Source organism: Stenella coeruleoalba, assembly GCF_951394435.1.
Source record: "Stenella coeruleoalba genome assembly, chromosome: 6".
Lineage (NCBI taxonomy): Eukaryota > Metazoa > Chordata > Mammalia > Artiodactyla > Delphinidae > Stenella > Stenella coeruleoalba.
In genome coordinates this window covers 6,722,559-7,010,916 of record NC_137151.1, presented here as the reverse complement: position 1 = coordinate 7,010,916, position 288,358 = coordinate 6,722,559, and the positions used below count along the sequence as shown (strand labels likewise).

Sequence of the window (288,358 nt, the reverse complement as noted above, 5' to 3'; positions counted from 1 at the left end):
TGTCCCTTGGAGAAAAAAGAGCACTGCGTGATGTTTTCCCTCTATCCTTCAAGAATTGAGTAAGACGCTCTGAGATGGCACTATGACTCTTAGCATCATCCGTATCATTCTGTCTTACAAAGCAAGATTTTTGCTTCATACTCTTTTGACAGTCAGAGTAATCCTGTGTTCAGTAGCAGTAGAACTTTGTGCCATTCTCTTACAGGTGGAGACTTGAAGAAGACAGGTTTACCCAAAGGCTGCTAGGTCCTGTGCTGGGATCACCTAGCACCTGGCCATCTCCAGAATGGGGAACAGACCATCTTCATACCTTCCTCCTGGGATAGCAGGCTTCATCTTTTAGAGAGGCAGGGAGGATGCAGAAGAATCTACAGGCAGAACCAAAAGGGGATATGTCTTTCCAGAAGCATTATTTCAGGCAGCATATGTGTGATATGGTGTCCAAGAAGGGCCCCTGGCTCAAATTATCCTCACTCCCTCCAAGTGTAAAATGTCACCATGACATTGTAGGAGGGCCAGTCAGATCTAGAGTCAGAAGTCAGCTCCTCAGTTTACCACTTGCCCATCCTTGGGTATGTCATTTAAACTGTTCAAGCATCATCTGCCATATGCAGGTATATTACACTCTTTAGATTGTTGTGGAAATAAAGAACAATATATATAAATCTCCTGGAATATTAGAAGTGACTGTAAATGGTGGCTCTGTACAGTGAGTAGCAGATGCTATAAATTTACTCTGCCCAGCTAATTGTCCTTCTTTTTTGATGCTGCCTTGTCCCTTGCACCATGATGCATACATACCCCAGGTGAGTCATTCACCCAGGCCATAACCATTGGCTCAGGGATGAGCACATGACCCCAGTAGAGCCAATAAGAGTCTTCCCTGGCCTTGTAGGAAAATATGCCTGTAGGACACAGAAGTTCCTTTTTCTGCTGGGGTTGCTAATACACGAGATGTAAGTGTGGAGCCTCCAGAAGTCAGCTTGGTCACCACGTTGAAGATCCTGCCTAGCAAATGAAGTCAACAAGAGTTGAGAGTTGGAGAGACGGAGACAGACAGAGAAACAGAGGCAGAGAGACAGACATAATGATATTGTTTGAGAACGTGGTTTCAGTCATGCTTGAATCCTGCCCACTCCCCACCTCCCACTATCCAACTAAACCAACCAATACATTTGTTTTCTTGCTAAAGCCAACGTGAGGTCACCTGCAGTTGTCATGACTGATATATCGTTATCAAAATAATGTCCTTCTGAGAGACAACCCTGGTAAATCCCTAACGCAAGTATCCTCAAGTTAGAGTTTCTCTTGAGTGCCTCTATCTGGCCCATCTGAATTAAGGTGAAATGTCCAAACTTGGATAGTTTTGAGGGAAAGTGGGAAAAAACAATGACACTGGGATATTAGACCTAAACCAGGACTGTCCTGGGCAAATTGGGACGTTCGAGTACCTAGTTAAGGAGTAGGCGTTCAGAATACAGGTGGAAAGAAGCTAAGGACATGCCATTCACAGCCTGGGCTCAAGCTGGTCCTCAGTGCTGATACCCATCTGTTCTCCCGGGCGTGTCCACTATCCTGGAGGGGACCTTTGCAGAGATAGGAAGACAGCCCTCCAGGGGACCTTCTGAAAGGGGACCTGTCTCCAGGCTCCACCTACTTGCTTCCAAACCTAATGACCCAGATGGTCAGCTCCAGTTATCATCCATTTTAACCAAGACATGCAGGAGGGGCTGGGGAACAGGCCAGTCACCGGGCCACCAACCAGCCCCAGGATATCTCCAAGGCTTCCAGCAAAAACCAGTAACTCCCTTTGGCCACCGGCAAATGAAATCTCCAAGAGCAAAAAAATGTTTAAGATAATAGACTTCCCTGTATTCCTCCCCCATGTCTTTAAACATTTGTTGACCTGTGTGTGGTCTATGGTGTGGCTGAAAGGTAATAGACCAAAAACATGACAACAGCAACATAGGCTTCAGAGCCAAAAGGCCCCGGCTCTGTGATTCTTAGTGGTGTGAAACTGGGCCAGTCACTGCTCCTTTTATCTGAAGCAAGAATATCACCAGGCAAGGCTGTTGCTGAGGATTAGAGGTAACCTAGCAGTCCCTGCCCGGGGCTTAGTAGCCTCAGCAAATGGTTACTATCATGACATCCTGTCCTGAGAGTCAGGAACAGTGTCTCTGGTTGGTGGCCCTCTTTGTTAGTGAGACAGAGTAGGCTGACCTTTGCCAGGTTTAGAGATGGGTCAACAGAGGTACAGAAAAGCACATAGCCCTTTGCCCAGCAATCCTTCAAAAAATCATGGCTGAGTTCCTTTAGAAGTAAGATGCCAGCCTTTGGAAATGCTCACTGGAAATTTATTATAATTGTCTTTGTATTATCTAGGGGAAAAAATGGTTTACTAAACAAAGTGTCGTGACAAGATTGCACATGTATGTTTTTAAGCATTTCTAAAGTTTCATTTATCTATGAACAAACTAGCAAGCTCTGGGAAGGAATACTAAGAGGACTGGCCAGTTCCTTGAAACTGGACTTCAGTTACAGTGTATGAGGAACCCTTTAGGAAAGCATTTTCAGAGTGTATAACAAAAGCTTTACAAACCCTTGCACCCTAAGATGCGTCTGAGACTATCCTTGAAACAGTTATAAGTACAATGACATTCCTTACAAGAAAAATAGTGAAAAGTTGGAAACAGCCTAAATGTCCAAGCATGGGTTGGTTAAATGAGTTAATTTCTAAATTTTGGTATGTTTTAATATTAATCCACCATTAAAAATTGATAGGGCTTTCCTGGTGGCACAGTGGTTGAGAGTCCGCCTGCCGATGCAGGGGACACGGGTTCGTGCCCTGGTCTGGGAAGATCCCACATGCCGCGGAGCGGCTGGGCCCGTGAGCCATGGCTGCTGAGCCAGCGCGTCCGGAGCCTGTGCTCCGCAATGGGAGAGGCCACAATAGTGAGAGGCCTGCTTACTCCAAAAGAAAACAAAAAAAATTGATAAATAGAACTTCTTTGAAATTTAAAAACTCTGCTCTTCTAAAGACACCATGACACTGTATGAAAATGAAGAAGTAATCCCCTCAGATAAAAACTACCCATGATACGTATATCTACCAAAGGACTCGGATCCAGAATATATAAATAATTATTGTAACTCAATAAGAAGAAGGCAAACAATCCATTTAAAAAAAAAAAAACATTAAAGAAAAAACAGGAAAAAGAAAGGCAAATGATTTGAAGAAACCCTTGGCCAAAGAAGGTGGTAATAGGCACATGAGAAGACGCTAAACTTCATTAGTCTTTAGGCAAATGCAAATTAAAACCACAATGAGCTAACACGACACACTCCCCAAAATGGCTAAAACTAAAAAGACTGACAGCACCAATCTTTGGTGAAGATGTAGAGCAACCGGAACTCTGCCCAGAACCACCTCTTCCCTTGCCTCAGATTCCTCCTCCTTTCCTCATGGCAAATTTTTCTTTTTCTTCCTGTCTTTTCCTCCTACCTCTTCTTCTACTCAGGTTCATCGTATATGCCTAAAAGCTAATTGCGGGCACAGCTGCATGTTTCGCCTCCTGAGCATACTGGATGCAGACAGACACCTGAATGGAGAGGAGCTGCCCAGCTCATCCCACCCATGCCCGTACAGGCTCCCACATGCACTGGAGCTTTGAATGTGTCCTTCCTGAGGACATGTACAGACGTACCGAACTTTCCTAGCCTAGTTTCCTCACCTGGCTACCTGACAACCCCTCCTCACCCTTCAGACCCAGCTCACCTGTTTCCTCCTCCAGAGAGCCTTCTTCCACCCATTGAATTCAAGCAGGGTTAAGTGACCCTCCTCTAGGCTCCCCAGAATCCTGTGCTTGCCTTTCTCACACACCTAGCACCCACCCCCCAAATGTCATTCTGTAATAGTGAAGAGAAGGCACTCTGGGACGCAATTCTTCACTAACTCAGCATCCACTGTGTTCCTCCTGGCCGTGGGGATAATAGGAGCTGGGAGAGGAGTTTATGATCCTTTGGGGGGAAGAATCAATCACTTCTTGCTCAGACCCCAGGTTGAGAAGTGACAACACCTGCATGGAATTGTGGTTGCCTTTGAGTGGACCTGATGCTCAGTTGGAGAACCACAGCCTCCAACTGAGGTTCCTGAGGGGCAGGGACTGGGTCTGATGAGCTCTGACCCCCAATGCCCTCCATCAGCTGGGCACAGATCAGTCACTCAGCGTATGTAACCAGGATGTGGCCACTGCACTTGGCCCTGGGCATGATCCCCTCCACCCCCAAGCTCAGGGAAGGCACACAGCACCAGAGGACGGAGACCTACCTGGAGAGTAGCTGGAGCTGATGGCTTATCAGTGGGCAGGCTGCACTCATTCCAAGGCACCTGCCTTTTTGTCTTTTCATATATGCCCCACCCTTGTCACCTCCTCTCTCTCTGACATTTGCTGCATTAAGTATGCTGCATTTGCTTATGGTTATACGTCTTTGACTGTGCATAATTCACTTATTTCCTGCAGACCTGTATTGCTTCTAAAGCCAGCTGCTACCACCCCAGCCTAGTTCCTGGCCCCCAGGAGCTGGTGGAAGCGCCAAGGATTCAGCCGAGCTCTCACTGGTGGACTTATGGGGGCAGGGGTGTGGCGGGCAGACAGTGATGCACATTCACAGGGTGCAGGTGGCCAGCATCACTCTTGCAATGAAATCATGTTTCTCGCATTTTATATTTTACAGAGTGGGACAGAAAACATAATAATAGTTTTTGTTCATTCTAAGTAAACATCTGACAATGTCCAATTCAATGGGTCCTGCCCCCCACCCCCCAAACACAACAATGCTTCCTTAAATAAAAAATGGCTGAAAAGATGTGCATTCAAAGGTAGTGGGGACAGATCTCAAGCCCCAGTCCTGGCTATGCAGGAAAAACTTGACGCCCTTTACTCTTCACTCTTAAACGCTTCTTTCCCCGGCAGGTCCCTCCTGCCCCCTGCCCCCTGCTCCCATGTCTCCAGACATAGAAAGCTCTGGCCTCATGTGTGTCTCCTGGCCACTTCCACACACCATAGCATCGTTCTCCCACCCTTCTCTCCAGTCTGGGATCCTTGTGTCAGCCACCCAGCTGCATCGTGGGTCTGTTCCAGGGCATGGGAGAAATAGCCCCCTTCCCTCATGACTGGGTTTTAGGACACCTAGCTTTGGCAGCCTCTCAGAACAGACCTAAGGAATCACTTTGTTTCTCCCTCCATGTTGGGGCCTCAGGGAACCTTCTGAACCTTCCCTAGGGCCCACTGCCCAGACAGGATGGGCAGGTTTCTCCTGGCTTACACGTGACAGCTGGGGACTCTGGGCAAGGTGTACTCTGCTCTCAGATTCTCCCAAACCCAGATTTCCATCCCTCTCCCTGTCCCCGGGGATTGGTCCTGGCAGCAGGGTCGGGGCCTCTTTCTGAACCTAGAAGAAGCCACGTTCTCTTCTCCGATTCTCCACAATCCCACCTTCAGAATAGATTTCTGATCTGAAAGGAGGCACACTTGCTCTTGACTAACTTGTCAGGTACCATCCCCAGCCTACTGGCTTATAAACAGGTCCAGACTTTTAAAAATCAAAAGCCAACAACCTGAATGTCCATTGACAGAGGAATGAATAAAGAAGATGTAGTGGATATATGTACAATGGAAAACTACTCAGCTGTATAAAGAACGAAATAATGCCATCTGCAGCAACATGGATGGACCTAGAGATGATCATACGTAGTGAAATAAGGCAGAAAAAGAAAGACAAACACCATATGATATCACTGATACATGGAATCTAAAATGTGACACACATGAACTTATCTATGAAACAGAAACAGACTCACAGACATAGAGAATAAACTGTGGTTGCCAAGGAGTGGGTGGGGGGGTGGATTGGGAGTTTGGGATTAGCAGATGGAAACTATTATAGAGAGAATGGATAAACAACAAGGTCCTACTGTAGAGCACAGGGAACTCTACTCAATATCCTGAGATAAACCATAATGGAAAAGAATATGAAAAAGAATGTATTTATATGTATAATTTCTGTACAGCAGAAATGAACACAACATTGTAAATCAACTACACTTCAATAAAATTTAAAAATTAAAAAATAAAATAAAAGTCAAAAGCCAAGAATTTGATCCATTCCTTGAAGCAAGGAAAGCAGAGAGCTCATTTGTTTGAACCAGGGAGGGTAGCGGGTAACAAATTGCCGATAAGAGAAGCAGTGGTTAGCATTCCAAATACTATCCTGTGTGTGTGTATATTTACACATATATATAGTTTACGTGAACCCCACTGTAACCATGGAGCAGGGAGGTGTTTTTTAAGAGCCTCATAAGGCCCCAGCACAGCCTGCCTCTAAGTGCAGAGACAAGGGCTGGGGAGAGTAGTTCCGCCGACCAAGCAGTGAAATCTCTGGTCAGTGTTCAGCCAGCACTGAGCCAGCCAGCCCTGAGAGCTGGGGACGCACACAGGAGAATCCCGCCCACAAGATGCCTGCCCACAAGGAGTCTTCAGTCTGGAAGGAGACTGACGACACCCTGTGAAGCACCCAACAGTCGACGATCATCCGTAACATCATGAAGTGCTGTTGCCAACATGTCTACAAGCGGGAGAGAAACCCGAACAAGCACACACACTTTGAATGACTTTTGCATCCACACCAACACAGACACCCTTGGAGGTGCTGCAGCTCCTGGGGGCGTGGGGGAGGTGCGGGTCCCTGCAACAAGCATCACTCAAACAGCCTGACCCCGTGCAAGTCATCTGCAGAAACTAAGGCATTCCCAAGCAGTGAGCAGACTCCTGGCCTGGCAGCTCAGAGAAGGATAGGAGGCAGCCCAGGGCAGGGTCCACCCTGCCCCAGGGTCCAGGCGGGGACAGTTTGGCAGCCCAGAGGAAGCTGAGTTCCGGGCATTCTTGGAGGGGGCCTGGCCGGGGCTCTGGAACCACTGTATCTATGCTGCATCTACAAAACCCTGGTTAACTCAGCCCCCAGGTCCACCTCCATCTGAACCCTCCTCCGCGTGCCCACAGTCTGCCCTCCTCCAGGGCCGTCACCTCCCCCCGGCATTGTCCTCTGGGCTGGACCCTGGCCTTCCCCCCCACCAACTTGCCCTCTCCACTGCCCAAGGAGATTTTTCTTAAATGTTCATCAGATCATGCCATTCTCCTACCCTTCACTGCCTCCCCAGAGATTGTAGAATAAATGACCAGCGTCTCCTTCTTTGCCTCACTGCTTCCAGCTCATCTTTCTAAACCCAGTTCAAGACTCCTGCCACCCAGGACACCTCCCCAAGTCCGCCAGCTGGGCCAGCGCCTTTGCTCTGGGACCCGATACCTCTTCTTCCACTGTGTTACCTGTCCCTCCAAGGAGGAGACCTCCACCTTTATTCATCACCGTGTGCCCAGTGTCCAACAGCGTTGATGCACTGAGTGCTCGGAAAAAGCAGAGGAGAGTGGGAAGCAGAGAGCACGGGATGCTACGTTACCTGGACCCTTTTGACTAGACGGCTCTCTCCTCTGGGGTGAGTACAGCTCACTTCATCAGTGCACCTGCCGGGCAACCAGGATGTATGTGCACCCAGTAGGGCTCGATCCCAGCCCCTCTGCCCCCACTTCGTGATTCTCCAATTGGGGTTGTGGGCCCTGATACACTCCATCCTAATAATTTTTTTTTTCTGAAGAAGTTTTTATTTTGCCATCATTTTTTTCTTTACTTTTCATTTTTTTTCCTTAACTTTATTTTATTGAAGTAGAGTTGATTTACAATGTTGTGTTAGCTTCAGGTGTACAGCAAAGTGAATCAGTTTTACATATACATATATTCACTCTTTTTAAGATTCTTTTCCATATAGGCCATTACTCTTTGCTTTTAATTTTGAAATAATGACAGTTTCACAGGAAGTGACAAGGTAGTTGAGATCCCATGTACCCTCCACCCCATTTCCCCCAGTGGTAATATCTTACATAACTGTGATCCAATGTAAAACCAGGAATATGCCGTCAGCCCAATATACGTGTATAGCTTTCTGTCACTTCATTACACGTGTAGATTCATAGTAACTATCACCACGGTCAAGATGCAGAATTATCCCGGCCCACAAAGCCCTCCCCGGTGCTGTCCCATCATGGTCATACCCTCCCCCAACCCTCCGCCCACTCTGGCAACCACTAATTCATTCTCCAATTCCATGATGTCATTTCAAGAATGTCGTATAAATGGAATTCATAGAGAATGCGATGTGTTGAGATGGGCTTTTTTCATCCATCCATAGTTCATTTCTTGGTGTTACTGAGTAGTATTCCATGATATGGTTGGACGTACCTCACCTTGCTTAGCCCTTTACTTATTAAGGGACATTTGGGTCGACTCCAGTTTTTGACAACCACAAATAAAGCTGCTATGAGCAATCGTGTCCATGTTTTTGTGTGAACGTAATTTTTATTCCTCTGGTATTTATCCCAGAGTGTTTATAGCCAGGAGTGCAATTGACAGGTCATATGATAAGCGTATGTTTCCTTTTTTTAAAAACTGCCAAACTGTTTTCCAGAGTGGCTGTACCATTGTACCTTCCCACCAGCAAAGTATGAGAGATCCAGGCTTTCTGCATCCTTGCCAGCATTTGGTGTTATTTTTCATTTTAGCCATTCTGATAGGTGTATAGTAATCACTCATCATAGTCTACATTTGCATTTGCCTGATGGCTAATGAGGTTGAACACCTTTTCAGTGCTTATTTGCCATCTGTACATCCTCTTCAGTGAAATGTCTCTTCATGTCTTCTATCTATTTTCTAATCAGATTGCTTGTTTTTTCACTGTTGAATTTTGAGAGCTCTTTATATATTCTAGATCATTGTCCTTTGTTGGCTATGTGGTCTGCAAATATATTCCCACAGTCTGAAGCTAATTCTTTTCATCCATTTAACAGGATGTTTTTTAACAAAGGCTTTTAATTTTGAAATCCAATGTATCCTTTTCTTTTCTCTCAGAAATTGAATTTTTGGCGTCATATTTAAGAGCTCTTCGGAATTCCCTGACAGTCCAGTGGTTAGGACTCCACGTTTTCACTGCTGAGAGCCTCGGTTCAATCCCTGGTCGGGGAACTAATATCCTTAAAGATGCATGGCGTGGCCGAGGAAAAAAACAAGAAAAAGAAATCTTCACAAAACCCTTGGTCCCAAAGATTTCCTCCTATCTCATCTTCTAAAAGGTTGATAGCTTTATGTTTTATATTTAAATCTACAATCCATTTTGAGTTAATTTCTGTAAAAGATGTGAGGTGTTGGGTTGCCTATTGATATCCAATGATCCAGCACCATGCATTGAAAAGACTTTCCTTCCTCCACTGACTTTTCTTACTACCTTTGTCAAAAATTAGTTGGTCATACTTGTATGGTCTATTTCTAGGTCCTCTGTTTTGTTCATTGACCTGTGGGTCTATTCCTTTGCTCATACCACAGTGTGAATAAAGCTAGCTATATAACACGTCATGACAACAGATAGAGGGTCTCCTCATACTTTCTTCTTCCTCGAAGTTGTTTTAGCTATTATCATATAATAAAGAATTGACTAGCATCTGTCCTGGGTTCCTGGAAGAGAGAAGACATTCTTAGAATTTCCAGAGTAATAGAAATGTCTATTATTCATAAGCCCTTTCGAATCCCACCTGATTTTATTTTGAATCCCACCTGATTTTATGCTAAAAGATGAAATGACTCCTGATGGTCACCAGAAAGACTAAGCGCGTGATTAGAGGGTTGGGGCTTTGAGCCGTGTCATATCAGCCCAACCTCTGACCTCAGGGGAAGCAGAGGGGAACTGGAGATTGAGTTCAATCACGTGGCCAATGATTCAATACATAACAAAGCCCCAATAAAAACTCTGACACTGAAGCTCAGTGGATCGTCCTGGTTGACGTGCCTGATTCCACAGGAAGAGGGCACAAAAAATCTGCCGTTCCCCCCAGACCTTGTCCTATGTGTCTCTTCATTTGTTTGTTCCTGATTTGTATTCTTTATAATTAAACTATAATCATAAGTATAGTGTTTTCCTGAGGTCTGTGAGATGTTCTAGTGAATCATCTAATCTGAGGAAGTGGTGGGAACCCCCGGATTTATAGGCAGTTGATCAGAAGCGCATGTGTCCTGGGACCCCGCTTGCAGCTGGAATCCGGAGTGGGAGTAGTCTTGCTGGTGACTTTGACCTTTGATTTGTGAGGTCTGGGCTAACTCTGGGTGGGTAGTGTCAGAATTCTACGGCAGTACATCCACTGGTGTCAGAATAGTTGGGGCTGAAATGAAAAACCATTCTAGTTCCTTCACATTTCCATATAGATTTCAAGATAATCTTGTTTATACCCACAAAATTTCTTGCTGGGATTTTGAGAGGAATTGCATTGTATGTCAATTTGGGGGAGAACTGACATCTTTTCACATTAGGTCTTACAACCCATGAACACTATATGTCTCTCCATTTATTTAGGTTTTCTTTGTCTTCTTTATTCAGGATTTTCCATGTAGACAATATGTCACTTGCAAATAGGGATAGTTTTATCTCTACCTTCCTCAATCTATATGCCTTTAATTTCCTTTTTTTGTTTGTTTGGGTTTTATTGTTTTTGTTTTGATTTGGTTTGGTTGTTCTGTTTTTTGTGTTTTTTTTACATATTGCCCTGGCTAGATCTTCCAGTACTATGTTGAGTAGCAGTGGTAGTGTGGACATACTTGACTTGTTCCTAATGTTAGGGGGAAAGCATTAGTCTTTTACCATTAAGTATGATGTTAGTTGTAGCTTTCTTTTAGGTGTTCTTTATCAAATTAAGGAAGTGTCCTCTCTCCTAGTTTTCTAAGAGTTTTTTTTTTTATTGTGAATTGGTGTTGAATTTTGTCAAATGCTTTTTCTGCATCCATTAATACAATCATATAATTTTTCTTCTTTAGACTGTTAATATGATGGATTACATTGATTTTTCTAACATTGAGCCAGCTTTGCACCCCTAAAATAAACTCCACTTGGTCATGGTACATAATTCTTTTTTTTTTTTTTTTTTTTTTTTTTAACATCTTTATTGGAGTATAATTGCTTTACAATGGTATGTTAGTTTCAGCTTCACAACAAAATGAATCAGTTATATATATACATATATTCCCATATCTCTTCCCGCTTGCGTCTCCCTCCCTCCCACCCTCCCTATCCCACCCCTCCAGGCGGTCACAAAGCACCGAGCTGATCTCCCTGTGCTATGCGGCTGCTTCCCACTAGCTATCTACCTTACGTTTGGTAGTGTATATATGTCCATGCCTCTTTATCGCTTTGTCACCGTTTACACTTCCCCCTCCCCATAGCCTCAAGTCCATTCTCTAGTAAGTCTGTGTCTTTATTCCTGTTTCACCCCTAGGTTTTTCATGACATTTTTTTTTTTTAAATTCCATATATATGTGTTAGCATACGGTATTTGTCTCTCTCTTTCTGACTTACTTCACTCTGTATGACAGACTCTAGGTCTATCCACCTCATTACAAATAGTTCAATTTCGCCTCTTTTTATGGCTGAGTAATATTCCATTGTATATATGTGCCACATCTTCTTTATCCATTCATCCGATGATGGACACTTAGGTTGTTTCCATCTCTGGGCTATTGTAAATAGAGCTGCAATGAACATTTTGGTACATGACTCTTTTTGAATTATGGTTTTCTCAGGGTATATGCCCAGTAGTGGGATTGCTGGGTCATATGGTAGTTCTATTTGTAGCTTTTTAAGGAACCTCCATACTGTTCTCCACAGTGGCTGTATCAATTTACATTCCCACCAACAGTGTAAGAGGGTTCCCTTTTCTCCACACCCTCTCCAGCATTTATTGTTTCTAGATTTTTTGATGATGGCCATTCTGACTGGTGTGAGATGATATCTCATTGTAGTTTTGATTTGCATTTCATAATTCTTTTTATATATTGCTGAATTCCATTTGCTAATATTTTGTTAAGAATTTCTGCATCAACATTCATGGCACATATGACAATCTAAACATCTAACATTAGTATATTTTAAATGAATCATTCAAGGATGTATTTATATGCAAGTTAAGTTAACAGACACTGGCTTAAACACATATAAGTTTGTTTCTCCTAGATGTTAAGAAATCTGAGGAAAAGCAGTGCAGGGCAAATGCAGCTGTTCCAGGATGTCATCAAGGACACAGTTTCCTTCCATCTTCTGACTCTGTTACTCTAGTAATAGTCTGTGGGACGTGTATCCTCACAGCTGCAAGATGTCTGTTACACCTCCAGTTTTAGTGGGGGACAACAGGAGAGCCAAAGAGTAAAGGATTGAAGCCACATGCCCCCCAACTGTGTCCCTTGTACAGAGGTTACCCAGAAGCCCCACCCAATGAATCATTTTTACTTTCATCCCATTGGCCAGAACTGAGTCACATGTCATGCTTAGCAACAGGGAATTTGGGAAAGTGAGTATTAAAACTGACACAGAGCCATAATCAGTGCCCTGAATAGAATGGAGGCCCACTGGGCAGCCACCCATGTTGGTACCTGCCTCATCTGCATGACACCTTATAACTGAGACCTGTCAGCCACAGCAGACTGGAGTTTATGTTTCCATATAGGGTCATACTGTCACCAAGTACTGTATCTCATGGTAAATATAAAAGATTTTATACATCATTGTTGGCATCAAGAGACGACCAGACAACTACATAATGCCCGGTAAAAAGGTTTGACCATAGTTTTAGTAGAGAAAGTACTTGGAGAATTGAATCTTCTCATGACACCGAATCCTGTGGGCACCTGAAAATTAAAACGGCAGCAAGAGCTGGCATCCAAGTGCTACCTTACAAGGTATGAACGCCTTCCACCACATCACATTTACGTTGTTATTTTGTTTGATTCTACAGTTTTTTCCAACTTTTCTTAATGGAAAATCTCACAAACAAAGAAAAATGGAAAGAATAATACCACAAACCCTCATATACCTATCACCTCGATGCAAGAGTTGTAAACACTTTGCCACATATATGTGGTTAAAAAATATACATATAGTGTATACATCATATATTATATACAAATTTTATATATAAACCATGTATATAATATTATATATAATGTATATATATTTTTATATATGATATATAATTTCAATATATACATAATATATATGAACCATTCGAAATTTAGCTGCAGATATCATGACACGTCACTCCTAGAGACTTCAGTGCCTCTCCAAAGAATAAGGAATTCTCATAAATTACACTACCACTGTCACACCTAAAAATTTCAACGATAACATGTCTAATATCATCTAATATCCAATCCATATTAAATTAAGTTTAATTTTACCAGCTGTCACAAAGACATATATGTACGTATAAAAGTATTTATATATATACACCTTTATATATATACATATATATATATATACATATATGGGGTTTTTTGTTAACAGGATTCAAGCAATGTTCACACCTTGCATTTGTTGCTGAGACATTTTAGTCCACTTTGAAGAGGCCCCACCTTTTGGGGGGAATATGCTATTGCCTGTTTGAAGAAACCAGGTCAGTTTTCTTATAGAATGTCCCATATTCTGAATTGTGTTTCCTTGGGGTTTGGTTTGACTTGCTTCCCTGGAGTTCTTATAAACTGCAAGCTGAGTCTAAACACTCTTTGGCAGGTTTACCTGACCCGTGATGCTGTGCACTTCACACCACATCACTACAGGGGGTGCCTCATGTCAGCCAATCCCATTGGTAGTGATATTCGGTTTAGCTAAGCTGGTGACAGCCTGCTCTTCCCACTGCGAAGGCACGTTTTTATCTTGCAATTAGCAGATGAGAGGCAGGATGGTAGTTTGGCCCCATGCAAGTCCCCGATCCCTAGCACACTCTCAATTAAGGGAGGTTTAGCATCCATTGATGATCCGTTCTCAAATCAATTCTTTCATTGGGGATTGAAAAATAATTGTTTACTAACATTCTTTCTACATTCCCTGCTAAAAAGATAGTATACATGCTTAATTTTTTCTCTTTATTTCCAGAATAAGGAATTGGTATAACAGTCATAATCGTAAATGAGGTAGTAAATCAGGTGGGTTTTTTCATCTTTCTCTCTCTTTCTTTTTAAACATTGCTATGGTCTCATGGGTCTTCATTTATTCAATGTTTTTAATCAGTTCATTCTTTATTCTTTTTTCTTGCTCAAATTGTTCCAAATTTGGCTGGTGGGAGCCCCATTTAGCTGGTTCCTTGTCCTTTTGATACGTCCCTATTAGTCTTTCAAGGTCAGGGTTGTCCTGAGAAACAGAACCAATAATATATGTATTTGATTTATTTTAAGGAATAAGTTCACTCAATGGTAGGGACAAACAAGTTTGCAATCTGTAGGGTAGGCCAGCAGGCCGGAAACTCGGGTGGGACTTTTATGTTATAGTCAGGGAGGTGGAATGCCTTCTGATCCATTTTTTTTCTTAAGGCCTTCAAGTGATAGGACGAGGCTCACCCACATTATCCAGGATAAACTCCTTTACTTAAAGTCAACTGATTGTAGATGTAATTACATCTACAAGACAACTTCACCGCAACATCTAGATTAATATTTGACCAAACAACTGGGCACGATAGTCTACCCGAGTTGACGTATAAAATTTACCATCACAAAAAGCTTCCTTTCTTTCTGGCAAGCTCACCTTGTATTTTCTCTCTCCATCCCTGGAGTCAGCCATTTCTCTGAGAGTTCTAATTTCTTTCAGTGGAAAATGGTATTAGAATCTAAAATCTGGGTGCTAGGTGTGCTCATTGCTACCGAGATATGATTGCTCCTGGGCCCTCTCAATGGGCAGAGCTAGAAAATTCACATTAAAAAAAAAAAACCAGGGACTTCCTCGGTGGCGCAGTGGTTAAGACACCACACTCCCAAAGCAGGCGGCCCAGGTTTGATCCCTCGTCCAGGAACTAGCTCCCACATGCATGCTGCAACTAAGAGTTCTCATGCCACAACTAAGGAGCCAGTGAGCCACAACTAAAGAGCCCACCTGCTGCAACTAAGACCCAATGCAACCAAATAAATAATAAATAAATAAATAAATATTTATAAATAAAGAAGTAAAAACCATATGTTCTTATTGATAGTCCCAATTCAAATTTAATATGAGAGGGCTTTTCCCCCCTCTTTGTTTTCATGTTTGTATCTTTTCCCCCTTAACTTGATAATTTTTGTTTCAATTAGTGTAATTACTTATTTACTGTCTCCTACAACATGAATCAAATAATTTCAAAATTACATTACTAGTATTACTTGGAGGACTAAAACTCTTAAAGTTTAAGGTTTATTTTTAATTTCTTTGTCCTTAGAAGTATAGCCATGCTGAACAAGACAAAAGCAAAAGGAAAAACAAAATAAAGCCTTATGCCTCCCAGTCCTACTGTAAGGTTTTATTAATTTTCAGGAAAATGTCACTATCCCTCATGTTAAATTAATGTTGTTTTGAATTTTACTGGTTTTGTACTGTTTATATATGATTTCTAAATTTGTTTTGGTTTTATGGTACCCAAAAGTATAAGCGCTATTAGCATAAGAAGTTGATGCTTAATTTTATATTTCTATATAGTTAAGAAACATTATAATCAAAACAATCTAGTCCACAGTTTTAAGTAAAGAGCTCACAATGAAGTCAGTTGTAGTTTCTTCTTTCTTGGATAGCAAGAAAATGTACAAGGTTAGTGAAAAACAGCAAAAATTCACAAATTCTGTTTTTGTATTTTTCCATAATGAGTCACTTCTTTAGAAGCCTATTTCATTCTCTTAAATGAAATATAGTAATTAAAAAACAAAGCTATTTTTAAAATATAATTTAGGCCCACGCCTGGGGTAAGGGAGAATTTCTTCCTTTAAGAGATGGCAAACACTGCTATAGGCCCGGACTTGGTTTTTAGAAAAAGCAGAAAACACAAATGAGTTCAATAAAGAGAAGATATTCTTATTGCTTTAGAGCTAGTGATAAATAAGTGCCTCCCTAGAAGGAAGGGGCGGGAGGGAGGAGTCCAAGATGCCCTGATTCATTCTTTCCCGACAGAAAATGAAGGGCTGGTCCATGCTGCTTTCTCTGCTTCACAATCTGGTCCAGCCAGGGAGCTGGAACCATCTCTGAGCCCCAGGTACTGCCCACCTGGGGGTCCTGCCCACCTGGGGTACTGCGCACCTGAGGTGACTGCCTCCCTGGGCATACTGCCCCCAGGGGGTACTGCCAGCCTGGGGATACCGTCACACACAATAGCCTACAGCTCTCTCACTTCTGTCTTGGCTAGCCCAGTGCTGGGGATGCTTCAATCCCTCGTTTCAGTTCCCGTTGCCTACAAACATGTCTACAGCTCTGCACACATACACACACATATTTGTTTCTAACTCTTTGCTTCCCACTCCGTTCTCCCTTCCTCTCTGGCCTTCACACGGTGCTCTCACGAAGCTAGACCATGAGAGCTGGAAGACCCCCAGACACCATCTTGTTCAGCCACCTCACTAAGGAGCCTGGAAGCCCCAGTCCAGAGAGGGCCATGGTCTAGCCAACGGACACACTTCCAGTAACACAAACCTCCTGCCCCCAGGCCTGCATCCCGTTCCTGACTTTCTCTCTCTTGTACTCCAGGCACAATCCTCACAAAATACCTCTATCCCACAATCCCAACAGAGGGAGGAGAGCGGGAGGAAGAGGACGGGGGCAGAGTGCAGTTGGCTAAAATGATAAGATTCCTCTCCCCTGTTCCTTGCCGCCTCCTTTAAAGAGGCTGGGAGAGTTAAATACTTACTTTACCAGCCTCCATTGGAACTGAGTGGACATTTGACATAGAAATGAGAATTAAGTGAAAATTTTCTGGGATTGGGAAGGTTCTGCTTTTTTTGATTAAAGGGAAACATGCAGGTTTTCCTCCTTTGTGCTTCGTTGAATACAAATAAAATGTCTGGAGCCACAGCAGCTATTTTGTGGTCACAAGGCAATAAGCAAGAGACTTTCAGATAAGCTTGCACTGACATCAGGAGTTGCTAAACCAAGGCAAGCAGTTACCTGATCTGAAGAATCTTGCTATATGACTAGGCCTCTATAAAGAGGATTTTCTGTTTTTCATAGCAAAAAGCATTCATAATTCATACATACATAAACCACTTACAAACAACTTAATTCAACAGATATTTACTGAGCGCCTATCATGAATCTGAATCTGAGGGTCTAGAGGTGAATAAGACATTGTTCCTGACCTCAAGGAATTCACATCCCCAGGATTACATTTTTGTTCTGTAAGTTAAATATGAATGTCCCCATTTGGCAGGTGGGATAAACGGAGCCTCAGAGAGGTTGCAGGAATTTGCTCAAGGTCACACAGTACTTGGAACTGACACCTGGCCCATACAAGGCAATCAATCCATGGGCAGGCCAGCAACCAAAGACCTGATGGGCAGTGATGGTGAACCCAAGTGACCAGAAGTGTTCTGAGGCCCCTCCCCCAGGGTTCTTTTTTCTTTGAATTGAGAAACCCAGGGAAGATCAGCTGGTCAGCAAGGGATGCTGAAGTGAGAAGTTGTGAGGTGGAAACCCTCCAGCAGTGAGATAACACATGTGGAAGCACAGAGAAGGAGAGACTAAGATACTGAGACACTGAGAAAAAGATTGAGAGGAAAGGAGGGGAGGGGGAGGGGAGGGGAGGGGGAGGGAAGGGGAGGGGAGGGGAAGGGAAGATCACAGGGACAAGAGCCGGAGCAGCGCCAAGGACCCAGGCCCCCACCCTTGCCCACTGGCCCCAGCGAGGGGCAGCTGGACAGACAGCAGTCACAGGAGAGGCAGAAGCTGTAGTGACACCATAGGAGGCAAGAAGAGACCTGGGGCTCCCAGACCCAGAGCAGAGACACTGGGGACCCACAGCAAATGTGGACCAGGCACTGTTGCCTGAAACCCAGACAACTCCTTCTAGGAGTCAAATAACAGAAACGAACTGAGGGCGACTCAAGCAATCAGGAGAGTCTGCGACACGTACAGCTGGGGATCAAGGGGCCCCCCCCCCCGCCCCTGCGCTCACCCCAGCCGCCCCCCTGCCTCCTCCCCGCAGCCCCGCAGCCCCCACAACACTCACTGAGCAGAGGCTTGGAGGAGGAACGCTTCTGAGAGTAGGGGTCTCCAGGACCCAGTGCCCCGGGCTCTGATCCCCACGAAGACAACTGTTACTCCCTGCACTTACCCCGTGACCTATGCTGACTTTTCCGAAAACTGAGACTTCACAAATACGCTTAAAAAGCAAACAAACAAAAAATACAACCAAGGGCTTCCCTGGAGGTCCAGTGGTTAAGACTCCACGCTTCCACTGCAGAGGGCGCGGGTCCTCCCCCCTGCCCTCCCACCCCGTGGGTCGGGGAACTAAGATCCCACGTGCGGCGGCACAGCGCGGCCAGAAAAAAAGTAAAAAATATATATAACCAAAACCTTTGTTCTGCTTTTTTAAACTTCCCTTTTCGCTTTCAGCAGAAGTAAAGGAAGAGAACTAGGAAAGGAGGGAAGGGGAAGGAGGAAGGAGAGGGCAAGGGGAAGTCTCTGTCCTGGCTGGGAGCCCCTCGTCCTCCTCGTGGTCCTGGGGCCTGCGGAGGGCCAGCCGCAAGGAGCCGGCACTAGCAAGCCTGCAGGGGCTGCCTGGGAGGGTCCTCGCTGCCGCGCTGCCCCCGGGCCTGACCCTGGGCCGACGTTCACCACTGTGATGGGAAACAGCGACAACAGCCATCATTGTGGGGGGCGGGGTCGCTCCAAGGAGGCGCTGTGTGTGGCGTTTGTCTTGCGTTACCTGTTTAACCCTCATACCATCCTTGCGAGGTGGGTGGATCTCACCCCAGTTTACAGAGGAGGAGCCTGAGGTTCAGAGTGGCTGAGTGCTTCGCCCCACATCCTTCAGTAGCCGGTGCACTAGCAGGCTCTACCTCTGACTCCAAAGCCTGCGTTTTGGATCCCATGTCAGAGGCTGCGCACTGGCGGCCCCTGCGCTGATTCCAGCCTGTACACGTTTTGCCTGATTCACACAGCTGGGGCCTATCCAGTGTTTTAAATGTGATTAGTTGTCAACACTTAACAATCAGGAGAGTGTACCTAAAAACTCACATTTCTGGATTCTCTAGAAAAATCAGGATATCAGGCCCCCCTGTGCCCATATTTCCTCTGCGCAGTAATTGGCCAAGCTGATCCCTTGGTATCAGAACCTGCTCCCTGTTTTCTCTCAGTCCTTATCGAAGCCCACTGGTCCTCCTCCTGGTCTGCTCCACTGAGCTGTGGTACCCACATGTCCTGTGGACAGCTACACCAAGCTACATGGATAGATGGAGGGAGGGAGGGAGGGAGGGAAAGATGGATAGAAGGGAAGAGCTCAGTGCCTCTTAGCTGCCTGCCCAGGAAGTATCTATGGGCAACAGCCCAGCATCTTGTCCACCACCTACCTCAGTCCAGGATGTCTGTCCTAACAAGTCAGCCTGGTTTCTCATCCCCTCACTCCTGAAACCCAGTCACCCACAGTCCCCAGTACCACAGAATGATCTGCCCCTCCTTCAGCCGTCCCTGTGGCAGCCTCACTGTGTGTCAGAACCTAGGGCAGAGACCCTGGAGAAGCCCACACCTGCGGGAAGGCAGATGTTCATTCATTCATCCGGCTGTGAGAGCATGCAAACAACACCTCCTTGGGAGTCTGTCGTGAGGATAAGGTGAGATGAGGCAAGCAGGTGCCCGGGCCTGCCCAGTGCCCAGTACTAGTCGGCTACAGAAGGTGGGGAGTCGGGGGACGGTGAGACAGGAGTTAGACCACGTGAGTAGATGCCCATTAGTCCCCGACACTGGCACAGGTTTAAGTAGAGGGACCAAAGCATCAGAGAACAGAGGAGGGCTTGGGGTTGGGGAAAGGGGGAGACAGAGAGAGGACAGGACCTTGGGAGGAGGGGAACAGTGGAGGGGGCTAGGTGAGGGGGCTGAATGAGTGAGGAGAAGCACGGGCCTGATGGGGATCTGATGGACGCTGGGAGTCTTCCAGGGTCTCGATGTCCAGACGGAATGGGGCTGGGAGGGGTGACGCAGGACTCAGGGGGAGCCTTGCGGTCTAGTGCCCGTGTCCATCCATTGTGGGAAGAAGGAGATGGAAGTTGACCCCCAGGTTAATGATGTAGGCACATCTTAGCAATAGAACAGGAACTCCAGGGCTTGTGGGGGGTGGGGGTGCATGTTAGCCCCCAGGGGAGGGAGAAGCGCTAGGTGGGGATGATGCGCAGAGAGGAGCCCTGCAGGGTTGGGACTCCGCTTATCAGTGTGGATGGGTAGTGAGATCAGCAAGGGGGTGGGCGTGACTAACTCCCAGGATGAGCCTGGAAGGCCCCCTGGTCTGAAAGCCGAGCCAGTCTTAGCCATGCCAGGAAGCCTCTGGCTTGCATCTCCAAATGCCTGGCTCACGCACAAGGCCCAGTTTGAGTGGAAGTTGGTCCTGAGGCTTGCGGCAATTTTCCCTTCGGTCTTGGAAGTCCCGGACACACTAGTCATCTCCTCCCGCAGAATGAGACTGAGGCTGCTCTCCTTCCAGAAAAACAGGAGACAGTTTGAGGAGACACTTGCCCCTCCATTCAAGGGCCAAAGTGCACTCCTCTTACAGAGCCCCTGCAGAACGGAGGCCTGAGCCCAGGAGAGCTGGAAGGGACGGAGCGGCCCTGGGAGCTGCTGGACACACCATGGGGAGCTGGTCTCAGCCAGGCAGGCCCAGAGGCCACCTGGTGTCACCCAGTCCCAGGTGTAAAGAAAAAAATGTTGCCAGCCGTTCCAGTTCTACAGGGATCAGGCCATCGGCCACTGCAGCTGCCCACCAATGGCGCACCCTGCGGGAGACTCAGGATGGAGAAAAACAGGAACTTTCTGTGCTTTGGTTATATTGATCCCTAGATAGTTAAGATGCATATCTAAGGAAGAATTTCAAACGACCCTGGATCTTGCATCTTTCCATACTTAGAAAAGTGCTAATATCATCAGCTTGAAATGTCTGTTCTTAGTGATTAGTAGTAATCTTTTGCTGCTTGACTACATGTTTTTACCAGCAAAAAAGTTCATCTATATCCTGACTCCTTCCTTACCCCTTTGGAGCAGTTCCTCAGAGCTACTGAGAGGCTGTCTCCCAGACTGTAGTCCCCAGTAAGGTCCCCAAATAAAACTTAAAACTCACAATTTTTACGTTGTGTGTTTTTCTTTCAGTCAACTCTGGGGACAGGTACAGGGCGCTCATCTCAGACACCAGTGCTTGAACTGACAGTGAAAATTCAGCTGCCTAGGGCCTAGGTTCCCCTCCCTGAGGCTAGCACATCCCGGCCCACTGGGGACATTGCCGTGGGAAGCCCAAGATCTTCTCATAAGTTCTGGGTGAGACTGGCTCAGCACCAAGAGAAACGGTTGGCCAAAGTCAATGGCCCTCATCCTTGACTATATCACCTGGATGCCCCTCTTAAGTGTGGTCCAGCCATGAGGACCAGGAAGGCAGGCTTGTGGGCCAAGCCCCACCCCGAGGCCACAGCCCAGGTCTCGCAGGCTGATCGCCCTTTTCTAACCACCCCTCTGGGGATACACGCCTTCTCCAGCTGGGTCCCCCCATGCCGCCCGCCTGTGGGCAGTGTCTGGGGTATGAAGCCTGGCGCCAAGGCACTCATGTGCCTGTGGATCATTCTCAGGGGCCCCTCTCCCAGAGGCCACCACTCAGCCCCACAGGCAGCGTGTGGGTGCAGCCAGCCCTGTGCAGCCACACTTACAGATGCCCCCCCCCCCCCCGCGCCCATTCCAGGCTCTTCGTAAGTCCGACTCAAGTCTTGGGCGGGGAGATAGGTCACTGCTCACGCTGGGTCGCCAGCAGCCTACTCAGCCCAGTGAGACGCAGTACCATCAAATGAGGAGGAAAATCTGAAACGTTTGGTCTTAGGGACTTCCCTGGCGGTCCAGTGGCTAGGACACGGCGCTTTCACTGCCGAAGGCCTGGGTCGGGGAACTAAGATCTCAGAAGCCACGTGGCACAGGCAATAAAAATAAATAAAGTCAAACGTGTGATCTTAAACCCTGAGCCAAACAACCTTAAACCAGAGGGCATTTACCGTCAACCATAACAGAGCCCCTGGAAGCGGGATGGACCCCGGGGGCACGTGCGGTTTCAGCGGCTCAGCCAGGCCATCTGTGACCAGCTTTGCCCCATTTTCCGCTCTACCTTCCTCCGTGTTGGCTCCTTCCTCAGGCTGCTCACAGGATCTGGGGATTCACCTCGCCCCCCCCTGACACAGAGAGGTACCATCTCTCCCAGGCACTCTCTCAGAGAACAGCTGTACTTTGCGTGTGTGTCGGGGCGGGAAAGACACACCACAGAAGTTACCCCGAGTGGCATTTCGTACACTCATGACGTGCAGCCATCAGCGCTCCCCAGTTCCAGATCAAGGTCAGCAGCCCGGAAGGAGAGCCCGTAGCTATGAAGCAGTCTCTCCCATCCTCTTCCTCTCCTCAGCCTTAGGTAACCACTCACCTGCTTTCTGTTCCTATAGATTTGCCACTTGTGGACATTCCGTGTGAGTGGAATAATACAATATGTTGTCTTTTTGCCTGGCTTTTTAAACTTTGCCTAATGCTTTGGGGGGCATCCATGTTGTCGCATGGGTCAGTACTTCATTCCTTGTTATGACTGAAGAATCCTCCGGAACTGACAGAATTTCAAACGCCTTACCCCCAGGACTTCTCACGTCTGATTGGGCAGAACTGGGTCACACGCCCATCCCTGAACCAATCACTGGCGAGGCCCATGGGTCACCCTTAGGGGATGGCTGTCTGGGCTGCACATGGGATCACGTGGGGAACTTCAGGAAACCCTGAGGCCCCAGCCCTACCACAGAGGTTTTGACTTAATTGCCCTGGGGTGCTGGCCTGGGCAGTCAGATTTTCTTAAAATTCTTTGTTCCTGTCATTAAGGGTGGATCCTTCAATTTAAGAAATAAAATTTAAAACCTGAAATAAATGGTGGAAATGATGAGATGATGAAAAAACAATTAAGTCAGGAGATGGGCAAAGGGAGCGGATGATGGGGTGCCCGGAGTGGGGAGACGATGTCACACATTTCCTAGTCTGCAGCCCAGGCAGCCAGGCCCTGCTGTGGTCAGGGCAGCTGCCAGCCCTTGCCTAAGGGCCAGTGCAGCAAGAGAAGCCCAGACTCCACTTGTGCATGACTCCAGGGCAGGGTTTCCCTGCTTTGATGTACACTGGACCCCCCTCAGGAGCTCCTTGAGATGGACTCTGGAGAGAGGGGTGCCCTGGCATCTGCATTTGGTGTTCCTCTATTCCCAGTTGTTCTCCGGGTACCAAAGGTTGAGAACCACTGGCTTAGGCATTAACCCTTCTGTTCCTCAGACTTTGCCCTATGCTGGGCCGTGGCTTCTGGAGACCTTGAGCCCTGGAAGGCAGAGGCCCAGAAGGAGAGGCGCTTCCCACCACAGAGAGCTAGTCCCGGGAGACCTGGCCTGTGGCTGCACCTCTGCTGGTCATTATTTAACCTCATCACTTTCTCTCTCTGATTTCCCAATCCTCTCACGGCTGGCCAAGTGCTCTTTTGTGCTGCCAACTCTGGTCCTGCCTGAAATAGCAGTTCTTCCAGAAAGAGGGAGATTCCAGGCGGCACCAAGGTTGCCCCTTTGCTGGCTGCACCCTTCTTCCCATCTGCTCCCTCCACTCTAGAGAAAAGACATTCAACCAGAGAGGTTAGGGATTAAAGATGGCTTTTCTGGAGGGTTTACTTTTAAAAGGGCAGCATGGTGAAGAAAATAAGATCACTAATGATGGTTTGTGGTGGTGTTGGTGGTAGCACTTTCAACTTAATTATTGCTGGGCCATAGGAAAGCCCTATGCTAGCTTGAAGCTATTATAACCTGACCAGCATGCTGAATTCTCTTATTCATTTTAATCATTTGCCAAATAACTCTCTTGGGTTACCTAGGCAGAAGGTTGTACTACCTGCCAACAAGAACAGTTTTGTCTTAAACTATAATTCGAAAAGATACATGCACCTCTATGTTCATAGAAGCACTGTTTACAATAGCCAGGACATGGAAGCAACCTAAGTGTCCATTGACAGATAAATGGATAAAGAAGAAGTGGTACATATATACAATGGAATACTATTCGGTCATAAAAAAGAATGAAATAATGCATTTGCAGCAACAAGGATAGACCTAGAGATTATCATACTAAGTGAGGTAAGTCAGACAGAGAAAGACAAATGCCATACGATATCACTTATATGTGGAATCTAAACTATGACACAAAGGAACCTATCTATGAAACAGAAACAGAATCACAGACATAGAGAACAGGCTTGAGTTAATTTTTATGTATGCTTCTTAAATCCGGTAGCTTTCTCTTGGAATTATTCTCATTGTGTTGGAATGCATCCTCTCACAGGTAAGATCAAAGATGATTTATTTTGTCATCCTTGGATGTCTGAAATTGTCCTTATATATTTTGCCCTCACCCTTGAATGATAGCTTGGCTGGTTCAGATAATTCTCCCTTGGACTTCTGAAGATATTCCAGCATGCAGTGTTGCAGTTGAATCTGATATTAATCTGCTTTGCTTTTCTCTGTCCTTCATGTTCTAAATTTCATCCTACATGTCTATTCATCATCTTATTTTCTATTCTGCTTGTCATGTGATGGCCCCTTTCACTATGAGAACTTTAGCCTTTCGTCAATTTGAGAAATTTCCTCCTGTATTTATTCTGGTATTCTTCATTTCCACTCTCTTTATTCCCTCTTTCTGGAACTTCTGTTAAATGGATATCGAATTTCTAAATCTAGCCTTCATATAGCCTAACTTGTAGTTCTCTCCCTCTCTCCTTCTCTCTCTCCCCACTGCATTCTAGAAGTTCTCAACTTGATTTTCTAGCTCATTTACATGCTATTATCCATGGGTATCCAACCTGTTCATAGCCCATTTATTGAGTATGCTTTGGAGTCCTTTTTTATTTCTGAGCTATCAGACTGTTTCTTCTGATAACTTTCTGAGGATGTTTGTGCTTGCTGTAAATGTTTAATCTATCTGCTCTGTTAGCTGTGTTTCTTTGGGTGTCAGTTCCTCTGTTTATTGTGCTCTGTGCCTGTTTCACGGCAGTGTTCTTCCTCAGTGTTTAATGACTCTTGGCTGTGTGCTCATCTTGGATTTGAGATTCTTTTTACCCCATCTATGGCTAATGTCTCCCATCGTTGTGCGGGAGGCATGACAGTGGGTAAGAAAAACGCTGATGGAAAAGTGTGCCATTACCCAGTGTCCATTCTTCCTGGGTGTTGCCTTGTCTCTATTCCTACTGCAACATCTGAAGCCATTACCCTGTCATTCACCACCACCCCCATCCACTGTCTTCAAGCTTGAAGCACCTTCAAAGCCACTCCCACCTTCTTTGGCAGGTCTCTCCTACACACATTTTAGGCAATGGTTTCTTTCTTCCAATTCCACCATCTTTCTTCTTTCAGGAATTCCTTGCGATGTCAAATCCACTGAGGTTACCACTTTGCCAGATCACTTAGGGATTATACGTATTTATCTTTTCTGATGTTTCTAAGGATTGGGGATAGGAAAAAGTAGCTGGAATTCAGGCTACCATTTTGTTTGTTTGTTTGTTTGTTTGGCCGTGCCACATGGCATGTAGGATCTTAGTTCCCTAACCAGAGATAGAACCCGTGCCCCCTGCAGTGGAAGCACGGAGTCTTAACCCCTAGACTACCAGGGAAGTTCCCAGTCTACCATTTTGAACTAATTTATAAACAGATGGTTCAAATGCTCAGAGCAACCCTATGAGCTCAGTATTAATTATTATTCTCATTTTACAAGTGAGAAAACAAGCTTCGAAAATATATATATAATTTGCTTAAGACTTCACAGCTGGCAAACAGCAACACTGGGACTGGAGTCCAAGTCTGTTCAACACTAAACCCAGCACTCTGAACTAGCTTCCAGTGCTGGTGAACTGAATGTAACAGAGACCAGTCTCATGATTATTCATAGTACCCATAAAAAGTTCACAACCTCCAGGTCTTCTGCCTCTGGACCACATTTGAGGACCACTGCTACATGTCATGTCTCTGAAACTCTCCCACCCACCACAACTCTTAATTCTTTTTCTCGGTACGCGGGCCTCTCACTGTTGCGGCCTCTCCCGTTGCGGAGCACAGGCTCCGGACGCGCAGGCTCAGCGGCCATGGCTCACGGGCCCAGCCGCTCCGTGGCATGTGGGATCTTCCTGGACCTGGGCACGAACCCGTGTCCCCTGTATCGGCAGGCGGACTCTCAACCTCTGCGCCACCAGCCCTCTTAATTCTCGACTCCTGTATCACTCATTAATTTACTCATTAATTCACTATTTACTGAGTACAGACACTTCTAAAACAAAATAGACATTGTCCCAGGCCTCACGGGCCTTTCTGTCTACTACACAGATTGCTCATGTTACCGATGAAGATGCCAAAACCCAGAACAAAAAGGACTTGCCCAAGATTGCAAATCAGTGGCAGAGCTGGCATCAGAGCACTGTATTTCCTTATTCCCAGACCAGTATCCCCTTTTCTTCTATCATTTTTAAATAAGTAATATGGGGGAGGGGGATGAAATAGGAGATTAGGATTAACATATATACACTATTGATACTATATATAAAATAGATAACTAATGAGAACCTATTGTATAGCACAGGGAACTCTACTCAGTGCTCTGTGGTGATCTAAATGGGAAGGAAATCCAACAAAGAAGGGATATATGTATACATATAGATGATTCACTTTGCTGTACAGTAGAAACTAACACAACATTGTAAAGCAACTATACTCCAATAAAAAATTTTTTTAAAAGGGAACATCAAAATAAATAAATAAATAATACTTGGGTGTTTTGAAAATTAGAAAATTCAAGTCAACAATGAAAAAGGAAGTAGAAATCACCCATAACCTCACATTGCAAAGGCCCAAGATTAACACATTGGCCTGTATCCTTCTAGACATATTTCCATGCATGCATAATGTTCTTCTTAACATTTGTAAGGTCCTACAACATCTGTTTTAGCTTACAAAAGTGAAATCACATTATATAGACTATTTCTCCTTAAAAATATACTGTGTAGGACTTCCCTGGTGGCACAGTGGTTTAGAATCCCCCTGCCAAGGCAGGGGACACGAGTTTGACCCCCGGTCTGGGAAGATCCCACATGCCGCGGAGCAACTAAGCCCGTGCACCACAACTACTGAGCCTGTGCTCTAGAGCCCGCATGCCACAACTACTGAACCTCCGAGCCACAACTACTGAAGCCCGTGCACCTAGAGCCCGTGCTCCGCAACAAAAGAAGCCACCGCAGTGACGAGCCTGAACACCGCAACAAAGAGTAGCCCCCGCTCGCCACAACTAGAGAAAACCCGTGCACAGCAACGAAGATCCAATGCAGCCGTAAATAAATAAATAAATTTTAAAATAAATAAATAAGTAAATAAGAATATACTGTGCAAATATTCCCATGTTAATGAATACTGCAACATCAATCTTAATCATTGTATAGATGTATTACATGCTATTTAATTGTTACTCTATTGCTGGAAATCAAGGATGATTTCCAATTTTTCACAATCATACACCACCCTTCAGTTAATATTCTCATATCTCACAATACTAATCTTCAGATCAGACAGACTGTGGTCAATATTTGTTTTGCCACCTTGGACAAATATTAACCTCTTTTTTTAAATTAAATTTAATTTAATTTTTTAAATTTTATTTATTTATTTACTTACTTATTTGGCTACATTGGGTCTTCGTTGCTGTGCACGGGTTTTCTCTAGTTGTGGCGAGCGGGGGCTACTCTTTGTCGCGGTGCGCGGGCTTCTCACTGTGGTGGCTTCTCTTGTTGCGGAGCACGGGCTCTAGGTGCGTGGGCTTCAGTAGTTGTGGCACATGAGCTCAGTAGTTGTGTCTCACAGGCTCTAGAGCGCAGGCTCAGCAGTTGTGGCGCACTGGCTTAGTTGCTCCGCGGCATGTGGGATCTTCCCGGACCAGGGATCGAATTCGTGTCCCCTGCATTGGCAGGCAGACTCCTAACCACTGCACCACCAGGAAAGTCCCAACATTAACCTCTTTGAGTCTCAGTTTCCTCATCTGCAAAATGAGGTAAAAGACACATATTACCCATGGTGCTTCTTGTTATTAAGTAAGATAAGGTACATAGAAGGCCTGGGATGGATCTTGGTTCATTGTAGCTGCTATAGTAACAGTTGCTGTGTGACAGTGACGATTACGACTCGCCACTTTATCTCCTAGGAGTCCTGCCTAGTATAGACGGAACCCTTGGTCCACTTCAAGCATGCCCTAAAGGAACTAGCTTGTCTGAGCCTAGCGTCCAGGAGATGTTACAAAATATAGCCAGCTCCACGCTATGCGGGATCCACGGCCACTAACTTTCCCCTGCCACCATCCCTTAGGTCCTCCAAAAGCCCTCCCATCGCTAAGGAGCACCTGAACCAGTGGGATCTCCAGGAGAGAGCAGTCTGGGGTGTGGGAGGGAGAGGGACAGTCAGACTCCATCACGCTAGAATGAATAAGACTGGCCAGGACCAGAATCTTACAAGAGCTAATTTAAGCCTTGCTATCCGGGGAATTCTACACGGAACTCACAGGAAAGCCTGATGGCTGCCCTCAAAGAGCCCAAATCCGAGATCAGGACTGAGGGACCCCAGCGCAGCAGGAGGCATCCCTAACCTACAGGAAAAGGTCCTTTTCTTTCTCTACTTTTACTGCTTTCACTTCCTGTTCCTCTTTGGTGTGGAAAGTAGGAGGGGTGGGAACGAAAGTAAAAAGGGAGACAGGGATGGGAAGAGGAGGACCAGAAGGGGAACACCCCAAGCCTTCCCGCTGTGGGCTGTCGTGCAAGCTCGCGTTCACTCTGCTCTGGGGACCACGGTGAGCCCGGGACGTGCCCGCTGGACTCGAGGAAGTGGTTCTAAGAGAGCAGCCACTTATATTAATAGCCGATATCTGTGGAGTGCTAATCGCATGCCACGATGATGCTAAACTCATTTAATGCCCACTGTGAAAATAGCTATTGTTGCTGTTTTTATTATTATTTTGCAGATGATGTAACTGAGCCAGGGAGGGAGACTCTGAAACCGGGTCTTTGGTCCCCTATGTCTATGGAATCGTACTCTTCCAAACCAGGCTTTGAAAGCAAAGGGCCGCTTGGTTCCTATACCTGCGCCCGCAGCACCCTAGGCCCCATCCCCTAGTGTCATAGGGCACATCCTGGGGTGTCTGCATATCCTCTCCCTCCGCACCCCCTCAGCCTGGCCTCCAGATGCAGACCCACCCTTTTCTATTTATTTTATTGTTTGGCCCTGGCACGTGGTAGCATGTGAGATCTTAGTTCCCCCACCAGGGATCAAACCCACACCCCCTGCATTGGAAGGGCAGAGTCTTAACCACTGGACCACCAAGGAAGTCCCCAGACTCACCTTTCCAAGGCTCGGGCTTTAGAGATTGATACCCTTGTCTCTCAGGACTTCGAAGAAAACTTGGAAACTGGCAGGTCCTATAAATTCCTTCATTCATCCATTTGCTCATTCATTCATTTATTCAGGTCAGACTCATCAAGCAACTAATCTGGGCCAAACCCTGACTGGGTGCTGGAGAAACAGGGATGAACCAGACAAGGCACAATATTCCGGGTTATAAATCACTTTCCCCCAGAATTTTGAAGACATTGCTCCTTTGCCTTCTTCTAGTTACCGGTGTTGCTGTCTAATGTTATTAAGTCTGAAATTTAAAAAATTTTTTCAAAGTATGTGTATTACTTTTTCAAACGACTACCAAATTTTTAGCACAAAAATACTTAAGTTATTTGGACCTAACTACTTAATCAACTATTAGGTGCTTCTTCTGGCCTAGGAGGAGCTGTGAAAAAATTTCTGAGACACTGAAAGCACCAAGAAGTGAGAAAGTTTGGGGAGCTCTGCTCTAAAATAAATTTCTATCATTGCATTTGCTGGGTCAAAAGGTAGGCAGCTTTGGCTTTTTATACATAAATCCAAATTGCCTTCCAGAATTTTTTGATTTATGATTTAATCAACAGATTATGAGAGCGACAGACAATTTAAAAGTAACATTGATGTAGAGACCCCAAATATCTGATTTCTTCCCTCTAGGAGCCCGTATTGCACAATGAATCCAAAGACTTTCTTGGACTTAACATTTATTTCCATATATGCAAATTATGCATTTTAATTTGTTTTATTCTGTGGGCTTTAGGTATTTGTTTTAAAAAAATTAGAAGTAAATGCACCAACAATCCCATAAGTGTTTCTTTCTGGATGAGGAATTTCCAGTAATTATTGCTTTCTTCTTTAGAACTGTATTATCTGAAATTTTTACAATGATTGTATTCAACCCTTTTAGTCAGGAAGAAAAAAAAATCTTTAAAAAAAAAAAAAGGGCTCTTAATATTTGGGATTAAATTTGCACCTAAATTCCATTAGTAAGAACTAAGGACATGGTACTAAAGTATCTGCCAACTGTCATCCTCCTTTTGAGAAATGAAACCCCTGGTCATAAAACTAACCTTTGCTTGCAGTTAGAAAGGAGCGAATTTAAAAAGAAAAAAATAAATAAAAAGAAAAAAAGCAGAAGGAAAACTGTCTGTTAGCAAGTCTAAAGTCAGACAAATGTCTGAGGGGGAGAAAGATGGAGCACGTCCAGGCCCAGCTCACCCATGGTCCCAAACCCTCTGTGGGGCAAGGAGAAGCCAGTGACTCTAAACAAGGTGCCGATTTTAGATGTGGCCACAGATTAATTTTAGAAGGCCTGACATTCTGAGTCATCCTGAAGTGGCCTGATTGGGGCTGATCAGGGGAGCCCATTTCCACCTGGCTGTCTTCTCAGGTGTCCCAGACCCCTGGAGCTCTGCCAGCTCTTGGAATAGGAGGCCTCGTTCGCATCAGCAAAGGCCATCTCACCAAACAGGGAGCACGTAGATCACCAGCTGAAAGTGGCAGGACCACCTCAACACATACAGAGTCCTGGCTACTGTATTTCCAGGAGCGACTCAAAGCCAGCTAGTATAAGCACACCTGGAAAACAGACTCCGGCCCTTTCCATGACACCAGCAGCTCTAAAGCACCTGCTATATACAAACACAGTGGGACGATGATTCCCAAGCCTAATCATCCGTGTTCCGCAGGGACCTTATTAAAACTATAGATGCCCGAGACCAGCCCCAGATTCGCAGATTCAGTGCATCTGGGGAGGGGCCCCTAGGTGTTCCTAGGGTCCTCCAGGTCTGGGAACCGCTGCTGTCAGGGACCCAGAACTGAGTGACCCACTGCCCTGGCCCTAAAGACACTCACAGGGACCATCAGGGTGGCTGCAGGGAATGGACTATGTGACTGGCCAGTCTGAGTCATGTGTCCCATTCCTGGCTAGGGTGGGGTCTCATCCCAGCACATGGGCTGAGAGCAGGAGTAGGGTGGTTCCCAAAAAGAAACTGGAGTGGTTTGTGGAATGGGAGAGAGGGTGTTGGGCAGGCAAAAAATAGTAAATGTCCTCCCCTGTTGGCTCTCTCAGTAGCTCACCCGGAACAACTTCAGCACCAAAGAATCCAGTCACCATCATGCAATAGACATCGTTTGTTTTTCTGCCCAGTACTGCCTCCTCTAAAAAAGGCACCTCCTTCGTTAAAGGATTGCCCCTCCCGCAGGAGCACTGAGTTTCTGCTTCCATCACCCCAGTTACTACCCAAGTTTGGGCTGGGTTTCTGTCACTTACAATCGAAGAGTTATAACTGGGAATTCCCTGGCAGTCCGGTGATCAGGACTCTGCACTTTCACTGCCGTGGCCCCGGTACAATCCCTGGTCGGGGAACAAAGATCTCAAAAGCTTCGAGGCACGGCCAAAAAAAAAAAGAGTTATAACTAACATTCGTGTTATATGTCAAGTTGTCCAAAAAGAGGATTAATAGGCCCCAAAGGAGATGCTAGGGCCAGAGTCCTCCCTCAAAACCCGACAGACATCACCTATTCATGATCTATTCATCAGCCAAATTCGTGTTCAGTCGTTTGAGAAATTCAATCAGAGAGGTTTGGTAAATCAAGATATGCTTCCTGGAGGAGGGGACGTTAAGGCTGAGTTTTGACGGGAGAGACCACAGGGCGTTCTCAAAGCAATACTGCAGGCTGAAGATCTCTTATTCCAGGAAGGCCTGTGAATACTCCTGACTCCATGGCCAGATCTTCAGAGGCTCACATACTGTACTCTCGCTATTCTTAGCAGCCTACCATGGTTCAGAAAGGGCTCAGGATCCCTGCGGCTACACATCCTGGGGGAAAGATGAGCTGGCCCTCAGCTGTGCTGCCCACTTAGCCTGTGAGCTTAGCAGAGGGAACTTGATTCACATTGCAGGGGGATTCCAGCCACGGGGCTCTGGGAGGCCTCTCTTGAGGGTACCTGCGTGGAAAGTGTGTCCAGCTGACAAGGCTCGCAAAGCCCAAGGGATCCGGCATCCTGACAGCTTGGAGGGACCCCTGCCCCCATGGGTCCATGAACACTAGTATCACACTAACCTTGCCTGGGATTCTGGACTAATCTCTCTTCTGGCATGGGTTACAGGACCCACAAATATCCTCAGAGGTCTCTGCTGAAAGGTCTAGGAGATACAGATTGAATCTATATAGAAAATATACATTGAAGTATGGACTGACAGGGCACGGTTTCCTGGAGTCTCAACCTTTCTCCTAAAGCACTCGTATGCATTTTTAACACCATACAATTTAATACCATACAATTTACCCAACAGTTTTTATATAGTCTCAGGGTTGTGCGACCACCACCACAATCAATTTTAGAACATTTTCATCATCCCCCCCAAAGCAACCCCTCACCTTTTAAGCTATTACCCCCACCAGCTGCCGCATCCCTTGCAGCCCTGATTTATTTTCTGTCTCTATAGATTTGACTATTTTAGACATTTCCTACAAATGGAATTATACAGTATGTTCCCTTTTGGGACTGACTTCTCTCACCGAGCATGTTTTCAAGGTTCATCCATGTTATAGCATGAATCAGTACGTTTTTACGGCTGACATCGTTCCATTGTATGAATATACCACACGTTCTTTATCCATTCATCCACTGATGGACGTTTGGGTTGTCTCTACTTTTCAGCTATTATGCAACTATTTTCTCTCATTCTGTGGGTTGGACTTTACCTTCAAAGTGCCCTTTGAAGCACAAAAGGGTTTAATGGTGATGAAGTTCAGTTTATTTACTTTTATTTTGTTTCTTGTGCTTTTGATGTCATACTTAAGAAACCATTACCAAATCCAAAGTTATAAAGGTCACCCCTATATTTTCTCCTAAAATTTGTGGAGCATTAACTCTTACTTTAATCTTTAATCCAGTATGAGTTAAATGTTATATATAGCTTGAGGTAGGGAATCAAACTTTTTTTTTTTTTCTTGCACGTGGACATCCAGTCGTCCCGGCACCATTTATTGAAAGGATTATTTTTTTTTTTCCTTTTAAACAGATTTATGGGCTTCTCTGGTGGCGCAGTGGTTGAGAGTCCGCCTGCCGATGCAGGGGACACGGGTTCGTGCCCCGGTCCGGGAAGATCCCAATGCCGCGGAGCGGCTGGGCCCGGGAGCCATGGCCGCTGAGGCTGCGCGTCCGGAGTCTGTGCTCTGCAATGGGAGAGGCCACAACAGTGAGAGGCCCGCGTACCGCAAAAAACAAACAAAGAAAAAACAGATTTATTTAGGTATAACTGATATACAAAAGCCAAACATATTTAATGTATACGATTTGATGAGTTTGGATATATGCTTATACACGTGAAACCATCACCACAGTCGAGGTAGTAGACATAGCCATCACCTCCAGAAGCATCTCTGTGTTCCTTTTCTTTTGTGGTAAGAACACTTAACGTGAGATCTACCCTCTCAACAAATTTCTAAGTGCCTAGTACTGTACTGATAAGTATAAGCACCCTGTTGTACAGCAGATCTTCAGATCTTACTCTTCTTGCATGAAACTTTATACAATTTCAACAACACCCTATTTCCCTCTCCCCCAGCCAACGCAACCACCCTTCTATTTCCTGCTTACACAGATTAATGGATAAAGAAAGGGTGGTATATAAATATCTTGGAATATTATTCAGCCTTAAAAAAAAGGAAATCCTGTCATTTGTAACAACATGGATGAACCTGGAGGACATTATGCTAAGTGAAATAAGACAGTCAGAGAAGGACAAATACTGCAAGATTCCACGTATAGGAGGTCTCTAACACAGTCAAACTCATAGGAAGGCAAAATATACATCAAAATGGTATTTCAAAATATTACATTTTAAAACAGATATAAATTTTTGAGACGTTCACCTAAAATGATGGTGATAACCAGATGTTTTTCACCTCTGGGAAATGGGTATTAAACCTAAGTTAAGGGTATTACAAACATAGTATGAGAAATTCCAACATGTGAACTGATGGTGCTTATTCTAGAATTCATATTATTGATGATCTTCATCACACACTCAAAAGCATCCTCTTGTTTGGGAGAAAAGAGAGCAGTAGTATACGAGATAAGTCTTTCTCCTAAATAATATCATATTGCTGAAGCTGCCATCTGTAGAAATTAAACTGACTGGCATTCTGGCTGGTGTTGACATAACAAGTAGTAGCAGTCAGACTGGCATGAGCATAGCTGCTAACTAGCCTGGTCCTTCAATAGTCAAATAAATTTTATTTGACTGGATTTTTCACAAATAAAATCTCAAAGATTTTTTTTTTGAGAAAACTAATCCAGTGGCACAAGATTCCATCATTGGAATCCCTGAAACATTTTACTCTTAAGAAATTAAAATTAGCTTATTACCCCAATTTGGATATGAGGAAATTAAATGCCAGAAAGATCAAGACAGAGTTACACAGGCAGAGGCAGAGTCCAGAATGCACATATGACCTGGTCCAGAATCCGTGTCTCTAAATGCAAACTATACCAATAATGAAACCACTATCCTTATAATAAGACCAAAGTAGGTGGAAAGGACTATTTTTTTGTCCGTTGAATTGGTTTGACACCTTTGTCGATAATCAATTGACTGTAAATGTGAGAGTTTATTTCCAAATTCTCATCTATTCCATTATCTACATGTCTATCCTTATGCCAGTACCACACTGTCTTGATTACCATAGCTTTGTAGTAAGTTTTGAAATTGGGAAGTGTAAGTGCTCTGGCACTGTTTTTCTCTCTCTCTTTTTTTTTTTTTTTTTTTGCTTACACTTCATTTATCTGCTCTTCACAGTAACCTCTTTTGCTTTTTTTTTTTTTAACATCTTTATTGGAGTATAATTGCTTTACATTGTTGTGTTAGTTGGTGCTGTATAACAAAGTGAATCAGCTATACATATGCATATATCCCCGTATTCCTTCCCTCTTGCGTCTCCCTCCCACCCTTCCTATCCCACCCCTCTAGGTGGTCACAAAGCACAAGCTGATCTCCCTGTGCTATGCAGCTGCTTCCCACTACCTATCTATTTTACATTTGGTAGTGTATACACATCAATGCTACTCTCTCACTTCGTCTCAGCTTCCCCTTCCCCTTCCCCATGTCCTCAAGTCCGTTCTCTACATCTGTGTCTTTATTCCTGTCCTGCCCCTAGGTTCTTCAGAACCTTTTTTTTTTTTAGATTCCATATATATGTGTTAGCATACAGTGTTTGTTTTTCTCTTTCTGACTTACTTCACTCTGTATGGCAGACTCTATGTCCATCCACCTCACTACAAATAACTCAATTTTGTTTCTTTTTATGGCTGAGTGATATTCCATTGTATATACGTACCACATCTTCTTTATCCATTCATCTGTTCATGGACACTTAGGTTGCTTCCATGTCCTGGCTAGTGTAAATATTGGTTATTCTGGGTCCTGTGGGCTTCCATATGAATTTTAGGATCAGCTTATTGATTTCTACAAAGAAGCCAGCTCAGATTCCAATAGGGATTGTGTTGAATTTGTAGATCTATTTGGGGAGTATTGCCATCTTAACAATACTAAGTCATCTGATCTACGAACAAGGCATGCCTTTTCATTTATTTAAGTTTTCTTTAATTTTTTCAGTGGTATTTTGTAGTTTTCCATGTGCAAATCGTATACATCTTTTGTTAAATTTATTCTAGAGTGTTTTATTCCCCTTAATGATATTATAAGTGGAATTGTTTTCTTAATTCCGTTTTTGTATTTTTCATTCCTAAGGTATAGAAATACAACTGATTTTTGTGTATTGAGCTTGTACTTTGCTGAACTCATTTATTAGTTCTCATAATTTTTTGTGGATTCCCTAGGATTTTCTATCCAAAAGGCCATGTCATCTGTGAACTGAAAAAGTTTTACTTCTTTCTTTCCAGTCTGTGTTCCATTTATTTCCTCTTGCCCAATTGCCCTGGCTAGAACCTCCAGTACAATATTGAATAGAAATAGTGAAAGCAGACATCCTTTTCTTGTTCCTGATCTTAGGGGAAATGTATCCAGTCTTTCACTATTAAGCATGATGTTAACTGTAGGTTTGGGGGTTTTGTTTTAGTTTTGTTTTGTTTTTATAGATGCTCTTTATTAGATTGAGGAAGTTCCTTTTTTTTTTAACATCTTTATTGGGGTATAATTGCTTTACAATGGTGTGTTAGTTTCTGCTTTATAACAAAGTGATGTAGACCATTTTTAAAGTGTTTATTGAATTTGCTACAATATTGCTTCTGTTTTATGGTTTTGGGTTTTTTGGCCCCAAGGCATATGGGATCTTAGCTCCCCAACCAGGTATCAAACCCACACCCCCTTGCCCTGGAAGGCAAAGTCTTAACCACTGGACTGCCAGGAAAGTCCCAAGGAAGTTCCCTTCTATTCCTACTTTGTTGAGTGTCTTATCATGAAAGGGTGCTGGATTTTGTTAATGGTTTTCCTTATTGTCTGTTCTACTGAGATAACCATGTGGTTTTTGTTTTTAATCTATTGATATGGTGTATTACCTTAATTATTTCAGGATATTAAACCAATCTTGCATTCTGGGAATAAATTTCACTTGTTTATAGGATATAAATCTATTCATGTGTTGCTTGATTTGGTTTGCTAGTATTTTGTTAAGGATTTTTGTATTCATATTCATTAAAAAAAAGATTGTCTGGCATTTTCTTGTGATTTCATTGTCTTGTTTTGCTATTAGAGTAATATTGGCCTTATAGAAAGATTTGGGAGGTCCTTCCTCTTCTATTTTTGGGAAAGTTTTGTGAAGAATTGGTACTAATTTTTCTTTAGATGTTTTGTGAAATTTACCAATAAAGCCATCTAGGCCTGGGCTTTTCTTTGTGGGTAGTTTTTTGATGACTAATTCAGTCTCTTTTCTTATTTTAAGTCTATTCAGAGTTTCTCTTTCTTTTGAAGTCAATTTTGATGGTTTGTGTCTTTCCAGAACTTTATCAATTTTATCTGTTATCTATTGTCATACGTTATTTATAGTACTCCTTTATAAACCTTTTTATTTCTATAAAATCAGTAGTAATATCCCCTATTTCATTTATGATTTTAGTTATTGGAGTTTCCTCTCTGCTTTCTTTGTCAAAGTTGTTATAACTGTCCATCTTGAGGATCTTTTTAAAGGACTAACTTTTGGTTTTATTAATTTTTCTCTACTGTGTTTCTGTTCTCTATTTCACTTATATTCATTTTAATATTTATTATTTCCCTTCCTTTTGCTTGCTTTATGTTTACTTTATTCTTTTTCTAGTGTCTTAAAGTGGAAGGTTAAGCTATTGAGCTTAGATTTTTCTGTTTTTTTAGCATAGGTGTTAACAGCTATCAATTTCTCCTAAACTCTGCTTTAGCTGTATCCTGTAAGTTTGATATGTTGTATCTTTCATTTCACTTATCTCAAAGTATTTTCTAATTTCCTGCATGATTTCTTCTTTGATCCATTGGGTATTTAGAAGTACGTTGTTTATTTCCACATATTTGTGAGTTTCTCAAAATTCTATCAGTTATTGATTTGCAATTTTATACCATTATGGTCAGAAGATATACTTTGTATTATTTCAATCCTTTAAAATTTATTTAGGTTTGTTTTATGGCCTAGCAAATGGTCTATTCTTCAGAACATTGCAGGTACACTTGAGAAGAATGTATAGTCTACTCTTGTTGGATGGAAAGTTCTATAGATGGCTGTTAGTTCTAGCCGGTTTATAGTGACATTCAAGTCTTCTATTTGTTGATTTTTTTTTTTTTGTCTAGTTCTATCCATTATTGAATATGGCATATGAAGTCTCCAGCTATTACTGTTGAATTATCTATTTCTCCTTCTAAATGTGTCATGCTTCATGTATTTTGGGGCTCTGCTGGTAGGTACATATATGTTTATAATGTTACGTCTTGCTGATGAATTGACACTTCCATCACTATAAAATGTCCCTGTTTACTTAGAGTAACATTTTTAAAATTTATTTTGTTCCATGTATAACCATTCCATCTTTCTTCTCTTTACTGTTTGCATCACATCTTTTTCTATTCTTTTATTTTAAATCAGCTTGTATCTTTGAATCTAAAGCATGTCTCCAGTAGACAGCATATAGTTGGGTCTCATTTTGTTTTGTTTTGTTTGTTTATTTTTTTAATCCATTCTGATAATCTCTGCCTTTTGACTGGATTGCTTGATCCATTTACATTTAATGTTATCATTGATATGGTTGGAATTACATCTGCCCTTTTATTTTTTGTTTTCTATATTTCTTATATTTTTTTGTTTCTCTATTCCTCTGCCTTCTTTTGTATTAAATAGATATTTCCTAGTATAACATTTTTATTCTCTTAGTGTTCTTTTACTATATATTTTCAAAGATTGTTTCTTAATGGTTACTCTGGGATTACAATTAACATCTTAATTTATATCAATCTAGTTCAGATTAATACCAATTTAGTTTCAATCATATACAAAACTTTCTTCCAATAAAACTCCATTCCTTCCCCTCTGCTTTATGATGTTACTTTCATACAAATTACATCTTTATACATTTTGTAACCATTAACACAGATTTCTAATTATTGCTTTATACAGTTGTCTTTTAGTTCAGATGGGAAAAAAAGAGTTAATAACAATATACGTTTACAGTCCTTTTTATATTTAACTATGTAGTTACTTTACCAGTGCTTTTCATTCTTCACTGGCTTCAAGTTACTGTGCAGTGTTTCTTTTATTTTAGACTGAAGTACCCCCATTAATATTTCCTATAAGACAGGTCTCCTAGTGATGAATTCTCTCAGTGTTTGCTTGTATGAATAAATTAAATATCTTAATTTATTCTTCATTTATGAAAGAGAGTTTTGCTAGATATAGAATTCTTGTTTGAGGGTTTTCTTTCACCACTTTGAATTTATCGTTCCACTGCTTCCTTCACTGTTTCTAATGGGAAATCAGCTTTTAGACTTATTGAGGATCACTTATACGTGATGAATCATCTCTCTTACTGCTTTCAAGATTCTTTGTCTTTGTCGAGAATTTGATTATGATGTATCTAGGTGTGGATCTCTTTGAATTTACCCTACTTGAAGTTTTTTGAGCACTTGGAAGTTTTATATATATATATATATATATATATATATATAAAATATGAAATAATATCTTTCATCAAATTTTGGAAGTTTTCATCCAATATATCTTAAATATTTTTTTCTGCCTCTTTCTCTCCTCTCCTTCTGAGACTCCCACTATGCATATGCTGGTATCTTTCACAGTGTCCACAGGTCTCTGGGGCTCTGTTAATTTTTCTTCATTCTTTTTTCTTTCTGCTTAATCTGCTTCTCAGATTGGATAATCTCAATTGCTCTATCTTCAAATTCATTAACTTTTTTCTTCTGTCTGCTCAAATATACTGTTGAGCCCTTCTGGTGAAGTTTTCATATTAGTTATTGTACTTTTATTTTATATGTATATATATCCATATTATACTAAAGGAAAGCATGAGAATGATGTCACAACAAATAGAGAACATCAATAAAGACATATAAATTATATGTTACTTATACATATGTTTTCTTGTAGTATGACATGGTTTTCTTTAGTTCTTTCAACATATTTAAAATAGCTAATTTGAAGTCTTTATCTAGTAAGTCCAGCATCTAGGTTTCCTCAGGGACAGTTTTTATTGATTGCTTTTTTCCTGTGAATGGGTTGTACTTTGTACCTTTTCATGTCTCATAGTTTTTTTTTTTGACCACACCATGTAGCTTGCAGGATCTTAGTTCCCTGACCAGGGATCGAACCCAGGCCCCAGCAGTGAAAGCACTGAGTCCTAACCACTGAATCAGCAGGGAATTCCCATGTCTCATAATTTTTTGAGAACATTTTGTGAAAAACTGAACATTTGAAATAATATGCTATGGCAATTCTGAAAAACAAGCTCTCCCTCTCCCCAGGGTTTGCTGTTTTTGCTGTTTGTTGTAGTTGAGTTTTTGTTTTGTTTGTTTACTGCCTTTTTTGAACTACTTCTACATAGTAGGGTATTCTTTGTCATATGTGGTCTCTGAAGTTTCTTCTCAGTTAGCCTAGTGATCAGTTAATGATTGGATAGAGATTTCCTTAAACACTTGGAACCAGTAAGTCTGCCAGTCTGTGCTGAAGGGCTGTGTGTGTGTGTGTGTGTGTGTGTGTGTGTATGTGTCGGATGTGCCTTCACACTCAGCCAGGCAGTTTACAACTCCTACAGCCTTCACTTCCTGCTTTCACAGAGCCTCAAGACCAGCCAGAGGTGAGAATTTTGAGCTTTCTCAGGTCTTTCTTGTGTCTGCATACAGCTCTGAGCATGCTCGCAGCCCTACGCATGAAGGTGGCCTTCTAGATTCCCAGGAATATTTTAGAGCTTTTCAACACCCCTCTGGACATCTCATTCTGCAGCTTTTCCTATTAAGCTTTTTGATTAGTCTGGTATTTAACCCAGCTGTTATCAATTGCCTGTAATTGTTTTCAACAAATGTTTCCTGGGAAAAGGCTTTTCACGCTGTGTGTGTTCAGAGTCTGGTCAGATACAGACAACCCTGTAAAAGGGGTCTTCCAGGGAACCACCAGCAGGTCATACAATGACAGTTCTCTGGTGATGGGGTTTTGAAAGAGCTCCAGGCCGGGTCTGCGCCCTTTGGTGGCTGCCAGACTGCTGATGTTCACTGCAAATAGGGCTGTTATTTTCCAAAACTATCATAGTAGATAGGACTAGGACTGAATAAAATGCCACAAAGCCCATCATTTTTACCAAGATTCTGCCATTTTTCTTGAATAAGTATTGCCCAGATTTCTGCAAGCCTGTGGTTAATTTCCAGAGTTCTAAAAAAGTTGATTCTGACCTTTTTTGCCAACTTTCTCATTGCTCTTACAGAGAGAGATTTCAGAAGTCCTTACTCCACAATTTTCACCAATATCCACTTCATATTTTACACTCTACTCCACAATATACCCAAGTGGGTTCTGTTCCCAACTGTGGTTATTATAACATTATTTGATTTTAAATTATTTCCTGTAGAATGGAATCAACTCTCCAGAAAGATACCCTGAGTCTATTCTGGGACTTCACAGCCACCAACATACTACTTTTTTTTTGGCTGCGTTGGGTCTTTGTTGCTGCACACAGGCTTTCTCTAGTTGTGGTGAGCGGGGGTTACTCTTCATTGCAGTGCACAAGCTTCTCATTGGGGTGACTTCTCTTGCTGTGGAGCATGGGCTATAGGTACGCGGGCTTCAGTAGTTGTGGCACGCGGGCTTCAGTAGTTGTGGCTCACTGGCTCAGTAGTCATACTCCTAAGAAGTATAGGTCATTATAACATTCTAATTATGTGTTGTCTCTTCCACCAGACTGTAACCTCCATTTCTGTCAGCTGTGCTTGGCACAGACCTTAAAATACAGTGATTGTAAGTGTGTGTGGAGGGGGGGGGGCAAAATGAATAGTCTGTGTTCTTATTTATCTGACTGTCCCAATGTTGGACAGGATAGCCCAATCATAACCCCACCAGACTGGGTTCAGTACTTATTCCAAGCTCTGACATAAACCTTGGTCATTCCCAAACTGTATGTTTTCTGCCCTGGGCTCTTAAAGGTTTCCTGGTGGGAATCACCATCTTGAAAACCGACGTCAGAAGCCTCTGATGCCACCAGAAGATACATGTCTTTCAAAATGAATAAAACCAAGTAGATTAGAGAATGAGTGTTTCCACGGGCATTTCTACCACAGTTTCTTTCTTCTGAACTCAAATAGCAACAGCTCAAAAGAACAATATAAACAGTGAGCTCCAATGGCTTACCACAATCCAGCCAGTGCTTGTATACATGTTTTTGTAAGATTGGAAAAAGAGCAAGAATGATCTGTTATGGTCAGCTCTGATGATTTTGTTGAACAGTATACATATATATATATATATATATATATATATGTATATATATGTATATGTTATCTACTATGTTGTATATAATTGTAACCTGTATATTAAATGTATTCTATATGATATACATATAATAATCAACAACATATAAACATACAGAATTCTTTTACCAGGCGTTTCAAATGCACGGTTAAAATAGCACAGTTTCCTGGCCCCTGCGGAGACACCTGATATTTGGCGTTATCAGCCGAGGGAGCTCGCTGCCTATCTGTCTGGTGGGAGCCAGGCCTTGCCTCCCACTCTGTGGCAGGAGAAAGCGAAGCCCTCTCCCTCCTCACTCCCTGCTGGCCAAGGGAGGTTACACGACTCAGTCTCTGCTCAGGCTTGGCTGACTCCGTATTTCTGCCAGAGTCACCAAGCTGGTGAGATCATCTTTCCCAGCAGAGGAACTGAGGACCCAGGGAGGGTGGCAGTGGGTGTCCACTGACAGAGGTGCCAGGGGCGGTGCCCTCTCCAGACGGGCTCTGGACAGGGCCTGGGTGGAGATCGGGCCACCCTTTGTTCCTGCCCAGCTCTGCTCGCAGCCTCCCAGTGCACCCCTGCCGTCTGCGACGCTCTCTCCAAACACACCCCTGCTGTGTTTCAGCAGCCATGGCCGTCTGCACCGCATCCCCCTCTCAGATCTTTGGCCAGTCCCCATTTTTATTATAAACAGTCTGGTATGTTTTCTTAATGACTGGGAATCGAGAACCCACTGGTGTAGGATCTGTGACCCGAAGTTTAAGCAGCAGCTTTTCGAGCCTTTGGAGAAGGTGACCTCCAATGACACACGTACCCTCTAGTTCCAAAAGCTTTTCTCGGGAGCCCCACATGCGGGCATGACCAGTCTGTGCTTGTGCTTATTCCCCACAACCCTCCTCCACAGCTCAGGTCTGGAAGTCCTGCCCTAGAAAGCCTCGCATACATAACCACATCCGTCCACTGAATAGTCCTTGTGCTGCTAAGGGGCTGGGACCCCGGCAGGGGCGGGGCGTCCTCAGGGAGAGGCCTGGAACAGGGCTGCTATCCTGGATGCAGGACACAGCCGCTCCCTGAGGGCTGGAGGGCTACTCATAGGATTCTCCGGAGAGGAAAGGAGCTGATGGTTGGAAATGTGAGCTCCTCATGGCCCTGCCCAGCCCTGCCCACCAGGGTCCAGTCCAGGGGCAGGTCAGCCAAGCCATGACTGGGCAGGGAGGCCAGGAGCCGCGAGTCCCTAAAGGCCTTTCTGGGAACCTGGAGGACCCCACACACTCCCTGAGAGGCTACACTTGTGGGAGGAGGTCGGAAGACCGTGGTCCCGGAGAGACGGGTGAGCAGCAGATGCCAGAGGGCCCAGCTGTCACCAAGACCCCAGGTCAAGGGCGCATGTCCCTGCATGGATAGCATTTGTGTTTTCAAATAACAGGGCTTCTGGGCTTCCGTGGTGGTGCAGTGGTTGAGAGTCTGCCTGCCGATGCGGGAGACACGGGTTCGTGCCCCGGTCCGGGAAGATCCCACATGCCGCGGAGCGGCTGGGCCCGTGAGCCATGGCCACTGAGCCTGTGCGTCCGGAGCCTGTGCTCGGCAATGGGAGAGGCCACGCCAGTGAGAGGCCCGCGTACCGCAAAAAAAAAAAAAATTAAAAAAAAAAAATAATAATAAATAAATAAATAAAATAAAAAATAACAGGGCTTCTATTTCATTCTCATCTTACTGAATAGTACAAGCCATTGTCCCCCCACCCCATGCCATCATGCCTGATAGTGCATCTCCCCAAGGAAGACTCTGACTGCCAAGAAATTCTGCAACCCCTTCTCCAGCTGCTGCTGGAACCAACTCCAAACACACCATAACGCTGCCAAGAAGACCAAGGTCCGCAATGCAAACCTCCAGGGCTTGTGAGATCTGGATTCACACAAGCACAGGGAGGGCACGGTCACAACGAACAACTTTAGAAATCATGTATGAAACCCCAAATCGAAAAACAGAAAGAGAAACAAGACACTCAAATATATTCCATGAGCTTAGTATAACTTACAAGTTCAATTTATAATATTTGCTTCCCCAGACCCCGGGCCCTTGGTGGTACGTCTGGCCCAGGGCTGCCAGGGGACCCAGCTCAGCCAGGCCTGGACGCCTGACCACAGAAACTGAAAGATAACGAGGGTGTTGTTTGAAGCTGCTGTGTTTTGGCGTAACCTGTAACGCAGCAATAGATAACTAACACAGAGAGATTCTCTATTGTTGAGGCAGGAGATAGATAGGCCCCAGGTGAGCAGCTGCAACCAGTCTCCTGCTGACACTTCGAGATGACTGGCCAGAGACAACCTGGAAGACTTCCCCACATAGGAGCAACCTAAGCTGCCGCTACTGCGTGCAACTCACTCCAAGTTCGCCTGTGCGCTCTTCCACACATACTTTGCTTCTAATAAACGCCGTCTCTATTTCACCAACCTTGGTCTCTTTGCTGAATTCTTTCTTCAAAGAAGACAAGGACTGAGGTCCTGCTTCCAGCCATTCCACCGTTGGACTCATTGTGACCTTCAGGCAAAGGATTTCTTTTTAATTTTTTCAATTGTCAAATTAATATACACTCTTTAAGAAAACCTTAGGAGGAAAGACAGATTAAAATCACCAAATGTGTCACCTTGCAGCTGCCATCACGTTAATCATTTCAGCCATTTCTTTTTTATTTTTTCTTCTATCTAGAGGGTATTTTGCCTAGTTATAATCATTCCGCATACATAAGTTTTCACCTGTTTTTTTAATATTTTTATTGGAGTAGAGTTGATTTACAATGCTCTGTTAGTTTCTGCTGTACAGCAAATTGAATCAGTTATACATATACGTATATCCACTGTTTTTTAGATTCTTTTCCTATATAGGTCATTATAGCGTATTGAGTAGAGTTCCCTGTGCTATACAGTAGGTATAGTAAATAAGTTCAATCTTTTTAGATTTCACATATAAGCAATATCAAATGATATTTGTCTCTGTCTGACTTACTTCACTTAGTATAATAATCTCTAGGTCCATCCACGTTGCTGCAAATGGCATTATTTCATTCTTTTTTATGGCTGAGTAATATTCCATTGTATATAAGCACCTCCTGTTTTTTTTTTTTACTTAACATTTTTGGCTTTTGAAGTTCATCTTTATTAATTTTATCCCAAATGCACGTATGAGGTGTTCTGGATCTGAGACAGATTTCTCACTAACGACCTTGTAGTAAATAATAAGCACGTGGCCTTCTTCACTCTGGTCCTTACCTGGGTGATATGACAGGAGTGGATGGAAAATCTCCAGCAAGCCGGGCACTCCTGAACCAGGGCACAGAGCAGTTCCTGAGAGGAGGGAAGGCACACTTGCTCCTTGGGCCTTGGATTCTCACACTTACTTTCTGCAGTATCAGTACACCCCTCCAGGGACCAGGCAACCTAGAGATGGCTGCCTCCAATTTTCTAGGCCTCACACTCCCTGTAATGTACGTAACTACATACTCCAGAGTTAGGGAAACTTCTCTAGAGTTCTCTCACTATGTTTACTGTAAATTAACTTTTAAGGCTTGCTTTTAGCCCAGTTTTATGGACCGAATATTTGTGTCCTCCCAAAACTCATGTGTTAAAGTCCTAACCCCACAATGTAACGGTATTTGGAGATGGGGCCTTGGGGAGGAGATTAGGGTTAGACGAGATAATGGGGTGAGGGAGCTCATGATGGGAATAGTGCCCTTATAATAAGAGACACCCAGAGAGCTTGCTCCCTCTCTCTGCCAGGTGAGGACGCAGCAAGAGGGTGGCCAACTACAAACTAGGAAGAGAGCTCTCACCAGGAGCTGAATCAGCCAGCACTTGATCTTGGACTTCCAGACTCCAGAACTGTGAGATATAAATTTCTGTTGTCTAAATCACCCAGCCTATGGTATTTTGCTATGGCAGCCTGAGCGGACAAAGACACCCAGGATTCCAAGTTTCAGGAAAATTTGATCGTAAGCCTATGGAAACACAAAAATGGTTTCTCTACCCTTCATGTCATCATAAAGTAATGCTACTTTTCTTACAAGCTTGTAATGCTGTTGAGAAACTTGGTCTTCGAGATTTCAAATACCTCTTTGAAATTGATTACAGGAAGATAAACATAATCAATGAAAGTGTTAACCAAATTTCAAATACAGTCCTGGCTGAATTATCTATACATATAAGCTACGTAGGAGCATACTGCTAGTTTTCTAAATTGCATAACCTCAGGTGGGGTTACATAGCTCTGCTTTCCACCTAGATCTCAAAAATATCTTCCCTGGTGGCGCAGTGGTTGAGAGTCCGCCTGCCGATGCAGGGGACACGGGTTCGTGCCCCGGTCCGGGAAGATCCCACATGCCGCAGAGCGGCTGGGCCCGTGAGCCATGGCCGCTGAGCCTGCATGTCCGGAGCCTGTGCTCCGCAATGGGAGAGGCCACAACAGTGAGAGGCCCGTGTACTGCAAAAAAAAAAAAAAATATATATATATATATATATATATCTTCCCTGGTTTCCTGCCGAATAGTCAATTTTAAGGAATAAATAAACAAACCAAGTTCTCTCCAGGCCATGCAGTAGAATCACTGGGGAAGCTTTTCAGACCAGTAGCCCAGGGGTTGTTCTCTGGAGGGCAGAGACACTTACAAAAAAGAAATCAAAACTATCTCCCAGAACCAGAAGAGCCTTTGTCCTCACAGGCACCAGCCACCACCTCAAAGCCACAGATACGGCCCGAGGAGTGAGGCTCATGTATGATGATGGAGCCCATGGGGCTCTGGGCCTTGACCCCTGTGCCTGGACAGAGTGCTCGGGGCCAGGGCCACAGAGGCTGGAGCTGGTCAGCCTGTCTCGGGGTGTGACGTGGGCACAGAATTAAAGTCACGGCCACTCCGGGAAACAGTGGTGACTTACTAAGGGTCCCCTGGGGTGAAGCAGGGCCAAAGAGAGGGTTCTGGGGGGTTGCAGGTCTTTCTCAGGATGAGAATTGCAGGGAGACCCCTCATGGAGGCCTGGAGGGCAGGGCACTCACAGCTCCCTGGCCTCCTGACCTTGACTGGTGCAGCTCCAAAGCTCTGTGGCCACATCCCTTCCAGAGTCAGGAGCTGTTCCTCTGTGATTCCAATGGCACCCAGTGGTGTCAGTGCCCTCAGCCCCGCCTGGGCCCCTGAGGGCACATTCCTCAGGAGGGCCGTGGAAGCCACACAGCAACACAGCCCAGGGCCTGTGGTCGAAGGTCAAGGTGTCCCGTCTAGACTGTTCTAAGGAGAAGCCAGGGGAGCAGAGAGAAGACTGTGGCTTTGTCCCTGCAGTTGGGCTGCCTCTCTGCTCTTGGCTTCACAGCCCTGCAGTTAGTTTTCTTGTGGTAGGATTTTAAAATCATTTAAATATTTAGAAAATACCTATGCCTGGGCACTGCCCCAAACCTATTAGTTTCCAGAGAGCAGTCCCCTGGCTCTGGGCATTAACTTCTCCTTTATCCAGACTCTGTTCCCCAAACTTGCCTCACAGAGATGCCAAGCCTTCAGCCAGGGGGCATTGACGGAGCTTCTGCCGGGAGCCCAGCCCATGGGGCCTTGGGAGCCATGCTAAGAAAACACTGAGGGAACATATCAGATGCTCCCGCCCACAGGGTTTCAAAGCACAGTCCAGGCAAGCTGGACTCCCAAGAGACCCTTAAGGGAGTCCATGAGGTCAAAATTATTTTCATGGTCCCACTGAAACGTCACTTGAGTTTTGCCGGTGTTTGCATTGCGGGAGCACAAAACAGCAGTGGGTAAAGCTGCGGGCCTTTGCACTGCTCAGGTAGCAGTGGCCACGTGATTCTCCATCGCATGTGCCAGCTCCTCTTAAGATTCTCCCTGATGGAACCCTCCTACACTGTCGGTGGGAATGTAAATTGGTGCAGCCACTATGGAGAACAGTATGGAGGTTCTTAAAAACTAAAAATAGAACTACCATATGATCCAGCAATCCCACTCCTGGGCATATATCCGGACAAAACTATAATTCGAAAAGACACATGCACCCCTATGTTCACAGCAGCACTATTCACAGTAGCCAAGACATGGAAACAACCTAAATGTCCATCAACAGATGAACGGATAAAGATGATGTGGTGCATATACACAATGGAATATTAGCCATAAAAAAGAATGAAATAATGCCATTTGCAGCAACATGGACAGACTTAGAGATTATCATACTAAGTGAAGTAAGTCACGCAGAGGAAGACAAACATCATATGATATCGCTTATATGTGGAATCTAAAATATGATACAAATGAATTTATGAAACAGAAACAGACTCACAGACATAGAGAACAGACTTGTGGTTGCCAAGGGGGAGGGAGCTGGTGAAGGGATGGATTGGGAGTTTGGGGTTAGCAGATGCAAACTGTTATATAGGAAATGGATAAACAACAAGATCCCACTGTGTAGCACAGGGAACTATATTCAATATCCTGTGATAAACCATAATGGAAAAGAATATGTAAAAGAATTTTTTAAAAGAAGATTCTCCCTGATGAAGCCGTAAAAAATATCAAGTGTATGGAATTCAAGGTGGCCTAGAGCTCTTCTACGGGGCACCCCAAGACCATCGTTGTTTGGAGAGAAGCACCTACGGGGCTGTTTGTGGTGTGAGCCGATCTGGATGCTTTTTCATGCAGTAACATGTTTGAAAGTAACATTTTGAAAATAACATTTTCAATAACTTGAAAGAATGAAATCTCATTTGAATTAAAAGAATGACAAACACACAATGGTTATTCAGACTTGGGTATTTGACAGACATTTCTTCGAAAGGGAACAAAGTGAGCTTGTCATTTCAAGGGAAACAATGACAGTATTTGCCACCAATGAAAAAATCCGAGCATTCAAGCAACAATTAGAAATTTGGAAAACCCATCTCTGCCGTCCTGAGCTTGACAGCCTCCAAATAGTTGAGGATGTTTCTGTTGAGACGGGTGGCAGTGTTCTCGAATGTGATTTTTTTTTTTTTATATTGTCTGATGAAGAGCGTCAACCTTGGGGAAAACTGCGTAACTCAGTGAATCTGAGTGACATTACATGCATGAGTCAAAGAGCCATTCAAAGTACAGTTTAGAGCAGTGGTTTAAAGGTAAACTGAGGATGAAAGGTTTCAGATTCCACAGACAGGAAACAGTGGTACTAAAATTTGAGGTTCTGGAGACAGTACTCAAGCCCCACTTCTGGGGCCTCCCACCACACTAGTGGGGTTGGGAGAGTCTTTTTAAAGGCCTAGACATGGAAGAGGAGAAGCAGCTCTGAAGGGCAGAAAGAGTCCAGGAAGTTGGAGTCGAAAACTCCACAGTAACTCCCACAGGTGGGTCGAATGTTCTTTCTATTGTCACATGGCTAGAAAAGCCAGAGAGGGAGAGAAGTATTTGTCTGAGCATACCTCCTCTTCCAGTCAGGTTTTTCCTGGCAGCTCTAGGGCTGGCAGTCATTCACACTTTAGCGAGAAACACTTAGGTGACCTCATCATAACTCACTAAGACAGCTGCACCGTAGGAGCGAGCCTTTTGCTGCATGTGCATGCGTATTGGAGGGGTGGAGAGTCCTAAAGCCTGCAGCTTCTGGGAGGAGAGCAAAGGTGACCAACGGCAGTGGACACACTTAAAAGCATCTGAGGATTCTGAGGGTCAGAGAATAAAAGCACTCGGTGAAAGGTCTGAAGTGGGTCTCTTGTAGACAGCATAAATGTGGGTCTTGTTTTTGCATCCATTTAGTCAGTCTATGTCTTTTGGTTAGAGTACTTAATCCGTTTACATTTAGGATAATTATTGATATGTACAGTACGTTCTTATCGCCATTTTTGTTCATTGTTTTGGATTTGTTTTTGTAGGTCTTTTTTTCCCTTTCCTCTTTTGTTCTCTTCTCTTGTGATTTGATGACTCTCTAGTGTTGTGTTTGGATTCCTTTTTCTTTTTTGTGTCTATATCTATTATAGATTTTTGGTTTGTCATTACCATGAGGTTTTGGTATAGCGGTCCATATATATACATGATTGTTTTAGGTTGCTGAGCACTCGGTGAAAGGAATGAATGGTTTTAAATTTTCTGTTTTCATTATTAAGATGCTAAATATCTATAGATATAATCCACCTCCTCTAAAGCTCTTCCAGGTCTCATATAATTTTAAGAGTTTAATGAGCTCCTGAGACTCAAAAGTTAGAGAATCAGTGCTCTGTGGCAGTAGCCAGGCACCCTTAGGTGTCACTTTGGCACCGATTACTCATCAGCTTCACCTTGAGCGTGTAAGGGAGGGCTGACATTCCCAGGGTCCAGCAGTGAGTCATCTATCTACCCCGGGAGTCCATCATGGCCAGGCCCACCAAGACATGGACCCAAGGAAAGGGTGTTACTGAATTCCCTTCTGGTCTGGCCTCACATGTGGTGGGCAAAAGTGGATGGCGGTGTGTTTGCAGAGAAATTAGGACTGGGCTGCAAAGGAAGGGGCGGCAACCAGCTGCTCCATGTCCCTGGCTGTTTAGTTCCCCAGAAATAACCCTGCCTCAGAGCACAGAGCTGAAAAAGGGCACACCAGGCGGCACGGGCTTGCATCCTAACAGCATCGTCCAGGAGGACGCGAAGGTGGCCCCTTCTCCCCTCACTCTGGAGAGGAGACCACCAAAGAAAGGTCCGTCCGGACACCCGAAAGGCTGTGGGGTAGAGCACATGGACCAGAAGCCCCTCCGGCCCCTGCACCCAGGGTGGGACCAGACACCACCAAGACCCCGTCCCAATCAGTGCCAAATCAACGCCGAGTTCATGTGAATGAATTCCTGGAAGCTTTGTAATGCCTGGGTGCATTCCTGGATGTAGCTGTGCGTTCATTTTTTTTTTTTTTTAGAACTGTGTGTTTGTGTGTGTGTGTGTGTCACTCAGACGTCATAAGGTCAGGAAACCAGGCTTGGCCTTGTGTGTGATTGAGACGGATTGACCAGGCCAGGTTGGAGGGACAGAAATTCCGAGACTCCTTTCAGAGGTCACTGAACGTGTAAGCAGCCACACAGAGGGGGTCCCTGACTCCCCAAGGGCCTGCCTGTCCTCCATCAAGGCCCCAGCTGTTGTAACAGACAGCCCCATGGCCAGGGAAATGCTTAGGGTAATTGCGCCTAGAAGAATCCACTCAAGCTGGGGTCCACATGTGCTAGAGGGAACTTTTTCTTCCCAGCAAACAGCAGCTCCTCAGCCCCGCCCACCCCCACTGCCATGTGCAGCCAGCTCGAGCCTGGGGTCCGGAACCGTAGGCTTCAGCCCACCTCTGTGCCCCGCCCTCTCCCCATCTTCTCCACAAACAAGATCTGGCTCCAGACCCCCCTGTCCAGAGTTCCCGCTCCCTGCTCTCTTTAAGCAGGGGCAGAGTTTAACCCCCAGCCCAGCTCTCGGATACAGAAAAGGACATTCAGCCACCATTCATTCTGAGAATCACCCTCCCAGGCCCTTTGCTGGAATCCTGGGGTCAGCTGAGCCCCTTCCTGCTCCTGGAAGCTGCCGTGGGCAGGGCCTGCATTAAGAATGCCCTGGGGGGGCTTCCCTGGTGGCGCAGTGGTTGAGAGTCCGCCTGCCGATGCAGGGGACGCGGGTTCGTGCCCTGGTCCGGGAAGATCCCACATGCCTCGGAGCGGCTGGGCCCGTGAGCCGTGGCCGCTGAGCCTGCGCATCCGGAGCCTGTGCTCCGCAACGGGAGAGGCCACAGCAGTGAGAGGCCCGCGTACCGCAAAAAAAAAGAACAAACAAAAAAAAAAGGTCCTGGGCCCTGGTCTGGCACTGAGCCAGCACAAAGCTCCCGCCCAGCCAGGGCCCCAGGGGCTGTCTTCTGTGAATTCACCCTCTGCTGCTGGGTCAGACACAGACCTGTCCTCAGGAACACCATGCCTAGTCCACCGTCAAGCTGAAAACTTCTCTCAAGGCAAGTGAAAGAGGGATGAACCTTTTTTTTTATTGAAATATAGTTGATTTACAATGTTGTGTTCTTTTCTGCTGTACAGCATATACACAATGGAATATTGCTCAGCCATAAAAAGGAATGAAATAATGCCATTGGCAGCAACATGGATGGACCTAGAGATGATCACACTAAGTGAAGTAAGTCAGACAGAGAAAGACAAATGCCATACGATATCACTTACACGTGGAATCTAAAATACGGCACAAATGAACTTATCTATGAAACAGAAACAGACTCACAGACATAGAGAACAGACTTGTGGTTTAAGATGGATAAACAACAAGGTCCTACTGTAGAGCACAGGGAACTATATTCAATACCCTGGGATAAACCATAATGAAAAAAATATGAAAAAGAATGTATATATATATGTATAACGGAGTCACTTTGCTGTACAGCAGAAATTAACACAACATTGTAAAGCAACTATACTTCAGTTTAAAAGAAATTTTTTTAAAATTTCTGCTGCACAGCAAAGTGATTGAACCCGGGGCACAGAGTGAACACGCAGAATCCTAACCACTAGACCACCAGGGAACTCCCAGGGATGAAGCTTTTAAACATTAGGCGTCTTAATGTTTTCACTCTTGGCAACGATATCTCACTGGAGATTTTTCAAGTTCTTAAGCCAGATACATTTTCCCTTCCTTTCTTTTCTTAAAAAGTAAAACCACAAAGAACAGCATCATGGTTAAGTGAGGGAATGGCCTTGCTTTTAGGAGAGACAAGCTGAGGTGAACTGATGGGGGGAGGGGGAGGAGTGTCCTGTCTACAACTGACTTTCACGTGGTTCACACACACGCACAAGTGAGAAAGAGACCAAGCTGGTGTGTCCACATGTTAAGCGGTGATCTAGGTGAGGTAGAAATGGGTGTTCATTGTACTTTTTTTTTTTTTTTTGGCCCTGCCGTGCAGCATGCAGGATCTTAGTTCTCCCACCAGGGATCAAACCCACGTCCCCTGCAGTGGAAGCGCAGAGTCCTAACCACTGGACCACCAGGCAAGTCCCCATTGTACTATTTTTTCAACTCTTCTGTAGGCTTGAAACGTTTTTAAATTAAGTTTACGGGGTGGGGGAAGCCCCCCAAATTAACCCCAGGCTTCCAGGATTATCCCCATCGACCTCCTGCCAGAAGCTGGGCTTAGGGTCTATCCTCCAGCACCTTCCTGGGCCTTCTGAACCTTCCACAGCTGGAACTTCTGAGAAACCAAAATGCAGGAAGGAGCGGGGGAGTCTCAGAGTCCCCTCAGGCTCCAGCTTTCCACGAACGAGAACTTCTCGGGGGTGGCTTGCTGGCCTCTTTAAAGTGCTCTCCCAGCATGGCCAGGACTGTCCTGCTTTCATGAACAACGGGGCCCAAAGCGGCCGTCGGGCTGGACGCTGCTACCCCAGCACAGGCTGGGCGGCCGGGCCAGCAGCGCCATCTAGTGGTAGCACAGGGCACAAGCACCTCCCCTCGGGCCTGGCACCCACCTCCCCCCATCCCCACTCCAAGCCTCCTCCTCTGACCCGCTCCTGGGCAACACTTTGAGAGGCAGCAGGCAGTGTAGGAAGAGCGTGGGCTTTGGATGCAGACAGCACACAGTAGGTGCTCAATAAATCCCTGCGGACTGCATGGACAAGGTGGATTCAAACCCAGACCTGGGACTCGCCATCATTACGATTTTTGAACGAGCACTGCCGTATCTCTGAGCCTCGGTTTTCTAATATGAGGAGTGGGGTAACGAGCATCCGGGGGCTGTGGTGAGGACTGAGACAGCCAAGGACTGCGAAGGTCCTGGGAAATCCCAAGTGCTTGTTCTCAAGGAGATGCAGCCAGAGACGCCCCAGGCGTTTAAGGAGACGGTTATCAGGGCTGGGGGCCGAGGCAGGAGAGACAGGAAGGCGAGAGGCTCCTATTTTCAGAGGCTCAAGGTGAGCCGACAGACTGGGCTCAGAGTGGGGGAGGGGCCTTCTCCCCATTCTAAACCAAACCTGGGCGAGCTCCGTGCGGCGGGGCAGTTGGCGAGCGGGCCCCCAAGTTCAGCAGCCCCCAAAGAGGCGGCGTCCAGGGCAGGGATACGGCAGCAACAGCCCCGCCTTGTGAGCAGTCAGCGACCCAGACAGGGTTCAGGAGAGCAGCAACCCTGAGAACCGTCTACAGGCACGAGTGAGGCCGCCTGGGAGCCTGGGAGGAGGGGCCGAAGCCCAGTCAGGGGCTCTGAGCAGTTCAGGGGGGACCCCACGTGGCAGGATCTGTTCCCACCGGGGCACAGAGCCTGCAGCAGTCCACGTATGTTTTTGCCAGTGCGTCGCACACACCTAAGGTCTGTGGTTGCCAAAGTTGTGAAGCACACAATGCCAGCAGAGCCACTCAACACTGGCGATAGCAATCACTAAAAAGTCCACATAGAGGCACTGCCCTGGCGGTCCAGTGGTTAAGACTCCATGCTTCCATTGCAGGGGGCACGAGTTCAATCCCTGGCCAGGGAACTAAGATCCCGCTAAGCCACGTGGTACGGCCAAAAAAAAAAAAAGTCCACAAATAACAAATGCTGGAGAGGGTGTGGAGAAAAGGGAACCCTCCTACACTGTTGGTGGGAATGTAAATTGGTTCAGCCACTATGGAAAACAGTATGGAGGTTCCTTAAGAAACTAAAACTAGAGTTGCCATATGACCCAGCAATCCCACTCTTGGGCATATATCCAGAAAAGACTAAAACTCTAATTCAAAAAGATACATGCACCCCAATGTTCACAGAAGCACTATGGGACAGAGGCGGTCAAGCCATGTGCTTGGAGGGGGCCGGGAGGGGCAGCGGTGGAAGCAGGCAGTCTTGAGTCTTCCAGCTATAACATTGCATCACTCTGTGAATCTTGGATGCTCTTATCTAACCTGTCTGGAAAGCCCCTACGCTTAGGCAACCCTTCCATTCCAGCATAAATTGCTCTGAACGTGTTAAACCCAAACCAGTGCGGTCAAGGGAATAAAGTGAGTTCAAGGCATGCTCCATGTGGTTGATTCTTATAATTGATATAAACAGCAGGGAGCCCACCAAGGTGTCCCCTGTCTCTCCTTGAGAGGCTCTATAGAAAAAGCTACATGGTCAAAGGAATCTGGACACGTCCCACTTTCAGAGATTCGCAATACATCCTGTCAATACATTAAGGCTCTGCGAAGTCCTGATGGGTTTGACCATGGATAACTCTGATACACTGATAGGGCCTCACTGACAGCCCACAGAACTAGCTTTCTACCTGCTACGCAACAAACCTGATCATTGTTGGCTGGATACATAACATAATGTGATTTCTTCATTAGGATTCTGGTCAAGGTGGGTCAGAAGCCAACTTAATATCTGGCTCTGGGTCATGACTTGAAGTCGAGAACAGAGAACAAGCTATGTATTAACCAATCACCTGTTCTGTACCATATTCCACAGAGTTGCTCGTTAAACCCTGCCAACAATTCTGTGCCGGTGTTATGAAGCTCCATTCCACAGATGAGGAAACAGTGGCTCAGGAGGGCTGGTAACTTACCGGCAAACAGTGGAGCCAGGATATAGGCACCAGGCCTCCTGAAGACGGTTTTCCCCAGCATCTTTTCATTTCTTTCCTCCAGAGAAGAAAATATATCATATTTATACATATATATAATACCAAAGAGGTAAATATGTGATCTATATAATTTTATTTTTTATTGAAGTATAGTTGATTTAGTGTTCTGTTAATTTCAGGTGCACAGTAAAATGATTCAGTTATATATATGTATATATATTCTTTTTCAGATTCTTTTCCCTTATAGTCATTATGAAATACTGAGTATAAGAAAAGAAATAAATATGTAATATATATAATTTTAAAATATATAAACTATACATATAATAAACTTGTAGCTGTGCTGTCCAATATGCAGCCACAGGCTACAGGAGGTTACTGAGCCCTTGAATTGGGGCTGGTCCTCGTTGACACATGCTATAAGCATAAAATAGTCACTAGATTTTTTGAATATTTTGAAAAAATGTGAAATATCTCATTAATAATTTTCACATTGGTTACATGTCGAAATGGTAATAGTTTGGGTATATTGAGTTAAATAAAATACATTATTTAAATGCATTTGGCCTGTTTCTTTTCACGTTTTTAGTGTGGCGGTTAGAAAAGTTTAAATTGCCTACGTGGTTCACAGTTTCTTTCTACCCAACAGCGCTATCCTGAAGCTTTCTACACCTCTCCCTACTCATGAGCTAGCACGTCGTAGGTACTTCATCATAGTTATTGCTTTTGGGACAAACGTTGATCGATGTCTTGATTTCTGAAAATACACGGATCCAGGCTCTTCGGTCTCAGGGAGTCACAGGAGGGGAGGAGACCTCATGGGCCAGGCTGTGCTGCTGTGTGCGAGCCTGAGAACATCGGGAAGAAATTTACGAAAGGAAAGACAAGATCGGCCTCCCTGGGAGGAAAGTGTGACGTTAAGGGCTTAATGGAGCCACAAGGAAAACCTCCCCACCTGGTCCCTTAGCTGACATCCCTTCCCTGTCGCAGCAGACCCTCCAATCCTGGTGCCCACGCTTCCAGGAGCCCCAGTGAAGGCCTGTACGTAGCTGCAGCTAAAGACGAAGATTAGGGGGTCATGGTTCACGTCCTATGACCCATCCCACCCCGCCCCACTGGTTGGAACAGTGACCCCTGACCAGAGGCTTGCTACCAACCTTTGACCTTGACTGGAGGCAGAAGATGAGTCTGGCCTGCCCAAGTGCTCGCGCTAGGAAACAGGGGTGGGGCGCCAAGAAGGATGCCGTGTGGAGTGGGCGCTGATTTGAAGCTGAGTAATAGAGAGTTTGACTGGCCTTTGTCCCTAGTTCCTGGGGGCAGCAAGGGTTTAGAAACCCTTGGAATTTCCCAAGCCTTACCTGTTATTGTTATCGGTGATGGAGCCCTTGGACCACACCTGCTGGTTTATGCTAACAAGGTGACTCAGAAAAACCAACAATGTGATTTCAGGGTTGGGACCTCGAGTGATGATGGGGGTTGGGGAGTGTGAGTAGGGGAGGGGGGATGGAGACGGAATCACACGGGCAACGATTCAATCATTCTTGCCTACTTCATGAAACCCCAATAAGAAGTCCGACACCAAAGCTCAGGGGAGCTTCCCTGGTTAGCAGTACTCTGCGTATCATCACACAGGGACGTGCCAGGAAGATAGCGTGGCCCTGGGGACGACACCTTAATGCATCTCCCCCTTTGTTCTGATTTGGGTCCCTGTGTCATAAAAAAACTGTAACCCTAAGTATAGCATTTTCCTGAGTTCTATGAATAGTTCTAGCAAACGACCGGACCTGAGGGGGTGGTGAGAACCTCCACATTTGTAGCCAGCTGATTAGAAGGGAGCCTGGCCTGGGGACCCTAGAACTTGCATCTGGGACTGAAGTGAGGGCCGTCTAGTGGAGACGGTGCCTTCAACCTGTGAAGTTTGGCCCAACTCCGGGGAGTTGGCATCGGAAGTCATTGCCGTAGAATTTGCTAGTTTCCTTTGTGTAAATACTCCTGCAGTGGTTCTAAAGTTAGCTTAGAACATATGATCAGGGTTTCCCTGGTGGCGCAGTGGTTAAGAATCCACCTGCCAATGCAGGGGACACGGGTTCGAGCCCTGGTCCGGGAAGATCCCACATGTCGCAGATCAGCTAAGCCCGTGTGCCACAACTACTGAACTTGCACTCCAGAGCCCGTGAGCCATAACTACTGAGCCCGCGTGCCACAACTACTGAAGCCCGTGCACCTAGAGCCCATGATCCACAACAAGAGAAGCCACCTCAATGAGAAGCCCATGCACCGCAACGAAGAGCAGCTCCCACTCGCCACAACTAGAGAAAGCCCACGCGCAGCAACAAAGACCCAACACAGCCAAAAATAAGTAAATTAAAATAAATTAATTTTTTTTTTAAAGAACATACGATCAACTCCTGTGAGCCAGGTGGTATGAACTAGCTTCAGCGTAGGACCAGGCAGGAGTCAGGGCTGAGCCGGCTGCAGCCCCAGCAGAGAGATGCCCGACAGGTGACAGGCCGTGGGCAGCATCAGGACCGCAAGGGGAGAGGGGTGCAAGGCGGAGATGCTGCATTGCAGGAGCTGCCAGTCAAAGACAGACCCAAGGAGCTGGGGTTTATAACCTTCTTTCCATGGACCAGAGAGTAGCCGAGAACAACTCCGTGAGCTGGGGAGTCCTGGGCCTGGGAGATCCAGTCACTTCACAAAGTCCTACAGCTTGTCAGCAGCACAGCCAGGACCAAGCCAGGCATGTGTCCGACACCCAGCCCGAGGGGTTTCCAACACCTCCTGGACCTCATTTCCCATCTGGACCATGACTTCATAATGGCTCAGTCCCCCAGGACCAAACTTAATGGTACACAGTGTTCCTGTCCTCGGCCACCACGCTGAACCAGGACTCAGAAGTCGACAATTTCCCCACCCTCATGTGGAATCAGCTGCAAATTGTATCAAGCAGTGATTTTGTGAGGCTTCTCCATTAAGCAACGTAGGGAAAGACACGCAGAGTGAGTCCAGCTACGTGCCAGATGCTTTGCGGACACGGTCTTATTTAATCCTCACCAAGCAAAGTGGCGATTCCTATCGCTGTGTTTATGCAAAGCCCTCAAGGTCCTTGAGTGCTCGCCAAGGTCAAGAGCTGGACAGCACTGAGGTCTGGGCAGACCCAAGCTTCTTCTGTCTGCAACAAAGCTGGGAGGCGCCTCAGGGGTCAGGAGCTTCGGGCGGGGTGAAGATGGGAGTAAGGCTGGGGGACGCCCATCTGGCAACGATGTTCAGGACGCAGGTGACAGGGGACTCGAACTCTGGAGCCGAGCGGATGCCACCTGCTCCCTAAGATGGGTCACCCTCACAGTGCTCCCCATGGCCTCCCTCCCTGAGGCAAGATTCTTTGCTCAGGGACCCCCATGCTGCTCCTCGGGAATCATCTATTTATGGAAATTGCTTCCACACCCTGGAGGAGGGTGTTACTTCTCTCCATCTCTACCAAAAGCCGAAACACTGTTTTGTTTCCTTTTTAAAAATAGAATTTTGAATGAAAAATCTTCTGGCCTTACCTTCTTTCACACAGAAGGCAATTTCGAGCCCCTGGAGGTCCCTGGGGGCTGTCTTGACATCACGTCTCAGCAGGGGTCCCCTGGACATTTCCTCTCTGGTCCCACTTAGGCCCTGGGGAACTGGGCAGGGGGGCAGTTCTGCAAGGATTGCTGTAATCCTAGGTTCTCACTGAGGCTGTAATTTAGAATCCATGTGTGGTAATAGTAACAGAACCACCTACCACCTGCCTGACATGTTAAAACCCACGCTGGGTACCAAGAGCACTTGTGGTTTTATGACAGTCACAGCACGACCTGCCCCGAGGACCAGCGCTCACTCCCTCTCTCTGCAGAGACCTCTGCTCCCGCCTTCCACCCACCCGACGGCCAAAGCAGAACCGGCTCCTTTGCAGAGTCCAAGGATGAAACAAACCAGAGAGTTCTAGAGAAGGTTTTTATTATCCAAGAGCTAAATTAGAGCCTTGATATAACACAAAGCATCCGGTAGTGACTGCAATCTTCTTCCCCTCTACAATCATCCCTTTAACAGGGATGGGCCTTTAACCAGAGCAGTCATGTGTGACGCTGACCTTGGGACCCGTCAAGATCATTCTAGTTCACAGCTTCTCTGCCCACATCTGTGTCTGTTCCTAAAGGCGTCCCATGCGGAAGTGTGGACTAATCCTCCTCCTGGCCTTATGTTCCCATGACAGGAGACATTTGTGGATTGAGAATACAATGCAGGGACCCAAACAAAACGGGCCTGGGAGTAAAGATATAATGAACCTTTCCACAGTGAAGGCAGGGGCTTCTGCTTCCGGCAATGCGATAGACTGCAGAGCGAAAACACCCTGCTATGAAATACCCAGAAATGCTGCAAGAAACATAATAAATGTCCTTTGAAATACATGGATGGGTCCACAGAAAAGTAAAAAGACCTAGAGCCAAACATTTTGGAGAGTGTGTTCTTCTTCTATCACTGCCATAACAAATGACCCCAAACTTAGTGGCTGAAAACGACATAAGATTTATGTACTTATAGTTTTGAGGGTGAGAAGTCCACCACTGGTCTCGCTGGGCTGCATTCTATGGGAGGATCCACTTCTGTAGCTTTTGCAGTTTCTGGAGGCCACCTGCATTCCTTGGCTCAGGGCCCGACCTCACCTTCACGGCCAGCGTTGCCTTCCTCTGACCATTTTTCTGTAGTCACACCACCCTCTGACCCTCTTCTGCCTCCTTCCCCGACTTACATGGGTCCTGTGATTCCTTGTATCAGGCCCTCCGAGATGATCAGCACCCTCAATTCCCTCTTTGCCATGTCCTCTAGCATATTCTGGAGATTAAGATGCAGAAATCTTTGGGGTGAGGGACATTACTCTACCACATGGAGAACACCAAAGTCCAAAATAAAAGGGTTGGGGGGGTGGCTAACACTTTGGCTGCCTTGGATGGGGGAGGTTAGCAGTTTCCAAAGGGCTTGCATTTCAATGACCATGAAGGCAAGAGAAGCTGGAGCACAACAGAGGGGATTTAGAACTGAGCACCCGCCCTCATAAAAAGCTAGGAGACTTAAAGCTTTTCACTTTCAAAGAATACACAAAAATCTGTCCAGTGGCAAAAAAAAGGGGGGGCTACAAAAGAATTTGTCTCAAATTGTCTTAAAATGTGCCCATGAGGATACACGGCCACAGGCCCGCCCTCATGCATTGACCTTCCAGGAACCCAATGCTGAGAAACAAGTAAACAGCAGCTCTGTGCTGTGAACATCACTGGGGTATCTGGCAAAAGCAACTATAGAGCTCCTTTAGGGAACCCCTCCTCAGTATGGGCTGCATGTGTTCTACAGCTAAGGCCCCACCCACGGGGATGTGCAGTCCAGACCCACAGAGCAAGCAAGGAACAAGCCATTGTGAGCAAAAGCCAACAGAGATGAGGAGCCACTGAACCAGACTCCCAAGAACTGGAGACAACAGAACAGGTAGATACAGATTGTAAAGTAATTACATTGAAGATCATCAAAGAATTAAGGAAGGAGTCAGAGCATGATATAGGAGCAAGATGCTATTAAAATATATTACTAGGCTTGCTTAAAAATGAACCAAATAGTGTTTATAGGATGGAAGATAATGGTTACTGAAATGGAAAATTCAATGGACAAGTCAGCTGAAGAGGGCAATGGTGAACTGGAAAATAAGTCTGAAGAAATTCCTGAGAGTGCCACTCGGGAGAGACGGAGATGAAAATTTTGCAAGAAAAGATAAGAGACATGGAAGACAGAATGAGAGGTCCAACTTCTGCTTAATAGAAGTTCCTGAAGGAATGTATGGAAAGAAGAGGAGAAAGAACAGTTTTTCAGAGAGATAATGGCTGAGAATTTTCCATAATTGATGAAGGACATGAATCTTCTAATTTAGGGAGTAAAATGAGCTGTAAGTAAGAGAAATAAAAATAATGAAATTGGAGAACTTTAAGGACAAGGACAGCCAGAGAGAAAAGATAAATTGCTACAAAGTAAAGATAGACTGACCTCAGACCTCTCAATGGCAATAACCAAAGCCTAAAGACAGCAGAATAATATCTTCAAAATGCTGAGAAAGGGGGGTTCCCTGGTGGTGCAGTGGTTGGGAGTCCATCTGCTGATGCAGGGGACACGGGTTCGTGCCCCGGTCCGGGAAGATCCCACATGCCGCGGAGCGGCTGGGCCCGTGAGCCATGGCCGCTGAGCCTGTGCGTCCAGAGCCTGTGCTCCGCAACGGGAGAGGCCACAACAGTGAGAGGCCGGTGTACGGCAAAAAAAAAAAAAAAGCTGAGAAAAAATAACCATTAATAGAGAGTTTTATACTCAACTAAATGACTCAAGAAGGAGGTGACCTCTAGCTCTAGCTACAAATGTACAGGACAAACAGAGGACAGAAGAACATGCTAAGTGAGACTGCAGGATGAGCTCAACAATGCTCAGATTGTGGGAAATTACTCAGGACAAACACCTTGGTTTCCTCAACAAATAAATTTCAAGGAAATCTTGAAAAAGAAAGAAGAAAGAGGAAGAAAAAGAGAACCCTAAAAGACACTTAAGAGACATATCAGTCAGTCTCAGTGATTGGGTCTCATCTGAATTGATTCAAACTATTTTTGTAAATTATAGTCATGAAACAACTACAAGTTTGAACACAGACTGGATAAATAATAATAATAATGAATCATTAAATTTGTATGTGTTATTATGGTATTCTGAGGTTTTTCTTTTAATAATCCTTATGGTTTATTAACAGATGTAATGATACTATGTGTGGGGTTTGCTTCAAAATAATCTAGTGAGTGAATATGCATAAGGCCAGATTGATTATGAGTTGACTTTTGTTGAGGTTGGATACATCAGGGTTCATTATTCTATTTATGATGGTTGTTTGAAATTTTTCACAATAAAGATACAATAATAACAGTCATCATAAAATAAATTATAAAATAAATAGAGGGACTTCCATGGTGGTCCGGTGGTTAAAACTCCACGCTTCCAATGCAGGGGACATGGGTTCAATCCCTGGATAGGGAACTAAGACCCCACATGCTGCATGGTGTGGCCAAAAAATAAAATAAATAGAATTATTTTCTACTATAAAATAAATATTTTCTATTATAATTATAATTTATATAATTATAAAATAAATTCTCTTGAAAGTCTTCTTCCAAGTTGAAAACATTATGTTTCTTAATTGTGTTTATATTTCTGTAGGCATGTTCCTTTCTGGTATGTACTTTAACTTTCCAAGTAGTTAAACTATTATAATTAGATATACCATATTAACTAAAAATTGTAAGAGCATAACTAAAAAGAAACATCTAAATGAACCAGTTGGAACTGCTAATAGTCCATGATCCAACCAGTTATAATAGAATAATTCTGCATTCTTCTGTTGATAGGAGTCCAAGTAACAGGAAATTTCTGGATCAGATGCAGCTGTTGTTTATAATGTTGTATGTGGCTGACAAAAGTAAACTAGTTTCTAAATTTCTATTACACATTTTGTTCCTGAGATTTTAAAAATTTATGATCCTCTCTGTTAATTACTTCTACTGAGTGTTGGTCCCCATTTAGTTTCACAAATCTGGACATTTTTTTTCTATTGCATTTATAAAACGTTTTTAATTGATGAAGGATAAATCAATTTTAGATGCAATTTAAAGTGGATGCATCTCGTTGGATTGTGGATGATTGCACTTCATTTGTTTGTGGTGAGTGATTATGCATGAATTTAATTTCAAGCTATGATGATTGATAGTTATAAAACTGGGAATAAATACATATTTCCTGCGATCATAAACTTCTGCACTGTACCAGAAGAAAAAGGTAAAATTCTAAAGATATTTTAAAAAAGTCTTCTTCCAAGAGAACAGATAGATAAATTGTGCTGTATTAATACAATAAAATACTATAAAGAGTTAAAATGAAAGAAACAGAGCTACATGTAACAACATGAATAACTCACTTAAAACAACGCTGAGAGGAGAAAAAAAGCAGGTTGCAGAGTGATACAGTGTGCACTATTTATATAAAATTTGAAAACAGGACAAAAATGAGCACAAACTAAAGAGACTTCCAGTAAAATATTGAGTTTACTACTAACAGATTTTTATTGCTAGAACTTCTAAGTGATGTACTTCAGGAAGAAAGAAATTAAAACTGGAAGGAAGATCCGAGATGCAGGAAATAAATGAGTATTTACTATATAAAACCATAATTACAATAATGAGTAATACAGAGGATAGGAAAGGTGAAACTAAAATACTGGACGACAAAAACATAAGACAGAAGGGGGTGACCTTCAAGAAGAAGCAGAGATACGGAGTCATTTTAGACTTTGTTAAGCATGTGTGTTAAAATTTTAGGCGTAATCATTAAAGAGTAGAAATAGAATGCATAATTTCCAAGTCAGTAGGGCGGGGTAAAGGAAAGACAACTCAATCCAGTCAAAAAGAAGTCAGGGCTTCCCTGGTGGTGCAGTGGTCAAGCATCTGCCTGTCAATGCAGGGGACATGGGTTCGAGCCCTGGTCCGGGAAGATCCCACATGCCACGGAGCAACTAAGCCCACGCGCCACAACTACTGAGCCCGCATGCCACAACTACTGAAGCCCACGTGTCTAGAGCCTGTGCTCCACAACAAGAGAAGCCACTGCAATGAGAAGCCCGCGCACCGCAACAAAGAGTAGCCCCCGCTCGCCACAGCTAGAGAAAGTGCGCATGCAGCAACAAAGACCCAACGCAGCCAGAAATAAATAAATAAATTTATAAAAAAACAGAAAGTCAGGAAAAGAGTCAAAGAGGAGGAGGAGATAAAGAGAAAGCACAAAATAAAAAGTTAAAAATAATTTCAAATGTATCAGTGACCACAACAAAGGTTAAGAGTTAAAGGACAGGGGGTGGGGGAAGGATGCAGTGGGAGTTTGGGGTTAGCAGATGCAAGCTATTACATAGAGAATGGATAAACAACAAGGTCCTACTGTAGAGCACAGGGAACTGTATTTGATAATCCTGCAATAAACCATAATGGAAAAGAATATGAAAAAGAGTGTATACATGTGTATAACTGAATCACTTTGCTGTATAGCAGAAATTAACACAACATTGTAAATAAACTATACTTGAATAAAATAATTTTTTTTAAAAAAAGAGTTAAATGACAGAGATCACCAAGTGGGATTTTTTAAAAATCCAGCTATACTCTGTTTACAAGAGACACATCTAAAACAAAAGAAAACTGTATGATTGAAAGTAAAAGACTGTGGAGATGGGAACTAATAGGAAGAGAAATGTCACGTAAATATTAACAAATAAGGTTGGGATGGCTAAATCACTGTCAGATAAAAATAGACTTTAAGGCCAAAGTACCTGGAGGGACCGAGAGCATTACCACATAATGATAAATGGAACAGTTCACCAGGAAGATAAAACAACACTCGGACGCATCTAACAACATGAACTCAAGCTATATTAAGCAAAAACTGACAACTCCACAATCAGAGCGGGAATTTTTAAGACACCATTTTCAGTGATGGATAGGCAAACATTAAGAAGTATCCAGATGTTTTCAACAGCACAACAGCAAGCCTGGCATAATAAGGCAGATGTGGAACCCTGAACCCAGCAAGCATCATGGAACATTTTCATAAATTAACCCTGTATGAGGCCACAGAGCAAGTCCCCACACCATGCAGATCCCAGTACAATTAAATTAGCACTTTAAAGGAAAAGCTTGCAGAACTAGAAGACACGGGGCTCTAAGCAGCTGTCAGGAACTGCCGCCCACCCCAACCCTACTCCACTCCAGGCAGGGTTCAGTGTCCATTCTACACCGGCGCTGCCCCTGGTCTGCAAGAGCCAGGAAGCCCAGGCGCATACTTCCGTGTTGGCGGCTGGCATCCAGTGGGGGCCGGTCCTATCCCTGGCTCAGCTCAAAGCCAGGCCCCAGATCTGTGGACAGGAGCAGTGACCAAGGGACCAGGACCTTCCCCCCCTACCCAGAATGTCTCTTTTCAGGTAAGTTGCAACAGCTGCAAATAGAGCAGTGGGTGGCAGGGACCCCACATTCCCCTACCCCAGCTGAGTGAGGGGGGCTTCCAGAGACACTCGGAGGGAGCCTGATCCCCCTTGCCTGGAGTCTGCGGGCTCCCGAGACCTGAGGCCAGCTCCCACCACCTGAAAGTGAGCCCACGCAGCACTGGACACACGGGGAGGAGATGATACCCACTAGGGTGGGGACAACAGGGCGTCAGGCAGGGGGTTAGATTCTGGCCAGGAGGAGAGCTGGGAGGGGCCACGCGACCCAGGCTGGATGCCCAGGGCTGAGGGGACAGTCACGAAGCCGCCTGGAGGAGAGGCCCTGCAGCTGCAGGTTTTCATTTAGGAAGCCCCAGAGGAGTGGAGGGACACCCGCCCAGGCCGGAGAGCCTGATGCCAGGTCTCCTGCATCAGACGGGAGCAAGCTTCCCGCCCTCCTTCCTCCTGACAGCTCCAAACTCAGAGAAGACAGATAGCCTGAGGGCTGTGGGGTGGGGGGGTGGGGGCAACGCAGAAAAGGAAGAAGAAGCCAACCTCCCCCCCCCACCTCAGGCTCCCAGCCGGAGCTGCCCAGAGCTGGGGGAGTGGAAGTGCCCAACTTTACACGAAGTTCTGGGATGTTTATTTACACCGGACTGGACGTTTTCATCCGTGATTGAGAGTGTTACGGTGGCTAAAAGTAACTGGAGGTTTTTTCCTTTTCTAGGAGTGATCTAAAACGTATTAAAACTGCCCAAGCTTTCATCTGAGGCTAGAAGTGACCACAGCACCGGTTCGAAGGGACGGCCGTGAGAGAGGGTATGTTGTTTTCAGTCTCACCCTGAAAATTCTGCCCAGCCAGGAGCTGGGGATGCCAGTCTGCTGGCAGCTCTGGTTTTGCCAGCTGGGCATTCCCACCGCCCCCCTCCTCCTTTGGTCAGGGCACCTATGGATCACAAGGGAAGCCAGTCAAACGCCTTGGGGAAGGGGACCCTCCAGCTGGGATGCCGGTCACTCAGAGATCCTGCAGCCAAGGCCCTCGGACAGTGCTTCCTGGCTCCTGGCTGATCAGCTCTTCCTTCAGTTTGGTGACTGGCCCCAGCTCCCGTCCCCCTTGGGTCTGCCTCTTGCTTTTGACCACCAGAGTCCCCGTGGGCACGGCTCCTGGGCCTCCGGGGGTACCCCTTGCCTTGGCCCCCTCTCAGCCTGGCCAGTTGCTGACCCCTTTAGTTTTGACCAGCACATTTTTAGAAATGGAGTTTGAAAACCTTCCTGCAGGGAGCGTACTCCGCAGGCCCTCACCACCCCCTACTGTCCCACAAACAGTGGTTTTATTCCCGGCCGACCGGCGATTCCTAGGTTCCTGTCCTCTCAAGGGAAAGAATTCAGTCAAGAGACAGAGAGCAGGTTTAGGCAGCAAGTTTGATGAAGCAAAGCATAAGTACGCTCTCCAGAAGCAGCCCTGCAGTCAGGGCAGGGCTGGGCTTATTAGAGTGGTGGTAGTCCCTCCCCACGCCCTACGTCATTTGACTGACAAGCTGATTGACAGTTTTAGGTTATATGACGTTTCTCTTACTGCGCAGGTGCTTACCACCGAGAAGCACCCAAGCGAAAAGCATGGGGGAAGGGGCGGGGCAAAAAACGCAATGCTAATTTATTATAAATACGGCATAATGGGCCCTGGGTTACTTTGAGTCACTTTTTAGGTCTTGGTGCCCCTGCACCAACCTGTGTCGGCGATTTTATCCTGCTTAGTCCAGATAAGCCTGGAAACTCAGCGGTGGTCCTTGACTGGAAGAGGGAGGATCTCTGGCCGTGCTCTGATTACCAGTGGGGGGCCGGGAGAGATGACCCCCTCCAGGATGGGCAGCACCCGCTCATGTCTGACTAGCTACCTAACAGTTTTTACCAACTTCACCCCTCCTTGGTGGCAGCACTAGCCCTGCTCCCCTTTCCTTACTAATACCCCTGGAATTGTGCCCTGCCTTGGCTTCTCAGCTACGAGGGCTAGCTGACCCCTGTCTGGCAGGTCACTCAAATCTGAGCACAACAATTGTACTTTAGGTAGTTAAATCGATGGTTTCTAACCATTACTGAAAGAGAAGGTATAGCTCCCTGAAGAACCTAATTTACAGTCAGTTTTGCTGGTGTGTAAACAGTTTGAAAAAGAAATGAACTATGAGATTATTAGTCAATCAAGTCTTTGGTTTTTGAAGATACTTTTTATTATGGAAACATTCACATGGACACAAAGCAGAGAATGGAGGCCTGAATCCTCCAGGTACCCATCACCCAGCTTCTACACTTATCAACATCGGGCCAATCTTGGTTCATCTTTTCCTCCCCCAGCCCCCCACCCCCCAACACACACACACATCACCCACCCTCCACAGCAAGCTGGGTTATTTTAAAGCAAATCCAAGATATCATAACATTCCATCCATAAACATTGCATATTTATATCTTTAAGGAAGACCTCCAAAAGATAAGGTCTCTCTTGTTAATGTAAACAACAATATGTAACAATAATCCCTTAATATCATCAAATACACATTGTTCAAATTTCCCTAATTATCCTGTAAATCTCTTAATCTATAACAGTTCCCCCTCCTTCTTTTTCTTTTTTCTTGTCACTTATTTGTTGGGGGAATAAGTTATTTGTCCTGTAGACTTTGCTGTGGGCTGGATTTTGCTGATTGCATCCGCATGCAATTTTAACATGCCCCTCTATACCCTGTATTTCCCATAAACTGGTGGATCTAGAGACTTAACTGATGCGATTTCACTTTCTTTGGCAAGAATGCTTCACAGCTGGTGCCATGCACGTCCCGCTGGTCACACCAGGAGGCTCCTAAGGTCTGGCTGCCTCTCTCTGTGTCTGTGGAGACCAAGAGGTGGGCACAGGTGCGACCCACCTGTCTGTGCCCGTCCCTGGGCAGGGCCACACATCACTAGAGGGTCACCTTGTAGAATAAGAGTTCACCTCAAGTTTCCTGGTGTCTCAGTATTTTTAAATTTCAGTCTCCAACAGAATAAAATTGTATCTAGTTTATAAAATGTAATATATATACTGCTAACTCAAAGGAATCCAACATTTTTTCAGTTCATGACATAATTTCATATTTAACTCTACATATTTTTACAGTACTCACACTAAAGTTATTCCGTCATCACGCTTTATATACTCAAACAAATACGGTATGTGAAATTGATACTATTTCTATTTTATTTAAGGATTACTTTGCAGAATGACCAACTAAAGCGGGGAAGAAAGATTTATGGTATATACTCGTAGGAAATTGATTTGAGGGTAAGGATTATGTAAAGAGACTTGTGGAATTGAGACTAAGAGGTCTCAAGCATGAAGGCACAGAGAGAATGTTATGAAATTGTGTTTTTTATTAGCGACCAACAGGTGGCATGAGCTGAGCAACAGAACATTGGAAGGCTCCTAGGCACCCGAGGCATTCAGTCAGAGCCTTCTGTCAGCGCCAACACCTGGATCACATTTCCAGTTTGGATATTTAAAATAAGACTATGAAGATAAAAATATGATTTTGTCTAGAGAATGCCCATTTACATATTTATTTTTCCTTGAAATAAAAATGTTCTAAAGTTACACTGTTTTCTACAGTGTCTGTTTAATTCATTTTTCTCAATGTAGGCAATGAAAGTTCACGTGCTCAGATTTTCAGTTCTTATACATCTGCTGAGTACTTAGATTCGGTTAGAAAATCTGATGATTCTTGACTTCCCCAGGTGTTTTATTTCGTATTTCTTATTTCTTTCAAACCAAAAAACTAATATTCAACTTCTTTAGGAGCTATGACTAGAAAAAGAAATATTAGTTTGGAGAAAAAAATAAGAATATGGTCCTTTTAATTCGGAGCCCTGCTGCAGGATCTAAATCTGGGGCTTGGTGTCGCCTGGGTGTTTTCTTCCCGTAATTATGGTATTAGAGAGGCATTCCTTTTTTTTTTTTTTCTAATTTATTTTATTGTAGTTCATTTACAGTGTTGTGATAACTTCTGCTATGTAACAAAGTGATTCAGTTATACATATATACATTCTTTTTTATATTCTTTTCCATTATGGTTTATCACAGGATATTGAATATAGTTCCCTGTGCTATAGAGCTAATTCCGAACTCCCAATCCTTCCCTCCCTCCCCTCCCCTCCCCCCTGGCAACCACAGGTCTGTTCTACAGAGGTCTCTTAATGTTTCCTCTTCAAATTAAAAACAAGAAGTTGGAATTGTATCCTAACAGGCAGTCCCGGATGCAGTATTAGAGAAGGTATATTCAAGCACTGAATCTATATGTATGCCAACATTTCCTGGCCCAAATGCAGAGGAGACTATGGGTAAGTGAATAGTGAGTCCAAGGGTAAGACACCATATGAGGCATGAGAATTCAGTGCCACTGGCTTCGCAACAGCTGTTTCTCCAAAAAAAAAAAAAGAAAAGGCAACTCTGGTATGCAAAAGTAAAGCAATCTTCTCACATTACTTTGCATAAAGATTTCAAAGTCTCCCAGAAACCGGGAGGCCAATTTATAACCAAGACAGCCCCCAGAAGGGATCCTTTTCTCCCCCACCATCATCCGTGGCCCACGAACACCTGGTGTGTGTCGGTCTGGCAGCTGGGTGAAAACGCCAGGCTCACTTTCTGTTAACAAAACGCACGTGGATGGGCTCCCCTGGCATCAGAAGCCCATGGGTTTTTGCATGAACAGTTTTAGTCCATGGAGATATTTTGATCTCAAAACGTTGAAGCAACTAAGAAGAGAAAGAGAGAGAAGGACTTCAAAATTGGGAAGCAGAAAATTCACAGCACTGCTGGAGTGCCCATACTCCTGTGACAGCCCCGGCTTCAGGGAGCCGAGGGAACGAGAGATGTGGGAAACAGGGCGTCAGGTCCTATACAGGAGCCCAGCATGCCCACTGAGCAACAAGGCCCATGGGACAAAGATACGCAATCAGAATTTAAACGGAGCAGGACCCTGTGGGGTTCCTGGGCACAAAAACCTTTCCATGTCCCCATTTCTTGCTTGGAGGAAACAGGCTTCATACAACTTCCTTGACCTTCCCTGAGTTCCAAAGAGGGGACTCGAGCAGTTACTAACTAGGGAAGGGAGGGGATGCAGAAACAAGGGAGGAGCAGTTAAGAAACAACAGTGCAGGCTTGGGGCTGGGTTCTGGTTCCTCCTCAAGAAATATACGTTACAGTATCTTTGAGCACTTCTGCAGAACTAAGGTCCCCCCACCAGGTGGAGGATGGTAACTTCAGGATGAGCACAAGATTCCTGGAGCCCCGCCCTGTTACCTCACCACCAACCAATCAGCCCTGCAGCCCTTACCCCCAATTTTGCCTGTAAAAGCTTCTCCCCACAAACCATCAAGGAGTTCTGGGTTTGGGGGGCATAAGCCACCCATGTCCTTGCTTGGCCCTGCAATAAACCTTTCTCTGCTTGAAACTCGGACGTGTTGGTTTGTTTGGCCTCACTGCGCGTCGGGCACATGATGTTTGTTCAGTAACAGATGTTCAAATGACTTACACTTTATTAGCTAGTTCAAAGTTCTAACTGTGTTACTTCCGCTGTAGGTCTGGAAAAAGAAGAAATCAAAGGAGCAAGGAGGAAAGAGGAACCAAGTGAAATTCCAGGGTTCCTGCTGGTTTGGAGTCTGCAGTCACTTCAGTGGTGGTACGGACACAGCAGGGGCACAGCCGTCAGACTTTATCCATTACTGTCTTTAATTTAACTATTCTTCATTTGCACCTTTGATTCCATTTCTCACTTCTGCAGTTCAAAAGGAGAAGCAGCCCTACCTCTCAGGGTGAAACTGGGACGTTTTAAAGAACGCTTAAGTATCTGTCAGCCTCAAGCACTAATCTCCCAAAAGGCAACCTGCTCTAAGGACCTCTGTCAAACTACATTGGTTCCTGGAGGGGAGGCAGGGCCTTGCTCAAGGGCCGGTGGGGACGGTGCAGGGTAGCAGACCAGCCATTCATCCCTCCCCTGCTCCAACCTCCTAAGAGAGCATCAGTGCTGGAGAACCTATATTGTCACATGGGATGCAAACGCCCCAGCCCACCCTGACTCTCCAGCCTGGTCTCCCAGGTAAAGCAGCAAGACCCCCTGATGGGTCCTCTGGGTGAGCTGGGGCTCCGGGGGTGGAGGTCAGGCAGGGAGCAGGGCTGCACTGAAGACACAGGCTAAAATCATTACTTTGTCATTGTTAGAGAGCCAAGCTGAATGACCTGTATTTAGGCAACTCTAGAACATTCTGGCATCGAGATGCCTTCACCTCAACATCTAATCTCTGACCCTTTGTTCTGACCTCACAGGACTGCTCGCGCATTCCCATGTGGCAGAGGAAAGAATCACACACAGGTCTCCTCGCTCCATGGCCAACATCCCACAGGGCCTTTTTCCTTTCTGAGTGGCAGTACATGCTCATTGAAAAATGAAAACTACACAGGAGATGTAAAAGCCAAAACACAAGACCCCCTTCCACCTCAAGTCTCCAGTTCCCAAGGAGCAAGGGTGTATCCTCTAACCACTGGCCGTGCAATATGAATGTCTTGTTCCTATTTTCAAGGAAACACATTAATATTGCAACATTAAAGCCAAACCTTCCCTTCCCGTAGGCCACAGGCATAAGTCGCTGTCTTGCTGGGATAGACACTTTATTTGCTTAAGGAAAGCCCTTCCATTACAGGTGTGCTAAGAGAGTTCCTTCATGAATGGGTGTTGAATTTTATCAATTATTTTGGGAGAGGGTCATAAAGTTTTTCTCCCTTAATTTGTCATTGTGGTGAATGCTGTCTTGAGGTGGGCCATTCTTGCATTCCTGAACAAACCTGATTTGGTGACGGTGCGTTTCTGGTCCATACATTGCTGGATTTGGCTTGCCAATTTTTCATTTAAGGTATTTTTCATCTTTGTTCATAAATCAGATGGGCCTGTAGTTTTTCTTTCTTATTTTATCCATTCTGGGTTGTGACTCTCAAGGTTATACAAGTCTCATAAAAACAAGACTTCCTTTTCCTATTTTCTATTTGTGTAAGATGATGATCACCCGTTCATTGGAGGTTTGATAAAACTTGCCAATAAAACTGTCCAGGTCTGGAACATTTGGCGGTAGATATTTTTACTACCGACTCAATGTATTCAAGGTCTGTTCTCTTTCTTTTGAGTCCATTTGGGTAATTTACACCTTTTCTAGTAAATTGTACATTTTATCTAAGTCTTCAGATGTATTGGTAAAAAAGCTGTTTGCAGTATTTTCTTGATTTAAAAAAAAATCAACTGCATTTGTAGCTATGTCTCCTTTCTCATTCCTAGTACTGTTTATTTGTGCCTTCTGTTTCTTCTTTTTTCCTCTTGGCAATTACAAACAATGATGTCCCCCCTCTATACTTGCACAAGTAGAAATGAGGGCTCTTGAAGCAAGAACTGTAGCAGGTACCCGTGTATGTTATAGTAGCAAACAAAGAAAACCCCCATCACCACCACCAAACGCCCAGGTTCTGACCCTTTTCCCCACTCCACCATCTGTGCCCTCATGCCCTCAGCATCCGCTATGGTTGTCCAGGCCGTCAGAAGCGGGAAGCATCCAGGAAGCAGTCAGCCCCCCCGAAAGGCTGCCTGGAAATGGCCTCTGCCCGTCAGAGACATGGTTGTGGAACACACAGGAGCACTGATGGAGCCAGGACCTTCCCAAACACAGTCCCCGTGAGCAGACACTGAGAGCAGGTGTGCAGACAACACGGACTCTGCTTAGACTATTCTTATTCCTCACACACCCAAAAGGCAGGTATTTGGCCCATTTTGTGGATGAGGAAACATGCTCAGCAGTGTCGGAACCACAAACTGGCAGAGCTGGGGTTGGAGTCCATCCTCCACACGGAGATGCCTCTCACCTTGGGCATGACTGGGCCTGGCCAGCATCCATAGGGCCCACCGCTGCCCGGGACAGCTGCCCTGGAAGGGACACCTCTCGCCTTGGAGGACTGCAGCCACCCGTGTGCCCACAGAGGTGGAACGACCGAGGGACAGGCCGGCACCCGCTTCTGCTGGTCTCACCAGGTCCCCGGAGCTTTCCCACCAGAGCCAGGTGGGCCCAGCTGGTGTCCTCCTCGCCCCCTTCCACACCCACCTCCCTGGCCGTGGCCCCTCACCTCCTCCAGCCCTCCTAGCCTGCCTCCCATGCCCACGATCCCCCACAGGCCGACCAGGCTTCCCCATCCCTAACGCTCTCTGATGCCATCGTCCGTAAAGGTCCCAACCCCTGAGTGCTCTGCCCTGGGCTCTGCCGGCCTGCAGGAAACGCCTCGGTAACATGAGGGGAAATGCAGGCAGGAGACAGGACACGTGCCTCGCGCCCTGCACCTGCCACGCGGCAACCGTGGCAAGTGGCTCCAACTCCCTGAGCCTCAGTTTCCTCATCGGTGAAATGGGGAGATGGGTCCCCAGGTCATCCCCTCGTGCTTCCAAAGCCTGGAGTCATAGCTCCCGAAACTTGGGCCGAGGTTTTCCATGGCAGGCTCCCCAAATCTGCAGGAAAGGCTAATGGATAGAATTTTCTCTACTGTGGGCTTTTCTTTCATGAAATTTCCTTCAGACATTATTTAGTTCCTGCCGCAGCCTGAGCTCAGATACTGGACAAGCGCAGAAGTAAACACTTGAGCATTTAGAGATTTGCATGGAAGGTATTCTCTCACCAAAACCAAGCCTTCCTGATGTTTCAAAACCCAAACAAGCTTGAGAGCCACCTCCCTGCTTAAAAGGCTGATTCACAGAAAACGAGGTGCTGAGGGGGCGGCAGGGGGTGAGCGTGACTCCCTCCATGGTGACGGTGACAGTGACAAGCTCTGAAGGAAGGAGGCCTGGGAGGCCGGGGCTTGAACAGCAGACGCAGCCACCAGCAGAAGTAGAGATCCCCCGTGCCCCACCACGTGCACTTCCTTAGACCACTGACATCAGAATCGCCCAGAGCCCCACCCCAGGCCCACCAAGTGATTCTCTCTGTGGTCGGGGCCCAGGAACCTGATTTCGAGGGGCTCCTGGTGACGGGATGGTCCATAATGTTTGAGGGCCGCTTGCTGGACACCTTCCACTAGCCTTTCTGCAGAACCCCTGTGGGAGTGCTTGGGCTCCTGTAACCACCCACCCCTGCTACACACACACACACACACACACACACACACACACACACACACACACACACATCCCAGTTCTGCCCAGGTGACTCCAAGGAAGAAAGGAACAAGGCAGGTGGCCATGGGGCTAGAGGTGGCTACTGCAGGGGGAGGGGAGGCATTTTAACACATAAAAGAGATTTAACAGGAAGCTCTGAAAGTTTTCAAAATCCTGTTTCCTTGCTTTCACCTAAGTCTTGATCCAGCAACGGAGCCCAGCCAGTCACCTGGATGAAGCCCAGCCCGCAGGCCCTACCTGAATCACAAGGAGGTGGATCTCCAATTCTGCAATCCTCCGCCCGATGCAGCTTCGAGCCCCGTAGCCGAAGGGGATGGACCCGAAATTGTCAACCCTGCGCAGGTTTCCTGGCCGCAGCCAGCGCTCAGGCCGGAACTCCTTGGCCCGAGGGAAGTTCTCATCCTCGTAGGAGGTGGCATAGTGGCAGAGGGCCAGCTGGGTCTGAGCAAACCGTTTTCACCAGAAAAGTAATAAAGAACTTAATCAAGGGAAAGCAGAGCAGAGGCCACAGCCCCAGCTGGACCGACCCTCCTGAGATGCTTCGGGCCAGGAGGAGTCATGTAAGGGCCCAAGAGGCCATGCAGACCCGGGATGGCAGGTCCCCCTTCAATTCACACCCTACCCGGAAAGAACATCAATGCAGCCACAGAGAAGGCAATTCAAGTCCTTCAGAAACTCTCCCTGGAGGGAACTGCTGCTTCCATGGGGCCTCCGGCGTGGGGGGGGTGGGGGGGGTGGGGTGGGGGGGTGGGGAGGGAGGGTTGAATAGGCCTGCGAGCTACAGAAGTATCTGCCTTTGTTTTTGCCAGAGCAGTGTCACACAATCCACATCTCCTTGCTCGTAAAGCCCCATAAAAATATATGCAGAAGAAAAGGACATCTACAGATATTTGCTTAGGTACAGGGACATCCGAAACGTGGAAGCAAATTTCCAGTCCAACCGCCCCTGCTCAGCCCAGCCCCGCCACGTCCGCCAAACTCACGCCTCTGGGAATCAGATACCCGCCAACAACCAGGTCTTCCTGGGTGACCCGGCCATTCCCCGGCAGCACTGGAAACAGCCTAGAAAGAGCCAACGGGGACGGGAAGGCAGCAGTGACTTTCAAAATACGTTACTAAACATTTAAAAGTCTGGATATATTGCCATTTTCATTTTCTAAAAAGTAACACGTGGTACAGTTTCAACCAGGAAATCTTGCAAGGATCTTCATGGGCTCCCTAGCTTTGCCCGGGAAGCATTCTGGGGCCTCACAGTCAAAAAAATTTATAGAACACAAAGCAAAGCCTTTAAAATGCTACTGTGCTCCCAAGAGGAATAATTCTTTTTTTTTTAAAAAAATAAATTTATTTATTTATTTATTGGCTGTGTTGGGTCTTTGTTGCAGCGCGTGGGCTTCTCATTATGGTGGCTTCTCTTGTTGCGGAGCACGGGCTCTAGGCGCGCGGGCTCCAGTAGTTGTGGCACACGGGCTCAGTTGCTCCGCGGCATGTGGGATCTTCCCCAACCAGGGATCGAACCCGTGTCCCCTGCATTGGCAGGCGGATTCTCAACCACTGCACCACCGGGCAAGTCCCGAGAGGAATAATGCTGAATTTCTGAAATCTATGCAAGCACGGGACCCCTTTATCAAGGAATAGTTCATAGGACTCAGGGCTCCAAGAAATAGATTCTGAGAAATGCTACATCAGTTTTTGGATTCTCTGGGAAGTGATCCTACGAAAACGCTGAATAAACTTTTTTTTTTTTTTTTTTTGCCGTACACGGGCCTCTCACTGCCGTGGCCTCTCCCGCTGCGGAGCACAGGCTCCGGACGCGTAGGCTCAGCAGCCATGGCTCACGGGCCTAGCCGCTCTGCTGCATGTGGGATCTTCCCGGACTGGGACACGAACCCGCGTCCCCTGCATCAGCAGGCGGACTCTCAACCACCGCGCCACCAGGGAAGCCCAACTGAATAAATTTTAATTGACAAATACCAGTTAACACACAGCTGGCTTTTTTCTTTCTTTCTCCCTCTCTTCTTTTTTTTTTTTTGAGATTAAACAGCATGCTGAAGATGGAAGATGCAAGCCAACTTGAAATATCATTATCGAGTCAGGTTTAAAAGCATTATTTTAGTGTGTGCTCTGTAAATAACCTTTGCTCCGTGTCACGGCATTTCCTCCACAGAGGAATGCTGTGGTCACGATCCTGAGCCTCACAGGAGGAAGAACCTTCACTAGTCACCTAATCCCACCTCCCACCCAAGCCTGCCCAAGACCACCCGTATCCCTCATGCTCCGGCGTTTCCCAGGGTCAGTAAAGTCCTGTCCGGAAGTAAACAAGCCTCACTACTTGGTGTCTCCACCTTGACTAGACATTCACGCGAGGAACACAGTAAGCACGTCTAGTAACTGGCCACTCAGCCCAGAACATTTTCCTGACCGTCAGTCCTATTCTGCTTTATCCCCAGAGGAACACACTGGGAAACAGTTGATGAAACAAATGTCTAGAGTGAGTACAAAGTTCGAGGATGGCTCTAAAGATCTTTATGAAGAAATGAATATTTCTAACTGTACAACAGAATAGCCTTTCTGCTGCTCTGTCGAGGGCAGAGAGGAAATAAAATGGTCATGAGTCCCTCCTTCCTAAACATTTCTGCCACCGAGGGTCTCTGGAGTATTGGGTTAGGACCCAGTTTTTAAGTCAAAAGAACATTCACTGTGATAAAGAATCAGAGACTTAACGGACACGGTTTTTGACATGAATTTTGGTGAGCCTTTTACCTCAAGGTTTCCTTAAGCAGAGCTCGGACCAGTGGGACTTTGGGGACGTCTGCAGCCGTGGGAACATGCCTTTCCCCCAAATTCCTCACTATCTCCCGGTACAGGGTCTGCTGCACTTCCGGGTGCCTCGCGAGGAGATACACTGCCCAGGACAACGTGAACGATGTCTAATAAAGAAACCGGCAGACACAGGCACGTGGGTGAGTAAAATCAAGGATTTCAGGCGCAGGCAGCATCGGACGTGAAGTCATGGGAGAATAAGCGCAGGTGCAAAGCCACGCCCATATACGTCCATCGGAGCATTTTATGTCTTACTGAAGCAAAAGATGATCTCCCCTAACTCTTCCTGGAAAAAAACTGACAGAGACTTTTGGAAAGTAACATCAGTGATGGGATTCAAGCGCTCTTTCAATGAAGAGCCACAGGAAAAATTATTTTGGAACTTTAAAAAATCATTGGAGAGCAATCTGCCTCTTCTTCCATGGAGTTTGAGAGCACGTAGCAACGCTGGTTAAGCCTGGAAGTTGTGCCTAGAACTTTCTTCGACCTTCTCTACAAGGGTCACCTGAGTTTTGCTAGAAAGGACCTGAGGCTGCCTGTCAGCCTGAGAACTGCATCCCGCAGGCCCATGGCTGGGCAAGGGCTGCTCTGGTTGCCCTAATCTAGAAAAGATGGGGGAGAGGGGGACGGGAGGTGGTGGTCACAGGACTATTACTGGTCCATCATTGTTCCCATGCACTTATCAAGCAAAGCACCATATAAGGACTGAATGGCATTTACACAAAGCAGTATCATTGTTTATACCACTTCCTAAACTGAAGAATTCCATTTCTGGTTATTGAGAATAAATAATTCTATTTTATACCCTAGATTCCAAGATTTTCACTAAAATCAATACTATTACCTATGTGACTGTAGTTCACTCTCTTGTAAACAAGGAAATTCCACAGTATAAGCGCCTTTCTTTCATCTAAAAAAAATCTAACTTAAGTAGGCCATATTGATGTTATTTCCCTCTAATTGATATTATGTATTTTTAGAGGACAAGCTCTCCTGTAATATACAATGTAATGTGCAAGTTCTTCCTTATAAATGATAAGGAAATAATTTAGATGCTTCCTATGAAGAGAACAGAAAATTTCTATCAAAATCACATATTCATGGAAAAACCAAATGTGGTATAGCTATACAATGGAATACTGTCCAGTAATAAAAAAGAATAAACTACTTTTACAGGCAACAACATCCATGAATTTCAAAATCATTTTGCTGAGTGAAGGAAGTCAGACACAAAATACATACCGTATAATTCCATTTATATAAATTTCTAGAAAAATGCAAACTGATTTCTAGACAACTGCAAACTGTTATGACACAGTGTCAGAAGGCGGTTGCCGGGGCGGGGGTGGGGGGCAGGGGTTATGGGAGGGATGGACTGAAATGGGGGTGAGGAACTTGCAGACGTGGTAGCAACATCCAGGATCTTAACTGCAGCGCTGGTTTCAAAAATGATTGCATCTGTGCTTCTCCTGTATTAGTCAACAATCTGTATCGAATTGTACCGTTTAAACGGATGCAGCTCATCGTGCATAAATTATGCCGCAATGAAGTTGGCTTTTTAAAATAACATTTTAGAAAATGAGCATGAAGTTTCAAGATGTTCCCTTCACGTAGGAACGAGTCCTCGCTGCCCTCCGTCTCACGGTGATGCTCTTAGTTACCACCAGGGGGCAACAGTAGCATGCATCTGAATCAGCTTAGATCCAAGGCCGTTCATTCCATCATTGCTTCTCCACTCAAGCAAACCCACACTGTCACGTTCACACGGTTAATCAGAACTTTCATCGCTTGCATTGTCCGCATTGATTCGTTTGCATTTAATTTATATACTTTTTGCTTTATTGTTGAAGATGATCCATAAGAATAATGACTTTATGTGAAGTGTTTCGCTTTTACACGTTTAAGTGGCTTCATAATAAAAATGTCAACCGTGGGGTTTTTGTCTACCTCTAAAAAGGAGATTGGTGCTTTCCTCAAGTCCGGGAAGCACTCCTGTGAAGGAAAAACCTTGAGGCAAGCTTAGCTGTTTCATTTTCCCACCTGTTAAATGAAGACAGTAACACCTACCTCAGAGGATTCTGTGTGAACAGAAGGGTGCTTACAGATGTGCGTTGGAGACACAGTAAATCACCAAATTTACTGTCTTAATCTTAGTTATTTCACTCAACTGACTTTTCTTCCACCAATTACCAAAAGCCTGGCCCTTTTTTTTCTTATTTCACCATTTTCTTTTAGCAAATTTTAAACTTTTTCTGGACATATACCCACAAATATACCATTTTTTATACTTGAGTAAAGGTATCAGATTATACATAAGTTTTTGGAAGGAACTTGGATTCCACACCCCTGTACCAGCCCCGCCCCAGCCCAGGAACCGTCCTGGGCGCAGGCTCCATACTTTCCTCCACGTCCAGCAATCACTTAGCGATACACACGTGCACGCGGACAGATGGGACGGGGGCCACTGTTTTACTAACGGGAACACAGGATATACATGCTTTTCTGCATCTTCATTTCTCACTTAGTAATAGGGTATGGAATTCCCTCCAAATCAATGGGCAATGCTTCGTTTCATTCTGATATTGAGCCCTCGTTGGTCATAGTGTATGATTCATCTGCTACACTAACTGAATCTATTCACTAGGATTTAAAATGGATATATGTACATATTCATAAGTCAAACTGCTTATTAAACTTTTCTTTCTTTATGCTTTCTTTAGCAGGTTTTGAAGTTATGCCGACTTTATCAAATGAACTGGGAAGTTCTCCCTAGCCCGGAATATTTTGAATGATAAGTAAGAGGGTTTTTAATGTCTGTGCCCTTTTCATTTCTTTTTTGTTTTTTAAGATTTTTTTGATGTGGACTATTTTTAAAGTCTTTATTGAATTTGCTACACTCCTGCTTCTGTTTTATGTTTTGGATTTTTGGCCGCAAGGCATGGGGGATCTTAGCTCCTCGACCAGGGATCGAGCCCGCACCCGCTGCACTGAAAGGCGAAGTCTTAACCACTGGACCGCCAGGGAAGTCCCTTCATTTCTGATATTATGAAACAATGGAGAAATGTTTGCAAATCAGGAATGATTTTAAACTTTAAAACATATTGCTACTTTGTGTGTGTGGTAATAGAATTGGGTTATGTTATTTACAGAATTCATCGTGCACCTTTATTTATATTAAAGAAAAGAAAAAAGGTCGAGTTTTCTCCTGGAGACCCTCAGCAGTGAAGCAGACATTCAGCTAGTACAAACAAGCATGGTCCCCTTAAAGTATCTGCCATCTGTCGGATTCCTCGGAAAGGCCCCCAGCTTTAACTGTGCTCTGCTGAGAAGAAAGGAAAGCTGAGAGCTCACCGTGTCCACGCCAGCCAGCAGCATCTCGGTCATGTTGGCGTAGATTTCCTCCCGTGTCAGCTCCTGGCTGAGGAAGAGGTACGTGAGCAGGCCCCCTCTCGCTCTCTCCCCTCGGTCCATTTGGCACTGTATGTCCCTCAGCTTGTTGTCAACGTGAATTTGGCCTGTTTGAAAACAGTGTTTCTTTTGAAAGAAGTTTTGGTTAAGAATCGTCTCTTCAGGGCTTCCCTGGAGGCGCAGTGGTTAAGAATCCACCCGACAATGCAGGGGACACTAGTTCGAGCCCTGGTCCGGGAAGATGCCCACATGCCGCAGAGCAACTAAGCCCGTGCACCACAACTACTGAGCCTGCACTCTAGAGCCTGTGAGCCACAACTGTTGAGCCCGCATGCCACAACTACTGAGCCCGCGTGCCACAACTACTGAGCCCGCGTGCCACAACTACTGAGCCCACGTGCCACAACTATTGAGCCCACGTGCCTAGAGCCCATGCTCCACAACAAGAGAGGCCACCACAAGGAGAAGCCTGTGCACCACAACAAAGAGTAGCCCCCATTCGCCACAACTAGAGAAAGCCCACGCGCAGCAACAAAGACCCAATGCAGCCAAAAATAATAAATAAATTAAATAAATTAATTAATTTTTTTTAAAAGTGAGAAATCTGTCACATTACTTGTGGTCACAACCCACGTGCTTTTTGCTCATTCGAGAAACCAATCTAAAAGTTCTTGAGTCAAAATAGCACGTAACTCCATTGGGGAAGCCCCTACAGTAACACCCACTGTCTGCGTGAGCGTTAGATACACAACTAGGAGGAAAGTCAGGTCCATCTGATTCTACAAAAGGTGCCCTGACTCTTCTCTTACTGAATTTGAAGAGTCCATCCCAGGACCTGCAGAATTCCCGCCAGGGTTTGGGGATGAGCGGGCGGAGCCACCTAGGGATGGCACCGGCGTACATGGACGTCTTGAACGTGCAGAACATGAGCTCCAGGGCCTCGATGTAGTCCATCGTCGCCTGCGGGACGCTGTTCTCCAGGCAGCCCAGACGACTCTCGTAAAGAATGGTGGCCACTCCTGCGCGGGAGAGAGGTTACAACCCTTCTTCTTCTTCTTCTAGATCATTCACAGCATCAATATACGATACCTGGCCATAAATGTAACTTTCAAAAGTGGTCCAGGGACTTCCCTGGCGGTCCAGTGGTTAGGACTCCTCGCTTGCACTGCAGGGGGCCTGGGTTCCATCCCTGGTCGGGGAACTAAGATCCCACAAGCCTCGCCAAAAAAATAAAACTTAAAAAAAGAAGTGATCCAGGTGCCTACCCCTGAGGTTTTCTCTACCAGGTCCTGACCCCCAGGGCGCTGTGGGTTCAATGCTGACGAACCCTCTGCCTCAGTGCGCCCTCAGCTCAACAGTCTGTTCAAGACCCATAAGGCACAACTCCCAACCTTTCAGCCAGTTGCCCAACTTCGGGGAGTTGAAAGGTGGCTCCTCCTGGCCACACTTCCAGGAGCCCCAGGACGAGCTAAGGGGGCAGAGGAAAGGGCCTCTGTGAACCAGGGATGGGGAGGATTTTTCAGTGTGTTTACAACTCACTTCTCTGTCGATTTTGTTACTATTTTTAGAGAGCATTAATACCAGAACTTTAAAAAGTTAACTTAAATTTGAAGAAACTTTTTTTTTTAAAAGGGAAATCTGGACTTCCCTGGTGGTCCAGTGGTTAAGACTCCGTGCTTCCACTGCAGGGGGCACGGGTTCCATCCCTGGTCAGGGAAGTGCCACATGGCACGGGCAATGCAGCCATAAATAAATAAATAAAAATAAAAATGGGAAAGCTAAGAGAATTCTCCAAAAACCCAGGTACAGAAAAAATGTTTGGCATGCTATCGATTTTTTTTTTAAGTAAAAAGAATACTCACACTCATACTCATATTTCTTTGTATGTGCATAAAATATCCCTTGAAGAAGCTGGTGACCTAGCTGGGTCAGGAGAGAGGGAGACTTTTCCATGAGTACTTTTTGGGTTTGATTTTTGAACCATGGGAATGTGCTACCCATCTAACATGGATTTTAAAAGTTAGCATGATTGTGGTACATGCCCTCTAGACTCCTGTTGCTTTTAAAACTATGCTAAAACAATAATTAGGAGCATGGTTCTTGAGTTAGAGAGACGTCAGTTTGAAACTAAGTTTCTGCCACTAAAAATGGGGGTTCGTTTTTCAGTTCCCCCATTTGTAAAACAGTGTCAGTCAACCTGGTTCCATTAGCACTGTGACAATTACATGTACGTATGTATGGGGCTTAGCGCATTGTCTGGGACACAGGAGATGCTCAATGAGTGATAAGAACCATATTTTGGTAAAATGTCCATTCTTCCATCTTCCCCACCTCCTGAGTTCACCTACCTTCCATTGAATATTTGAAGAAAAGGTCATTGATGTTGGTCACAGTCTCCCCATCTTCTGCCTGGCTCTTGAGGAAGTAGATTCTTTTAATTAAATCAGCAATAACTTGGTTGATTTCTCCTGCAAAAATGGCCACATCTTTCGGTTTCAGAATTCTTTGTCTCAACACACTTCTCATCTTGAGCCACTGTTCACCCTCCCTAGAATAAAGTGAATTCCAAATAGTCTTACTTATAGTGATATTCTAGGAAGGAATTCAGAGTATCTCTGCAAAAATTTCCCAGCAATAAAGAGTCAACAAGATCTGCCAGTCCAAATGGGATGAAGACAGGACAGACACTGCAAAGAGAGGGGAGCGATGGTATTACTCCCCAGTTCCTGTGTAAGGACATGTATATCAAAAGAGCCAAAGATAGAATTTCTAAACCGAAGGGATTTGGACCAGGGGACCTGCAGATGGAAGACACAAAGGTGTATAATAACCATAGTCTGTTATAAGGCAGGAACATCATCCCATGGCGATCAATGCTGAAGTTCGTAGCCCCTCCTGGAGGTCTCCTAAAACAGCTCACCACCCTCACCCCTGTCCACAGAGGGGCTCTGTGAGCTTCAGCCCCCTCAGTGGTCGCCGACAGGACACCTAAAGCCACAGAGTGTTCCTTGAAAAACGGCTCCTCTCCATCACTCGGCTAGTGGGCTCCCCACCTTGTCCCTGCCACCAAATCTCTTCCCAGAGGGTTTTAGGAGATTTGGGGAGATCACACGGGAGGCTCTTTTGATACTATTCCACTGGGAGTTCTGTGCCTTATTAATAGCTGTTTTTAGGAGCCCAGCGTTCAGGGAGGGGGGGCGTCCCTGGGCTCCCCGCTCCTGCTCATGTCTCAGCCTGGCCTCACATACTCACGCGGAGATGAGCCCGGTGGATCTGCCCCGTAAGTCTCGGTACTCCTGCCAGGACCCCATGTTGGCTCTCTGGGGCACGGCCCCCTCTGCCCGGAGCACCTGAGCCACCAGGTCTCGGTCTGCAACAGATACTACAAACTGAGGACCAAAGTGAGACTTGAAGATTTTTCCATATTCCCGTGTGTGTTTCTGCTGCAAAACCATGGAGAAATCAAAAAAGGAAAAAAATACACAGATATGATATACCTTTGACACGGACATTCCTGGATGTTAGGGGAGCAGAAAACTGGGGCAGAGGGAAGCTCTGCATTATGCAGAACTGAATCAGAGTGGCCACTTTACTTACAGTTACCAAGGGGGAGAGGAGGGGGCAGGGATAAACTGAGAGATTGGGATTGACATATACACACTAGATAACTAATAAGGACCTACTGTCTAGCACAGGGAACTCTACTCAGTGCTCTGTAATGACCTACATGGGAACAGAATCTAAAAACGAGCGGATGTATGTATACGTATAACTGATTCACTTCGCTGTACAGTAGAAACTAACCCAACAAGGTAAATCAACTCTACTCCAATAAATATTAATTAAAACAAAAAAAGAGTGGTTGCTTTACGTATTCCTGAGGTAAACATATTTTCACATCATTAATCATATTCATAGAAGTTTTCTTAGTTCTTTAAAGATGTGTGTTTAAAAAAACCTTAGCTGTGTGAAGCAATGTGAGAGGAATGTGGATGCAGATGAACTGCAGGGTCTTGACTGTCCTGAGTCAAACAGGGTCTGCCTGCCCCTTTCATTCAGACACTCAGCAGCCGTCCAGCCTGCCCTGTGAAGAAAGCTCCCTGCAGGAAATCGTAATAAACCTGTAAAAATGCCCCCAGCAGAAAAATGAAAGAAAAGGCACCCAGATTGGAAAGGGAGAAGTAAAGCTGTCTCTGTTCACATGTGACGTGATCTGGCGTGTAGAAAATTCTAAGATATCTGCTAAAAAACATGTTCAGTGAGCTTGCCGGATATAAGATCAATATACAAAATTCAATTGTATTTCCACACACTAGCAATGAACAATCCAAAAATAAAATTAAGAAAGCAATTCCATTTACAATAGCATCATAAAGAATAAAATACTTGGGAATACATTTAATAAAATAAGTGTAAGACTTACGCTCTGAAAACTGCAAAAGATCATCGAAAGAAATTAAAGACCTACATAAACGGAATTTATTTATTCCATGTCAATGGAATGGAAGACTTAATATTATTAAGACGGCAATACTTCTCAAACTGATCCATAAATTCAACATAATCCCTATCAGAATTCCAGTGATTCAGAACCGCAAAAACAATCCTAAAAAAGAAGAACAAAGTTGAAGGACTCACAGTTCCCTATTTCAAAGGTTATTATAAAAGTGATGAAAACAGTGCGCTACTGGCATAAGGATGGACGTCTAAATCATTGGAATAGAATCGAGACCGCAGAAATAAAGCCATACATCTAAGGTCACTGGATTTTCAAAAAGAGTGCCAAGACAATTAAATGGGAAAGAATAGCCTCTTTAACAAAAGATGCTGGGGAAATTGGATAGCCACAAACAAAAAATAATTTGTACCCTTATCTCACACCACACACAAAAACTACCTCAAAGTGGACCAAAGACTAAATGCAAGAGCTAAAACCACAAAACTCTTGGACGAAAACATAGGGATAAATATTCATGACCTTAGATTTGGCAATGGCGTCTTAAGATATGATACCAAAAGAACAAGCAACAAAAGAAAAAAACAGATGATTGGACATCATCAAAATTTTAAAATGTGCATAACGTCAAAGGACATTACAAAGAAAGTGAAAGACAATCCCTAGAATGGAGAAAATATTTGCAAAGTACATATTTGATAAGAGATTTATGTCTAGAATATATAAGAAAACTATTACAACCCAACAGTAAACAACAACAACAACAAATAACCCAATTAAAAACTGGGCAATTATTTGAATGGACATTTCTCCAAAGAAGATATCAAAATGTCTAATAAGCACATGAAAAGAAGCTCAATGTCATTAGTCATTAGGGAAATGCAAATCAAAACCACAATGAGATATCACTTCCCACATACTAGGATGCTTATAATCAAAAGGACAGGTAATAATAACAAGTATTGGCAAGGATGTGGAGAAATCAAAACGCTCTTGCACTGTTGCTGGAATATAAAATAGTGCAGCCACTTTAGAACAGTCTAGCAATTCCTCAAAAGGTTAAATACAGAGTTACTATTTGACACAGCAATCTCACGCCTAGATATATACCCAAAGAAATGAAAACATAACAGCCAAAAGGTAGAAACAATCCAAATGTCTATCAACTGATGAATAAGTAAACAAAATGTGGTCTATCCACACACTGGAATATTATTTGTTCATAAACAGGAATGAGGTACTAATACATGTTACAACATGGGTGAACTTGAAAACATTATGCTCAGTGAAAGAAGCCAGACAACAAAGACCACACATTATATGATTCCATGTATATGAAATGTCCAGAATAGGCCAATCTATAAAGACAGAAAGTAAATTATTAGTGGCTGCTTAAGGCTGGGGGAATGAGAGGGTTGGGGAGTGATTGCTAAAGAATACAATATGGGGTTTCTTTTTAAGGTTATGAAAGTGTTCTATAATTGATTGTGGTGATGGTTGTATACTTTAAGTGGGAGAATTGTATGATATGTGAATTATACCTCAATGAAGTTGTTACCAAAAAAAGAAATCACAATAAATGTAAATGGGTTAAATAGTCCAGTTAAATAATTAAAGAAGGAAGGAGAGAAAGAACCCTCCAGCATGGCTCAGCATGACATAGGCATGGGGACTTTCCTGGCAGTCCAGTGGTTAAGAATCCATGCTTCCAATGCAGGGGGCATGGGTTAGATCCCTGGTCAGGGAACTAATAACCCACATGCTGTGTGGTATGGCCAAAAAAAAAAAAGCATGACATAGGCAGGGCTAAGCATGGGGAAAATGACTACATCCCTCTTTGGCATCTGCCAACATTTCTTATCACCCCAACTCTCAACCACGGAAATGGCAGGCCAGAGGGTCTGTCATCTCTCCACTCTTCTGCTCTCAGGCAGAAGCTGTTTGCTTCTTTGTGGACCTAGTTGAAGTCCCGCTGCCTGGAGATGAAGACACTCAGACTCAACTGGGATGTGTCAGGTGCCAAGAGATCACTCTGCCTAACAAACAGGTGACCCCAAAAGGGTATTTCTCCAGGTTTCTGATAGGATGACTGTTACCAGAACTACTGGGAGATGGGCCACTCCTCGGGCACATCCAGCTACTGAATGGGCACAATCAGACAAGGGAGCCACTGACCAAGGGGCAAAAAGAATGAGATGAAGGACACAGGTAGTTTACGGCCCTTTTTGGTGGAGGGCCAAGGAATGATACAGTCAGCCACAGACTCAGTTTGTGTAGCCAGCTGGAGCACAGACTCTGGAGTTGGAATCTCAGCTCACAGTTTACTAGCTGGGTGACCTTGGGAAGTTAGGTTCCACTGTGTCTCAGTTTCCTCACCTGCAAAATGGAGAAATAATAGAGATTACCTCACATGGAGGACTTAAAACTGTGCCTGGCACATGAAAAGAGTTCCAGAACTGTTCATTCTTCTTATGTGTTGGTTATTATTACAGTTTACAAAGCCCTTCCACAGCCCTGATCACACGACCTCACAATGACCCGTGAGATGGATGAGGATTGCCAGACTGCTGCACAGAGGAGGAAACTGTGGTCCAGAGAGAAGAACTGATTGGCCAAGATTCCACAGGTGCTTGTAAAGGGCTGCTACGTAACGCAGGACCCTCCTGCTCTGTCATACCTGGCGACCTTGATCACTGTGTCTGCTCTGCCGCTAACCAGCTATGTGACTGTGGGCAAGTCACTCAGCCGACACTTTGGGGCCTTTTCCACATGTAAAGTGACAGACCTGGACCCTGTAGATGAATCCCTTGTGAGACAGCATTCTGTGATCACAAGTTGAGTGAAAGGAAACTGGACTTGAGGTAACAGAATAATTCTCTTCCTCCTTAGAAATGCCTTAGGGGTGACCTGGAGAGCTCGGGGAGAGGGTTTTACTAGAACAACCAGCTCTAGTAAACAACCAATGCTCCAGTCTACAGCAACCTGTATTGAACTTGTCAATAAATAAATAACAATTTTTTTTTTTACCGTATTTGAAAACTGTCATCTTGATAGCTTATGTTCAGATTCCACATGGAACAGAAAAAATCATTTTTGACCCCCAGAAACATGTTTGGGAAGAAATCGTGTGGAGTTCATGTGGGGCATGGAGAGGAGGAGCCAACTGGAATTTCAGTCAAATTAAGATTGTTCCTCTTGCCCCACTGTTTTTGGTTTTGTTTTTCTATCAATGAAGTAAGTTTCTGTTTCTCCAGCTGTAGCTGTGGCCTCTGCACCATCATGTAGGTTAAGGGTTGAGGGAATGAACGTACGAACGAATGACCAAAACCCAGGTGGGTGGTTACAAAAAGCTTCCTCTGAGAAGTTTCTGAAGGTTGAAGGGTAAGCTCTGAACAAAAAGAAGTGAGTAGTGGGGAAGGAGGGTGTTCTTGGACGAGGTCCCAGAAATCACAGCGGGTGCTGGGGTGGGAGCCCTGAGAAAATGACGGAGGCAAGCAGCGAGCAGCTACCATAGGAAATGGGAGCGAATGGATTTGACGACGCTGAAAGGTGTGGATCACCTTGCAATGAAAGACGCGATTTGAGGTGGGCACGGGAAGGGCAAAACTCAGGGTCAAGATGAGCCACCGTACAACGAGCGGGCTCCCAACACTCCGACGGGGTTGCTGGACCGGTTGGGTTCTTCCTAAGTCCCTGCCCAGACCTGGCTTGACGCCGAGGTTCACGAACTTTCGTTTGTCTTCCCATCACTTAGAGATCACATAACTCGGAGCCTCCGAACCCCTCGCTGTTATTTTTAGGTTTTTTTTTTTTTTTTCAATTATAAAACACAAACAAAAAGGACTAGGAACATACGCAACCTGTCCTCGGCCGCGTAAAGACCCGCAGGGCTTGTCACCCACCGCGGGAGAGGCGCTGCTCACGGGCCTCCCTCGGGACGGTCCCGGGAGGCCGGGTGGCGGCTCCCGGCGCCCCGACTCCGCAGGCCAGCCCGCCGGAGCGTACGGCGCGTGGGGGCGCAGCGGCTCCAGGGCGGCCCCTGCCCGCGACCCCCTCCTCCGGCGCCCCTCCCCGGTGCCTCCCCGGGCCCCCTCCCCGGCTCTCCCTCCCTGGAATCCCTCCCCGGTTTCCTCTCCCCGGGTCCCTCCCCGGCGCTCCCTCCCGGGTTTCCTCTCCCCGGATCCCCTCTCCGGCGCTGCCTCCCCGGGATCCTCTCCCGGGTCCCCTCTCTGGCTCTCCCTCCCCGGGATCCTCTCCCCGGCGCTCCCTCCCTGGTTTCCTCTCCCGGGTCCCCTCTCCGGAGCTCCCTCCCCAGGATCCTGTCCCAGGTCCCCTCCCCGGCGCTCCCTCCCCGGTTTCCTCTCCCCGGATGCCCTCCCCGGCGCTCCCTCCTGGGGTTCCCTCTCTGGCGTCCTCCCCGGGATCCTCTCCCCGGTTCCCCTTCCCGGCGCTCCCTCCCCGGGCCTCGTCCCCGGCGCCTTCCCGCCGGAGCGAGCCCCCTCGCGCTCCCGGTCTCCCGCGCGCAGCTACCTGGATCTCGTGGATGCGGCTGAAGCCGTCCTTCCAGAAGAGCTCCACGAGGTTGGCGAGGGTCCGGGGCCCCGGCATGGCGGCGAGGCTCCGGGGTCCCTCTGCCCGGCCCCCGGCCCGCGGCGCCCCCGGCCGCCCGACTCCTTTGTCCTCGGCCCGCGCCCTCGCCGGGAGCCTGGCGTCCGTGGGCCGAGGCTGCCAAGGGCCCCGCTCGGGCGCCGGGCTCAGACGGGCTTTGAGGATCCGCGCCAGCAGAGCCATTGCGATCCTCTGCGTTGGCTGGTTTGAGCAGTTTTTTGTTTCGAGGGCCGCCCTTTGCTCTTTGCTTGGTTTTAACTTGTTCGAGCAGAGCTCCTGCGAACTCTTACGGCCTGGGCATCAGTTTACACAGACCGTTATTAAACGCTCCCTCCCCTAAGGCTGGGGAAAAGGGGGTGGTCTGTGATTAGACTGCCAGAGAAATAAAGCGATTATTATTTTTTCTTCACATCAGATTAATTAAGCGTTCTTTGAGACCAAAAAGTTTTAAGGTCAACCCCACTTTCAAGCATGGCCAAAAAAAAAAAAAAAAAGAAAAGCCTACTGGGATATTTTAAATTATCTCCCTCCTTAAAAATTACTATAGAGAGTTTACGGAAGAACGCTAATTTGCCCTTTTTGTATTTTAAAAACACTTCTTTGTGATTTCAAGTTATACAATTATAATTCAATCACAAAATGAGAACAAAAATGTTAGATGACCTTGCAGTAGTTCACAGTATTGTAAAGTGACCACATTATTATTTTAGCACAAGTTTCCATAATGAAGACTATGCTGCCTCTGTTGACGGATTTTATGGGTCTCAGTTTTATCCCAGCACACAGTACACATTGGAAGTGCTAGTGAGGAGTATGGGGAGGGGTGAGGGACTTTTCTTTGAACATTTGGCTTTTTTTTTTTCTGGTCTCCCACAAGGACTGGTCCTGTTGCACAATGCTTAGAGAAATGAACACACCTCCACGTGAAGGTGAGAAGAAGGAGGACTTTGCCAATATAGGTTTAGATCTCAGGGCCAAGCTGCAGAAGGGAAGCCCCCGCCCACAAAGAGGGAGGGGCCCTTGGCATGGGAGGGGCCCTTGGCATGGGAGGGGCAAGAAATGTGTCATCTGGTTTCAGGAAGGGAGCCCAGATTCTGAGCTAGCAATTCAACAACTTACTCTGAAAACTGAGAACATTATTTAAAGATTTCATAACAGTTTCTACTCCTGCATCTAAACGTTAAAAAAAAAAAAAAGTCTAGGAAGTATTGTTACTTTTTGATTAGTAGTTTGTACCTTTACAACTCTGTTAAATGTACATTTCATTTAAATATTTGTAAGTACGTAAGTGAAACAAAGAAGACCAGAGTTATTCCGTTTCTAGAATTTGATTAATAAATACTTAGCAACTCTTATTTATAAGGTACTATAGCTGCAAGGGACTCAAAGAATAAGATATTAAACCTGCCTTTAAGGAGCTCATAACCCACAAGAAGAATAAAACGGTACACAAACACACACCAGATTAGCATAAGTGCCAGAAAACTGGTAGACAATATGATTGGAATTGGTGGGCAGGGCGATCACATCCACTTATAAGGTAGGAAGGGATGGTGCAGGAGAGAGACCTCCTGAAAGAAGGAGACTTGTAGGCAAGGTTTGAAGAGAGGGCTCAGAGTCAAGAGGCAGAGTATGAAGAATGGCACAATCACTTTGTTCCTAGAGATTTTTTGAAGTATTTCTGAGGGTTACTGCTCCTCAGGAGCAAAGAAATCATTAAAGAACCATATATGCAAAAGGCAATTCAGTCCATTCTAGACAAGGAGCTGTTCAAAATAGATTTACGTATATAATGGCTTAAAACACAGCTAGTTCTCTATTAGGGAAAAGGATATAAAGAAAGATAAGGAGGAAGAACGATTTCACGGTACATAGACACAGGTTTTCACGGAGCACCCCTGCTCTCATGTCTCCTAAAGCTAGTTTCAAAATTGTGGATACAAATAAAGTTATCCATTCTTGATATTTGCCTCAAGCTCAGTGAAAGAAAGCAAGAGGCTATTTTAGAGTCCCAGTACATTGGTATAAATTATCAATCAGAAATTCTGCAATAGAACAGGATACTGTTTTGCGGCTAACTATTATTAGTGGAAAACATACTTGAACCCAGACATAGACTAAATCATTCAGATTGGGAGAATTTTTTGTGTGCTAATCAAAAATAATTGTAAAAGTAACTTACTTTGGTCTATCCAACTTTCTTCTAATGAATATTGCTTTATATTTTTTTTTAAAAAAAAGGTTATTTAAAACAAATGAGTCTCATAGCTGTGGGGAACTCTAGTGGGGAGGAAATAAAGGATGGAATGTTATAACAATCTTAAACATAAGTAAAAAATAACTGAAAAAAATTTTTTCCAGAATAGGAAAATACCATCCATGTGTTTGTCCCTTCCCCCCCTCCCCGCCCCAGTAAGCAAGAGAAACAGAAATGAGACTCCAACTTCAAGTACACAGAACAGCACCATCTGTCCAAGTATGACCTGAAACCACACTTTGTACAGATGTTTTCCCTCAAGAAAACCAGTCTGTTGGCAGTACATAGGGAAACAATGAGCTGCCTTTACCCAACAAAAAAGGAAAATAAGACTGCCCTCTGAAAGTCAGACAAATAAACACACAAATTATTAGTCATCTGTGGAAGTAAAACCAAGAGATAGTATTTAACATCTCTCAAAACTCTAATCAAGGCGACCTCAGACACATCTCAGGATGCAGAACTGGAATATGGGCGCTGTTAGGTAAGCAAAGTTCGATGAAGTATTCTTGCAATAGAACAGGGATGATCAAACTGGATCTCTGAAAAGATAACTACCGTACAAGACATTCTAGAAAGCAAGGTTCTGAATTCCAAAACCCAAACTTGCTGGTCATGGTGGGGTAGGAATAATTTACCAAGCTTGCTCCTGTCTGGGTGAAATATCTCTCACCCATGCTCGCTTCCTGTGCTCGGATTCCTTGCCCACTGCCTGGTTTCATTTTTCATTTGAAGAATCAATGATGTTTTTTAAAAACGAATTAATGGTGTGATCTTGTTTCTTCCCCAGACCCATCAGTAAAAAGACAGAACAGCAAGAAAATAAGACAAAGTTATTCCAGAACTGAGTTCTCAAATCCTCCTTCCTGTGAATAAGAAGGTGCTATTTACGTCACTGCTGACACCCGGCCACAACAATCCCTGTTAGTTCAGGCAAAGAGGAAAAACTTCCTACAAAGGTATGTGGGGGGACTTCCCTGGTGGTCCAGTGGTTAGGACTTGGGGCTTTCACTGCCACGGCCCGGGTTCAGTCCCTGGTCAGGGAACTGAGATCCCGCAAGCCGTGTACTTCGGCCAAAAAAAAAAAAAAAGAGAGAGAAAGCTATGTGGGAATTCTCCAGTGGGGTTCATCAACCGCTGCCAGACACGTGGGTAATATGTGTAGCGGTATTGTTGAATACATGTGCTTACATGTAAATACACGCGTTAAATACAAGCGCTTAATACAGGCCAAATACATATTTAGTAGACACGTATCAAGCATCAGGCACTATCCTAGGCACTTCTGCACCCCTTAATCCACCTCATTCTCACAACTACCCTGTGACATGGGCACATTAGCCTCATTTCATATGAGGAAACAGGCTTCAGAGACTTGCTCAAAAGCGTTGACTTAGTAGGACCAGAGTTAACACTGGAATCCAAATCGGCTTTGGAGTTTCCTTTCACTGCACCTGCTTTGTGTGTAAGTGAAGAGAATCGGGAGCAGGCCAGCGCTGGTTGCGTTAGTAGGGCACATGCTTCGTGGCTTTCCCCATTTCTCCCATACTAATGCTGTAGATAGATAACACAGAATGAGACTTTGTAGTACCTCCTGAAAGGAAGGCAGGAGGCTCCTTGCTTGTCTCCAGAAGGCCTCAGGAGGAGGTGAGTGGTGTTCACTCACTCTCCTTTCCTTTGTAGAGCCACCCCTCCCCGTGTCAAAGCTGCCCTGCTTGAAAGTGCTTGGTCCAAGTGGTTTTGTTCTCGGAGAGACAGCAGTGAGCAGTCTTGAAGCAGGATCTTATCTCCCTACCCAGAGACTGAACCTGAGTAGCCTGGATGAAAAGCAGGAATCCTGTTTCAAGGAAGCAAAACTGGGCACAAAGTTTATTATTAGAGACACAGCACAACATGTGGCAGAGCACACAGAGAAACGGTTTGTTTATTTAAGACAAAAGCAAGGCAGAAATACACACCCAGAGAAGAGTGTGTGTGTCCCGAATGAGAAGCCTGCCAGAGAGGTGATGCAGTTCTTCCTGGTCTTTGTTCTCTTCTGGTCAATTAGCCCGCTTCTTTTCCCACATCTGAGCTGTCTTTAGGGCCCTCCCCACAATACGCGTGCACATCTTTTTGCCAAGAAGGATTCCAGCGTGGAGGCTTACAGGGAGGTTGACAACACCTACTGTGGGATGGCGCTCCCTCCCCTTTTGACCCCAGAGGAGCCTCCCTGCACATGTGCAGTCGGGGAGGTCTCCTTGACCTCAGGAGTCATAGATGTGGTCCCCCTATCTCTTTACTCCAGCAGAGCTCAGCTCCTGCTATTAACTTTGTCCTTGGCGTGTTTAGTGAAAATAGATCTCCAATTTACTTTGTTTGACAAGCTCCCCAGCTGCTCAGCCCAGGGGGGCCCATCTGTCTCCTACCTCAGTTTGGATGGGGCTGGCTACAGGGGGAGTCCCTGACTCCAGGGTGGCCAGAGCCCTCCAGGGAGTTTGCTAGAGCAATCGGTGCAGACACTGCCTTCTTTAGGGACTGCAATCTGTCACCCCCTGTGAGCCAGCTGTCACACACAGAGGCACCCAACTGGGGCTTTGCAGACAAAGGCGGGAGAGCCCTGACACCCTCATTTGAGACACTGGAGCCCAGCTTCCCAGAAGGGACCTATCATCCCCTCCCTAACTTCTCAGGTAGGTGAGTTGGCACTTTTTTCCCCTTTACAAAGTGGCGTTTACCTGGTGAATTAATCATGGCTCAGGGTGCGGTCCTCAGTCTCACAGATTCAGAGGTTCCGTTCCGTCAGAGCCTCGTGAAGGAGAATACCTGATTGACAGGAATGGGAACTTTCAATATGATTAAATTCTGAGTAACTTAAATGATGAATTTACAATAAGAGCGCGAACTCTCAATGTATCAAACATTTAAATTGACCTTACCAGCCTGTTTTCTCCCTGTAGACATCCATCGAAAATGAAATCATCAGCAGGTTGCCTGGTGTCCCTCATGGACCCGTAACCTTCTGCCCCTCGACAGGGCTTGTTTACATAACAGCTCCCTAGCCTGAGTCTAGGACTATAAACCTCTTGAGGGCTGGGACTGTGTCTCACTCGTGGTTGGATTCCCCCAAGCCGAAGACAGAGCTAATACATAGGGTGACACTCAAAAACGTCCAAACAAATTTCTGTTCCAGCAGCAAAATAAAGACATCCCATCACCGCTTCTACACCACCTGCTTATCAAATGGAAACGTTTCCTGCAATGGTAAAACATGACTTTGACATTAGCCACACTACTTCCCAGCAGTCAGATGAATCTGTGACCCCGCTGCCCACTGAACAAGATTGTGGTAGAGACCACCAAGGCCTCAGGGCTTCCTTCTGTCATCCTCTAGGATGGCCTGCCTTTGCCTCAGTCCTGAAGGCTCTGCACACTTGTTCCTCTCTGCTCTGCGTGGGTCCTGATGCCTCACACGAGCCACGGCACACAGGACGCAGGTACTTCGTATATTAACATTTTGTTGTCCAACAAATGGATTCCCGACAACAAATAGGAAACAGAGGCTCCCATAAGTTAAGTAGCTTGCAAGCTTCATATTATTGGCTTCTAAATTGCCTAGAATAGCTCGTTCAAGGCTTGCTTTCTACTGTGTTTTAAGAGCATCAACTTTTCCCTTAACTTGAGAAGCGCAGAGGATATGGCCAAGGATGGGGTTTCACTTTAGGATTCTTTTCTTGGACGGGTCACTTAAATCCTGACACTCACATTCCCTGTTTGAAAGTACAATAGCAATAACAATACGAATATCTGATTTGTGTACAATACTTTATAGTTTGCAGCATGTTACTTCCAGTTGACCCGTTCAACAACCCTTTGGCTAGACAGATCAGTGATTGATTCCTAGAGATTACTGGAGTGATTTGCCCAAAGTCATCTGGCAGGCCCAGGACATTTCTAGTTTCGACTCCCAGCCGCATGCTCTCTCCACCTTCTCGCCCTGCCTCTGATAGCAATCATAGTTAGGTCTGGAAATATCATATGATGTATTCCATCCACCACAGAATTTGATGAGGCTACAATGAATTTGTTGTGATCTGTGATTGTTGAGCTCCTCCTGTGTGAAGATCACTAGGCTAGAAGCTGTGGGAAATACCAGGAAAAGTTGACTAAAATGTGCACTCATCCACCTGGACACCCGTTCCCACGTGCTTTATCCATTGAGCTATAATTTCAAATTGACTCTTTTTTTTTTTTTTGTGGTACACGGGCCTCTCACTGTTGTGGCCTCTCCCGTTGCAGAGCACAGGCTCCGGACACGCAGGCTCAGCAGCCATGGCTCACAGGCCCAGCCGCTCCGCGGCATGTGGGATCTTCCCGGACCGGGGCACGAACCCATGTCCCCTGCATCGGCAGGCAGACTCTCAACCACTGCGCCACCAGGGAAGCCCTCAAATGGACTCTTTTTGATGCACAGTTTTATGAGTCTAGACAAACACATGCAGTTGTGTAACTGTCGCCACAGTGGGGACATCAAATGACTTCATCACCCCCCAAAATTCCCTTATGCTCCTTTATAGTCAACCCCAGCTACTCCCTTTTCCAAAATATCCTATCTGTGGAACCATACAGGAGGCAGCCTTCTGAGTCAGGCTTCTTCCCCTTAGCATAATGCATTTAGGATTTACGTGCTGTTTCCTTACCAGTGGTTTGTTCCTTTTTATTTCTGAGTAGTACTCCATTATAGGGATAGCTTGTTCATCCTCTGATCAATGAAGGACACTTAAGTTGTTTCCAGTTTGGGGCGATTATGAATAAAGTCCCTCTAAACACTCATGAACATGGTTTTGTGTGAATGAGCACATAGGAATGAGAAGGCTGGCTTTGCAGTCCATTTTTATGCCCTCAACACTTTTTTGCCCTTTTTAGGACTGATTTTATCATGCACTTGTCTTATCTTAGTCAATGGTTTGTCAGCATAGAGCTGGGTTACATGGATTCCCAGCGAAGCGAGGTACAGCTGGAAGATCCCAGAATAGGGCTTCTCCGTCTGCTTGTACTATTCCTCCTTCTGGGCCTCTCTGCACCATCCCTCACCCCACAGGCAGTGTCTGGCTTCTTCTCTGCCTGTTAAATTGTTACCGACCAGGGTTCTTAGGCTCCTTAATAAACAGAAATTGATAAGAGGCCAGGCAAGAAATTCAGGCCAGGCTTTACCGGGGCCCCTGCTGCAGGGGGTGGAAGCGAGAACAACCAACAGGTTCCCTTGCTCGCTCCATCCCCGACCAGGGGTGTGGGGTGTGGGGAGTGAACTGGTTCCTTATATGGGCTGAGGGTAGGGGTGGGTCCAGGGGTCAGCGGGAGGGGTAGCTTAGGTGATTTGCCCACCCCTTTGGTGATGTTGTGTGCAGCGGGCACGTGCAGTACCCTGCTTTTGCTCCCGACCCCCTGCTTTTGCGACCGGATCCTCAGAAGTGGCAGTTGGGATTTTTGGTCTTTTTGTACCTTGTTGTCCATAATTTGCCCCAACTGCACATGCATGCAGTTATTTTTAGTTCCTTATGGATTCTTTGTATTTTGTTGCTCAAGATGTCTGTCCAGGTGCTAACACTGCAGCAAAGGGTCCTGGGTCCCAAGTCCCAGCTTGTCTCAGAATCACTCCCCATCGCAAGTTTCATTCCTCAGCAAAGTTCCATCTGGCCACCTCACCCCACAGAACATTTCCTCTCTTTCCATCCCACTCTCCATTTGTCTTCTACCATCATATCCTGCCTGTGACATAATTAGATTGGGCTCTGTCTTTTACTGTGGGGTCTACAGTTGCACAATTGTGATCCCCACTTTACAGACGTGGAAACTGAGGCCCAGCGAGGCTAAGCAGTTAAGAACAAGGTAACATTTTCCAATCATCCACCACCATATTCCATAAGGTCTCCAGCAACATTTTATCGTCCCCTCCTCTTCAGATGAGAAAACTGAGGCTCAGAGAGGAGATATTACTTGTCCAGGTCACACAACTGGGACTAGAACCGAGTTTTATCTGGCTTCAAACTCCGATCTGCGTGGTGTGAATCTGGGCTCGGCACCACACAGCACGATGCAACACTGCACTAGGTCTTAGAATGGAGGTGGCATGGCTCAGGGACTCCGGGCAGCACAGCTCATCTCTGAGCTTCCTCCTGACCTACAGAGAGCACACAAAGGCTGACTGACATCCGGGCAAGGGCGCAGGAGTGCCCGGTGTCTGGTGTAGGAGGCAGCATCCCGCCATCCCTGCCCTTCCCTCCCCACGTGCCCATGGACAGGGCTTCCAGAGGAGCCAAGCAGTGACCAGGAGACCTCGGGGTCTTCCATGTGTTGGAGCTCCCGGGACAGGGGTGCCTGATGGAAATAGGAGGAGAAGCAGACATTCCGGCTGACTCTCAACTCAGTTATCCTCTGGGGCTCAGGCCTGCGGTTCCCACCATTGCTTTGTTGGTATTTTACTTACCATCCTTTTTAAAGATCCAGAGTCCTCCACCTAGAATAAGAATTGGTATTTCTCCATAAAGTCACCCTAGCTCCATGGAGGCCTTGTTAGGCCAATGGGAAGAACTGTTTAGGTTCCCACTGTCCATGAAAATCTTCTCAGCATTCAGAGTAGGGCCCAAAGTAAGAGGAATGTAGGCACTGAAATGCACACTGACCAGTATTCAGCATGCAACAGCTTACTGAAAATTAAACTGTTCTCCTTTGAACTGTGGAAGGAAAAGTGTTAAAATAATAATAATTACCATCTATTGAGCCTTTACTACATGTCAGGCATTATACAGAACTCTTTACACAGTGTCTCAATTAATTCTCATAAAAATCCCTATTTTATAAATGAAGAAACTGCCCCAGAGGTTCCATAACCTGAGGGCAAAGCTGGGGAGTAAATGGTCTCTGAAAAATGCCCTAGCATTTTGTGAAGCAATATTGTGTGGCTGGAGAAGAAACAGTACTGCATTTCTTTGCACCCAACATATTAATTTCCTAGCAAACGCTTTACCTTGGACTCCCCAGCCCTCTGGAGAAGAGGCAGAGACAGTGGCAGGACCTACCTCAGATGGCAGAGAATGTTGCCAATGTTCAGCAATGGCGGCTGATGAAAAAGCAGAGAGACAGGCCACACAGTGAATGTGCCACTGTCTCAGGGTGGGAGGTGGACATGGTATTGGAATGGTCAGTGGTAGTGTGGAGAAAGTTCAATCTTCTACCCACCGAGCCCTCACTGCTCCCCTTCTTTTCTAGGGCTCTCTCCCCTTGCTGGCTACTCCCAGGCAGAGGGGGAACTACCAAGAAAAAGCCTTTGGAGACAACCAAACATGTTCAAATCCTGAGTCTCTAGTTACCAGCTATGTGATCTGACAACTTAGTCAACCTTTCTAAGCCCCAGTTTCCTCATCTGAAAAATGGAGATGATAATAATCAGGTGCCTGGTAAAAGGCATCCATTAAAAAATGATTTCATATTTAATGAAGAAAGACTAAAGCTTTCTCCCTAATCAAAAACAAGACAAGGATGTCTGCTCTCGCCACCTCTATTCAACATTGCACTGGAGGTTCTAGCCAGGGCAATTAGACAAGAAAAAGAAATAAAAAGGCATCCACACTGGAAAGAAAGAAGTAACACTATCTCTGCTTGCAAATGACATGATCTTATATATAATAGAAAAGTTAAGAAATTCACACATACACAAACAACTATTTGAGCTAATAAATGAGTTCAGCAAAATTGTAGGGCACAAGGTCAGTATACAAAATGGTTGTATTTCTATATAAAAGCAATGAAATATCCAAAAATGAAATTAAGAAAACAATTCTACTTATAATAGCATCATAAAGAATAAAATACTTAAGAATAAATTTAACAAAAGAAGTACAAGACTTGGACACTGAAAACTGTAAAACATTCTTGAACGATATTTTAGAAGACTTAAATAAATGGAAAAACATCCATATATATGATTTGGAAAGACAATATTATTAAGATAACAATAATCCCCAAATTAATCTACTGATTCAACGTAGTCCCTATCAAAATCTCAGCTGCCATTTTTTGCAGATATTGATGAGCTAAAGCTAAACTTTGTGTGGAAATGCAAGAATAGCCAAAACAATCTTGAAAAAGAAGAACAAAGTTGGAGGACTCATACTTCCTCATTTCAAAACTTACATAATCAGGATTACTATGTAATCAAGATGATGTGTTACTGGAATAATAATAGACATCTACATTAATGGAACGGAATTTAGAGTCCAGAAATAAACCCATACATCTAGAGTCAATTTGCTTTTTTTTTTATAAGAGTGCCAATACAGTTAAATGGGGAACAAACAGTCTTTTCAACCAATGGTGCTCGGACAACTGGATATCCACGTGCAAAAGAATGTTACACTCCTACTTCAAAAATCAACTCAAAATAGACCAAACATCTAAAATGTAAAGCCAAACTATAAAATGCTTAGAAGGAAACATAAGGGGTAAATGTTCATGGTCTTGGATTTGGCAATGGTTTCTTAGACAGGACACCAAAGCACAAACAACAAAAGGAAAAGTAAGTTGTAGTTCATCAGAATTAAAAACTTTCATGTTTCAAAGGACACTATCAAGAATGTGAAATGAAAAGCAACCATACTCCAATAAAAATTAATTTTTAAAAGTAAATAAATTTAATTAATTAAATTTTTTAAAAACAGAATGTGAAATGACAACCCAGATTTCCAGTTTCCAATCTGGCAGGTAAGGAGCTCAGAAGTCATTGCTCCCATACTAACAACAATAAAAAAGCTTAACAAACTGAAAACAATTTTTTTCTTAGAGCCAGCAGAGGACTGAGGTCACAGGCAAACTGCTGTCCCATAAATTGGTAAAACCAACAGATGGATACAGTGAATCACAGCTTACCAAAGATGAAGCCCAAGAGCACAACCTCTGTGGGAACCAGTACCAGGGAAACTTGAACCGTAATTGATGAATTGTTGGAGGCTCGATCTGGAAGAGCTTGTAAAAATACCAGGGGTTTCAGCCTTAGGGAGGGCCCACACTTTCCTGAGTTTCGCCTCCAGGAGCTCTACCAGGTTCTTTCAATGAAGATCAGAGAAAAATCCCCCCATACTGCCAGAAGGGGGAGAGAAAATACACCAAAAGACTCTGTTCTGAAGAAGGCTTTCAAGAAAAACTATTGTACCAGAGCCTGACTGAGGTTTTACTAGAGCCTAGCCAAGCTCAAGGAAGGGAAATACCCAACTGCAGCCCCACTCTGGGCTTCCTGTCCTATATAAGTGGGGGGAAAGCTGAGAAGCACTTCAGAAGGTCACAGAACAGGGGCGTGGTCTCACTAAAAGACTAGACCTAATCATAAGATTAGAGAATCCCCTTCCCCAAATCTTACCAGCACATGGATAGGTTTCCTGTGTGATAAAGGAGACAAACCCAAGAAAACCAGGGGAAATTTAGCCTCTGACACTTACAACTACAAAAATAGTAAACACAGGGCTTCCCTGGTGGCGCAGTGGTTGAGAGTCCGCCTGCCGATGCAGGGGACACAGGTTCGTGCCCAGGTCCAGGAAGATCCCACATGCCGCGGAGCGGCTGGGCCCGTGAGCCATGGCCGCTGAGCCTGCGCATCCGGAGCCTGTGCTCCGCAACGGGAGAGGCCGCAACAGTGAGAGGCCTGCGTACCACTAAAAAAAAAAAAAAAAAAAAAAAGTAAACACAGCCTAAATCTTGGCCAGATAAAAATAAAGCCTCACACTGATGGCCTATTTACCTCAGTTCCTCTCACCCAGTATATCATGTTAGACTTTCAACAAAAAATTACAAGGCATCCTAAAAAGCAGCACTTTGAAGAGACAGAGCAAGCATCAGAACCAGACTCAGACATGGCAGAGATGTGGGTATTATCAGACTATGAATTTAAAATAACTATGATTAATATGATAAGTGAAAAAAGTAGACAACATGAAAGAATAGGTGGACAATGTAAGCAGAGAGGTGGAAACACTAAGAAAGAACTGAAAGGAAATGCTAGAAATACAAAACACACTATAAAGAAATGAAGAATGCCTTTGACAGGCTTATCAATAGACTGGACACAACCCAGGAAAGAATCAGTGAACTTGAGGAAACGACAACAGAAATTTCTAAGATTGAAATACAAAGAGAAATAAGAATGAAAAAGACAACAGAATACCCAAGAACAATGGGTATTACATATGTATAATAGTGATACAAAAAAAAAGAAGAAAGGAACAAAATAAATATTTGAAGTAATAATGACAGAACTTTCCAAAAGTAATGACAGACACCAAACTACTCATCCAAAAGCTCAGAAAATACCAAGCAGTACAAACACCAAAAAAAAAAAAAAAAAAAAATCCAATACCTAGACATATCATATTTGAACTGCAGGAAATCAAAGACAAACAGAAAAGCTTGAAAGAAGCCAAAGGAAAAACATACCTTACCTATTGAGGATCAAGTATAATAATTACATCAGACTTCTCTTCAGAAAACATACAAGCAAAAAGGGGTGGTGTAAAATATTTTAAGGTGTTGGGGAAAACCCCACCAACCTAAAATTCTGTACCCAGAAAAATTATCCTTAAAAAGTGAAAGAGAGGGATTTCCGTGGTGGCCCAGTGGTTAAGACTCTGTGCTTCCACTGCAGGGGCACAGTTTCAATCCCTAGTCAGGAAATTAAGATCCTGCATGTTACACAATGTGGCCAAAAAAAAAAAAAAAAGTGAAGGAGAAATAAAAACTTTCTAAACAAATAAAAATGAGGAAATGTGTCACCATTTGACCTATTTTGCAAGAAATGTTACACAAAATTCTTCAGAAAGAAAGAAAATAATGTAGGTCAAAAATTTGGAGCTATATAAAGAAAGAAAAAGCTTAGAGAAAGAATAAATGAAGATAAAGTCTCTTATTTTTATTATTATTAATTGACCTAATAGATAACAGTTTTGTTTTTTTTTAAATAGCTACAAAGTATCCAGTGATGATAGATTATGGATCAGTGAAACAAATGACAGCAATGTTATAAGGGACAGAAGGGAAGATTTAGGAATACTTGGTTATAAGGTACTTGCATGACCTGTGAATTAGTATACTGTTATTTGAAAAAAGACTTGAATTAGTTGTAAATGAATATTGCAATCACTTAAAAAAGCAAACAAAGAAGTATTATTGATATGCTGAGAGGAGAGAAAATAAAATTCTATAAAATGTTCAATTAAAACCAGAAAAGGCAGAAAAAGAGTGAAAAACAAGAGAAACAAAGAATAAAGGCAAGGAATACAAAACAGTAAACAAATATGGTAAGATATCAATCCAACCATATCAATAATCACTTAAAATATCAATGGTCTACACTTAGAGGGGTGGGATAAGGAGGGTGGGAGGGAGGCAGACGCAAGAAGGAAGAGTTATAGGGATATATGTATATGTATAGCTGATTCACTTTGTTATACACACCATTGTAAAGCAATTATACTCCAATAAAGATGTTAAAAAAAATGAAAGAAAAAAAAAACAATTGAATACCTACAACATAAAAATATATATACATCAATGGTCTAAATACAACACTTAGAAGACAGAAACTGTCAAAGTGGATAAGAAAACAAGACCCAACTATATGTTTTCTCCAAGAAACTCACTTTAAATATAGATATATTAGAAAAATGAGATGGAGAAAGATACACCATGCTTACACTTTTTAAAAAAGCTGGAGTAGTTCTATTAATTTCAGACAAAATGGACTTCAGAATAAGGAAAAATTATTAGGAATAGAGAGGGGCATTAGGTAATAATAAAGATGTCGTTCTCTAAGAAGACAAAATGATACTTACTGTGTCTGTGCCTAACAACAGTGTCAAAATACGTGAGGAGAAAACTGATAGAAATGCAAGGAGAAATAGATGAATTGATTATCATGGTTGGAGCTTTCAACACCCTTTTATCAGGAATTGACAGATCCAGCAGCCAGAAAATCAGTATTATATAGTTAAAATGAACAGTACCATCAATCAAACTGGATCTAATTGACATCTATCTATGATTTCATTGAACAACAACAGAATACACATTTTTCTCAAGCTCACACAGAACGTTCACCAAGATAGACCATATTCTTTTTTTTCCCCCTGACTACACACAGTAAAATTTCCAGTATTATTTTCAACCATAACAACAAAGTGGAATTTAAAAAAATTTTTTATACAGCACGTTCTTATTAGTTATCTATTTTATACATATTAGTGTATATATGGATAGACCACATTCTTGGCAGTAAAATACACCTTAACAAATTTAAAAGAATAGAAATATGCTATCAGACCACAACAGAATTAAATTAGAAATCATTAACAGAAAAATAGCTAGAAAACCCTAAGATAATTGGAGATTAAACAAAACACTTCTAAATAATTCATGAATCAAAGAAGTCTCAAGATAAATTTTAAAACATTTCAAACTAAATGAAAATAAAAATACAACTTACCAAAATTTGTGGGATGTAATGAAAGTGGTGCTTAATGGGAAATGTATAGCATTGAATTCATATATTAGAAAAGAAAGAAGATTTAAAATAGATAATCTAGTTTCCACCTTAGGAAATTAGAAAACAAGAGCACATTAAATCCAAGGGAAGCAGAAGAAAAGAAATAATAAAAACCAGAGCAGAAATCAATGCAACTGAAAACAGGAAATCAAAAGATAAAATGAATAAAACCAAGAGCTGACTTTTTGAAAAGATCAATAAAAATGATGAACCTCTAGCCATGTTAACTAATAAGCAGAAAGAAGACAGATCTTACTAACATCAGAAATAGAAGAGGAGCCATGGACATCAAAAAGATTAAAAAGCAGTATTATGAATAAATCTATGCCCATAAGTTTGATAACCTGGATGAAATGGACCAATTCCTTGAAAGACACAATCTACCAAAACTCACACAAGGAAAAACAGACAATTTAAAGAGGCCTATATCAAAGAATTAGAATCAGGGACTTCCCTGGTGGCACAGTAGTTAAGAACCCGCCTGCCAGTTCAGGGGACAGGGGTTTGAGCCCTGGTCCGGGAAGACCCCACATGCCATGGAGCAACTAAGCCCATGTGCCACAACTACTGAGCCTGTGCTCTAGAGCCTGCGAGCCACAACTACTGAGTCCACATGCCACAACTACTGAAGCCCTCGAACCTAGAGCCTGTACTCTGCAACAAGAGAAGCCACTGCAATGAGAAGCCCGCACACCTCAACGAAGAGCAGTCCCCGCTCACCACAACTAGGAAAAGCCCAAGTGCAGCAACAAAGACCCAATGCAGCCAAAAAGTAATTAATTAATTTTTTAAAAATAATTAAAATCAATAATTAATAACCTTCCAAAACAGAAAGCCCCAGGCCATGATAGGTTCACTGGTGTGTTCTACCAAACATTAAGGAAGAAATTATAATACCAATTATTTACAATCTCTTCCAAAAAAGAAAACCAGAGGGAATACTTCTTAATTCATTCTATGAGGCCAGCATTATCTTATTATCAAAACCGGAAAAAGTCATTGCAAGAAAGGAAAACTAAAGATATTTTTAAATATCTCTCATGAACATGAATGCAAGAACTCTTAACAAAATATTAGCAAATTGAATCCAACAAGGTATAAAAAGAATTACCACAATCAAGTGGGAATGATTCCAGGTATGCAAGGCTAGTTCAATATTTGAAAATCAATTAGGGTAACAGACTAAAGAAGAAAAATCATATGATCACATCAATAGATGCATAAAAAGCATTTGACAAACTCCAGTACCCAGTCACGATAAAATCTCAACAAACTGGAATAGAGGGGAACTTCCTCAACTGGATAAAGAACATCTACCAAAAAACCTACAGCTAACATCATACATAATGAGGAGAAAATAGGTGCTTTCCTGCTAAGAACAAGAATAAGGGAAGGATGTCCACTCTCACCACTCCTGTTCAACATCATACTGGGAGTCCTAGCTAATGCAATAAGGTAAAAAATACAGGAGGGGGCTGGATAAAAGATACACAGATTGGGGAAAAAGAAATAAAACTTTCTTTGTTTGCAGATGACATGATTGCCCATGTGGAAAATCCCAAAGGATCAACAAAAAAAGTCCTGGAATGAATAAGTGATTATAGTAAGGTTGAAGGATACAAGGTTAATATATAAAAGTCAATTGTTTTCTTATACACTAGCAATGAACAATTGGAATTTGAAATTTAAAACACAACAACATTTACTTTAGCATTCCTCAAAATGAAATATGAGGTATACATCTAATAAAATATGTACAAGATCTACATGAGGAAAACTACAAAATTCTGATAAAAAAAAATCAAAGAAGATCTACATAAATGGAGAGATAATCCATTACATAGATAGGAAGACCTAATATTGCCAATATTCCAGATCTTCCCAAGTTGATCTATAGATTCAACACAATTTCAATCAAAAACCCAACAAGTTATTTTGCAGCTATTGACAAACTGATTCTAAAGTTTTATGGAAAGGCAATAGACCCAGAATAGCCAACGAAATATTGAAGGACAAAGTCGGAGGAGTGACACTATCCAACTTCAGGACTTATATAAAGCTACTATAATCAAGATAGTGTGGTATTGGCAAGAGAAAAGACAAATATTTTAATGGAACAGAATAGAGAGCCTATAAATAGATCCACACAAATACAGTCATTGATCTTTGACAGAGGAACAAAGGCAATGAAATGGAGAAAGTCTTTCAACAAATGGTACTGGAACAAAGAACAAGAAATTATTAACAATAATTTTTCAAAAGGCCCTTCCACATGGAAATTAAATAACCTCCTATAAAACTCCTTGAGCAAAAGGAAAAATACAAACCAAAATAACAATATTTATTTTAAAAATTTATAATGAAAACTACATATCATAATCTGTAGAATTTAGCTAAAGCGTGATCAGAGGAAAATTTGTAGCTTAAACATTTTTGTCAATAAAAATGAAAGAATTTCAGTTCTCAGCTCAAAAAGCTAAGAAAGGAGAAAGGAAATAATAAAAATGAAAGCAGAAATTAATGAGCTGAGGAATCAAAAAACAATAGCTCCGAGTAGTAAATCAAAATCCTATTTCTTTGGGAAATTCCTAGCGGTCCAGTGGTTAAGACTCCATGTTGTCACTGCCAAGGGCATGGGTTCAATCTCTGGTTGGGGGGCTTCCCTGGTGGCGCAGTGTTTGGGGGTCCGCCTGCAGATGCATGGGATGCGGGTTCGTGCCCCGGTCCGGGAGGATCCCATGTGCCGTGGAGCAGCTGGGCCCGTGGGCCATGGCCGCTGGGCCTGCGCGTCCGGAGCCTGTGCTCCGCAACGGGAGAGGCCACGGCAGTGAGAGGCCCGTGTACCGCAAAACAAAACAAAATGAACAAACAAACAAACAAAATCCTTGGTTGGGGAACCAAGATCCCACAGACCACACAGTGCATCCAAAAAAAAAAAAAAAGGAAACCCTAGTTCTTTGGAAAAGAATTAACAAAATAGACTGCTACCTATATTTACTCAAGAAATAAAGCACAAATATAAAAAATAAGAAATATTAAATGAGGAAATACCCATTGAAACAGAAGATATTTTTAAAATCCTAAGGGACCATTTCTCAGGCTTCTATGAAAATATTGAAAACCTGTACAAAGTGGATTACTTCCTATGAAAATATATTTCATCACATACAGATGGCCAACAGGCACATGAAAAGATGCACAACATTGCTAATTATTAGAGAAATGCAAATCAAAACTACAATGAGGTACCACCTCACATCAGTCAGAATGGGCATCATTAAACTGATACTACGTATAAAACAGATAACTAATGAGAACCTACTGTATAGCTCAGGGAACTCTACTCCGTGCTCTGCGGTGACCTAAATGGGAAGGAAATCCGAAAAAGAGGGGACATATGTATATGTATAGTTGATTCACTTTGCCATACAGTAGAAACTAACACAACATTGTAAAGCAACTATACTCCAATAAAAATTAATTTTAAAAATCTAGAAATAACAAATGCGGGGGAGGGTGTGGAGAAAAGGGAACCCTCCTACATTGTTGGTGAGAACGTAAATTGGTGCAGCCACTATGGAAAACAGTATGTAAGTTCCCTAAAAAACTAATAGTAGAACTTGCATACAATCCAGCAATCCCACTCCCGGGCATATATCTGGACAAGACTATAATTTGAAAAGATACATGCACCCCAATGTTCATAGCAGCACTATTCACAATAGCCAAGAGACAGAAGCAACCTAAGTGTCTATCAACAGATGAATAGATAAAGAAGATGTGGTACATATATACAATAGAATATTACTCAGCCTTAAAAAAGAATGAAATAATGCCATTTGCAGCAACACGGATGCATAGAGATTATCATACTAAGTGAAGTTAAGTCAGAAAGAGAAAGACAAATATCACACGATATCTCTTATATGTGAAATCTAAAATATGACACAAAGCAACTTATCTACAAAACAGAAACAGATTCTCAGACATAGAGAACAGACTTGTGGTTGCCAAGGGCCGGGGGCGAGGGAGGGATGGACTGGGAGTTTGGGATTAGCAGATGCAAACTATTATGTACAGAATGGATAAACAGCAAGGTCCTACTGTATAGTACAGGGAACTATATTCAATATCCTGTGATAAACCATGATGGAAAAGAATATGAAAAAGAATGTGTATATATGTGTGTTTGTGTGTAACTGAATCACTTTGTTGTACAGCAGAAATTAACACAACATTGTAAATCAAATATACTTCAATAAAATAAATTTAAAAAAAAATACAGTTCATCAAAATTGACCCCATTAGAGACAGCCAGTTTAAACAGACTAAGTTCCGTAGAAGAAATAGAGAAACTTATCAAGGAATTTCCATATAAAAAAGGACAAAGGCCTAAGGTTTCACCAAAATTTCTTTGAAGATTTCAAAGACCAGATAGTCATAGTGCTTCACAACTTTTTCCAGAGCTTTGAAAATGAAGGAAAACTTCTTAACTCTTCTTATAAAAGAGAAATAATACAAAAACCTGATAAAGAAAAAGAAAATTACAAATATCACTCATGAATATTCATGAAAACGTCTACATAAAATACTAACAAACAGAATCAAACACCACACTATAAAAATGATACAACATATCCAAGTGGGATTTATTCAGGAATACAAGGTTGATTAAATATTAATAAATTAACTAACACACTCTACGTATAGATTTAAGGAGAAAAATCTCTTTATTTCCACAGATGCTGAAAAGCCTTTGGCAAAAATCATTACTGATTCCTGTTAAAAACACTCAAGAAAATAGAAATTGATGGATATTTTTTAACATGTGAATACACACATGTGCACACGTACACACACACACACACACACACACACACACCTTTGTACTTAAAGCCAGCATTTCATTTAATGGGGAAATAGAACTTTCCAGTAAGATCAGGAACAAGGTAAGTTTGCCCACTGCCTCCACTACTATTCAACATTATACTAGAGGTATTAGCCAATTACACAAGAGAATCAATTACAGGCATGAGATTTGGAAAAGAAAAGTAAAACTATCTCTATTTGCAAATGATATTAATGTACACAGAAAACTCTAGGGAATCAATGATGAAGCTAACATTTCGGGCTTCCCTGGTGGCACAGTGGTTGAGAATCCGCCTGCCAATGCAGGGGACACGGGTTGCCCCGGTCTGGGAGGATCCCACATGCCGCAGAGCGGCTGGGCCCGTGAGCCATGGTCGCTGGGCCTGCGCGTCCGGAGTCTGTGCTCTGCAACGGGAGGGGCCGCAACAGTGAGAGGCCCGCGTACCACACACAAAAAACAAAAAAACAAAAAAAACCTAACATTTCAATAAAGTAGCAGGCTGTAAAATTATCATATAGAAATCAACAGCCTTCAACTATACAAACAATGACCGGTAAGAGTATATAATAGAGAAAATCCCATCTATGTGACAACAGAGAAGATAAATTACTTAGGAATAAATATAATAAGAAATCTAAAAACATATACATGAGGAAAACTTTAGCAAAACAAAAGTAGCTTTGAACAAATGGAAAGACATTTCTTGTTCTTGTGTAAAATAACTCAATATTATAAAAATGTCAGGTCTCCCTAAGTTAATTTATAAATTGAATGCAATCCAATAAAAATAACAATGATTTTTTTATTTACTTTTTAAAAAATTGAAGTATAGTTGATTTACAACATTGTGTTAATTTCTGCTGTAGAGCAAAGTGACTCAGTTTTATATATATATATATATATATATATATATATATATATATATATATATATACACACACACATTCTTTTTTATATTCTTTTCCATTATGGTTTATCCCAGGACATTGAACATAGTTCCCTACGCTATACAGTAGGACCTTTTTTTCCATCCATCCTACATGTAATAATTTGCACCTACTAACCTCAAACTCCCAATCAATCCCTCCCCCATCCCCCTCACCCTAGGTAACCACAAGTCTATTCTCTATGTCTGTGAGTCTGTTTCTGCTTCACAGATAAGTTCACTGTGTCATACTTTAGATTCCACATATAAGTGATATCATATGGTATTTGTCTTTCTCTTTCCGACTTACTTCACTTAGTATGATAATCTCTACTTGTATCCATGTTGCTGCAAATGGCATTATTTCATTCTTTTTCATGGCTGAGTAGTATTCCATTGTATATATGTACCACATCTTCTTTATCCATTCATCTGTCGATGGACATTTAGGTTGTTTCCATGTCTTGGCTAACAATAAGATTTTTTAATGGAGCAAGTTGGTGCTAGATTTCATATGGAAAAACAAACATGCAATCCAAGAATAGCAAGGAAAACTCTAAAAGGAAAAGATATAAGGTGACTAGCCCTACAAGACATCAAAACATACTATAAAACATCTATAACTAGAGCAGTGTGGTGCTAGCACTTGAACAAACAAGCCCATTATCACAGCTTGTCGTCTATCATAGAAAAATCAGAAATTAAGTCAAGCACGTATGGAACTTTAGTATATGATAAAGGTAGCAACTCAAATCACTAGGGCAAAAAATGGACTTTTTCATAAATGATGCTGGAACAATTGGTTAGCCATTTGGGGAAAGGATAAGATTGAGCTATACCTCACACCATATTCAAGAATAAATTCCAAATGATCTAAAATTAAACTGAATCCATATAAGCATTAGGAGAAACTAGGTGAATTTCTCTTTAATCTGCATATAGAGGAAGGCTTGCTAACTATGACTCAAATCCAGATTCACTAAGTGCATTAAAAGAAAAAAGATTGCTAATTTTTAAAAATATCTATTTATTTGGTTGTGCTCGGTCTTAGTTGTTGCAGGCAGGCTCCTTAATTGTGGCTTGCTGGCTCTTTAGTTGTGGTATGGGAACTCTTAGTTGTGGCATGCATATGGGATCTAGTTCCCTGACCAGGGATCGAACCTGGGCCCCCTGCATTGGGAGCGCGGAGCCTTACCCACTGCACCACCAGGGAAGTCTCCCGATAAATTTGATTAAAATAAAAAATAATGATTTTTCATGGCAAATATCACCATAAACAAAGTCATAAGACAATCGACAGACTGGAAGAAAATATTTGCAACATACATTATAGATAAAAGACCAATATGCCAGTATATAAGTAACTTAAAAATTGAGGGGGAAAGAGGGGAAAAGCAAACATAAAAACAAAGAAAACCTGGCAAAAGATAAAAGGTAATTCAAAAAATTATATATGAAAATGAAAATTTTTTCAACCTCACTCATAAGACAAAAGCAAATTAAAACTACACAAAAATACCATTTCTCACCTATTGCATTATCAAGTTTTTAAAATGACAACCCACTCTGATGGTGAGGAAGTGGATAAACAAGCATCTCATAAATTGGTGGAGGAAATGTGAATTAGTACAACCTTTGTAAAGGGTAATTTTGCAGTATCTAACAAAACTACCCATGCACTTACCTTTTGAATTAGCAATCCCATTTCTAGGAATTTACCCTGAAGATATATCAGAAAATAAGAAAATACATTGCGTAATGTTTATTATCAAAGCATTGTTTGCAGTTGCAGAATATTTTCAACAATACAAATGCCACACTTTGTTTTAGTCTGCTCTGGCTACCATAACAAAATACCATAAACTGGGTGGCTTAAACAACAGAAATTTATTTCTCACAGTTCTGAAGGTTGGGAGGTCCATGATCATGGTGCCAGCAGATTTGATGTCTAGTGAAGGTCCACTACCTGGCTTGCAGATAGCTGCCTTCTCTCTGGCTCACCTGTCTTTTCCCCTGTACAAACTCATGGAGAGAGAGCTCTTGGGTCTCTTCCTCTTCTTATAAGAGCACTAATCCCATGAAAGGGGTTCTACCCTCATCCAAATCTAATCATCTCCCAAGGCGCACCCCACCAACTCTTAATACAATCATAATGGGGGTTAGGACTTCAACACAGGAATTTTGAGAGGACAGAAACATTCAGTCCATAATAACAGCAGCTAAATAAACAATGGTACATTCCCACAATGGAAGTTGTTTAAAAAAAAAAAAGGACAGAGGATTTGGTTGATTCTTTTGTTTCTGTTTGTTTCTTTTTTATATTCCACATATGAGTGAAATCATTTGGTATTTTTCTTTCTGGTGGTGGTTACCTGAGGAAAAGGGGTGTGGGGGAAGGTGAAATGGGTAAAGGGGATCAACTGTGTGGTGACAGATGGAAACTAAATTTTTGGTGGTGAGCAGCGAAGTAGAAATATGTTGCATACCTGAAACATAGTGTTATAAACTAATGTTACCTCAATAAAAAATACAATTTTTATATTTTTTTGAAAGAGGAAAATCTCTATGAATTGATATGATTTCCAGAATTTACTGTTAAGTTTAACAAAAACAAAAAAAGCAAAGTGCAAAAAGTTATCTAGAGGGACTTCCCTGGTGGTCCAGTTGTTAAGAATCTGTCTTGCAATGCAGGGGACACCGGTTCGATCCCTGGTCAGGGAACTAAGATTCCACATGCCATGGGGCAACTAAGCCTGCACACTACAACTAGATAGCCCGCATGCTGCAACTACAGAGCCCATGCACTCTGGAGTCCACACACCACAACTACAGAGCCCACGTGCTCTGGAGCCCATGCACCACAACTACAGAGAAGCCCACGCACCACAACGAAAGATCCTGCATGCCACAACTAAGCCAATAAATAAATAAATAAACTTTTTTTTAAAAAAGGTTATCTACAGTATACTACCTATTGTGTAAGAAAGAAGAAATAAAAATAAAGAAGGAAAAAATAAGAAAATATACATGTGTCTACTCACTTGACCATAAAGAAACAGACAAGATAAACTATAAGCTAAGACTGGATACCTATGGGGCATGTCAGGAAATGGATGGAAAAGACAGAGGAAATATGGGTGGGAGAAAGACACTTATCTGAATATAATTTTTGGTACAATCCGGACTTTTGGAACCATGTTAGTGTTTCACATACTCAAAAAAGGAAAATAAGTAAAATCATCAAGTAAGGGGAAAATTTAATAAAACTAAAATTTAACCCAATCCCTCCCCCCAAATGAACCAAACTGCATATCAAATGAATAACATAACCACACTGAAGGGAGATTGGGAAAAGAACCCAGGTAACATTTGAACACAGTATTAAGACTACATGTCCTCAGGCTAAAACCCCAAAACTTCCCTAAACAAGCACTGAACTCTAATTAGTAGGCTTATTTTTCACAGAGGCAAAAATTAACACCTCTAAAACTACTTTATGTACATTCTAGGACTGAGTAAATAAAAAATATATTGTGTAAATGGGAGCTAGTTTTCTCACTGTCAGAGAAGGGAGTTGTAAATATGAAAGTAACGATAAAATAAACCCTGTGCCTTGAACTGGAATTACAGCTTTCAATGTGAACTCATGGGGAGATAGATGACAGATAGATAGATAGATTAGATAGGTAGGTAGGTAGATAGATAGATAGATAGATAGATAGATAGATAGATAGATAGATAGATAGGAGAGAAGGGAGGGAGGGAGGAATGGAGGAAGGAAGGGAGATATTAGATGAATATTAAAATGGATATAGATATATATTAAAATGGATATAGTATGAAGGTGTATATATATACTCACATAATGTTACTTCTAGCACAGGTCAAGTTCTCAATAATGTCCTTTTCCAGGCTCTCAATTTCATTCTAACTGGTGTATTTTTCTGTTCCTGTGCCTACAGCACTCTTCTTATAAATTATCACATTAATATTTTTGTTTATTTTTTAATTGAAGTATATTTGATTTACAATGTTGTTAGTTTCTGGTGTACAAAGTGACTCAGTTTTATATATATATATATATATACACACACACAAACATATACGTATATTTTTTTTAGCTTCTTTTCCATTATAGGTTATTACAAGATATGGAATAATTGAATATAGTTCCCTGTGCTATACAGTAGGGAACCTTGTTGTTTATCTATTTTTTCTTTTTCTTAGATTTTTTTTGATGTGGACCATTTTTAAAACCTTTATTGAATTTGTTACAATATTGCTTCTGTTTTGGTTTTGTGGCCACGAGACATGTGGGATCTTAGCTCCCCAACCAGGGATCAAACCCACAACCCCTGCATTGGAAGGCGTAGTCTTAACCACTGGACAACCAGGGAAGTCCCTGTTTATCTATTTTATACATAGTAGTGTGTATCTGTTAATTCCAAGCTCCTAATTTATTCCTCCCCCGCCTTTCCCCTTTGGTAACCATAAATTTGTTTTCAATGTCTGTGAATCTGTTTCTGTTTTGTAAATAAGTTCATTTTTTAAAGATCCCACATATAAGTAATGTATATATTTATCCTTCTCTTACTTACTTCACTTAGTATGATAATCTCTAGTTGCATCCATTTTGCTGCAAATGGCATTATTTCATTCCTTTTTATGGCTGATTCCAGTATTCCAGTGTGTATATATACCACATGTTCTTTATCCATTAATCTGTCGATGGACATTTAGGTTGTTTCCACGTCTTGGCTACTGTAAAGAGTGCTGCTATGAACATAGGGGTGCACGTATCTTTTCAAATTATAGTTTGTTCAGGTATATGCCTAGGAGTGGAATTGCTGGGTCATATGGCAACACTATTTTTAGTTTTTTGAGGAACCTCCATACGGTTTTCCATAGTGGCTGTATCAATCTACATTCCCACCAACAGTGTAGGAGGGTTCCCTTTTCTCCACACCCTCTCCAGCATTTATTATTTGTAGACCTTTTGATGACAGCCATTCTGAGGGGTGTATGGTGATACCTCATTGTAGTTTTGATTTGCATTTCTCTAATAATCAGCAATATCGAGCATCCTTTCATACGTTTGTTGGCAACCTGTATACCTTCTTTAGAGAAATGTCTATTTAGGTCTTCTGCCCATTTTTTGATTTGGTCTTTTTTTCCATATTGAGCTGTATGATCTGTTTTGTGTTATGTTTTTATAGTTATTTAACAATTAGTTTGTAAATTCCCTTGAAAAACCTGGTAAAGAATTTGATTTAAAACAGACTTAATTTACAAATTAATATAGGCAGAATTGATATCTTTCAGAAGACTAACCCTAAGCATTTCTAATTTCCTATGTTATTATAAACAGTACTTTTGCTTCAATTTCCAACTGATTGTTGCTAGTTCATAAAAATGTAATTGAGTTTTATATGTTGATATATACTGCAACCATGCTAAACTCACTCATTTGTACTACAGAAAATTTTTCTGTAGATTCCATGAGATTTTTACACAGATAATCAAGTCACCTGCAAATATAGGTTTATTCCTTCCTTTCTAGACTGTATGATGTTTTTTTTTTCTTACCTTATTATACTGGCTAGTCTCCAGTACAGTGTCAAATAAAAGTAGTGAGAATGGACATACTTGCTTTGTCCCTGACCTTAGTGGGAAAGCATTGTCTTTCAACGTTAAGTATGCTGTTAACTGTAGGTTTTTCGTAGATGCCCTGTATCAGTTTGAGAAAGTTTTCATCTATTCTTGGTTTCCTGGGTTTTATCATGAAAGGAGGTTGGATTTTGTCAAATGTTTTCTTTTTATCTATTGAGATGATCAGATGGTTTTTCAACATGAGGAATGCTATTGATTGATTTTCAAATGTTAAAACAACCTGCAATCTTCGGGTAAAATCCACTTAGCCATCATGTATTATTCTTATTACAGATTTTCAGATTCGATTCCTTAAAATTTTAAGAAAATTTTACATCTATATTTATGAGGGATATTCATCTGTAGTTTTCTTTTCCTGAACTGTCTATGTCTGCTTTCATTATCAGAGTAATGCTCTCTTCATAGAAGTATTTTTAGGGGAAAGGAATATGTACAGTTGTTCATAATATTCACTTGCTATCCTTTTAATATCTGTAGGATTTGTAGTAATGTCATCTCTTTCATTCCCGATATTGGTATTTTGTGTCTTTTTTTTTTTTGATCAGTCTGGCTAAAAGTTTATCAATTTTACTTTTCTTTTCAAGGAACCAGTTTTCAGTTTCTGTCGGTTTTCTATATTGTTTTGCTTCTATCCATTGACTTTCTGTTTTGATTTTTATCTCCTTTTGCTTGCTTTGTATTTTATTTGCTCTTCTTTTTGTAGTTTCTTAAATTGGAAGCTGAGGTCAATGGTTTCAGATCTTCCTTCTTTTTTTTAATATTTATTTGTTATTACTTTTTTTTTTCTTTTTTTGGCTGAATCAGGTCTTACTTGCAGCACACAGGATCTTCATTGCAGCATGTGGCATATTGTGTTGTGGTGCCCAGGCTCTTCACTGTGGCATGTGTGCTTCTTTCTAGTTGTGGCACACAGGCTTCTCTCTAGTTGTGGCACATGGACTTCTCTCTAGCTGTGGTGTGTGGGATTTCTCACTCTAGTTGTGGCATGCAGGCTCCAGGATGTATGGGCTCTGTAGTTGTGGTGCGTGGGCTCCATAGTGTGTGGGCTCTGTAGTTTGTGGCACACCAGCTCTCTAGTTGTGTCATGTGGGCTTAGTTGCCCCATGGCATGTGGGATCTTAGTTTCCTGACCAGGGATCAAACCCACGTGCGCTACATTGGAAAGTGGACTCTGACCACCAGGGAAGTCCCAGACCTTTCTTATTTACTAATATAGTTTAATCCTATATATTTCTCTATAAGTACCACTGCTTGCATTCCCCAAATTTGGTATGTTGTTTTTTTCTTTTTTTTAACATCTTTATTGGAGTATAGCTGCTTTACAGTGTTGTGTTAGTTTCTGCTGTATAACAAAGTGAATCAGCTATATATATACATATATTCCCATATCCCCTCCCTCTTGCATCTCCCTCCCACCCTCCCTATCCCACCCCTCTAGGTGGTCACAAAGCACCAAGCTGATCTCCCTGTGCTATGCAGCTGCTTCCCACTAGCTATCTATTTTACATTTGGTAGAGTATACAGGTCAATGACACTCCTTCACTTTGTCCCAGCTTACCCTCCCCTCCCCTGTGTCCTCAAGTCCATTCTCTACATTTGTGCTTTATTCCTGTCCTGCCCCTAGGTTCATCAGAACCTTTTTATTTTTAGATTCCATATATATGTGTTAGCATATGGTATTTGTTTTTCTCTTTCTGACATACTTCATTCTGTATGACAGACTCTAGGTCCATCCACCTCACTATGAATAACAATTTCGTTTCTTTTTATGGCTGAGTAATATTCCATCGTACATATGTGTCACATCTTTATCCATTCATCTGTCGATGGACATTTAGGTTGCTTCCATGTCCTGTATATTGTAAATAGTGCTGCAATGAACACTGTGGTACATGACTCTTTTTGAATTATGGTATTCTCAGGGTATATGCCCAGTAGTGGGATTTCTGGGTCATATGGTAACTCTATTTTTAGTTTTTTAAGGAACCTCCATACTGTTCTCCACAGTGTCTGTATCAATTTACATTCCCACCAATAGTGCAAGAGAGTTCCCTTTCTCCACACTCTCTCCAGCATCTATTGTTGGTAGATTTTTTGATGATGGCCATTCTGACCACTGTGAGGTGATACCTCATTGTAGTTGTGATTTGCATTTCTCTAATCATTAGTGATGTTGAGCATCCTTTCATGTGTTTGTTGCCAATCTGTATATCTTCTTTGAAGAAATGTCTGTTTAGGTCTTCTGCCCATTTTTGGATTGGGTTGTTTTTTTGATATTAAGCTGCATGAGCTGCTTATATATTTTGGAGATTAATCCTTTGTCAGTTGCTTCGTTTGAGAATATTTTCTCCCATTCTGAGGGATGTCATTTCATCTTGTTTATGGCTTCCTTTGTTGTGCAAAATCTTTTAAGTTTCATTAGGTCCTATTTGTTTACTTTTGTTTTTATTTCCATTTCTCTAGGAGGTGGGTCAATAAGGATCTTGCTGTGATTTATGTCATAGAGTGTTCTGCCTATGTTTTCCTCTAAGAGTTTGATAGTCTCTGGCCTTACATTGAGGTCTCAAATCCATTTTGAGTTTATTTTTGTATATGGTGTTAGGAAGTGTTCTAATTTCATTCTTTTACATGTAGCTGTCCAGTTTTCCCAGCAACATTTTTTGAAGAGGCTGTCTTCTCTCCATTGTATACTCTTGCTGCCTGTATCAAAGGTAAGGTGACCATATGTGCCTGGGTTTATCTCTGGGCTTTCTATCCTGTTCCATTTATCTATATTTTAGTTTTTGTGCCAGTACCACACTGTCTAGATTACTGTAGCTTTGTAGTATAGTCTGAAGTCAGGGAGGCTGATTCCTCCAGTTGTATTTTTCTTTCCAGGATTGCTTTTGCTATTCGGGGTCTTTTGTGTTTCCATACAAATTGTGCAACTTTTTCTTCTAGTTCTGTGAAAAATGCCAGTGGTAGTTTGATAGGGATTGTATTGAATCTGTAGATTGCTTCGGGTAGTACATTTTCACAATGTTGATTCTTCCAATCTAAGAACATGGTATATCTCTCCATCTGTTTGTATCATCTTTAATTTCTTTCATCATTGTCTTATAGTTTTCTGCATACAGGTCTTTTGTCTCCTTAGGTAGGTTTATTCCTAGGTACTTTATTCTTTTTGTTGCAATGGTAAATGGGAGTGTTTCCTTAATTTCTCTTTCAGATTTTTCATTGTTAGTGTATAGGAATGCCAGAGATTTCTGTGCATTAATTTTGTATCCTGCTACTTTACCAAATTCATTGATTAGCTCTAGTAGTTTTCTGGTAGCATCTTTAGGATTCTCTATGTATAGTATCATGTCATCTGCAAACAGTGACAGTTTTACTTCTTCTTTTCCGATTTGGATTCTTTTCATTTCTTTTTCTTCTCTGATGGCTGTGGCTAAAACTTCCAAAACTATGTTGAATAATAGTGGTGAGAGTGGGCAACCTTGTCTTCTTCCCTATCTTAGCGGAAATGGTTTCAGTTTTTCACCATTGAGAACGATATTGGCTGTGGGTTTGTCATATATGGCCTTTATTATGTTGAGGGAGGTTTCCTCTATACATACTTTCTGGAGAGTTTTTATCATAAATGGGTGTTGAATTTTGTCAAAATATTTTTCTGCATCTATTGAGATTATCATAAAGTTTTAATCCTTCAGTTTGTTAATACAGTGTATCACATTGATTGATTTGAGTATATTGAAGAATCCTTGCATTCCTGGGATAAATCCCACTTGATCATGGTGTAGGATCCTTTTAGTGTGCTGCTGGATTCTGTTTGCTAGTATTTTGTTGAGGATATCTGCATCTATGTTCATCAGTTATATTGCCTTGTAGTTTTCTTTTTTTGTGACGTCTTTCTCTGGTTTTGGTATCAGGGTGATGGTAGCCTTGTCGAATAAGTCTTGGAGTGTTCCTCCCTCTGTCGTATTTTGGAAGAGTTTGAGAAGGATAGGTGTTAACTCTTCTCTAAATGTTTGATAGAATTTGCCTGTGAAGCCATCTGGTCCTGGGCTTTTGTTTGTTGGAAGATTTTTAATCAGTTTCAATTTCAGTACTTGTGATTGGTCTGTTCATATTTTCTATTTCTTCCTGGTTCAGTCTCGGAACGTTGTGCTTTTCTAAGAATTTGTCCATTTCTTCCAGGTCGTCCATCTTACTGGCATATAGTTGCTTGTCGTATTCTCTCATGATCCTTTGTATTTCTGCAGTGTCAGTTGTTACTTCTCCTTTTTCATTTCTAACTCTGTTGATTTGAGTCTTCTCTCTTTTTTTCTTGATGAGTCTGGCTAATGGTTTATCAATTTTGTTTATCTTCTCAAAGAAGCAGCTTTTAGTTTTATTGATCTTTTCTATTGTTTCCTTCATTTGTTTTTCATTTATTTCTGATCTGATCTTTATGATTTCTTTCCTCCTGCTAACTTTGGGGTTTCTTTTGTTCTTCTTTCTCTAATTGCTTTAGGTGTAAGGTTCGGTTGTTTATTTGAGATTTTTCTTGAGGTAGGATGGTATCGATATAAACTTCCCTCTTAGAAATGCTTTTGCTGCGTCCCATAGGTTTTTGGGTTGTCGTGTTTTCATTGGCATTTGTTTCTAGGTATTTTTTGCTTTCCTCTTTGATTTCTTCAGTGATCTCTTGGTTATTTGTTAGCATATTGTTTAGTGTCCATGTGTTTGGATTTCTTACAGTTTTTTTTTTCCTGTAATTGATATCTAGTCTCATCGCATTGTGGTCAGAAAAGATAATTGATACGATTTCAAGATTCTTAAATTTACCAAGGCTTGATTTTTGACCCAAGATATGATCTATTCTGAAGAATGTTCCATGAGCACTTGAGAAGAAAGTGTATTCTGTTGTTTTTGGATGGAATGTCCTATAAATACTAATTAAGTTCATCTTGTTTAATTGTCATTTAAAGCTTGTGTTTCCTTATTTGCTTCATGTTGGGTGATAAATATTTACAATTGTTATATCTTCTTCTTGCATTGATCCTTTGGTCATTATGTAGTGTCCTCCTTTGTCCCTTGTAATAGTCTTTATTTTAAAGTCTGTTTTCTGATATGAGAATTGCTACTCCAGCTTTCTTTTGATTTCCATTTGAATGGGATATCTTTTTCCATCCCCCACTTTCAATCTGTATTTGTCCCTAGGTCTGAAGTGGGTCTCTGTAGACAGCATATATATGGGTCTTGTTTTTGTATCCATTCAGCCAGTCTATGTCTTTTTGGTGGGAGCATTTAATCCATTTACATTTAAGGTAATTATTGATATGTATGTTACTATTACCCTTTTCTTAAATGTTTTGGGGTTGTTTATGTAGGTCTTTTCCTTCTCTTGTGTTTCCTGCCTAGAGAAGTTCCTTTAGCATTTTTTTGTAAAGCTGGTTTGGTGGTGCTGAATTCTCTTAACTTTTGCTTGTCTGTAAAGGTTTTAATTTCTCCTTCAAATCTGAATGAGATCCTTGCTGGGTAGAGAAATCTTAGTTGTAGGTTTTTCCCTTTCATCACTTTAAATATGTCCTGCCACTCCCTTCTGGTTTGCAGAGTTTCTGCTGAAAGATCAGCTGTTAACCTTATGGGGATTCCTTTCTATGTTATCTTTTGTTTTTCCCTTGCTGCTTTTAATATTGTTTCTTTGTATTTAATTTTTGATAGTTTGATTAATATGTGTCTTGGTATGTTTCTCCTTGGATTTATCCTGAGTGGGACTCTCTGCACTTCCTGGACTTGACTATTTCCTTTCCCATGTTAGGGAAGTTTTCAACTATAATCTCTTCAAATATTTTCTCAGTCCCTTTCTTTATCTCTTCTTCTTCTGGGACCCCTATAATTCGAATGTTGGTGCATTTAATGTTGTCCCAGAGGTCTGTGAGACTGGCCTAAATTCTTTTCATTCTTTTTTCTTTATTCTGCTCTGTGATAGTTATTTCCACTATTTTATCTTCCAGGTCACTTCTCCTTTCTTCTAACTCAGTTATTCTAATATTGATTCCGTCTAGAGAATTTTTATTTTGTTGTTCATCGTTTGTTTGCTCTTTAGTTCTTCTAGGTCCTTGTTAATTGTTTTATTATTTTCTCCATTCTATTATTTCCAAGATATTTGATCATCTTTACTATCATTACTCTGAATTCTTTTTCAGAAGGACTGCCTATTTCCTCTTCATTTGTTTGGTCTGGTAGGTTTTCACCTTGCTCCTTCATCTGCAGCATACTTTTCTGTCTTCTCATTTCCTTTAACTTACTGTTTTGGGGGTCTCCTTTTTGCAGGCTGCAGGTTCGTAGTTCCCATTGTTTTGGGTGTCTGCCCCCAGTTGGTGATGTTGGTTCAGTGGCTTGTGTAGGCTTCCTAGTGGAGGGGACTGGTGCCTCTGTTCTGGTGGGTGGGGCAGGATCTTGTCTTTCTGGTGGGCAGGGTCACCTCCTGTGTTGTGTTTTGGGGTGTCTGTGAACTTAGTATGATTTTAGGCAGCCTCTGCTAATGGCTGAGGTTGTGTTCCTGTCTTGCTAGTTTTTTGGCATGGGGCATCCAGCACTGGAGCTTGCTGGCCATTGGGTGGAGCTGGGTCTTAGCACTGAGACAGAGATCTCTGGGAGAGCTCTCACCAATTGATATTATGTGGGGCTGGGAGGTCTCTGGCAGTCCAATGTCCTGAACTCGGCTCTCCCACCTAAGAGACTCAAGTCTGACACCAGGCGGGAGCACCAAGACCCTGTCAGCCACATGGCTCAGAAGAAAAGGGAGGAAAAAATAATAATAAATTATTAACATAAAAAAATAATAATTTTTTTAAAAAATGAAGAGAGTAACCAAACCAATAAACAAATCCACCAATGATAACAAGCGCTAAAAACTAAACTAAGGTAAACATATATATCAGAAACAAATCAGTTACAGACAGCAAACTCCAAGTCTACAGTTGCTCCTGAAGTCCACCACCCCAATTTTGGGATGATATTTTGTCTATTCAGGTATTCCACAGATGCAGGGTACATCAAGTTGACTGTGGGGATTTAATCTGCTACTCCTGTGGCTGCATGAAGAAATTTCCCTTTCTCTTCTTTGTTCGCACAGCTCCCAGGGTTCAGCTTTGGATTTGGACCCGCCTCTGCGTATAGGTCACCCTCAGGCATCTGTTCCCACCCAGATAGAAGGGAGTGGAAGCAGCGGCTGATTAGGGGGCTCTCACTCACTCAGGCTGGGGGGAGGGAGGGGTACGGTAGTCATAATTAGAATGAGGGGCAAGCTTGCAGTGGCAGAAGCCAGCATGACGTTTGCAACAGTCTGAGGCGTGCCATGTGTTCTCCTGGTGAAGTTGTCCCTGGATCATGGGACCCTGGCAGTGGCGGGCTGCACAGGCTCCCGTGAGGGGAGGTGTGGATGTGACCTGTGCTTGTACACAGGCTTCTTGGTGGCTGCAGCAGCAGCCTTAGCGTTTCATGCCCGTCTCTGGGGTCCAAGCCAATAGCCGCGGCTCACACTCGTCTCTGGAGCTCATTTAGATGGTGCTCTGAATCCCCTCTCCTCGCGCACCGTGAAACGATGGTCTCTTGTCTCTTCGGCAGGTCCAGACTTTTCCCCAGATTCCCTGCCGGCTAGCTGTGCCACACTAGCCCCTTCAGGGTGTGTTCACACAGCCAATCCCAGTCCTCTCCCTGCGCTCCGACAGAAGCCCAAGCCTCAGCTCCCAGCCCCGCCCGCCCCGGCGGGGGAGAAGACAAGCCTCTCAGGCTGGTGAGTGCTGGTCGGCACCGTTCCTCTGTGCAGGAATCTCTCCGCTTTGCTCCCTGCACCCCTATTGCTGCGCTCTACTCCATGGCTCCAAAGCTTCCCCTCTCCGCCACCCACAGTCTCTGCCCACAAAGGGGCTTCCTAGTGTGTGGAAACCTTTCCTCCTTCACAGCTCCCTCCCAGAGGTGCAGGTCCCGTCCCTATTCTTTTGTCTGTTTTTTCTTGTTTCTTTTGCCTTACCCAGGTACATGGGGAATTTCTTGCCTTTTGGGAAGTCTGAGGTCTTCTGCCAGCGTTTGGTAGGTGTTCTGTAGGAGTTGTTCCACTTGTAGATATATTTTTGACGTACTTGTGAGGAGGAAGGTGATCTCCACGTCTTACTCCTCCTCCATCTTGAAGGTCCCCCTCCAGTATGTTGTTTTTTGTTCTGTGTCCTTTTATGTGATTGACAGGTGTAGCCACAAGAGGCGACACAAGAGAGGCTCAGGAAAACAAATTTATTATGCTCCCAGGTCCTAAAATTGGATGCACAGCATACCGTTCCATGTAGGGCCACATGGGAAAGCCTCAGAGTGGTCAGCACGCAGAAAGCAGGAGCAAGGGGAAAGCCGAAGCTAGAATCTTTATTGGAGTTTCTGTGGGACAGGCAAGGCAGGGCAGAATGAACAGTTTAGAACTCTCTAGTTTGAATAATTTCAGCTGGCTCTACACTGTAAGGGTGGTCCCTAGTTGCCTGGTAACTGGCCCTGGGATGATTAAGACAGAGTATATTGCCTCCTGGGGTGTATGGGCCAGATAGAGGAGATATGGCTCTGGACTGTTTAGTCTGTAAATCAAAGACATGCTCCTGGCTGTGCCCTTTGCTGTCTCAAGAATTGGCTAGGCTCACTATTTACAGTAGCCAAGACATGGAAGCAACCTAAATGTCCATCAACAGATGAATGGATAAGGAAGATGTGGTACGTACACACACACACACACACACACACACACACACACACACACACACACACAGTGGAATACTACTCAGCCACAAAAAAGAATGAAATAATGCCATATGGATGGACCTAGAGATTATCATACTAAGTGAAGTAAGTCAGAAGGAGAAAGACAAATACCATATGACATCAGTTATATGTGGAATCTAAACTATGACACAAATGAACTTACCTATGAAACAGAAACACTCATAGACATAGAGAACAGACTTGTGGTTACCAACAGGGAAAGGGGAGGGATGGATTGGGAGTTTGGGGTTAGCAGATGCAAACTAGTATATATAGAATGGATAAACACAGGTCCTATTATATAGCACAGGGAACTATATTCAACGTCCTGTAATAAACCATAATGGAAAAGAATATGGAAAAATGTATATGTAACTGAATCACTTTGCTGTATACCAGAAACTAACAGAGCATTGTAAATTAGCTATACTTCAATTTAAAAAAAACAGAATAGGCTAGTCTCAGCAAGGGGTATCTCTCCCCAACCAGAACAGTTTTTAAGATGTCAAAACATAATATACAGAAAATTATAAACAAAATCAATAGTTTTCAGACTTCCCTGGTGGCACAGAGGTTAAGAATCCACCTGCCAATGCAGGGGTCACGGGTTCGATCCCTGGTCCGGGAAGATCCCACATGCCGTACAGCAACTAAGCCCATGCGCCACAACTACTGAGCTTGCACTCTAGAGCCCACAAGCCACAACTATGGAGCCCATGTGCTACAACTACTGAAGCCCGTGTGCCTAGAGCCTGTGCTCCGCAACAAGAGAAGCCACCGTAATGAGAAGCACACACACCACAACGAAGAGTAGCCCCTGCTCACAGCAACTAGAGAAGGGCCATGTGCAGCAACGAATACCCAACACAGCCAGAAATAAATAATTTATATATATATATATATATATATATATAATGTAGTTTTCATTTTCACTCAATTCAAAAATAGTAATTTCTCTTTGATTTTTTTTTTAAAATTTAGAATTGTGTTACTTAGTTTTCAAATATTTGGGTGTTTCCCACAGATCTTTTTTTTTTTTTTTTTTTTTTTTTGCATTACGCGGGCCTCTCACTGCTGTGGCCTCTCCCGTTGAGGAGCACAGGCTCCGGACGCGCAGGCTCAGCGACCATGGCTCACGGGCCCAGCCACTCCGCAGCACGCGGGATCTTCCCAGACCGGGGCACGAACCTGTGTCCCCTGCATCGGCAGGCGGACTCTCAACCACTGCGCCACCAGGGAAGCCCTCCCACAGATCTTTTACCGATTTTTAATTTACTTCCACTGTGGTCAAAGAACAGAGCTTGTGTGACTTGAATCCTTTTAAATTTATTGGGACTGGTTGTACGGCCCAGAATTGAATCTTAGTAAATGATCTGTACGAACTTGAAAGGAATGTGTATTCTGCGGTTACTGGGTGGTGTTTTATAAATGTCAGTCAGGTGAAGTTAGTTAACAGTGTTGTTTAAGTCTTCTGTATCTTTACTGATTTTTGGTCTATTTATTCTATCAATTATTGAGAAAAAGGCATTAAAATCTCTGAAATGTGAAATTTTTTGTTTCTTCTTTCAGGTGTATCAGTTTTTGCTTCAAGTATTTTAAAGCTGTAATTAGGGACATAAATGTTTAGAATTATTAGCTCCTCTTTATAAAATGATCCTGGTAATATTCTTTGCTCTGAAATCCACTTGGCCCAATATTAATATAGCTACTCCAGCTTTCGTTTGCTTCACGTTAGCATAGTATATATTGTTCCATTCTTTAAACCTATTTGCATCCTAATATTAAATCTTGTAGGCAGCATAATTTTGTTCTTCTTTAAAAAATCTGACAATTTCTGATTTTTAATTGAGGGCGTTTAGACCATTTCCTATTTATTCTCTACTTATCCCATCTGCTCCTTATTTCCTTCTTCCTCTTTTTCTGACTTCTTTAGAATTGAGTATTTTTTATGACTTCATTTTATCTCCTACATTGGTTTATTAACCATAATTCTTTATGTTATTTTAGTGGTTGCTTCAGTACCACAGGCGACTTTGAAGTCATGTTATACCACTTTATGTATAACACAAGAACCTTACAACAGTACACATCAACTTCTACCCTCTTGGCTTTTGTACTATTGTTGTTATACATTTTACTTTTACATGTTATAAACCCCACAGTGCATTTCCTTTGTTCTAAGCAGTTATCTTTATATTTTTATTGTGGTAAAATATACATAAACATAAAATTTACCATTTTAACCACTTTTAAGTGCACAATTCAGTGGCATTAAGTACATTCACTCTGTTGTGCAACTATGACCACTATCTCTCTCCAGAAGTTAGAGATCAGTTCTCCTTTAAAAAAATGTAAATAATAGAAAACCTTTCATATTTATCAAGGTAGTTTGTAGTGGTCTTCAATCCTTTGTGTAGATACAAATTTCTAACTAGCATTATATTCCTTTCCTCAAAGGACTTCCTTTAACATGACCTTTAGTGCCCGTCTGCTAGTAATGAATTCTTTCAGCACTCCTATATCTGAAGAATTTCACTTTTATTTTTGAGAGATCTTTTCGCTGGGTATAGAATTCTAAGTTGTTGGTTTTTTTCTTTCAATACTTAAAGATATTTCTCGATACGTTTTTTTTTGAAATAAGTTTTTTTTTTTTTTTGGCTGTGTTGGATCTTCATTTCTGTGCGAGGGCTTTCTCTAGTTGCAGCGAGCGGGGGCCACTCTTCATCGTGGTGCGTGGGCCTCTCACTGTCACGGCCTCTCTTGTTGCAGACCACAGGCTCCAGACGCACAGGCTCAGTAGCTGTGGCTCACGGGCCCAGTTGCTCTGCGGCATGTGGGATCTTCCCAGACCGGGGCTCGAACCTGTGTCCCCTGCATTGGCAGGCAGATTCTCAATCACTGTGCCACCAGGGAAGCCCTCAATAGTCTTCTTGATTGCATAGTTTTTAATAAGAAATCTCATCAAATATTTGGGGGTTTCTGACAGATCTTTCTTTTACTGATTTTAAATCTAATTCCACTGTGGTCACAGAGCATAGTCTGCCGTCTTTATCTGTGTTTCCCTGCACAGAAAGTGTCCTCTCTGGCTCCTTTTTAAAAACAGTTCTGCCCTCACTTTTTCTCTCTCCTTTCACATTTTACTATTTAAGCAGCAAGAAGAAATTCTGCTTGCAACATTCTGCTTGCAAATCTTAGCAAATCTTGCAAATCTAGACCACAAAGTTCATTGGACACATTCTGCTTTCCATATAACTGCAGATGACAGTGCCATTCAATTTTTGGCCACTGTGTAATAGAGATCCCCCTTCCTCCAGTTTCCAATAGCAGCTTCTTCACTTCCTTTTAAGCACTCACTGGCAGTGTTCTCAAAGTCCAGATTTCCACTAATAGTCTGTTGAAGGTAATTTAGGCATTCTCTAACATGTTCCTCAAAATCCAGCCTCTCCCCACTTCTTAGCTCCAAAGCCACTGCCACATTTTTGAGTATTTGTTACAACAGCATCCCACGCTTGGTACCAAAATCTATATTAGTTATCTATTGCTTTGTAATCATGGGCAACCGTGACCACGATCCATCTCCAGAACTTAGCAATCAATTTTCTTTCTTAAAAAAGAGATGTAGGGGCTTCCCTGGTGGCGCAGTGGTTGAGAGTCCGCCTGCCAATGCAGGGGACATGGGTTCGTGCCCCGGTCCAGGAAGATCCCACATGCCGTGGAGCGGCTGGGCCTGTGAGCCATGGCCACTGAGCCTGTGCATCTGGAGCCTGTGCTCCGCAATGGGAGAGGCCACAACAGTGAGAGGCCCGCATACCGCAAAAAAAAAAAAAAAAAAAAAAAGAGAGAGAAATGTAGATAAGAAGACATTTTTTAATTTAAAATTTTTTTAAATTTAAAATTTTGTGGCTTAAAATGACAACATTTATTATCTCACAGTTTCTGCGCATCAGGAATCCAGGACCTTAGCTGTGTCCTCTGGTCCACGTCTCTCACAGGATACAATCAAGAGGTAGGTTAGGGCTGTAGTCATCTAACCAATGTAGTCACTGGTTGTAGGCTCAACCAAGAGAGGAACAGTTTCCAAGCTCACTCCTGTGAGTACTGGCAGGATTCAGTCCACCGTGGGCCATTGGACTGAGGCTCCCTCCATTCCTTGCCATGTGGGCCTCGCCACTGGGCAGCTTACTTTGTCAGAGCAAGCAAATAAGAAATGTCAGACAGAGTATGGAAACAAGCCTTTTCATCATGAGTTGTATTTTCCTGGCTCTTTGCTTGCCTGGTAATTTCTGATTGGATGTCAGACAGTGCAAGTTTTACCTTATTGGTTGCTAGATATTTTTGTGCTGTAATAATTAGCTTTGTCCTGGATTGTAGTAAGTTACTTGGAAATAATTGGATCCTGTTGGGTCTTGCCTTCAAACTTTTGTTAGGACTCATGCAGCATTAGTTTAGGTCTAACTTTCCACAATAGTGAAGCAAAACCTTGCTAAACACTCTACCAGATGCCCCGTGAGTTGAGGATTTTCAATCTGGCTGGTGGGAACAGGAATAGTCCAGGCCCTGGAATAAGTTCCCCCTGACCCTTTCATGTGGTTCCTTCCCCAGCCTTGGGATATCTTCTTTACATGCATGTGCAGAACACTGAGTGCTCAGTGGAAGACTCAGGGCCCCTCAGCAAATCTCTTTGTGCAGCTCTCCTATTTGGTACTTTGTCCTATAAATTCCATCTGCTATGGGGTATAAGGGCTGGTTCAGGGAAAAGGCAGCAGGAAGGGATAACAGGATAGATGGTTACCAGTGAGAGGTTCCCTCACAACTTCCCTCAAGGTGTAAGCAGGCAGGGTTATTGTGTTCCTTTTATTTTAAGTCCATAAACTTTGAAAAGAGTCCAATTCAGTAGTCACTGGATACCTACTATATGCCAGATATTGGGGTACAGACAGAACTCAAACCAACAGGATACAAAAATGTAAACACCAAAAATGAAAAAAAAAAAAGGACAGCATAAAGGACATAGCACAGTACCGGAAACACTTTTAGGGGTAGGCGCAGGATTTAGGTTTCCTGGAGATGATACATCTCAACTTACTTTTAGAGAATAAATAAGAATTTGTTACATGGTGTCAAATAAAAAACTAATCCCGACTTGGCAAGGAGAGACTTTATTTGAAAGGATTGCTTTAGAAAAAAGGGGAGGGCAGCTATTACAACAGGGAGAACACACTGACCATATGATCAGCAAGCATCTCAAGAGTTAAGCAAAACAGTTTTTCTTTTATAGGGAGGAGGAAACACAGGAGGGGCTAAGGAAGTGGGACGAATGGGAGTGGCAATAGCAGATGGCAGATCAGACAGTGTTTTACCCTGAGTCCCACTGGACTCAGGAGGGGCTGTAGGCTGAGCGTGGGCCAAAAGTCAGGGGCCTGCAGAAAGGAGAGAATCTTAACCAAGGTTTGGTTAGCAAGCATTTTGTTCCAATTTGATCAGCGGGGACAAGCGCTTCAGCTAATCATTCGAAGCAAAGAGTGGGAATCTGGAAGGTCTGTGTCCGGCCTTGTCACTGGTAGACAAGGAGGGCACCCATGAGCCTTATCTCAGACATGGGGAAAGGTGGTTCTTTGTGGTAAGCTGTTTTCCGGAACACAAAAGATGGCGGGGGGTGGGGGCACGGGCGGGTGTGTGGTTCTTTGAAAGTCCCAGTTTTCCAGGATCACAGGGCCTGGGTAAAATTCAACGTTATCTGTAGACATGTTAGAGAACAAGGAAACAGTGAGCAACGAGGAGATACACTAAGTGCTTGGCATTGCTTGAGTATCTCAAGCATGACGGGATGTGAGAACCTGGAAATAATACTGGTTATAATCCCGTCTGTGACATCTGGGTGCCACCCACTGGGGCGAGTGGCCTTAGCACGATGTGCCTGAGCACAGGCCTCAGGTCTGGCTGCTGCGGGCCATTTCCAGGGTTTGCATGGACACAGCAGCTCTCCACAGGTCAGCACCAACTGCTGGGCAGACTGTGAGAGTGCGTTTGTCCCCAGAAGGTCAGCTCAGTGAAGTGCAATTCAGGGAAGGTGGCTTTTGCTCCGAAGCACTCTTGCCAGAATGAATGTGGTCTTCTCCCCGATTGGGCGATGACAGCTGGGATCACTGCTGCCGCGCGGCAGGGGTGGGGAGGACTCCAAGTCGAGCGGCCTTAGTGAGCACAGGCTTCCAACACTCCCCAGGCGTGGGGCTGCCGCCTCCTAGAACGAGTCTCCTCAAAATAACACCTTCTTCTTCATGACCTATGCCTGTGCATGCCTGCCTGTCTTCTATGGACCAATCCTGCCTCGTGTATCTTTTCCTGAACACCTTTTCTTTCATACCAGGAACAGAGAAGAAAAGCCCAGAGACATCTTTCAGAATAGACGAACCAGCCATTAAAGATCCAAGGGTACTAAACTGCTACTAGAAGAGGAATCCAGCCTCCCAGCCACATCAACAATGTATCTGGGGGGGTAGAAGTAAGAGCTGATTCTCTCAGGGAAGATCAACCATCAGAAGCTGTGTGCACTGTGGCTCCCTGCGAAGGTGATGGCCTTCGGGCGACCTAGAGGACCTACAGCTGTGGTGCCTCCCATGGAACCCACCTGAGCTGCACAGGGAGGGGCCGGGCAGCACTGCAGACTGCTCAAGCTCCCCCACTGCTCTGGAGCACCGTCCCCTGTCAACGCTGCGCACTAACGGGCAAGGCTTCTCGTCTCTCCAGTGCTCCCTGTGGATGGGCCCCGTCTAATTCCTCTGGGCCTGCCACCAAGTGCAGCCCTGATGGAGGTTTGTCATCTAGACATAGCCCATGCCTGTGACAAGGTGTAAGAACAAGGCGTACGATGAAGAGTGGTTAAACATCCCAGTGCTGTTTATTCAGGAGAACAGTTAAGATAAATACACCTAAATATTACAAATTTTTATGTACAGGAATGACTACTCCCCAACAAGTTTAAAAAGCAGTCTGAAAAAAACAAAAAATACAGTCCCCCCACTCCCACTTTCAAACCCTGGAATGCCCAGGAAGACAGGATCAAGCTCTTGATGCATCTTCTTCAACACAGTCAACAGATATTGAATCTACATTGGTTTGGCCGATGCTATTGGAAAGAACGCGGATGTGGAAAGAAAATGCTATGTTTAAAATCCCTTTCCAATGCTGGCGCTAGGCACCCAAGTTTCACCTACGTGACCCTATGGGCGTCATTTCCTGAAGCGCTTGAAAAGTGGGTGCACGTGCTTAGTGGAAGCCTTGCTCCGTGACGAGTGGTACTCCATGTACACTGTGTCATCGGCCCCAGACATAGAGCTCATCGTGCCGAAGCGCCGAGACACCTGCAGGGCGACCCGGCCCACCATTAGTTTACAAAGCAAAACACCCTCCTCCTATAACATTTATAATCATAAGATAAACTTATAAAACTTATAAAAGTTTCATAGATTTTACTATTTTTAAATAACATTTACTGACCACTTAGTATGTCTCAGGCATTGTTCTAAGCAGCTTATACTTATTTACATGTCTTACCTCATCTAATCCTCACAACCATTATAATCTCCATCTTACAGAAGAGGAAACAGGCACAGAGAAATGAAGTATTTGTCCAAGATCACACAACTCTTAAACAGATGGGACTTGAACCCAGGCAGTCAGCTTCAGATTCCCTGTACCTAGCCATACACCACCCTGCCTCTCTTAATGACAATTTATAAACAGAATTTTAACAGTGAGGGCAGGAGTCCCTCAAAATCTCCTGAGACCCTACCATAAGGCTTTGAATCAACTGGAAATCCTTTCTAGCCCTGGGCCTGAATCTTGGCTCTGTGTCTCACTGGGTGGCCTTGGGAAAATACTGAATGTCTGCACCTCAATGAACTCATCTGTAAAATGGGGATAACCACATCTGCTTGACATGTGTGGTGTGAACAGAAATCACACAAGTCAAGGGTCTGATCCCGAGCCTGGGACATCACTCGGACCAGATTCCAAGCAAAGTATGCAGACAGGCACTGAAGCCACGCCTTGCACAGCCTCACCTTGGGTGACCCACTGTGAGGTGGAATTGACTAGACACCACCTTCAGACACAGAAACAGGAAGTTTCCCTGGGCTCCCATGGAGAGTGCCCAGGAGGAGGCCCAGCCCCCAACCCCCAGGTCTGGGGAGAGAAAGGTCTCAGGCTGCGGGGAGGGCAGCACCTCCCTGGTGACACTGCTTCCTTCTTCCCTTGTTCCAGCCATCACTCACTTGCCAGCTCTAACACCAACTTAGTTTCAAAAGCACCTGATGAAACGGTACTTCTCTCCTTGGAAGGGCCTGATAATAAGAATTCCTCATAATGATACTTTCATTAGTTATACCGTATTATATTTGCCTGGCACATAGCAGGCATTCAGGAAGTATGTGCAGAATAACTGAAAAGTTGTGCATTTTCAGAGAACTCTAAATTTTTTGAAGAATGTATGGAAACTACAATATGAGTTGATTCTCAGACCCATTTTACAGCCTGGAAGGCTCAGTTTCATTACTGAGGAGGAAGCCAGGGATAAGGTGACACGCCCAAGGCCAAAAAGGCAGCCCCAGGTCTGTCACGCTCCTTCCAGTAGCCACCCTAGGCAGAGCCTGGGCTCCCACATCCAAATACTAACAAATACTTACGCCAGACTGCTATGTGAACAGAGCAGGAGACCAACCACACCCGCCGTGGGCTCAGACACATAAAACAAGACAGACGCACAGCACAGTTAGCAGGGGTGTTTTCGATTATTCTCTTCTCTACAGTCTCCAAGTTCTTAAGAAAATCACACAGGCACATACACACAAAGGACTGTGCAGGCGTATGTGTGTCTAAGATGCTGTCCTTCGGGAGAACTGACATGTGGAGCCTCACCCACTCACTCACCTGGCTGGATTTGGAGCCAAGTTCTCCCGCCACCACCTCCTCCTCAGCATCCAGGTCAGAGGCTGCCAGGACCTTCTGTAAGAGCTGCTGTTGCTCCTCTTTTGTTGAAAACGCCAACTCCTCCTCCTCCATGTTGGCAAGCTTTGTGATCACCTGCAGCACAGAACCCTCTTGTTTTCTCTCCCTGGACCCGATCCTGCCTTCTCCTAGGCTCACCTGGTCTGGTCACTTCCCCCCTCAGGCCCAGCAGAGCAGGTGGATAATAACGGAGAGCTCCTCTTAGGCAGTGCAGAGACCAGCCTCAGAGCCACTGTCAACAAGGAGCTTAACTAATGACTGCAAGGCAGGAGAGGTTCAGGAAATTCTAGAAAACTCTGCTCCCCACACATGGCAGCTAAATGATCACTTACAGAAGATCACTTACAGAAGATCAACAGGGATCTCGGCAACCATCTTAAAACAACCATTCTGGTAGTTTTCCCACCTTGCACCAGTTAAACAAAGGACCAAAAACCGAAAGGCACAGCCGGCTGCCCTTCAGGAAGGCCTTCAACCTCAGGGCTTGGCACCCAGGGCTTCCAGCAGGAGGGACACTTACAAATGATAGGATATTAAGAATGGATTTATAAGATTTTTTTTCCAAAAGAGAAAGATAAAAGCATGGTGGAGATTTGGTTTTCATTTCTTTGGAGATAACTTACTACAAGGCCTACCTATCCCTGCAGAAAGCTTGGATTGATTACGTACAGCAGGGTCCCCAACCCCCGGGCTGAGGACCAGTACTGGTCTGCGGCCTGTCAGGAACCGGGCCACACAGCAGGAGGCGAGCGGCGGGAGAGCTAGCAAAGCTTCATCTGACGCTCCCCACGGCTCGCATTACCGCCTGGACCATCCCCCCCCACCCGCCCCATCGCTCACATTACCCCCTCTCCCAACCGGTCTGTGGAAAAATAGTCTTCCATGAAACCAGTCCCTGGTGCCAAAAAGGCTGGGGACCACTGAGTCAGAAAGGGAACTTCTTTTCCTCTCTCTCTCATCCTTATAATTTTAATTAAAAGAAAATTCCTAGAAGTATCTGGCTGCACCCTTCAGGTGGCCACAGATCTGGAGTACAGATACAGGACACTTCTGCCATGGCCTGATCACCAGGGTCCAGATTCTGGGAACCCTAACCTGGCTGCTCTCAGCAGGCAGCCCTGGAGGTGAGGAAGGCAAAGGCAGCTCCAACCAACACAGACAACCATGTGCTCAGGTACCATGTTGTCGAGCTCACCCATCAAAGAACCCAGAGCACTTCCTGATTTGCTGCTTCTCTTACTCTTACGACTCTCCCGGGAATCAGGAGGTATGGATGCTATTATCAGCTCGAACGTTACACAGACAGATAAAAAGGTCGAAATGAAAATCCTTCGAAAAACTGTCTGAAAAGTGTCACTGCCTCTATCTAAAAGGGGAGGGATCAGACAACCCTGTCCTCTTTTCTAAAGCTAATAAAGGGAACTCTATTAGTTCCCTAATTAGTTCTGCCCTAAATCAATTTGAAAAAGATACAATCTAAAGTATCTGAAAAGGCAGCCTACAGTCTTTCACAAATCAAGAACCTGGGAACTTATATGTTCTAAGATATCCTTTTAATCCCCTGCTTCCAGCACCCTCCACCCACTACCACAAGTAAAAGCCCTTTGGGACACTAAATCCTAACAAAAACTTAGTATTTGTGTCAATAGGAAAGAAAGCAAATGCCTTAGCCAATGAAAGTTTGCCAAAGCTTTAGAATTTCCCAAACTATTATAATACCAGATTTACAGTACATGGATGGCTCTGATGTCTGTGAGGCCCACTGAGGCCCAGGCTTACCAGATGACTAAGGGCAGACTCTCCCAGCTACCTGGAGGGGGGGCACCCCCTGAGAAAGTAACCCCGAGGGGCTCAGACTAACACAGTGACAGCCACAGTTCCTTCATCTTGAGTCCTACTAGGCTAGCACATTTTCCCACCAACATCTAATGTTTTCTCTTCAAGACAACTGTAAAAAGTTAACAAGCTTAGACTCCACAGGCCTCTTGCTTCAGAGGCCCCATTCTTTGACCATTCACTGTGAGAAGCTGGAAACAGGAGGGATCCTGCACAATATTTTTCCTTCAAAGCTCCCCACAATTCATGCAAGGAAAAAGGTACCCTAATGTCCCCTAATGTCCTGTGCCTGCCTGAAATCTGTCCCATGCTCATGCTGACAGCGGCCCCCCACTTCTCATGGAGGGCTGGGTACAAAAAAGCCTCGGTCCTACTCCGACCAGAGACCAAATGCTTACATACCTTAAAGCTATAACCTTGATCTACCAAGAACCTCTGTCGCTTGGTTGAGTAAGCCATTTCCTGTGTGTCCTGGGACACCAGCGAGTAGAAGAAGGCATTGTACTCCTCTGCAACCATCCCTGGAGGAGGGCACATAAAAGGACAATATTAGCTATTAGAACGGCAGGAACTAAGGGTCCAGGGTTCAAAAGCAAGTACTGCAGTGGGAGAGCTCTGCAGTCAGAGGGGCCATTGCCCTGATTCTGCACAAGGACTTCATCAAAATTAAAAACTTTTGTGCTTCAAAGGACACCATCAAGAAAGTGAAAAGACAACCCACAGAATTGGGGAAAACATTTACAAAGCATATATCTGATAAGAGATTTGAATCTAGGGAATATAAAAAACTATTAAAACTCAACAATGAAAAGACAAATAAACCAATTATAAAAAGGACAAAGGATCTGAACAGACAGTTCCCCAAAGAAGATTCACGTGTCAATGAGCACATGAAAAAAGCTCAATATCATTAGTCATCAGGGAAATGCAAGTCAAAACCATGACAAAATACTACCTGGCACACACTAGGATGACTAGAATAAAAAAGATGATTACAGTTGTTGTCAAGGATGTGGAGAAACTGAAATGCTGACACACTGTTGGTGAGAATGGAAAATGGCACAACCACTTTGGAAACAGTCTGGCAGTTTATTAAAACGTTAAACATAAAGTTATTACATGACCCAAACATTATTCTAAGAGCCAGAAAGTGGAAACAATCCAAATGTCCATAAATGAATTTTTAAAAGTGGTATGTCCAGGGACTTCTCTGGTGGAGCAGTGGTTAAGAATCCACCTGACAATGCAGGGGTCACAGGTTCGAGCCCTGGTCCAGGAAGATCCCACATGCCGTGGAGCAACTAAGCCCGGGCACCACAACTACTGAGCCTGCGCTCTAGAGCCCGAGAGCCACAACTACTGAAGCCCACACGCCCTAGAGACCATGCTCCACAACAACAGAAACCACTGCAATGACAAGCCCGTGCACCACAATGAAGAGTAGCCCCTGCTCGACGCAACTAGAGAAAGCCTACGCACAGCAACAAAGACCCAACGCAGCCAAAAAATAAATAAAATTTAAAAAATAATAATCAAAAAAAAGTGGTATGTCTATACAGTGGACTATTATTCAGCAATAAAAAAGAATGAAGTACTAATACATGCTACAATATGGATAACCCTTTTGAAAACATTATGCTAAAACTACTTAAAAAAAAAAAAAGGTTCAGAGAGAAAACCCAGTAACAGAATTATCATAGTAACTAGGACAGAAAATACTGTAGCCTATAAAATCTGATCCTGCAGGAAAATCTGAATATTTTTGCTTCACAGTTCAAATGTCAGTAAGTTAAGTATCTGTGTACTGCCCCTGAATTCAACTGTTTCCTTGTCTTACAAGAGTTCAGAGATGCAAAGAAAAGGGCTAAGTATATTATATCAAATATTTTCCTTTTTCTCCCTTTGTTTTATTGAGATAAAATTGACATATAGTTTTATATAAGTTTAAGGTACACAGCATAATGATTTGACTTACATATATTGTGAAATGATTACCTCAGTGAGTTTAGTTCACATCCATCATTGTAGTTTCGATTTGCATTTCCCTAATAATTAGTGATGTTTAGCACCTTTTCATGTACCTGTTGGCTATTTGTACATCTTCTTTGGAAAAAAATGTCTATTCAGGTCTTTTGCCCCGTTTTTGATTGGATTATTTGTTTTTTTTGCTATTGAGTTGTATAAGGTCTTCATTTATTTTGGATATTAACCCTTTATCAGATATACGATTTGCAAATATTTTCTCCCATTCCATACATTGCCTTTTCATTTTGTTGATCATTCCTTTTGCTGCGAAGAAGCTTTTTAGTTTGATGTAGTCCACTTATTTTTTATTTTGTTGCTTAAGCTTTAGGTGTAATATCCAAAAAAAACACTGCCAAGACCCATGTCAAGGAGCATTTTTCCTTTGTTTTCCTTTAGAAGTTGTATGGTTTCCAGCCTTACATTTAAGTCTTTAATCCATTTTGAGTCAATTTTTGCTAGTGGTGTAAGACAGGGGTAATTTCATCCTTTCACATGTGGATATCCAATTTTCCCAGCACTGTTTATTAAAGAGACTATCTTTTCTCCACTGGGTATTCTTGGCTCTCTTGTCAAATATTAAACCCAAATATTAAACCCATATATGCATGGGTTTAATTTCTGGGCTCTGGATTGTGTTCCACTGGTCTGTAAGTCTGTTTTTATGCCAGTAACATACTCTTTTGATGACCACAGCTTTATTATATAACTTAAAATCAGAAGTGTGACGCCTCCTGCTTTGTTCTTCTTTCTCAGAACTTGCTTTGGCTATTTGGGGTCTTCTGTGGTTCCACAAAAATTTTAGGATTGTTATTTTTACTTCTGTTAAAAATGCCACTGGAGTCTTGATAGGGATTGCATTGAATCTATAGATGGCTTTGGGTAGTATAGATATTTTAACAATATTAATTTTTCCATTCCATAAACAAAGGATACTTTCCATTTATCTTCTTACATTTCTCTCATCAATGTCTTGTAGTTTTCGGTGTAGAGCTCTTTCACCTCCTTGGTTAAATTTATTCCTAAATATTTTATTGTGGATTTTTTTTGTTGTTGTTTTTGGCTGCATGGCATGTGGGACCTTAGTTCCCCGACCAGGGATTGAACCCGTGACCCCTGCAGCTCGGAGTTCTAACCACTAGACTGCCAGGGAAGTCCCCAATATTTTATTGTTTTGGATGCTATTGTAAATGGAATCATTTTATTTCTTTTTTAGATAGTTTGTTGTTAGTGTATAGAAACACTACTGATTTTTGTATGTTAATTTTGAATCCTGAAACTTTACCAAATTCATTGAATAGATCTAACAGTTTTTTGGTAAAGTCTTCAGGATTTTCTATGTATAAAATCATGTCAACTGCAAATAGAGAAAATTTTACTTCTTCTTTTCCAATACTGACGCTTTCTATATCTTTTTCTTACCTAACTGCTTTGGTTAGGACTTCCAGCACAATGATGAATAGGACTGGTGAGACTGGGCACCCTTGTCTTGTTCCTGATCTGAGAGGAAAAGCTTTCAAATCTTTCACTATTAAGTATGAGGTTAGCTGTGGGCTTGTCATATATGGCCTTTATTATGTTGAGGTACTTTCCTCCTATACCTAATTTGTTAAGAGTTTTTATCATGAACAGATGTTGAATTTTGTCAAATGCTTTTTCTGCATCCATTGAAATGATCATATGATCTTGTCTTTAATTCTATTAATGTGATATATCACATTTATTGAGTTGCATATGGTGAACCTTCTTTGCATCCCAGGTATAAATCCCACTTGATCATGGTGAATGATCCTTCTAATATGATGCTGAATTTGGTTTGCTAGTATTTTATTGAGAATTTTTACAACTGTATTCATTGGATATTGGCCTGTCATTTTCTTTTCTGTAGTAAACTTTTCTGGCTTTGGTATCAGGGTAATACTGGCCTTGTAAAATGAGTCAAACAGTATTTAAAAAACAAAATTCCAATCAAATTCAAAGGGATTTTCAAATTAGCTTTGTGTGTGATGAGTAAGGAATAAGTAATGAATCACTTTCATATATGCTAGTCAGATTTATCCAGCAGTCTATTATATTGTTATGTACTCTCATTCCTCATTATTAACAGTCCTGCAAGATAAGGATTGTCACTCCAACTTTGGATGAGAAACCAAAGCTCAGAGGGTCAAATTACTTGCCCAAGGTCACACAGTTGGTCTGGTGCCCAAGTCCATGTTTGCTATTTCCACTAACTTGCCCTGTCTCCATTTCAAACACAATCAATTAGCTGTTTCCTAAACATACTCAAACGCAGTACAATTACAACACCTGCCCACCAATCCTGTCATTTTCAAACATCCTAGCAGTCCAAGTTCTTCCTAAGATTAGTGAATTCCTTGAGGACAGGGCCTGTGTCCTTGTTTTAGGACCTGCCTGGTCTGCTAAGAGGATGCCATCTCTTAGCAGAAACGTCAGTCTCTACTCTGCCCATGATTGGGTTCTGGGCTCCTTTACTGCAGTTAACAAGCAGAGGAAGCATGACTCTTGCTTCCTCATTCACTGAGCTTGTGATGTCCCTGCTGTAAGCTGCCACTCAAGGGACCACTCTTCACAGGTCATGAGCAAGGTATCCACCTTGTGGCTGCCCAAGCTGCTCCTACCAAGCCCTCCCCTTACTCTTAACTCAAGGTTCAGGGGACAGCTGCCAGCTCCTACACTTGCACTGGTGGTCTACGCTCCGCTTTCTCCCTTCTACATCTACACCATCACGCACTGCTTTCCTGGCTCCTCTATCTACCAACACAAACACTCAGCTCAGACTGTGACCTCCAGACAGCTGCCATGGAAAACGTCCACATGCTCAACCCCAGCACATGAGAAATAACAATGGCCAAGGAGACCCTGGTCCTTGCTTTGGGACCCCCGTCCATCCCCTTCAGGGTCTACCTAGCCCAGGAGCACAGGCTCACCCTCACAAACAGACACCTGACGGAAGTGGTTTGAAAAGAGAGACCTCCTGGAGCAGAAGGTACCTTTTTTTGCTCGGAGCACTCGCCCCAGCCTCTGGGCCTCCTGCCGCCGGGAGCCACCATGAGATGAGATCTGAATGAGAACATTTGCTTCTGGCAGATCAAACGATGTGTCACCCACCTATAGAAATGAACCAGCTGTGAGTTTGGGAAGGTTTTTTGTTTTTTTTTTTTTGCGGTACGCGGGCCTCTCACTGTCTTGGCCTCTCCCGTTGCGGAGCACAGGCTCCGGACACGCAGGCTCAGCGGCCATGGCTCACGGGCCCAGCCGCTCCGCGGCATGTGGGATCTTCCCGGACCGGGGCACGAACCCGTGTCCCCTGCACCAGCAGGCGGACTCTCAACCACTCTGCCACCAGGGAAGCCCTGGGAAGATTTTTATATATGAGTCAAAAAGGGAAAAAAAAAGTCAACTGGCCTCAAATTTAAATAAGCTCTGTAGGTAATTCAGAAAAACAATCACTATCCTCTTCAATCTGTACCAGGGTCCTTCAGATGCACGCAGGCCTCTAAGGACCTAGCATGTTCTCCTAAGAGCTGTCCTATAGAAGCTGTCAAGACCTGACTCCTAACCATCTGTCTCAGCAACAGTCCTGGTGTGGCTGCTAGGGACCCAGAGACAAGAGGGCCCTATCAACAGACTCTCTGTGAGTGATTCTTCTTATTTTTTGCTACAGAAATAGGTCTGCACAAAACCATCCACAATCTTAACTGGAGGCTATTGAGGCCAACAGCAAAGGTCAGACACGTGACCTGGGAGGGGCCACTGCCTGCAGTGGGCTGGATTCTGACTCTGGGTAGCTGCCTTAGCTTGGGGAGGGTGGGGGGAGGGGATCCAACCATCAAGGTTCCCAGACACAGAAAATAAAAGCTTGACCCATCCATGATCACTTTATAGGTAAATCTCGTTTCTTTTGGGCTTTGGGTCTGTGCTAACCTGAATGACTATTCTAAACTGTTGGGCCACCACTTCTAACTGCAAATTAAAACCATCACCAAGCCGAGCCTACATGATTCTGCATTGTGTTTATATTCACCACCCATCCCCAAGGCATACCAGGAGCCAGGATAAAAGCTGCCCACGACCCACAGGAATCTCCAAAGCCACAAAGAGAACCTTATGCAAATGCCCACCTTTGCCACAGTAGGTAATGAACTTTTCCCCCTTGTATAAAGAAAATACAACTCAAAATTCCTGTATCCCAAAAAGAGGTGGGAAAAACTTAAGTCAAGCAAAAGGACTTGCTAGATTATATACTCCTTGAGTTAGGAATATAGATTATGTACATTAAAACCATATATCTGCTTCTTCCACTACCTGACAGGCAACGTTCCTCTGCCCCCAGACACTGCACACGTGGGAATGAAAACTGACACGTGACATTCCTTCAACAAATACCAATTCACTGCCCAGAAATCATCGAGTGTCCCCCAGGCCTGGGGGCTGCTGCATGCCACACTGACCTTGGATATGAAGATGGTGTTGATTTTGGGGTTATGCTTGAAATTCTGGAGAATCTGCATCCTTTCTCCCTGGGATGTAGGACCATAGATATAGGGTCTAGAGAAGAACAAAGCTGTGTTAGGAAGACTACAGAATCACTCCTCAATTATCCTGAAAGCATGTCAGAGGGAAAGGGAGATCTTGCAAGGTTTCTCTCTTCCAGGAAGCCCTCTGTCATGCAAAAACATCAGGAAGAGAGCCACAAAAGTGAGAGGCTACAGACCCTCCCCACCACCTTTCCAAAACACACACACCCCACCCTTTCCCCTCTGAGCCAAGATGCAGATCACTACTCTCTTCAAGATTCCCTCCTTTACTTTTTTGGTTTTGGCCTGTGCTCCTTCCTGCCTCAGTATCTCTCACACTAAGCTTAGTGTCTAAACAAGGAGAATCCCCTAGATTTCACGAAGCTCAATGGGAGTGGCAAAGAAAACATTGCTATTTGCAAACAAAAGTTTGGAAGGAACTGTTTCCTAATCAAACAATCATTCTCCAAGAAAGGAGAAAAGAGCCCCTTCCAGACTTTTCCCCATGGACCCTCTATAACACTAAGCTCAAACATTTCTCTTGAGTTTCCAGCTCTGTGCCAAAGGGTACAACCCTATCTGACAACCTCACTGGTTATCACCTCTTGGCACCTGGCAAAGCCATTCCTCTGCTTTTCTTGTAATGACGTGGTGTAGCTTCTGAAGGGTCAGCAATAACAGTGATGGTGACGATGACAACGACAAGGACGATGAGGACAGCTAGCAGGCATGCAGGGCCCGCCCACACAAACATGCAGCTGGGTTCTACCCTGGGAAAAAAACATCCATGCCTGCCGATATTCCTTGGAACTGTGAAAGGTAGGTTTCGTGTTCCCAATTTACACACGAGGAACTGAGGGTCAGGAGTCTAAGGAGGCCGACCCAAGTGGCTGTTCCACCACTGAGGCCACGAGCTATCCCCAGGCAGTGCCCATGGAAGGCTCAGGAAGCACGACTTTTGATACTCCACACGTGCTTCCCAACACTGTGCTACAAACTGGGTACAGGTGTACCCGAGAGAGCAGCCCCCTTGCCTGTGGGGAAGCTGGGCAGGTGCCTGGGACAGCTGGATGCTTCCCTAACCACGGCAAGCCTGGCCTGTGAGAGTGTTCGGGGCATCACGCAAATCTTCTGATTTTCTGTATGTGTCATGCTGTGAAAAAGGTCAGGAAAGTGCACTCTTCAGAACAGTCTGTCTCTTGATACCCAGGTTTTCAGGTGGTTCTTCTCCTCCTCACTCGTCATCAGGAAAAACAACTCAAATAGTGGTGAGCCCTCAGTTTCTGAAGGTTCTCTCATATAGGAAATGAAACAGAAGGGTAACCATCCTTCGGAAAGAGGACCTAACATTTGTTGAACACCTACTAGATGCAGGAATCCTCTGAGGTAGGTGGTGGTAACTCCATGTGACAGTGGAACAAAAGGAGGTTCAGAGAGGTAAAGAACTTTCCCTAGGTCACAAAGCTAATAAGAGGAGGAGCTGGGAGTCAAATCCAGCATGTCTGACTCCAAAGTTCATGTTCTACCCACTACCTCACACTATCAAACAACCCTCGGAAGGTGGGTGGTAGGGTAGGATTACAGACAGAAGGACCGACAGAGTACATGCATAAAGAAAAGTGTCAGACCCCAACCCTGACAGCCAGGCATGCCTCCTCCCACCTGGCAGAGAACTGGAAGTTTACTTTCTAGATTCTGAACAGGAAGGTCTACACTTAGGGACCTCAGGCAGAGCTGAGGGCAAAGCAAGATTGAAAGTGAAGAATGACGGGGATTCCCTTTTCCCTCCCCCACCACAGGCTGGTATCTAGGAGACCAGAAGATTCCTCTCTGGAGAAACTTCCCAGCACAAGAGAAAAGACCCAGAGATACTGGAATCTGGCAATCTCTTGACAAACTAGCCAGGTCCTGCATGATCATGCTATGGAGAGGGCTACAGGTCGGCAAACCCACTAAGCTATACACAAAGGCCGATCAGCTTTTTAGCGACTGACGGTTAAATAAGAAACTAGAGCCAAAGACTACCAAAAATCAGAAGAAGATCTCTAAAGATAGAGCTGAGACAATCAAAACACCTGGAGAAAAGAGAGACAGTGTAGGCAACAGAAGAAAGCTTCAAAAGCGTTAACAGCCTCAGATAAGACACTGTACTTGCTCAAAAAACACGACAGCTGGCGATAAAGAACTCTTGGAAATTAACAAAAGCTTCAATAGGGTTGGAAGAAAAAAGGGATACAAAATGGGAGAAGATGGGAGTTCACTGGAAGTCCAGTGGCTGGGACTTGGCGCTTTCACTACCATGGCCCGGGTTCAATCCCAATCCCGCAAGCCATGCAGCACAGCCAAAAAGAAAGGGAGAAAAAAGAAAAGAAAATTGGAGAAGCTGTCCAGAAGATCTAACATCTGACCAGCAGGAATTCAAAAAAGAAAAGAAAAAACGGAGAAGATGAGTAACAAAGAAAGAACAGAAAGAAATTCTCGGAATTGAAGGCCACGAGTTTCCAGACTGAGAGGGTCTACTGAGTGTCTATCATAATGAAAGAAAAAAAAATCACACTAGTCATATTGTTTTGAAATTTCCAAAATGAAAAAACAGATTCTAAATTCCTGAGAGAAGGAACACAGGACCACGAGAACACATCATCAGACTTGCAAGCAGCTGCATTGGAAGCCCCAAGAAAAGGGCCCTGCCTTTGACATTCTGAGGCCCAGCCAAACTACTGATCAAGTGTGAGACTGAATGATGACATCTCCAAGTGAATTCTTAAAAACTTTTCCTCCACGTACCTTCTCTCAGAAATCTACTAAACGATACACTCCATCAAAACGAGTGACCAAGAAAGAGGACACTTGAGATTCGGCAACAGGGGCTCCAACACAGGGAAGAGGCACAAGGAGTTCACAGGATCATGTCAGAGGGACAGTTAGGCAGCATCTCTAAAGACAACAGTTAGGCAGCATCTCTAATCCTAGAGAACAAGCAGACCAATGCAGAGTAGGAGGATAAAGTGCTGGTTGAGGCTGGTGGAGGATGAAGTACTGGAAGGGATCCACCAGGGAAAGAAAGTGAAAAGAAATTGAGAGATTACCTGATGGATCTGACCCTTCTGAGAAGGAGTTTATGACTGCATGAAGAGTCTGAAAAGGACTAATTAGTAATTATATAGAAAACCAAGCGAAAGTAATGACAAGGCAATTATTAACTTCAGGAAAAACAAATGTTAACACAAAGGAAAATGTAAGAATGGTACACTGTCTGCCTTGGCTTGAACAATACTTACACAGCCAAAATAATGTAACATTGAACACTAACTTAACCCCAAATACACTGGGAGGATGGAGTGGGGGGAGGGGATGGAGCGGCATATGTAAGACAGCTAAATCCACAACTCCCATGGTAGGAAATTAATAAGCAATTTCTACAATAATCAAGAAATTACTATATAAATTATTACTTAGAAATATGAAGGTAAATAGAGAAGAGAGTTGAAAGTGGCTATCTTTGGGGAAGAGGAATTGTGAGTAGGAAGACAGGTGCAAGGAACTGCTAGTTTTTGTAAGTCTGTTACTTTAATAAAAAGTAAAATCTTTCCTACATTAATAAAAGGTATGGACCGAAACCTTCAAGATGGCGGAGGAGTAAGACATGGAGATCACCTTCCTCCCCACAAATACATCAGAAATACATCTACATGTGGAACAACTCCTACAGATCACCTGCTGAATGCTGGCAGAAGACCTCAGACTTCCCCAAAGGCAAGAAACTCCTCACATACCTGGGTAGCGCAAAAGAAAAAAGAAAAAACAGAAACAAAAGAATAAGGACAGGACCTGCACCAGTGGGAGGGAGCTGTGAAGGAGGAAAAGTTTCCACTCACTAGGAAGCCCCTTCACTGATGGAGACGGGGGTGGGCGGGGGGCAGGTTTCGGAGCCACAGAGGAGAGCACAGCAACAGGAGTTCAGAGGGCAAAGCAGAGATTCCCGCACAGAGGATCAGTGCCGACCAGCACTCACCAGCCTGAGGGGCTTGTCTGCTCACCTGCCGGGGCGGGCAGGGCTGCGAGCTGAGGCTCGGGCTTCAGAGGTCAGACCCCAGTGAAAGGACTGGGGTTGGCTGCGTGAACACAGCCTGAAGGGGGCTACTGTACCACAGCTAGCCGGAAGGGAGTCCAGGAAAAATTCAGGAACTGCCTAAGAAGCAAGAGACCACTGTTTCGGGGTGCACAAGGAGAGGGGATTCAGAGAACCGTGTAACCAAGCTCCAGAGATGGGTGTGAGCCACAGCTATCACTGTGGACACCAGAGACGGGCATGAAACGCTAAGGCTGCTGCAGCCACCAAGAAGTCTGTGTGCAAGCACAGGTCACTGTCCACACCTCCCCTCCCAGGAGCCTGTGCAGCCCGCTACTGCCAGGGTCCCGTGATCCAGTGACAACTTCCCAGGGAGAACGCACGGCACGCCTCAGGCTGGTGTAACGTCATGTCAGCCTCTGCCGCCGCAGGCTCGCCCCACGTCCGTACCCCTCCCTCCCACCGGCCTGAGTGAGCCAGAGTCCCCTAATCAGCTGCTCCTTTAACCCCATCCTGTCTGAGCGGAAAAACGGACGCCCTCAGGCGACCTACATGCAGAGGCGGGGCCAAATCGAAAGCTGAACCCCGGGAGCTGTGCGAACAAAGAAGAGAAAGGGAAATCCCTCTCAGCAGCCTCAGGAGCAGCGGATTAAATCTCCACAGTCAACTTGATGTACCCTGCATCTCCGGAATACCTGAATAGACAACGAATCATCCCAAAATTGAGGAGGTGGACTTTGTGTGATTTTCTGTATAGCTTTACTTTTACCATATTTCCTGGGGTTCTCTCTGTCAGTTTTTTTTTTAATAGTTTTTAGCATTTGTTACCATTGGTGGATTCGTTTTTTGGTTTGGTTGCTCTCTTCTTTCTTTCTTCCTTTTTTATTACTCTTTAACTTTTTAACAATATTTTTTATTTTTTGCAGTATGCGGGCCTCTCACTGTTGTGGCCTCTCCCGTTGTGGAGCACAGGCTCCGGACGCTCAGGCTCAGCAGCCATGGCTCACAGGCCCAGCCGCTCCGCGGCATGTGGGATCCTCCTAGACCGGGGCATGAACCCACGTCCCCTGCATCGGAAGGCAGACTCCCAAACACTGTGCCACCAGGGAAGCCCCATATTTTTTATTTTTTAATAACTTTCTTTTCTTTTTTTCTTTCTTTCTTTTTTTCTCCCTTTCCTTATGAGTTGTGTGGCTGCCAGGGTCTTGGTGCTCGGCCTGGTGTCAGGCCTGTGCCTCTGAGGTGGGAGAGCCAAGTTCAGGACACTGAACCCCCAGAGACCTCCCGACTCCATGTAATATCAAACAGCGAAAGCTTTGCCAGAGATCTCCATCTCAACGCTAAGACCCAGCTCCACTCAACAACCAGCAGGCTACAGCGCTGGACACCCTATGCCAAACAACTAGCAAGACAGGAACACAACCCCACCCATTAGCAGAGAGGCTGCCTAAAATCATAAGGCCACAGACACCCCAAAACACACCACCAGACATGGACCTGCCCACCAGAAAGGCAAGATCCAGCCTCATCCACCAAAACACTGGCACCAGTCCCCTCCACCAGGAAGCGTACACAACCCACTGAACCAACCTTAGCCACTGGGGGCAGACACCATAAGCAACAAGAACTACAAACCTGCAGCCTGTGAAAAGGAGACCCCAAACACAGTAAGATAAAAGCAAAATGAGAAGACAGAAAAACACACAGCAGATGAAGGAGCAAGGTAAAAACCCACCAGACCAAACAAATGAAGAGGAAATAGGCAGTCTACCTGAAAAAGAATACAGAATAATGATAGTAAAGATGATCCAAAATCTTAGAAATAGAATGGAGAAAATACAAGAAACGTTTAAGAAGGACTTAGAAGAACTAAAGAGCAAACAAACAATGATGAAAAACACAATAAATGAAATTAAAAATTCTCTACAAGGAATCAATAGCAGAATAACTGAGGCAGAAGAACGGAAGTGACCTGGAAGATAAAATAGTGGAAATAACTATCGCAGAGCAGAACAAAGAATGGAAAGAATTGAGGACAGTCTCAGAGGCCTCTGGGACAACATTAAACGCACCAACATTCAAATTATAGGGGTCCCAGAAGAGGAAGAGAAAAAGAAAGGGACTGAGAAAATATTTGAAGAGATTATACTTGAAAAATTCCCTAACATGGGAAAGCAAACAGTCATTCAAGTCCAGGAAGCACAGAGAGTCCCATAAAGGATAAATCGATAAATCCAAGAAGAAATACGCCAAGACACATATTAATCAAACTATCAAAAATTAAATACAAAGAAAAAATATTAAAAGCAGCAAGGGAAAAACAAAAAATAACATAGAAAGGAATCCCCATAAGGTTAACAGCTGATCTTTCAGCAGAAACACTGCAAGCCAGAAGGGAGTGGCAGGACATATTTAAAGTGATGAAAGGGAAAAAACTACCACCAAGAATACTCTACCCAGCAAGGATCTCATTCAGATTCGAAGGAGAAATTAAAACCTTTAAAGACAAGCAAAAGCTAAGAGAATTCAGCACCACCAAACCAGCTTTACAACAAATGCTAAAGGAACTTTTCTAGGCAGGAAAAACAAGAGAAGGAATAGACCTACTATAACAAACCCAAAACAATTAAGAAAATGGTAATAGGAACATACATATCAATAAATGTAAATGGATTAAATGCTCCCACCAAAAGACACAGACTGGCTGAATGGATACAAAACCAAGACCCATATATATGCTGTCTACAAGAGAACCACTTCAGACCTAGGGACACATACAGAAAGTGAGGGGATGGAAAAAGATATTCTATGAAAATGGAAATCAAAAGAAAGCTAGAGTAGCAATTCTCACATCAGACAAAATAGACTTTAAAATAAAGACTATTACAAGAGACAAAGAAGGACACTACATAATGATCAAGGGATCGATCCAAGAAGAAGATATAACAATTGTAAATATTTATGCACCCAACATAGGAGCACCTCAATACCTAAGGCAAATACTAACAGCCATAAAAGGGGAAATTGACAGTAACACATTCATATTGGGGACTTTAACACCCCACTTTCACCAATGGACAGATCATCCAAAATGAAAATAAATAAGGAAACACAAGCTTTAAATGATACATTAAACAAGATGGACTTAATTGATATTTATAGGACATTCCATCCAAAAACAACAGAATACACATTTTTCTCAAGTGCTCATGGAACATTCTCCAGGATAGATCATATCTTGGGTCACAAATCAAGCCTTGGTAAATTTAAGAAAATTGAAATTGTATCAAGTACCTTTTCCGACCACAACACTATGAGATTAGATATCAATTACAGGAAAAGATCTGTAAAAAATACAAACACATGGAGGCTAAACAATACACTACTTAATAACCAAGAGATCACTGAAGAAATCAAAGAGGAAATCAAAAAATATCTAGAAAAAAATGACAATGGGAACACAATGACCCAAAACCTATGGGATGCAGCAAAAGCAGTTCTAAGAGGGAAGTTTATAGCAATACAATCCTACCTTAAGAAACAGGAAACATCTCGAAAAACCAACCTAACCTTGCACCTAAAGCAATTAGAGAAAGAAGAACAATAAAACCCCAAAGGTAGCAGAAGAAAAAAAAAATCATAAAGATCAGACCATAAATAAATGAAAAAGAAATGAAGGAAACAATAGAAAAGATCAATAAAACTAAAAACTGGTTCTTCCAGAAGATAAACAAAATTGATAAACCATTAGCCAGACTCATCAAGAAAAAAAGGGAGAAGATTCAAATCTATAGAATTAGAAATGAAAAAGGAGAAGTAACAACTGACACTGCAGAAATACAAAAGATCATTAGAGATTACTACAAGCAACTCTATGCCAATAAAATGGACAACCTGGAAGAGGTGGACAAATTCTTAGAAATGCACAACCTGCCAAGACTGAATCAGGAAGAAATAGAAAATATGAACAGACCAATCACAAGTACTGAAATTGAAACTGTGATTAAAAATCTTCCAACAAACAAAAGCCCAGGACCAGATGGCTTCACAGGCGAATTTATCAAACATTTAGAGAAGAGCTAACACCTATCCTTCTCAATCTCTTTCAAAATATAGCAGAGGGAGGAACACTCCCAAACTCATTCTACAGGGCCACCATCACCCTGATACCAAAACCAGACAAAGATGCCACAAGAAAGAAAACTACAGGCCAATATCACTGATGAACATAGATGCAAAAATCCTCAATAAAATACTAGCAAACAGAATCCAACAACAAACTAAAAGGATCATACACTATGATCAAGTGGGGTTTATCCCAGGAATGCAAGGATTCTTCAATATCTGCAAATCAATCAATGTGATACACCATATCAACAAACTGAAGGATAAAAACCATTTGATCATCTCAATAGCTGCAGAAAAATATTTTGACAAAATTCAACACCCATTTATGATAAAAACCTTCCAGAAAGCAGGCATATAGGGAACTTACCTCAACATAATAAAGGCCATATATGACAAACCCACAGCCAACATCCTTTTCAATGGTGAAAAACTGAAACCATTTCCTCTAAGATCAGGAGGAAGACAAGGTTGTCCACTCACACCTCTATTATTCAACATAGTTCTGGAAGTTTTAGTCACAGCAATCAGAAAAGAAAAAGAAATAAAAAGAATCCAAGGCGGAAAAGAAGTAAAGCTGTCACTGTTTGCAGATGACATGATACTATAAATAGAGAATCCTAAAGATGCTACCAGAAAACTACTAGAGCTAATCAGTGAATTTGGTAAAGTAGCAGGATACAAAATTAATGCACAGAAATCTCTGGCATTCCTATACACTAATGATGAAAAACCTGTAAGAGAAATTAAGAAAACACTCCCATTTACCACTGCAACAAAAAGAATAAAATACCTAAGAATAAACCTACCTAAGGAGACAAAAGACCTGTATGCAGGAAACTATAAGACACTGATGAAAGAAATTAAAGATGATACAAACAAACAGAGAGATATACCATGTTCTTGGTTTGGAAGAATCAACATTGTGATAATGACTATACGACCCAAAACAATCTACAGATTCAATACAATGCCTATCAAACTACCAACAGCATTTTTTACAGAACTAGAACAAAAATTGCACAATTTGTATGGAAACACAAAAGACCCCGAATAACAAAAGCAATCTTGAGAAAGAAAAACAGACCTGGAGGAATGAGACCCCCTGACTTCAGACTATACTACAAAGCTACAGTAATCAAGACAGTATGGTACTGGCACAAAAAACAGAAAATTAGATCAATGGAACAGGACAGAAAGCCCAGAGATAAACCCAGGCACATATGGTCACCTTACCTTTGATAAAGAAGGCAAGAATATACAATGGAGAAAGGACAATCTCTTCAATAAGTGGTGCTGGGAAAACTGGACAGCTACATTTAAAAGAATGAAATTAGAACACTCCCTAACACCATATACAAAAATAAAGTCACATTTAGGACTAAAGACCTAAATGTAAGGCCAGACACTATAAAACTCTTAGAGGAAAACATAGGCAGAATACTCTATGACCTAAATCACAGCAAGATATTTTTTGACCCAACTCCTAGAGAAATGGAAATAAAAACAAAAATAAACAAATGGGAGCCAATGAAACTTAAAAACTTTTGCACAGCAAAGGAAAATATAAACAAGATGAAAAGTCAACCCTCAGAATGGGAGAAAATATTTGCAAATGAAGCAACTGACAAAGGATTAAGCTCCAAAATTTACAAGCAGCTCAATATCAGAAAATCAAACAACCCAATCCAAAAATGGGCAGAAGACCTAAATAGACATTTCCCCAAAGAAGATATACAGATTGCCAACAAACACATGAAAGGATGCTCAACATCACTAATCATTAGGGAAATGTAAATCAAAAGTACAATGAGGAATCATCTCACACCAGTCAGAATGGCCATCATCAAAAACTCTACAAACAATAAATGCTGGAGAGGGTGTGGAGAAAAGGGAACCCTCTTGCACTATTGATGGGAATGTAAATTGATACAGCCACTATGGAGAACATTATGGAGGTTCCTTAAAAAACTAAAAATAGAACTACCATACCACCCAGCAATCCCACTACTGGACATATACCCTAAGAAAAACATAAGTCAAAAAGAGTCATGCACCACGATGTTCACTGCAGCTCTACTTACAATAGCCAGGACATGGAAGCAACCTAAGTGTCCATCGACAGATGAATGGATAAAGAAGATATGGCACAAATATACAATGGAATATTACTCAGCCATAAAAAGAAACGAAATTGAGTTATTTGTAGTGAGGTGGGTGGACCTAGAATCTGTCATACAGAGTGAAGTAAGTCAGAAAGAGAAAAACAAATACCGTATGCTAACACATATATATGTTACCTAAAAAAAATGGTTCTGAAGAACCTAGGGGGAGGACAGGAATAAAGACACAGAAATAGAGAATGGACTGAGGACACGGAGTGGGGAAGGGTAACCTGGGACGAAGTGAGAGCTCGTCATGGACATATATACACTACGAAATGTAAAATAGATAGCTAGTGGGAAGCAGCCACATAGCACAGGGAGATCAGCTCGGTGCTTTGTGACCACCTAGAGGGGTGGGATTGGGAGGGTGGGAGGGAGATGCAAGAGGGAGGAGATATGGGAATATATGTATATGTATATCTGATTCACTTTTTTATACAGCAGAAACTAACACACCATTGTAAAGCAATTATACTCCAATAAAAATGCTTTTTAAAAAAAGGTATGATTTTAGAAATTTCAGCAACTTAATCCTTCTGTGTCTCAGTTTTCTCATCTGTAAAATGAGAATAGTACAATGACCTCATGTGGTGATTAAATCACAGTTTGTGAAGAGAAACTGTTCTGTACCCACCCTTCCCTCTGCATCCCTACCCACCACATAACGAATGAAGGCTTATCTTCTCAGGGGACCTTGCCTTCTGCTCCACTCACAGCACCTGAAGCCCTGCATCACTGTGCACAGAAGCACAGGCCTCTTCCTCCTTTCTTGGCAGGAAATTTTCAACAGCCAGGTTTTAAACACAATATCTGGGTGGGGCTGTAGGCTAAGGAGGACCCTGGTCAGTGTTTCCTAAGAAGTTCTTTCTAGATGCTGGGCCAAACCTTGCCTTCCTGGCCCCTGACCAAATAGAGTGTGATCTCACCTCTGGCCAGAGTACCCACTGAGCCTGAAACTGCAGATGCCAAGCCGTGCCCACCTTTGGAGCCCAGCTCCACATCATCACAACTCTAGCCCCCGCTCCCTCAGCTCAGAGTGACCAGGCCCCCGTTCCCATGCACTCTAACCAATGACTCTGACCACCTGCCCTTTTGTCTCACCTGGTCCCTGGGACCACAGAACTAGACCTTTAGATACTAAGCAGTTCCTGAGAGCTTCGAGAAGAAAACAGGCACCTTCTATACTCTCACATGGAGAAGTTGAACTGGCTTTGGAGGCTGCTCTAACTTTCCAATTCTTACTTGTTCAGTCGAATGGCATATTCCTTCAGAGCAAACACGTTGTCAGCAAAAACAATAATCTTGTCATTCCTCCTTTCATGAAACTTGATCAGAAACTGGCAAGCTCTGAATTTGTTGGGGTTCATGGTGTACAGCAAGATGCATTTCTTGGTTTTGATTGCCACATACTCCCGGTAAAACTCAGGAGACATCGGGCACCAAACCTGTGATACAATAAGAATCAGGGGTCAGTATGCAAGTTTAAGCATCATACAACTGGGAACTTCAGCAAATTAGCTTTAAAACAAATCAAGACACAACCAATGGTATGTGAATTATATCTCAATAATATTGTAAACACACACACACACACACCACAAAACAAAACCTAATACCCAGTGTTGAACCAGGATACTCTCACATGTTAATAACAGAGATTTTAAAATGCATCAATATCCAGGGAATTATTCTCACACCAGGTCCAAGTGAAGAAAATCAGATTCCCAGCCAGTGGTGCAAACAATCCCTCCCACTTAGATCACACCTCCACACACAGCACTGCTACAGAGAACTGCACACACACTTGCCAGCTCTGTCTGTTGGGTTAGCCTAGCAATGACATCCCAGGAGTAATGAACACACCAGCACCCAGATCTTGGCTTTTAAATTACATTCTCTGCTAAAAGGGCTCCATGATGAAATGGCTGATTCCAGGGCCAGGGCAGGGAAAGTACCAGATGAGCCAGAAATATCTTACTGTGCCAGAAAGCAAGGAAGTGCTCAAAGTCTGATGGGAACATGTCAAATGGTCATAGAAACTAGCTTGAATGTAGTCCCACTGGTCACATCTGAGACCATTTGAGCATCTAAATAATGACAGTAACATTCCTGAGAGCTTCCTCTCTACTAAGCCCTGTGCTTGGCTGTTGACAAACTAAAGGAAGCTCGGGCAAGTACACTGAAGTGCCATGACTAAAGGTCTCAAGGCTGTGTACAGACCCTCCAGGAGCTTTGCACTGGAACAAGCCATAGCCTACACTGGCAGACTGAGCTTTTGGTTGCAACCAGCGCCACTTCTGTGTGATCGCCACAGACCACTTCTTCATGCTGCCACCACTGCAGAATTAGCTGACATGGTTATGTGTCAAACTCTGTGCTGAGCTCAAATCTAAGTTTTGCTGTCGTTACCTTTTCTGATTCTCTCTGGGACATATCCTATTATGACCCCTTTAGAATTTCTAGTTCTTCACAACCAAAGCAATTCTTTTTTCACAGTAAAATCTTTAAAATCATGCATTTCCCAGAATATGAAACACAAGTGGCCAATGAACATATGGAAAGATACTCAATGTCATCAGTAAACAGGAAAACACAAATTAAGCCATAAAAAGATACCATTTCACACTTATTAGGTCTGTAAAAATTAAAAGAAGACATTTCCATATTAGGTGCTGGACATGTGGAGCTAGCTCACTCACCCTGGACGAGAGTGTTAACTGGTGCAACCACTTTGGGAAACAGAGTTTTCCACATGACTAGTGAAGTGAGCATCCGGAAAGCCCCTGACCCAGCAATGCTACTTCTAGGTGCACCTGCCACAGCAGTGGCCTTCAAACTTGGACCAGTTTATGTCATAAACTAAACATTCCCACACACAAACACAGTCTTAGGAAACAATATATACCTTTAATACATATTATGCATTCTGGTAGATTCTATTCTATCCTGATCATGACGCACCGAAGTGATGTCACCATCTACTACGTGGTCACAGTCCACAGTGTGAACACTGCTTTAGAAAACGTCTGACACAGGAAACAGGTACAAAAAATACATGCAGCAATACTGTCATAACAACAAAAAAACAGCTCCAAATTCAGAGACAGTGTCCGCCTAGGGTTGGGACTAGAAGCAGGGCCTTGCTAATGGGCACAAGGGAACTTTTGGGGATGGGGGAGATTCTCTAAAACTGGATTGGGGGCATAGCTGAACAACTCTACATTTACTAAAATCACAAAAGTTATAAATCACACTATTTTCTTACAACAGATGAATGTTATGGAACATAAACTAGACCTCGACAAGGCTGTGGAAAAAAACAACTTAGCAACCCGAACATCTGTCGACGTTAGAAAAGATTTTATTTTTACTTCTGTGTAATATTCCATTAGCTATCAAATTGTGGTATATTTGTCCAATGGAATACTACAGAGAAATTAAAACTAATAAACTACAGCTACATGTATCATTAAAAAAATAATGCATTATGCAAAGAAAAAAATACTAAGCAAAAGACAGAAGTCATACAAGAACACATATAACCCGATTCTATTTGCATATACATAAAGATTTTTTAAAAGGCAAAGCTAAACAATGAACGTTTTGGGAATTATACATGGGAAGTAAAATAATAAAAAAGCAAGATGACAAACCTAAGCTCCAAGACAGCGGTTACCCTGGCAGGGGGAGGGGAGATGCAACTAGAGAGGAACAGGCGCCTCAAAAGTTCTGACAATGCTGTGTAAGGTGGGTGCTGATTACGAAGATGTAACCAAAGGGTAAGGAAGCTTCTCGACAGAGCAAGTCCACCTGCACAGCTTCCTCACACTCACCTTCACCCGAGAGCCTCATGTCTGCCCTCTGAGGACACAGCCCACCCTACTCTAGCCACTGAGTGACAGTCATTTTAAGGTGCCAGAAAGGATTTCTGTTGCTGTTCCTTCTGAGAAGACTTACCTTTCTTTGAACATGTATTTTAAACACATACCTGTGCAGGTATTCATCACAGAATATAGGGAAAATGGGTTCTTAGAAATAAAATAATCAAGGTCACATGTGCCTTCTGGGGGCATCAAAACCAACAGGCTTTGGTACTGGGGGTGGCCTGTGGGTTGCCCACGCAGGACCAGCAAGAATCCCTCCGGGGTGAGGGTGGGCAGGAGTACCCTGAGGTGCTCACTCCCAAAGAGGATGAAACGCCAAGCCAGCCTGGATTAGCCTCCTGACCTGACCACTTCCTGTGTGCCCGTGGACAAGTGATTCTGCTTCACACATCTGTGAAATCGCGGGAGACTGCCCACCCCACGGGGGGCTGAGGGTACTGCACGAGGCAGCAGCACTTTTGCTCAGGTCCTGACCTGTGTACCTGCCCACGAGGAATCGACCTGATCCATTTCCCTCCCCCAGGGACCGTGCCAGGAAGGGGACAGCTACCTCAGCGCACTGGACTTTGGCGATGTAGCCGTTGTTCTGCAGCTCCATCCAGTTGGCTTCATAGAGCTTGGGCCCAATCAGAAAATTTAAGTCGACAATTTTGTCATCTTCCCGGACGAGGGTTGCGGTCAAGCCCAGTTTGCAGTGGGCCTGCACAATGGTGAGCACCCGTCGGAACATCTTGGCTGGGGAAACAATCGGCGCATTCATGCTGTCACTTTTTTAAACGCTCAAAGTACCAAAGACAGCCTCGACCTAATACTGGCCCAGGACACTGCACGGCTGACCCCCGGGCTTCTGGATCACAGGAACCTGGCTCTAGACAAGAATGATTAGGTGGGACTGCTTAATCTCCACTTTTAGACCTGTCCAAAAGAAGGGTGAAAAGGAGAACAAGAGAGGGAGATGACCTGGAGGAAGCCCTAAGCTAGGGAACCCCAGCACTCCCCTCACAACAGCTCGGCTATCAAGAGCACAAACGGCAATCTGAAACATGACCTACACTTAAAATGCCACTGAGCTCTGAATCATGCAAGGAATTGGTTCACCCTGAGGCCTGTACCTCGGTTACTGGGAAGATGGTGGGGTATCTGGAGGACCAGAGGAATGAAAGGAGCTCCACTTCCCACCACCCTCCCAGAAACCAGGAAGAAACAAGGGAGAGATGAAACCCCACACACCTCTCCCACCTTAGGAAACATCCCTCTCTACACTCTTCCAATTACATTCATTCTGGTCAACCAGCAACGTCCTTTGCCTTCCTTTCGCTTGAATGTTATCATTCTTTCTGAGGTATCAAATTAAATTAAATAAACATTAAAAGGGTACAAGATATTCATTTTTAAAAACTCAATTTATGGGTTTCCACAGGCTCACCTTTTAAAAATTTTTAACACTATGAAGAAAGGTAAAAATGTTGAAGTCATGCTAATCTTATATCCAATTAAAGGCAAGGTTAGTGATACTTCAGAAATAGACCTGGGAATTCCCTGGCTGTCCAGTGGTAAGGACTCCATGCTCTCACGGCCAAGGGCCGGGGTTCAATCCCTGGTCAGGGAACTGAGATCCACAAGCCACCGTGTTACGGCCAGATTAAATAAAAAAAAAGAAATAGACCTAAAAATCCGAGGGAAAGAAGGGCAGACGTCACCAAAATACAAACCAAAAACATAAGAACAGTAAAATAACAAAGGGCTGTCTAACCCCAGTAAGTGCCCAGGTCTCACGGTTTCACACACTGAAGCCTAACACAGCTTGCACACACCCCTGGAAAACAAACAAACAAAAAACCAGGGTCAGGCTTATGTCCAAGGACTGTGCCGGCTCCAAAAAGGGCAGCCAAGGACCCCAGACCAGGTTCCCCACGTCAGAAGGACATGGCAGCCAAGGCAGTGGAGACCCCAAGCTACTGTGGGCTCCAGGGAGGCAGCATTGGGGCAGCCCGGGGACTGCATCAACCCAAGGGGAGCACAACGCGGGGACCCTGCCTGGACACTCTGCAGCCAGAAACAAGCCTTCCCCGAGGCATCGGCCCTGCAAACGAGTCACGTCCCACTGCTACGTTCTCTCACAGCCATAACAGCTGTCACGGGGGAAGAACTCACATACAACGATGTGCATGGCTCCATGAATTTTTACACAGGTACATACCTGTGGAACCACCCAGATGATGGGAGTGTTCTCAGCACCCAGAAGTCTCGCCTCTGACCCCTCTGGTCAACACCAGCACTCTCCCTCAAGGGAACCCCGATCCAACTTTAGTCATTAGAGAGGAGGTCTGCCTCTGGTCTGAAGTTCATGTAAATGGAATCACAGTACGTACTTTGCATGTGCGGCTTGTTTCACCAGACGTTATGTCGCGGTTGTCATTTGACATTTATTTGTGTGATTCTCTGACTGTCTCTCCCACTTTGTCTCCGGTGCCAAGCAGAGTGCCTGGTACTTAATGGGTTCTCAATAAATACTTGTTAAAATAATGAAAGTGGCACAGTGCCTTGCATGCAGGAAACATCTAATATATGCAAGTACTGTAATAAGAATTTCTTATTAATATGACTTAATAGGCCTCCTTTTGGAAGATCTATAAAAGAACACAACAATCTTTATCTTCTGGGATAAATCTCAAGGATTTACCATTCTACCTAGTCCAAGTGATAAATGTTTATGGCAGAATCTTACTCTGATTTGCTAGAATTCCCTATTTAACATCTGCTCTCTGGCCCAGTGAGCAGGGCCATAGGGCTTATAAGGCCTGAATGCAAAATCCTTTAGAGCAGTTTGGTTTCACTCTTCTACCTAAACAGAGGCAAATGCTCCAATGAACCAGAGGAGAGACAGACACACCTAGTGAACTGTGTGGGGTACACCTCTATATCCTCATCACCAGATAACCAACCCCAAGCCTGGCTGCCACCCTCTAAGACCTGGGGCCCAAGTTAAAGAGGAACACCAACGTATGCTAAATATATCCTCCGGCAGAAGGCCTCAAACATCCCCACGCCTCAAACACAGCCTTCAACTAAACTGCTACAAAGCAATTCCAAAGTCGTTTATAAAAGATGTTTCTCTAGATCCCCAATTCCCAATCCAGTCAGACCCAATACCAATCCTCTCCTTAAAGGTTTTTTTTTTTCTCTTGGTTTAGTTTTTAAATATCACACAGTAAACTGCACTTCTTCTGAGGGTGGGTGGGTGAGGGTGGTTCTACACATGTTCATACGTGTGCAGACTCGCGCAGCCACCACCACCATCATACTCGGGAGACGAACCAATCCATGACCCCAAAAGCTGCCTCGTGCTCTCCCTGTCCAGTCATACCCTCCCCGCCCCACCCCGGGACCCAACCATCTGTTCTCCGTCACTACAGTTTTGTCTTTTCAAGAATGTCCTACCAAAGGCATCACACACTCTGTAACCTCTTGGGACTGGCTGATTTCACTCAGCACGAAGCCTCTGAGACTCCTTTCCACGGAGCGTCCCAGCGGTTGAGGGGCCAGCTTGTCCATCCAGCCACTCGCTGACAGTCATTTCCGTTGTTTTCTAGGTTTCGGAGATTACGACCAGAGCTGCTTCTATAAACATTCATGCACAGGTTTCTGTGTGAACCTAGGTTTTCATTTCTCTAGAACAGACGCCCAGAGTGGGGCTGCTGGGTCTCCATGGTAATCTTCTAATAAACTGCCACATCTCCGCAGAGCGACTGTACATTTTGCACTTCCTCTGGCCACGTATGCCAGTTCCAGCTGATCTGCACTCTTGTCAGTACTTGGTACTGTCAATATTTTTTATTTTAGCCACTCTAATAGGTCTGTAGTGGCATCTCATCGTGGCTTTAACCTGCATTTCCCTGGGGACTAACGCTGCAGAACGTCTTTCAAATGCTTACTGGCGTCTGTATAGTCTCTTGAGTGAAAATCTGTTCATGTCTTTTGCCCGTTCCCTAACATTTCTGCCTTTGCCTGACTGTAACAGCAATCAAATTAACATGTCTACGGCCTAACTCCTGATCTTCTCTCTCCAAACCTGCACCTTCTAGAGTCTTCCCCATCCCAACACCCACTCCACGCTTCTGACGGCTCAGGCCAAAAGCTGACAGTCATCCTTGATTCCTCTTTCTTTCAGAACCACATCTAACCAGCCCACTTAACCTTCACAACATAACCAGAATCAGTTTACCTTTATTCTTACTGGTCCAAGCCTCATGTTGGGATTCCACCAACTAACCTACCTAGCTGCTCTCCACCCTTGCTTCCTGCAGTCTCTTCTCAGCACGGCAGCCAGGGTGATATTTTTATAACTTAAGTCAGATAATGTCACCCCCAGCTCAAATCCCTCAAATGGCTTCTCACCCAGAGTGCAAGCCAAAGACCTCCTTCAGGTCCTACCGGATTGGCTCCAACGCCTCTCCGATCTCAGCTTTGACCGCTCTCCTCCACGTTCCCCTCCAGCTGCAGGGCTACAGTATTGTCAGGCCATGCAAGTACTACTTCCCCACCTCAGGACTGCTTCCTTCTACCCGAGAGACCCCTCTCATCCCTACCTGGCTTGCTGTGAACATCTCTCGGTGTTTTCAGACATCCAGAGGTGTTGGAGGAGCTCTCATTACACAGAAAAAAACAGATAGGCCATTTTGACAATGTTTTGAATACTCCATGTGAAAATGCCTCTGATTTCATTTACTTCAGAGTAATCTCTAATTTACACTTCGTAATTGATCAGGGCTACCCATTAACTTGTTTTATCAAGAAAGGTTTGCCTGGGTTTCCCTGGTGGCGCAGTGGTTGAGAATCTGCCTGCTAATGCAGGGGACACGGGTTTGAGCCCTGGTCTGGGAGGATCCCACATGCCGCGGAGCAACAAGGCCCGTGAGCCACAACTACTGAGCCTGCGCGTCTGGAGCCTGTGCTCCGCAACAAGAGAGGCCGTGATAGTGAGAGGCCCGCGCACCGCGATGAAGAGTGGCCCCCGCTTGCCACAGCTAAAGAAGCCCTCGCACAGAAACCAAGACCCAACACAGCAAAAATAAATTAATTAATTAATAAACTCCTACCCCCAACATCTTCTTTAAAAAAAAAAAGAAAGGTTTGCCTGGAATGCTATTCAGTAATAAAAGGAAAACAGCATTGGTACGTATTACAACGTGGGTAAACTACTGTGTGAAGTGAAAGAAGTCAGATAAAAGAAAATACATATTATGTGATTCTGTGAATATATTTCCAGAAAAGGCACGTCTCTAGAAACAGAAAGCAATTCAGTGACTGCCTGCGGCTAAGGATAAAAACACCGATGGTAAGTGAGTATGAGGACGATGTTCTAAAACTGGGTCATGGTGATGGTCGCACCAACTCCATTTTACTAAAAATCCTGAATCGTATACTTACGATGGGTAGATTTTTACTGTTTATAAATTATGTCAATATGGCTGTTTAAAAGGACTGCCGGCAATACTTGGACTTCTATAACATATTAAGGAACACTAATTTAGTCCTCAAATAAAACAAATATTGCAAGGACGTTTTTGTGCTCCCAGTCTAGTTTTTGCAGGACCGAAAAGAAAAAAATGGGTTAAGGGTAAGCTGAGGTGCAAAAGTTGAGAGGGAGGATGGAAGAAAATATCATTTTCTAGATGACTACTCTGGGCCAGTGATTAAGGAAGCTGCCAGTGTGTACACCCACCTACCACTAAGCCCCACCCCACCCCACCCACCCATGCTCATGGAAATCAATCTGTCTCTACGATGAGTAGGCATCCCAGCTCTCAGCCTGCTTACCTGGTATGGTGTGTACTTCGTCCAGGATCATGAGGCCCCACTCCTGAGTTTTGAGCCACTCCATCACCCGCTCGGCCTCCCAGGACCTTTTGGTGGTGTGGCCCAGCATGGAGTAGGTGCTGATGGCAATGGAGCAGCCTATGGGCTTGTCCTTGGCGTCGGAGGTAAAGCGGCAGATCTGGCTGTCGTCGATGGTGGACCACATCTTAAACTGGGCTTTCCACTGCTCCACAGACACAGCTGAGTTGCCCAGCACCAGGCAGCGTTTTCTGACTGTGCACGCAGCTGTCACGCCAACCAAGGACTTCCCAGCACCTACGAGAAACCAAAGGGCAATCCTACCCAAGGCCGGGTTGAAATGAGGGACAGGGACAGACAGAAGGACTTGTCAGCCCACCAATCTGGCCAAAATTATGTGTAATAATCCTCACGGCTGACACTGTTGAGGTGCTTACTGCTCCAAACCTGTTTCCTTCTTTAGAAAAAGGAGGCGCACACACCACACACAAACGTGAGAATTAAAAGACACAAGCGCCAGGCCCTATTGAAGCACTGTACATGCATCTCATTTAAATGTTGAAAAACAACATTTGTCAAAATAAACCATAGGTAAGAGACACTCCTATTATTGCCATTTTAAACATGGGAAAACTAAAGCTGAGGGGTAAGTCACCCAAGGCCCTGGGACAGCAGTGCTGCTGGGGTACAGTGTGCCCAACACCCAGACTACCTCAGGAGGGACTCAGTAAAAGACGGCTACTATGATGACACAACAAACTGGGCTGAGCACTTGGGAATGCGGTACGTACGCTGCTACTGGCAAAGACAGAGGAAGGTGAAACTCCAGGGGCTTCTGAGTTTACTATCACCTACTGTGTGAAGATCAAGTTTAAAAATCAAGCTATTCCTTGAAATAGCAATTCTTCCTTTACCAGGGGTGGGCATCAAAATAACCCATGAGGCTTTAAAAAAAAAACCAAAAAACTGAAGGTGCCTGCCCCTCCCCTAGAGAGTCTGCCTTCTTGAGTATGGGGTAGGCCACCAGCTGAGCCTACTGTGACCTCTGGCCAAGAACCTAGGCCAGACCTGACACGACTTAGGACAAATGATGTTAGATGGGCGCCAAGGGGGCTGCCACAGCCCCTTCTTGGATGTGCACATTGTAATAAGCAGTCCAGGACCAAACAAAGTTTCTGTGCTAGGGAGCCTCCAAATACACCCAACTTACAAGACTGAGTGTGAGGAACTCTAAGCCCAGGATGTAAACTAGCCCTTTCCCACAACACCATCCTTCCTCACTGCCCAAGACTTTATACACTGCTTAGCTGATTGGTTCACTGTCTGAGCTACCCCACCACAATGAGCTCCATGAGGTCAGGAGTGTTGTTCTATCCACCATTACATGCCCAGCGTGCAGGTCAGGGCCCTGCACAGAGCAGGCACGCAAGTATTCGTCACGTCATGAATCAGGGAGCCATGTGACACTGGCTGTTCCCTGACCAGGTGGGATTTAGAGGAAGGCCCTCAGGGAGAGCGTAAGGCAGATCCGGACAGAGCAGCCTAGCCATCTTCTTCACTCAGGCATCACTCACCACAAGGAAGGACGATGACCCCGGAACGTGCACGCCCATTCCCAAACATCTTCCGCAAGCTCTTCTCCTGATAAGGTCTAAGGACAGCTGTGGGTTTCAGGTCAATGTTGATGTCAGGGTTGACAGAATCATTCCGGAAGTCGTATTCTGCTAACAGAGGGTACTCCAGGTGGATGCAACGTTTCTGGAGTTCCTCAATCATTTCCTGGAAAGTGAGCATGAAGGTTTTATAATCCTGTTAACTCCAAAGTGTGCTCACAAACAGCACACATTCTAAGGAGCCTAATAATTTAAAGAAAAAAAAAAAAAAAGGTTAGCTAGACTTTTAAATTTCAGATCTTGCTTGATGAGAGCCAGCTTAAAGCACAGACTAAGGGCCCCAAACTAAGGACGTGGACAAAATTAAATCCAATCAGCCACCACAAATGCCCCCCAGGCACTGTTTCTCACATCTCCCCAGGAACTTGTGAACACTGACCCCCCAGCCTGAAAAACAGGACACTCAGATCTAACTCCATCAGGAAGAATGGTGCTGCAGTGCACAGACACCAAAATCTGGGGACAGATGGGGATTCCTTCCTCTCACACAGGCTACAAACAGTCCCTGAAGGGCTGAACCAGCTTCTGACGCAGGCTTAGAGAAGCAACCAGGAGGGGTACGTTCACTAACCTGCTTGACTTCAAAAGATACTGTCTGTGTCTCTTCTTCTTCCTCCTCGTCCTTGTCCATTTGCTCATAAAAGTCGAAGAGGTCCGTGGGGATGTCAGATTTACCCTGTGGATCTGTCACCCGGGAAGTGGATGGCCCACCGCTGCCCTCAGCACTCTTAGCGATCTGAAAGAGAAAGGCAGGATCTGGACTTGCACAGAACATTTAACCCTACTGTTACCGAGCAACAAAGCTGCAAGAAAACAAGGACTACTAGACTGCAAATGCTGGCCTAAAAGCACTTGCGAGAATTAAAGTCCTAAATGCGTCCACCCCCAAGGGTGACCCAGGAGGCCACATACAGCAGATTTGCTTGTGAAAGTCTCTGTGATGAGCTCGGTTGCCTCCCCCTCAGAGTTCCTCAGGCGGCATTCCCGGATCATGGGATCCTGGAGAAGATGCTGGATGACATCAGGGTGAGAACTTTCAACAAAGTACCTGTAAGAAGGGAGGAAGGAGGTGCATACTGACCAGTACACCATTTTCAGAAGGTTCCACTGCTCACTCATAAGATGATCTAGAGATAGCGGCCTAAGGCCTCTCTCCACGCTCACCCTCCCCCAACCCTTTGCCAAATCTGAGATATGAGCTACTGGCCATGACATAACACACGAGGGTTGCAGGCAAAGCCCCACTGTGAAGACAAACTAGCAGGGATCTGAACCGCAGCTCCACTGTTCAGGGGAATACAGTGATCAGTGAATGAATTTCCGGTTTTGGCCACATCACTTCACTTTTTCCTTTTAGCCCCTTACTCGGGGGAGTAGGTGTTAGTGCAGAGCAGACAGTCCACAAGTGTTAGCTCCTTGCCACCTGATATGCAGAGGGTGAACGTGCCTTGGATGGGCCTGTCACAGAACCCCTTACCTGTTGTGCTTCAGGACCAGCTTGACTTTCCCATAGCTGACAGTACATAACTGCAAGAAGTGACAACACCATACAGGCAAAATTAGCAATATGCACCTCACTGAGAACTCGTTCATTACTGGGCACATCTTACTACCTACAAAACAAGTGAAGAGTTCATTTTACTTTAGGAAAATCCAATGTGCAATCCTAAAGGGGGTAGATCTGCCTAAATTGAGCTTTTCTATTAGCTCCTACTTTTTGAGGGCAAAACCTTCCTCTTGCCTGGCTAATTCTGATGCACATCCCTTAATCTAAAAAATGCTGCTTAGAATCTTTCTTTTATTTTCTCTTTCCCTTTCTTCTCCATTCCCAGAGCCCCATCCTAATCCAGGAGTTCATCTCATTGTACCAGTACTACCACAGATCCCAGCACAAAGCTGGTAGTTATGTGTCCACTAATTGTGAGCTGCGTAAATTAAATGTGAAGCCTCTGGCCTCCTCACCAATGTTCCTATCTCCCCAACCAGATGTAAGCCTCTTGAGGGTAGAAAATCCTTCCAGGTTCCCAAAAATCTTTAGGATGGAATGCAGCAGAGATTATACAGTAGCCACGAAGATTCACAATTCAGATCTCAGGCTGCTGCCGCCTCCACTGCTGCCCTTCTGCATCCACCACTGCACTAACCAACACCCACATTCCCACAGGCAGCTCCCAACCAAGACTGAGAACAGCCAGGGTACTGAAATAGGCTCATTCTACAAGGTGCAAGCCCTTTTCCCAGGGCACCCTTTCACATCAGAAGAAAGGAGAACTCTCTCCAGGGCTCCTGCCAGCTTCTCTAAGATTGGCTTCATTACTGTACTGGATGCCTGTGGCACTCATCTTCTGCCACTTCAGATCTGGGGGTCTGAGTCTAATTCCCTGTAGATCAGCCGAGGACAACGAAAGCCACTGTCCATCTCTTTTTAATGGTATTCACTCTCTCTCAGAACAAACCCAAGCAGGTTCAAGTGCTCGTCACATAGAACCCTATCCACTTCAAACTTTGAAGTCCTTTTTGACTTTTCCTCATGGAAGTTGTTGACTAGCGGTCTCGTGCAGGTGTGCAAACTTAGATGGAGTTTATCATCTGTACTAACTTGCTCAGGTTACCATACAGAACACCACAGACTGAGTTGTTTAACAACAGAAACTTATTTCTAGAAGTCCAGGACCATGATGCCAGCCATTTCGTTTCCAGTGCATGCTCTCTTCCTGGCTTCTAGGCGGCTACCTTCTTGCTCTATGCTCACGTTACATCTCCCTTGTACGAATGAAGAGAGAAAGAGAGCACACACGCCTTCTGGTGTCTCTTCTTATAAGGACACTCATCCTGTTGGCCCCACTCTTATAACCACGCTTGACTCTAATTATATCCTTACCCCAGATACAGCCACATTACGGGTTAGGTCCTCAACACACGAATTCTGGAGGGGGCACAATTCAGTCCGTAACACCATTCACTTCGGGCTATACTCCCAAATAACCCAGGCCAGAATGGGCCTGAATTAGTAACCCTGCTGTGTTAGCACCCACTGGCTAAGAACAGCTCATGGGAAGTCTGCCCTCAGCAAAACACAATGCTGGATCCAGAGGAGTAGCAGCTGGGGTAATCGGTTACTATGCTCCCCACACTGGATCTGAATGGCATTTTCCTGACTGCTACAAGTTAACAATGTACAGCACCTGTCCCCACTATCACTACGTTACGAAGGAGGGCAAAAGAGCCAGCCTTAGCCCCCACTTGCCTTAATAAACTGAATAATTCCATCAGGGACTCCCGTCTTGCTGAGCTTCCTGAGGTACTCAGTGATGTCACTAGTTTGCAGCCCAACGCTGACAGCCGCGTACAGGGAGTAGGCAGTTAGTTTGTACTCATGCACGTGGGTTGGTCGGCACACCGGCTCTGCAATAGCCACCAGGAAGTCTTGAGCATACTTGTAAACTGGAGAGAAGGCTTCTAGGAAGATGTGGCCATCAGGAGCCTGCGAAACACCAAATGGACACAACAGACAAGGAAACTAATGAGTTGCAGAGACGATGAGACTCTTTCCCACATCACCATCTAGAAAGGATAAGCTGCCCAGAAAGTGATCTAAAGCTAGCCAACACCAGGAATATTTTTGTAAGCACATCTTCAGCCAACTGTGGGTCCCGCTACTTGAATCGGATACAAGGAGTAGAGAGAATAGAAGAAAAGGTTTCCAAAGTCAGCAGCTGCCTCTCACGATTCTTCACAGGAAAAGGCCACCTTACTGGCTATCCTTCTGGCTAGATTTCTAATGAATGGACAATATTAATTACTTCAAGTTGAGCAAAAAAGCTGCCTAGCAAATATATGTCTCATTAGGTTTTTTTTAATGGGGAATTAAAATGTCACATAATAAATGCCATTTATTCTTTAGATGAAAGTTGTTTCCAAACATGTGGCAGAACTGGAGAGGGAAAGGGGAGCAAAAGGAGGGGTTAGGGAGGAAGGAAGCCCGAGTCTAGCCAGCACGTGTGCGCTAGCATATACTCATTGCTATCTCGGCTGTTTCAAACTGCCTATGAAAATGAAAGCTCGCTGCCAGTGGGCTCTGAAGCAAAGCTCACGATCCCGCGTTCCCATTTGGGCCGCACCCACTCCTGGGCCCGGCCCCGGCTGAGGCGTGCTTACCACCCAGAGGGGCCTGGAGGTGTGGTCGTCCTTCAGCGGCATCTGCAGCCTGTAGTCCTTGGCTCCATACTCATCCACTTTGGTGCTGGACTCATCCACCTGCTTCCCGGCCGCCGAGGGAACCGCTTCCTGAGGGTCATTCCCAGGGGCGTCGTCTTCATCGTCTTCCTCATCCTCGTAGTGCCGCTTCTTGGACTTCTTCTTCTCTGCAGATACGGACACGGACACAGAAGTGAGCCCCGCAGGAGCCTTGCGTTCCCCCAGCACCGAATGGCCGCAGGTCGGGGGAACCTGGCTGCAGCCGTACTTCCCCAGCGCCAAGCACCCCTAGCCCAGAGCCACTGCGCGCCGCAGGCGTCCTCTCCCTCAAACGCTGCCCACCCAGCCCGGGGGGCAGGGCTGCCCGGAGGTCAGGGCTGCCCGGAGGTCCGGGGTCGCACCCCCGCCCAGCGGCCTGTCGGGACAGTATGTGACGACGGCGAGCGACTCTGGGGTCGACCGCCGCCGAGAAACCCTGAGCAGCTACCACACAGGATGATAGGGACGGCAGGTGCAGGCAGCCCCGAAACGCGCCTACGCCACGTCTCACCGCGGTCCGCCCGGTCCCTTTTGCCCATGTCGGCGTCCGCAGCAGCCAAGCCGTACCGCCGAGGAACCCCGGAGACGGCTCTCTGTGGAACTTCCGGTTCACACCGGAAGTTCTTCCGGCCACCGCACAGGAAGTCCCGCCTCTGGGCGCTCGGGCGAGGCGTCGGTGGTTGAGCCCGCAGCTGAGGGGTCCGCTGACTGTACCCGGGTGCAGGCCCTTTCTCCCCATTTTTTCTCCTAGTCAGTGAAGTATTTTTTCAGTACCTGTTAACGATCGTCCAGGCACTGTTGTTTTAGCCCCTGGGGCAGGATAGTGAACAGAGCGAAGGCGTTGGCCTCTTGGAACAGAGAGACGTGGGTCGTAAACAAATGTGTTAAGCGCTCTAAGGAAGAAATAAAACAGAGCCCAGAATGGCAGGCAGTGCTGTCCCAGAATATCTCGTTGAAGGGGTGTTATTTGAGAAAAAGGTCATGAAAGTGAGATAATGTCCTACGTAAATACCAGGAAGGAGCAGTGTGGGTCTAGGGGCTGGCCGACACAGGTTTGGCGTTTAAGGGGAGCTGAGGGGGGAGCAGTATGGCTGTAAGAGGTGGAGAGCAGTGATTCTCAAAATGGGGTCCCCTGGCTGCATCGACATTATATGGAAACTAGTTAAAACTGATCGGAAAGGCACAAACGCAAAATATCTAAGTCATAAAATTTTGCAGGCAGGCGCAACCATCCTGCCCTCCAGAAGACTGTGATGCTCAACTCTGAGAACAACTAATGTAGAGCTGTGTAGGTCATTGCAAAAACTTTGGATTTTATTATGAAACGAGAAGCTACTGGAGAGGTTTGAGCAGAGAAATGACAATCTGATTTCGTATTAAAGGATCACTCTGCACTGGCTGCTGTGTTGAAGATGGACTTTGCAAGGTCAAGGGCAGCTATTGCAGCGCTCCAGTTGAGAAATAACTGGCTTTATTATTAGGGTGTTGGGGTAAAGGTGATGAACAGTGGTTCCATTCTGAATATATTTTGAAGATAGCACACGATTTGCTGACTAGATATGGAAGGTGAGAGAGAGGAATAAAGGAAAACGGCAATGTTTTTGATCTGAGCAATTGCAAAAATGTTGTACCTCAGGGAAGGTACAGGTTTTTGTTTTTGTTTTTAATAAGGGGGACTGAGCAGCACCCAGCCTGCTGCTGGTGAGGGCCAGGACCCCCGCTCAAAGTCTCTGTTAAGGGGTGCTACTGCAAGGTTGGGTAGTGGTCCTCACACGGAGTTCGTCATCCTGCACGATTTCACCGTTGGCCAAGATCTGCACTGTCCTTCCAGGAAGTATGGGTCCCTGCTGCACTGCACCTTTCCCCAGACCTCGAAACACCTGAAGGAAACAATCTGTGTGGGCGGCTCCCAGAACTCGGCAGCATCCTCTCCTCGGAAAGTACGGATTTGAACACTGGTTTTGGATGTATTTAATACAAGTGGCTATGTTAGCCTGTCCGAGTGCCATAACAAAACACCACAGACTATGTGACTTGAACAATGAAACTTATTTTCTCACAATTCTGGAGGCTGGAAGTCCAAGTTGAAGGTCCTGCTCTCTTCCTGGCTCACAGACAGCCACCTTCTTGCTATGTCCTCACATGGGGACTGAGGGAACGGCAAGCTCTCTGGTGTCTTTTCTTCACATAAGAGTACCAGCTCTGTCAAATTAGGGCCCCACCCTTATGACCTCATTTAACTTTTATCACCCCCTCACAAGCTCTGTCTTCAAATACAGTCACATTGAGGGTTAAGACTTCAATGTATGAATTTGGGGAAGGATGCAATTCACAGAAGTAGCCTATTACATGATCAAAGGAAGTGTCAAGCAGGCAGTTGGATGGAAGTCTGAAGTTCCATCCAACAAGGGACCTAGAAATATAAGCTTGGGAATTGCCATTATATCTATGGTATTGAATCTATAGAACTGATTGAGGTTACCTAGGGAGTGAATGTAGGTAAAGAGAACGTCTAGGAACATTTCACAGTGAAGAGGCTGGAAGATGGAGAATTGGGCAACACCAGTTGAAGAACAGTCAGTGAGATAGGAAAATCGGGAATCCTGGAAGTCCTTTCATTCATTTCATTTCAAGGTGGAGGGAGTGATCTACTGTGTTAGATGCTGCTGATCAGCTGAGCAAATTGAAGACCAAGACTCAGCCACAAAATTTGCAATGTAGAGATCAGCTCTCAGCTAAATGGCCTTCAGTAAATTGAAGCTTTGTTCCCTGCTCTAAATGAATTTCACTTCCTCAGGTAATGGAGGAACCACACCGTTAAAACTGACTTTTGCATTTTTATATTTTCCCTCTGATTAAAGTAATGCATGCTGTGTGAAAATTTGGAAAACAGAGAAAAGCATGGTGAAGCTTATTTAAATCATACATAACACTACCCCTAGCTATCTATATTTTGGTTTATTTTCTTTCAGGCTTTTTTCCTGTGAGTAGGTATTTTTAATACCAAGAAGATGTCACCTGGACATATAATTTTATATCCTTCTAACATAAGCTTTGTTCACCTCTCACTAAAATGAATGTTTAAGGACTACTTAATTTTCTGTTGTATGGTAATATCATTATTTAGTCAAACCCTAATTTGGGGGCATTGGAATAGTTCCAGGTTATCCCATTGTAAATAGCTCTGCAATGAGTATCATTGGCAATTAATCTCTAACTACATCTTGAATTTTTTTAAGGCAAATTCTAAGAAATAAAAATAATGGCCTTGGGTATTCCCTGGCTTTCTGGTGGTTAGGACTCCACGCTTCCACAGAGCACAGGGTCGATCCCTGGTTGGGGAATTAAGATTCTGCAAGCCGCATGGCACAGCCAAAAAAAAGGAGAGAGAGAAAAGAAATAATGGCCTTAAACATACGGCTTTTGATTAAGCTCTAATTGCCAAACCTGGTTAATGTTACTGAAGGATTTGATGAGGAAGAATGACTAATCTGACCTTTTCATAATTAAGAAGATATTTTGTGAACTGACACTTGACAAGAATACTCAATGGGGAAAGGTTAGTCTCGTTAATAAATTTTGTTGGGAAAACTGGATAACCACATGCTGAAGAATGAACTTGAACCCCTATCTTATACCACTCCCAAAAATTAACTCAAAATGGATTAAAGACTTAAATAAAAGACATGAAACCATATAACTCTTAGAAAAAAACAAGGAAAAGCTCCTTGACATTGGTCTTGGCAACATTTTGGATATGACACCAAAAGCACAAGAAACAAAGGCAAAAATAAATAAGTGGGACTATAACAAAGTAAAAATCTGTGCAGCAAAAGGACGACAACAAAATGAAAAGGCAACCTACAGAATGGGAGAAAATATTTGTAAACCGTATATCTGATAAGGGGTTAATATCCAAAATATATAAATAACTCATACAACCCAATACAAAAAAAATGTCAATTTAAAAATGGGCAGAGGAACTGTAAAGGCCTTTTTTTCAAAGAAGACCTAAAAATGGCCAAAGGATACATGAAAAGATGTTCAACATCACTAATCATCAAGGAAATGCAAATCAAAAACCTCAGTGAGATATCACCTCACACAGGTCAGAATGGCTTATCAAGAAGACAAAGTGTAAAAAATGCTGGCAAGGATGTGGAGGAAAGGGATTCCTGTGTCCGTCAATAACAAAAAAACAAACAACCCAATCAGAAAATGGGCAGAAGACCTAAGTAGACACTTCTCTAAAGAAGACATACAGATGGCCAATAGGCACATGAATAATGCTCAACATCACTAATTATTAGAGAAATATAAATCAAAACTACAGTGAGGTACCACCTCACACCACAGAATGGCCATCACTAAAATGTCTACAAATAACATACCCGGTTGGTCATGCCAGTAGCACATGCTTGTCTCAAAGATTAAATCATGCCTGTCTAAGTATGCATGGCTGCTACAGTGAAACTGTGAATGGCTCATTAAATCAGTTATGGTTCCTTTGGTCACTCGCTCCTCTCCAACAGTAATTTACTGGCACAAAACCAGAAATACAGATCAATGGAACAGGATAGAAAGTCCAGAGATAAACCCACGCACCTGTGGTCACCCAATGTACAACAAAGGAGGCAAGAAAATACAATGGAGAAAAGACAGTCTCTTCAATAAGTGGTGCTGGGCAAACTGGACAGCTACATGTAAAGGAATGAAATTAGAACAATACCTAACAACATACACAAAAATAAACTCAAAATGGATTAAAGATCTAAATGTAAGACCAGATACTATAAAACTCTTAGAGGAAAACATAGGCAGAACACTTTCTGACATAAATTGCAGCAAGATCTTTTTGGATCCACCTCCTAGAATAATGAAAATAGAAAACAAAAATAAACAAATGGGACCTAATTAAACTTAAAAGCCTTTGCACAGCAAAGGAAACCATAAGCAAAATGAAAAGACAACCCATAGAATGGGAGAAAATATTTGCAAATGAAATCAGCCAACAAGGGATTAATCTCCAAAATATACAAACAGCTCATGCAGCTCAATATCAAAAAAAAACCAAATAACCCAATCAAAAAATGGGCTAAAGATCTAAATAGACATTTCTTCAAAGAAGATCTACAGATGGCCGAGAGGCACATGAAAAGATGCTCAACTACTAGAGAAATGCAAATCAAAACTACAATGGGATATCACCTCACACCAGTCAGAATGGCCATCATCAAAAAATCTACAAACAATAAATGCTGGAGAGGGTGTGGAGAAAAGGGAACCCTCTTGCACTGTTGGTGGGAATGTATATTTGTACAACCACTATGGAGGATAGTATGGAGGTTCCTTAAAAACTGAAAAAGAGCTACTATATCATCCAGCAATCCCACTCCTGAGCATATATTCAGAGAAAACCATAATTCAAAAAGATACATGCACCCCAACGTTCATTGCAGCACTATTTACAATAATCAAGACATGAAAGCAACCTAAATGTCCATCAAGAGAGGAATGGATAAAGAAGATGTGGTACATATATACAATGGAATATTACTCAGCCATAAAAAGAATGAAATAATGCCATTTGCAACAACATGGATGGACCCAGAGATTGTCATACTGAGCGAAATGTCAGACAGAGAAAAATAAATGTCATATGATATTGCTTATATTTGGAATCTAAAAAAGGGTACAAATGAACTTATTTACAAAAAAGATACAGAGGTGCAAATTTAAAAAAACAAACTTATGGTTACCAGAGGTGAAAGGGGCAGGGGGGAGGGATAACTGGGAGATTGGGATTGACACATACACACTACTATATGTAAAACAGATAACTAACAAGGACCTACTGTCTAGCACAGGGAACTCTACTCAGTACTCTGTAATGACCTATATGAGAAAAGAATCTAAAAAAGTGGGTATATGTATAACTGATTCACTTTGTTGTACAGTAGGAACAAACACAACGTCATAAATCAACTATACTCCAATAATTTTTTTTTAGAAGTCTACAAATAACAAATGCTGGAGAGGGTGTGGAGAAAAGGGAACCCTCCTACACTGTTGGTGGGAATGTAAATTGATACAGTCACTATGGAGAACAGTATGGAGGTTCCTCAAAAAATTAAAAGTAGAACAACCATATGATCCAGCAATCCCACTTCTGGGTATATATCCAAAGGAAATAAAAACAGGGTCTCAAGGAGATGTCTGCACTCCCATGTTTATTGCAGCATTATTCACTATAGCCAAGGTATGGAAACAACCTCAGTGTGTGTCGATGGATGAATGGATAAAGAATATTCGGTTTAAATATACAATGGAATATTATGCGGCAATGAGAAAGAAGGAAATCCTGCCATTGGTGACAAATCCTGTATGATATTACTCATATGCAGAGTCTAAAAAACTCTGAACTCATAGAAACAGAGAGTAGAGTGGTGGTTACCAGGGGTTGGGGGTGGGAAGAAATGGGGAGATGTTGATCAAAGAGTAAAACTTCCAGTCAGAAGATGAATAAGTTCTGGGGATCTAGTGTACAGGATGGTGATTGTACTTAATAACACTGTATTAAATATTTGTAAGACGGGAACTTCCCTGGTGGTCCAGTGGTTAAGACTTCGCTTTCCAATGCAGGGGATGAGGTGTGTTGGATCCCTGGTCAGGGAGCTAAGATCCCACATGCCTCAGGGCCAAAAAACCAAAAACATAAAACAGAAGCACTGTTGTAACAAATTCAATAAAGACTTTAAAAATGGTCCACATTAAAAAAACAACAACCTGTAATAAATAAATACTTGGAAGTTGCTGAGACTAGATCTTAATCTTCTCATCACAAAAAAAGAAATGGTAATTATGTGATGGATAATGCTACGGTGGTTATCATATTGCAATATGTAAGTGTATCAAGTCAACACTTTGTACATCTGAAACTTACATGCAATGTTTTACGTCAATTATATCTCAATAAAGCTGGGAGGGTGGAAAGTATTTTGTACAAAACAAAAACACCCACATTTATCATAAAAGTTTTTAAATTACAGATAAGTAAAGTAATAACCATCATTTGAGTGACATATATATTCTCTCAATATTTTTTCTAGCTATTTTTAAACAAAAAGTGGGATCAAACTATACATCTTGTGTAACTTGCTTTCTTTCAGTCGATAATACATGATGAAGAGTTCCATTGTACAGATACACTACAATTTTTTTGCTCAATCCCTGCTATGGTTCATTTTATGCGTCAATTGTCTAGGCTATGGTATCCAGTTGTTTGGTCAAACACAGTCTAGATGTTGCTACTAAGGTCTTTTTTTTTTTTTTAGATGCAATGAGCATTTGCAATTAGTAGACTTAACTAAAGCAGAATTTGCTCAATAATGTGGGCAGGTCCCATCCAACCAGTCGAAGGCCTTAAGAGCAAAGAGAAGTTTCCGAAGGAAAAAGGAATTATGCCTCCAGACTGTGACCCAGAAGTTCTGCCTCTCTGAGAACCTAGGCTAGTACAGATTTTGGTAAAGGGAAGTGCTGCAATAAATACCCCAAAATGTGGACGTGTCTTTGAAATCAGGTAATGGGTAGAGGCTAGAATTTTGCAATGCACGATAGAGGAAGCCTATAGTGCCTTGAAGAGATGGGTGGTAGAAACATGGACATTGTGCTGAGTGCTCAGATGGAAATGAGCGTTATGTTATTGGAAACTAGAGGAAAGATGATTCTTGTTATAAAGTGGCAGAGAATTTGGCTGAACTGCTTCTGTTGGGTGGAAAGGAGAACTTGTTAAGTGATGAACTTGGATAAGATTTGGATAAGCTGAGAAGATTTGTAAGCAAAGGTTGAAGGTGTGGCCTGGTTTCTCCTTGCTGCTAAGTTTAAATGTGAGACGAAAACGATAAATTGAAGAAGGAATTGTTAAGCAAAAAGGAGCCAGAATTTGAAGATTTGGAAAGTTCTCAGCCTATCCATTTGGCAAATAACTAGAAAGGATGCTCTGAAGAAAACACCAAGGGTGTGGCTGGACAACCATTTGCTAAAGAGATTAGGCTTGTGACTTGTGGATCCAATCAACTGAAACCCTGACCACTTGGAAGGGGACAGGGATGGGACAAAATGAAGAAAGGCTGGTAGACATCAGGTATTCTACAGGCAGGAAAAGGATAGAGCTTTTCGGCTGCAAATGTGTTATCCTTAAAGAAAAGGGAAGAACGATTTGAGGGCAGTTCAGATGCCAGCAGGGCTGCTGTTGCCACCATAGGCCCAGAAGAGACAGGCCAGGGTGCAGGTCCACTGACTCTGGGCCACCTTCTTGGTTCTGAGGGGGCAGTGCAACTACCCCAGTAGGTTCCTTAAGACAGGGCATGGAGCCAGTGAGGATTCTTCTCAAGTCTTAAAATCTAATCAAATGTGCCCTGCTAGATTTCAGACCTGCTTGGGACTTGTGTCCCTTTTTTCCTTCTGACGTCTCCCTTCTGGAATGAAAGTGTCTATCCTCTCTGCCTGCCCCACCACTGTGCTTTGGAAGCAGATAACCAGTCTGGTTTCACAGGTTCACAGATGGAAAGGAATTTTGCTCCAGCATGAATCATACCTCTTACCCCTAACTGATTTGGATAATTTAGATGATGACATCTGAGTTGATGTGGTTTAGATGAAATACTGGACTTAAGAGTTGACGCTGGAACGATTAAGACTTTGGGGGAAGTTGGGCTGGGGTGGAAGTATTCGGTACCTGGGAAAAATATGAATTTTCAGAGGGAAAAATACGAATTTTCAGAGGGCAGACTGTAATCGGTTTGTGTTCCCCACAAAAAGGTATTTTGAAGTCCTAATCTCCAGTAGCTCAGAATGTGGCCTTATTGGGAAATATAGTCTTTACAGAGGTAATCAAGTTACAATGAGGTCAGTAGGGTGGGCCCTGATCCAATATGATTGGTGTCCTTATTTACAAAAAGGGAAACACACAGAGGGAGACCACCACATGAACACAGGAGGTAGAGATGGGAGTTACAGCCACATGCAAGGAATGCCTGGGGCTACCAGAAGCTAGGAAGAGGTAAGGAAGGACTCCCCTACAGGTTTCAGAGGGAGCACAGACGGCCCTGCTGGCACCTTAATTTTGGTCTTACAGCTTCTAGAGCGGAGGCAATAAATTTCTGTTACAAGCCACCCCGCTGTAGTACTTTGTTGGACATGTAGAACCTCAATTTTGGGCTTTTATGGATATACTTCAGCGCATCTGCAATCATATTCCTACATACAAAACTGTTGTGTCAGAGGATATACAAGATTGAGACTGTTGACTTGCATAGCTAAGTTGCCCTCTGCAGCGTTCCCCAACCTTTTTGGCACCAGGGAACGGTTTCGTGGATGACAATTTTTCCACGGACAGGGGAGTGGGGCGGGGGGGATGGTTCAGGCGGTAATGCGAGCGACGGGGAGCGACGGGGCGATGAAGCTTCGCTCGCTCACCCGCTGCTCACCTCCTGCTGTGCGACCCAGTTTCTAACAGGCCGTGGACCGGTACCGGTCTGTGGCCCAGGGGTTGGGGACGCCTGCTCTATATGCGGCATTAACTCAAATGATCTCCAATACTGTGGGAGCATCCATTCCTTACCCTCTGACAACAGACTTTGTTTTTAATCACCATTGATCTCTGATTTGGGTAATCAAAGTGTCCAGAGAAATATGCCAGAGTATGTTGGGTAGAACATTATAAACTTGTATCCTGGGAAGATTTAGTTGCAGTGTTTCTAGGTTGGTCTATTACTGGTCTCCTAGGAAGTGATCAGCTCAGGCAAAGGAAAGACAACCGTGAGCGCAATGTGTCCAAGAACAGATCTGGACAAAACAGCCACAGTGGAAATAAATATCAGCTTTATTAACACTCAAAGTGCCATTCATTTATATTCATTCCATAGTCCAGAAGGTTACTTAGAGTAAGCCTTTGCACCACAATCTTTCAAAAAATGAACTAACATGTAAGAAAAAGCAATTTTCATTGTGCTAATTATTGCAGGCCTTCATGCACGGTAAATCTAAACAAAGATGGGTGCCAACAATATACAAATTTCCATATAAACAAAGTCATTGATCACTAACAAAATATAAACATGGTTTCTTTCACATTAGATTAAAAAAAAAAAGGCTATTTACCAGCAAGAAAAAACAAGTACATAAAATCTGTAAAACTCAGAAATTTTATACATTTTTACAAGCACAATTTTGAATGAACACAAAGTCAAAATGTGCATGAAATGTGGCACACACCACACTGGATCTGGCTTCTGGCAGGTTTTTCTAATCATGTCGGCTCCTTGTAACATAATAAGCTTAGTGACATTCAACTTCAACAGTGGACTTTATTCCTAACGTAAGTAATTTTACATGGTACCGCATATTAAAAACAAGGTTTTCCTTAAGCACAACAACATTGTCAGATTGGAACTTTAATTCCCAATTCTTTTTCTGCCAGTTACTTAAAATACACAGTACGGTATAAAGACACAATGTATGTTTGGACATTTCTAAACCAATTTATAGTCAATTACAGAGAATCAGAATTTGTCAATATATTGTTTTATGAATGAGGTCTGACCTTGCCCAGTAAGAAAAAAACTGAAAGTTGAAATCTTTGGGGAAGAATAAAGGAAATGTTCAAAAACAACAGTAGGCCAGGCCAACAGCAACTGGAGATATAAAAACCTTTGACATCTCTTCAAATTAATTTAGTTTCTCACATTTTTTCATAGTTCTGAGAATTCAAAGACTGTTTTAGTGGACAGTGTTTTTGCTACTGCTTAAAACCTATTTTTTTCTCTTAATTTGCATTTCATAGAATTCTCAGAGAGAATTCAATGTTGTTCTTTGCAAGAGTATTTTAATTGATAGATATCTAAGTAAATCTGCATCCAATTGTGGAAATACAAATACATTTTGAATGGTTAAAAACAAAACTAAAAAAATATTTTTGATCAGCCAGCTGAAAATATATTCATATAGTAAATAATCTCTCAGAAAGCTTTATATATATTTAATTATTCTAACGAAACAGTACCCTTATAAAACAAGTTCATAAAAATGTAGAAATGAAAATAAGAAATTACTGGGATATATACAAGTACCTACAGACAAAGACATCTCCACACACACACCCCCTGACACAGAGTTACAAGCATACTTTCCACTTAGTCATGGATTTCAGAATACATATAAAATCAGAAAGTGATGTCGAACTCCTGAGTTCTTCAACAAAGATAGAACCATAGATATGTATACTTTGTAAAAGCAAGAAAGTCCATTTAAGTCAGTAATAGCAGTGCAGTTACTGACGGCTACATCTTGAAAGAAGTTTAAACATAGAGACACAGACAGTAGTTCAATGCACGCATTCATGATGCTCATACACCCATCAACAATTACTGGTCAGAGTAGTAAATCAGTGTACAAATTAAACATTTCCAAAAATGTGCAAAAAAGTCAACCTTGATAGGAAAAGAACACCTTTGTACATAATTATAAACTGCCCAGCATTCAACTGAGATTAAAAACGTTTACAGAGAGAAACTAATGGATTAAATATAGAGAATTTAATGGCTACATTTAAAAATGTACATTAGGTCAAAGGGTAAATTTACAAATTGATAATCATAGTTTGCAACAATTAAAAGTTTATTCTCAGATTTATCCAAGTTTACTTTTATTTACAATGATATTTGAATAAAAAGAACCATGTGAAATGTAAGAGATGTCAGACATTAAAAGTATTTTTGGTATTAACTCTTTCACAATGTTTCAGAATGCAGGGTAGCAAATTTTAAAACCAACAGCAATAGAAAAAATGTAAACCTTTTACTTACTAATTAAGATTGTATTAAAAACAATTGTTTGTTTTAAAAGTATTCTTATCGTTAGACACTGTAGTTTCACTTGAACAGGGTATATTGCAAGGGTTTGGCCCACTTTTTTTTTTTTTTTGGCCCATAAACCTTTCCAGCTCAAATGTTTCCACTAGTTCTCTCTTCTTATTCCAGGTGGAAAAAAGTCTTTGCAAAAAATGAGAACATGACAAATCCATTTTGGAGCCTAAGTATCTAATAGAGTTAGGATGTAATTTTGTTACTTATCTCTCCCCTCCAAGTAATGCTAATGCTAAAGTCACCAATTGTTACTTACATAAATAAGTGAACACAAAAGTGCTTTTCAGTATAGTCACAAACTTTACTGTTCTCAACTGGCATTAAGGGACTCAGAAATCCTACCTGGGGACAAATTCTGCATGTATGCTGGAGAGCAGACTCATCCTTACATTCCAAAGTGTCTATGGCACAAAAAGTCCATAACCTACTTTTCTTCACAGCTTTCCTGAAATGCCCCTCAAGTCAAACACAAGTTCATAAATGTTAAGACATTAGGAAGAAAGTACGCCACCAACCTGAGGCATCATATGTCAAGGTATATGTATATGCGTTTATGGTCAAGTGACATTAATAAGATTGGCACGTGTACAAACTCAAGCTCATAATGTCTATATAGTTCCATAATAGTTGAAGTAAATTCCTGCATGTCTAAATGCAAACACTGAGCACCTGTCTTTAACTTGAAGGATAGATTGAGATACAAATTCTACTAGTACCTGTTTTATTATTTTTACACTATTAGCTTACAGGTGGGCAGAAGTAACAGTGCTAATCATTTTGGCTGTATGTGCAGAGAATATAAAAGCTTTGGTTTAATGTGATTCTGATAATACAGATTGTAAATACAAACAAGAAGTCATCAGGCATAGGGAATAATAGTACTCACTGATTTAATGCCTTTGCTGTTGTTAACAAAAATATCATTACTGTCAATTAAAATGCCCAATTATGAAAAATATGAAGAATTACATAAGAGACTGTATACAGGCAACAGGTAAAATTTATTCTTTTCTTTACGATAGCTGCGACTCCTCCCTTGACCTTCTGAAATGAAACCATATCTGCTCTCACTATAACCTAGGGAAGGTTCTCTAGACTCCCCTGAGAGCTCACTACCATCTACAGCTCTGAAAGGTGAGTACAGAGAGATGGTTGGCCCCGATACTTTCACACCTATTATGGCATCCTGTCCAGACTGTGGCAGAAGTTAAAGCAAAGCTAAAGACGACTATGAAGTAGGAACAGTGGCTTCACAGCACGCCTTCCCCAGCCAACCAAAACAGAGGTAAAATTTCCTTTTGAACACTTGGTAAGCTAAGGAAGCTTGTTTTGATAATGTCTGGCAGAATTTCTATTCCAAAGAGCTCATGAAGAACTATGCAAAACCAATTACTTTCTACTTCAGAATTATATATAAGCTATTATACACACATACAAATTCAATTTTTATCTACTTTTAGCAACCAAGAGCTTGGAAATTTACAATAAATACCTTTATTAAACAACCGTTTGTACTAGCTACTTGTGGAAAATGTGCTGGCATTCCATCATCAGTAGGTCACACACATTTGAGCTGTTCTTCCAAGAACAGAGACTAATCTAACTGGACATTCACACCTTTCCTTCCTTCCCACCCCTGCACCAACTCCAAACACACACACACACACACACACACACACACACACACACACACACTCTCACACACACACGCGCGCACACACACACACACACACACACACACTTCACAGAAAAGTAAGGTGGAGTTTTAGTCAAAATGTTAGTCATAAAGTAAGGATTAGAATTTGCTATCCCTGGATTTCTTGCTCATTGCCCTAAGTCTCATTGCCTTAACATCTGTAAACCATTTAACTGACCTCTTTAGGACAAAAACCACCTTTCTAGTTCTGCTTTGAAAATCATAACTGAACCACGACATACAAAGAATTTGGACAGTGCCAGTGTGATTGAAAATCAAGTAATCAACCGGGAAAACAATTCACTATGTCTCTTTAGAATTACAATACCTCTTTCTATCCTTATCTTAGGAATTTGTGTCTAGTAAAACTGCAATGTGTCTATCACAGAACAATGCTAATGTTTCTCTTCTAACATATTAAAAAAAAAAGAGGTAGAAAAGGGTAGGAGGAAGAAGCAGGCATTAAGAAACGTTTAAGGGCCAATACACAGTCTAAGGCCAAATCAACTCTTGAAGCCTACTGATTTTGGAAAAACCTTCATTTCGGTGGGTAACTTGAATTATTATTGATATAAAACGAAATTAAGGCATACAGAGAAAAAGGCACTACGAAAAATTAACAAATTGCTTTCCGTTGACATTTTAACCAATGTTAAAATTCAAATAAATATGAACAGTGCATTTGTAACTAAGGCCAAACTTCATATAAAACAATAAGATCTCAAGAAATTTTCCTGATCTTAGTATAAATAACACTGTTGACAGAATTCAATTTCTATCAAATGTTTTTTGGGTATTTTAACAATTTAGACCAAAAGAAAATATTTTTTTCTTTAAAGGAAAAAGCAGGAAAAAATACTCTGTAATGGAATAAATGCCCCCATCACTGGAACTGTTTGAGCAGAGGCTGGGTTTTGTAAGAGGGAGTCCTGAGAGAGAGGCTGCTTGACCTACACGGATCCCTCCAATTTGGGGATACTTTTAATTGCTGTTGTTAATGACATTTTACTTTATAATAGCCAATGGTTACCCAAAATTGCTTTCCCTCACTTCATAAGAAATAACATTTTAAAACATCATTGCTTAACTTTCGGATTCAGGATATGCCATAAAAATAAGTAATTGGGGGCTCCCCTGGTGGCGCAGTGGTTGGGAGTCCGCCTGCCGATGCAGGGGACACAGGTTCGCGCCCCGGTCCGGGAGGATCCTGCATGCCGCGAAGCGGCTGGGCCCGTGACCCATGGCTGCTGGGCCTGCACGTCCGGAGCCTGTGCTCCGCAACAGAAGAGGCCACAGCAGTGAGAGGCCCACGTACCGCAAAAAAAAAAAAAAAAAAAAAAGGAACTGTTTGCCCATTTTTCCTCCTAGACTGTGACCTCCTTAATTTAGTACCATAGTAAGCCACAATACTGAAAAAGCAAATGAAAAGGATTCACCATATTTAAAAAAAAAATCAATAGATTCCTATACTTGGTTGACACCAGGTGATTTTATATCATGCTATTGGTCCCAAATGAAATCAGTGACCGAGAATTCTGCTGTGGGCCAACGAGTTTGCATCTGGCGAACATCTTGGCTTTTGCACCCAAGCTTAGTTGTCCTATAAACTATTCAGATTTGATTCTCTCAGTGATTTCATGTATCTTATAACAACTCCATCTCAGAAATACGACACACCAGACCTGACATATATAAGAACTGAAGTAGCAAAGAAAGCTACTCTAAAGAAATCGTTTCCTCTTTTTAATGTAGCTTCTACTGGGAATAAGATAAAGACTCCTTCAAGTGAAAGCCAATTCAATTTACTATGAAATAAGTTTTAATTTTTCTTTTATAGTTCAGCCTGTGCATTAACATTTCCATCTCTTATATAAATTATGTAAGGTTGACTACCTTTGAAAACTTTCTAAGGCAGTAGTCTTTAACCATTCTTCAGGTTAGAAACATGTTTTGTAAATGAGGAAAATTAAAGATAGTCATACTGAAAATTTCGAAGTCTGTACATTTTTAAATACATTTTAAAGAATTATCATCAAAACTTCCATTAGTCATTATGATATTTCTCAACCCTTTTATTCAATACACTTTGTTTGCAATGTAAAAGATCTTATATTTGGTCCAAGCCTAAATCATGCCATTTTGAATCTCTCAAGGCCTAAGTAGAAAGATATTTCCTGAAAAGCACATATAAGACTGCTAGTGAATCTTCTCCAGCACCAAAAAGTCTGCCACTGTCAAAGCAGAATGCATTTTAAAGGCACAAAGTTAGCAGTCTGGTCATTTTCCAGCCTCAGCAAAGAAACATTACAGTATAGAAGAATCAGTTGTGCATTTAAAAAACAAAATACATTTAGAGTCATCTTAAAAAGTTCAAATTTCATTTGTTGATCCATACAATTACTAGAAAGAAAAAATTGGAGTGTTATTTTAACTGCCCCTGATAGAGGTGGTTCCTTTGAAAATTTTCTTTTTTAAATTTAATTTTGGTCTTTCATACCTCACCCCACTTTAGGCTTTTTTGTTCTAGTAGTTTTTATATATATTAACTTTTACTGTGGTTTTTGGTACCTTTACAACTTGTCTGAAATAAATTCACATCACATTTTTATATAACTCTGTAAACTATTAGTCTACTCTTAAGTCTTTACATAAAGAACAATACTTTTCCATAGCTAGTAATATTTTTCTTATAAAACAAAGGTCTTGTGCAGCAGTGTTAAAGTAGTAGTTTCTTTTCAGGTGATTTTATTTTCTGTAGCATTTCAAAAAGAAAAAGAGACTGAAAATAAAGCAAACAATTTTGCTTTGGGTTTCACAGTCTCCCAAGATTTCTCTTTAAAGAACACCTGTCTCATATTCTGCACTGCTGATTACCCTGACAGACCAAAAATGAGCCAAAAGGAAATCACAACCACACAATACAAAGAAACAAAGGAAAAGCCCACTGGTCCAGATACCATGATCCTGCTCAAGTAGAAGAGATGCCTTCACTCATAAAAGATAAAGAAATTATAATAGATCCACATCCTTGGGGACTATGTTTATAGCACAAGATTTGGCAGTTGATTTCCCAGGGGGAGGAGGCCAGTAATTCATGTTCTTCCTTGCAAGCTGCTTCCTTTCATTATAAGGGTATGTGAGAAGCTTTAACAACTATATTTGTGCTTTGACTTCTTCTCAGACTAGCTAATGGAATTTCAAATATTCCTACAGGGAATGCCAGATAGGACCTTGATACAGTAAAACAAGATCTACTTAACTTCAGAAACAAAGTATTTTAAAAGAGTTCCTAAACGAGCATACCTTTTAGCAGAAAACAAAATACCTGAGTCCCTTATGAATCCCATGAAAGGCATCACAGTTAGGGCCTCCAAGAATACTATTTTCTAGACCTTTAAAAATAAAGTACTTAGCATTTGCTTTAATACGTTGAAAAAAATTGCAAGTGGCCAGATTACCGATATCATTCATGTTTTTCAGTAGCACAAGTCCATTAGAGATAGTGGGAGTTTCCCAGCTGTCTCGTTCTGCTTAATGTCGTTGCTCTTATATTAGAAATACCTGGCAGTTTTAACCTTCCTCTAAAGTAGCTAATACTTTGTTTTAATATGCCTTTCTTTTCCCACAATTACGAATTGACTTTTGAGGAAAGAATACACACAGATGACTGAGTTCAACAGGCTCCGTGTTTAAGTTCATTTTGTGTCTAAACTGGAAGTTACTGATCTGGGTGCAATATGCAGCTGGAAGGGAAAGGATTGTTACTGGCTTTTGTTGAGACCTTTCACCCTCGACTTGAAGTAGTGGTATCTTCTCTTGTAAAACCCTCATTATGCATTACATCACTCTCTGAAACTTACTTTTTGCAAGGAACCTGCTTTGTAAATGGCCATTTTCATTTATAACTGGGGCTGGTATGTACATCAGGGTTTCTCAACTTCGACACTTTTAACGTTTGGGGCAGGATAATTCTTTGTTGGGGGGCTGGACGTGCTGTTCTTGTATACTTTAGTTTGTTTAGCAGCATCCCTGGCCTCTAACCACTAGATGCCTCTAGCATCCTCCTGGTTGTGACAACCAAAAATGTTTCCAGTCATTGCCAAACGCCAAGCAAAACTATCCTCACCCCAGCTGTGAAAACCACTGTTTTACATGCGCACTGTTTTTTGAGGTGCTTTAGTAGTCTGTGATCCAAAGAACAAGAACAAGGGTTTCATATCATGACACTAGCTTTTAACACATGGATACTGCAGGTTAAACTCTTAGTTCCTAAACAATGTTATCTATGGGGAATCAGGAGCTAGAAACAGGAAGATATAGTATACATGATTCTGATTATTTCTCCTTCCCCTTGATTTTTGGGACTTTCCCCCTCGGGTAAAGAACACAGTTTAAAATACACTAAACAACACTTAGTTCTTCTTTTCATTATTTCTGTCGACCGGCAAATGTGGTCTCTTCTACTGCTCACACATTTAATTAGAGCAGTCTCCTTTTGTCTTTTAATTTGGATTTGCTTATTGACTTCCCATATCTGTTTTAAAATAAAACAATATCTTTTCTTTTTTAAGCAGAAAGCTATCCCTCAAGGTTTATAGATTCCAGTAACACGGATCTATTATAGTGTATTTGCTTATTATACTGGTTAGGATTAACAAACATACCTCCTAGAGATTCATATTTGCTATCAAGAGTCCTACTGAGCAAAAAGCTTGGTAGACAGAGGTTAGGATCTAAAGAATACAGATACAAGAAGGAACCTATATTCTTTAAGCTGAGTACCCATCCTAAACTCAAGTTTAGGGCTCAACCCCACAAACAAGAATCTATTTTAAATACTATCACTAAAAACTACAAATTATACATCATTTTCTTCTCCTTGTTTTCCATGTCTCCCCATCACTGCCAGTCTGTCAGTGACACAGGGAAAGACTCTACAATCTTTAGGTATTCCAAATGATCTTTTTGTACTAAAAAGAGTGACTATGTACTAAAGTGCTTTATGTCTCTGAACCACATCAGTACATTATAAAAATTTAAAAAAAAAAGTTTCAAGTTCTTGTAAGGGAAAAAAAGATTAAATATAAAAACTTCAGGATACTATTATTATTAATCAAATTTAACCAAGAATCAAGAGAAACACTTTCCCTCTTGTCTTTGTTTTCTCCCCCATCTCTCTTTTTTATAAAAAAGAAAAGTGCAGTCAGAGAGAAGGTGAATGAATAGATGGGAGCTGGGTAGAGGCACAGGAGAGGTTACTGGCTGCTAGTGATAGTGCACAAACATGTGCCTTAAAAGTTCATCAGCGGAAGGTCTCAGTTTGGCCTCTACAAAGATCCGTTTGAGGAAATCTCGAGTATGGTCTGAGACATGGGGTGGCAGCTTAGGGTTCGTCGGCTGAGTGGCGATTTTAAAGATGGCAGCCATTGCTTCAAATTCTGCCCAAGGAGGCTTTTCCGTTAGCATTTCCACCACAGTACAGCCCACGCTCCTAAGAAGAAATAAAAGAAAGACCTTACACAAACAACATCATCATGAAGTCAGCTAACTAACTACAAAATGAGAAACAGACGTGAAGTCCATATACATTTAAGTACGACTTGGTTTCAAACGTAAAGTTTCATTAAAAGGCTGTAAAAACTGAGGTCGGCCTCCCGCACGGAGCCTCTGGGGTCGGGGCCAGGGTCGGGGTCGGGGCCGGGCGTGCCTCGGCAGCGGCTCCCTCTCCTCACTTCCGAGTTGCCGATGCGCTGCCGCCGCCGCCACAACCCGGGCAGCCCCGCGGGGTCCCCGGGCCGCCGCAAAGCGCCAAAAAGACGCAGAGGTGCGCGTGGCTTCGGTGGGCCCGGCCTGAAGCGCGGCCATCACCCGACAGCGGGGACACCTGCCCCCGGCCCCGCGCCCCCTACGGGTACTGGAGGAGAATCCCTCGGCTCCTGGCGTCGGGCGGACACTGAGGGCGCGCATGAAGACAACCTGAGAGAAGAACGCTTCGGGGCAGGAATGAGGCGATTAAGATCGACTGACACGGAGACCTGACAGAAAGGGCTGAAGAAACGGGGTTTTCTGAATTTGAGGAGACATCTTTAAGTGAATTTATGTATTCGTAAGAAATAAGGAAAAATATATCCATACTTGATGTGGTATCATTCCCAAACCTGAAAAATGAGGAAAGTCTGTTTTAAAGATAAATATGCCTGCAGACACTACTGGACCTCCCAACAGGGATTTGTCGGGGGCAGAGGGCAGTTAGAGGGGAAGCATTCTATGTATGCAGTCTTGAAGAAAAATTTATATTTGGATTCTAGACTTCAATGAATTCTGACAGTTGTAGAAACAGATGGGAAACACTCAAATATTCTTCTTGTTGCACCAAAAAGTTAATTTGCGGTACATGAAATGAATATTGTTTTATAACAACCGTTATTAGTGAAATACTTTCTAGTGCATTTTATTGACTCTTCTTAGTTCAACAAACAGTTTAAACACCTATGCAAACTTAAAATGTGCTTTTCTTTCTGAAAGCTGGTGCTGTTTTGAAAGAGCTTTCTGAATGTAAACTTGGGTAAAATGTTTGTATAACTTCCAATATTTGATGTTTGTTAAACTCAACTCTGGGCAGTCAAAAATGAATAAAAAATAATGAGGAAATGAATAGGGGCTACCCTCCTTTTCCCAGGATAAGGGGAAAGACATTTATCATATTTCTTTTTTTTTTAACGTCTTCTTTTGAATTGCTTTGAAGGCATGGTTTTTTTGCTTATTACTTTAGGCTTGTAGTTCTCAATCCTGACAATACTTCAAAAATCTTTGCCTGGGCCCCACTCTTGAGAGATTCTCATATAACTGTTCAGATATGGGCTTTGGGTATAGCTAGTTTTTAAGCACCAATCCTCCTCCTTCCCTCCATTCCTCAAATGTGTGGATAGGTTTGAGAACCACTAGACTAACGGTGGTTTTTCCTGTTTAAAGGACATAATCAATTTGGGCTTTGTTTTTATATTGCTCTGTTGATGGCTTTGTTACAACTAAATTACTGTTATTACTATTTCATTGTTAAATAAAGTAAGCAGGGCTTCCCTGGTGGCGCAGTGGTTAAGAATCTGCCTGCCGATGCAGGGGACACGGGTTCAAGCCCCGGTCCGGGAAGATCCCACATGCCGCGGAGCAACTAAGCCCGTGTGCCACAACTTCTGAGCCCGCACACCACAACTACTGAAGCCCATGCGCGGAGAGCCCATGCTCTGCAACGAGAAGCCACCGCAATCAGAAGCCAGCGTACCACAACAAAGAATAGCCCCCACTCACCGCAACTAGAGAGAGCCTGCGTGCAGCAATGAAGACCCAACACAGCCAAAATTAAATAAATTAAAAAAAATAATAAAGTACTACAGCCTGTGTTTGAGCTAAACGAAAAAACAAAAACCTGTAGTTTAAACATAAATATCAAATAAAATAAACTAAAATTTAAGCTCTCAAATTTGTTAGGCAAAGAATGTTATTCATTTTATAATTTTTGCTTTATATAATTCTCTAACCTGACATTGAATATAATTGTTTTCTGTCTTTATCTTACAAAGAATACAAACGCTAGAAATTCTTTGTCTTTAGGTGCCTAAAATGCATATCTATCAAAAAAATTTATCGGGGCTTCCCCGGTGGTGCAGTGGTTGGGAATCTACCTGACATGCAGGGGACATGGGTTCAAGCCCTGGTCTGGGAAGATCCCACATGCCTCGGAGCAACTGGCCCCGTGTGCCAGAGATGTGAGCCTGTGCTCTGGAGCCCATGACCCACAACTACTGAGCCAGAATGCTGCAACTGCTGTGGCCTGTGCACCTAGAGCCCATGCTCTGCAGCGGGAGAGGCCACCACGATGAGAAGCCTGCGCACCTCAGCGAAGAGTGGCCCCCACTCGCTGCAACTAGAGAGCCTGTGCGCAGCAGCAAAGACCCAACGCAGCCAAAAATAAATAAATTAAATAAATGTTTTAAAAAATTTCTCAGTGGAAAGTAGGAAATGGCCATTTTATGTTCTAACTTAAAATTATTAAGCAATTAAAGGTTAACTGAATTATAAGACTAATAATAAAGATAATTACTTTTAAAGTTCTTCAGGGAAATAAAATGAAGATAGCTTTCTAATGCTGAAATTTGCTCAAGATGAAATCCTTCCTGGGACTTCCCTGGTGGTGCAGTGGTTAAGAATCCGCCTGCCAATGCAGGGGACATGGGTTCGATCCCTGGTCCGGGAAGATCCCACATGCCGTGGACCAACTAAGCCCGTGTACCACAACTACTGAGCCCGTGTGCCACAACTACTGAAGCCCATGTGTCTAGAGCCCGTGTTTCGCAACAAGAAAAGCCACCGGAGTGAGAAGCCCGTGCACCACAATGAAGAGTAGCCCCCGCTCGCCACAGCTAGAGAAAGCCCACGCACAGCAACGAAGATCCAACACAGCCAAAAATAAATACATTAATTAATTAAAATAAATAATAAAAATAAGTTGTCCTCTGTTTAAAAAAAAAAAGAGATCTTTCCTAAAGAATGGAAGACAGGTTCAAAAGCTCTATTTATTTAGTCATTTATTAAGCCTCAAACACACACAGTTAAAATGATATTAATCCTTGTAATCCTGACATCCTATTTCAAAAGTACAAAAAAATAAATTTACCTCAGTAAATTCCATCCTGGGTGGAAATATGTTAAGAAGGCATGTGCTTTCGGTCAAATCCCCCATCAAAACCTACCAGATATCTGCTTTTCTGCCATAGCCTTCTCCACTAATCACTTCAGGGCTCATCCAGTATGGTGTGCCTGTGACAGACTTCATTCCTGTCCCCGAAAGACAGATGGTTTGAAGCCGTTTGCTGGCCCCAAAATCTCCTAGTTTGACGTTGCCTGTTGAATCTCGCAGAATATTTGCGCCTAAAATAAGAAATATCCTCATTTCATTATTTGTATTGGCAATTTGGAATACAACATAAAAGAACAACGGCAGAAAATTACTTAGCAGACTCCTCAATCTGTCTCCAAAATCAGGCTGCTCTCACCTTCCGAGCAGTACCTGGCATAATGCCAGTCATACAGTCAGTGTGCATTAAAAACTTATTACATGAACACTGAATATTTAGAGTCACCTGTGTGGTTCAAGACCTAAGAAGTTTCTCCCACTGAAAAGGACTGGTGCAAGTGGGAGGCGAGGATCAAAAAGAAGAGAAAGGGGGAAAGGGCTAAGAATGTGAAGTTCAGAGAAGGATGAAGAAAAGCAGTAGCAGGCTCTCGGCCCCAATTTCTTTGTCCTAAAGTAAGAAGCCCATGTCTATAGATTATTTCCCTGAGGACCTAGCATCTCCTCAGGAACCTCTTAAGGGACCTTCATAATCAAAATCTTTTCATTCTTCATTCTCAGTTTCTGTACAGTGTATTTTAAATCTAATCTAAGCAAGCTTTGAGGTTTCTGTTTTAAAATTTCATTTACTTCTATAATAAACTTTTAATTTTATTTATTATAAACTGACCTTGATAGCCTGGCTGAGGTGGTGTTTGCAGAGTCCTCCCCTGTAAAGTTACTCTTTCCCCTTTTCCATACTTAGCTCTTTGGAAGAAGTTCACTATGTGTAAAGGAGTGAGAAGTTATGCTACAGGCTTAGTAGTTACCTATAAGGGAATTATTCTGCATGGGAGATTTGTCTCTTCTCTCCCATTTATTTATTCAACCATCCATTTATATCAGTCTGAACACATGGATATTAATTTTATACTTTGGGTTATAATCCAATGACTTTTCGCTCAAGCTGTTCCAGCTTTGGCCATGGGGAGCTCTCTCTGTTGGCTCCTGTGTCCCTCTGCCATACCTCAATCATTGTGTTCTTGCTTGATTTGATTTCTGGATTGTTTGTTTGTTTCTTAGTATCGTCTTACATTCTGGTACTAGAAGACGCTCCAGGCTCACCTTGTGTATCCCCTGTAACCACTTCTAGAATTAGCCATTTCTCCTTTTACTGAAGAATGGTATCAGAAACCAAGATCTAGGAGCTAGGTTCATTTATTTTTATTCTCTATTTCCCCCCCTTTATCATTCTTTAAACTCAATCTTTTTTCTGGGATTGTAAGTCTAGTTTCTTCTTATGTAAATTATTTCTATTCTCATTTTTAGCTTTTTCTATAAACTGTTTTTAAATGAGCAACTTATTTAATTAGCTTATCTAATTTTAGTTTCTAAATTTTTACCTCAATTATTTTTAAGTCTTCCTAACCTTAATCATATTTTATACTTTTTAAAAAAGATTCCCTATTTGTCTTTTTTTTTTTTTTTAATGGCCTCTAAGAAGGAGAGTGAATAGTGGAGAAAATGTGTTATAGACTGGAGAGAATGCAGACTGTCCATCCCCACCATGAACTTCTGTACCTGTCTTTCTGTTCTCCCAGCAAATTTCCCAGTCTAGTCAATTAAGGCTTTGCAAAGCCTCTCTCTGGGGAGGGTTAAGGATCCATTCTCTGCATGCCATAAGCCTAAGTACGCCATGGTACCAGTGATTCTCTAAGACAGCACTGCCTTTTTAACATCTCCCGCTGTCCAATTCTTAAAGAAGGACTCTGTCAAAAAAAGCCACCGTGTCTAAAATATTTAACCTGGGGAAGGACAAGAAACAAGCCAGTTTTTACTGGTTACCAGCTGGGAAGGAACAGTCCCAGGCAGGTCACAGACAGACAGAGCTATCTCCAGGGAGTAATCACCAATGCTGAACCAACGGCCATCCATACAAAGGGCTGAGGAGAAAATGTATAGCCAGGTTCCCAATACAGTTATCTAACTTTTTAAAAACTTACTTTGGATATGTTAAAAGTAAGCTATGAAGGAGAGTTTTCAAACATACACAAAAAGCGGACCGAACCGCATATGAACCCCTCACACTATCTGAATCAAATGAAAGACATCGCGATCCATCAATAGTTCAGTCCATATCTTTAAAAGATAAAGACTCTTATCACACCTAAGAGAATGTAACGCCTTTAATATTATTAAATGTACATTCAGTGTTTTTTTGTTTTTCTTTAAAAAATCAGAATCCAAATAAGGTCCTTACATTGAGAATCATTAATACATCTTTTAAGTCTTTTCCTAAAGTTCCCTCCAACCTTTTTTTTTTTTCTTTGCAGTTTATGAAGAGTCTAAGCTGTCTGCCTATAGCTTTCTTATTGTCTAGATTTTGCTGAGTCCATCCCAAGGAGTCATTTAACATGTTCATCTGTTCTATATATTCTATAATTCTCCAATTTGGTAGCTGCATCTAGAGGCTTGATCAGATTCAGGTTCAAAAAAAATTTTTTTTGGCAAAACTGCTTTGTAGATAATGATATAGTCTATGAATAGGAAGTATGTAATGATAGACTGTCCGTGTGAAGTGATGTTAACAGCTATTAATGTTTAGTGCTTATGTCTACTAATCTGTTAGTCATTGTAAAATGGTACTATTCTATCATTCCTGCTTCATTTGTTAGCCAAAATATTTTTATAAAGGTAAGTTTCCTTTCATCCACTATTTAGTCCTCAGTACAGTTCATAAAAGAAAGGTCCAATAAAGAAACCCTATTATGAAATAATGAGTTGGTTCCCTAGCAACAATGATCAATTAATTCTTACCCTAGGTTTCATTACGAACTCATGAGTCTAAACTTAAAAGTAATCAACTAGCTTTCCTTTGCCCTCGCCATTTAAAAACTGCTCATTATAAAAATTTAGGAATTACATAAAAAGTAAAAAGTATGCAGGAGAAAAACAACCATCACTCATTCTGCCACTTGGAAATAACCACTGTTAATCATGTAGAGATTGTAAGATTAAAGTACGACCTAGAAGAACGAACTTGAGATCATACTGCTTTATCCAATTTTATACTTACATTTTTCTTATCAATATATTTCCCCTATAATGTTTTTAAATCAGCTTGTTTCCAACCTCCTCATTTTACTGGCAAGGTTAGAGGAGGATCCGCTTGGGGGGTAGCTCCCCTCAGTTCCTTTACCTTATCTTATTATCAGGGGTAAAGAGAAACTGGCTTGAATAGAGATTATTCCTAATAGAATAATTCACAATCAAATCATTTTCCTATGTGTTTTTTTTTAATTGAAGTATACTTGACCTATAACACTATGTTAGTTGCAGGGTGTACAACATTGTGATTCAGTATTTCCATACATTACAAAATGGTCACCACCTTATGTGGTTCTTTAAGCTTTAGGGTTTTGAACTTGATAGCTGAGGTCTGCCTAAGCTGGGCAGACCCTGAGGTGAAAGACAGGCTCTTATTTCTTTCAGATCATGAGCCATGTTGTCATCCTCTAAGACTCACTAGTAAGGTCCATTCTTTACATGTGATCTGGCTCAGGCATTGTGCAGCAGATCCTACTCTGTGACCAGACCCTGGTTAGGAATGTTCTCTTTAGCCTGAATATGGCCATATTCAGGGTGTGATACACCACAGAAAGGAAGTAAATTCCTGGTAGCTCATAAGAGCCCTTAGAAAGACCAATGAAAAAAAAATTCAATTTATTATTTATAAATGTGTGTTGTGTATTTGTTCATTATTCTCGTCAAATGATTGAATAAAGTGATCTTTATATTCGGGTCACAACCTGGTTTTTACAGAATGAAGCCTCTCAGTGTGCTTTGCAGTACAGAGTTTTATGACTCTCAAACTTACATACCTCCACCACTATTTTGTCTCACTTTATGCAGTTACCTTATGTAACTGATGCATGAAAACAGTTGAGCTTTTGAGTTTTAAAAAGTGAGCTTAACTGAGTTTCAGTTTATCAAAGCTCAGTCTTGGTCTCTCTTCTCATTCTCTCCCTTAGGTAACGAGGTCCATCCCTCAGCTTTAAATATGATCTCAGCATAAAGTACATCATCACCGTAACTAACTTTTGAGTGCTTTCTAGGTACCAAGAACGGTTTTAAGCATGTTATATGCATTAACTCATTTAATCCTTGTAAGAATCCTGCGAGCTGTTCACTATTATCACCCTCCTTAAAAATGAGGAACTGAGGCATAGAGAGATTGTCTCGTCTAAGGTCACACATCTGGTGATGGATAAAGCCTGAATCTGAATCAGGTCAAATTCAGAGCCCCTATTCTTAACCGCTATGTCCGAATGCCTGTGCGCTATATGTGAAAACATGTCTCATTTTCATGCTCATTTGAACTTTACTGATTCTGTGAGCCCCAACAGGGGAGCTTTCCTCTTGTGGCGACCTGAACAACACAACTAGCTGGAACTGTTTTCCCATGGTACTTTAAAGGTACATGTATTAAATGTTGACTTTCTTAACCACAGCACATGTTTCGTTAAAAGAACTGTGTACTTAAAAAATACCTCATTACTTACCTTTTATATCTCTATGAACAATCATATTACTGTGCAAATAATGGACTCCCTCCAGAATCTGACGGGTGTATTTCCTAGTCACATTCTCAGTAAGAGCTCCATATGCTTTTAGTTGGTCCTTAATTGAACCCTAGGATAAAAGAAAACGAAAGAAAACTATAGTATGGTTTGAAATGAAAACTACTAGTAAATCTTTACTTTTAAAGATGTGTATATGGGTATTTATTATTCTTATCGACTGAATAAAGTGATCTTTATTTTATTTTTAACATCTTTATTGGAGTATAACTGCTTTACAATATTTTATTTATTTTTTTATTATTATTTTTTTTTGCGGTATGTGGGCCTCTCACTGTTGTGGCCTCTCCTGTTGAGGAGCACAGGCTCCGGACACGCAGGCTCAGCGGCCATGGCTCACGGGCTCAGCTGCTCCGTGGCATGTGGGATCTTCCTGGACCGGGGCACGAACCCGGGTCCCCTGCATCAGCAGGTGGACTCTCAACCACTGCACCACCAGGGAAGTCCTATTTTATTTATTTTTAATTGAAGTTTAGTTGACATACAATGTCATGTTAGTTTCAGGTGTATAACACAGTGATTCGACATTTAAATGCATTATAAAATGATCACCACGATGAGTCTGGTAACCATCTATCTCTGTACAAAGTTATTACAGTATTATTGACTATATTCCTGATGCTGTATATTACATTCCCATGACTTATTTATCTTAAAACTAGACATTTTAATTAGGAGAATCCTAGTTCATGACTGGGAGGCTTTAATTGGACAGCACAGGAATTCTCAGGAAGGACATTATATGCCATTAATTTAACATAAAACTCTACTATATTCCCTGACTAGAATTGTGGAAGGAAGCCTTTAAAACTATTCTTTGGCTGATACCCTTTTTTCTATGACTATGCTGGTTCTATCTCCTGTTCCTTGCAACTGTAGTTTTTAAAATTCTCCAGTACTTTTATCTTGCATTGTTTTTGCCCTGAATACATTTTTGATTTTCCTACTTGCTCTTCTATATATGTCCTACTTTAATTTTATTTATTTTGTTCTTACTCTGTTTTTAAAACACAGTTTTATTGATACCTGCAAATTTACTTCTCAGGAGAAAGAATGGGTATGATTAGAAGATCAGAACACACGTGAGATTTTAAAGTTTTTCTTTTATATACTCACCGTTTTAGTTCAAAACACAAGAAAATTAAAAAGGACTTTCTAATTTTCTTACATGTTTTAGGCAGGATGAGGTGCCATCTCTGAGAATAGGGAATCAATCTGGTGAGACATAGGCACCTGAATTTTGAAAAAGCTTCCCTGCTGATTCCAATGTACAAATTTGATAAATAATCACGACTTTAAAGGATGGAAATAAAATGCTTCCTGAGGGACAAAATCTTTTAGAGGTAACATAACCAAATGTTCCCGTCTTTCCTTGAATCTTGGTAAACTGTGTGCTTTGTCATATAAAAATAGATCCTTGGATTTTACAGGTTTAGCCACTTGCTGTTTCCACTATTCATGAGCAAACCCTGAAGGGACAGCAAGATGCAATTCTGCTGACCCCAACTTGCAAACACGTGTGGAAAGCCTTAGGCAGTGAGTGAACCCAGACAACCAGTCATACCTATAACTCAATGTGGCTTGTTCTTCAGTCAACTTATTATGTCTCTACTTGCAGTAATGCACAAAATAACAGAGCTAGAACTGAGCTTTCCAAACCATAAGCCCCCAGATACTTGTAGGCTGCAAATGAGTGTCAGACTTACAGATCCTCTGGGCCCTCTGGCAGCTGGGCCAGTGGCCCATGGTGCTAACAGCTCCATCAGTGTAGTCTGTTTACTGCTGTGTAACATGAAAATATTACCTTCTTCAATGTGAACAACTGGAATGGGCTGGAAAGTGCTGTGTCAGATAAAAACTGTGTGTGTGTGTGTGTGTGTGTGTGTGTGTGTAAGAGTAACAGAGAGAAGTCAACTGCTAGGCCAGGTATTGGAAATAAAAGAAAGTTATGGTTCCGGTGTAAAAGTAGTTCTAGATAGACTAAGGAATGGAATATTATGTTGGGAAAAACTGAAGAATGGAATGACAATTTTGGCAAAGCTTGAATCTAGGGCATAAAGGGGTCCATTATATCAAATTTAATGAAAGAAATTATATAGCATCATTTACAGACTTGGAGATTCAGGTAAGTCTAGGAACATCTACGTCCATCCCATGTATGCCATGGGCTTGCCGTACACATAATTCATTTAGATTGCCAGTGAACTATCATTAATTTAGTAACATGCTTTTCAAATTCAAGGAGTGATAACCTAGACTTTGAAAAGACAGCTGCCTTTACAAAACCTAATGAGAAACATGATCTAACGCCTCTTCCTGAATAGTCCTAGTTTAGTCTTAAGATTGCTAAATATATAAAGATTACCCATATCTCCATTTGCGATGTAAACTGGTTCTAACCAATGAGTCATTTTAATTAATTTTATCTTCAACAGTCTGCGTCTCTATTCACATTTATTCATAGTTATTTCCTTATTTTTAATTTAAATATTTGTTGCACAAACAGTAATGGGAATCTGAATAAGAGAAAAGTCAATCACAATCCCAACATAATACATTTTCATTTTTCTAAGTTTCTTCTGTTCTTGTCCAAATACAGATACTTTTAAAATATCATTAATATTAAAAAGCATTTTATATTCTTTTCCTCTAAGTAATTCCTCCAACTTTGCTACATGGGCTTCACAATTTTAATTTTTAATATATACTGTCTTGGACAATGCCATCATAATTTACTTCCACTGGGGGAATTGGTATTTCCACTTTTTCCATCACAGATAGTACTAAAATAAAGGTTCACAGCTTTCTCCTTCTTTTGGATTACTGCTGTAGACTAAATTTTAAAAAACAATTTACACTGCCAACATAATCTTTGAAAATAAAAAATAGCAATGATCAATAACAGTGGTGTCCCTATAAACAATTATTCATGAAGATAAAAATCAAAGTAAAATTTACTGTTGCTGTTGTTGTAAGACCAAGGATGTGTTAAGACCATTACAATCGGCCTGTATTCACAGGCCTCTCATCTGGGGATTCAACCAACTGCTGATTGAAAATATCTGGAAAAAAAAATTCCAGAAGGTTCCAAAAAGCGAAACGTGAATTTGCTGCACCGGCAACTATTTACATAGCATTTACATTGTAGTTGTAACTATTTACATAGCATTTACAGTGTATTAGTTATTATAAGTAATTAAGAGATGACAAAGTATATGGGAGGATATGCGTAGCTTATATGCAAAAAATACTGCACCATTATATAAGGGACTTGAGCATCTTTGGATTTTGATAGCCGTGGGAAGTCCTGGAACCAATTCCCTGGGGATACCAAGGGACAACTGTACTATGAGATACTGATCCACAAGATTAAACCGCAACCTGTACATTCTACATACAATTCTAATAAGCTATTTCCTTAAAGACCCACAAATCAAGCCTTTTTCTAACATATACTGCCTATTATAAGAATGAATGTATTTTTAAGTGAGTAAATATACCACCATCTTGAAAATCATTAGTATTAGAATATACTCTACAAATACTAAAAATAATGAAGAAGGAATGACAGAGTTTTTTGCAAATCACATTTTTCACCTCCCAATGAAATTACTTACTCAGGCAATGACTAACAATCTGTGTTAAAAACATTAGGTGGATGGTTGAAAAGGAACTGGATATTCCTATGTGCCACTGCTGTAAGCCCAGATTACTTTCTCATCTTCAGGAAAAAACAAAACTTTACAATGGAAGAATCAGGACGTCAATCACCCTAGTCAAGCAGTCCATCTTAGCATCACTACCAGTAGAACAACCAGAAATTGTATGTCTCCTAATGGGATGCACAGCATCATTTAGGATGCATGTGAATAAATGCTGAATTTGAATATAATTTAGATTTTAGATCTAACTTGGAGTTTACAGGAAATATAGGGATAAACAAACAAACTAAACACCACCATGAGGATGCAAGGGGAGAAATCTATGAGATGAGACTGTCAACAGAACAACTAGTTTGGTCTCTTTCTTTTTTTTTTCTTAACGTCTTTATTGGAGTATAATTGCTTTACAATGGTGTGTTAGTTTCTGCTTCATAACAAAGTGAATCAGCTATACCTATGTGTATATCCCCATATCTCCTCCCTCTTGCGTCTTCCTCCCACCCTCTCTATCCCACCCCTCGAGGTGGTCACAAAGCACCAATAGTTTGGTCTCTTTGTCAAATCTGTCACCTAAACTGTTCTAGATTAAAAGAGGAATAAGAGACATAGCAGCAAAATGTAATGTGTGGTCCTGGACTGAGTCCTGGTTTGGATAAACCAGTTATTACAGGTTATTTTTAGGGCATTTAGGGAAATCTGAGTATAGACTGCTATGATGTCTGTAACCTATTTTAGTATACTTTAGTATTTTTAAAAAACAAGTTAAAAAATACAAAGATAGATGAAGAAGACAGAAAATAAAATTATATTACCCAGTTCTCATTTAAAACTCTCCCAAAATGTCCTTAACATTTTATAATCAAAGTTTTGTTGTTTTTCTTTATTCTCAACTAAGACTTTAAACAGAATATCTCTATTTTCAAAGGATGTACTAACTTACCCCTGGCATATATTCCATAAATATGGAAAGTGTTTTTTCTTGGGGATCCCTCAAACAGCCATAATACTGAACAATTCGCTCATGCAGCAAGTTTTTCAACAACTGAATTTCACACTCAAGTGCATTTACTTCCTGAAAGACAGAACTCACTGTTAAGTCTTTACAGCATTGCTAGTAAAAGCAAAAAAATTCTAACTTCATGGACCATCAAGGTGATTTCAATCTGAAATTTTCACTTCCTAAGGAATAAACATTTTAAAGTCTCTGAACAATAATAACTTTTGTAACAGTCCTTGATGGTATGCTAAAGCAACACTAAATCACATTAGGAATATAACTGAGTACTAAAAGAGAAAAATCCATAGTACAAAGTAAACAAACATATCTAGTTATCTATATTTTTTGCAAATAATTTGCATTGAGGAAAAACGAAAAATTCTATTATGTGTTATACTTATTTTAGTAAAAATGCTTCTTATAATGTGACAAAGTAGCTTATGCAGTGATTCTTACCTTGCTGGTCTCAGGGCTATCTGGGTCAAACTGAACTTGCTTAACAGCCAATTCTCTTCCTGTATCAACATCATAACAGAGGTAGACCCTGCCAAAGGCTCCCTGGCCAAGCAGCTTGCCCAATCTCCAGTTGGTTGGAGCACGAGGTGCTAAAAAAGAACATTTTCTTAAAATGGAATAGCCCAATGGCACACAATGGTTAAGGACTACTGCATTATTGATATCCTTAATTGAATATGCTTGGATATTAAGGGAAAATCATGTTCATCCAAATTCATAATGATCATCATCTTTGAAAACTGTAAGAATTCTAAACCCAAACAAGGTTCGGATCCCTATGACTAATTTTTTCCAATGAGATTTTTTTTCACCTGATTATAAACGTAATAGCATCTTTCACTCAATTTAAGATGCCACTGATTATGTAAGATGCACTACTTCTAATCTTTATTGCAGTAATATCTGTAATTAGTTATTCAACTGCCTACAATATAGAAAGCTGGAAAGACCATCGCTCTCATTCTAACAAGAGGAAATCTTGAAAGCAGCCAGTGGGGGGAAAAGCACACTATATACAGAGGAATAAAGATAAGAAATACAGCAGACTTCTCCTCAGAAAGTATACAAGCCAGAAGACAATGGAGAAATAACTTTAAAGTGCTGGAAGAAAAAAAAAATTGCCCAGAACTCTATACTCAGAAAAATATATCTTTCAAAAATAAAGGAGAAATATGAGTTTTTCAAACAAACAAAAGCTGAAAGAATTTATTACCAGTAGACTCGTACTACAAGAAAAGCTTAAAAACAATTCTTCGGGCAAAAGGAATTTGATACCTGACAGAATCTTGGATCTACATAAAGATCTACAGAAATAAACTGGAGGTATATTTAAAAGACATTCTTCTCCTATTTTTAATCACTTTAAAATATAGTTGTCTAAGGCAAAAATAGCAGCAATGTAGTGCGAGTCACAGATGTGAAAGTAAAATACGACAACACTAGCACAAAAGAGAGGAATTCAGAGTATAAAAATATTGTTGCAATAAATATCTTTGAGCATGAATCTTTTATACATTGCTTACATGATAAAGTTCAAATACTTTACAATCCGGCCTTAGTTACCATTCTAATTCTACTTCTACTGTTTCAAGTAAGATACCCTCTACTTCAGCCAAAGATGAACTATTCCCCATTTTCAGAAAATATCATGGCCTCTTGCACATGTCACCTCCTTAACTGGTGAATTCCTATGCACATCATTATCCCCATTAGATTACATCTTAGAGGCCATATTTAAAATCTCAGAGCTAAGCACTCAATAAGGATATGTGGAATGAATGAATGAATGACTAATTGGTAACAATTTTCCTAATAAAAGCAAAGGACAGAATCATTTAAAGTAATAGCAGTAATACCATGCTTATACCTGACATTACAACCACCTTTAGAAATACCATTTTTATTACCTCTTTTGAGATTCTGGTCTCCCTGTGAAGACTGGCTTGGTATTTATTCTTTTTTAATACTATAAAATTCTGCAAAGGCTCTGCTACACATTTCACTATGCCAATTTCTATTACTCACAGCGGCTGGGTGGGCTGATGTCCATTACAGTCAAAGTAGGATTGTCTATGTCACTTCCCCTTCTTCTTATTCGACTCTCATCATACTCTGGGGTAAAGATACTGCTTCCACTACTAGTGCTTAAGGAGTGGTCTGTAGGACTGAAACTCACAGGAGACCGGAAGCTGGTCCCCTGGGTCCTTCTAGCTCTTGGAAAAGTTTTACGACCTACAGAGTGAAAACAGAATTACCTTGCAACTTTTATTAATATATTATAATTAAAAGTATTTAAAATTTGTAACATAAGAGAAATTTGTTCTGTGACTAGGCTAAGAAACTAAAACAGCAATTATATGATTATATGTTTTAAACTTAAAAAGAATAGTATTTTTTAAGAGTGCAAAGAAATATCTTTGTTAACACTGAATCATGAAGTAAAAAATAAAAATACAAAGAAAAGTGAAAGCAGAAAAGAAAAGTGGGGAAAAAAGAAACAGAATCTGAATATAAATTCAAATAACCTCTTATGTTAACACACACACATTCATAAAAGCATAGAACTCCTCAGTTTTGTATAAAAAGGAGAAAAAATATATTTATTCTTATTTCCAATAATGATTTAAAATACAAAATAAAAATTGCAAAGTTTATAGGCAGCAATTTTTTTTCCTTAAGAGGACAATGCAAGTATGCATTTCAACATCAAGGAATAATTTTCTAATTAATACCATTTTTAACTACTCCTTTCTTTTTTCTAAGGGAAAGATAAGTATTATGAGGTAAGTTGGCATAAAGCTGTTATTGTAGTTTTAATTATGATCCAATATCTTTAAAAAAAGTTTTAAGCAGAAAACTAAGTGATATAGGAACAAGTTTTTTTTTATTGTTTCTGAGATTTTTAACAAACTGTTGTGTTCTTTGATCTAATAAACTTACCATCATTATAGTCTTGATGATGATATGAAACATGATACCTTCTTGGATATGTTCCTCCTTTTCCAAATTTCTCAAAGATAGGGTTATCATAGTCTATTAAGACACACAAGAAAGTTGTATACAAGTTATACAAAAGTCAAATATTTCCAATGATGAAAAACACATTTACTCATTTTTATTTGATTATTTAAAAAAGTTCCCTTGCCCTCCCAGCCAAAAGATTATTCAATGACATAACATTTAAACATTTAGAATGTGAACAGTCTAACCTGAAAATTCCTGATGATTATCTGGGTAGCTCTGGGCCCTAGGCATTCGTGATTTTGGATAGCTCTCTCTAAAAGTAGAAAAAGTCTTGTTATTTTAAGACAAAATATTTAAGGCATTAAAAAAAATCTTTATGCAATACCAGTATCTATCTGTATGTATGTGTATATATACATACATACATATATAAAACAACATATTTTATGTACACATACATATATACACACACACATACATATATATACACATATATATGCTCTCTCTGAAACATTAACTGAGAAAGGGGGAACTTCTTTTCACACACTTATTTGGTACATGCACCGCAAAAAGCCTGGCTTTTAAAATTAACCCACAGAGTACAGTGGTAAGAATGATATATTTTGGAATTACAGATGCATGGAAACACCTGTGTTTCAATCCTAGCTCTGCCACTTAAACTAGCTATTGCAACCTTGGCAAATCACCTGAGACTATTTCTGCATTTATAACAAGGAGATAATAATGTCTAACTCATCAATTTTATACTTATCTACCTCAGGACACTGTCTTTCAAATATTAAGTACTCAATATATAGCTTTCATAACACAATTTCCCTGAATTTCTTAAATGTTTTAAATATCTATCTTGAGATAGACATGGGCACAGACAAAGGTTTCATGTATATGGGTAACAAAAAATTAAACGTGAAGTTCCATACAATATTAGTCATATTTTCCAAATTTGCTTTCATAGAGCAATTCCAGATATTAAATAGGTCATGATCTTAATAAAGATATTGACTTTGCATGCTACAGGTGAACACTGTCCGACTGAGACCAAGAGAGAGGGAGCACTTGTAACCAAAAATTCAGATGCAACTTGTCCCAGCTTATATTCCTGAACAGCTGTCTCACAAAAGTACTTAAACTTTAATTGACCAAAATACTGGGACATAACTACCAAGAATATATGTTATTTATAATTTGGTGCCAGAATGAACGTAATCCTGAACAGGTGCAACAACTCAAGAATCTCCAAAACAAAACCTATTATGAAAAATTTGACAGCAGTTTCACCAACACAGGTTTAAAAGTAAACGTACATAAATTCTAAGTTTGCCTTTAGTTTCAAACACAATTTAGCAAGAAACTTAGACTATTATAATCAGATATCATTTTAACTAAAAAAGATACTGAGCCCATGAAGTTAAGAAATTTGTCCAAACTGAAAAAATCAATTTGCCATAAGTATAGATGAGTATCAACTACATTCCTCTGAATGTAACACAGAAGAGTTGATACTTCGACATGTTATATATATGCATATTTACCCACATATATTAAAAACCAAAAACTACAATCAACATTACCCATCCAGAGGGCTATCAAGTGATGGACAACTTCCTGAGCCAGAATTTTCAGGGCTGCTTAAAGATAATGGGTCCAGCATCTAGAAAAATAAATGGGTCCACCTTGAGTCTGCATGATATAACCAGAAGTTACTGTTTTTTAAAAACAGCTTTATTGAGATATAATTCATGTATCATAAAATTCACCCACTTAAAGCATACAGTGCAGTTCAGTGGTTAATACTGAGAATGTATAACCCTCACCATAATCTCAGAACACTTTCAGTACCCAAAAAAGAAAATCCATATCCAACAGCAGTCATCCCCAGAGTTATTCATTTTTAAATGTTTTAAAAGTAGTTGTCCTTGTAGGTAGGCTACAACTTCAGAATTTCCTAACAGAAAAATAGGAATTTTCTATTTCTTTCTCTCTGGATTATTATCTAAATAATTAAAAGCTAAAACACTTCACATAATTTTGTTTACTGAAAACTGAACAAAGGCACCACCCAAATTGAAACAAGTGACACCATGACTGCTACATTATTAGAAAATGTAAACTCCTGTAATAATATAAGCAGCCAATTTAATGTTGAGAAAACAATAGCAAATCCATGAAAACACTTCAATACCACAAAACTTTAAAAAACATTTTTAAATGTTTTAGGAAGTAGACAAACCTCAGCTTCACAAAGTTAAATATTTACAGTTTTACTGTGTCTTTCAAATGTTAATTTAAAAAAATCCGAATGTTAATCCCAGGATTATAAACAAATGCATTCATTCACTTATGGATGAGCAACATAAGAAAATCAGACTTATTCCACCTTTCTTTATACATGAATGCACACAGACACATGTAAATTAGTGGGGTTTTTCCTATATTTCTACTATTTTGTTCGCTTATAAAGGAAGATATGGGATTGGAGAAGAGGTAAAACAAATACCCCCTCCTCCATATACCTGCCAAACCACACTATTCCCTGACAACATCCCTTTAAATGAAATTAAAAACCACATCCAAATTTTGCTTACTTGGTCCATGCTCTCTGGAATGAACTCTCCTTCACTGTTGATACTGGTAAATGACCCATTCCGGGCAACCTGGTGTAATTCATCTGGAATGTATCCAGGGGGAGGGGAGCTTCTATCTCTACTAGTGGGACCTCAAAGGAGAAAAATTATATGATTTTATAAATTCCAGCAGGGAACCAATTCTTGTTTTAATTAAATATACACTCAAAATTTCTGGACTATAATACGAATGCTTTTAGCAACTGAAATCTAGTTTTTATTAAAGCTTATCAGAGCACTCTTGTCTGTAAAACTTCAAATGTTTTTATTCCTTCCTAAACTCCCGCCTACTGTAATCATTAACCTTATTGTAATATTCACATGTATTTATTAGGTGGTATGTTCTTCTGACTGCTGACAACTGCATTATGAGTATTGTATTGATAATAAAGATTTTTAGATAAATGCCACTGCTTCTGCACTTCCAAAGGTCACCTGTACCCTGGTATATGTTACCCTTTAATGTAATTTATGGAAGGCATCATGATGTAGTGGAAAGAATATGGGCTTTACAGTCTAACCTCAATTTAAATCTCAGTTCCAGTTATTTACCAGCTCTGCGTCTTTGCGAAAGTTATCCAATCGCCATGAACCTGTTTCCTCATCTGTAAACATAGGACTAAATCTCTCCTTTGCAAGGGTGTTGTGATGGCAAAATTATTCATAATGAACATATGCTGTGCACATCTGTCTACATGATGTTCTTTCCATTGCCTCTCTTTAATCTTTAGAAACCTAAAGTGAGGTTACTTCTTAGTCATTTAGTCAACATTAGAATGTTTCCAATTTGGAATCCTGGACTTTATTCTTGGGTACTTAAAATTAGGCTTTTGGTGGCAAGCCATATTCCTGGAATTTAAATTTATTCATACTTTAGAAAATTAGAGAATCTAATACAGTTCGTCTAATTATGCTATGTTTATTAACATAGTTTTCTCAGCTTTCCTCATTTTTTGAAATTAAACTATAAAAACGATATGATGAAATCATGTGAGCATTTGAGTTCTGGTCAGATTTAAAGCAAAAAAGGCTTTTGCCTCATGTAAGGGGTCACTGTAAATACGTGTCGGCATTTGTTAGTGAAGAGATAGGGAGAAAGAGAACAAAATGATTATCAAGAGATACGCATGAAAAAGATAATTTTTCTACACGGGACTCCAAAATTATTAGGAACTATTGAGTCAGTGGTTGATGTGGGCTTTGTAACAACTATGATCACAATGTCCCTAATATTTTTATTTCTTCCATACGCCCCTATTTATAAACGAAGATAAATATACTCATTATTTGAAGCAGACAAGGAAGAAAAAAAGCTTAGAAAATTTCTTCATCTTCTTACTTGATAACCCATTTTTTTGAACCTTTGTTATTAATAGGTATACCAATGCACTCTTGGTCAAAACCTCCACACCAGCATATACTCCCATCCCAAAGGAAGTTCTTCCTCTATCTTTTGTAAAAATAATTGAAGGAGATAATGATCAATAAATAAGGAAAAAAGATAATGGTCATATCTATCAAAGCCATTTCAAGTTTAAAGAGGTGCCAAGAAAAGACTAGTAAATTTTATACTTTACAATTTCCAGTTTCTTCTTATGCTGGCACTGAAGTCAAACAAGAATATTTATTAGTAGAATAAGAGTGAGACATTCAGTACAGTTTTAAATCAAAATGAATTTAAAATGTCAATTTAACTAATGTATTTAGCTTGTTCTGTCTAATGCAACTAAGATGAATTAGCAATTTTTTACTTTAAAATGATAGGTACTATAATGATAAGAAAAAGGATAAAGAAATGTATGATTAATAATAGTCATGCTTTCTAGTTTGAAAAGCAAAATGTAGTTTAAAAGTGTTCTCTCAGGGACTTCCCTGGTGGTGCAGTGGTTAAGAATCCGCTTGCCAATGCAGGGGACACAGGTTTGAGCCTGGGTCTGGGAAGATCCCACATGCCGCGGAGCAACTAAGCCCATGCACCACAACTACTGGGCCTGCGCTCTAGAGCCCGTGCGCCACAACTACTGAGCCCTTGCGCCACAACTACTGAAGCCCGTGCACCTAGAGCCCCGTGCTCTGCAACAAGAGAAGTCACCACAATGAGAAGCCCAGGCACCACCAGGAAGAGTAGCCCCCACTCACCGCACCTAGAGAAAGCCCATGCGCAGCAATGAAGACCCAATGCAGCCAAAAATAAATAAATTTATTAAAAAGAAAAAAAAGTGTTCTCTCAATTGACTGCTACAACAATCCCATGATTTAAAGATGAGGACAATGTTATTGGTCTCAGGTTAATTATAGAGCTGGAATTTGAATTCAGGTACCCCTAATGTTCTTTCATCAAAAATTTAAATTATATCAAAATACATCCAAATGAAGACAAGCAATTTTTATTTTACTTGTATATTATCTCTGCTGTTCATACTTCCAACACTTCTGAAACCCAAAGTAAGACAAAAGACAGACACTTAGAAGGAAGTAGTCGTAAAAAAGCTTTTGGGTACCAAAACAGAAGATGAATAACAGATTTTCTGATTGGTTCACATGCTAATTTAATCTTTTCTTTCATTACTAACAATCCTCTTCTATCACCAGTCTTAGATTCCCTTCCTGCTTCCTCCCTATTCATCTGTTTTATGTCTCCTACTTCCCCCTTTAAATCCATCCCTCATATATGTTTTCATGCTATCTTCAATACCCATTTTCGAGCAATGAAATGTTTTTATCATATAAAAATGTAGATTATCAATGTTTTATACAAATTGAAGAAGATGCACAGAACTGGGGAGTTCAGAGCACCTCTGCCCAGCCTATGCCTCTCTAATAGGCCTCCTTAAAAAAAAAAAAAAAAAAAAAAAAGCACACAGGATCCGTTTTTCTTTTTACCATAAACGTAAATATAAGTGTATTTTTAATGACTAATAAAGTAATTATAAAACATAATCTGGAAATTCTTAGCAATCTTTATTTTGGTAGCATTCTTGGCAATAACTAAAACTTAGAGAAAGGTTTATGAACTTAGTCCATCCATTAATTTTAATATGTTAGAATTACTTCTTTTAATTTTTTTCCCTTCAGCTTATTTATAAATTAAAACGCTCTTGAGGTTTCCTTATAACTTGTTAAACATCAAAATACCCTGGGTATCTTAAGAAAGGAAATATTTAAACTGGAGACTGCTAATCGTGTAATACTTGACATTAACTTTTCAAGGGACATCAGATACCAGAACATAGTTAACTGAACTAAATTACAAAGAGTACAGAGATAGGCTGCTATTTATCAGGATTATGTTTAGGTGTTGCCCTACCTTAAGGGTTGGAGATGAAACCAAGAAATCACCCATTTCATGATTTCGACGCTAGCTTTCTTACCTACTATAGAAAGTCTTTTTTTCCTCTCTGCTCCAAATACTGTGTTATCCAAATCTTCTAGTGATGGCAATGGCTCTAAATTAGTAGCCTACGAAGAAAAAAAGAAGATTCATGCTATTCTTCCCCTTTAGGGCTTTAATCAGACTCCTTTCCCCTACCAAATATAACCCAGGCATTCTAGGTAACTATGTTTCATATATTGACTTTTACAAGCATAAATCCTATAATCCTCACTGAAAAAACAAAATCCCAATTCATACCTGTGTACTTCCATTTATTACAAGTAATATTTTGAGGCTCTTCATATGAATACTACGATCCAGCAGTTCCACAGCTTTGTCCAAGTCATCTTGGGTGGTTAATGGAATCACCAACTAAACAAAAGGGAACATAGGAATTGTGCAGCCATCTCACCAGGTCAAGTCCTCCCAGGAGCATCTCCATTACTATGGAATTATAAATCTCAAAATACCTTGCTCTTTGATTTGTCAGGATAATGAAATTCTGAATGAATACATGTTATCTAGATTGTTTTGCTCTTCCCATCCTACCATCACTAAAATCATAAAATGAATATGGATTAATAATTTTTTTTTCTTTACTGAACATTAAATTCTTCTAGAAAACACATTTAAAGATTAAAGATCAGTTTTCTAGGATATTTCCATAATATTATTAAACTTAAGTTATAATATCTTCACCTCAAAACAACATTAAGGAACATACACAGAAACTACGTAAAATAAAAGTACTCTCTTTTATCTGCATTGATGAAAGTTTTACTTTTCTTATAGCAACCACAGATTCTCGTCCTCACCCGGTATGCTTACCAACATACAAAATACAATGAGCATCAGTGACAGATGCCGTGGAGGGGTGCCACCAGTAAGGTACCTGCAATCTACAGCCTACCTGGCAGTCTTATCTCTGACTTGACCACTACAGTCTAAAACAAGTAAGCTAAATGGGTGAGCCATCCTACAGTAACCCCTGAATGCTGAAATTTGCTTTCATTAGTCCTCTCATGGATCAGATGTTATAAGGGACAAAAGCACCTGAACAGCCTGTGTGGAAAAAGCATGATTCATACTACTAAACAAAATACTTCTTTTTTTAAAATAGTAAACTTAGGGGCTTCCCTGGTGGCATAGTGGTTGAGCGTCCGCCTGCTGATGCGGGGGACGTGGGTTCGTGCCCCGGTCCGGGAGGATCCCACATGCCGCGGAGCGGCTGGGCCCGTGAGCCATAGTCACTGGGCCTGCGCGTCCGGAGCCTGTGCCCCGCAACAGGAGAGGCCGCAGCGGTGAGAGGCCCGCGTACCACAAAAAAAAAAAAAAAAAGTAAACTTAGTAGCTTAAGATGACTTTGTCAATAATCTTCAAAGTACATTCCGTTTCACGGAAAGGACAGAATAAAAACAAGTGAACATGTTCCATACTTGTGAGCCGGCACTAACTAACACTGTATATAAGCCAATCAAACGTAAAGGCATAGTTAGTTAAGGGTCCTCTACAGTACAAATACCTTGCGGGTAAGGACTCCCCCCCTAAGCCAGCAATGAACACAGAGCACATCAAAACCCAAATACTTGGTAAATATTGTTTAATAAAGATCATAGGGTAAAAGCTTCATCTGCACCCAAACCCACTAGCTGACATGGTGTGCATTCATTCTCCATAGGTTTCTTTATGAAAACTATTCCTTGTTTTAAGAAAGGCTGCCAGACACAAATACAAAGCAGAACTAATGTGAATTACATCATACAATCTGCTTACATTTCCTTACTCTGTACTTGAAATTATACTCCCAATTTCTGTTCATATAGCTAGTTTTATACTGTCACAATTTAGCTACTATCAGGCCTTTTTTTCTCTGTGAGAATTTTTTTCTAATAAAAAAAAGAATATTAACTGTTTGGTATCATAGAACAAGTCTGATCTACTTAATTAAATTCCTTTCATTTTCCTATCAATCATGAGCCATATTGGTACACCTTGTTCCCATCTTTAATAGTTTGTAAATTATATTTTAAGCACTAGAGAACATTTTAAAGCAATGAAGAGGATTGTTCTGCCAACTTTTCATTTAGGGGGAAACCTGAATGTTTACTTTAGCTACACATTATTTATAATTGGATTGTTTACTTCTCCAAGATACTGCTGCTTTGGAAGGAAAAGACACTAATTTAAATCACAGTAACAAAGTATGAACATAAATGATTCCGCTCTTCTTTAGCTTACGAAAGTGAAATCTGGACATTCTGGAGTACCTGGAGTGGCAGCCTGGACTACTGTCTATATCGCTGATGTAATCCCTCATATGTGCTGAGATCACTTATTACAAATTTTAAAACAAGGACTAAAAGTCACGAACAAGTCCCACCCTACCTAAATTATACTAAATAAGTCACCCAATATTTCCCTGCTTGGTAAATTCATTTTGGCCTCATTCATAAAATCTATTTGCCTCTGGCTTATTACTGATAAATCCAGTTGTATGTTAATAAAAATCATTTCTGGAAAGGAAACTAAAAATTAAGTCCAAAACCCCGTTAAATAGAACCTAAGTTTGAAATAAGTTAATTATCTTCCTAACTTTACATAGTGAAACATGAAAACTGCCCATAAAAAGGCTTGTCCTCCTCTACCTATCTAAAATGGAAAAGGTCTTAGAAAACCCACTTACTTTTGCCTGCATTTATCTCCTCTGACAATACACACAAACCCGACACTTTATTAGATAAAGAGTAGCCTAACTCACAGATCCAACCAATCCCAGCTTAAATTTGCTTGTTTCAATTCTGGCAAACCAGAAGTTTATAGTCTTTTAGAACAGAGGATTTTATATCACACGACAAAAAAATATAGAACTGGAAAAACAAGCAGTCTAAATGAGTTTTTAGCTTGTCTACAAGTCCACGAAACTAATACCCCTTGTTAAGTCTTTCCCTAGTGCCCCCAATGTCCAAGGACATGCCCTGGGCTTGTCATGACGTGAATCAGGACATGGTTAACTTACAGAATCACAGATTCTCACAGAAACTCAGAGTTGCAAGACAATTTTAAACAATGTAATGTTACCCCAGTGCCTCCTCCACCACATTTCTGCCAAGAGGCCACCCAGCATAATGGCAAAACCACGCTCAGAAATCCTTTAGAAAGCATGAGAAAAAGAAAATTTTCCAATTTTTAGACAATGGGAGAGGGTTCCTAAAACTACAGATCAATTAGCTTGATGTCAATCCTCAAGAAAGCCCTAGAAAAAATTATACGCAGGCACCCCTTGTTTTAGTGTGCTTCACTTTACTGCACTTCAGATACCGTGTTTTTTACAAATTGAAGGTCTGTGGCACCCCTGCCGCAAGTCTACTGGCACCATTTCTCCAACAGCATTTACTCCCCTTATGTCTCTGTGTCACATTTTGGTAATTCTTCCAAATATTTCAAACTTTTTCATTATTATTATAATTGTTATGGTGATCTATGATCAGTGATCTTTGATGTTACTATTACAAAAAGATTACAGTTTGCTGAAGGCTAAGATGATGGTTAGAATTTTTTAGCAATAAAAGTATCATTAAGATTTTCTTTTAGACATAATGCTATTGCACATTTAAGAGACTATATTATAATGTAAGCATAACTTTTATATGCACTGGGAAACCAAACAATTCATGTGACTAGTTGCATTGCAATAGTCACTTTATTGTAGTGGTCTGGAACTGAACCTGCAGTATCTCCAAGGTATGCCTATAAACAAATGGGGAGAACTCAGAAAGGAAACAGCAATTTTAGGAGCTCAGACAGGTACAATATGAACAAATCATGTCAAACTAACTTCATTTTTCTTGACAGAACTACTAAGCTCACAGATCAAGACAATATTGTAGTCAATGTATCTTGGCATTTGAAAGTTTTCCATGATACAATTTTAGACCAAACAAAACCAAAACAAAGATATAACTGGGTTCCTCAGAATCATAACATGAGATAAAGATTCAAGTATGTTTATAAAAGATACTAGGAAACACTGATCGGGGAACGGGGAAGACAGGGGAGAGAAGGAGCCCCATAAAGGGTATCCTATCCAGCTAGTTACCACCGTGGGTAAGTGGGGCCCATCCATCCCCACCTCCCACCACATCCTTGAGCCTCATATCGCCAATCCCAATTCCCCACCGCCATATGTACTTCAGCTTACACCCTTCAGCCATACCTCTGAAAAGCCCTCAGCGTCTCAGGGGCTGGCAGATGGAAATCAGGCCAGCACAAACAGAAACAAGTATCATGATAGGGCCAGGCAACAAGAGGTGTTCATGGCTAACTGAAAACCCAAAAAAGTATTTGAAAAATAACGTTTTAAGGTATTACCACAGTATAATACTCATCACTTTGTTCAGAAATATTATTTGGATATGGATTTTTACTTTATCAAAATATTTTCCACTTTCAGCTATAAGTGGTTTCTTTAGACAAGCTACATTAGCATGTTCTTTTGCTTTAAAATAACAATAATTCATTTGAAAATCTAATATTTCAAATATTTTTATTAGCACAATGCTTTAACATTTGCAAAGTACTTTCACATTTTCTCAAATTAATTTTTACTGAACTTTCCACTGTCACTCCATTCCCACTGACACTTTTTCTACTCCTGACACACAAGTCTTTTCCATCTTAGGATCTCTGTGTGCTCTGCTCTCAAGCTGCTCTCTCTGTCAGGAATGTTGTTCCCCTCAAACTCTTTGCAGGGTTGGCTTTTCATACTTCAAATCTCAACAATTAAATATTACCACCTCATTCAGCTCTTCCTTAGTACTACCTAAATAGGACACCTACTGCCCTTGCCTTTATCCTTTATCATAACACTTTATGCATTTCCTTCAAAGAACTTCACATATTTAAACAAATCAATTATTAACTGTCTGCTTCTACCACAAGTCTATAAACTCCATGAGGGGCTGTAATTCATAAATCATAGCCATCATGCCTGGCAAATTCAACACTATTTTTCGACAGGGAACAATAACAAATTAACCAATTAACTAAACTGTCCCTAAAATTTTTTAAGTCTCAAGATCTTGATCTGAGATCACAGGACTTGAAAGAAATCTCAGAGATTTGCAATCCACATTTTACAGAAGGTTCAAAAGGGATTCCCCAGAACACAGAGCTCCTGAATGCCACAGTGAGCCCTTAAGATTACACGTACTGACCCCCAACATAAACATGATGATCTAATCACGTCCTTAAAAACATGAAAGTAATCCTTTAAGCTTTAACTAAACTGTCCAACTACCAAAGCTCTGTTGACTCTGTAGACAAGTATACAGTATGAAAAGAAAAGAGTTCATCAATAAAGAACAAAGAGTAAAAATAAAACACAAATAAGCAGCAAACCTCTAAGTAATACATATATTTCCTCCTTTAATAGATTCTCAATTATTTGCACAGTAGCACCTTTCAATATCCTCCACAATGAAAAAACTCATTTTAATAAGTTAAAATTTACTTCTGTTATCTTATTCCTCTCTAAAATACCATATCCTTAATCAAGCCCCAAATAAAAGCACAACCATCCTAAAACAATCTCTTAAATAAACACACTGTTTTCCAAAATAAGAACTATTGAAAGTTAAACTGTACATGTTTACCTCATTATTGGTATAATGTAGGTCCATAGACTGTCCAAAGGCAATTTTAGCTTTAGACCTCAGATCTTCCAGTTTAACTGGTCTGGGAAACTGAAGGATTCTATATAGACAGAATTTTTATATATTTTATTTTCTTAGGCATAGTTAAATAACTTACTTGCAACAGTTATCGCTTGGATAGAGAAATATAAAATTAAGTTAAAATGTAAACATTCACTTAAACACTACAATGGCGCATTTTTGATCAAGTGCACCAATATTTCAACACAAAGTTCAAGAACTCTGAAGTTTGTTCTATCTTAATAAAAATTATAAAAAGGAAATTCTCTAAATGTTCTGTACTTTATAATTTGTGCTGCAAGTGTTATATGAACATAAAAGAGCAATGTAAAATGTTCATTGAGGAAAGTGATTAAACTTAATTATGTGACATCCATACGATGAAATGCATCATAACTGTTAAAAAGAATAAAGCTGTTCTCCAGGGATCCAAATTTTGATTCCTATACCCTTATCAACTCAACATTTCTGAGCACATATATATATCGTGTAAGCACATCTCCCCCAGATAAATATCTTTAAAGAGTTAAAATTTTTTAATTCTAGAATTCTTTTCGTATTTCACAAAGGATTGACTTGTGTTGCCCCTGGGGACCATGCACCTAAGCTGGGAGACTACTCTACTAGACCGTAGGTTTTGTAACAGGAGGGATCATGTCTATTTCACTTACTTTATTCCCTTCATAGCCTAGCACATAGTAAGTACTCAATAAACAGTGCTCAATGAATAAAAAAAAAACTGAGAAAATATCCATAAAGAATTGTAAATAGGAAAAAAGTAGATTGGACAATACATGTATGGTATATCTGGTATGTCCCCCCCCTCTTTTTTTTAAACATCTCCGTGTAAATCATTTTTACATCTTCAGGTTGTATGATTTATGAGCCTTTTAAAATTTCTTAAAATGGGTAGATCTTTCATTAAATTAATTTAATGAGACACTAATAATAGAAATAAAATCCCATCTTCTCTAACTCCTATTAGGTCTTGTTTAGCAATTCTGTTGTCAACCACCACTACTATGACTTCCACCATTCCACTGAGATACAGATACCCAGTTGAAGGCTAGGCTTCCACCTCCGCTAAGTAATTTGTAGTCACCATTCCAACTCACTTTCCTCAATGTTATTAATTAAATACAGGTCATATGATTAAAGTCTCTTGAGAATAATCAAAATTGTGAATTTAAGTCCACGCATCTAAATTCTATATAGTATCTGAAGGGACGATGCAATTATAATAAGGAGAAATGCATTTAATTTCCACTGAGTAAAAATTTTAAAAAATAGTAATATTTAAAACTGCATTATGCAATGACCTTATTTATTTCCCAGTACTGCAAAGTAAAAACATTAATCATTTCTGATGTTTAGCCTGAATTTTGACAGGTTCTATCTTAAGTCCAAGTACACATTACAGTTACCAAGGACTATTCCATTCTCAATTTGTAAGCCATGAACCTTCATTAAAATCTAAAAACAACCTCTAATGGTCTTAACTAGGACATGCATTTGATTATATCAATAAACCGACATATAATGTTTCCTTCCTTACCTTTTTTCTCCTCTGTGTTCAAATTTGACTCGGACATCATTCTGTAATGAAATAATAAATCACTTCAGAGATCAGATAAAATTTCCAGAATTTCTAAATCACTTTTTTTTTCCTTAGTCACTCATTTAAAATAGAGCAGAGGGGGAAGGAGGTTTCATTTTCAGTGCAACTCCAATCAATTGATAGTGTCTACCAAAGAGCTGAGCTGAGAATTAGGCTGCTGAATCTGGGCTCAACAGGAAGGAGCACCAAGATCTATTAGTGATGGCATCATGGGTCTGCGACATTTGTTAATTCTGTTAGAGGGCAATATAGAATACTATATTTCCACTTTTTTATGTTAGACATCCCAAACAAATTTAATATGATACTCCAATAAAAATTAATTTAAAAAGAATCAAAATGACCTTCATCTGTAAATATACAGAATAATAGACTATTTTAAATAAAAACCATTGCTCGTGTTACATGCCTTAAGAATTGGATGAAATATCAACTCTAGAGAGAAGTTACCACATTAAATGAAACTACCATTTAAAAAAACAAAACAAAACAGACACCCTACGGAAAAATGTATGCAAATAACAAAATACTTGATTAGAAAGTGTAAAAGCTAATCACTTTAAACAAACCCTCTATACAATTAGGATATTCAAAGAAAGTAATTCATAGAATAACAATATATATTTATTAAAATATTATTGAGACAAATACCTGCTTTTTTGGTGATAAGGATTTTGCTTTTCTGGTTTCCTGTAAGGATAATGCTGGTCGACTGGCCTTATGAAGAACAGCCAAATCTTGCATGATTGACTTCAAAGCTTGCTGATCATCTGGTATTTTTAAAATAACATATACACAGAATTGTAATTTCAATATGTATTTATCATAGACACCAATACAAAAATTTATAGTAAAATTTAATGCAAAAATACATTAATTTAATGCAAAAAATGCACTTAGAACATCTTCAATGCCTACACTCCTGCTATTTTGGTGAAATAAAAATTTAGTTATTTAAAAACTGAAGACAAGTAACATTAAAACTGCACTAGACTCAAGCACTTGCATCTTACTCGCATAGGTGTTCACACGAGACATTTATAAGGCAAGTAAAGTCATACTGATGCTTCTAATGATGTAACATCCTAGCATATGAGTCAAAACAGCCCTGTTATGACAAATTCTTTTCTACGACACCTAAACAAAACATCAACAAGACATCTAAAATCTTAATTAAAACAAGTGGGGAAAAAATAAACAACTTTCTATAAATACCATCATTATTTAACATTTATGTTCAAAGTATGGAATGCCTTTTAGAGTTCTTCTCTTTCATCAATACTTCAAGTCAGAAACAAAGAAATGCTTTATCAGTGGATGAAGACCCATACTGATACTTGGAAGTGTTTTTTTTTTTTAACTTCTTCACCATAAGGTTCAACAAGACTACATTTAACAAACTATTTAATGGTCTCAGCCACTAACAACTTAAAAGGTAACAATGCAAGAAAAAAGTAATGAATCCATAAAACTGAATGAAAGGATCATGAACCATGAACTTTTACTCTCTTCCAAACACATCAAAGATTCCTAAGACTATAAGCATGAGCCTCCTAGTAATGTCAACTATACGATCTCTGGAAAACTTCAGAGACAATTTAATTGATTTTCACTAGTAAATCAACTCTACTAATGATAATCACCAATTGGTAAATAAAGGAACTGAGGGACTTTACAGCTTACATTTTAAAATGTAACCATTTTGGTGAAGAATAATTTATGTTCCAGAGCAGTAGTTAAAACATGCTTTATCCTGTAAAGGGAGATCATTAAAAAGAATGTGGCAAGTCAATGGCTTCATCAGTCTTTCAAACACACAAATAGCTGACTTCTCTAACATGTTAATTTTTTATAACACTCAATATATTCTGTTCTACAGTAAAAAAAAAAAACTTGCATATTAAAATTAAAATAATGGCTCCAAAGGTTTTGTTAATAAATTCCAGGTCTGGAGAAAATTTTAATCCTTCACAAAGTATTCTTTGTAAAATAAAATTTCTACATAATATTAGCTTAGCCAAACAGTAACTGAGCCAGATGGGTATAATGTAATAACAACAGGTGTATTGTATATGGGTCCAAGCCAGATTATGTCATTTATTGATAAAAATAAATCCTCCCTTAGAAAAAGAATAAGTTGAAAATGATCTGAACTGGAATAAAATTATCTGATGTAACCTTCTTAAGAAAAGTAAGACCCTTAATTCTATACTGGGGAAAGGAAAACTCTTAAACATATCTATGCTTTATTTTCTTCATTAAACACTTGAATTTAGGCATTTTCACAATATTTAATGTTTAACATTACATGTTTAATATTATAACACCAAAATAAATAAATGCCTGGGAAGGCTTTGGCTTAAATCTCTTATCACATTTACATATACTAACTTCCGTGTTTAAAAAAATGAATACCGTTTTCTACAGTACATGTAAAAAAGTAAAGAGAGCCATTTGAATAAAAGTAACTTCTCAGGGAGATAACATACAACTGAAGAGTTACTTAATTGAATTCCTTCTTTTTCTGGAATGAAGGAGAACCAGATGGTAAATTAGTACCCAGTAGGTAACTTACTTTTGATAAGATGTAAGCTAACAAATCCCCAAAGGATCGAGCAAAGTGGTGAACATACACTACAAGCACTGTTCTAACTATTCCTAGACTGTTTTACTCTATTAAGAATCTCTATGGTGGTTACAGGTACTAGGAAAATTAGACAGGTTATAAACGTCATTGGATCATGAGTTGATCCAAATGGCAGAGAGGATGCTTGAAGGATCCCAGAGCCTGACCAACAGTCACACAGGAGAAGCAGTGTATTTCTGACAAACGTTAAAAGGACAGTGAGTTGAGCAGAAAACCGGAAAATACTTGGGAAATAATTTCAAATAAAAAATTTATCAGCAATGTTTAACTTGATATCTTATATTCTTATTTTACTTTAAAACTACAGGAGAAAATCTTCAATCAAAAATTCAAATATCTGTGACACACTTTTAAATATTCACAGTTTCTTGTGACTAGCTTTGTACATGTTTTTAAGCAATGACTGTTCTTTGCATACGATAAGTATCATTTGAGAAGTATGGTGTAATTCAATTTAATATAAAGTTCAGACTGCAAGTGAGAGCAACAAAAATGAAAAGTTGGTATGAATTCAGTAAAAGGATATCCAATTTGGAATTGGAGGCGAAGGTGACAAAAGTGGAGAATTTGGACCACATGATGGCACTGCACTCATGGTTAAAAAAGGAGAAAGTAGGGCTTCCCTGGTAGCACAGTGGTTAAGAATCTGCCTGCCAATGCAGGGGACATGGGTTCGAGCCCTGGTCTGGGAAGATCCCACATGCTGCGGAGCAACTAAGCCCACGTGCCACAACTACTGAGCCTGTGCTCTAGAGCCGGCGAGTCACAACTACTGAGCCCACGAGCCTAGAGCCCATGCTCCACAAGAGAAGCCAGCGCACCACAACGAAGAGTAGCCCCCACTTGCCGCAACTAGAGAAAGTCTGCGTGCAGCAATGAAGACCCAACGCAGCCAAAAATAAAAAATTTTAAATAAATAAATAAAAGAGACTGTAGAAGAGAAATTTAGAAAGTAGGAAGGTGGAGGTTTATTTTACACACTTACCACGAGTAGACACACTGAAAGTGTGCTAGCCCTCCCACTAAAGAACACAGACAAATTAAAGTTCCTTGGCCTAAATGCCATGTATATACATATACAAGTGACTAATATATTTTTTTAAATTAATTAATTTATTTTTGGCTGCGTTGCGTCTTCGTTACTGCACACAGGCTTTCTCTAGTTGCAGCGAGCGGGGGCTACTCTTCGTTGTGGTGCACAGACTTCTCATTGCAGTGGCTTCTCTTGTTGCAGAGCACTGGGCCTAGAACGTATGGTCTTCAGGAGTTATGGCTCACGGGCTCAGTAGTTGTGGCCTGTGGGCTCTAGAGCGCAGGCTCAGTAGTTGTGGCGCACCGGCTTAGTTGCTTTGCAGCATGTGGGATCTTCCCGGCCCAGGGCTTGAACCCATGTCCCCTGCATTGGCAGGTGGATTCTTAACCACTGCGCCACCAGGGAAGCCCCAGCAGACAGATTCTTAACCACTGCACCAACCAGGGAAATCCGAGTGACCAATATTGATACATTTGTTAAGCAAGTGGTAGGAAAAGTGTGACAAAGACAAACATTGGCAAATACATGTCAGCACTAAGATACCGTTATAAGATACTGGTCTAAGTTTAAAACCTTAGCTTCCAACTACCCAGTCCATTTTTCCCCATTTAAGATAGGACAGGCCAGTTGCTCCATTTCTTTCTAGTGTTTCACTGTCCAATCCCTGCCTCACATTGGAATGCTCAACCCCAAGGAGAAAAGAGAAGAAAAGAAAGAAAAGAGAGTAAAGAAGAAAACAAAATGATATAGAAACTGAACACCCACAATCCATTCCCATACTTTAGCCTCTCTTTCCATTAACATTATGACACCATAGGAAATTCACAAGAGTTGTAAAACATATCCTCTTCAAGCACCAATGATTTACTGCTCTATTCTTTTATAAAGTTTCATGATTTATTATTTTTATGCAGCTATTTTCTTTAGCCTATCTATATTATTACCCTGTTGAGTAATTATAACAATTCATTCTTCAACATTTATTCAATTTTTAAAAGTCAGGTTTCTTTACCAAGTATTCTCTCTGGCCATCAGGTTCTAAGAAAATCACAATCCATCTCAACAGTTTATTTTGAATGTCCATACTATGTCCTCCATAAACTGGTTATCCCAAAACTGTAGAAGTCAACACAAAAAGTGCTTTAATTGAAAATCTATTAAGTAAATAAATGTAAAATATTACATAAATCTACTTAATCATAAAATTTCTTCATAAAAAGCTTATCATACACACAGAGAAAAAGTTGTCCCTCCCATTTTATCCTTTAATTATAGATGAGAAATGCTTTTAGTTGGAACTCACCCATCATGGCAACCAGCTTGACTATTTGAAAATTAGGGAAATGGTTCTCTCATCAGCATTCTCTATTGCCTAAGAACATAAAAAGATGAACACGTTAATAAGACGAAGAAAGAGAAGAGGTAGCCACAAAAAGAAAAAAGTCAGTATAAATAACACTAATGTGAATGTACAATATTAATACTTTACACATTTTGCTGGGGAGAAGTGCCTTCTTTTTTCCAGATATTCAATTATTGAGAAGGAACTGAAAATTATTATTATTTTAAATTAAATTTACCTAAGTACTTTTCACGTTCCTATCTATCTAAGCTAAAGCAAAACAAAACAAAACGATTTTTGAGAGTCAAAACACTTAAGAGATAATCTAATAAACTCAAGTTCCGGGACTTCCCTGTTGATCCAGTGGATAAGAATCCACCTTCCAATGCAGGGGACGTGGGTTTGATCCCTGGTAGGGGAACTAGGATGCCACATGCAGCGGGGCAACTAAGCTGGCATGCCACAACTACTGAGCCCACGTGCTCTGGAGCCCACGCATCACAATTACAGAGAAGCTCGCGCACCGCAACTAAGACCCGATGCAGCCAAAAATAAATAAATAAATAAAAATTAAAAAAAACAAAAACTGAAGTTCCCACAGGGCAATGGCAGATATAAAGATTGAGTGGCAAATGTCATATTTAGAGACATCAACAAAATAGTAAAGACCTACAAATCTCCATAAAAGAAAAATATTATCACAATCAACAAAGAGGAATTAACCGAAAGTTTGCAGCAATCTGGGCAGCACTTAGGAGTCACAGTAAAAAGAGAGAACCTTGTGGCATTCTGACCTTCCCTATTCCTATCTTCCTGCCCCTTATTCCCAGCTCCAAAGTAGCAATCTAAACCAACAGCCCACAGTCACCATGAAAATGAGCAGCCTGGCAGCAACTGGAAAGGGCAGAATGGAACTGGAATGCCTTCAAAGTCTGATTCCAAAAACACTGTCATTATTTGACCTATCTAATGGTTGGCTGATAGACCCCATTTGAAAGGCTGCCTTTATTTAACCTGACTCAAAGCTTTTCCATTGCAAAGAACTTAGAGTGTTTGCTGAATCAATCAGGGACAACATATGTCAACTGTCTGAGGAAGGGGAAAATAGTTGGGCAAACAATAGGTTAAGAAAAAAATTTTTTAGAAAAGCTGAGAAATGAGATGTCAACAGGGAACTCTGAAATGAGAAATGAGATGTCAACAGGGAACTCTGAAAAATGAGATGTCAACAGGGAACTTAGAAAAGCTGAGAAATGAGATGTCAACAGGGAACAGACTCCTGGGACTCTAGAAGGTACACAAATGCCCAAGGCTGTTGCTTTACTCAAGAAAGGCCTAAGAAGGCCCTCGGCTTTCACCTCTGGCTAACTCTGAGGCTCTGTGTAGCAGAAAGTAAAGGATAAGGTGGAGTTGTAAATGCCTGGGAGAATGTTAAAGGCCAGCCCCAACACACACAGAAAACCACTCAAAAAAGACTTCGAGACTTACCTGTTCCAAGTATTTAAGGAAATCTCTGTCTAATCATTGGATGACAGCTAAACTAAGAGCAGTCCTCACTGACCATATATGACAAAGAATACAGGCTTTAGAAAGTGAGCTCTGAAATGCCACTAAACAAACAAATAAGAAGAATAAACAAAAAACACTGGGGAGGGGACTTCCCTGGTGGTCCAGTGGTTAAGACTCCATGTTCCGAATGCAGGGGACATAGGTTTAATCCCTGGTCAGGGAACTAAGATCCGGCATGCTGTGTGGCACAGCCAAAAAACAAACAAACAAAAAACCACTGGGGAGGGAGAAGAATCTGATTTCCAGAGGTGGCCCATTATGGTATTTTAAATGTCCAGTTTTCAAGAAAAAAATGAGACATACAAAGATAATAGTCCATACACAGAGAAAAAGCAATCAACAGAAACTGACCCTGAGAAAGCCTAAATGTCAGACTAACTAGACACATACAAAAATTCCTGATTCCCAGATGAAAAGCCAGTGTTCAGCATAAACTATATTGTTTGTATAAGCAGCTGAGGCACAATAAGCCATTCTTATCAGTTAGGCAGCTGGGAACTCTCCTGAAATCCAAGTTCTCAGATGCCAGCCAATGATAAGCAATTCATTCCAAAGATAAGCAGTGAGGCTATGTGAACTCTTTTCTATACAAAGAGCAGAAGGAAATTAATAGACAAGTTTAAAGAAACTGCATAAAGCAATAATTATAAGCATGTTGTTGGGTGTACAATATATAGATATAATTGGTACACAATATACACAAATTTCCCTTTGTATAGTACAAAGGAAAGAGGAGGGATGGAGTTAAAAGGGAAGTTTTGTATGCCACTCAAATTAAGTGGCATTAACTCAAACTACATTGTTTTAAGTTGAGATGTTAATTTTAATCCCCAGGTCAATGACTGAAGAATACATTTTTTAAAATGGCAAAAGAAATGAGAGAATTAAAATAGCACACAACAAAATATCTATTTAACACAAAGAAGGCAGTAATGGAGGAATGAGGAACAACAACAACAAAGAAAGATACAAAACACATAGAACACAAAAATAAAATGACAGATGTAATCTTACCTTATGTGTAATTATATTAAATATAAGAGGAATGAACAAACCAGTTAAAAGGCAGAGATTAGCAGACTAGGTTAAAAAACAAGATCTAACTATATGCTGTCTACATCAGACACATTATAGATTCAGGCACAAAACAGGTTGAAAGTTAAAGACTGTAAAAAGATATACCATGCAAACAGTAGCCAAAGGAGACCTAGCTATATTAATAGCAGACAAAATAGAATATATTATACACGAGCACTGAATATGAAACTGTGACTAAAAATCTTCCAACAAACAAAAGCCCAGGACCAAATGGCTTCACAGGCAAATTCTATCAAACATTTAGAGAAGAGCTAACACCTGTCTTTCTCAAACTCTTCCAAAATTTGGCAGAGGGAGGAACACTCCCAACCTCATTCTACAGGGCCACCATCACCCTGATACCAAAACCAGACAGAGATGTCACAAAGAAAGAAAACTACAGGCCAATATGACTGATAAATATAGATGCAAAAATCCTCAACAGAATACTAGCAAACACAATCCAACAGCACATTAAAAGGATCACACACCCTGATTAAGTAGGGTTTATCCCAGGAAGGCAAGGATTCTTCAATATACGCAAATCAATCAATGTGATACACCATATTAGCAAACTGAAGGAGAAAAACCACATGATCATCAAAATTGATACAGAAAAACCTTTTGACAAAATTCAACACCCATTTATGATAAAAACCCTCCAGAAAGTAGGCATAGAAAAACTTACCTCAACATATAAAAGGCCATATATGACAAACCCACAGCCGATATTGTTCTCAAGGGTGAAAAACTGAAACCATTTCCTCTAAGATCAGGAACAAGACAAGGCTGCCCACTCTCACCATTATTATTCAACATAAGTCTTGGAAATTTTAGCCACAGCAATCAGAGAGAAAAAGAAATAAAAGGAATCCAAATCGGAAAAGAAGTAAAACTGTCACTGTTTGCAGATGACACGATACTATACATAGAGAATCCTAAAGATGCTACCAGAAAACTACTAGAGCTAATCAATGAATTTGGTAAAGTAGCAGGATACAATATTAATGCACAGAAATCTCTGGCATTCCTATATACTAATGATGAAAAATCTGAAAGAGAAATTAAGGAAACACTCCCACTTACCATTGCAACAAAAAGAATAAAATACCTAGGAATAAACCTACCTAAGGAGACAAAAGACCTGTATGCAGAAAACTATAAGACAATGATAAAAGATACTAAAGATGATACAAACAGGTGGAGAGATATACCATGTTCTTGGATTGGAAGAATCAACATTGTGAAAATGACTATACCTCTCAAAACAATCTACAGATTCAGTGCAATCCCCATCAAACTACCACTGGCATGTTTCACAGAACTAGAACAAAAAATTGCACAATTTGTATGGAAACACAAAAGACCCCGAATAACAAAAGCATTCCTGAGAAAGAAAAACAGAGCTGGAGGAATCAGGCTCCCTGACTTCAGACTATACTACAAAGCTACAGTAATCAAGACAGTATGGTACTGGCACAAAAACAGAAATATAGATCAATGGAACAGGATAGAAAGCCCAGAGATAAACTCACACACATATGGTCACCTTATCTTTGATAAAGGAGGTAAGAATATACAATGGAGAAAAGACAGCCTCTTCAATAAGTGGTGCTGGGAAAACATGTAAAAGAATGAAAATGGAACACTCCCTAACACCATACACAAAAATAAACTCAAAATGGATTAAAGACCTAAATGTAAGGCCAGACACTATAAAACTCTTAGAGGAAAACATAGGCAGAACACTCTATGACATAAGTCACAGCGAGATTCTTTTTGACCCACCTCCTAGAGAAAGGGAAATAAAAACAAAAATAAACAAATGGGACCTAATGAAACTTCAAAGCTTTTGCACAGCAAAGGAAACCATAAACAAGATGAAAAGACAACCCTCAGAATGGGAGAAAATATTTGCAAATGAAGCAACTGACAAAGGATCAATCTCCAAAATTTACAAGCAGCTCATGCAGCTCAATATCAAAAAAAATGGACAACAATCCAAAAATGGCCAGAAGACCTAAACAGACATTTCTCCAAAGAAGATATACAGATTGCCAACAAATACATGAAAGGATGCTCAACATCACTAATCATTAGAGAAATGCAAATCAAAACTACAATGAGGTTTCATCTCACACCAGTCAGAATGGCCATCATCAAAAAGTCTACAAACGGGGCTTCCCTGGTGGCGCAGTGGTTGAGAATCTGCCTGCCAATGCAGGGGACATGGGGTAGAGCCCTGGTCTGGGAAGATCCCACATGCCACGGAGCAACTGGGCCCGTGAGCCACAACTACTGAGCCTGCACGTCTGGAGCCTGTGCTCCGCAACAAGAGAGGCCGCGATAGTGAGAGGCCCACAGATCGTGATGAAGAGTGACCCCCGCTTGCCGCAACTACAGAAAGCCCTCGCACAGAAACGAAGACCCAACACAGCCAAAAATAAATTAAAAAAAAAAAGTCTACAAACAATAAATGCTGGAGAGGGTGTGGAGAAAAGGGAACCCTCTTGCACTGCTGGTGGGAATGTAAATTGATACAGCCACTACAGAGAACAGTATGGAGGTTCCTTAAAAAACTAAAAATAGAACTACCATACGACCCCATAATCCCACTACTGGGCATATACCCTGAGAAAACCATAGTTCAAAAAGAGTCATGTATCACAATATTCACTGCAGCACTATTTACAATAGCCAGGACATTGAAGCAACCTAAGTGTCCATCGACAGATGAATGGATAAAGAAGATGTGGCACATATATACAATGGAATATTACTCAGCCATAAAAAGGAACGAAATTGAGTTATTTGTAGTGAGGTGGATGGACCTAGAGTCTGTCATACCGAGTAAGTCAGAAAGGGAAAAACAAATACCGTATGCTAACACATACATATGGAATCTTAAATTAAAAAAATGGTTCTGAAGAACCTACAGGCAGAACAGGAATAAAGACGCAGATGTGGAGAGTGGACTTGAGGACACAGGGATGGGGAGGGGTGAGCTGGGACAAGGTGAGAGAGTGGCATGGACATACATACACTACCAAATGTAGAATGGATGGCTGGTGGGAAGCAGCTGCATAGAACAGTGAGATCAGCTTGGTGCTTTGTGACCACCTAGAGAGGTGGGATAGGGACGGTGGGAGGGAGACACAAGAGGAAGGGGATATGCGGTATGTGTATATGTATGGCTGATTCACTTTGTTATACAGCAGAAGCTAATGCACCATTGTAGAGCAATTATATTCCAATAAAGATGTTGGGGAAAAAAAGAAAGCATCATTATGATGTGAGAGCCACCATCATCCATTTTAAAAGTACAAGACAAGCTCTTTAACTATCAGACATTTTACATCATTCCTTTTACTCCTTGAAATTATATTTCCATTTCACTTCCCCCACAGAATTTTATTCTGATGTTATACATTGATATTTTTATGCTTGATAGTCTTTTTTTTTTTAACATCTTTATTGGGGTATAATTGCTTTACAATGGTGTGTTAGTTTCTGCTTTATAACAAAGTGAATCAGTCATACATAAACATATGTTCCCATATGTCTTCCCTCTTGCGTCTCCCTCCCTCCCACCCACCCTATCCCACCCCTCCAGGCTGTCACAAAGCACCGAGCCAATTACCCTGTGCCATGCGGCTGCTTCCCATTAGCTATCTACCTTACTACGTTTGTTAGTGTGTATATGTCCATGACTCTCTCTCGCCCTGTCACAGCTCACCCTTCCCCCTCCCCATAACCTCAAGTCCATTCTCTAGGAGGTCTGCGTCTTTATTCCTGCCTTACCCCTAGGTTCTTCATGACATTTTTTTTCTTAAATTCCATATATATGTGTTAGCATACGGTATTTGTCTTTTTCTTTCTGACTTACTTCCCTCTGTATGACAGACTCTAGGTCTATCCACCTCATTACAAATAGCTCAATTTCGTTTCTTTTTATGGCTGAGTAATATTCCATTGTATATATGTGCCACATCTTCTTTATCCATTCATCCGATGATGGGCACTTAGGCTGTTTCCATCTCCGGGCTATTGTAAATAGAGCTGCAATGAACATTTTGGTGCATGACTCTTTTTGAATTTTGGTTTTCTCAGGGTATATGCCCAGTAGTGGGATTGCTGGGTCATATGGTAGTTCTATTTGTAGTTTTTTAAGGAACCTCCATACTGTTCTCCATAGTGGCTGAACCAATTCACATTCCCACCAGCAGTGCAAGAGTGTTCCCTTTTCTCCACACCCTCTCCAGCATTTATTGTTTCTAGATTTTTTGATGATGGCCATTCTGACTGGTGTGAGATGATATCTCAGTGTAGTTTTGATTTGCATTTCTCTAATGATTAATGATGTTGAGCATTCTTTCATGTGTTTGTTGGCAGTCTGTATATCTTCTTTGGAGAAATGTCTATTTAGGTCTTCTGCCCATTTTTGGATGGGGTTGTTTGTTTTTTTGTTATTGAGCTGCATGAGCTGCTTGTAAATTTTGGACATTAATCCTTTGTCGGTTGCTTCATTTGCAAATATTTTCTCCCATTCTGAGGGTTGTCTTTTCATCTTGTTTATGGTTTCCTTTGCTGTGCAAAAGCTTTGAAGTTTCATTAGGTCCCATTTGTTTATTTTTGTTTTTATTTCCATTACTCTAGGAGGTGGGTCAGAAAGGATCTTGCTGTGATTTATGTCATAGAGTGTTCTGCCTATGTTTTCCTCTAAGAGTTTGATAGTTTCTGGCCTTACATTTAGGTCTTTAATCCATTTTGAGCTTATTTTTGTGTATGGTGTTAGGGAGTGATCTAATCTCATACTTTTAAAAGTACCTGTCCAGTTTTCCCAGCACCACTTACTGAAGAGGCTGTCCTTTCTCCACTGTACATCCCTGCCACCTTTATCAAAGATAAGGTGTCCATATGTGCGTGGGTTTATCTCTGGGCTTTCTATCCTGTTCCATTGATCTATATTTCTGTTTTTGTGCCAGTACCATACCGTCTTGATAACTGTAGCTTTGTAGTATAGTCTGAAGTCAGGGAGCCTGATTCCTCCAGTTCCTTTTTTCGTTCTCAAGATTGCTTTGGCTATTCGGGGTCTTTTGTGTTTCCATACAAATTGCAAAATTTTTTGTTCTACTTCTGTGAAAAATGCCAGTGGTAGTTTGATAGGGATTGCATTGAATCTATAGATTGCTTTGGGTAGTAGAGTCATTTTCACAATGTTGATTCTTCCAATCCAGGAACATGGTATATCTCTCCATCTATTTATATCATCTTTAATTTCTTTCATCAGTGTCTTATAATTTTCTGCATACAGGTCTTTTGTCTCCTTAGGTAGGTTTATTCCTAGATATTTTATTCTTTTTGTTGCAATGGTAAATGGGAGTGTTTTCTTGATTTCACTTTCAGATTTTTCATCATTAGTATATAGGAATGCCAGAGATTTCTGTGCATTAATTTTGTATCCTGCCACTTTACCAAATTCATTGATTAGCTCTAGTAGTTTTCTGGTAGCATCTTTAGGATTCTCTATGTATAGGATCATGTCATCTGCAAACAGTGACAGCTTTACTCCTTCTTTTCCGATTTGGATTCCTTTTATTTCCTTTCCTTCTCTGACTGCTGTGGCTAAAACTTCCAAAACTATGTTGAATAAGAGTGGTGAGAGTGGGCAACCCTGTCTTGTTCCTGATCTTAGTGGAAATGCTTTCAGTTTTTCACCATTGAGGATGATGTTTGCTGTGGGCTTGTCATATATGGCCTTTATTATGTTGAGCTTGACAGTCTTTTATTGATCAGTCTCTCATATATTACAGCAAGAAAACATGTATGCAAATTTGTTTAAAATTTGTTTCCTATAACCATAAATAATAAATAATTATTAAATATAAAAAAGAACATATTACAAAATCATTATTAGTGGCAAAGTAGGACATTTATAGTGAAAAAATTGCCAACTTATCAACAAGATATAGTAATTATGAACATGTATAAACAACAGACTCTCAAAATGCATGGGAAAAAAAAAGATAGACTTGAAATAAACAATTCAAATATAACAGAGATTTCAATGCCTCATTTTCAATACTGGATAAAACAAGTAAACAGAAAATCAATGAAAAAGTGAAGACTTAAATAATGCTATAATATGCTATACAGATAAAATAATGCTATATAGATATAGAGCACTATATCTATAGAACACTGAACCCCAAAACAGAAAAATATACGCTTTTCTCAAATACATGTGCAACATTTTCCAGGACAGACCACTTGTTAGGCAATAAAACTTATCTCAGCAAGTATAAATAGATTTAAGAAATATGATGTATGTTCCCTGACAACAATGCAATGAAATGAGAAACTGATAATAGAAGGAAATTTGGGGAATTTACAAATATGTGAAAATTAAATAACACATTCCTAAAGAACCAATGGAACAAAAAAGAAGTCACATGGAAAATTAGAAAATGCTTTGAGAAGAATGAAAATAAAAACAAAACATACTGAAAATTATTGGATACACCTAAAGTACAACTTAAAGATAAATTTATAACTGTTGGGAACTCCCTGGCAGTCCAGTGGTTAGGGCTCAGCACTTTCACTGCCGTGGACTGGGTTCAATCCCTGGTGGGGGAACTAAGATCTTGCAAGCCATGCAGCATGGCCCCCTCCAAAAAAAAGAGAGAGAGAGAAATTTGTAACAGTTAGTGTTTATATTTAAAAAAAAAAAAATCTCAAATCAATAAACTGAACTTCTACCTTAAAACACCAAAAAAGGACGAGCATGTTAAACCCAAAGCAAGTAGAAGGAAAGAAACAATAAGGATTAGAAGTGGAAACAAACCAAAAAAATTAAAACACAATAGAAATTTTTTCAATCAATGAAACAATGGTTCTTTGAAAAGATCAATAAAATTGACCAAATTTTAGCTAGATTAACCAAGGAAAAAAAGAGGGAAGATACAAATATCTAAACTCAGGAATTAAAGGAGAATTACTACCAACCTTACAGAAATAAAAAGGATAAGGGAATACTATGAAGAACTGTATATCAATGGATTAGATCACCTGGATGAAATAAAGAGATTGAATTAGAAATTTTAAAACTTTTCACAAATAAGAAGTCCTAAGCCAGATAGATGGCTTCAAACATTTAAGAAAGAATTACCACCAATTATTAAAAAAAAAAATACTGAACCTAGTATTACTCTGATAACCAAACCAGACAAACACGTTACAAGAGGAAACTACAGATTGATAACTTTGTGAATATAGATAAATCCTCAACAAAATACTAGCAAACCTAATCCAGAACGTTAAAAAAGGGGACTCTAGGGCTTCCCTGGTGGTGCAGTGGTTGAGAGTCCGCCTGCCGATGCAGGGGACATGGGTTCGTGCCCCGGTCCGGGAAGATCCCACATGCCGCGTAACGGCTAGGCCCGTGAGCCATGGCTGCTGAGCCTGCGCGTCTGGAGCCTGTGCTCCGCAACGGGAGAGGCCACAACAGTGAGAGGCCCGCGTACCGCAAAAAAAAAAAAAAAAAAAAGGGGACTCTACACCATGAACATGTAGGATATATCCCACAAAAGCAAGGTAGGTTCAGCATACAAAAATCAATGTAATAAACCACACTGATAGAATAAAAGAAAGATACATGATCATCTCAACAGACAACGAAAATGCAAGTGCCAAAATCCAACTGCCTACTCAAAAGACTAGGAAGAAAAGGAAATTTCCTCCAGCTGATAAAGGGGATCCATGAAAAACCCACAGCTAACATCATACTTAATGATGAAAAACTGCATATGTGCCCCCTAAGATCAGGGACAAGCAAGGATGTCCAGTCTTGCCACTCATATTTAATATTGTACTGGAGGTCCTAGTCAGAATATGAGGCAAGAAAATGAAATCAAAGGAATCCAGACTGGATAAGAAGCAAAACTATCCCTATTTGCAGCTGACAATCTTGTATACAGAAAATCTAAGAAGTTCACAAAAACAATATTAGAGCTAATGAATGAGTTCAGCACAGTTGCAGGATACAAGATCAACACTGAAAAATCAGTTGTATTTCTATACACTAGCACTGAACAATACAGAAATAAAATTTAGAAATAAATTCCATTTATAACAGCATCAAAAGAATAACAAAGTCTTGTACACTGGAAACTATAAAACATTATTGAAAGAAACTGAAACAGATCTAAATATACGGAAAGACATCCCATGTTCATGGATTGGAACAAAATATTTTGTAGGTGACAAAACTCTCAAAGTGATCTACAGACTCATTATAAAACTGAAACTAACACACCACTGTAAAGCATTTATACTCTAAAAAAAAAAGTGATCTACAGATTCAATGCAATCTCTATCAAAATCCTCTATCAAAATTCCAATGGCCTTTCTTTGCAGAAATGGAAAAGCTGATCTTTAAATTCATATGGAGCTACAAGAGACCCTGAAGAGCCAAAACAATATTGAAAAAGAAAAATAAAGTTGGAGGACTCACACTTCCTGATTTTAAAAATGACTACAAAATTATAGCAATCAAAACAGTGGGGGTACTGACATAAGGAGAGAAACTGGTGGAATAGAATCGAGAGTCCAGAAATAAACCCGAACATCTACAGTCAAATGATTTTTGACAAGGGTGCCAAGACAATGGGGGAAAAAACAGTCTTCAATAACAGGTGCTGGACAACTGGATATCCACATGCCAAAGCATGAAGTTAGACCCCTACCTCAAATAATATGTAAAAATTAATTCAAAATGGATCAAAGACTAAATGGAAAAGCTAAATCTATTATAAAACTCTTAGAAGGGAACAGAGGTATAAACATCATTTTCTACCTACCACCCTTAGTTTTTGAATGCAGAACTTACCTAAAGTGAACAAATTTTAAATATACATTTTACATATGCATTTACCCACATAACCACCAAACAGATAAAAATATAGACATTTCCGGGACCCATAAAGGCTCCTTTGTACCCATTCCCAGTCACCCTTTCCCCACAAGGGTAACCATCATCTTGACATTTATTGCCATAGATTAGTTTTGCCTTTTAAAATTTCATGTTAGTCGAATCATACAAGACAAACTTTGTATTTTTTTTTCTTTTTTTTGGCCACACTGTGCAGCTTGCAGGATCTTAGTTCCCCAACCAGCGACTGAACCCATGACCCTGGCAGTGAAAGCATGGAGTCCTAACCAATGGGCCACCAGGGAATTCCCTGTATTTATTTTCACTTAATATCTTATGTCTCTGAAATTCTTCCACATTATCTATATGAGTATTTTGTTCACTTTCATTGCTGTGTAATATTCCATTATAAGCCTATACCTCAACTAATTTACCCATTCTACTACTGATGGACATGAAGGTTGTTTCCAGTTACTGGCTATTACAAATAAAACTTCTATGAACCTCTTTGAACATGCTTTTTTGTAAACATAAACACATATTTCTGTTGGATATATACCCAAGGAGGGAACTGCTAGATCTCTAAGACATGCATATAGTTAGCTTTAGCAGTTCTGGCCGAACATTTCTTCAAAGTGATTGTGTTAAATATATATACGCTCACCAGCAATGTAAGAGAGTTCCAGTTCTTCCACATCCTCAGCAACACTATTAGTCATTCTGGTGGTTATGTAATATCTCACTATAGTTTTAATTTACATGTATCTGATGATTAATGATGTTGAGTACCATTTTCATTGGTTTACTGGCCACTTTGATATCCTCTTTTGTAAAATGACTGCTTACGTATTTTGCACATTTTAAAACTTTAGATACAAGAATTTTGTTGGATATGTTCATTATGGTGTCTTCTCCTTACACTCTGTTTATGATATCTTCACTCTAACAAATTTAATGGAGTCAGTAAGTATACAGTGGAGAATTTGGGCAAGTCCTTAATGAGGTGATCAAAATTAACATCACATATAAAGGATGGATGAACATCCTGTGTCTCTAGATGTGATACTCTGAGAAGGACACAATGTAAACTAAGCAGTTTTCTGAGAATGTATAACCTAAATACAATTCATAAAGAAACTTTAGACAAATAAAAAATAAGAAACATTGTATTTAAACAAAAAGGGAGACTGCATTCCTCAGAAATGCCAGTGAGATAGAAGTCAAAGAACGGCTATGGAAATGTTGCAGATTCAAGGAGAGTAAAGAGACATGGCAACTTCATCCATCCTGACCCTAGACTGGATCCTGTACTAGAGGGAAACAGTGCTATAAAGACCATTATTAGGTCAACTGACAAAACTGGAATACGCACAGTTACTATTTATTCAGAAAGGCTACATTCCAGTTACTGCTGTCTCTGCTATCCTTTTTCCTTTTATTCCCAACATCAGAGCCTTTATTATTTGCGTAGTAAATGATAAAAATGCGCATGTGTGTTTTGGTGGTTATTAACTGGCATGAAAGATATTAGAAATGAGTTTTCATTCATGAAACTGGTGGGGTTCAAATAAGTAGGCTGGCTAAAATACCAAAGAAACACTCCTCTACTCTTGTATGAACAACGTATAAGAGCCCATATTCTTTACTCTCTAAAATTTTTAGAATGTTTTTATTGAATTATAGTTGATTTACAACGCTAGTTTCTGGTGTACAGCAAAGGGATTCAGTTACACACACACACACACACACATATATATATATATACACATATTCTTTTTCATATTCTTTTGGTTTATTACAGGATACTGAATATAGTTTATTATGGTTCCCTGTGCTATACAGAACCTTTCTTAAAATCTATTTTATATAGATTAGCTTGAATCTGCTAATCCCAAACTCCTAATTTATCCCTCCCCACCCCCTTTCCCCTTTAGTAACCAGAAGTTTGTTTTCTATGACTGTGAGCCTGTTTCTGTTTCGTAAGTACATTCGTTTGTGTCATATTTTAGATTCCACATATAAGTAATATCACATGATATTTGTCTTTCTCTGCCTAACTTACTTCACTTAATATGATAATCTCTAGGTCCATCCATGTTGCTGCAAATGGCATTATTTCACTTTTTTATGGCTAAGTAGTAGTCCAGTGTGTATATGTACCACATCTTCTTTATCCATTCATCTGTCAATGGACATTTAGGTTGTTTCCATGTCTTGGCTATTGTAAGTAGTGCTGCTATGAACACTAGGGTGCATGCATCTTTTTGTCCCAATATATGTCCAGGAATGGGATTGCTGGATCATATGGCAATTCTATTTTTAGTTTTTTAAGGAACTTCATACTGTTTTCCATAGTGGCTGCACCAATTTACATTCCCACCAACAGTGTAGGAGGATTCCCTTTTCTCCACACCCTCTCTAGCATTTGTTATTTGTAGACTTTTTAACGATGGCCATTCTGACCGGTGTGAGGTGGTACCTCATTGTAGTTTTTATTTGCATTTCTCTAATAATTAGCAATTTGAGCATCTTTTTATGTGCCTGTTGGCCATCTGTACATCTTCTTTGGAGAAATGTCTATTTAGGTCTTCTGCCCACTTTCTGATTGGGTTGTTTCTTTTTTTGTTATTGAGCTGTATGAGCTGTTTGTATAGTTTGGAAATTAAGCACTAGTAGGTCACATCATTTGCAAATATTTTCTCCCAGTCCATAGGTTGTCTTTTCATTCTGTTTATGGTTTCCTTTGCTGTGCAAAAGCTTATAAGTTTGATTAGGTCACATATGTTTATTTTTGCTTTTATTTCTATTGCCTTGGGAGACTGACCTAAACATTGGTATGATTTATGTCAGACAATGTTTTGCCTGTGTTCTCTTATAGGAGTTTCATTGTGTTATGTCTTATATTTAAGTCTTTAAGCCATCTTGAGTTTATTTTTGTGTGTGGTGTGAGGGTGTGTTCTAACTTCATTGATTTACATACGGCTGTCCAGTTTTCCCAACACCACTTGCTGAACAGACTGTCTTTTTCCCACTGTATATTCTTGTCTCCTTTGTCGAAGATTAACTGACCATAGGTGTGTTGGTTTATTTCTGTAAAAGCTTATATTCTTAAAGATAGTGCCAAGGTCAGTCATTCATTTTGAGGATTCTGATTATTTGATGCCACCAATAAGATTAACCAACTGCTGCCTCTACAATTTTGTTGCATCTATATATCAAGTGAATCTTTCATGCAAGGTATGGCTAAAGTACCTTAAGGATAGAAAGTTGGGAAGTTAACATGTTTACAAAGCAAATGGCACTTACTATTTTTGAAGTTGCTTGCTAATAAATGTTGGCGAAATAAAAGTCTATTATATTTGGCAGAATTTAGTCTAAGGTTTACTTTCATTATAAGCCAATAGATTACAAGGAAGCAGCTGATCTTCCCTTAACTTCATTGATTGGTAGCTACTTTTATTTACCTAAAAGAACACAATAATTGTGCATAACCAATTTGACTTTGTTCAATTCACAACACCCAACTTAGGGCCTCTGCACTTGCTTTTTCTACATCTAAGAGTCTTTCCCCAAGTCCTTAAATGGCTGCTCATGTCTACTGACCATCCAATATGAGACATTTCTCCCACTCACTCAATTATTTTTTTTACATCATCCTATTTTTGCTTCTTTATAGAACTTATCATGATACAAAAATACTTTTAATTTAGTTAATTTACTTATTTATTGTATCTCCACCCCCAATGGCACACAAGAGCCTTAAGAACAGAGACTTTATTGATATGGTTGATTACTGATTCTCCTGTGCACAGGACAGTGCCTGGCTCATAGAAGGCACTGAGCATTTTAGAATGAAAGACAGAAAGCAAAAAAGTGGGAGGTGGGGGATAAGAGAAGAGAGAAGTTAGCTTGCAAAGATAAAAAACTAAATCTAAAAGAACAGGGAAAAAATAATAATAAAAAAACAGGGGAAAAAAGGTCTACACAAATACTCACACTATAAGAAAATGAGCAAGACATTAGTAAGACAGTTTTGCACTCCACTCAAAAAGCCCATGGACCAATAAAGAGGAAAAGACACTGCTGTAGTGTCATGCATGTTAACAGAGATATGTCACTAAAATATAGGTAAGAAAAGCCCAACTGTGTGACAGTATTTTGCCATACTGTACTACAACTAATTATTTAAAGTGCATTTCATTATAATTAAGCACACCCTCATCCGCAAGCAGATCATGAATTCACTAAGATCAAACCAAATGTTATGTAACTCTTTATCCTCACTAACAAACGACAGTCAAAACTGGTACTCAATCTAAATTTGTTAAACTGTTCTAACAAGATTTTAATGATTTTCACGTTTATAGGAAACTAATGATTAGAAGACTGTCCTGATATGAATAACTTGCAAGTTAAATGAGATCTATGAAAGTGGTGTACGAGAAGCTGACAGTAAATTGAGAGCATCTCATGACATTTCAGCCTATTAAGATTCAGTCGAAGCAAAGATGACCTATATTCTATGTACCATGTAAAAAAGTTTTTTAAAATTTTGATTGTATGTGGCTTTATTTTCCAAAATACATCCTTTGTCCTGGAATCATTCTCATTCCAGGATCTAATCAAAATACACTTAAAACAAAGTAACCTATTTCTGAAACTCAATAATTCAAACAACTTTCTAAAGCACTAAACCCACAAAAGTATATGCTAAAAATGAAAACTATAATTTATATTGAAATATCATTAACATTCTATAATCTTCTGAAGCTTTCCAAACAAAATAATTTACACTGACCACATTTCATGTCACTCACAACCTATCTAAGGTCTTTATCTAAAATCATTTAGGCTTAGACTAGGGAAAAGCCTTTATATCACAGCGTTCCTCACTGTCCAAAACCTCAATTATAAGCATTGACTTCAACAAGGTGGCATGCTGAAAACTTATATTCATGTTCTTGTGTAATGTCCTCCTGCTAAGCACAACTGGACCTAGTGACTCTCTTTTCAACAAAAAGAACAGGAAAAAAAATGATGAGATGTCATCTCTGAAATTAGGTTACAAGAAGACTGACTTCTATCTTGCTCTCTCTCAGTAGCACCCTCTGAAGAAAGCCAGACAACATTCTGCAAGCTGCCCTATGGAAAGGCTCACATGGCAAAGAAACAATATCTCGCCCAACATCCAACAGGGACTTAAGCCTGCCAACAGCCAACTGAATGAGGAAGCAGGTCACACGCCAGGTGAGCCTTAAAATGACTACAGCATGGCCAAAAAACTCACTGCAGCCTTGTAAGGAATCCAGAGCCAAAAGTATCCAGATAAGCTGTGCTGCGATTCCTGCTCCACATAAACTGTGAGAGACCAAATGCTTGCTGTTTTAAACCCCTGAGTTTTGAGGAAACTTCTTATGCAGAATAGATAATTGACAAAGAGAAAAAAATTAACTTTTTATATCTATGTAAATGTTGATTGATATTTCCAGACAAAAATAAAATACTAACTAAACAGAGATGCATGAGCTATAAAGTGATGCCATTCTGCCTATACATATATACTTACATACTTTAAATCTTTAAAGTATATTTAAAATATTTACACTTCTATTTAATATGTTATTACTTAAGTTTCATAAAATGGAGAGGACATTTTTGATGCATAGTGTCTTTCCGTCAAAACTGAATGGATTCACTGCAGCATTATTTACAGGAGTAAAAAGTGGAACCAACCCAAATGTCCATCACCTGAGGAACTGATAAGAAAAATGTGATCTATCTATACAGTAGACTATTACTAGACAATATAAGGAAATAAGATACTCAGGAGTGACATCAGCAACATGATGGACTATGAAGCTCCAAGCCCTTATTCCCCCACAGAACATTTAAAATCAGCCAGAAGCTGGTGCAATAGGAGCTCTGGAAAACAATTAAACGACTACAACAACCAAGTAAATATCTAATCAAGTAAAAGCTACATTCAAAATAGAAACAAATTTGGTGGCATTTTTATTTGACCTTGCTCCACCCCCTCCCTACACAGTCTTGGTCTGGAGCAAACAGTCTGGTTCCCAAATCCCTCCCCCAAACTAGAGGGAACAAAGCAAATTTGTTTGCAGTGTTCTAAGCTGCTGGGAGCTGCCTGAAGGACTGACTGCTCTCTGTTGTACGTAACTCAGAACTCAGATGGAAAAGACGCCAGTACTATGTGGGTAAACTGCAGGGGGCCTACAGACCTGCAAATGCTTGAAACAAGAGATTATGATACATACAACAGATCATCTAGGGCCCTGAGGAGAAGATTCAAGGGGAAGATTCTTTGGAAATTTAAGACCTTTAAAAGCAGTTGTGGGGACTTCCTTGGCAGTCCAGTGGTTAAGAGTCTGCACATCCACTGCAGGGGGCGCAGGTTCAATCCCTGGTCAGGGAACTAAGACCGCACATGTGGTGTGGCCAAAATAAATAATTTTTTTTAAAAAAGGAGTGCCAGATATAGCAGAAAGGTCAGAGTTTGGGGTACAAGATGCGGACAGTGGGACCCCATTAACCTCCAACAGAGGTTAATGGTAGAGAGACTAGGATCAGCATTAAAAAAAAAAAAAAGCAGTTGTGGATATGGGGGAACTGAAGAAGTCACATGGAGATTTAGCAAAAGGTATGCCCAGAAAAGGCCTGAGAAGACAAAAAGCCTTCACACTGGGCTGATCCTAAGCCCGAAGCACACTCGGCTTATTAGTGAAAGACTGGTCTGACAGACACAGAACAAGTCTGCAAAGGCAGGGAGAAGTGATCGTTTTTTCAAATGATTAATTTTCAACAAAAAATGACAAAGCATACAAAAAAAAAAGGAGAACGTGGCCCATTCAAAGGAAGAAAAATAAGTGGCAAAACCAGCTCTGGAGAAGCATAGTTAATGAACTTACTGGATAAAGACTTTAAAACAACTGTCCTAAATATGTTTAAAAAGCTAAAAGAGGGCTTCCCTGGTGGTGCAGTGGTTGGGAGTCCGCCTGCCAATGTGGGGGACACGGGTTCGTGCCCCGGTCCGGGAGGATCCCGCGTGCCGCGGAGCGGCTGGGCCCATGGGCTGTGGCCACTGGGCCTGTGCTCCGCGGCGGGAGGGGCCGCAGCGGTGAGGGGCCCATCTATCACAAAAAAAAAAAGCTAAAAGAAAACACAAAGAAACAAGGAAAACAATATATAAACAAAATTACATTATCAACAAAAAGAAATTACAAAAGGGGACCAAACAGAAATTCCAGAGCTGAAGAATAAAATAAAGGGGTTCAACAGTAGACTTGAGTAAAAAGACAAATCAGCAAAATTAAATATAGAACATTTGAAATTATCAAGGCTGAAGAATAGAAAAATATAATAAAGAAAAGTGAACAGAGCCTAAGGAACTTATGGGACACCATCAAGCAGACCAATATATCAATATAAACATTATAAGAGTCTGAGAAGAAGAAAGAGTGAAAGGGGCAGAGAGATTACCTGAAGAAGTAATGGCCAAAAACTTGCCAAATATGACAGAAGACATGAATTTACAAATCCAAGGAGTTCAATAAATTCCAAGTAGGACAAACCCAGGCAGATCTACAGCAAGACACAATATAATCAAACTGCTGAAAGAGAGAGAATCTTGAAAGCAGCTAGAGAATCTTGAAAGTAGCTAGAGAAAATTCACTCATTATGTAGATCCTCAAAAAGATTATCAGTGGAAACTGTGGAGGCCACAAGGCTGTGGGATAATACATTAAAAGTGCTAAAAGAAAAAAAATGCCAAAGAAGAATTCTGTATCTACCAAGAGCTAAGGAAGTTCATTACTATTAGTACTGCCCTACAAGAAATGCTATGGAATTTCTTCATGTTCAAATGAAGAAACACCAGACAGTAACTCTAAGATATATAAAGATAAAGACTCCCGTAAAGGTAAATACATGGGCAAATATAAAAACCGGCATTACTGCAATATTGGTCTGTAACTTCACTTTTTATGTTCTACAGGATATAAAAGACAAATGCACAAAAATAATTTTAAATCTACGTTAATGGGAACACAATGCATAAAAATGTAATTTGTGACACTAACAATAAACAGGGATGAACAGAGCTATAGAGAAATAGAGTTTTCGTATGTGATTGAAGTTAAGTTGATTTCAATTCAAAACAAACTGTTGTAACTTTAGGATGTTATATGTAACCTCATGGTAACCCCACACACACACACACACACACACACACACACACACACACACACACACACACACCCACCCAACAGAAGAGAATATAGATTAAAAAAAAAAAGCTGAGAAAAATCAAACTGCGTCACTACAGAAAAATCAACTAAACACAAAGACAGGCAGAGATGGAGGAAATGAGGGACAAAAAAATACCAAAAAAACACATAAAATGCCTTCTCTATCAGTAATTACTTTACCTGTAAAGTAATTAAGCATTCCAATCAACAGGCACAGATTGGCAGAACGAATTTAAAAAGCATGATGCTCCTGTATGCTGTCTACAAGAGACTCACTTTAGATCTAACTACACAATAGGTTTAATGTGAAAGGACAGGAAAAGATATTCCATGCAAATAGAAACAGAAGAAAACCAGAGTGGCTATACGAGTATCAAACAGAATAGACCGTAAGTCAAAAATTGTTACAAGAGGGCTTCCCTGGTGGCGCAGTGGTTGAGAGTCCACCTGCCGATGCAGGGGACACGGGTTCATGCCCCGGTCTGGGAAGATTCTACATGCGGCGGAGCGGCTGGGCCCGTGAGCCATGGCCGCTGAGCCTGCGCGTCCGGAGCCTGTGCTCCGCAACGGGAGAGGCCACAACAGTGAGAGGCCCGCGTATCACAAAAAAAAAAAAAAAATTGTTAGAAGAGACAAAAAAGAACATTAAACACTAACAAAAGGGTCAATTGATGATAAAAATATAACAATGATAAACATCAGAGCTCCAAAATATATAAAGCAAACGATAGAATTGAAGAAAAAAACAGACATACTTAAACAATAACAACAGTTCACTCAATACCCCACTTTCAATAATGGATAGAACAACCACACAGATCAAGAAGCAAACAGAAGACTTAAACAACACTAAGAGCAATTAGACCTAACAGATATATACAGAACACTCCACCCCCAAAACAGAATATATATTCTTCTCAACTCCACATGGAATATTCTCTAGGATAGATCATATGTTAGGCCACAAAAAAGTCTTAAAAATTTAGTAAGATTGAACTCAAAATAATTTTTCCAAGCACAATGAATGAAACTAGAAATCAACAGCAGAAGGAAAACTGGAAAAGTCACAAATATGTAGAAATTAAACAGCAAACTCTTAATCAGCCAAAGAAGTCAAAGGAGAAATCATAAGGTAAATTAGAAAATATCCAGAAAAAAGTGAAAATAAAAACACAACATACCAACACTTTTGGGATGCAGTAAAAGCAATGCTAAGGGAGAAATTTATAGCTGTAAACGCACACATTAAAAAAAAAAGATTTCAAGGGAATTCCCTGGTGGCGCAGTGGTTAAGAATCCACCTGCCAATGCAGGGGACATGGGTTCCATCCCTGGTCCGGGAAGATCCTACATGCCACGGAACAACTAAGCCCGTGCACCAAAACTACTGAGCCTGTGCTCTAGAGCCCACGAGCCACAACTACTGAGCCTGCGTGCTGCAACTACTGAAGCCCATGCACCTAGAGCCCGTGCTCCGCAACAAGAGAAGCCACCGCAGTGAGAAGCCCGTAGACTGCAACGAAGAGGAGCCCCTGCTCGCCGAGCAACAAAGACCCAACACAGCCAAAAATTAAATAAATAAATAAATTTAAAAAAAAATAAAAAAGATTTCAAATCAACGACCTAACTCTACATCCTGAGGAACTAGAAAAAGAACAAACTAAACCTAAAGCTAGCAAAAGGAAAGAAATAATAAAGATCAGAGCAGAGAGAAGCAAAATAGAGAAGAGATAAACAACAGAGAAAAATCAATAAAACCAAGAGTTGATTCTCCGAAAAGATCAACAAAATGGACAAACCTTTAGCTAGACTAAGAAAAAAGAAAAGGTTCGAATAACTAGAATCAAAAATGAAAGAGGGAACATTACAGAAATAAAAAGGATCAGGGAATTCCCTGGCAGTCCAGTGGTTAGGACTCCATGCTTGCACTGCAGGGGGTGCAAGGGTTTGATCCTTGGTTAGGGTACTAAGATCCCACATGCCATGTGGCATTGCCAAAAAAAACCAAAAAACCCTCCAAACAAGAGAAGCCCAGGGACTTCCCTGGTGGCACAGTGGTTAAGAATCTGCCTGCCAATGCAGGGGACACAGGTTTGAGCCCTGGTCCGGGAAGATCCCACATGCCGTGGAGCAACTAAGCCCATACGCCACAACTACTGAGCCTGCACTCTAGAACCTGCGCTCTAGATCCTGTGAGCCACAACTACTGAGTTCATGTGCCGCAACTACTGAAGCCTGCATGCTGAGAGCCTGTGCTCCGCAACAGGAGAAGCCACCGCAATGAGAAGCCCATGCACTGCAATGAAGAGCAGCCCCCACTCGCCACAACTAGAGGAAGCCCACGCACAGCAATGAAGACCCAACGTAGCCAAAAATAAAATAAATAGATAAATTTATAAAAAAAAGAAAAGCCCAGATCCAGATGGAACGAACACTTCCTAACTCACTGGATGAGGCCAATATTACCCTGATACCAAAACCAGACAAAGTCATTACAGGAAAACTATAGACCAATTATCTCTTACGAATACTGATGCAAAAATCCTCAACAAAGTACTAGGAAACCAAACTAAGCAACATATTAAAAGGAGTATTCATCACAACCAAGTGGGATGGATTATTAAAAGGCAGGATGGTTCAACACATGAAAAGTCAATGTAATGTATCATATCAGTGGAAGGAAGGGAGCAAAATACACAATCATCTCAACTGATGCAGAAAAAGCATTTAACAAAATTCAATACTCTTTCATGATAAAAACACTCAGCAAACTAGCAACAGAAGGAAACTTCCTAAACATAATAAAGATCATATAAGAATAACCTATACTCAACATCATACTCAATTGTGAAAGACTGAAAGCATTTCCCCTTAGCTTTTCCTGGTTCACATTAGGAACAAGACACAGATGCCCACTTTGCCACTTTCATTCAACATAGCATTGGAAGTTGTAGTAAGAGCAATTAGGCATGAAAAGAAACAGGCTTCCAAATCGGAATGAAATAAGTAAAATGATCTCTGTTTGAAGGTGACATGATCTTTTATGTAGAAATACCTAAAGACTGTACACACACACACACACACACACACAAACACACACATACACACAGAGTGCTGGAGCTAATAAATTCAACAACACTGCAGGATACAAGATCAACACACAAAAATCAGTTACATTTCTATACACTATGAACAATCTGAAAATGAAATTAAGAAAATTCCATTTACAAGAGCATCAAAAAGAATAAAATACTTAGAAATTAACTTAACCAAGGCAGTGAAAGACATACAACGAAAACTACCGAATGCTGCCGAAATAAATTAAAAAGATATAAATAGGGCTTCCCTGGTGGCACAGTGGTTGAGAGTCTGCCTGCCGATGCAGGGGACACGGGTTCATGCCCCGGTCCGGGAAGATCCCACATGCCGCGGAGCGGCTAAGTCTGTGAGCCATGGCCGCTGAGTCTGCACGTCCAGAGGCTGCGCGTCCGGAGCCTGTGCTCCGCAACGGGAGAGGCCACAACAGTGAGAGGCCCATGTACCGCCAAAAAAAAAAAAAAAAAAAAAGACATAAATAAATGGAAACACATCCCATGTTCATGGATGAGTAAACTTAATACTAAGAATTCAATACTATCCAAAGTGATCTACATATTCAATGCAATCCTTATCAAAATCCCAATGATTTTTTTTTTTGGCGGAAATAGAAAAACCCATCCAAAAGTTCATACGGAATCTCAAAGGATGGCAAATAGCCAAAACAATCCTGAAAAAGAACAAAATAGGAGGACTCACACTTCCTGATTTCAAAACGCACTACCAAGTTACAGTAATTAAAACAACACGTGGTGCTGGCATAAAGACCAATGGAATAGAGTCCAGAATTAAACCCTTGTATATTTGGTCAAATAACTTTTGACAAGGGTGCCAAGACTACGTAACAGGGAAAGAACAGTTTTTAAAACATTTAGTGATGGGAAAACTAGACATTCACATGCAAAAAAAAAAAAAAGTAGCCTTACTTTACACCAAATACAAAAGTTACCTTAAAATGGATCATAAACCTAAATGTAAGAGCTAAAACTATAAAACTCTTAGAAGAAAATATAGAGGGAAAGCTTCATTTTTGCAACAATGTCTTGGATGTGACACCAAAAGCACAGTCAACAAAAGAAAAAACAGATAAACTGAAGTTCATCAAAATTTAAAACATCTCATGGATGAACCTGGAGGACACTATGTTAAGTGAAACAATCCAGTCATAGAAAAACAAATAATGCATGATTCCACTTATATGAGGTATCTAAAATAGTCAAATTCATAGAAGCAGAGAATAAAATAGTTGTGGGGTTGGGGGACCAGCAGGTGGTGAAAATGGGGCATTGTTATTCAATGTACATAAAGTTTCAGTTATTCTGATGACTAAGTTCTAGAGATTTGCTGTACAATGCCTGAAGTTATTAATATGGTACTGTGCACCTAAAATTTTGTTAAAAAGGTAAATATGTTAAGTGCTCTTACCACCACCAAAGAAAAGGGGGTGAGGGGGACACAGGAATTTGGGGGAGGTATTGGATATGTCTATTACTCTGATAGTGGTGATGGTATCATGGGTGTTCATATATGTCCAAACTCATAAAATTGTACACATTAAATATGTGCAGTTATATTTTTTTATCAATTACACCTCAATATAACTGTTTAAAAAATTTTAAACTTCTGTGCCTCAAAGGACACAATCAGCTGGGTGAAAAGGTAATACATGGAATGTGAGAAAATATTTGCAAACCATTTATCTGATAAAAGGTTAACGTCCAAATATATAAAGAACTTTTACAATTCAACAACAAAAAATAACATGATTAAAAAGTGGGCAAAGGACTTGAATAGACATTTCTTCAAAGAAGATACACAAATGGCCAATAAGAATATGAAAAGATGCTCAATATCACTAATCATTAGGGAAACTAATGCAAATCAAAACCACAATGAAATACCATCTCACACCCCTTACAATGGTTACTATCAAGAAAAAAGAAAATAATAAATGTTGGCAGAGATGTGGAGAAATTGGAACTCTTGTGTACTGTTGGTGGGAATGTAAAATGGTGCAGTCACTATGGAAAACAGTATGGCGGTTCCTCAAAAAATTAAAAACTAAGTTACCATATGATCCAGCAATTCCACTTCTGGGTATATACCCAAAAGAATTGAAAGCAGGGACTCAAACAGGCTTTTGTACTTCCATTTTCATAGGAGCATTATTTACAATAGCCAAAATGTTAAAGCAACCCAAGCGCTCACTGACAGATGAATGGATAAACAAAACATGGTGTATATGTATACAATGAAGTATTATTCAGCCTTAAAAAGGAAGTAGATTTTGACATATGCTACAACATGGATACACTTTAAGGACATTTTACTAAGTGAAATAAGCCAGCCAACAAAAATACAAATACTGTATGATTCTACTTATTTGAGGTACCTAATCAAATTCATACAGACATAAAGTAGAAAGGTGGTTGTCAGGGGCTGCGGTCAGAAGAAAAGGAGGAGTTTTTGTTTAATGGGTCTTGAGTTTCAGTTTTGCAAGATGAAAAGAGTTCTAGAAAAGGATGGTGGTGATGGTTGTACAACAATGCTAATATATTTAATGCCACTGCACTGTACACTTAAAAAAATAGTGAAGACAGTAAATTTTAGGTTATTTTTATTTTACTACAATTTTAAAAATACCAAAGAAACACCCCAAAACACTTCCTTCTTGCAAAATCCCAACAAGACTCAAATCTAAACTTAATGATCCTGCACTGTGCTTTCCTTCAAACGCAACCTTTTTTTTTTTTTTTTTTTGGCTGTATTGGATCTTTGTTGCTGCGTGCAGGCTTTCTCTAGTTGTGGCGAGCGAGGGATACTCTTCATTGGAGTGCATGGGCTTCTCATTATGGTAGCTTCTCTTGTTGTGGAGCATGGGCTCCAGGCGCGCAGGCTTCAGTAGTTGTGGCACACGGGCTCAGTAGTTGTGGTGCATGGGCTTAGTTGCTCCTCGGTATGTGGGATCTTCCTGGACCAAGGCTCAAACTTGTGTCCCCTGCATTGGCAGGCAGATTCTTAACCACCGCACCACCAGGGAAGTCCCGCAACCATTTACTTTTAAAATGTAGGGTTTTATTTTGTATTTTAAATGATCTACTAACATTGTAAATACCTCCATTTCGTATGCTTTGAGGACTACCATTCACTCATGTCTTAAAAAAAAAAATTATTAAGCGTCCACTCACTATGTGCCACATATACTGTAGTAAACCAAGTCCCTGTACTCTTGGGGCTTACACTTTAATGAGGAAGACATACAAGTGAATACAAAGTGCCAATGAAGAAAACAAACTCAGTGAATGAGTAAACAGGTAAGCACTCTAAAAACTGAGAAGGTATCAGTCTGAAGAAGAGTCAGTGGGAAAACTCTCAAGGCTAAAGAATAGCACACACAAATGCCCAAAAAGCTTAGCATGCTCCAGGAACTGTAGGAAGGACTGTGTGGTCAGTACTTTACAAAGCAAAGGGGGAGTGGCAAGAAATAAAATGAAAATGTAAGCTATAGCCACTACCAAGAAAGTTCATAAAGGAGTTTGACTATCATATATAATACAGCAGGAAGTCAGTTATTGGTTTTAAGCAAAGATAAGATATGATTTGATTTGGGGTTTTTTGTTTGTTTGGTTGCATTTGTTTTTGTTTTGTTTTTAAATATCACATTGGGGGACCTCCCTGCTGGTCCAGTGGTTAAGACTCCATGCTCCCAATGCAGGGGGCCCAGGTTCGATCCCTGGTCAGGGAACTACATCCCACATGCCACAACTAAAGATCCCGCATGTCGCAACGAAGATCTCGCATGTAGCAACAAAATATCCCGCGTGCCACAACTAAAGACCCCGTGCAGCCAAATAAATATAAATAAATAAATATTAAAAATAAATAAATATCACATTGGCTGCTGAATAAATGTAACAGCCAAAATGTGTATCACTCATAGAATGGATACACTATAAATTCAGGAACTGAATGTTATTTAGTTGGTTCATTTGCATTACTACAGATACATGTAACAAAACATGGATATTTATTCATATTGAGCAAACAATGCTTGAAGTTAAAAACACATGTTGAGCAAAAAAGCAAACAAAAAAGAATGCTTACAGTGTGCTTTCATTTGCAAAAGAGGGGAGGAATGACTGTAAGTGCAGATATATAACAGGTACTACCTCAGCCAGGTGACCAAGGTCAACATCACAGTGATAAATCAAGTTTATATTCAACCTTTAATATGATGTTATCAAATATGATGAAAATGGCACTTTACCTTTGTGGTCTTCCTCCAAGAACTCATAAACTAAGTAATATGAGAAAATATCAGTCAAAATGAAACATGAGAGACAGTCTATGAAATATCTAGTCAATATTCTTCAAATCTGTCAAGGTCATTAAAAACAAGGAATGTTTGAGAAACTACCACAACCCAGAGGAATTAAGGCATTATAAAAACCAAATGTAATCTGGCATCCTAGATGGGATCCTGGAATGGAGAAAGGACAACAAAATCTGAATAAAATATGAGATTAATAATGATATATCAATATTGATTCCTTACTTGTGACAAATGTATCATAATAACATAAGATGTTAACAATATGGAAACTGGGTGCAGAATACAAGAACCCTCTGAACTATCTAAAAGTTTCCTGTAAATCTAAAGCATTCCCAAACTCAAAAAATTATTTAAAGAATGAACTGTAAGAGAAACAGAAGCAGCAAAAACAGTTATAAGGTTACTTAAGGTCTAGAAGGAGACGATGGTATATTAAAGTGTTTAGAATAATATGGCAGCAGGGAAGATGGAGGAAAAAAAAAGGATTCATGGTATATTTTGAAGACAAAATAAAAAGAGCTTGGACTTCCAGTTAATGCAGAATAAAAAGGTCAGCAAATCCTCTTCTCCAAAAGTAAGAATAAAACTGGACAAATTGCCAAAAATAACTATTTCAGGGATTTGGAAACTGCCAAAAGATAAACAACAAATTGAGAAGTATTTATTCAGGGAAAACTACCAGAACTTCAGGTAAAGCAGTGGGAGTCAGAAGATTCCCAACACTAGCCCAGTTTGGCCTACATAAGAACTTTCAACAGGGCAGAGTTGGCCCTGAAATTCAGCAACTCTTGCTAAAGGGCTTGACTTGATTTGGTGTGAAAGATGAAAAGTCACGCTAAGTGACACTGTCAATGAAAGGAAAAAACAGGGTAAAAATGAACAGGGAAAACCAGTAGCTCTGCTAGGAGGAGGAGGAAAGGGTCCCAGCTGGGGGCAAAGTCAGACCAGTCAAAAATTTAATGGGAAGATCTTGAAAATGAGAGAGCCACAGAAGTGCTGGATGAACTGTACAAATCCCTGGCTGACTAGGAAACTATGGGCATATGTAGACAGAGGAAACCCAAGAGGGCCAGGTACAAAGTAAAAAGTAAGGTCCACTTGGCTATTGCCTTAAATTTGCACTCTCCAATTCACACACATCCACCAGAAGATGGCTGAAGCCTTACAGGCTTGAAGTATTTGAGTATAACCTCTGTTCTATCACTGACTGACCACTAAGTTATGCAGTCACAGGGCAACCCTTAGGAAGTCTGGCTTTAAAAATACAAACAGAGGGCTTCCCTGGTGGTGCAGTGGTTGAGAATCTGCCTGCCAATGCAGGGGACATGGGTTCGAGCCCTGGTCTGGGAAGATCCCACATGCTGCGAAGCAACTAGGCCCGTGAGCCACAACTACTGAGCCTGCCTGTCTGGAGCCTGTGCTCCGCGACAAGAGAGGCCGCGACAGTGAGAGGCCTGCGCACCGCGATGAAGAGTGGCCCCCGCTCGCTGCAACTAGAGAAAGCCCACGCACAGAAACTAAGACCCAACACAGTCAAAAATAAATAAATAAATAAAAATACAAACAGAAAACAAACAAAAATAACTAAGCAAATACAATAACAGCCAAACAAGAATGGGGAACAATGTATTCCATGGATTAAGTAGAAGCAACTTGGTTTAAAAAAAAAATCCCAATCCAGAGATCCCACAATGTATTATCTAATATGTCTAGTTCTCAAAAAAAAAAAAAGTGAAGCAAGCAAAGAAAGAGAAAAGTGGGACCCATACTTAATATATATATATGGAAAAAAGCTATCAGTAGAAATGGACCCTGGGTAGGCTAAAATGTTGGAATTAGCAAAGACTTCAAGGCAGCTATTATAAATATATTTAAAAGAATTAAAGGAAAATCTGGTGAAAATTATTCCATAAATAAGAAACATCAATAAATAGAAACTATAAAAAAAGAACTGAAATGGAAATTCTAGAGGTGAAAAATACCATATCCAAATGTAAAGTGTATCAGATGGACTCAACAGTAAATCTGAGATGGCAGAAGAAAGAATTAAACTCCACAAAGAGATCAATAGTAGTCATCTAATCTGAAGAACAGAGAGAAAAAAGACTGAAGGAAAATTAACAAAGTCTCAGAGACCTGTGAGACATTAAGCAGACGAACACATTTTAATGCATGTCCCACAAGGAAAGAAGAAGAAAAAAGTGGACAGAAAAAAATATCTGAAGAAGCAATGGCCGAAAAGTTCCCAAATTTCTTGAAAAACAGGAATCTACAGATCCAAGAAGCTCAATAAACTCTAAACACAATAAATATCAAGAAATCAACACCTAAAATTTTTTTAAAGTCATTTGAAAAATCTTAAAAAAAAGATTCACACCTAGACACACATTGTAATTAAACTACAGAAAGCCAAACATAAAGAACATCTTAAAAGCTGAAAGAAAATAACTCATTTTGCTAGAGAGGAAAAATACAACTACTAACTTCTGTCATAAATAACTGAGTCAGAAAAAGGTGGAATGGCATGTGTAACAACAAAAATAAAACAAGAACACAAATATCAAGCAAGAATCATATATTCAGCAAGACTATGCTTCAAAATGGAAGGTGAAATAAAGACATTCCTAGACAAACAAAAACTGAGAGAATTCACTGCAAGAAGAACTGCTTTATAAGAATAAGGGGGGACTTCCCTGGTGGTCCAGTGGTAAAGAATCCACCTTCCAATGCAGGGGATGCAGGTTTCATCCCTGGTTGGGGAACTAAGATCCCACATGCTGCAGGGCAACTAAGCCCGCGCGCCACAACTACTGAGTTCACACACCTCAACAAGAGAGCCCGCATGCTACAAGCTACAGAGAGCCCACGCGCTCTGGAGCTCAAGCACCACTAGAGAGAGAAAATCTGCCCGCCACAACTACAGACAAGCCCGCGTGCCACAACGAAGAGCCCACGCCATAACGAAAGATCCCACACACCTCAATGAAGACCCCGTATACTGCAACTAAGACCTGATGCAGCCCAAAAAAAAAAAGGCAATAAATTTAAAAAAAGGAAAGAAATACTAAGGTGAGTTCTTCAGACTGAGAAGTGACATCAGATGAGGTAACTCAAATCCAATAGACAAAATGAAGCACACTAGAAAGAAATATGAGAGTAAGTTTGAGGATTATTAAAATGTTTTCTTTTTTCTTCTCTTAAGCTCCTTAAAAAAATATGATTGTAATTAAGCTAATTCACACATACATGTGCACGTGCACACACACACACACACACACACACACACACACACACAGAGAGACCATTCCACCCATTAATGGCAGATTACACATTCTTTTCAAGCACCCACGGAACATTCACCAAGGTAGACCTGGGCCATATCCTGGGCCACAAAATAAATTTCAACATATTTAAAAGAATTAAAATCATATAAACTATGTTCTCTGACCACAGTGGAAGCAATCCAGAAAGTAATAACAGAAAGACAACAAGAAAATCTTCAAACATTTGGAAGTGAAACAACATACCTAAAGAATAATCTGCAGCTAAAAGAGAAAGTCTCAACAAATTTTTAAGTATATAGAACTAAACGGAAATACAACATGTAAAACACAGGCAAAGAAGTGGTGAGAGGAAAAATTATAGCACCATGCTGGGCTGCTATTACACCTGCCTCCGCCCACCCAAAAACTGCTCCATCTAATGTCTTTGGGGGTCTTGTAAATATGGAAAGGGGTAAGGCAAGAATGAATCCTGTGGTGTGGAATTGGGATTGAAGGTATCATCATAAGTCACAGTTTTGAAATATGTAAAAAAACAGATATAGATGTACACAAACACACACATTTGTACCTATATATGTTTTTTTGTCTTTTTTTTTAAATGTAAATTTATTTATTTATTTTTGGCTGTGTTGGGTCTTTGTTTCCGTGCGAGGGCTTTCTCTAGTTGCAGCGAGCGGGGGCCGCTCTTCATCGCGGTGCACGGGCCTCTCACTATCGAGGCCTCTCTTGTTGCGGAGCACAGGCTCCAGAAGCGCAGGCTCAGTAGTTGTGGCTCACGGGCCCAGTTGCTCCACGGCATGTGGGATCTTCCCAGACCAGGGCTCGAACCCGTGTCCCCTGCATTGGCAGGCGGATTCTCAACCACTGCGCCACCAGGGAAGCCCCCCTATATATGTTTTAAAGCTTTGTCTATGGAGACCTGGAAGCAGTGACATCCTACTCACAATGAGTACACCTGCTAAATGTTGGTTTCTAAATACCAATCCCCACTAAGAGGAATGAAGGATCCTTGAAAATACGGATTATTTCCATGTATGAATCAGGTAACTGCAAAGGAAGCCTAGAACATCTTACTGTGCCAGGAAGAAAGTATGCAAAGAATCGTGGGACATGTCAAAAGGACACAGGAACGACCTTGAAGGGGCTCCCACTAGCCAAATATGGGACAATTTGGGCTTCAAAATAAATAATGATCGATTACAACCCACTGAACAAAAAAGGAATCCATGAGTCCACAGACACATCATTAAAAAATGAATCAATAAATGGGAGAAGAGGAAGAAGACTTTCCTTTATTCTGACATTCAAAGCATGGGTTATTGAATGTAGACTTATAAATTATAATCATAAAATTATAAGATCATTATTTGGCAGTCATCAGTAGTAATAATTCAGCCAAGAAAAATCAATAAATGCTAAAACTAGTGGGTGAAGTGATGAGGAATGAGATACTTAGTCTCAAAATATCTTTCCCCCCAATGTTTATTAATTATAAAGGAAAAAAGTACCTTTTTTTAGTAGAAATCTGGCAGAAAGCTTAGTTAAGTAATCAATTAACATCACCAGTAATGGGCAAATTAAAATCATTTACACCTGATGGGATGCATTGCGAAGACTATCACATCACCTCTGTGATGTTCCTGCCAAAAATATATAACCTAAACTGAATCATAGGGGAAGCATCAGACAAACCTCAACTGAGGAATATTTTAAGAGTCAACTACTCTATAAATTTCAAAACTATCAAGATCATGAAAGTCAAGGAAACATTGAAGAATTGTTCCAGACAGAAAAACACTAAATACAAAATATGATCCTAGATTGAATTGTGTTGCTAAAAAGGACATTACTGAGACCACTGGCAAAACCTGAACGGGTTCTGTGGATTAGATGATACTATTCTATCAATGATAACTTCATGATTTTGATGGCTGTATTCCAGATATGTAAGAAAATGCCCTTGCTGATAGCAATTACAAACTAAAGTCTTCTGGAGTGATGGAGCCTCATGCTGGCAACTTAGTCTCAAATGATTAGAAAAGAAACTTCTTTACAACCATTTCTGCAACTTTTGAAAATTTCTAAAGAAAAAATTTTAAACAAACAAAGTTGGGAAAATATAAACATTACTGTTCCTCCCCAGTCTTCACTATCTCATCAAAAAAGCGTCTCTATTTTTCCAGCTGTTCAAGACAAAAATTTGGGGATAGCCCTGATTCCTTTCATTTTTTCATTCTACATTCCAACCTGTCAGCAAATCCTGTTAGCTTTTCCTTAAATATATATCTCCACCACTACCATTCCATTCCAAGGCATGATCATCTCTTGTGTGGGTTACTGCAATACCTTCCCATCTAACCAGCCTGTTTTCACTCCAAACCCTCATACAGTAACGAGAGTGATCTTTTTTTTTTTTAAGTCAGTGGATAAATAAACTGTGACACATTCAAGCAATAGAATACTCAGTGCTAAAAGAAATGAGCTCTCAAGCCATGAAAAAGACATGGAAAACCTTAAATGCAATATTATAACTGAAAAAAGCCAATCTGAAAGGGCTATATACTGTATGACTCCAACCATATGACATTCTGGATAAGGCAAAATTATGGAGACAGTAAAAAGATCTGTGGCTGCCAGTGGCAGCCAGGGAGGGAGGGAGGAAGGGATGAATAGGTGGACCACAGAAGATTTTTAGGCCACAGAAGATTCTGTAGGGTATTATAATAATAGTAGATATATGTCATTATAAATTTGTCAGGACTCATTCAATAAATAACACAAAGAGTGAACCCCAATGTAAACTATGGACTTCAATGAATAAGAATGTATTGGGACTTCCCAGGTGGTCCAGTGGTTAAGACTCCACAATGCAGGGGGCCCGGGTTCGATCCCTGGTCAGGGAACTAGAACCCGCATGCCGCAACTAAAGATCCCGCATATGTTGCAACTAAGACTCGGCACAGCCAAATATAAACAAACAAATAAATATTTTTTTTAAAAGAATACATCAATACAGGCTCATCAAATGTAACAAATGTATCAATATCACACTAATGCAAAATGTTAATAATAGGGAAAACTGGGAGGGGTGAGGAGGTAAATGGGAACTCTGTACTTTACGGTCAATTTTTCTGTAAACCTAAAACTGCTCAAAAAAAAAAAAAAAGTAAAATTCCTTCCTTTTCACAGTCGGCAAGGGGCGGGGGGAAATACAATGAGATTCCAAAAGAATGGCCATATGAAGTGTTGGCAAGGATGCTGTGCAACAAAAACATCCACATTGCTGGTAAGGATGTCAAACAGTACAACCACCTTATGAAACAGTCTGGCAAAATCTTACAGCCCATCCATTTCACTCCTACATACTTACTCAAGAAAAATGAAAGCGTATGTCCACACAAATACTTGTACACAAATGCTCATAGCAGCGTTATGTGTAATAGCCCCAAACTGGAAACTCAAACGTCCATCACCAGGTGCGTAGTTAATTTATGGTGACAAAAAGCAGATCATTGGTTGCCTAAGGACAACGGAAAGAGGCAAGACAGTGATGGGACTACAAAAGGGCATGAAGAAGCTGCTGGGGGTGGTGGATATGTTCACTATCTTGATGGGGTGATGGTTTTACAGGTGTGTGTGTCCAATTTTAGCAAATCACGTATTTTAAATGTGTAGTCTGTCAATCATCTCAACCCAGCTACAAACTTTATTCTATAATGCTACTAGCACTGCGACTCTGACCACTGACTTTAAGCCAATTTATAAGCTACACAAGTCTCACTACCTTACAGACACCCCTTGCTTTTGATTTTTAAAAAATTACGCAGACTGGTGGCCCCTTTATTTGCCAGACTACAAATGAATTCTGACTCTAAAAAAATAAAGTCTGCCATCATTTGTCAGACACATTCCAATTTCAGGTATTCAAAAATTCGGAAGACAATTTCAAAGGAGTACTTCCCCAGTAATATTGGTCACTTCCAGTTAGGAAGAACTGGGTAGCTGGGGGGTGAGAGTTGCACTGTGTATCTTTTCATAGTTTCTGAACTTTGTACCATATTATCTACTCAAAACCATATAAAGATCAAATTTAAAGAGAACTTTAAGTGTTCCCAAAACATCTTAAGTACTGATATAATAACAACAATACGTAGCCTCCTAGAATGATTTAAGAAAATACTTACCTAGATGCAATAAATCTGGTTAATTCTTAATAACTTAATAGCGCTACCTCTAATGTAATTTCAAACTGGTTGAATGATCACCCTCATGTGCAGGCAATCATTTGTAAACAGGCCTGCACATCCTCAGTAAGGCAGAGAAAAATCTAATGTCCATCTAGTGGTCCCTGTTGTCATGATAATCATCATATTTAGGATGTTTTTGCTTCCTTTCTGTTATCAAGTTCTAAAAGACTTTTTAGTTGATAAAATGTTTTATTATTTCTTGAACTGACATTTCAAAAGGACATGTAGTTTATCTGGCAAATCAAATTTGAGTTTTCACATTTCCTTGGGAAGCAGAGTATTGTAGTAGAATGTTTTAGATTCACACAGGGACTTGCATTCATAACTCTTGCCATTCTGAATACAATCAGAGTATTCATGGTCTTGTTTATAAAATGAAGATATCAGAGGTCATATTCCAGGTTTGCTTTAAGCACTGAATAAGATGATACATATAGCACCTAACACAAATACCTAACATAGAGATTCTAACTTAATAGATGTCGGTTGCCTTCTCTTCCACCAAACAACTCAGAGCTAAAGGCAGGTTAAATTCTAAAAAGCAAATTCTAATTTTTCTCCTTTTTTAAGTATAACACAGTAACAAAATATTTGTGATCTGTAACATTATGTCATACTCACCTGCATTTTAACATTCAACAGGTCATGCTCCCTATAAAAATAAAAATAGCAAGCATAGTGGTTAGGAGCTCAGACTGTGGAGCCAAACTGCCTGGGTTTGAAATCTGCATCTGCCACTCACTAGTTGTGTAATCTTAGGCAAATGACTCAATCTCTCTTTGCCTTAATTTTCTTACCTGTAACAGGAAGATTTATATAGGTATAATCATCACCAGATTGCCATGGAAATTAAACAAGTTCATGTTTGTAAAGTGCTTAGAATGGGCCTAGCATATAGTAGTAATTATGTAAATGTTTGTTAAAATTAAGTTGATATATTAAGGGTTTTTTTTTCTCTTTCTTAGTTCTTAAATCATACTAAGAATGTTGGGGAATTTATTTTAAATGTCTACAAACCTTAATTATTTCCTACATTTTATTAAATGGATCTTAAAGGAGCATGGGGTAGCTCTTCAGTCAATACTCTTTTGGGCCTTTTGAAAACGTTCGGGACTTCCCTGGTGGTGCAGTGGTTAAGAATCTGCCTGCAATGCAGGGGACAAGGGTTCAAGCCCTGGTCCGGGAAGATCCCACACGCCGCAGAGCAACTAAGTCCGGGCGCCACAACTACTGAGCCTGCACTCTAGAGCCTGCGCCCACAACTACTGAGCCTGCGTGCCACAACTACTGAAACCCGTGCACCTAGAACCTGTGCTCCGCAACAAGAGAAGCCACCTCAATGAGAAGCCCACGCATCGCAACAAAGAGTAGGCCCCGCTCGCGGCAACCAGAGAAAGCCCGTAGGCAGCAACGAAGACCCAACGCAGCCAAAAAAAAAAAAAAAAAAAATCTCTCAAATCACTGTAGGCTAATGTAGATGTATTTGTACCCTGACTGGCATTCCCTGATATTTCTATCATGCACTAGAGAGGAAAAAACTCAACATTAGTTTACCAAAAATGTCACAAAATTCCCTGACAATAATGATAATGATGGCTCTCAAAGCCCATTTCCTCATCTATAAAATGGGGACAGTAACTGTACCTACTTCATTATTATAAGGCTTAAATGAAATATCTGTAAAGCACTTAGAACAATACCAAAGCATAGTGAACACTCAAAAAAATAATAATAAGTTTATTTATTAAGTTCAGCTTTGGAACCCACACAACCTTATTCAGAATCCACTCTTACATGCTACATTATATCGCCTCTCATTTGTCCACCAACACTTAGCCCCTGCCTACTGTGTACCAATATGCTCCCCTCACTCATCTCCTGGATTTAAAAAATGACAAAACACCAAATTCTAAAATACTGATGTCTTTTTAAAATTCTAAAATCTATCCAAAGCTTAAAAAATAAGCAAATACGCATACCTTATACTGGTATAATAAAATCACGGCCAGGGTCATCTTCAAAATAGGATTACGTTGAGCACACTCATTTTGCTGGTAGCAGTCGGACACTTTCTATTGCTTATATAAAACAAAACTGCCAAATAATATGAAACATAGTACTTCTCAGTCAGAACTTGAATTCAATATATATTGCCAGAACCTCAAACTCCAACATAAAACCCCAAAGCTAGCCAATTTTCATCAAATCAATTCCCATAATCCCTTTCATTTCATGCTTTGTAAAAAAGTTATGTGTACCGGGCTGTGTCCTCATGATACAGTAAGCTCCTGGAGGGCAAGAAACATTACTTACAAATCTTTATATCTCCTGAAGCACCTAAAAGCACTTTGTAAATAGCTAGGCCATTAACAAATACCTTAAACCTCAAATTTGAATCTCTTTACTACCACAACATAACACAGCACACACCTGTTTCAGTCAATCCAATCTACCTGCCTTCCCCAAAGGACTTGATAGATCCTACTTACTGGGCCTTAGCTTCTGTTCATCTCCTGAATGCCTATTTCCCCCTCCTCTTTAGGAATTCTTACTCCTAACATTCATCTCAAAACAACTTATTCATGAAACCTTTTCCAATTAACTTAATTGCCACTCTGAGCACTTTGCCCCCTATTTCCCCGATTTCTGGGCATGATCTCCTACAATCCAATTTGAAAACTCTAAAATTTTTGTCCACTGTGGCTTTTGCCATGTTTTCATTAGGCTAAGCTGACATTTAGGTATCCTTCATTCCTGTAAGATCAAAAGTATTACGGCTATCATTATTTAATTAAATACAGCTTCAGTATTTCAATATTAGATTACTACCTATACTTTTGTACTTAATTTTATTTCTATATTTTATATTATCTGTGATATTCCCATGGTACTTTGTATTTGCACATATGTACAGTAAACTGTTAATTCCCAGGCTGCTAAGGACAGTCCCGGTTTATTTTTTAACATCTTTATTGGAGTATAATTGCTTTACAATAGTGTGTTAGTTTCTGCTTTATAACAAAGTGAATCAAATATACATATACATATATCCCCAAATCTCCTCCCTCTTGAGTCTCCCTCCCACCCTCCCTATCCCACCACTCTAGGTGGTCACAAAGCACCAAGCTGATCTCCCTGTGCTATGTGGCTGCTTCCCACTAGCTATCTATTTTAGGTTTGGTAGTGTATATATGTCCATGCCACTCTCTTCATCTCAGCATACTCTTCCCCCTCCCCATGTCCTCAAGTCCATTCTCTATATCTGCGTCCTTATTCCTGTTCTTTCCCTAGTTCTTCAGTAGCTTTCTTTTTTTTTTTTTTTTAAGATTCTATATGTGTTAGCATACAGTATTTGTTTTTCTCTTTCTGACTTACTTCCCTCTGTATGACAGACTCTAGGTCCATTCACCTCACTACAAATAACTCAATTTCGTTTCTTTTTATGGCTAAGTAATATTCCATGATATATACGTGCCACATCTTCTATATCCATTCATCTGTCGATGGACACTTAGGTTGCTTCCACGTCCTGGTTATTGTAAATAGAGCTGCAATGAACACTGTGGTACATGACTCTTTTTGAATTACGGTTTTCTCAGGGTATATGCCCAGTAGTGGGAATGCTGGGTCGTATGGTAGTTCTATTTTTAATTTTTTAAGGAACCTCCATACTATTCTCCATAGTGGCTGTATCAATTTACATTCCTACCAACAGTGCAAGAGGGTTCCCTTTTCTCCACATCCTCTCCGTCATTTATTGTTTGTAGATTTCTTGACAACATCCATTCTGACTGGTGTGAGGTGAAACCTCATTGTAGTTGTGATTTGCATATCTCTAATGATTAGTGATGTTGAGCATCCTTTCATGTGTTTGTTGGCAATCTGTTATCTTTTTTAGAGAAATGTCTACTTAGGTCTTCTACCCATTTTTGGATTGGATTGTTTGTTTCTTTCATATTGACTGCATGACCTGATTGTAAAGTTTGGAGATTAATGCTTTGTCAGTTGCTTCATTTGCAAATATTTTCTCCCATTCTGAGGACTGTCTTTTTGTCTTGCTTATGTTTTCCTTTGCTGTGCAAAGCTTTTAAGTTTCATTAGGTCCCACTTGTTTATTTTTGGTTTTATTTCTATTTCTCTACAAGGTGAGTCAAAAAGGATCTTACTGTGATTTATGTCATAGAGTGTTCTGCCCAGGTTTTCCTCTAAGACTTTTATAGTGTCTGGCCTTACATTTAGGTCTTTAATCCATTTTGAGTTTATTTTTATGTATGGTGTTAGGCAGTGTTCTAACTTCATTCTTTTACATGTAGCTGTCCAGTTTTCCTAGCACCACTTATTGAACAGACTGTCTTTTCTCCAATGTATATTCTTGCCTCCTTTATCAAAAATAACATGACCACATGTGCGTGGGTTTATCTCTGGGCTTTCTATCCTGCTCCATTGATTTATATTTCTGTTTTTGTGCCAGTACCATACTGTCTTGATTACTGCAGCTTTGTAGTATAGTCTGAAGTCAGGAAGCCTGATTCCTCTAGCTCCGTTTTTCTTTCTCAAGATCGCTTTGGCTATTCAGGGTCTTTTGTGTTTCCATACAAACTGTGCAATTTTTTGTTCTAGTTCTGTGAAAAATGCCATTTGTAGTTTGATAGGGATTGCACTGAATGTATAGATGTTTTGAGAGGTATAGTCATTTTCACAATGTTGATTCTTCCAATCCAAGAACATGGTGTATCTCTCCATCTGTTTGTATCATCTTTAATTTCTTTCATCAGTGTCTTACAGTTTTCTGCATACAGGTCTTTTGTCTCCTTAGGTAGGTTTATTCCTAGGTATTTTATTCTTTTTGTTGCCACGGTAAATGGGAGTGTTTCCTTAATTTCTCTTTCAGATTTTTCATCATTAGTGTATAGGAATGCAAGAGATTTCTGTGCATTAATTTTGTATCCTGCTACTTTACCAAATTGATTAATTACCTCTAGTAGTGTTCTGGTTGCATCTTTAGGATTCTCTATGTATAGTATCATGTCATCTGCAAACAGTGACAGCTTTACTTCTTCTTTTCCAATTTGGATTCTTTTTATTTCTTTTTCTTCTCTGATCGCCATGGGTAAAACTTCTAAAACTACGTAGAATAATAATGGTGAGAGTGGACAACCTTGTCTTGTTCCTGATCTTAGAGAAAATGGTTTCAGTTTTTCACCACTGAGGACAATGTTGGCTGTGGGTCATGTATGGCCTTTATGATGTTGAGGTAAGTTCCCTCTATGCCTACTTTCTGGAGGGTTTTATCATAAATGGGTGTTGAATTTTGTCAAAAGCTTTTTCTGCATCTATTGAAATGATCATACGGTTTTTCTCCTTCAATTTGTTAATATGGTGTATCACATAGATTGATTTGCATATACTCAAGAATCCTTGCATTCCTGGGATAAACCCCACTTGATCATGGTGTATGATCCTTTTAATGCACTGTGCGATTCTGTTTGCTAGTATTTTCTTGAGGATTCTTTGCATCTATGTTCATCAGTGATGTTGGCCTGTAGTTTTCTTTCTTTGTGACATCTCTGTCTGGTTTTGGTATCAGGGTGATGGTGGCCTCGTAGAATGAGTTTGGGAGTGTTCCTCCCTGTGCTATATTTTGGAAGAGTTTGAGAAGGATAAGTTAGCTCTTCTCTAAATGTTTGATAGAATTCACCTGTGAAGCCATCTGGTCCTGGGCTTTTGTTTGTTGGAAGATTTTTAATCACAGTTTCAATTTCAGTGCTTGTGATTGGTCTGTTCATGTTTTCTATTTCTTCCTGGTTCAGTCTCAGAAGGTTGTGCTTTTCTAAGAATTTGTCCATTTCTTCCAACCATTTTATTGGCATATAGTCGCTTGTATTAATCTCTCATGATCCTTTGTATTTCTGCAGTGTCAGTTGTTACTTCTCCTTTTTCATTTCTAATTCTATTGATTTGAGTGTTCTCCCTTTTTTTCTTGATGAGTCTGGCTAATGGTTTATCAATTTTGTTTATCTTCTCAAAGAACCAGCGTTTAGTTTTACCAATCTTTGGTACTGTTTCCTTCATTTTTTTTTCATTTATTTCTGATCTGACCTTTATGATTTCTTTCCTTCTGCTAACTTTGGCGTTTTTTTGTTCTTCTTTCCCTAATTGCTTTAGGTGTAAGTTTAGGTGGTCTGAGATGTTTCTTGTTTCTTGAGGTAGGACGGTATTGCTATAAACTTCCCTCTTGGAACTGCCTTTGCTCCATCCCATAGGTTTTGGGTCATCGTGTTTTGTCATTTGTTTCTAGGTATTTTTTGATTTCCTCTTTGATTTCTTCAGTGATCTCTTGGTTATTTAGTAATGTATTGTTTAGCCTCCATGTGTTTGTATTTTTTATTTTCCTGTAATTAATATCTAGCCTCATAATGTTGTGGTCGGAAAATATACTTGATATAATTTCAATTTTCTTAAATTTACCAAGGATTGATTTGTGTCCCAAGATATGATCTATCCTGGAGAATGTTCCATGAACACTTGAGAAGAAAGTGTGTTCTGTGGTTTTTGGATGCAATGTCCTATAAATATCAATTAAGTCCATTTTGTTTAATGTATCATTTAAAGCTTGTGTTTCCTTATTTATTTTCATTTTGGATGATCTGTCCATTGGTGAAAGTGGGGTGTCAAAGTCTCCTACTATGATTCTGTTACCCTTTGTGCCTGTTACCATTTGCCTTATGTATTGAGGTACTCCTATGCTGTGTGCATAAATATTTACAACTGTTATATCTTCTTCTTGGATTGATCCCTTGATCATTATGTAGTGTCCTTGTCTCTTGTAATAGTCTTTATTTTAAAGTCTATTTTATCTGATATGAGAATTGCTACTCCAGATTTCTTTTGATTTCCATTTGCAGGGAATATCTTTTTCCATCCCCTCACTTTCAGTCTATATATGTCCCTTGGTCTGAAGTGGGTCTCTTGTAGACAACATATATATGGGTCTTTTTCTTGTATCCATTCAGCCACTCTGTGTCTTTTGGTCGAAGCATTTAATCCATTTACATTTAAGGTAGTTATCAATATGTATTACCATTTTCTTTATTGTTTTGGCTTTGTTATTATAGGCCTTTTCCTTCTCTTGTGCTTCCTGCCTCGAGAAGTTCCTTTAGCATTTGTTGTAAAGCTGGTTTGGTGGTACTGAATTCTCGCAGCTTTTGCCTGTCTGTAAAGGTTTTAATTTCTCCATCGAATCTGAATGAGATCCTTGCTGGGTAGAGTAATCTTGGTTGTAGGATTTTTTCCCTTTCATCACTTTAAATATGTCCTGCCACTCCCTTCTGGCTTGCAGGGTTTCTGCTGAAAGATCAGCTGCTAACCTCACGGGAATTCCCTTGTATGTTATTTTTTGTTTCTCCCTTGCTGCTTTTAATATTTAATCTTTGTATTTAATTTTTGATAGGTTGATTAATATGTGTCTTGGCTTATTTCTCCTTGGATTTATCTTGTATGGGACTCTCTGCACTTCCTGGACTTGAATGACTGTTTCCTTTCCCATATTAGGGAAGTTTTCAACTATAATCTCTTCAAATATTTTCTCAGTCCCTTTCTTTTCCTCTTTTTCTACTGGGCCCAGTAGAATGTTGGTGCATTTAATGTTGTCCCAGAGGTCTCTGAGACTGTCCTCAATTCTTTCCATTCTTTTTTCTTTATTCTGTTCTGCGGTAGTTATTTCCACTATTTTATCTTACGGGTCACTTATCCATTCTTCTGCCTCAGTTATTCTGCTATTGATTCCGTCTAGAGAATTTTTAATTTCATTTCTTGTGTTGTTCATAATTGTTTGTTTGCTCTTTTGTTCTTCTAGGTCCTTGTTAAATGTTTCTTATATTTTCTCCATTCTATTTCCAAGATTTTGGATCATCTTTACTATCATTACTCTGAATTCTTTTTCAGGTAGACTGCCTATTTCCTCTTCATTTGTTTAGTCTGCTGGGTTTTTACCTTGCTCCTTCATCTGCTGTGTGTTTCTCTGTCTCCTCATTTTGCTTAACTTACTGTTTGGGGTCTGTTTCACAGGCTGCAGGTTTGTAGTTCTTGTTGCTTATGGTGTCTGCCCCCAGTGGCTAAGGTTGGTTCAGTGAGTTGTGTAGGCTTCCTGGTGGAGGAGACTGGTGCCTGTGTTCTGGTGGGTGAGGCTGGATCTTGTCTTTATGGTGGGCAGGACCGTGTCCAGGGTGTGTTTTGGGGTGTCCGTGACCTTATTATGATTTTAGGCAGCCTCTCTGCTAATGAGTGGGGCTGTGTTCCTGTCTTGCTAGTTGTTTGGTGTAGGGTGTCCATCACTGTAGTTGCTGGTCGTTGAGTGGACCTGGGTCTTAGCGTTGAGATGGAGATCTCTGAAAGAGCTTTTGCTGTTTGATATTATGTGGAGCCAGGAGGTCTCTGGTGGACCAATGTCCTGAACTTGGCTCTCCCACCTCAGAGGTACAGGCCTGATACCCAGCCAGAGCACCAAGACTCTGTCAGCCACACGGCTCAGAGGAAAAGGGAGTGAGGGAGGGAGAGAGAAGAAGAAAAGCAAGAGAAGGAGAGAAGGAGAGAAAGAGAGAAAGAAAAGAAGGAAGAACAGGAAGGAAGGAAGGAGGGAAAGGAAAAAAGAAAGGAAGGAAGGAAGGAAGAGAAAGAAAGAAAGAAAAAGAAAGAAAGAAAGGAGAAAGAATAGAAAGAAGAAGAGAGAGAAAGAAAAAAAGAAAGGAAGGAAGAGAAAGAAAAGAAAGAGAAAGAACAAAAGAAAGAAAGAAAGGAAGAAAGGAAGAAAGAAAGAAAGAAAGAGGAAGGAAGGAAGGAAGAAAAGAAAGTTATTAAAATAAAAAAATTATAAAAATAAGCAAAGTAAAAGTAATTTTAAAAAAAGATAAGAAAGAAGAGAGCAACCAAACCAAAAACCAAATCCACCAATGATAACAATCACTAAAAAACTATACTTCAAAAGAAAAAAAAAAAAAAACCAACACGGACAGACAGAACCCTAGGACAAATGGTAAAAGCAAAGCTACACAGATAAAATCACACAAAGTCCACCAACTCAATTTTCGGATAATCTGTTGTCTATTCAGGTATTCCAGAGATGCAGAATTCATCAAGTTTACTGTGGAGATTTAATCCACTGCTCCTGAGGCTCCTGGAAGAGATTTCCCTTTCTCTTCTTTGTTCACATAGCTCCTGGGGTTCAGCTTTGGATTTGGCCCCGCCTGTGCATGTAGGTCACCTGAGGGCATCTGTTCTTTGCTCAAACAGGACGGCGTTAAAGTGTGGCAGAGGCCGACGTGATGGTGCAACAGTCTGAGGCGCACTGTGTGTTCTCCCGGGGAAGTTGTCCCTGGATCCCGGGACCCTGGCAGTGATGGGCTGCACAGGCTCCCGGGAGGGGAGGTGTGGATAGTGACCTGTGCTCGCACACAGGCTTCTTAGTGGCTGCAGCAGCAGCCTTAGTGTTTCATGTCTGCCTCTGGGGTCCGTGCTGATAGCCACGGCTTGCGACCGTCTCTGGAGCTCGTTTAGGCGGTGCTCTGAATCCCCTCTCCTCATGCACCCCAAAGCAATGGCCTCTTCTTGCCTCTTAGGCAGGTCCAAACTTTTTCCCGGACTCCCTCCCAGCTAGCTGTGGTGCACTAGCCCCCTTCAGGCTGTGTTCACACAGCCAACCCCAGTCCTCTCCCTGGAATCTGAACTCAGAAGGTAAAGCCTCAGCTCCCAGCTCTCACCCGCCCCAGCGGGTAAGCAGACAAGCCTCTCGGGCTGATGAGTGCTGGTTGGTATCGATCCTCTATGCGGGAATCTCTCTGCTTTGCCCTCTGCACCTCTGTTGCTGTGCTCTCTTCCGTGGCTCCGAAGCTTCCCCCCGTCACCACCCATCTCCACCAGCGAAGGGGCTTCCTAGTGTGTCGAAACTTTTCCTCCTTCATAGCTCCCTCCCAGAGGTGCAGGTCCCATCCCTATTCTTTAGTCTGTTTTTTCTTTTTTCTTTTGCCCTACCCAAGTATGTAGGGTGTTTCTTGCCTTTTGGGAAGTCTGAGGTCTTCTGCCAGCATTCAGTAGGTGTTCCGCAGGAACTGTTCCACATGTAGATGTATTTCTGATGTATTTGTGGGGAGGAACGTGATCTCCACTTCTTACTCCTCTGCCATCTTGCAGGTCTTCCCCAGTTTATTTTTGTTGCTCCAAAACCATTATTAAAATAGCATGCTTTCACTCTCAAAAGTAGCCCAGTTTGGATAACTAATTATGAGGTCACCCTAATATGTCTGTCTCTCCCCAACCAGAATGGAGTCTATGACTACAGGAACAATGATCAATTTATCTTCAGTGCTAACACAGAGAAGGCAGTCAAACATTTTAGTAATAACTGTGCACATGAACAACTAAAACTAGATAACAAACTTATTAAAAGCTCATTTTACTGATTCCTAAGATTTTTCAATAAACATTCAGTGAATTTAAAAATTAAAATAGAAAGAAAAAAAAACAATGTGAATACTTCCATTAAAAAATCACTTATATACTCCAACAACACAATGAAACAATTATCATTAATAAAATATCCATACAGGTCTTTTAGGTCTGATTATACAAGAGAAAACAGACTGGAATAATATCTTCAAAATGCTGAGGGAAAAATAACTGCCAATCTAGACTTTCACTCACAACTAAAATGTCATCCAAGAATAAGAGCTAAAAATTTCCAACAAACAGAAATCGTAATTTATCACCAACAGACCCTTCTTAGTTGAGGAACTCCTAAAGGATATACTTCATGAAGAAGGAAAGTGATTCCAGGAGAACAAAAGCTGGAAATAATTGGTAAACGTCGTTAACTTACACAAATATTAATTGTATTAAAAGAATAAAATGCTTAATTCAAGGAACTGAAAAGTAACAAGGTAGAATTATTATACCAAATGACTATAACGAAAGGAGGGACTCATCCATAGTAGCCTTCTTCTGGAAGCTTGTGCCTTCTACCACCACCACCTCCAACCACCCACCTGATTACTAAGTGTCACCAAATTAGCTCAGTGTGGTCCCACACCATAACTGATGGTCCAGAGGTGGGCAATTGGCCCAAGCAGGAGCAAACACGGACAATCTTTAGAAACTACAAACAGATTACCAAAAGCAAAGAGTGGAGTCAACAGGTCCCAAACTGTGTTAATGAAGTGCTACATACCTTGTCCATGTCTCCTCCTATTTCTGCTGTCTGAAATGCTTCCTCCCTTTTTCTACTTGTCTAAACAAGGACCCAGCTTAAGCCTCCCCTACCCACCTCATCTGGGCATCTTTCCTTCTATAAATAAGAAGTGGAAAATAATTAACCTCTGTGGACTGCCAGTGTACTAGGAATTTCACATACATTACCGCTTAACCTAAACTGCCCTGGAATGACAGCACTTGCTGTCTCTCCACTTATCACAGCAGTCGTTTTTCTTAAAGGATATCACCTTACTTAACAGCTTCCCAACCATGCTTTATGTTTACATGGGTTCTCTGCAGCTTGACTGTAACATTCTCAAGTACAGGAACCATGTATTCTACTTCATTCCTTTTTTTTTTTTTTTTTTTGCGGTACGCGGGCCTCTCACTGTTGTGGCCCCTCCCGCTGCGGAGCACAGGCTCCGGACGCGCAGGCTCAGTGGCCATGGCTCACGGGCCCAGCCGCTCCGCGGCATGTGGGATCCTCCTGGACCGGGGCACGAACCCGCATCCCCTGCATCGGCAGGAGGACTCCCAACCACTGCGCCACCAGGGATGCCCCTCTACTTCATTCTTATCTCCACTCATTCTTATCTCCATTCATTCTTATCTCCACTCATTCTTATCTCCATTCTTATCTCCACTCTGCTCTACTTCTCCCCTCCCTTTTGAAATACACCCTTCCTATTTCTCAATCCCTTCTCATTACTACCACAACTACTACTACTAACAAAAGCTACTATTTACAATATTTTACATTGTGCTGACACTGCTAAATGCTTTACAAACATTTCATTTAATCCTCACAATAATCCTGTAAAGTAGGTATTATGTCCCCATTTCACAGAGGAAGAAAAAGGCCTGGAGATTTTAAAGAACTTGCTCTCTCACAGGAGCATGAACCTAGATCTATGAAATATCACTGTGGACTCCCGCAACTACCATGTCCCCTACTGTGGTTTCCCATCCGCCACTCTCACCTGCAGTGACAGTTTGTACCATGTCAACTTTTAAGTTCAAACTACATTTCCCAGAATCTTCTTCCCACATGGTTCCAGGTTAGAGCTGGCCAAAGATGGAAATTACTCTCTGAAGATTATGGTTAGATGCACAGTTGCCAGAAGATTGCACCGTGTCTCTGCTCTCCCCTGTACTGCATGCGGCTCTTCTTCCTGATTGCCAACCCTGCTGACCAAACAGCAACCTCAGCCCCACCACCAGAAGCCTGACAAAAGACCACAGAAGAGGTAGCTATGCAGAGGCAACAGCTTTCCATACTTTCCACCAGCTCTACTGTGCAGTCCCACTCCAGCATCTGGGCATACCTAGCTTCTCAGATTCACCTGCAAACTCTGACTTGGCCACTGCACCACCGCTTCAGGAAGGCTGATTAGTGACTTCTCTGATCTGCCGATTTCCCCTTACAGACTGTGGTTTCCAAGTTTCTCCCACAACTCCGTAAGGTCTTCCTCCTTTCATAAATCCCTTAATTCCATAATACCATAGCAGTTCTTCTTCTGTGACTGAATCCTAACTCATGCAACTACTCAAGCCTCCCCCCATCTACTGACCAAGATCTCTGCAACTTTCCCTTTTGAGATCTTCCTGCATAACCAAATCTAGGCCACTCAGTCCTTTCATAATCTCCAATCAAGCCTTCTTTTATAGGTTCTGAGCTGCCCATCTTTGAAAACAGGCTGAAGTATCCATCATTCTAAAGAAGCCGTATCTCCCTTACTTGATCCTCCCATTTGCAAGAGAGCAAGATTTACATGAGAGAAAACACTAGAGTGGGTATCAGATTAACAAAAGCCAATACCAATTTATTAACTAAGGACAAAATAAGCTAAGCACTCTTAAGGTACTTTTGTGCTTTGGTTAGAGATGTGAGGATGGAGAAAGAAAGAATAAGGATACAGAAAGATTCTGAGAAAAAAAAAAATTTGCTGATGTATAATTTGTCCCAAATGTTTTTTTCCATTGGGAAGTAGAAAGCTTCATTCTTTTATGTAATCGTTTTGGGCTTATCCAAGTACATGCATAAATTATTTTAAAATTTCTAGTGGGCATGAAAGACTGCACGTACAAGTTTTCCAATACTTTTTTCCTCCTTTTCCAGAAAGATCTTCCCTCTCTTTTGGCTAAAGTATTTCCAAAAAATGTATTTCACTAGTCTTGGCTCCCCATTCATGAGAATAACGTAGTTCTTCTCTGTTATTTTCTAGGGTTCAATGCTTACTATCCTGGATTTTATCACTGAACTGATCTATGAGTGATTCTGATGTCTACTGCATCAGTCCTGAAGTTATTCAGTCACTCTTTCAACAAGAATTTACTGAGAGCCTACTATAGGTTATCATAGTTCAACACAAGGTACTTGGCAATAAACTACCTTTAAGGGAAAAATCTCATTCTGACAAATTAATCACATTTAAAGAGAGCTATTTATCTTCCAAATGCTGCCCTATAACTAACATTCCCTGGACTGTTGTCATCTTAACAACCTCCTAACCAAGAAAACTTAAATCTCTTTTGACTCTTTACTATTTTCTATTATGTTGTGGATCTCACAGAATCAGAGACTAGACAGGTCCTTAAGAAATCAACTAGGGTAACTTTTTCAAATTCAGAAATGTTGAAGTGGGCTTCCCTGGTGGCGCAGTGGTTAAGAATCCACCTGCCAATGCAGGGGACAGGGGTTTGAGCCCTGGCCGGAAGATCCCACATGCCTCGGAGCAACTATGCCCATGTGCCGCAACTACTGAGCCTGCGCTCTAGAGCCTGTGAGCCACAACTACTGAGCCTATGCACCACAACTACTGAAGTCAACGTGCCTAGAGCCCGTGCTCCGCAACGAGAAGCCACCGCAATGAGAAGCCTGCGCACCGCAATGAAGAGTAGCCCCTGCTCGCCAGACTAGAGAAAGCCCGCACGCAGCAACGAAGACCCAATGCAACCAAAATTAAACAAAAATTAAAAATAAAAGTTTTTTTAAAAAAAAGAAATGTTGAAGTCACTTTATCACAGTCTATTTCTAATTAATGGCAGATTTAAGACTGACCTCAGGCTTCCTACCTACCATCAGTGTTCAACAAACAGCATGAAATACAGTTTGTAGTTTGTGGTACTCACTTCAGGAACACTAGGCAAGATACATCCCTGAGTAAACCTTCTAACCCTAAGGCAGTATGCAACAGTCCATGACTATGGGACATAACTTTGAGATGCTGATTAGTATATATTACATGATCTAAGAACACATAACTCATCTATCCTTTCTTATATCATGGGGCAAGATTTATATATGCAGGTACATGGTGGTTTGAGGGTGAAGTCAATAGAATGCAGCCAGGTACTGCTCACAGGTCGGATGGTTAATGTTGCACCATCTCTCAAAGTAAATCTTCATCAACACTAGGCTGAGCTACCTTCTACTTCTTTCATTTCCTTTTAATGTCTAAGCAAATCAGAAAGTTTGTAAATATAGTTTGACATTATCTCATACTGTACAATAAAATATTACTAATTTTACAAAGCAGTCAACAGGCTACTTTAAAATGCCTAAACTGATTTAAAAATACATTAAAGTCATCATATAAATCATATTAATTCTCCTTAAATTTAGGCAGAGGACATTGGTCTCCTTTCTTTCATATTAAAACAAAAGAACAAAATATTTTGGGTTAATTTAAAACTCCACAAATACAATTAAAATGTAGCCAAGTCAGTCAAACTTAAGAGTAATCACAAACTTATCAAATAATGATAATGAAGCACCTTCAAGTCACAAATCTAAAATACGAGTTGGAAGTATTTAACTATTATTTAACAATAGCACAGAAACAATTAAAAACTGGCTTCACCTTAGACTGCAGATCTGTTCTCAAAGACTTACAAAAATAATAAATATTATCTCATATTCTCCCACTAGCTCCTGCTAATAATTTCCAAAAACTTTTCAAGGGACTTCCCCGGTGGCGCAAGACCCTGTGCTCCCAATGCAGGGGGCCTGGGTTCAATCCCTGGTCAAGGAACTAGATCCCACATGCATGCCACAACTAAGAGTTCACATACCACAACTAAGGAGCCCACGTGCCGCAACTAAGGATCCCGCCTGCCACAACTAAGACCTGGTGCAACCAAATAAATAAATAAATATTTTTTTAAAAAAACAACACTTTTCCACAGCCTTGCCTCTGTGTTAGAGCTGTTCACAAATACTTAATTTTCTCCTGGGCATATGGAAGTATTTTATTGAACTTCCCCACCCTGTTCAACTCAGGCAGGCACGACCTTTTAAGACTCCTATAACAGTGCGAAAGAAGGTCTCTTCTGTCAACTCCCTATTCATCTAATACACATTTGGCAACAGGCATTGTGCTCGGTGTTGGGGCACCAAAATCAACAAAACACTGCCTCTGTCCTTGAAGAGCCAACGTCCCAGTGGAAGGCACAGAGATGTGCACAGTGCAATGCACACAGTGCAATGCGGTCAGTGGGCGGTCGAGGCAGGTGCAGAGTGCTCAGGGAGCATTCTGCCTGAGGTAGTAGTGCTGAGGGGACTCAATCTGGGAATTATCAAAAGAATACTGATAAAATCATATCTTAAACTATTATTTTAATTGGTCATCATTAATAATTAAAGTCCACACTAAATGACTAACTGCACAACTGGGGGAAAAACTCTAGAAAAAACTTCTGAAGTTTATAAACACCACAGTGCTTTTTAAATTTATGGTACTATGAATCTCAAGTGTAACACTCTTGAACACTTAAAAGAAAGGTGATGAGCTAGTTACCAGAGGAACTCCAAAGAAGATTCTACCCCTATCCTCCTGACAAAGTATGCATAACAAAAAAAGTAAGCAACAAAAGTAACAATAAAGGCAACAACACAAGAGATGTTACAAAGCAAATATGTGATTAACCAGAATGAGAAAGTCAGCCAATGTTCCTAATAAATCCCAGGGATATCCTAGATAAAAGATGAAATTAGGGCTTCCCTGGTGGCACAGTGGTTGAGAGTCTGCCTGCCGATGCAGGGGACACGGGTTCGTGCCCCGATCCGGGAGGATCCCACATGCCGCGGAGCGGCTGGGCCCGTGAGCCACGGCCGCTGAGTCTGCGCATCCGGAGCCTGTTGCTCCGCAACGGGAGAGGCCACAACAGTGAGAGGCCCGCGTACCGCAAAAAAAAAAAAAAAAAAAAAAGATGAAATTATACAGACATGTTTCTTATAAATGTGTGTGTATAAAGAGGTATACCTCTCACAACGCTTAGAGAATAAGGGAAAAGTTTTTTAATTTCCATATGTACAGTTCATCCTGTTTATAAAAGAGATGTGTGGAAAACCTTCATGTAAACTTGCTTCATGAATTAAATCATACTTTTAATGAGAAAATGTGTTACTTAAGTAAGTTATATTATGAACCCTTCATTAAAACAATCACCTACTAAATGTCAGTTAATTCGTTGGGAAATAAATTCAATTTATATTACACATAGTTGATTTATTTCTATGTGGCTTAATTAAAGTGAGGTTTGCCTCTAAATGTAACCAACATGTCTCATTAACAGAAATTCACAAATGTTTACTAACAATCATTATGACATAAGAATACAGGGTGAAACTTAAAAACTTATAATCCTTGCACTTCACAGAATGGTAGAATTAGGCCTAGAGTTTAGATCTTCTGATTCTCAATCCAGTGCTCCTTTGTATTACACCAGAAAATAGACAGTTTTGTCAAAACGTTTTTTAGTAAAGTCATTCTCCCTTTATTGTATTTCTGGCTATTCCTGTGCAACAAATATTGGCTAAGAAAAACTGAAAAGAAATACACTCCTTGAGGGAATTCCCTGGTGGTCCAGTGGTTAGGATTCCACACTTTTACTGCCAAGGGCCTGGGTTCAATCCCTTGTCGAGGAACTAAGACCTCACAAGCCACACAAGCTATGTGGCACAGCCAAAAACAAAACACACACACACTCACACTCCTTGAGACAGATGAAAGAGTACAGGAAAAGACAGGCATTGAATTTTTCCCATTTTTCTCGGGCCAGGTTTCCTTTTATTCATAAGAGGAGATACCTTGAATTCATGATTAAAAATCTTTAAAATCCTAGAAATCAGAACCTGATTAATATAGCTGCATAGATTTTTACAATTCCTGTGATGTTGTTACTATCTATAGACCAACAAAAGATTGTTAACACTGAAATTCAAAAGTTACCTTGACAAGGATCAGCAATAGATAAAACTATTAGGCAAAAGATTACTGGAGAACAGGCCAGCACTAGAGTGCTAATTTATCATGCCAGACTACTTGCCAACTGCAATGGGGAAAATAAACCTCACCTTAACCCCCATAACCAAGTGATCAAACTCAGCATCACAAATAACAGGACTTGACAATATACATCCCCTGATGGGAAGCAATATAAAGTACACAGCAACATCCAGTAGTTATTCTTGCCCAAAATATTTAATTTGAAACTAATCAATCCTTTAAACCTAGCTTACAGTTAGTGTAGGGGGAATAGAGGAACATGCTAAATGACATGAGGGAAGAAAATCAGACAAATCCAGAATGTGACTCATTTTATAAGGTAACTGGCTTGATCTCTGAAACAAAACAAAACAAACAAAAGAAACCATCATTTTAAAAGAGAGAGGTAATGGGACTTCCCTGGCATTCCAGTGGTTAAGACTCCACACTTCCACTGCAGGGGGCACGGGTTCGATCCCTGGCCAGGGAACTAAGATCCCACATACCATGTAGCACAGCCAAAAGACAGATAGACAGATAAATAAAAAATAAAAATAAATAAAAGGGGGAGGTGAGGCTGTTCTAGATTCAAAGAGATCAAAGAGACTTAACCAAATGCAGTGAATAAAACTTGATGGGATCCTGGTTTGGTGGGATTGAGTATAAAAAGCCGTAAAAGACCGTGCAGCACAAATGGGGAGATTTAAACATGGATGGATACTGGATTACATTAAAAAATGATCAATAAGAAACTATTAACTATCAATAAAAAGTATTAACTAAGGAAGTTAACAATAATGGTATTTTGGCTATGTAAGAAAATGTCCTTATCTTTGGAGATGCAAGAGGTAAAGTGTCATAATGTCTACAGCTTAGTTTTCAAATGGTATGACCAAAAATAATATACGCATATTTATACACAAAACAAATACGGCAAGACGTCAACAAATGAAACTAGAGAGTTATCATACGGATGTTCAATATTACCAACTTCCTGTGTACTTGAAATTGTTTTATAATAAAAAGTTGGGGCTGAGTTTGGGGGTGGTGGTGGGAGGGAGCCTAAAGAGCTCCGATTCTACAGGGGAAAAAAAAAAAATCAACCTGAAACCAAAGCTGTGGGCACTGCATAGAACCAAACATGATTTCATTTTAATATAGCATCTATTAAATATAGTTTACCCCTTTGGTAGCAATAAGGTAAACTAGGAATGAAAGTTCCAACTAAAACACTGCTTAAAAGATTGAATCTATAATGTAATCCAATTATTTAAGATAAATCTTTAATAGTTATTTCTTTCAAGAGAGACACATGGGGCTTCCCTGGTGGCGCAGTGGTTGAGAGGCCGCCTGCCGATGCAGGGGACATGGGTTCGTGCCCTGGTCCGGGAGGCTCCCACATGCCGCGGAGCAGCTCAGCCCGTGAGCCATGGCCTCTGAGCCTGTGCGTCCGGAGCCTGTGCTCCGCAACGGGAGAGGCCACAACAGTGAGAGGCCCGCGTACGGCAAAAAAAAAAAAAGAGAGACACATGGAGAGCATGACTGGATAAGCATTCTACAACGATATATTCAACAAGACTCACCATACATTTATATTTTAACCAAACAACAAATCAATCTGTGAACCATCCACTTCTTAACTATATAATTCGACCTTTTCTCTTACAGACATTACAAAGACATTCAACTACAAATTTTCTTAAACCTGATAATACACTAAAGGAAATTATAAAGTACTACAATTTGGGGCATCAACAGATTTCTTAAACATTTACAACTATGCATGAAGCTTGAACTACTCAAAGTGATTTATCAACACTTTCTTCTGTAAAGAGAAATGTAAAAGAACTTTCGTTTTTCCCTAACCATAACCAAAGAAACAGTACAGGCCAATGTTAAAATGAGAATTTCAATTAGTTTATAAACACTCATTAGTTGCTACATACAAAGGAAAGAAAAAAATCACACCAATAAAAGATAACTTTTTACAATATTCTACACATTAAATTTTGACACTCTACTCAGCAATATTGCACAAATTAACGCACAAATTACTAAGCGTGTTGCCATTGCCACACAATCCAGCAACAAATTTTGCAATAAGGAAATCTCAAGGAAATAACCCAACTGCGAGTTCCCTGTAGGCATCAAGAATTACACAAGTAAAATTGTAACTTTTCAAGAAACATGGAGTTTTACCAAATCTATTTCTTCTTTTTGTTAAGAGAGAAAAGAATTTCTGCTCATTCAGTCCCACTGCAAAAAAAAGGTAAAGGTGCATAGAGTCACCTTTTAAAAGTAATTTTTTTAAAAGAAGAGCCAAGAAAATCATCTGTCTAGACTGCAGCAAAACACATCGAACAGCCTACACTACAGGCAAATGAACTCTACCTATGTATTTAGAATTCACTCCCAAGAAGAAACTTTCCAGCTATTCTCATTTTGCTCACCAATTTATTTTCGCAAGACCCAGAAATACGGTTCTACAAAAAAGACATCATATTCGAATCAAGACTTTCCCAGATTACCAAGCTGCACGACCTTGGGCAAGTTCCTGAATCTGAGCCTCGATTTTTTTCAACTGTAGAATGAGGAGACACGTACCCACCTCACTGGGCTTCGAAGGTGAAGTGAAACAACGCACGACAAATACCGGGCGCGCATTAACTGTAAGTGCTAGCTAAACGGTCCGTAAACAGAAAGGGGCCTCGACCCTAACCACTAGCGAACCACGCGGTAACAGTGCAAAGACAAGCACTTTCTCGCTCACTGCATATAACATTTCTGCTTCTGCCAAGGACCAGGGACAATCTTCCTTCCCAAAGCCCTGCAGAGTACGCGTCTGACAGCTCCACCGCCCAGCAGTCTAGTTCGCTCAGACCTGGACTTCAGGACAGGATGCAAGGGGCCAGAAGTCCGCCCACCCGGAGCGAGGCAACCACCTAGCGAAACCTCCGCCCCAGGAGCAGCGCTCAGGCCGGCGGCGGCCCCCTCCCCACGTCCGGCCCGCACCCGCACCCCCGCCCCCGCCCCCACCCCACCCCCACACACATGCGCGCGCCCGAGCACACGTACCGGCCGCTCCGCCGGGACATAGGGAGCCGCAGGCCCACCCCTCCGCCCCCGCGCGGCCTGTCACCGCGCCCCCCGGTCGGGGGAGGCTGCGGGCCCCCGGGAGCCGGAGGGGCGCACGAGGAGTCGGGCGCGGGTCGGGGGACCAGGCCCGTCCTTCCTTCACATGGAGCCCGGGCCGGGCGCGTGGACCGTGGCAGCCGGCCGGAGCCTCTCGGAGCCCCTCGGTGCTTCTCGCCGCCGCGGCCAGAAGGCCCGCGGGAAGCTGGGTAGGAAAGGAGGAAGCCGCGGCCGGGCGCCGCCGAGGCCGGAGAAGGGGCGGGAGCGGCGACTCCGCGGCTGGGAGCGCCAGGCCTCCCGGTCGTGGTCGCTGCCGCTGCCGCCGCGGGCCGCAGGACCCCCGAACGCCGCACCCAGCGGCCGCACCGCCCTCGCCAGGAGCCGCTGCTGAGGGCAGCCCGGCCGCCACTACACACGGACCCGTGACGTCGGGCGTAGCGCGGCACACGTCACGGCCGGCTCGCTCGTGCGCGCGCAGCCCTTCGCCTGTCGGGAGCGGAACCCGCCGTGGGCGCGCGCCCGCCCGGAGCGCCGCGCGCAGGCCGAGGGGAGCGTGTCCGCGCCTGCGCAGTGGCCGGATGCGTCCACGCACGTCCCGCTGCCCACGCCCGCTACGCCGTGCGGAGATTCCCGGCCCGGGCCCGGCTGCCGCGCCGCCTTGTACTTAGGTCGTAGCTACCGGTTCCCGGCGGGTGAGCCGCGCGCACACACACGCGCGCACGCATCTCGGTCCCCTCGCATCTGCGGGAGTCCTCGGCGCCGAGATTCCAAAGCAAACCTCGAAAAGGGTCTCCCGCGTGGCTTCGGGCAGAGCGGGAGGAGCAGAGCAAGAAGAGGCTGCGACCCACTTCGAGTCCATGGCAAGCCGTTTGCAGGCGAAAAGCCATCTGCCTCTTCGTTTTTGGATCTGGTTTCAGAATTTTTTCCTAAAGGACTTACGAAATTTTTGTCGGCTTGTCACCTGACCGTAAACCACCCCCCTGGAGATCAGCCTTCTAAGTTTTATAGTTGTTTTGTGTTTAGTTATTACATGTATGTATCCGAGGTCGGCCCAGCAAGTATTACCTTTTCAGTTTAACAGATGTGGAAATCTCGGCCCAGAGAGATGAGTTGACTCCCCACCTCCAGAACTCGTGGCAGGGTCTAAAACCCAATCTCTTTCACCGAATCCACTTTCACCCCTTCTCGCCCCGCGGGATAAAATACAAATTCATCGTGCTAGCGTTGGAGGCCTCTGTGATGTGACTAACGTACATTCCGATTGTTTTTAGCCCACACTACTCTGATCCGAAAAGTATCTGTCCCTCCCCATCTCTTCTTTCCTCAAATACCTCCTTACAACTTCCTGTGCCATTTCTCCTCTCTCAGCATCTGCTTGGTTTCTCGGTACGTTGTGGGTCCCACCCGCTTCCTGACTTTTCCAGACCGAGAGTTGGGGTGGGTACCCATCCAGAGGTAAGCAACTGCCCCAACTCAGGGCCCTAGAGGGCAGGGGAGCTGGCATCCGTGGGGCAGGGACTGAGGAGGAGGATGTTATGTAATAAAATATCTGATCCCCTTCGTGGAGTTTTTATTACAGACCCATTAGCGGTGTTGTCAAAGGAGCAGGACCAGAGATGTTCATTGGCAGGTTTTTGTAACAGTGAAAGCCTGGAAACCTAAATGACTATAAGACTGAGCTGACAGTGGTTCATCTGCTCTGCGGAGGATTAGGCAGCCAACACAAAGAAGGGCTAATGCTGAAGGACTTCAAAAATACACAGCTAAATAGAAAAGCAGATTGCTCCCACTAATTTAAGAAGTGGAGGAATTTTAAGCTTACATACGCATAAAATCAGTCTTTAAGATTGCTTTTGGTTCTAACATCTAAGCCTGGTAGACCACAGAAAAAAAGGATCTCAGTATGCTTGGACAGGATTTAAATCTTAAACTTCTATATTGTTTTCAACAATTCCTGGCCTGACCACATAGCAGGCGCTCAATAAATACTTGTTTACTAAATAATCTAGAGATGGAGATGGATTTTTCTTCACACCTCTGCTCACTCCTTCCTTTCCTACCCAGGGACTTCATCCACCACTGGTTCCTTAGAAACACCCCACGTGTACATTGATAATAGTCTCTTTTTTCTTTTTCTCCAGTCTCTTTTTACATTGGTGAGACTCTTGCTTAGACGTTAAATTTCTGGCATCCTGGGTTACTTTAGTATATATGATTACAAATTAGTGATCTCAGGCCTTCTTTTCCTGGATGAAACCTTCATCACACAAATATTTTTTGCTTTTGCCTCCCTGCTCTGTGCCTGGGATTACGATGATAAAGTGGTAGTCCCATCCTCTCCCAGGAACTTAGAATCTTTTGAGGAGAGCAGACTGGTAAATGAATCATTGTAATACCGAGTGACATGCCCTATAGCAGGATGTTTATGAAGTGCCACAGCAGTGGAGAGGAAGATGGCACAGGGGTACCCAAGGAGTGAAGGGAAACTTGCGAGAGGAGGCATGATGTGTTTGTTTTCTGTTGCTGCATAACAAAGGACCAGAGACTTAGTGGCTTCAAGCAACACCTGTTTATTAGCTCGCAGTTCTGTAGCTCAGAAGTTTGCACAGCATCCTGGCTGGGTCCTCTGGTCAGCATCACAGGCTGAAAGCAAGATGTCAGCTGGGCTGAGTGCTCATCTGAAGTACCTGGGAAAGATCTGCTTCCAACCTCATTGTTGTTGGCAGAATTTGGTTCCTGGTGGTTGTAGGGTCGAGGTCCCCATTTCCTTGCAGGCAGTCAGCCAGAGCTTGCTGTGGGCTCCTAGAGCCCACTGGCATTCCTTGCCGTGTGACCCCCTCCATCCTCAAAGCCAACAGCAGAGGATTTCTTGCACACCAGATCTCCCTATACATGTTGAATATCTGACTTCCACTTTTGCTACCAGCCAGAGGAAACTGTCTGCCTTTAAAGAGTTCATATGATTAGATCAGGCCCACCCAGACCCACCCAGACCCACTGTCCTACAACATAACTTAACCATAGGAGTACAGCTCATTGTATTCACAGTAGCCAGGGTTATGCAGGCCATGTCCACCAATGGGCAGGAATTTTCAGGGACACAGGAGAATCCTGCGCACCACACACGGTGAGCTAAAACTTGGTTCAGGGTATTTATTTGCTGGGAGAAATAAGGATGGAGGAGTGGGCATTCCCAAGCAGAGGGAATCAAGTACGCACAAGCTTGGAAGTGTAAAAGAACATGCCCTGTCTAGGGAATGGCAAGAGTTGCTGGCCTTGGGGTGTTGGAAGAGATGCAGGCAGGGGATAAGGCAGAGAAGGAAGAGAGCAAAAGCAAGGGTGTTGGAGCGGGCTAAATAAGTAAGGAGGTGAAGGTGTAAACCACAGCAGTGGCTGTGAAAGTGATTTGAAGAATGTCGATTGAGATGCATTCAGCTGCATTGAACAAAACACCGGGACCAAAACCAGCTTAAACAGTGAAGTTTATGTTCTCGCATAACAGAAATCCAATAGATGGGTCCAAAGTTGGTTAGGGCTGTGAATTGTTATCTCTGCAGTCAGAAGATGGCTGCCTCAGCTTCAAACATTATGACCTCCCACTCACGAAAGAGGGGAAAGCGTCTTTCTTCTCTCTCTCTCTCTTCATTTTTTGTTTTTGCTTTGTTTTGGCCACGCTGTGCAGCTTGCGGGATCTTAGTTCCCTGACCAGGGATTGAACCCAGGGCCATGGCAGTGGAAGCGCCAAGTCCTAACCACTGGACCGCCAGGGAAGTCCCTCTCTCTCTCTCTTTTTTTTTTTTTGCGGTACGCGGGCTCTCACTGTCGTGGCCTCTCCCGTTGCGGAGCACAGGCTCCGGACGCGCAGGCTCAGCGGCCATGGCTCACGGGCCCAGCCGCTCCGCGGCACGTGATCTTCCCGGACCAGGGCACGAACCCGTGTCCCCTGCATCGGCAGGCGGACTCTCAACCACTGCGCCACCAGGGAAGCCCCCCCCCTTTTTAATAAACGTTTAATTTTAGAATAGTTTTAGATTTACAGAAAAATAGAGACGATAGTACAGAGAGTTCCCATATACACCACACCCAGTTTCCTCTGTTATTCATATTTACATTAAAATGGTACATTTGTTACAATTAGAGAACCAATATTGATACATTATCATTAACTAAAGTCCATACTTTATTCAGATTTCCTTAGTTTTTTTACTTAATGTCCCTTTTCTGTTTCAGAATCCCATCCAGGACACCACGTTACTCTTAGTCATCATGCCTCCTGAGGCTGCTCTTGGCCATGACTTGTCTTGTTTTGGATGACCTTGACAGTTCTGCGGAGTACTAGGCAGGTGTTTTGTAGAATATCCCTTCACTGTGGTATGTCTGCTGTCTTTTCTGGTGATTAGACCAGGCTTATGGGTTTGGGGGATGCAGAGCACAGAGGTAACGTGCCATTCTCACCACAGCCTGTCAAGGATACATCCTACCCACATGATTTATGACTGTTGAGCTTGACCTTGATGGCCTGTTTGAGGTCTGGTTCGTCAGGTTTCTACAGTCTTTTTGCCCCCCTTTCCATACCGTACTCTCTGCAGAGGAGGCACCGTGCTCACACCTGAGGAGTGGGGAGATATGCTCCACTCCCTGGAGTGCAGAGTATCGACCTGAGTTCCATAGAATTCTTCTGCGTGGGAGATGTGTCCCTTCTACCTCAGTTACTTACTTATACAGTCATTTATTTACATTACTATGAACTCACAGGCATTTATGTTTTACTCTGGTTTACAACCCAGAACCACATTATTTTGTTCGAGTAGCTCCAGATTTGGGCATTAGGAGATCTTTCCATCGACTCCTGTGACCCTTTGACATACCCCCATCACTGTGCGGGTTTTGTTTTGTTTTTGTTTTTGTTTTACTTTTTTGAGCACTCCCTTACTTTCTTGCCTTCACAGATGTGCCAGATTCATCTTGACTATTTCCTGACCCAGTCATAGATTCAGCCATTTCTCCAAGGAGCCCTGGTTTCTTTGATTGGGGGATGACATTAGAAACAAAGATCTGAGGCTGGGTATGCTTGGGACTCTCTTTTCATTAAGGATGATCTCACATCAGCCCCCCTCCCCCCCAGAAGACTGCCTCTTTTGTTTTTGCAGCGAGGTCAGCTAATGGTGGCCCCAAATTCATCCCTTTCTTTCCCAAGTCATCAGATTTTAGCTGAGTACATAGGCACCCCCCCCATAATAAAGAGTTCATTTCCCAGTCTCCCTTGCAGCTAAATGTGGCTGTGTGACTAAGTAAGTACTGGCTAAAGGGAAATCAGTGGAAGTGTCTAGTCCAAGTACTTGCCTTGAGAGACCCTTCCTCAGCAGACCACTGCTTTTGCCCCTCCGTCTTCATCCTCTCCTCCATTCTGGAAGACCTCCTGGCCATCTTGGAGAGTGAGGACAAGGGGCCACACACAGGAATGGTGGAGCTGGAAGCAGAGCCCCCTTCCCAGTCTGTACTTTCTCATGAGAGAGGAGTAAATACCTGTCACCAGTAGCAGAACCTACTCCTAATAGCATCTCATTGGCAGGAGCTGGGCCACGTGCCTGTGCCTGCAGAGGACTCGGCTTGGCTATGATGGGTTCAGCCCATATGAGGCCCACACTGGGGCTGGGCACACGGCCAGGCCACATCTGGACAGAAAGCCAGGTTAGGTTACAGGGGAGCCGAGGGAGGGATGGCTGTTGCATAGCGGCCAACAGTGTCTGCCTGAGAAGCGCGTGGAGAGTCAGGACTCGGGGAGCCAGAGCAGGACCCCTAAGCGTATCTTGTACTGTGTAAATGATCGGTGGCGTGTCTATTATTCTTATCATCCTCAGGGCAGTTGCGGTGGAAACGCACTTTGCTGTTTCAAAAAGCAAAACATTAGTAAGGTAAATCTCCTGATCGAAGTGCACAGTGCTTCCACAACCAAAGAAAAGTCATTTCTGGGATTTCTGCTGCTTGGAACTGCCCGAGAAGTTTTCTGAGTTTGGTAAAAGGCCATATGAAGGATTTCTAACAGAGGATTATCTTAAATTTTCTGTGATCTTGATCATCTCCAGTTCTTCTGTTTATCTGTTGCTCATACATACATTTCTTTAAAATTATATTTGTTACATATTTTCTGCTATACATAGTAATAGAAAATGTGGAAAACACAAGAGAAAACACCCTCTAATTCCTTCTGTAGCTGTATTTCCATCGAATCTTTTCTCTTCGCGCAAATCTTTGCTGAGGAGTTGTTTTTTATTTTTAGATACACTTTAAGATAGTTTTCAGGTAGTTGTGCGTGGAATTTCATAGCCTGCTTTTTTCACTTAACCCAGCGTTAAGTCGTTTGACTTTATTTTCCTTATACTTGCGAACAGAAATTTGAATCGCTGGTATGTATACTTAAACCTTTGCCTTTATTCTAATCTTAATGAAACATGTTCATAAAATGGATCTATGTGGAGCCAATGACAGCTTCATGGCTGCTGTGGAACCGAGAGAGAGAGATTTCTCTCTGCCCTTAGTATCTGAGGCAAAGAGAGAACAACCACAGGAGATCCCAAAGCTAACCTAAGTCTGAGAAGTGAACCTCATACTACAGGGAATGACTGTCCCTTTCGCATCCCCTTAGCCCTGGTCCCAGCATGAGCTAATTTTGCTTATAGTGCCAACGGAATATTATGGATTACCGTTGGGGGAGAACTTCCTATCTTGGAAAAGGACGCATAGGTATTTAAATCATATGGTTTATCCGCATTAGTGCATCCTAAGACTTCATAGTAAAAGATGTGCTTTTAAGACATCAAACTGTGAAAAATAATAACCAGGCTTTTTAGCAGGTGGCTGTTTGCTTGGGGCCTCCTGGTACCCCCCCACCGCCGCCGCACACACCACGGGCCCCTCGCTTCTGACTTCTGTCAGCACAACGAGGACTGGCTGCCCCTTCCCTTGCTCCTGTTTCTGCCGTCTTCTTATTCTCTTCCTGTGCCTTTTTCTCCTTCTCTTTCTGCCTCTTCCCCACTCTCTTTAATTCACCAAGTATTATCACTTAGTTTTCACAAACATCCTGAGTAGCTCAGCAGAATTATTATTCTCATTTGCCTATGAGGAAAAAGTGGCAGAGAAAGGTTGGGGTTACTGTCACCACGTCCCTGGGACACCTCATGAAGCAGCCCTGAACTGGAGTCCACCTGTCCGGTCCTCCCTCGTGCCTGATGTCTCACGTGGCTCCCTGTTGCCAGGTCCCTCCCTGATTGCCTAACGCCCGGGGGTTCCTCCCAGCACCAGGGCTCTGCTCTCCAGGTTCAGCCTCGTCATTCCTGAAACCATTGGTCCTTCACTCCAAGCCTTCCCAGCCCCCTCTCAGAGCTGCTCTGCAGGACTCAAAGCCCCCGCGGTGCACCATCAAGGGGGCTGGCACCAGCAGAGGTGAGTTAAGGGTCAGTCATCTTCATCCTTAGGGCTCATCACACCCCTCAACCCAGTGTGACGTAGCTCCTTCGGCAGATGGTTTCTACAAGTCAAATCACGAAGGTTGGGGGACTTTCTTCCACTGGTTCTTCATCAGAGGCCAGCCTCGCTGAAGCTGAGCGGGGCCGGGTTCAGTGTCTCAAGAGACAGCAGTGCCACTGAACCTTCAGGCCCTCCAGACTGCTCAGACCAGTCTCAGAGAGTGGGGCTCCCTGTGTCCTCAAACGGTGGCCGCCCTGCCATGGCCAGGCCTGGTAGCTCTGGCCAGACTGAGCCACGCAGAACCCTGGAGTTGCAGACACCAGTGCCCGCTCTTCTCAGCCCAGTTTGCTTAGCATCCTCATCTGAAGACAGAGGAAGGCATCCTGCCCCAGGACTGTGGTGGACACCGCGGGGTAAGGCATGTGGAAGCCACTGGAAACGGACAGCACTTTTCTGCACCTGCTGCCCACGGAAAGCCCAGCACTGCCCCCTCCCCACTAGACTAAGAGCCAGCGAGCCCTTCAGAATGGAGGGCTTCCAGCACGACCGGCAGGCACAGTCATTTTCAGGGAGACCAACTCTGAGATTGTGTCCCCACGAGACGAGTCACCACCTCTCATTCCTGGAGTCACGTGGATAATCAGGCTCTCATGAGCCAGTTGACGGTCAGCCTTAAGCACAGCACAGGGTCTGTGCCAGGAGAAATCTGGGCAGTTTTCTGTCGCCATGGGAGACACAACCTACAACCTGGAGGCCCTGAGACAACCCTTCCCCGGCTGGGCCTGCCCCTGCTCTCCCTGACCCTCTACCACCGTCCTTGAGAACCAGCCTCTCGGGTCCTCTGCCCTGGAAGTAATTCACGCCAAAGCAGGAAGAGCTGAAAGATGTTATCCCTGGAGGTTTATAAAATTATGAAGCTGTAGAGAGATTGCTGAGCAGGCAAACTGCACTGTGATTGGCTTGGATTCCCACACCCAGTGAACCTGGCTCTTACTACAGATTCTCTTACAGGCCGATGCCTGACTTCGCTGCACCCTCACTTGCAAGTCCAGTCTCTGGTCCATACCTTTCACCTAACCCTGCTGCCTTAAGATCCCGTAGCTTGAGGGGGCCCAGAAGTCAGACATCCCAGTGACGATGAATATGTCTAATGCCCTAGTCTTGGTTTCTGTTTGCCATTCTCCACTAAGGGGACCAGGGCTGGTGCAGAAGTGTGAGAGCCCGGACCATCGTACACCAGAGAGTAAGGAAGCGCTCAGAAAACCATGAGGGTGTGTTAAAAGGGCTCAGGAGTCAGCTTAAAGGGACTGCTTCTGGCCAGATGTGGGATATGGTGAACATTAAAACAGTGATAGTAATGAATTGTATCCCATATCATAAAATAAACCATGGGGCATACTGACACGTGAAGGAGCCGCAGAAGAATGTCAACCAACAAATGTAAAAGGAATGGTGGAGTTAGGAAATTCACGTTGGATATTCAAACTGGTGGGTGAAAGCTTGATGAGGTACAGGATACTTATTTCAAAGTCTCTCAAACTATTAATTACAAAGGGGGAATAGTCACTTTACAGTGGAGAAACCCGGCAAACACCACCTTTACCAAACAAACACCCTGCAGCCCTGCCGTTTAAGCTTCCAGGAGTCACCTGCTGAAGTGCCCTCCAGGAGTGACCTTTGTCCCTGTGCATATGGTGTGCTCAGCAGCTTATGCTCCGTGTCAGGCTATGAACTTGAATGCAGCTGAATTCAGCCCATGTGCACGTCACTACAGTGATTACTGACCAAAGAGGTACTTTCAACTCAAAAAATACCTGTTTTCTATGGATGGCCACTTGGCATACAGGTCAGACCTGACTTTGAATTTCTGCCAAACTGTGGGAGCTCAGGCAAGCTGCTTAACCTCTCTGAGCTTCACTCTTCCATGTATATAATGGAGATAATAATAATAATACCTATTAAATGAATCGGCAATTCCACTCCTAGGATTTCCTCAAGAGAAATGAAATCATATGTCCACACAAAGCCTTGTACATCTATGTTCATAGCCGCTTTTCTCATGAGAGCCCCAAACCAGAAACAATCCAACTATTCATCAGCTGGTTAGCAGAGAAAGGAACAAACCAGTGCTCATATGAATGAATTTCAAAAGCGTTATGCTAAGTGAAAGAAGCCAGACAGAAGACTTCAGAGTACAGGATTGCATTTATATGAAAGTCTAGAGGTAAAGCTCTAGTGGTCAGTGGTTGCCAGGGGCCAAGAGGAGAGGATTGTGTACAGAGGGGTGATGGGAATGTTCTATGTCATGAACATTGTGGTGGCGGTGATTAAAAGCTTGTATACTTTTGTCAAAACTCATCAAATTGTACACATAAAATTGCTGAATCTTGTTGTATGTCAGTTAAGCCTAATAAAACTGATTTTAAAATACCTGCATTACAATGTCGCCGTGAGGGTTAATGGAATGATATATATGCAGCCCCAAGTTCAGCGCCTGAGTAGGACAGGAGTCCTAAAATAATAGCTGCTAACTGCGCACGCAGTCTTCGGCCAAGCAGGCAAGTGTGCAGACGAGAGGCCGCCCAGGAAGCCACCCTCTCAAGACGTTCGCAGCTAAATTGAGTAACCAGGTGATGCGAGGTGGCGTAAGGAAAGCGCGGGTGCGCAGGTTCGAGGGGAGGAGCCGCGGAGTCCCGCAGACCCACGCAGGGCGCTGTCACCGCCCTCGAGGCACCAAGAGGAGCAGAAGCCCCTCGTGCCCCTGGGAAATGGGCACGCACTCTCATCGTGGAACCATCCTGTGTCCTCCGATTCGGCCTCAGGGAGCCCTGCCCGGGCACCACCTCACGCAGCCGAAATGGTGAAAGTCCACGCTGCCTGCCGCCGCCCATGCCTTGGGCCGCCCCTCCCTCCACCCTGCCCCTCGTAGACTCGTCCCATTCATCGCCCGGGCAGAGCCCCGCATCCACCCCGGGAAGTCCGCATTCACTCCGGTCTGGAAGCTCTTAGCCCGAGGGTCAAACCTTCTGCCCCAGAAAAAGCCGGAGGGAAGGCTGCGGGGCCGGGGCTGGAGGGGAGGGGCAGGGGAAAGACAGCAGCGCCATAGACAGCCTCACTGTTACAGCGAGGGATCCCAGAGTGTTTATGTGTGTTGTGTCTTGTTGCTTGGCAACCAGGTCTGGGCCGCGAGCAGGCTGGGGAGGAGGGGGTCTCCTTGCTGGAGTGGGTTGCTGTGACTCATCCCTGCACACTG

The 288,358-nt window shown here is 41.9% G+C and overlaps 3 protein-coding genes across 6 annotated transcripts; all 3 read right to left on the bottom strand.

Annotated features, from left to right (window-relative positions):
• Window positions 1-70,798: 70,798 nt before the first annotated feature.
• CYP27C1 (cytochrome P450 family 27 subfamily C member 1) lies at window positions 70,799-91,305 on the bottom strand (the record flags this gene model as incomplete). Its single annotated transcript, XM_079924429.1, has 9 exons — window positions 90,578-91,305; window positions 84,844-85,034; window positions 83,940-84,139; window positions 82,401-82,610; window positions 81,535-81,698; window positions 78,124-78,290; window positions 76,344-76,422; window positions 75,598-75,801; window positions 70,799-70,915 (listed from the first exon to the last, which is right to left on the bottom strand). The coding sequence occupies exons 1-9, from the start codon at window positions 90,836-90,838 to the stop codon at window positions 70,799-70,801; spliced, it is 1,593 nt and encodes a 530-aa protein (XP_079780555.1). The 5' UTR covers window positions 90,839-91,305.
• A 40,908-nt stretch (window positions 91,306-132,213) lies between these two features.
• On the bottom strand, window positions 132,214-169,685 carry ERCC3 (ERCC excision repair 3, TFIIH core complex helicase subunit). The gene is made up of 15 exons (XM_079925236.1): window positions 169,612-169,685; window positions 169,023-169,228; window positions 168,112-168,348; window positions 166,342-166,391; window positions 165,777-165,912; window positions 165,436-165,600; window positions 164,766-164,970; window positions 163,174-163,488; window positions 157,904-158,088; window positions 154,712-154,914; window positions 143,042-143,138; window positions 141,581-141,698; window positions 136,950-137,068; window positions 134,634-134,786; window positions 132,214-133,066 (listed from the first exon to the last, which is right to left on the bottom strand). The coding sequence occupies exons 1-15, from the start codon at window positions 169,637-169,639 to the stop codon at window positions 132,935-132,937; spliced, it is 2,349 nt and encodes a 782-aa protein (XP_079781362.1). The 5' UTR covers window positions 169,640-169,685; the 3' UTR covers window positions 132,214-132,934.
• Window positions 169,686-178,878: 9,193 nt separating this feature from the next.
• MAP3K2 (mitogen-activated protein kinase kinase kinase 2) lies at window positions 178,879-278,478 on the bottom strand. Of its 4 annotated transcripts, XM_079923499.1 has the most exons (19): window positions 277,582-278,478; window positions 257,618-257,648; window positions 222,159-222,227; window positions 221,868-221,971; window positions 217,827-217,945; window positions 217,113-217,153; window positions 215,498-215,597; window positions 210,105-210,218; window positions 209,845-209,932; window positions 206,435-206,565; window positions 205,421-205,500; window positions 204,074-204,141; window positions 203,805-203,897; window positions 202,890-203,096; window positions 201,306-201,454; window positions 200,793-200,924; window positions 196,113-196,242; window positions 191,471-191,648; window positions 178,879-188,211 (listed from the first exon to the last, which is right to left on the bottom strand). In XM_079923499.1, the coding sequence occupies exons 5-19, from the start codon at window positions 217,917-217,919 to the stop codon at window positions 187,986-187,988; spliced, it is 1,830 nt and encodes a 609-aa protein (XP_079779625.1). In that variant the 5' UTR covers window positions 217,920-217,945; window positions 221,868-221,971; window positions 222,159-222,227; window positions 257,618-257,648; window positions 277,582-278,478; the 3' UTR covers window positions 178,879-187,985. The 4 variants fall into 4 exon arrangements, with proteins under 4 accessions (XP_079779625.1, XP_079779623.1, XP_079779624.1 ...); XM_079923497.1 differs by lacking the exon at window positions 221,868-221,971; XM_079923498.1 differs by lacking the exon at window positions 257,618-257,648.
• Between the last annotated feature and the right edge of the window lie 9,880 nt (window positions 278,479-288,358).

Excerpts from the sequence above, each read along its gene's own strand:
- ERCC3 (XM_079925236.1), bottom strand. The coding sequence starts at position 169,639 with ATGGGCAAAAGGGACCGGGCGGACCGCG. Across the intron at positions 158,089-163,173 it reads CGAAGTACACACCATACCAG|CCAAGATGTTCCGACGGGTG; the intron begins GTAAGCAGGCTG and ends TTGTTTCCCCAG. Across the intron at positions 134,787-136,949 it reads ATCAAGGTTATAGCTTTAAG|GTGATCACAAAGCTTGCCAA; the intron begins GTATGTAAGCAT and ends TCTGTGCTGCAG.
- MAP3K2 (XM_079923497.1), bottom strand. Across the intron at positions 210,219-215,497 it reads TACATTATACCAATAATGAG|TTGGTGATTCCATTAACCAC; the intron begins GTAAACATGTAC and ends CCTTTTGTTTAG. Across the intron at positions 188,212-191,470 it reads GGCAGAAAAGCAGATATCTG|GAGCGTGGGCTGTACTGTGG; the intron begins GTAGGTTTTGAT and ends ATTTCTTCTTAG.